The sequence below is a fragment of the Pogona vitticeps genome, chromosome 4, assembly GCF_051106095.1.
Source record: "Pogona vitticeps strain Pit_001003342236 chromosome 4, PviZW2.1, whole genome shotgun sequence".
Classification (NCBI taxonomy): Eukaryota; Metazoa; Chordata; class Lepidosauria; order Squamata; family Agamidae; genus Pogona; species Pogona vitticeps.
In genome coordinates, this window is record NC_135786.1 from 187,768,581 (window position 1) to 188,056,938 (window position 288,358).

General features: G+C 40.9%; 2 protein-coding genes and 2 long non-coding RNA genes across 7 annotated transcripts; 1 reads left to right on the forward strand and 3 right to left on the reverse strand.

Annotated features, from left to right (window-relative positions):
- Window positions 1-83,905: 83,905 nt before the first annotated feature.
- Window positions 83,906-115,684, reverse strand: AQP4 (aquaporin 4). 2 transcript variants are annotated; one of them, XM_072998883.2, is made up of 6 exons: window positions 115,612-115,684; window positions 106,730-107,144; window positions 96,370-96,534; window positions 94,394-94,474; window positions 89,394-89,436; window positions 83,906-89,308 (listed from the first exon to the last, which is right to left on the reverse strand). In XM_072998883.2, the coding sequence occupies exons 1-6, from the start codon at window positions 115,644-115,646 to the stop codon at window positions 89,256-89,258; spliced, it is 792 nt and encodes a 263-aa protein (XP_072854984.2). In that variant the 5' UTR covers window positions 115,647-115,684; the 3' UTR covers window positions 83,906-89,255. The 2 variants fall into 2 exon arrangements, with proteins under 2 accessions (XP_072854984.2, XP_020641331.3); XM_020785672.3 differs by lacking the exon at window positions 89,394-89,436.
- Window positions 108,825-111,916, reverse strand: LOC144588978 (uncharacterized). The gene is made up of 2 exons (XR_013544775.1): window positions 109,245-111,916; window positions 108,825-108,880 (listed from the first exon to the last, which is right to left on the reverse strand). It is a non-coding gene; the product is annotated as an uncharacterized LOC144588978 (long non-coding RNA).
- On the forward strand, window positions 113,428-165,650 carry LOC140706917 (uncharacterized). Its single transcript, XR_012086848.2, has 2 exons — window positions 113,428-113,699; window positions 165,370-165,650. It is a non-coding gene; the product is annotated as an uncharacterized LOC140706917 (long non-coding RNA).
- Window positions 136,593-216,213, reverse strand: CHST9 (carbohydrate sulfotransferase 9). 3 transcript variants are annotated; one of them, XM_072998881.2, is made up of 4 exons: window positions 216,060-216,213; window positions 195,442-195,660; window positions 143,358-143,395; window positions 136,593-138,794 (listed from the first exon to the last, which is right to left on the reverse strand). In XM_072998881.2, exons 2-4 carry the CDS (start codon window positions 195,539-195,541, stop codon window positions 137,697-137,699), a joined length of 1,236 nt encoding a protein of 411 aa, XP_072854982.2. In that variant the 5' UTR covers window positions 195,542-195,660; window positions 216,060-216,213; the 3' UTR covers window positions 136,593-137,696. The 3 variants fall into 3 exon arrangements, with proteins under 3 accessions (XP_072854982.2, XP_072854983.2, XP_078248761.1); XM_072998882.2 differs by lacking the exon at window positions 216,060-216,213 and adding an exon at window positions 168,731-169,008 and having other exon boundaries at window positions 195,442-195,655; XM_078392635.1 differs by lacking the exons at window positions 195,442-195,660; window positions 216,060-216,213 and adding an exon at window positions 183,807-183,885.
- Window positions 216,214-288,358: the final 72,145 nt, after the last annotated feature.

Sequence of the window (288,358 nt, forward strand, 5' to 3'; positions counted from 1 at the left end):
CATTTTAAAACCAAACTATATATAGCAAAACAAAAACACAAGGTAACCATGTAATAAAACAAAACAGCAATATAAAGATTATAAAGATGTGAGAGATACTTTCTAAAATGTCAATAAAGCCAAAGTTTATCAATACATTAATGTGTTTTTTTCTACTCTCAGTGACTGGAAACAACTGTATCAAAGACAGCTGTGAGATTTAGAACTTAGCACTGATCATTATTATTATGAGCTGCCAAATCACTTCTGGTTTATGACTACCTTAATAAAGTTTTAGAGTTATATGAGTTCAGGTAGCCATTTATAATCTGCTGAGTTTCCATGCCAGAGCAGAGATTTGAACCCGCACTCTATCCACTGCACCACACTGGCTGAAATTTTGTTTTGTAACTTACTCAAGGGTAAGGTTAATGATGTAACATTATCCAACTAGCAGTGGTTTTCAGGAACTAACGACTTCCTCCTTTCATCATGTGGCTTTCACAGCTATATCATGAGGAAAGGGATTACACAAGTGCCATAAGAGCCCTGAGACAGAAGTGGGAAATACTTAATTTTTGAAAAAACATCCCTTTTGATGATGCCATGAGCCTTACTCAGGCATAAGTTAAGGAACAGGATTTCAGCTGTTGGTTGGGTTTGCTCAAAAGGTCAGCTTAAAGAGTCTCCAAACTGCCTTTTGGGAGACCAGCACATATTGTTACATGGAGATCGTGGATCCAAAGAAAAGTTATTGTTGTGATTTGGTTGCCAGTTCTTAGAGTGCTGGCCAAGGCTTCAGGGAACTACTGTGCTTCTCCGGACCTCCAGATCAGAGACAAATCTGAGAGTAAGCAGTACTGGAGGAGGAACGTTTGATATTTGTCTCCGAAATACCTTGGCCTGGGCACCCATCTGTACCCATTCCCAAAGGGCACCAGGTCTCACTGGCTCAGTGTAGTATTGTTTGTGTCATTGTCCCCCAAGGCAAGGAGAGCCTCCCAATGCGAATGTCCCCCCAAAGCAAGGACAGCAGGAGACCAGGGGACAGCTGGTGAGTATCATGCCACTTGGAACCCTAACAAGGAGGGGAGCAGCAGCCATGACTTGTGAGACTTCTTGTCACACAAGCTCAAGCAGCAATGGTGCACAGCTCAGGGGGAAAATCCCAGTGGACTGCTGGTACTGTAATCCTATACAGTAAGCCCTGACAGCAGTGCAGGGCCTGAAAAACAAAAACAAAACTCCCCACATGTCATGGGTTCTCCTGGCATGCAAGCCTTGTATTCATTGGTCCTTTTAGTATTATATACTCATTAATCTTAAATACTGTCTTTTAATTGTTATAAGCCTCCTTGGGCCTTTTTAAAGGGGAAGGGTGGGTTAAAATAGTTTAAATAAATAAATAAATCACAAAAGCCCACCTCGTGACATCACAAATGGCTTCTCCATGACATGGGAAGGAACTGCCCCTGTGAGATAACAGGGGCCTACCCTCTGGTCTTAGTATTCACTAAAGTCCGTGAAATCTCTGGAATGGGATAGTGTTGCTGGCCTAATAATTCTAAAGGTTCAAACTGCAGAATGATCTCATGAATCCTAGCTTTTGGGAAATCTCTTTGTTTTCCTGAAGGGACAATAGCTGCGGTGGCATTAACACTGTCTCTCCCTGTGGTAACAATTATGAGATAGGAAGCATAGTACTTACCTTGTGTTAGTGACTATAGGTTTGGTCACAATAATAAAGTCAACATAACCTTTCCAAATTTCTCTGACAGAAGGTTACCAAGCTAAGCCTTAAGAATAAAGCAAAACAATATGGGACTGGACACTACAATGGATATTAAAACCACATAACATTTTAGAGTTTTTAAGGTTAGGTTATGCTTTCAAGACTATTGTTCGTAGCATGGCTGCTTGTGGAAATATGTCACAGAAAATATAACAATCCATATTTTTCAGATGGCCTCTAGCCATCTGAATTGTGTTCAGTGTATTGTGAAGTGTATTGTGCTAAGGTATTCAATGTCTATTTTGTGGTGTTGGTATACTGGGCACATTGGGTAAGGCACTGTCAACATATGATAAACAGTTGTATATGTGTGTGTTCCCTCAGTGGTAACCACAAACAAACGGAAAGGAACACAGCTGAGCATTTATTTTTTATTTTTAAATTTTATTTTGGGATAAAATGAGATAGAACAGAAGAGAAACAGTGCTCTTGATATCTTCATCTGACACTTATCCTGTGGTGAATGTTCCTCTTGGCAAGTACTTAGCATGGGGAATGAAATGCAATGTTAATAGTGCAAATAATTTTGAATTTTGCTTTTGGAATTCATGAGATAGGCCAGCTTCTTGTATTTTTCTAAAACTAACATTCTCTTAGCATTTTAATATCACTGGTTAAGTCCAATTATTAATCATAACTAGAATCAACCCATTGAATGAGTGGAATGTGTTAAGCCAATATTTACCGTATTTTTCGCTCCATAAGACCCACCTTTCCATAAGACGCACCAATTTTTTAGGAGAAGAAAACAGGGAAATATAATCTGTTTCCTTCGCTCCATAAGACGCACAGACTTTCAACCCCCCTGTTTTGTGGGGGAAAAGTGTATCTTATGGTGCGAAAAATACGGTATGTGATTCCATGGATCTATGGATTCAATAGATCTACTTTAGTTGGGAATAACAATTGGATAAAGCCTTAATAAACCTTTTATAAAAACACACTCCCAGTCCCATAATTTGGCACAAAACCCCATTGTAGCAAGGATTCCTTGTGGCTCACAAAGATACCTGGCACACCTTTCAAAAAGTGCAAAAAAAGTGGCACAGACACATTATGGAGGTAAGAAGGCAGCTCTGCCTCCTGTCATGTTAACAGCTCCCACTCCCATAATTAAGAGATCATTTCTTCCCAAAGTCCCATTCCTATGGTGTAGTCATCTGTGGACTAAGCTTTTCTTTTAGCTGTGTAAATGGAACTTAACCTCTATAGAGTGCATAAAAGATATGAATATGGGGAAACGGATTTGTAGTGAAAGGCTTCTTAATCTTGTTTCCTATGCAACAAGAATTAGAAGAATGAAGTTATACGTAGGTGCTACTGATTCAATACCATGGGTTACCAAAGAAAGAGATTTCCAGGTGCAGACTGCCATCCCATGGAAGGTTCACCTGCCATCCAAATGAGTACTGTAATATTTAAATGTCAGGCTGAGAGCTTCCTCTTCTTGTATGCTCCGGTATTTTAGATGTATTTCTATTTTTACAATTAAAACTTTATTGTGGGATCATATCCCAATATTTTAATACTTTTTATGTTGCTTTTGCTAATTTATTTTTATTCTCAATTAGCTGAAATCCTATTGCTTAGCATAGCAAGCTGCAACTAGAGTAGGTCCATCAAATTAATGAAATTTATGGAATTTATCTGATTTCAAACCTCTATCAGCCTTGTGGCTATATCCACTGATGGAAAATGCTTCAGGAGTTAACCTTGAGGCAAAATCAGGAGCTGGAGTTCCAGTTCGTGTCGTTCTGGTAACTCCTGCAACGTCGCTGGAATCAGTTGTATTGGCTCTTGCCTTTCCATTGGACTATTTCAGTGATGTGGAGAGGGGGAGGATTTGCTGTTTGGTAACAGCCTATCCTCCATATTATTTTACCCAGGCTTCATGCTCTGGAGAGGACACTCCAGCTTCGCATACAGTGTCGAATAGACGCTGTTCCAGTCCTCCATACAAAGCACATTACCATAGTCTCTCGAGACTGAAGGATGCCTATGATGGAATTTATCACCAAATCCCCACTCATTCAATTGGCTTATTCTAGTTGCAGTTTACTATGTAGAGCAACAGGTTCTAAGTTTTTGCTCTTTTACTGATTATTTTGTGGGTTTTTAAAAACGTTTGTAAATGACCTTAAAGGCATTTGCCAGTTGGGTGGTATATAAAAAACTTAAATAAATAGATGGAATTAATGAGATAATGGCACCAGAAAAACACTGTTAGCAGCCACACTGACCTGTACAGAAATTTCTCAGGAATCTGGGTTTGCCAGTTTAAGGTAAAGGCAGGGGGAATCCTGGAAGACTGGAGGCATTTTCATTGATGGCATCACCATCATTCTACAGTTCTGTTGTATGAATATTTCGGGGAATAGCACAGGATGTGGATATGACTCAATCAGAAGACTGAGGGTAGCTGGCTGGATAGCTCAGTGGTTTCGATAGCTGCCTGTGGAGGTAGAGTTTGGGAGTTCAATTCCCTGCTGTGCCTTCTGCAAGCACAGCCAGCCTGGGTGGCCTTATGTTAGCTGTGCCATCCCAGAATACCCCCAGAAGAAGGAAATCGTAAACCACTTCTGAGTATTCCCTGCCTGGAAAACCCTGAAAAGGGTCACATCATGGTGCAGTGGTTAAAATGCAGCACTGCAACCAAAACTCTGCTTACAACCTGAGTTCAATCCCAGGTAGCTGGCTCAAAGTTGACTCATCCTTCTATCCTTCCAAGGTCAGTAAAATGAATGCCCAGCTTGCTGGCAGGGCAATGTGTAGACCAACATAATGAAATTGTAAACTACCCAGAGAGTGCTTTAAGTGCTATGGGTTGGTATATAAGCAGCACGTCTTGCTAGAAGTCACAATTAACTTGATGGTACATCATCGTCGTCGTCGTCGTCGTCGTTGTTGTTGTTGTTGTTGTTGTTGTTGTTGTTGTTGTTGTTGTTGTTATTATTATTATTATTATTATTATTATTATTATTATTATTATTATTATTATTATTATTATTATTATTATTATTATTATTATTATTATTATTATTATTATTATTATTATTCTAAACTACCAGGCACAGTAAAAGTTATAAAATATTGACTGGTATTATATAACAGGTACAAGTTTTGACCAAAACCCTAAGTATCTGTTAAACATTGGTGCAATATGTATGCTGTTCCTAATATTGCCATTTCTTGTAGCTCTGATGGTGTGATTTCTGAGATCTGCAACTGCTTATAATACTGTGTGAAATTTCTTGATATTGTTCCCAAAGCCCTAATGACTAAGGGGACCACTGACATGTGTTTCTTCCAGAGGCAAGATGCTGATGCTGATTTCAGAAAAAGGTAAAGTTATACCTGTGGCCCACCAGATACTTTGAACCACAACTCCTATTATTCCTCGCCACTAGCTATATTGATGCATTGGAGCTTTACACTGAAGCATGGCTTTTAAAAGCTGAACCCACTTAAAGACTATGTGGGATCTCTTCCCCTCACCCTTTCACATGCACTAAAGGCAGTCCGCTAGGCACCATTAATAAACAGCTGGCAATACGCAAAGGCTCTTTCATTTTATGGCTTTTATGACAGCTTTATGGCAGTCTTGCAAGTCCTATCCTCCATGCTTGTAGTGTTTCCTTTTTATCTTCAGAGCTGTTCTAGGAGGTTAGTGGGTAATAAATGGATGAGAGCAATAATTGCAGGGTGAGTCACATAAAAAAAGCCATAATCAATTGCTCCGATGTCACAAAAGTTACAGTCCACTGATTTGATGTCAGAGTGATGGATTATGACTTTGAATGCTGCAGTTATGAGTCTTTTAAGAAGAAAAGAATGGAAAGAAGAAGGTGTTATGAAAGCAAATTTAGGATTAGATTGACTGACGGCTTCTCTCAAGGCATAACAAGATATGACAAAGGAAACATGGAGTTCCCAGCCATGTGTTTCCCTCGTATTACTCATGGAGGAGCTTGAGGGCTTTCGTAGGCTAGAATCAGTGGTTCAAGGAAGAACTCAACCTCTTTTCTTCTCCAGTGATTATCCTCTGCATTCCTAATCCCTTCATGTTTTTATTTCATTGAGGACAGAGTTTGGAAGTCATGGGTTAAACTAACACAGTAATGTTAAAAGTATTATTTGGGTGAAACATACACACTCTTTAACCTCTCAGGTAAACTAATGTTGCCATGCCCACTCCACAGAATGCAGATTAGAAAGCCAGCTTTCAATTTTCAAACCCTTGCACTAAGATAATGTTGTTTCTATGTTTTCCAAAAAGGTCCCCTTAACTTTTGAAATTAAACAAAGGGGGAATTAGCAAAGATCATCACTTGAAACCAAGGTAAAAATAATCGATAGCAAGTAAAAGATTAATAGTGAAGAAAGACAGGGAAAAATCAACTCATTTGAAACGTGGTGTTGGAGGTGAGCCTTACAGATACCACAGACCATCAGAAAGGCAAATAAGTGGATGCTCAATCAAGTCAAGTCTGAACTCTCACTACAGCAAAAATGACTAAATTGAGGCACAAATAATGAGAATACAGAACTGACCAGAAAAGACAATATTACTGGGGAAAGTGATGGCGAGGGCAATAAGAAAAGAGAAGGACTTAATACAAAATGGGTTGACCAGGCAAAGGAATTCACAGTTGTTAATTTGTAAGACCTGAACAAAACTTACTGGAAAATATCTTTCTAAGAGAGGGGGGCAATAGAAAGAGAGAATAACCTAACATGAGATGTCATTGGTTTGCAATATCTGAGCAGTACTGTTAATAATAGGGCATTTGGGAGGTTGTTAACTCATATAGCTACTACATATCAGAAATGACTTGACACATAACATCTTTGACATTTTTAAAAACATATACCAATCAATATAGTATAGTGAAAAAGTGGGCGGAATGAAGACAGGAGATTATGACAGCTTATACTTGTAGGCACCAAACCTCAGCTAAAATCAAGTGAGATTTCAGCCGCAAAGCAAAAAACAGTAATACCATAGCTTAAAGAGTAATCTTCTGGATATTTATTCTGTATTTTAATATATAGTTTAAAAAAGATGTTCAGTCTCTTTTTTAAAAAAACCCATGTCTCCATTATTTTACAAGCATGATTCTGATAAACCTATTTGGCTAGGAAAGAGTTAAAAAGTTTAAAAGTCAGCAAAGTCAGCTAATTGCATTCTGATTGACATGGTCAAAAGGTCTGATTGATAGAGATATAGAATTGATTTTCCTCTTGAAAACTTATGTTAGAAGACTGTTTAGTCTCAGAAATCCTGAGAGAATGTTTACTGAAGCTATAAGGTAAAAAATATCCTCCTCTCTGGAGGACTGTCACTTCATTATTTTCTTTAGACCAATCTTGTTTGCTTGTTTTTACTATTTAAAGAAAACCTATATTTTCAGTCTGTGCCTGTGATTTTAATCCTTAAGTATCTTCTTCTCTGGCCTGCAAATGTCTACAATGTTTTGTTTTGCAAAGCTCCTGCTGGCTAGCCCATACTGTGTATGCTCAGTCAAATAAAAAGGGGGCTAATTGTCCTTTTTGAAAGGCCTGTTTTAAGGATCAGTATTTCAGCCCCTGCAGCCTATATTACTTCCAAATAAAAAAGTGGATGGGGCCAACAATTCTCTTTCAAAATACGCAAGATTGGACTTTTCCGTTTCTGTGATCTGTTTTAAATCTGGATCTGCTTGAGTCTCCTACTTTTGAAGGGGGGAACGGTTTTACTTTAAACAAATTATAACTCAAAACCTTTTTGCCCAAATTTCTTCATATTTGACACAGTGCAAGAGCAGACTGTTTTCTACAAAGGTGCCAGTTTTGGTACTGATTTGACACACAGTTTAAAAGTTATAAGTTTTTGTTTGGGCTGCTCCCATTTTTAGAATTGCTTTATAGAATGTTGATTTCTTCTGCCAGCATAGGATCACTGCTCTACTTTCATGCAGCATTAATAATGTTTTTTTTAAACACTTGCTTTTGAATGGTCATTTGCCAGATGCCTTATTTGGCTTGTCCTCCTATTGAACATAAACAATTGTTTTCAAGGCTCAGAATGAGGCTTGGTTGTGTACTTCCTCTTTAAGAAGTATGCCCACAGGGCCTCAATGCTGGCAGACTTTGTGAGCTTTCAGTTATGTAGGAAGCCCTTTCTGCTCGGAGACAGAAGCTGAATAGACCCAATAGGAGCATGTACTATATTTCTGGAGGACTGGCCAATTCTGTGCTTATATGACTGTGTTGGTAACCAAGAAAACACTGTCTGCTATTGTTCTGTGCTCCAAAATAATTTAATATATGGCTGTTAGTTGAGGAGATCTGCAGAGTTTGCCAAAGCAAAACAATTTGGACTCAAAATTCCCAGAAACCTTCTGCCAGCATTCTCATATTGCGTTGTATTTGAATCAAGGGTATTTCTCAGATTCAAGTCTGTCTTTTGTCATGCTGGGCTGTCCAAACTGTCTTCTCTGTGTCCTATTAACTATGTTATATAGATAAATCTGCCAGGCCTATGAATTAACAACCCATCTCTCCCATTCAGAACCCCTATTTTCGCTTTCATTCCCACACTGACCCTTGAGGGCCCTACCTCCCAATTGCTCTTCCATAGATTGAGGCAAGCTAAACAAAATCTCCTCATGAGAGTAGAAAGCTGGTCTGCCAGAAGGTGGGTCAGTGAACAATAATACCTGACTCCTAAATGCATGTTGGTGGTAAAGCAAACGTCCTTTTTCGTTTCAGACTCCTCCAAGTCGGGGAGTGAAGAAGTGACAAGGAGCTTTCCATATATATTTCATTTTGTAGTCTGTTGTGCTGTTGCACACATACAAAAGGGGTGTGTGGGGGGGAACACATTTCATTCTGGAATCCTAATAATTTGGGCGATTTGAAAACCTGCAAGGATTTGGGGTTCATTAGTCATTGCTGTTTTTGTTTGCTTTTCCTTGATAGATTTACTTCACTGACTTGTGTGATGGAAGCTCTTTATTCCTCTCAGACCTGGAAGTGTAAAGGTTCAAATGAATTCAAACATATTTTCTAAGGTTTTTACTTGTTCTTGTTTATATCCTTACATACAAAAACACGCCATTACTATTACTACCACATGCACTCCTAAACTTTTCTTGGTGTTGACACAAAGTCAGAGAAGTCAGCTTCCATGCCTATAAGCCTAAATAATGAAATAAAACAACACTGCACTGCATCTGTTGCTTCTGGATTGAAGCCCTAAGTGAAAGAGGAGGCATAGTTCACCATGGAAGGGAATATATCCTTTTAAAAAATGACCTAGCAATTGGCAGCTGTCCTATTTGAAACATAAAAGTCTAAAAGGGTTACATTCTCTTGCTTTTCTGCCTACTCCTGATATCAATGAACATCAGCTAAAGGTGGCTGAAGAACCAATTTCATGCATCTACTGTAGAAGGAAATGAACTGAGCCATGGGCAAAAATAAAATTATACAAATGTTATTATAGACTAGCCTGCTTCTGTCCTAGTTTAATTCAAATTTCACTGCTGCAGGCTTGGCTGTTGGCAGTAGCCTTGCTGAATAAATCAACATTTGCTTACATCTAAATTATTAGAGAAACATGTGACTTTGTTTATTGTATAAATTATACACAAGGTTAAAGCATTAACTGTTCAGATAGCTTTGTGAAGCCATGTTGGCATCTTTTCACCCCATCTTTTTAAAAAAGAAAGGAAGGAAGGAAGGAAGAAAGAGAAAGCAAAAGAAATAATCCTGAATCAACCAGATAGGGCAATATCTGTGAGCATTGCCTGGTTATATACCATTTCTAATGGAGCTGTGTTGAGGCAGAAGGGTTGGACCTTATTTCTGTTTTCCTTGGGCACAGTTATATACTCCTGTACAATGGAAGTAGATTCTTCTGACTTGGTAGCTTTTCATACATCCATGGAGAACAGTTGTAAGTAAACAGATGAAGGGCTGAGTTCAAGACAAGGGCTATATTTATGTTTCACTAGTGAAGACTCCATCTGTGTGACAAGCTGGAATAATATTAGTCTCCCAGTAAAAAAGGGTAGTCCTTTGTCCCATTATGTGGGTCTTTTCAAGATGGGTAGAAAGCAGTTGTCCAGTGGCAAATGGCTAATCTATTCCAATACCACAGCAGTGAGACTGTGACCTTCCCCTGGGGGCTAGATGCCAGTGACTTAATATTGCATTGTCACAGAGGGGGCTGGCCCAGCCTAGGGCTAGGCAGCTGTCTGTGCTAAGAGGGACTGGGGAGACTTTAGCATTTGAATAGTTTGAAGTCAACTTATAACTTTAGTTAAATTAAGCAAAATATTGCCTTAAGCAAAATATTGCCTTAAGACACGTGTGTGTGTGTGTGTGTGTGTGTGTGTGTGTGTGTGTGTGTGTGTGTGTGTGTGTGTGTGTGTGTGAGAGAGAGAGAGAGAGAGAGAGAGAGAGAGAGAGAGAGAGAGAGAGAGAGAGAGAGAGAGAGAGAAAAGTAGTTCAGCACCTTCAGAGCCTTGTAATGGACAATCATTGGCAACAAATATGTAGACAGGCTGATTTCAGCTAATACATTTTTTAAAAAGCTGATTTCAGTTAATGCATTGTTTAAAATTGTGGCCAGATTCTGAAGTAACATGGTCAGTAACATGGTACTATTTTTTTCATCATGCAGCATAGTGATCTATAGTGAAAGGAACAGTATTGACCGACCTGTTAATTTATTTTATAGATATATGTACAATTTTCTACCTTAATAGTTCCCTGGGATGAAATAAAATAGAAGAACATTAAAACCATTATAAAAATTACAGGAGCAGAAATACCTACCTATTACCTGCCTGAATTCAAAACTCTTCCCACACTTTTATTCGATAATGTGGGGGAACTCATCCTCTTCCAACCAGTCAGGCTGCAATTATATTGACAAATACTTCAGAATTTGCCCAACGATTAGCATGGGTGAATTCATGGTCTTTTTCCATGATCAAATGACACAAATGACCATATGAGCCTACCCAGCAGTTAAGATCTAGCCAGGGGGCCCTTTTGAAACAGCCGTCCCTCAAGGAGGTAAGAGGGACGGCTTGTAGACAAAGGGCCTTTTTGGCAGCTGCCCCCAGACTATGGAATGCCCTCCCAACTGAGATTCGTCTGGCACCGACACTGATGACATTTTGGCGCCAGGTCAAAACCTTCCTGTTCCAGAAGGCTTTTAACTGAAATAATATTAGCTGTGGGTCCGATGGCAATTTTATATATATATTAATTGTATTTTAATTGTTACATATTTTTATTGTATTTTAAATGCTGTAAGCCGCCCAGAGACCTTTGGGTAGTGTGGGCGGCATATAAATTAAATAAATAAATAAATAAATAAATAAATAAATAAATAAATAAATAAATAAATAAATAAATAAATAAATAAATACATAAATAAATAAGCCCAGCCCTTTTTGCTTCTGATTTGTAGTTTTTTTCTCCCTGGGGACTTCTACTTTTTAAAAAGATGGAATGATTTGAGCAGTGTTTTCCCTACATCATTGTTTGTTCTGCTCTAGGAAAGGGCATAGAGCATGACTCTGGGTCATGTTATACATATCAAGCTGGGGTGTAATGTTTTGGTACAGTGAGAACATCACTTCCATGATCTTTCCCCTTAGTCTCTGTGAAGCATTTTAAAAAACTTTTTTAAAAACCCCAAACTACTGGATTTAGCATTAGATAAGCTTATCACAGCATTGATACCTTGGTTTAGCACCATATCACATTTGCACAGGCAAAATATTTTAAGAAAGGAGAGCTGAGGATCTCTAGTCATAGAGTCACAGAGTCATAGAGTTGGAAGAGACCACTGAGGCCATCCAGTCCAACCTCCCACCATGTGGGAACAGCCATCAAAGTACTCCCGACAGATGGCCATCCAGCCTCTGCTTAAAAACCTCCAAAGAAGGAGACTCCACCACCCTATGAGGCAGCCTATTCCACTGCTGGACAGCTCTGACCATCAGGAAGTTCTTCCTAATGTTCAGATGGAATCTCTTTTCCTGTAATTTGAAACCATTGCTCCGTGTCCTAGTTTCTGGAGCCCTGGAAAACAAACCTGTCCCCTCTTCAACATTACATCCTTTTAAATATTTAAACATGGCTGTCATGTCCCCTCTCAACCTTCTTTTTGTAAGGCTAAACATTCCCAACCCCCTAAGCCACTCCTCGTAGGACATTGCTTCCAGACCTTTAACTATTTTAGTCGTCCTCCTCTGGACACGTTCCAGGTTGTCAACATCCTTTTTTAATTGAGATGTCGAGAACTGGACACAGTACTCCAGGTGAAGTCTGACCAAAGCAGGGCAGTATCAAAGGAAGGGAGGCTGTGGGTATGTATCAAATTGCATTTGGAGTCTTCATATGATTCACCTAAACAGAATACAACCATAAAAGAGATTGCAAATCAAGCTGCAATCTTGATTTGGCTTGCCAGTGTAGTTGCAGCCTCATCCTGGTTTCCTCGTCTGTAAAATGGGATTAGTAATAAACTCCTTATTTAATTAATGGGATCTTTTGTAAACAAATGTATAAAAATGGTGGTAAAGTACTTTGTGAATTGAAGTTTACTGTGGAGGATATTATCAAGTTAGGAGAGGAGCATATGTCAAGAGTCATAATATCAATAAATCAAGTTCCTTTGAGTCCCATAGGATTTAGTCCCACGTACAGTATGTGTATTTCAGATTCCAACCTTCTGGTCTAATTCAACACAAGTGTTCTTCATCGTGTTTGCTGCAACAAACAAAGGGTGTAACTACATTGCCAATTTATTCCATAATTTGCTTGGGGTTGACATATTTAAAATTGATTCATTATCTGGAGACTACACAGTGTAAGGTACATGGTTCATAGTGCCTTCTTGTCATGATATGAAACCTTCACTGAGGACTAAGTGAAGTTCCTCAAATCCCCCTTCCTTCCCTCCTTTCCCTCCCTTTTATCCTTTTCTCTGTCTGTATCTTATGCATACACAACATGTTTGCTTCTCAGCAGAGAGAGAGAGAGAGAGAGAGAGAGAGAGAGAAGAGTGAATGTATGTGAGAGAGAATTGGCTTCCTGGACTGAGGTGATTCCAGCACCAAAGTGCACAAAGTCAGCCTCAGAAGCAGCACCATGTTCTTTTCAAAAAAAAGAGTGAGAAATAGCCCCAAAATGCAGGACTGTGAATGTTATACCACTGAATAAAGGGGAGGGTAGAGGGAAGGAGCAGAGAAGAGGGTAATGTTAATAGGATGGGGGTGTGATCCTGTTGAAAATTGAACCAATTTGGGAACTGCTGGCTAAATGAAGCACTCTGGTCCACTGTGACTGGGGGTTGGGGACTTTGCTATAGACTATGGCTCACATAATCTCTTGTCCGTCAGCTTTGGTGGTTAAGACTTCAGAAGTGAAGCCAAAATATTAGGAGGACCAAAAGTTCTCGGCATCAGATCTCATATAAGAGTTGCAGCTTAAGAGGGAACATCTTCAAAGGATCCAGTAGGAAGATCCAGTCCTGGCACAAGGATTGGCCATGTCTCCCTGATGTTTCCATCCCAGCTATCTAGATAGACCAGTCCTTCCATTCCTTACTTCCAGTACATATTAAGTAGCAGCCTTATACTGAGTCATTGTCCCTCTAGTAACATCCTCAAACCCTGTAGTGGTCTGAACGGTGCTATTTGCCCCCTGCTTGTGTTTTTATATATTAACCAGATCCACAGGATCATACTGTGATTTCTGTGACGTAACTGATATTTTGCAGACCAACCCCACCCCTGTGAATTTATCAATGTAGGCCTACTACTTTGAAGCAGATTAAAAGTCATGTGGGCCATCTCTGTGAACGAACCTGATGTTTGCCTTCCTGAACTTCCTACCAGACCTCTTGGAGATTTTTTTTTGACTATAGAGCCAAAGGAGAATCTTACAATATAATACTGGTTAAAAGTAATTCAATAACAGATTTAAATGCAAACGCAAATGAAATTCATCTCTCTTGCTCAAAATTTATATTAAGTCCATGAAAAGGTAACAGTGAATTTCAGTGTCAGAAAAGCAATTAATATTGAGGCATTTGTAACTGCAAAATATGGCTGCCTTTAGCAGCTTTCATTCCGTTTCATGCCTGTCTTGGGATCATGCTGCTCAAATGAAAAGAAAGCATCCAGGAAAGGCTACTTCAATTTCTCTGCATGGATGTAACTAAAGGATTGAGCGTTTCTTCATAAACTCTGAGTAGGTCCCTGAGGGCAACCAAAGGTGGTATTGGAAGTCTGTGGTATTAATGAAATAAGAATCCTACAATCCATTCTGGACAGAATTCATCTCTCATTTAAGTAGACACCACCAGTGGCACGCTCCAAGATGAATGTGCTCTTCAGCCAGAAATTTTGATTGACACCATGAGAGGCAGGCTGGATGGGAAATCCACAATAGCCTAACTTTTGCTATGGAGCTGTCTGAGAGCCAAACCAAATGCTTGCTTCATATATTGTTCCTTAAGAGGTAAAGGAGATGTTTGATTCTGTTTCAGCAAGATTTCTGAAGCTAATGCAAGTTGCCACTTAGCTTGCTGAGTTTGGTGATTGGTTATGCCCCTTTGTCTTAATTCATCTACACTTGTCCCATCTTTGCACACATTTATTTCCTGGTGGAGACAGCAGGGAATATTTAATTTTGCACTTACAAACTTACCAGTATTATATTCAGTCCCTCACAACTGAAATCTTCCAGTTATAGCTTTGTAATCAAGGTAACATTTGGGGTTGGGTAAGAGGTGCAGATATCCAGTTACCCAGATACTTCCCCCAAGGATAGGAGATCAGTACCTGAAGCAGTACTGAAAGAAGTTCTGTAATGGCAGTGGAGTGGTCCATCAGGTGTTATTGGATTTCATATCCCATTATTGCAGACTATTGGTCATGCCAGCTGGGATTTTGTGCATTGGAACAGCTTCTCCCCTCTCAACATTAAAGGCTCCTTGGACCTGTAACAGGAATTGATAATGGTGTAATTCAAGAGGCAATTTGAAGAGGCTATTTATTACTATTCCTCTGAAGCCAAGATCAACAAGAAGAATCTAAATCAAGCAAAACTCTGAAAATAGAAAACTTCTGTTGGAAATCAATAGTGAAAGAAACCTCACAGTCCTGTGTCTAATGAGCACCCAGCTCGCTGGGGGGGGGGGCAATGTGTAGCCTGCATAATTAACTTGTAAACCGCCCAGAGAGTGCTTGAAGTGCTATGGGGCGGTATATAAACAGCACACTTTGCTTTACATTTTCCATTGTTTCCCCCCTTCCCTCTTTCTCTTCTTCCCTGGACCTGAAGTATAACTGTGCCCCACCCCCACCTGTGGTTCAGCACTGTGACTGCAAAGGTGCAGGATCTTCATTAGAACAGAAACAACTCTCTAAACAGCGCATGCTTTGAAGATTTAGTCAAAGATTTTGCAGAGGCAAGGCAAAGAATGTTAATTTCTAAAATAAAGAGCATAATCTCCTTCCCCATTGGCACCAACTTAACATTTTCATTAGTTTCTCTTTCCCATTTTGTCGTCACATCAGCTCCCTGCTCCCCAGAACATTTTATGACACCATAAATGCTGGATTCAACATTAGGGATCTCTGTGTGTTTCTGTGTTGAGGGGTTTGCTGCAGTGTCCAGTGAGTGCCTCTGGGCTCTTGGTCCATGGTCACTCCAGTATGTACTTACACACTTGAATGAGCCTCGTGGCACAGTGATTAAACTGCTATACTGCAGCCAAAACTGCTCACGACCTGGGGTTCAATCCCAGGTAGCCGGCTCAAGGTTGACTCAGCCTTCTATCCTTCTGAGGTCGGTAAAATGAGTACCCAGCTTGCTGGGGGGGCAATGTGTAGTCTGCATAATTAACTTGTAAACCGCCCAGAGAGTGCTTGAAGCACTATGGGGCGGTATATAAGCAGCACGCTTTGCTTTGCATCGCTTTGTCTGACAACAGTGCACATCTCTAGAGTTACAGAGCAAACCATCTGAAGAGTCAAAGGTTTTCCATTCTAGATATATCCAGCAGTTCTGATTCTAGGCTTTAAGATACCTTTTCCCCCATTCCTCATATTGAAAACATCTATCTTTTCTTCATAGTAAAGTTTATTCAAGTCTCAGGACCAAAACAAATTTCATCATGGGCTGAATCGAACCCTTTGATGAACAGTTACCTATCTGTGGCTTGTAGGTTGGTAGAAGTCTCTTACCTCTCATAGAACCACATGTAGAACCAGCATGGAATTGAGCAGACTGCGGAGTAGACTCAATCTCATCTGAGGTCAGAAACAGAAGTTGGAGAGAGCCCATTATTAGAAGAAGACAATCCTTAACTATGTTTCAGTGACACAGCAGGAGTTTCTCTCATGCTCAGGATTATACAAATTGGTTTGCTTGTTTGGTGGTTGGTCTCTGAATTTACGCATGGTATTCCTCTGAGGTCTATCTCCTCTCTGCAGCTTTCATGTACTTTTGGCTCTAATTATGCATTACCTTTAAAATATGTTTCTGGTGCATTTATATTGGCTTTCTAGGCTGGAGTGAAGTTGCTTCCAACAATGGGAGAAACAATGCAGAGGGCCTTTATTTAAGATTTTTTTTTTTTTTGCTGGAAGGCTTTTGCTTTCAAAATCCTTCCAAAAACTGTAGTGAAAAGGGACAGCATAAAAAGGAAGAGGTTTTCCCCCTTATCCTCCTGTTATTTCCATCACAAGCTACCTAGAACTGCTTGATAGATAGCTCAGTGGTTTAGCTATCTGGCAGCAGAGTCAGAAGCTATAAGTTAGATTCCTCACTATGACTCCTTGTCAGGGACTGGATTTAATGATCCATAAGGTTCCTTCCGGGTTGGCAGTTCTAAGATTGTTATATTATTACAGAATAGCTCTGATGTCCAGATAAAGGAGGTCCAGATCATTTGTGTATGTGTGTGATGTGCTGTCAAGTTGGACCTGACTAATAGTGACCCTAATAGGGTTTTCAAGGTAAGTGAGATATTTAAGGAGTGGTTTTACCAGTTTTATTGGGGACGTGGTGGTGCTGCGGGTTAAACCGCAAAAGCCTCTGTGCTGCAAGGTCAGAAGACCAGCAGTTGTAAGATCAAATCCATGCAATGGAGTAAGCTCCCATCGCTTATCTCAGCTCCTGCCAACCTAGCAGTTTGAAAGCATGGAGATGTGAGTAGATAAATAGGTACCACCACAGTGGGAAGATAACGGTGTTCTGTGTCTAGTTGCACTGGCCACATGACCATGGAAACTGTCGACGGACAAATGCTGGCTCTACGGCTTGGAGATGGGGATGAGCACCACGCCCTAGAGTCGGACATGACTGGACTAAATGTCAAGGGGAACCTTTAACCTTTACCTTTACCAGTTTCCATGATCCCCTAGTAAGCTTCCATGTTGAAAAGGGATTGAAGCCTGTTCTCCAGAGTCCTAGTCACTTTATGCACTACACCACACTAAGATTATTATGAGAAAAAATCCTTCAATTCTTTAGCTCACCCTGTGAAAAGTTTATCAAGAAATATCAACAACCTCTGATATGCAGATGATACCACTCTGATGGCAGAAAGTGAGGAGGAATTAAAGAACCTTGTAATGAGAGTGAAAGAGGAGAGTGCAAAAAAGGGCCTGAAACTCAACATCAAAAAAATTAAGATCATGGCCACTGGTCCCATCACCTCCTGGGAAATTGAAGGGGAAGATATGGAGGCAGTGACAGATTTTACTTTCTTGGGCTCCATGATCACTGCAGATGGAGACGGCAACCACGAAATTAAAAGACGTCTGTTTCTTGGGAGGAAAGCAATGACAAACCTTGACAGCATCTTAAAAAGCAGAGACATCACCTTGCCAACAAAAGTCCAAATAGTCAAAGCTATGGTTTTTCCTGTCATGATGTATGGAAGTGAGAGCTGGACCATAAAGAAAGCAGACTGCCGAAGAATTGATGCCTTTGAATTGTGGTGCTGGAGGAGGCTCTTGAGAGTCCCCTGGACTGCAAGGAGAACAAACCTATCAATTCTGAAGGAAATCAAACCTGAGTGCTCACTGGAAGGACAGATCCTGAAGGTGAGGCTCCAGTACTTTGGCCATCTCATGAGAAGAAAAGAGTCCTTGGAAAAAACCTTGATGTTAGGAAGGTGTGACGGCAAGAGGAGAAGGGGATGACAGAGGATGAGATGGCTGGACAGTGTCTGAGAAGCAACCAACATGAAATTGACACAACTCCGGGAAGCAGTGGAAGATAGGAGGGCCTGGCGTGCTCTGGTCCATGGGGTCACGAAGAGTCGGACACGACTAAACGAACGAACGTGAAAAGTTTAAATGGTAGTGTGGTTAGTGCCCCTGAAATTAGCCAGATAAATAATAGAAAAAGAACTTTGTAATACTTTCTGTATTTCTTAATTGATATAAGTAATAAATAGTTTATTAAGCCATGACTGCCTTGGCAACAGTCTAGAAAAACAAAAAAATAAAGAGCCAGCACCATACAATAGAGACTTCCTACCTGATAATCTTATAGAAAAGTCGATCAGAGTCAGGAAACAAGTGGAAAGAAAAAAGTCCCTAATACCTTCTGAACCCCTCCAGTAATCTCAGCTGGATAAGGTAGTCTTCAGTTCCTCTTCAACAGTTGTGCTGTGTAATAATATTTGCAGCTGAATTCCACCTGACAGGCCTATGCACTTCAGCAATGAGTGAAGTGTTATTCTGGAGGAGAAGCCATTGTTTCAACCTTCTTTGTTTTGTGCCAAACCACGAGGGCAAGCATGTCCTACAGCTTTCATATGGTCTCACATAATAGTACTGTCATATATGGTCTGGTTTCCCTGCTCTCAAAAGACCATATGGAGCTTTTACTACTCACAAGTTCTCATAGCTCACATAGGTTTCTGAACACAGAGTGCTTCAAAAACAGGAACAGCATCATTCAGTCTATGGCCTTTCCACTTTATTGTGGCCTCAGTTGCTGCCATCAAAATTGCATCGCAAAGCAGACCATCTTTTGGTTCTGAAACATTATGAAATGCTCTATATTATGATCCTATGGAGATTTAAGACTCAGAGGGATGCTCTCATACTTTTCTGCACCATAACTTGTTGCCAATTGTTTTCAGTTTGGGGAACTGGTGGCAGCATATATGGTGGCAGTGTGGTCTCCAGGGGATTCCCGGAACGGAATAACTTTCCCCCGCCTTGATCTACATAGATCATCTGTGTGGAGTGGTGCAAAGAGTGATCTGAAAACAGAAAGCCTTCAACCATCCATTAACTACAGTATCAGGGCAAACTGGTTATGTACACAAACATGAACAATGTGTATGCAGCCTTAAAATATCTAGGTTCACTTTTTAGTCTTTTTAGTTGGTCAACTTTTTACCAAGTAGGCTATTTGTGCTCCCATTTTAGAGGGCAAAAAAGATGAAAAAATGTTGATGATATAACCATTAAAATGATACAAAGAACTGCTGAGCCCATGTCATCTTAAAAATACTTGGTGCACTGAATCTTCCTGCATGAGCCAGCCACACACACACACACACACACACACACACACACACACACACACACACACACACACACACACACACACACACACACACACACACACACACACACACACACACACACACACACACACACACACACACACACACACACACACACACACACACACACACACACATTTTAGATGAATTTCTGGTGTTCACATTTAATATGAATGTCTGGTACAAATCTCCACTTGCTCACATTATCTGTAGTTCCAAAAGGAAAGCTGATGGTTTACCATGCCCTGTAATTAGCTCAAATAGTTGAAAGCTTTTCTTCAGCAAATATTGGTCATGATCCAAAATGCTTAGGAAAAAAATAGATAAGTGGATAAATACACCATCTGGAATGGGAAAAATACTATGGGAACCTTGCTGGTGTCTGCAATTTGTTGTTTTTCTAGATGAGTCCATCTCCTGACAGATGCATTCAAATTATACAGAAAGGGAACGAGCAACTCCCAAAGGAAAACAGAAGCTGGAAGGGAGTTGTGTCACTCTCTGCTGCTTGATGTCACAGGGCTTGTGCAACAGGTGGTCATGGTATGAGTCCATCACATTTCATGTGGCACTGACAATTTCACTTGTTGTGCTTTAAGGGAAACAAGAAGGTACCTTCTTCTGGTATCAAAATATTGTACTTTTAATGTGGACAGGATAGTAGCCTAGATGGAGAATATATAAACATATATGGAGAACCTTCAAATTAGCTAACAAATCAAGCTGTCAGAAAGCCTGGTTTTATTTCTGAACCATTCCAAATCGGGAAAAGTATCTTCTTTCTAAAAATCTTTCCCTTCAGTCCCATCTGGTCTCATGATATCTTACAATCTAACAGGTGACCAAATGGCTTTCAAATAGGTAGCTACATTTGTCTGTTGTAGCAAAACCAAGAAAGGAACTTGTGGCACCTTTAAAACAATTTTAAAAAGCATGACAGCTCAGAGTATAACAACTGTCTTGGTCTGCAACCTGTCACAACCTTTGGATTAAATGGGCTCCAATCTGAAAATTTCTGCTTAAAAAATTCAGCAGTCTTTAAAGTGCCACAAGACTTTTATGTTTTCTGTAAGCAATTTATGTGGATACCCCTCTAGAATTGGTCCAAAGGTTTTGGAACATGGAGGGAGTTGAAGGGTGTAATTTCTGCAGCAGAAAAACCTTTTCAAAATGGAACACACAGGCTACTTTTTATTTTATTTTATTTTTGGTTGAGAAGAGAAGTTTTGGCCCCATGCCCTGGCATTTGATGTGCAGAAATACAAATGGAAAGGACCAAAGCATTTTCTTTCTCCTCTCTCTTTGTTTATTCAACTACTTGATCTGGTTGGTAGGGCTTTGTGGTCTGCAAGCAAGCAGCATAAGCTTCAGGCTACCATGCCTTTGATTACTTTGAGATCCTTTAATAAGGTAAGAAACCCAGCTCGACAGCATCGGGGCAGTTGCCTTGAAAATGTAAGCTTTCTTCAAGGATAGGCTTCAGTGTATTAATAATACTGGGATCCTGCGATATATGAATTTTGCACTATAGGACTTCTACAAGAAAATGTACAACAAGCAACTGATTGTTCTGGTGGGCTGTATTTTATTCACTATTTTATTTAATAGAAAAAATAGCTATGTATACATTTTATTATGTTACACAAACATCAATTCATTCATTAATACAAATCTCAAAAATTTTACTGTACCATCTGCCATATACAACATACCCAGGCAATATACAGTAGTAAAAAGTACAATGTAAATCTGAATCACAACTCTAAATCTAAACTAAAACTCAAACAATACCATGAATGATCAAACACCAAGGTAAATTTTTAAACAGTTTCAGCAGATATTCCCAGATCAATATTGATATCCCATGCACTATCCTGCTACTCTACTCCCATCTTTTCAGTCCAATTTTGTACATATTAATTGCATTATTTCTTGTGTACATCCAATGTTACCTTAAACACTGTATGTCCCATGCAACCCAGAATGAGAATAAAGTACATATCTACTGGAAATGCACCAGGATTAGCATAGAATGCTAGCAGACAGGCTTTAAGAACTACTGGAAGGGCAGAGATTACAAGGCCAAATTATACACTAGACAGTGGTCCCCAACCTTGGGCCTCCAGATGTTCTTTGACTACAACTCCCAGAAGCCTTCACCACCACCTCTGCTGGCTAGGATTTCTGGGAGTTGAAGTCCAAGAACATCTGGAGGCCCAAGGTTGGGGACCCCTGCACTAGAGAAAACCCATGATTAGAGGATCAGGATGCCATAATGGCTCATCAATTGGAACAAATGAAGTGCTACTCCACAAATGCTTGCCTTCATACCTGAGAAAGGTAATGTGTAGGTGTGAATGCTTGGTTGCCTGCCAGCCACTATGAGTGCATGAATGAGTTTTTGTCTCTCTGTGCCCACTTTTTCTCCTGGCACTGCTTCACATTGGTTGCCATGCCTTCCGTCCACCACAATGGGCACCAGCTGCCACTGTAGAAGAGATGCAATTGAAGCATATCTGAGAAATGTGTGTGAGAGACTTCAGATTTAATGAAGGAAGAATGTGGTGCTGTCCCAAAAGTCAATCAAATAACAAAGGGAGATAATTTGTGGATCATGGTGAAAAACTCCTATCAACACAATAATCCACAATCAGCTCTTAAGGAATCCCCAATACTAGTGATGGATTATCTCATCCTGCAAAATGGGAGTCAATAGACTAGCACCAAAAAAGGAGAGATCAGGTTGGAGCCAGGAAACTCAGCTGTTATTTTCTCACTGAGCACCATTTGTCAAGTTACCATATCTGTCAGCTTAACCTCATATGGCTGCTGCAGGTCTATAATATTATCTTGACCTCCTGAGAGGAAGAGCATCTCTCTCTCTGTTTGCATACAATAGGCTACAGTATTTTCTTGCAATTTTGCTGTCTTTCATCTCCCACAATGTTCATCTTCATCCTAACCCAGTCCTGCACCCACTAGGAAGTAGGATGTGTGATCCTGAGAAGGAGCAAATGTTTGTGAGATAGCAAGTGAGAGAGAGAGAGAGAGAGAGAGAGAGAGAGACTCTTCCAAACAAACTCTTCCAAAAGAGACAAAAGGTAGAGGTTCCACTACATTGGGCGCTATTGACGAGAGGGCACTCAGAACATTTTCTCAGCAGGCAGTGAATTGGATAATGACGCTGCTCTTGAAAGCTTGGCAGAACATGTTGGTGGAGACACTGATTATTCCCAGCACTGTTCTATGATGCTGCTTTTAAGGTAGCAGCCAGTTTCTCTAGTTCTAACTAGGACAGCAGTGCACATCACACTGTGACTTTCTTCCCAAGAATAATAATTTAAAAATGAAGTTGAAAATATGAAGCTTGGAGTTGGCTTCTGTGTCAGATTTGTTTGTAGCATTCACATGCCCAAAGGAAAGAATCACTTAATTAATGTGTAGGACATTGTTTCTTCTAAGAGAGGGGAAAATTAGGAAAAGCTACTTTGTTGAGTTGCACTCTAACAGTAGCTTTCCCAAGTTCTGAAAAGAGTGAAACCATTTTAGAAGAGAGTGCTGCTTATCAACAAGGAAGATCAAACAGCTACAGAAATCTATTACACATTGAAAAGGTATTATCTAATGCAGTGGTCCCCAAACTTGGGCCTCCAGATGTTCTTGGACTTCAGCTCCCAGAAATCCTGGCCAGCAGAGGTGGTTGTTAAGGCTTCTGGGAGTTTTAGTCCAAAAACATCTGGAGGCCCAACGTTGGGGATCACTGATCTAATGCAATGAGTGCATCTAGTGTGATTAGAAGGGCATGACACCATAGTAGTTAGCTGCTTCTTCACCCACCAGAATGTTTGCCCTCTTAGGGTGGATATGTGTGGTTCATGATTTCCTGGAAGTAAAAAATCCACATGGGACCTAGACTGAACTTCTGGATAGCTCAGGGATTTAGGTATCTGGCAGCAAAGCCAAAGGTTGGGGGTTTGATTCCCTACTGTACCACCTTGACAGGGTCTGGACTTGATAATCCATAGGGTCACTTCCAGATCTTCAGTTCTAAGATTAAGACTCTACAGGCATTCAGCTTGCTAGCTACTTTCACTCAATGGATCTGATTTTATGCTCAGATTTTCCTGGTTTTATGCATATAGAATTCATTCATATCCATGATACAGGTAGAAATTGGTATGGTGTTGAGAATTGGGGAATAAAGGATAAGGATATAAACACTTTTGGGCTGGCCAGAAAATTCAGTGAAAATACAGGAACACCCTCTGTTATGTTACTTCCACATCCATCTATGATTGGAAGCAAATAAAACATGCAAATGAACTGCTGGATAACTCAGTGGTTTAGATATCTGACTGCGGGGCCAAAGGTTGGGAGTTCCATTCCCTACTGTGTCTCATAGACAGGGGCTGGACTTGATGATCCATAGGGTCCCTTCCAACTCTGCAGTTTGGTAATGTTATTGCTATTGTTATTGTTGTTAAGATCCTTTGGCATCTCAGAAACTAACTGATTAAGTGTCAGTTTTTACTGAATCATGATCCACTTCTGATTGCAATGGTGGATTGTAACCAACAAAGGCTCATGCTGAAAAGAAATCTGTAAGTTATAATGGTGCCATTAGGCTTTGTTTGTTTGTTGTCTTCATATATGCTGAAATAGATTAACACAAAGGCCCCTTTGCAAATTTCTGAGAAATGTACAGTATTTTACTGGTTGAATGCTAGAGTGGAAAGTCTCAAACATGGTACTCGTCTCCTCACTCTTCCTTTTCTTATTACTGCACATTGGGCTCTAAGCACCAGATTGTGCCGAGCTTTCTGCTTCAACCAGTGACCTTGAGTGTCAACAGAAAAGGCAGAAGAACAGCAAGACAGCATGGGTCCGCTCTCTGCACCCAACTGCAAGCTAATTGGGAAGGAAATACTTCCAGCCTGATAAGACTCTGTGCCTTGCTGGTTTTATACATCACAAGAACAAGGGTTCTCTTGTCAGGGAAAGGGTTAGACCACATCCTGGAAAGGAGACATAAAAGAAATAAAAGTCTTATGGAATGGAATGTTCTATTAGTGGCTCTTACCATCCTTGCTTTTATTCTCTTGTGTGCCACAAAACCTGAACATGTGTTACATGCCCTTGGGCATTTGCTGCAGAATTTACTTATGCAGAAGAAGGCAGCATACATAAAAACATGTTAACAGTCTGCAACCAGAATATGGGCGCTTGCTGTCTTTTCAGACTGTTTCTTGTGAATGTTGTAATTATCATAGCCGCAACAAAGGACATCATGAAATATTTGGGCATAGATGTTTGAAATACTTCAATCAATATCCGATATTTTAATGAGCAGTTCATCAGACTAAATGATGTACTTACTAAGGATAGAACTGAGCTAAAATATGGTATCAGCCTGTACTGAGGACCAACTTCATCTGATCCATCTACAATTAATAGAGATGAAAAGCATCCTTTCTTATTGATAGGTGCACCCATAACATATTCAAACGCTGTTACCCTTTTTCAAATTATTAAAGCTCCTTAACTTCTCTGTAATAGAAGTATATGGCTCCTTCCTGGATTATAACCTCTTTAAGACTTTTGTTTAGTTTCTGTTTGTTTGCATAATGTACATACAGGGAATTGGTAAACACTGGAAAGTCTTTTGGATAATAATATAAGTGGGTCTTCATAGGATTGTATGGTTCCTACCACTTTGAAAGGAAGAAAAATTCCCACTTGGGGAAAAAAAAACACATCACATGCAAAAGACTCTTAAAAGCCAGTATCTAATCTCTTCTTTAGGTGGCAAGGTCACTGAGCATGTGACAGCAGAGCTGTAGTGGACATTCTGTATAAGCACCCTCACAGCAATGGCTCCAAGGTTATTGAAGGATCATCCTACTGAGGCTTTTGCAGTCTTCCCCAGTTTAATGCCCTCCAGATGTGTTGGATTGCATTCTTCAGAATTTCTGGCAAGGATAGTTAATGGGTAGCTTGGGATGATAGGAGTTATAGTATAGTCCTTCTAGAGCACATTGGGTTGGGGGGCACTGAATTCCTCCTGTTGTTTGCAATATATGGAGATTTTGCATTGTATATATATTTTATGCAGAAGTTTGTAGTTTATTGTATTGTAAGTGGCTGCATTGGTTGATTGCTAGGATGGGAGATGTGTACCAGGAGTGAAAGTTATGAAAGTTGGGAAGTGTAAAAGAAGGTTTGTGAATGAGCTGATGTGTGGTTTCTTGCTGGAGAGATTCTGTGTTGTATATTAGGGGTTGTATGTGAGGGAGGGAGTCAGCTAGAGTTTTAGTCAGAGTCAGAAGTTAGAGCTGTGAACTGGAGTTTTTTAGAATGGGGAAGAGGGGGCAAAGATGAGTGTGGTCTGTTTTCAGAACAGGTTTTGAATGTTAATATTTATTTATTTATTTGTTGGATTTATATCCCACCCATCTGGTATATTCTACCACTCTGGGCGGCTAAGCAAATCTCTCTCTCTCTCTCTCTCTCTCTCTCTCTCTCTCTCTCTCTATCTATCTATCTATCTATCTATCTATCTATCTATCTATCTATCTATCTATCTATCTATCTATCTATCTATCTATCTATCTATCTATCTATCTATCTATCTATCTATCTATCTATCTATCTCACTAAGGAACAGAAACTGTTTAAATTATGACTATTGAGGTCCTAAACTGTTGAGGGCTTTATAGGTCATAACCAGTGCCTTGAATTCAGCATCGAAACTGACAGGATCCCAATGAAGGTGAGCCAAAACTGAGGCTGTTTGATCAAATATTCTAGTCTCAGAAATCAGTCTGACATTTGGGACCTGCTGAAGTTTCTGTCCTGTTTTCAAGGGCAGCTCTATATAGAAAGCATTACAATAGTCTTTTTTTTTTTTTTTAGATTATCAATGTGTGAACCACATTTCTTGTCCAGGTAGGGGCAAAACTTGGCAATCAATTGGAGTTCATAAAAGGCACTTTTGGCTACAGTTTCAATACTATGCCAAGGTCTAATCCCAATTGAAATGAATCCAGAGTATCAGTTTCTTTGAAGAACACATGCAATAACACCACAATCTCTGGTTTCAAGGAGTTTTATTTCAACAAACTACTAATGATATGGCTTTTGTCTTGCTATATTGTTTGATTTGTTGTTTTACCCTACAGCTGTTGATTATGTTTTTAGAGTTGTTTCTACATGGGCATTTTAAATACAAAAATGAATCATATATCTGATATTATCCTACCTCTAAAATCTTATCTCTGGATTAATTAGGGCAAAGAACAGATACAGGGTTTGATGGGGGGGGAACCATCAAAAACAAAATACTGACTCACTCAATCCATATGGAACCAATCCAGATAAAGTACTTAACTTTCATATTGAAGTCAGTTGGGAAAAAGTAAAATCAATTGGATTTACAAGTGATTAATTCTGGTGAATTAGAGAAAAAGCAACCTTTTAACATTAATTCTTCAGTGGTTTTTTCCTTTTTTATATAAAATTCTTGCTCCAGCCTTTCACTTATTCTAAAATCATTATTCTTGCCCTGCCCTTTGCCTCACAGATCATTTCCAGACAATGGGTGAAATCATTTTCTGCAGTTAGACAAACAGTGTAACTTTTAGATGCAAATTTCCATAAGTTAAGAAAGCACTGTAGGCATGATTGGTTTTACGCCAAGTTGTGCAAATCAGTATGCAACAGAGATAATGTCTATGGAGATTCCATAACTTACAACAATTCACTTCCAAAAGGGATGCTGTTTGTATAACTATACAAGAGAGTTTCAACCAATAGTTTACTGTTCAATCGCCCTGCTTCATTCACAAAATTTTACATATTATCTCCCATTTGCAACCCACTGCATCTGCTTCTATTTTCCCCCCTTTTTAATTATAGAAAACCTATTAAGGAGAAAAGACCGAATACTCCCTTGGATTGCAATGCTATGAGTCCTCCATTGAAGCATAGATCATGCATGAATCAAGGGTAGGGGACACCTTGCTTCAGAAATTTCATGGTAGGCAACTCTCTGCTCCACGCATAAGTTGCATATGCCTCAGTTTAGAAGCTCTTATTCTTTAGAACTGATTGGAGTTTTTCCAGACATGAATTTTGTGCGTGTGCACGCATGCACACGCACAAACATGCACAATTTTCCATGTGTGCATACCCACCCATTGCTAACTGCTTATTATGAGCAATCACTAAAACAGAGGCCAGCTAGATCTGTTGATGAAGCAGACATGTTATTTCCTGATTCAGACAGAAGTTAAAATGTTATTGTGTTGAAAGGAATGGGATACATAAGCAAGTGTAGCTTAAATCAGAACACATTTTGTGTTCCGTTGATTTACATGGTGCTTGAACTACAGCAGCAACAACAACATAATTCCATAGCTTGACTTCAAATGAAGTGAGTTTCCCCCCTTTGATTTAGATATCTGTTTTAAAATCAAATCTAAAGTCTCCCTGAGAAGCCTCCGAGTTGAAAGCGCTAGCTACCTGACCTATAAAAGGAGTTTTGTCTAACTGCAGGAATTGGCCCTGAGGTTGTTTACAGTCCATGTTCAAGCTTTTCTTTTGAAATATAAATTGGAAAGAGAAGGGCGAAAAAAATTGACATTATCTTGGTTCCCCCCTCTTCATTTCACTGTGTCAAAATATGTACAGTATTTTTTTTCTTGTTTTTTGATTTCCAAGATGTTTGGACAAGAACATTATCCTGCCATAAATAATGAACCTACTGGGTTTATGCCGTTTTATCATCCACACATCACTTGAGCCCAAGTGTTTCAATTATGGGTTGTTTGAGTTCTACTAGAGCCAGTAGTATAAAGATTGCCCTTCCCTTCTTCTGTTATAGTGCTTATATTAAAGAGTGCATTTTAAAAAGATCCACAGAGTTGTTTACTGTCTTTGCGAAAAGGACTCTGTGAAGCACATCACCGTTATTCTCATTTTGCAGCTAGACAGCTGAGAAAGAAAGAACTGCTAGCTTGACATCAGTGGTCACACAGCAGAAATGGGATGAATTTATATTTTCCAGCTTGCTCCTTGTTGGCCAGTCTCATTACAATAACATTCAATTTTATTTATTTATTTAAAAATTGAATCCTGCCTTTATCGTACGTGATGTCCAAGACAGCAATTAGTAATCACCACTGAAATCAACGGGCTTTTAATCTGACACCAATTGAATAATCCCGTTTCACTGATGATTCTGCTCCAGATGGACTAGCAGCCAGAAATGAATTAGCTGATGTGCTACTTAGTGGTTGGTCTAGAGCAGCGGTTCCCAACCTTGGGTCTCCAGATGTCTTTAAGAGTAAAACTCCCAGAAACCTTCACTACTAGCTGTATCTGCCGGGATTTATGGGAGTTGCAGTCTAAGAACATCTGAGGACCTCTGCTCTAGAACAAGCCTGTGGTGGTAATCTCTCAGGTATCTGATGATTCTACTGTTATGGATCCTCGCTTCAGGAGTAAAACCAAGGCAGAATGGCTGGTGGGATGCATCTGGATTGATGCATCACGAATTAGCAAGTCACGCATTATGACACCCCACCAGCTGTCATTTCAAGCAGTCAAAAACACAACACTACACAACACAACAGGATGATCAGCCTGACTCACTCTAAGGCTGTTTTCTGTGTTCCGTCTGATGCATGATATTTCGCAAGGTGTCCTGAAATGAGACACCTGTGATGATTGGCTTCAGAAAACACTGTTCATGTGCTGGGTGTGATGCCAAACTTTCCCTGCTCTCTGAGGCTCAGCATGTTTGACATTCCTACTATGTTAAAGCCCTAACAATCCAGGAGGTCTAGACTGCTCACATCCATATGAAAGAGACAAGGTGCATATTTAGAGCAAGAGAGGAAGTTTATTATTCAGGCTAGATAGAAAGGTAGGTGGGTAGTAGGTAGGTAGGTAGCTATGAAGTGTTGTGTGTCTGTGTGTGAGGCAGTGAGAAAGAGAGAAAGGGCTGAGAGTGAGAGGAGGGTGGGGGAGAGAAGGAGATGCAGTCATGTCTCTGTTTCCTCCTCAAATGTCTTTACTAATAGCTTTCAAATGTTGGCATCCCTAGGCCATGTACAGATGCAGCTCTGGACATGCCAGTGGCTTCATGGCACTCAAGGAGATAACACAGTTTAGTTTAACACAACATGAATGATTCCAGCCTCCAGTCCCAATCAAAGAGATTTACAGCTGTTTTAAAAAGACAGTAATGTTGACTTGACTGGTGAAAGAATACAGGGAGGTACCCTGAATAAAAAGGCAGGGAGTTAACAAGTAAATAAATGGTGGACTGTGAATATAATGCATACTCAGTTAACTCCATCATTGCTATCATAAACTTCATTATTATTAATAATAATTTCTTTTGGAGATGTTTACACTACAACTTACATTCTGAGGCATTTTAAAATGCTGCATTTTTGAAATGAAAAGCAAACCCCTCCCCTCATAAAGAAACAGCCATCTTGTCTAGTTAAAGCAATTAACAGAAGAGACAGTGAAAAAGATTTCCTCTGTCACTGTTTGTAACCATTTTATTCCATCGTGGTCCTAACTGAGAAACTCTTCTGTAGTCTCACTTTTGTGGTAGGGTTTCTCTTCCTTTCAGTTGGTATTTAGGAGTGCAAGTTCTGTTATCTTTTTAGCACCTTTCTTTGCGGAGTGTTTTCTGGATAAGACTTTATGTGACCTGATCATGAAATGCCAATGCTCAGGAACATAGTTAAGAAATCAATCTGCTGCGTCTTTACTCATGGGGAAGTTCGGCATTCAGTGAGGCTTACTTCCATGTGAGGATACTTTGGACTGTCATTTGTGTGTGTGTGTGTGTGTGTGTGTGTGTGTGTGTGTGTGTGTGTGAGATGATGGGTCATTTCCCTTCTGCCAAATTTGTAAGGAAAAAAAGGGGGGCCTTTAGAAAGCCAGGGAACACTTTGAAATGGTTAGGTAGTAGGTATGTGGGTGACAAAGTGACCATCTGCAACCCCCAGCAAATAATTATCAGTTGTCTTCCTTGACTGCCTTCCATGTGCTGCCGCAGACTGGTGGGAGGCGCACCTTCCTCTGTGCATTGCTGGTGCATCTGCCTAGGGAGAGGAAGGAGGGGGCCGGGGGAGGCCGATCATGCTGATTCCTTCACTACAAGGCACACAACCTGCTGAGTAGACAGGTGCTGGCTGTGTGGATGTCCATGGGCGATGGCAGCCTGGTTGTCCTAGAAGCTGACATCTATATCTAGATCTATCTGGATTTTTAAACTGATACAACATGAAGAATGTCACTCTTGGTTACTGTACAGCTGTATCTTATGGACATCCTTTAAGCGCAATGCCTTGACCATGTCTTTCTTGCTTTCTTCAGCTGCTGTAATGTGCTATTGTTTTGAAATCTTTTGGACCTTTATTCAGCCTCCAGAGCAAATGCTCCAGTGATCATCAGAAACTTTTTCATATGTTGTATATTCCATTATTCTTGTGCACAAAAGAAATGTGATTCTATGTATGGCTACTGTCTGCAAATCTTATCCGCATTTGCACACCCAACAGGGCATTTGGCTGTATAATATTGCAGGCAAGACATGCGTGGCAGCCTGCTAATGTGCCCATAAAGGTCGCCGGGCGAGTGTGTTTGTGTGTATCTACACATGTGTATTTTAAAGTCCAGTGCACCCAAAATAAGAATTAGAGTGTCCCAGAAAAATGAATCTTGGTGACTGCATAAAGCTGCTTTCTCCAAACAGCTCCTTCCAAAAACCTGGAAAAGTTATTTTTTGAATCCTCCAGCTGTCATGTCAATACCCCTTGCAAAATGCAGGCAACCATTTTGTGATGTAGATCTCTTGCTCAAGGATGGGTAGAAGGTATTTTGAGATATGTTGCTAGATGTTTGGATAATTTACAGTAGATCAGCAAGGGTTCCTGACTGGATTGTTTTAACAATTGCAGCAGCAAGTTTCATTTCTCTGCCTAAGGGTGTGACTACATATTCACCTACTGTGAAGTTGCACCAGGGAATTCCAGTCTGTTGGATTTAAGGGGCCACACTTAATTCAAACTGCTTGCAGCTCTTCTTACAACCCTGCAGGTGGTGCTGTTCAAGGAACAGAATTAATAAGTAGAGATGAGCATGTATCAGAAAAATTGTGATTTGTTTTGACTCGTGATTCATCAAGTTTGACAAGTCATGAAATATGAATTTCAATTTTTTTCCTGATGATTCAATGAATTGATTGATCAATTCATTTTTTGAATTTACAGCCCTATAAAATGGGCCCCTAAGTCCCTAAAAACACCATATCAACAGGGAAGCTTCCTCTATAAGCCCTGCAGGTTCGGTGAAGATTGGATTTCAGACATCCAAGTTGTACTCCCACAAGGAGAGCCCCCTTGAAAGTTCACCCCCAAGCATATAAAAACCAAACCTACAGAGAAGCTTCTACCGACTCTCTTCTACAATCCCTCCAAGTTTGGTGAAGATTGGGTTTTAGACACCCAAGTTATACGCCCACAAATTGGGTCACCCCAGGAAAGTGTCCTTTAGCAGCGGGCTTTGGGAAAACCAGTCTTCACCAAACTTGGAGGGAGCACAGAGGAGAGTCAGAGGAAGCTTCCCTGAAATTTCATAGCCGCATGATGATTCAAAAATCACTAAAAATGTATTGATTTGTCATTCGTCATCGGCATTGATTAACATGAATATAAATTGATGAATTAGCAATTTTTGAATTAATTTGGTGATTCATTTTTTAATTCATGCCCATCTTTTTAAATAAGCTATCAGAGAGACTTTTTTCCTGAATTATTGTCAGCTTTGGACTTACAGCTTTGCTAGTTAAGCTGTTAAAAAAATAATAATAATAATAAAAAAAAAACAGGAGTGTTGTCCAGGAGGAGAAGCTTAAAAATAAAATAAAATAAAATAAAGAGGCTTTGGTGAGGAAGAGGCTTTGGTGGATAGCTGCCCTGTATGTGTACATGTGCTCATGAAGTAAGAGGTGAGGGGGAAGGTGTTTTGTGCCTGTTGGATTTAAGGGAAGGTGGTTTTTTTTGTGTGTGCACTTCATTCCCCCTTTCCGCATTGGTTCAAGCAATCGCATGCTTGAACTGAAGTAAAAGGATTTGACTTTTTAAAAAGTAGAGGAATCTCTTGTGGGAAGGAAATGCTATAAACTGAAAGTGTGGGACTATGGGTTAATTTGTATTTACCATTGTGTTGCATGATCAATGGGAAAAATGAGACTCAGTCTGTCCCAAACCTGTAGCATTTCCTGCCATTGTGGTTTATGTGGTCACCCCTAAATTCAGTTACTGAAATAAAGACAGCTTGGAGGAACCAGGAGTAGACCTGAGATTTAAAAAACAACAGCAAACCAACAAAAACACCCAATAGCTTGGTTAGCTGTGGAATTCAAAACAATTTCCTAAGCTCAAGGCTTTCAAAGCCACCCTGTTCTTTAATTCTAAGAGCAAGTCTTGACTTCCCAGAGTGGTGTAGTGGAGAGATGGACTAGGATTCTGGAGAACACGGTTTGAAGCCTCAATTGGTCATGGAAACTGATCGGAGGAGTAGAACTGGCAAAACTGCTCCTTACCTTGAAAGCCCTATTAGGGTCACTATAAGTTGGTTCCGACTTATTGGCACAGAACACACACACATATGTCTTGAATATAGCTTTGTCAATAGATTTTAGGTACAGAGGCCTTTTAGTCCTAGAGGCTGCAGTTTTCTTCCAGCTTAGACCATGAACTGCCTTGGTTCTTGCGATCTTGGGATTCTACTGAAATAAAAAGTTCAATAGTAGATAATGTTAAATCACTTTTTAAAGAGACACACAACGGGGAAAGACTTACAAAAACAAAAACATTAAGACTATGAGTCTTGAAAGGAGTACAATTGGAGTTCTCAGAGGACCAGCTGAAATGTCAGTATGTTGCCAGAAAAAAAAAAAAACAGGGGAATCTCTGGGAAAGTCACACTGTTTTGCTCTAAGATTCAGTGGGAAGTCACAAGACTTTGAAACAAGGATTTCTCAGCTTGCCACCAAATGTCTGTGGCATATTTTGATGCCATAACCTGGCTTTGTGCTCTTGGAAGGCTAGTTTGTGGCCCTGGCGGCCAGAAAAACAGTTTTGGGATTCTCAAATAGTCTGTGGCTGGTTTCTTAGTAACTTCCTTCCCTTCCTTCATACATTACTTATCAGAATAGCGTTTCCTTTATTACTGAAAATGTGAGCAGATCATTCAAACAGTATGGCACATGATGTAAACCATGACTGAGGTGAAACTTCCTGTTTCAATCAAAGATGGGCAGAGGAATGCTTATGAAGCTGTATATGGCAAATTAACCCCCATATCCTGATATACACCAGCACTGCCACCTGGAGTGTCTAAGACTTCACACCCATGCAGAGATGCATGTGAATAAGCACATGTCCTATATTCTATTTTTGAGCAAATATCTAGCAAAGATAGTTTTCTCAAAGTACTACATCAACAAAGAACCAACTCTCACTTTTGTAACATGAGTTCAGAGTTGCTAAGCAGGTGGAACAGCTTCTAGATAGCTTCTATCATAGCTATGCTGACTGCTAACACCAGAAATTGTGCTTTTTGCACTGCTGGACAGAGCAACAGCATTTCTCTACTAAGGGACCAACTTGTACTTTATATTCCCATAGGCAACACAAGCCTTGATTCTCAATCCATTTCTCTGATGATACCCAATGATACGCCCTCTCTTTCTTTCTGAGACGTGGGAAGATGTAGACATAGCACTTATCGATGAATAAGAAGAAATCCCATATGGAAACAAATAAATCAAATCATTTGACCTGAGGTTCCTTGGACAATTAAATAAGATAGTTGACTTTCCAACCTATTTTCAGTACTCTTGATTTGCATTTCTGGACTCCAGAAAAAGCACCTTGATCTGAGGAAACCTCATAGTATGAATAAAATATTCATTTTTTTTAAAAAAAAAAGATGTAGGCATTGAAACATATTTTGATGATTTTGTAAGTGATAAAATGGCCAGTTACAGTAATTAAGAATATAGAATGGAAATAAGTCATTTCTCAGAAGATCTGCCTTTCCTGCAAAAACCAAATGGATTCCTCAAGTTTTCAGACCCTTTCCTTCTTTATGAGGCACAACGGACAGGACTGAAGGGAGAAAGAGAGTTTCCAATGAAAATAGTAAAAGGAAGCAGGAGATCACTCGAAAGGGTTTTAATGCTGGCTTATGCCTTTACTGTTTCCTCTAATGAGTTACAATGAGTAACTAGTGTTATGTGGCATGTCACTATGCATCACAATCAGGTTACATTCTTATATGTCACAAATAGTAACAGGAGATGACAGATACAATGAGACACTATCTGTCACTGTAGGAATTATTTGTAGTTCTTGTTGACAAAGTTATATTTCCCAAATACTAGAGTCTCAGCAATTGTAGAAAACAAAAATGAAGACAAACAACCCTCAAAAACACAGAGATCAAGAGAATGGGGGCAAAAAGGTTAAATACTTCAAGTGTTATTCAGTCCTCAAGCAAATGAGATCTCATTGACTGATGGGCAACAACATGAGAGATGGGGTTACATTTAGAAGGCTAGAATCTTGTAAAAGTGACAGCCAGCTTCAATTTTACAAGACTCAGCTCAGCAAGCTTCTATCTATAGTCAAAAATCCCATGGCACATCATTCACCAGCTTTATCTGGATTTTTTTTCTTGGTGATCTGATCAATACCTACCTGACAATTGACACATATTTAGTACAGTTCAAATCAGCTTCTAAAGCCACTTCTAGGTTACATGTTGTTGTGAGCAGGAGGAGGTCACAGTGCTCAATAGATGATGTGCTGCTTTAGTGATTAAATTGTCCTTTTCCCTAAAGTTGATATTTCCCCTTTGCAGGGAAGCATACAGATTTTAAAGTATTTTCCCCTCACCAGGCCAGACAACTGCTGTAGGAAGAAAGGAAGGGCATTTTTCTGTGTGCCATTTCCACTGGAATTATTACACCCTCATATTTTGCCTATAAGAGATTTTGGCTGGCAGGGACCTTTCTGGATTGGAGTTACTATCAATCAAGCCAGTAGCAGCCAATTGTTGTCTCTCTGCCTCAGATTTTGAAGACAGCCACACCTCTTTATTCAAGAGAGTTTTTTAAAAAAATAGGTGGGAACCTTTGTCCGATCAGGAGTCAGTCAGAAGAGTTCTGTCAGCAATACAGTCAGGCAGTCTGAAGATAGTTAAAGCAAAGTATTTAGTCTGTCAGTGTTCTGTCAACATGCAGCTCTGATCCATTTAAACTCTGCTCATACTATTTTTTTCTACAGAATGCTCTTTGTTTTGCTCTATGAAGAACTGTGAGTAAATGGACCTTTTTATTCTTTTCTCTTACCAGTGTCTCTGAGTGAATTATTGAGACAATTAAGTGCCAGATAAGGAAAACTAAGCAATAAGGGCAGGTCTGTTGAGGGGAGACTTGAATCTAATTTCATTTCATAGGTTCCTGAACTTTTCTGCTGTGTAGCTAGAGAGCTTTAAGTCACTAGATTTCCACTCTTTGCCAAGAATTTCAAGGCACCGGATACTTCCTTGTATGAGCACTAGAAAAACACCAATGTGCACAATGGGGAGCTGTGCATGTAGAAGGGGGCAAGAGAATTCTGCCCAAATGAACAAAAGGGGTCCTGACAGATCACTTCTAAGATTTAACTAGTTAGGAATTCTGTAGCCTCCATTCAAAACCTTGTGTTTCCCGATCTTGCCACTTGGGAGATATTTGGAAAAAAACACACCAAAGGCTAGTATCCTGTTTACCAGCCTGTAGAGCTCTGCAATCTCTAGTTTGCCATTGCACAATCCAGAGGTTGTCCCTTTTAATCCCAATGGGCTAATACTTGAGCAAGGAGCAACGGGATTGTGTGAACTTCAGAAAAAACCCATTGCACACAGAGGCAGGTTGTGTGGGAAAGAGAGGGCAAGAAGATCCTGCTCATTTTTCTTCAGACTGCTTTGGGGACCCAGTTTTGATATGTAAGTACTGTACTGTAGTCTCTTTCTTTCTGCTAGGAAACCACTAGTGTCCATGCAACATCTTTGGGTACTAGCCTCACTTCAGAAATCTTTTTGGAGAAACAAACCCATGGGGCTCTGGGAAAACTGATTGTGGGATCTACTTTTGGCAATCAAGACCCATCTGTTTTACAAAAAACCTACCTCTGCTGGAAAGGAAAACTGCAAGAACTGCTTTGCTGATATGGGTCAAGAGGGCTACCTGCAGCTTTCCAGTCAGAGCCAGACTAGACAACACCGTGAACCTATTTTAACAAAACAGCATTTCCTTAAGAGAAAAAGACTTTCCCTTTGTTCTGTTTATTGAGAAGCTTGTCTCAATAAATATTTTGCAAATTAGCCTGCTTTTGTTCTGTAGTTGGCCAACTGAAACATGGAGCAGTTTTGCTTGCATGTGTGATATCAATTAATAGCTCAGTAGTTTAGGTTGGGAATTGGGTGCTCCACTGTGTCTCAATGACAGGGGTGGGATTTGTTTTAATGTGTGATTTGACCCTCTGCAAGTATATAACTATAGGGACTGTCCTAACTAGTGCCAAAGCTTAAAAATTTACCACAACACCCCTGAATGTCACTTTTATTTATGTTTATTGAAATTATTTATGTGCCACAACAGATAAAATAAGCGATACTATATAAATATTTGAAAAACACTTGAGCATACATTGAGATTTTTTAAAAACCAGGTATAAAAACAATTGAAAAACATTTAGGAACATATTTGAGAGACCTTACTGCTTAAAGGCCTGCCTGAAGAGGAAGGTCTTGACTATTAGCACATATTGTGCCATAACACGTGTCCTTTCGCATCCTTGTTAATCAAGAATGGGGGACTCAATTCAGAGAGAAATTTGCTGCAGAAATTAAGGGGTTTTAACCCTTTACCACTAAACTCCACCCCATCACCATGCCAATCCAGAGCATGGCACTGTGCCAGGGAATTGAATTGCCAAAATAATATTTTGAAAGATCCACTGAAATTAATTGATTTGTTTTAGGCAATGTACCATCTGTGCACATGAAAATCACATTCTTCCAGACTTAGTATGGGGTAAAGAAAAAGAAAAAGTATAGCTGAATACTATGTATAAAGAGTAACTTTTTATTGGTCTTTTACTTGAGTCCCAATGGCTCCCTTTTCCAAACAGTTATCAAAGACTGAATAGCTAGAGAGAAGGCAGGATCACAGAAACTGGCTAGTGGTCTGTTTTTGCTGTTGCCCCTTTCTCCAGCTACTGTTTTAGAAGACTTACATGTAAGTATGCTTTGGCTAGCCTTGAGACAGGTGCTGTGGACTGCTGAGCTGTCCACTCCTCTCTGCCTCCAGCCTCCAGTTTCAAACACTTAAAGTGATGAGATTACAGTGGTGCCCCACTTGACGAAGATAATCCGTTCCAGGAAAATCACTATTAAGCGATATTGTCGTCAAGCGGGGGAAAAAACCATTGGAAAGCACTGAAAACTGGTCAATGCATTCCAGTGGGGGAAATACCTCATTATCCAGTGAAAATTGCCCATAGAGAACCGCCAATCAGCTGTTCAAAATCGCTGTAATGCGAAGCTTCCCTCTGGAAAGCAGCCATTTTGAGAAGCGAGGGAAGCCATTTTGTGGAGGGAAGCCATTTTGCGGAACTGGAAAAATCATTATATAGAGAACAAACGGTTCGCAAAGCAGCCTCCTAATCAATGTAATGTGGATTTCCCCCATAGGAACCATCGTTTTGCTATCTCAATAGGATCACAAAAATGTCATCGTTAAGCAATTTTGACGTCATGCGGGGTAAGTGTATAGTGGGGCACCACTGTAATCAGTATGTTGATCGGAAGACTTTATTCTCCACTATAGAGTGGGGTAAGTGCATTGCAAATGCAAACAAAATAATGGATTGTACCCATCCAGCAAGGAGCACACAAAATCAGCAACAATATTTTTCAGAAGAGATCAAGTATAGAGCATTAAATGTCACATTGTGTAAACTCTAAGTTAAATAGGGTTTAAAGAATTAAAGAAATTCAACAGACAGCATAAGGTAGCAACAACATCTGAAACATTCTTTGCTTTAAAAAGGATCCCAGAAAAGCCTGTTGTTCTATATTTTCGAGGGAAAACAAGATTTAAAAGGGCAAATCAACTTGTTTCTGAGTGCCCAGTTTCAGTGGAACATCTTGTATCCACAGGGGCACTTTCTAGAGTGATGATGAAGTGGACACACCTGGAAACATTTCGATGAAATAGGCTAGGCCATGTCTACCATTTGCTTATAGGTGGTTGCTGAACCAAAATTTTCTGAGGATGCAGAGATGAGTCAATTTACAGCATCAGTAGACAAAGCAAAGTTCTTCCAATGTTGTTGGCTAAGGCTGGTAGGAATTGAGATGTAACAGCACCTGGAGAGCTGCCTTACCGTGGCTTACAGATTGGCTATAAAAGGACCTATAAAATATATATAATTTGTTGCAAAAAGCCAACAAATAGCCTTTCTAGACTGGGTACATGTCCTAAAAATGTGTGTGTGTTTTTAAAAAAGGTTATTTTAGCCATATCTAAGCTTTAGTCCGTCATTGGGACTATACCACTTCAAACCACAAAGGAAGATTCAAATGATTATACACAGCATTGGCCCTCTGATCTACGCTGTTTCCAAAGAAATGATCAAATTCACATTGTGATCCTTTGATGATCCAACTTGTGTCTGTGCCTGTATTTGTGTATTTCTGAATATCTGGGAAAACCCTCACTAGGAATATACAAACTGATATAGTAAATTGACAGAGAGCCTCCCTCTTCCTATTGATAGGCAGAAGCTAGTAGAAGGAGTTTGCTTCTTTGCAGTGCCATTATAGCACCAGTTGCAGCTATAAAACTAAGAGGTCGCATGGCAGAAAGATAGACCCTAAAATCCTCCCAATTTTGGAACACCTATGGATGGCCAGAAAAACAAATAAATGGATTCTACATCAAATCAAGCTTGGGCTCTCACTTGAAGCTGAAAGGAGCAAACAGGACTTACGGTACTTTGGACATCCAATGAGAAAACAAGACTCGCTGAAGAAGACAATAATGCTAGGAAAAGTGGAAGGAAGTAGGAAAAGAGGAAGGCAGAAAATGAGATAAATTGTTTTGCTTAAGCACTTCACAGTCTTTAACCTGCAACACTTAAGCAGGACAGTTAAATGATAGTACCTTTGGGAGATTATTAATTAATAAGGTTACCATAAATTGGAAGCAGCGTGTAGCAATAAGAACCCCACCAGCTCACTGATCCTGAACACCTCTCCAGAAGAATTCATCTTCAAAAAGAGCTGCCTGTTGGGTAATGTTACACATATCTACATGTAATGTCTAGTTAAAACCTGGCATACAGTATATATGTACAGTTCTATCAGGAAATATGAATTGAATTACTCATCACCCCTGCCTGCAAGCTGCTCAAATACTCCACACCCCCTCTAAACCCTAAAGCTGGAGGCTTCAGAAGGCATGATACAGAGAAATACATTCATGTGGGAGAAAATCCTTGCCTGACCCTTATGGGTAGCCAAAGGGCCCCTTGTGTGCTACATGCAAGGCATAGAAGACACAAACTAAGATGTGCCCCAAGATTGGATTTCTTAAAGGACACAATAAAATAGAAATACTCCTAACTTTAACAAGCTAACCCAAGAGGAAGTTTCTGGCTTCAAAAGAATCAGAGAAACATCCCTCAGGCTTGCTCCATTTTGGATACTTTCATTTCAGATAGGAATTCTTCCATCAGCATGAGCGACCTGTGGTGTTTTTGCTGCAAAGCTTCAGCTAAAAGTGGAAACACACATTTTCTTCACAAGTGGAAAAGGAGAAAACACAAACAGAATAGTTCTTTTCCTTTGGGCAAAATGGATAATATAGCCCTCTAATTTTTTAAAATGTAAGCAGAAGAAGCTCTTGTAATGAAGGACTAGAGAGATGGTAGCTTTGGGTGATGTATAATTTATGTCACCTTGGGAATTGCTCTAGGATGCATTCTTTGCCTCCAAGGCACCTTCTGCTCTGCCATCTCCTTGCTTATGGGTGTGGAGGATTTAGTCACTGCCAGCCATGAATTACTAACATCCCGCAGAAATGCTGGCTCATTTCTTCCTCCTTCACACATGTCTGCTTAATTTGGCCCATTCCTTTCTCCTTCATGCATGCTGCTTCTGGGAGGAATAAACAGAGCCTGGAAATAACTAGTGACAGATTCTGGTTTACCAGTAATTAATCCCCTCGCTTTTGCAATAACTAAGGCATAATTGAGTTACATGACAATTGTAATAAACCAAGAGATATCTTCAGTTCTTTTGTACTGTAATGTTGACTGTGCTTTAGTTACTTTTATAATACAGGGAATGGGTAGTCTCACAACTAAATTTTGTACTATAGGCCAATGGCTTCTAGCATGAGCATCATTTATTTAAAAGCAACTGAAATCAATTTTAAAGAATTCCAACAAAATGTAACTATATTATGTTGTTGTTTAGCCGTTAAGTCATGTCTGACTCTTTGTGACCCCATGGACCAGAGCACACCAGGCCTTCCTGTCTTCCACTGCCTCCCGGAGTTGGGTTAAATTCATATTGGTAGCTTCAGTGACACTGTCCAACCATCTCATCCTCTGTCGTCCCCTTCTCCTCTTGCCTTCACAATTCTGTTATAACCACAGCTAAACACTTATTGATATATTGGAATGAGAACTAGCATTAAGTACTTTTAAAGGTAACTTCCCATGCTCTGGGAATAAAGAGGCAGCTGGTGGGTCTGAAAGTTTCAGATCTCAAAATCCAAAAATATTACGGAAATGATGGGCTACTGGAAATTTCTGTGTGGTGGTGGAGGCAAAATAAAAGACTATGTCTTCTTGTTCCTCCTCCTTCCCTTACCAGAGACTGACCTTGAACTTCCCCTACTTAACCTCTTGTACTTGCTGGTGAGTGTGTGTGTGTGTGTGTGTGCTTGTGCTGGACGTTGAAAAAAAAGTTTTAAAGTAGCCCATTATTTTGTTTCGCCACAAAATGAAAAAAGACAGGTGAAGACCTCGTAGCACAGAAGGGGAATGTATAGTCCTCTACACCCATCCCTCCTGTATGCTGATGGTCCCATCATCCTTCTCCATCATCCCTTACTATGCTGACTGAGACTTATGGAAACTACAGGCCAACCACGTCTGAAGAACCACAAGATTTCTCTTTCAAGAACCTGCAAGATGGCAAGATTTTCCCCCCTCATATTTTTGAGAAGTATATTTTTTAATTTGCAAGAATAATTTTTCTGTTATTGTCTTGCTCTGCAGACTTTTAAAAAGTAGAAGCACTGGAAATGTTGGCATGAGTACCTTGCTAATCACTGTTCTGTTGATTTACTGATAAAGATCCGTGTTAATAAGCCTCGAAGATATGTGTTTTTTTTCAGGAAAAAGTGAAGTAACTATATCCATATATAAATAAGTTCAAGTATGATAAATGTCAGAGCTTTTAAAGTTACTTTTAATAAATAATTAGTTACTCTTCTACTTCCAAGGATCACATATTTTCATCAGTTGCTGTTAAATGTCTACTGTCATGTACAGTTTATGTGTGTTATTATTTAGTAAGAATGTAGCCCCATAGCTGTAAAAGGAACTTTGAAAAGTTACAATTAAACCACAAAAGCAGTAATATTATCCTTTGTTACATTTGTAATACAATGGAGCCAAACCATATAAGGAAAAAAAGGATTAGTTACAAGTCACTAGTTATTTATAACCTGCTACTTGTAAGTTCTGATAATGCAATACAGTACAACTAACAATAACCCTTTTTTATATAGTCAGTCCTCTTACAGGAAAAGTAGCACTATTATAACACAGTATGCAGCTGTGTTAGGCATTTTCCCTCTTGCAAAAAAGTGTGGTTTCGCTATTCATATCAGCCTGCTAAAGTTTACTGGCAAAGCATTATTCTAGGCATCTGTACATGGTCTGAATTTCATCTTCAATTCATATCCTTTCCTGCTGCACCTGCACTCCTTTCCTTTTGAGCAGCTGGCGGAGAGTAATAAAGTTGATCATCAAGTCCTCCCCCTCCATTATTGGCATCTCACTTTGCTGGGATATTGCTGCAATACATCTTTTGAACAGATCCATGCTCTGAGACTTGTTAGAGTAATACACACTTCCTGCTTTATAAGGCGTTCTAATGTACATGGGAGACCGAGAGAAGGAAATCAACGTGTCACTGTAGTTCTTTTTCAGACAAGGACAAATATGGAAATAGGTTCAGTTTACCCACAATATGAAAGGTATTCTGGTATCAAGAGAATGCCTCTTGATACTCCATTTTTAGGATTCCGCAGCAGGGGAAAATGTCAACGGCATTGTAGTTTTTTCCTCTCTCTCTCTCTTGGCAAGGGGGAGGGCTAGAATAGAATACCTAGAACAAAACCTAGAACAAAATTTTATTTGCAGAAGTAAGTCACAATAATCTTCCTTCACTAGAAATGCTGATTAAAACTGAAAAAGCTTTCCAAAAATGTGTTTTGGGAAAATTATTATTGGAGGAATAATTTTGAAAAGATTTTTTTTTTTTTGGCAGTCTTGCAAACCAGTTTTTCACTGTTGTGAACTCATGAGACACCATGTTGGAGACACGTCATAGAACCCCTCTGTGGGTTGACAGTGAGCCTTGCAAAAGTCCCAACAGCAGTGGTGGACCTGGATAACCTTCCCATGTGTCATGTGTGCTGTAAGTAAGGCTGCGTAGGATGCAAACTCTCTCAAGAATTATGGCAGCTGATGAAGCTTCAGGGCACATTTTGTCACCTATCTAGTAGCCCCTAAATTAGGGGTTTCCCTGTGGGCTGTAGATTGCCAGATTACTATACTAACTAGGATTTGCCTGGATCCTATTTCTATTTATCCATCTCTCATTATCAGCTAGGTAAGAAGAAATTCTGATTCTACCCTTCCAGCCCTTGCCCCTGTACCATCAAAATCTGCTCACTGGAAGTCTCAGAGCATGGGAGGCTGCTGATCCAGCAAGCTTATAAACCTTACCCAAATTCACTTACTGCAAATCATTATTAGCACGCGCGCGGACACACACACACACACACACACACACACACACACACACACACACACACACACACACGCACGCACGCACGCACGCACGCACGCACGCACACATGCACACACACACACGCACACACACACACACATTTGGCAAATATATTCTTAGCCATAAATGCCATCTTATTATCCAACAGCCATCTGGGTGCAGAAACACTTCTGAACTTGTTGAACCTGATTTTTCAAGAGGTTTGCAATCCTATGAAAATCAACCTGCCTGAATTAGTAGTTCTGCTGTTCAACTAGAGCAAAGCAACCAGAGCCTTGCCTCAGGATGCCAAAATTTCAATGGTGATAAATTTTACAGGTGAATCTGCTGATGAGTGTTAGTTAAATAAACAGCAATGCTCAATTTGCTCCCCTCCCCCATTGCACAAACTTTACCCTTCTGTAGGAGGTACCACATTCTCTTCCTCCTTTTTTCTCCGTGGGGACTTGTACCCCTGCCTCAGCATGAAGTGGGTGGGAGATGTGCCATTTGCCCTGGGTTACAAAATTTCTAGCTATGGACCTGCTAATGAAAACTACTTTTGTTTAGGTTTCATTAAGTTTCACATTATTTGTTTCCAGACAAATGACACATTACAGAGAAAATCTTAAGTGCTGAAAGCATTTACTTGTCACATCCGAAGCTTTCATACCTCCCATAATGTGCAAATCAACTTCCTTTCATTTGTGATTAGCCATCAGGAAATAAACACAGGTTTTGCTCAAAAGTCTGATTTCTTAGACAGAAAAGTAGTCTGGAATGATGTCTCTGGGACAGTAACACGATTTCAGTTCAAACTTTGCTTAATTTGTGAAAACCTCTTGTTTACAAATGTGGGATATTGTTTCTGTATCCACAATTGAAAATGCCAGGAAATAGCCCTATATTGCACAATATTGTGCCTCCATTGCTAACAGAAAAAATGAGGTCAAACTTTACATAGCCAAGGGCAGCATGAATGTTAACAATATGCTTGTGAACAGCCAAGATGGTCTACAGCAGAGGTCATCGACCCCTGGTCTGCAGCCCGGTGCCAGTCCGTGGCTTGAGTCGGACCGGGCCATGAAGACAGGCCTCCCACCCACCCCACATGCAGTCCCCTCCCCACAGCTGCTTTATGCATGTACGCACATGCCAGTGCAAGTGCTCCCCCATCCCTTCACGCATGTGCCCGAGTGCCCGAGCACTCACGTGAAGGGGTGGGTGGGTGCATGGGCGGGCATGCAGGCGCCCCTGCACATACGCGAAGGGGTGGGAGAGCGCTCATGCTGGTGCTGGTGGGTAGGTGGGCCCTCCCCCACTGCTTTGTGCATGCACCAGAGAGCGCATGCACATCCGCGCACATCTGTGGGGGGGCCACCTTCCTTGGAGGCTCAGCTGGTCTGCTGTCCCAAAACAGTTGGGACCACTGGTCTATGGGACACCCTCTTGTGCAGGACCGGACTGGGACCAAAAATCGGCCCTGGCATTTAGAGCACACAGGCCCACCGGCTGTGGGGACACAGGCCCACCTGGCTTTGGGCCAGGATTGGCCCTATGGACCCCTGAAATGCACTGGGGGGATTTTGAGCGAGGTGCTCTCGCCATCAGCCTGGCCTACCTCACAGGGCTGTAGGGCGGAGGATAAAACTTGGGAGGGAGCCGAGGATATGAATGAAACAAATAAACAGAACCTCCCTGTGCAAGAGGAGTATATCTTTTCTGCCGCAGCGCATCCTAAGGAGCAGGATAAGAAGGCAACTCGTATCTAAAGCAGGGTTGTGACATTCTCAGGGGACGGTGAAACAAAGACAGCGTAGCCCAGCTCTGATGAGGAAATTTTCACTTAAAAAAAAAATTGGCCAGGAAAGTTGATCTTCCCGGGACCAGGTCAGGATCCCTCCGGTCGCGGCTGGGCTTGCCGACGAAACTTCAGCCCAGCCTCGTCAGAGGGGCTTTCCTGGGAGGCAGCATGGCCACCCCTGCCCGGGAGGAGAGGCTTTCTCGGCTTCCAGTTTCCGATCGGCCCTCCTCACCTCTTCCATTCCCCCCTCTACTCTTTTCCCCGTTCTCGCCCCCTTCCTCCTCCTCCTCCCCTCTCCGGGGGCCCCCCAGCTTTCCCTCCTCGCCCGCCCGCCCAGGGAAGGCCGGCCAAGGCGACCGCTCCCCCAGCGGCGCGCTTCCCTTTGGAGAGGCCAAGGGCGCCCGGCGAAGGCGACGCGCCGGGGCACTGTGTGCTCTCGGCCACCTGGGCGCCTGGGCAGCGGGCCAGGCCGGGCCGGGGCGGGCGGGCGGTGGGGGAGGATCCGAGGTGAGGCTGCCTCCTCCTCCTCCTGCCGCCGCTCCCGCTCCGCCCTCCGGCCCTCCCTGGCCCCGGCGCGCCAGGGCGAGGAAGCGAGCGAGCGGGGCGGGGGATGCGCCGGCCAGACCCTCCGGCAGGCCACCAGCACCAGCCGTGGCCTGAGAGCAGCCGGCAGGCAGGCAGGGCCGGGAAGCCACGGCGTCTCGGCTGCCCGCGCTAGCCTTGAACAAAGCGTGCGGCTGCCGCCGCTGGCTCCACGGACACGGGAGGGAGGCGGAGCGGCTGCTTCCACATGGCCGCCGCCTCCGCCACCCGGAGCCCGCCTTCGCCGCCACGCTAGGAGCCGGGCCTCGGCGTTGCCCCCCCCCTCGGGCGCGGGTGCGCTCTTGGGCCGGGTGGGGAGGTTGGGGGGGACGCCCCAGCTGGAGGGGTGGGAGGAGGATGAAGGAGGAGGAAGAGGAGGAGGCAAGGCAAGGCAAGGGGGTGGGGAGGGAAGGCTCCCTTTTGCTCTCTCTCTCGCTCGCTCTCTTTTGGGGAGGGGGGCTCAGCCTGGCCCTGCGCTGAGGCAAGAACCGGCCCTTCTGACCATCGGCCCTTCTGGCATTTGCCAGAATTGCCAGATGGCCAGTCCGGCCCTGCTCTTGTGTACACTACTATTCACCAAGCATGGGAAAAATCTCTGAATCTGACTCCCTTTTCCATCAGTTAATCACTTCTCACCCAAATACAAAGCAATTGTTAGAGCTGTTTTCCCGCAAGTGTCTCAAATAGCAGGAAAGGTATTTTACTCTGAACATAGTATTTTACCACTAGATGAGAATGGCACTGGGTTCTTTAATTCAGCTTTGGTAGCTAAATTATTATATTTTGTATAAACCTGAAAATAATGACTTAAGAGATTCCCCAGTCTTTCAAAAAGGAGGTAGTATGGAAAGAACAAATGGATACATAAGATTTGGAGGAAGCTCACGGTATATCCATTACAAGAACAATTAAACCATTCAGTAGGAAAAGGATCTCAATGGAAGTTTAATTGTTGGACTGTTTGCGAGGAAGGAAGAGTAAATATTTTCCACCTGTGTGACTTTAAAAGAAGCTTGCTTTATCTAAACAGCACCTTACCCCATGGCGACTGAGAAAAATCACAAGTCTTGGCCATGGTTGCTGCTGGCAAAACTACAACATGAAAGAAAGACACCTATTTGCATACGTGGCTGAACTGCCCCAAAGTCAAAAATCTACAAACATGAAATTCTAAGTACGGTCACAAGACAGACTGGTTATAAATTACCATTGAAAACTACAGTCACTCAGCCTTGTTGAGAAATAATCAGCATGGTTTCTACATAGGGGAGGTCTCAGCTCCCTGAACTGAAGCTTTGAGTCACTGTGTGGTAGAAGTGCAAAGGTGATTGGCATGCCAGGGCCAATTAGGAAAGAGACAGAAAGTAACTTGGCTGTATCTTAAGGTGTCCATCATAAAAATATTTGGAGTGACTAAATTTAGAATACTGTGTATAGTTCTACTAAGCCTGTCTTAAAAATAATATGCCAAAAATGGTAAGCAACAACAACAACAACAACAACAACAACAACAACAACAACAACAACAACAACAACAACAACAAAAAAGCTGGAGCATGTTTCACAGAACGGATCTGGAACCTCTTTGTCAGAAGATGTGTGGGTGGCCATCTGAGGTGGCCAGAGGCTGGTGTAGGATGATGGAAAAAGAAGCAGACATACCCCTCGTCATGATACCAGAACTGATAGTAGCTCATCAAAATTTATGGACAAAAGGCTGAGAACATACCAAAGAAACCAGCACCTTCTCACACAATTCACAATCGATTTGTAGAATTTGCTACCACAAGATATGCTGATGGGCATTGATTTAGGTGGGATTCAAAGGACGTAAGGAGAATTCATGGAGGAGGAATCTATCAGTTGCTCTGAGGCATGACAGCTAAATTATACCTACACATTCAGAGGCATTCTCTCTAAATGCCAGTTACTAGACGGCAAACTAAAGGGGAGATCCATTGCATTTCTATTACCTCAGATAGATGACTTCCCACAGAGTTTAGTTAAGGGTTTTGGGAAACTGTGGAGAATCAGTAAAACCTGAAGCAAAATTTTATCAATGTGTCATGTAAATGTATAACTGTAAGTGGTTTCTATGACCTAGAACCACTTGCTATAGAAGCAGTGACATGTTAAAGTAAAAGCTTTGACACTTTGGCAATTTGGCTTTTGCTGCAGCTTGAACATTTTGTTTATTTATTTAGTGGCACTTATAGTCTGCCTTTCTCCAAATAAGGTGACTCCTGTTAAGAGCCTGCTAAGAAGCCAGCTCCTGTTTCTAGATCTGAACTCAATAAGAGTCTTTATAAAAAGTAATTACTTGTATACTGTTTCATAACATTGGGAAAGAGTAATTTGTTAGCATAACACATTTTGTAGCCTGTTACATTATTTCTCAGCTTCCTCTGCTGTAACTTTAAAGCAAGAACTCCCATGCAGCCTGCATCTTTCCTAGCTTACATCTAAGAAAAAAGCCTGGCAAAATCCATCTTGCTATCTACTTTGAGGACTCTTCTTTCACTACCGCAAGCCTGATGAAGTGGACAATCCTGATACATGAAAGCTAGCAGACTGTATGATTCTTTTCAGTGGTCTATAAAGGTATCACCTACTTTTGCCTTTGTATTATTTGTTATATTGCTTGTTTGTAGCGGGGTGGCAGTTTCTTCTGAGTGTAGTACTTCCAAGTTGTTCTCCAGACAGGCAACCCGGAGAGCAAGTAAAGCTAGCAGTCAAAAGCCATTGGACAACTTTTCCAGTTTTTCTCTAAAACTATTGTGGCTTCCCACCCTCTTTTCTGTGTGGAGAAGGAGATACTGTAAGATCCTCTGGAGAAAGTTGGGGACAAAGATTTTACAAGTAGGACATGTCAGAAACGGCTCTCTATAAAATTCTGTGAATGTGGTGGGACAATTGCATAATAAATTCTTTGTCTGGAAGCACCCAAAGTTGCTATCAGCCTCTCTCTCCAGCTATCTATATCTCTCTGTTAAGTTATGGTGCTGTGAAAGTTGTAACACTGAACATTAGGAGCTGATGGATTTTATAGCAAACTGGGGAGACAAAGAGGGAGGCAAAGGCCAGACTCTGGTAGTTCCAGGAGGGAACATTCCATCCCTATTCATTGATCAATGGTTTGTCGATTTGTCAGAATATGAAGTGTGATTGGACAGAAGGTTCTGTCTTAAAGATATACGAGACCAGGCAAAGCCCAGATAACACTGGTTGGGATCTGTCAGTTTTGGTCAGGCAAAGGAACACCTCAGAGTTGGTGTCAAACAGAGAAGAGCTAAAGGGAGAAGAAGCTACCAATGAAGTTCTGGAACAAGAAGCTACCACAAGAAGATGAAATGGGACTCAGGTTGTGAGTTGCTAAAGGTCAGAAGGGACAACAGAATTGCAGCAAGCGGTGGCTTTCCAAAGACCACGGAAAACATAGGAAGGGTGGGAAACAGCTGAGGTCACTAAACACAGAAGCTGATTTGGTCTGCATGGAAAAGAACATTTCCTATTCAAGAGACCGACAAGTCAGAAGTGGTTTACTAATTCATTCTTCTCAGGGTTTTCCTTTCTTCTGGGTACACTGGGCTTGCCCAAGGCCACACAGGCTGGCTGTTTTAATAGGAATTCCATGGGGAATCAAACTCCCAACTCCTGGGAGTTTACAGTAGTGAACGTTTTCTGGATAAAGATTGCTGTATTTGGTTCAACTTCAGAATAAATCGTCCGTCTGTCCGTCTGTCCGTCCGTCCATCCATCCGTCCCTCTATCTATCTATCTATCTATCTATCTATCTATCTATCTATCTATCTATCTATCTATCTATCTATCTATCTATCTATCTATCTATCTATCTATCTATCTATCTATCTATCTATCTATGGCATGGGGTGAAGAATGTATGAAACCCACAATAGTTTGTGGTAGTGGATAAGATAAACTGCCTTTGCCTCAAAGGTTGGAATAACTCTAGGCTGAAGGAGAACCCTCACAGTTATTCCTATGTAAGATTATAATATGCCACAAGCGGTGATTGCTGTCAGAAGAAAAATAATTAGGCCCAGCTGTGATGGATATCATAATGACAGTATAAATGGAGTTTGTTGTGCCAGTTGAATGAGGTAGTTGATCATATTTAGATGGAGTGTTGGCTGAGTAGCTCAGTGAGTTTGAGTATCCAGCTGCAAAGCCAGTGAGTGGGAGTTTGATTCAGGAGATGAGCCAGCCTTTGTAGTCTTGGGCAAGCTGCATAGGCCCATGAGATCCCCAGAAGAAGGGAATGATAAGCCACTTCTGAATACGCTATATCTAGAAAACCCTGGAAAGGTTCACTGTGAGTCAGAATTGACTTGATGGCACACAAATATTATTATTTAATAGATATCACTTGGGAGTTTATTGATATATTCTCTTAAATGAATTACTCAGCACTTGAGGATGGACAGCTGAATATGTAAGTCTCATTGGAAGGATCACGAATTGATGTGGAGGTACTGTTTCTTGTGCTTTGTCTGTGGTGGTTCCTTCATAATCTGTGGAAGCTCTCAAATGAAGCACCAAATAATGAACATAGATGTGTGAACTATTCAGAAGACAGGTTTAAACAAAGGGACACCTCAAATATATTAAACTGATAGAATTGTACAGGACTGACTAACATCCCTCCTTCTCCATAGTGCCACAGAGTCCTTTAGTCTTCAAGCAGTGGGTTGTTCGGGCTCCTTTTTATAACGCTGAATGACTAAATTTAATACTGGTGTGAGAGAAGATATCTCCCCGTGGAAGAAGGACTGTTTGAGTAAATTTCATGGATAGAGTTTCAAATGTACATTACATATTCATTCTAAGTTCACTTGGACTATCTGGCTTCCATGGTACCAGAGAAGTTTGCCTCTCCTCTCCCCTCACCCAGCACCCGCTTCCGAATTACCTTCTCTGTGTCTGACTGCCTCATTGACTTCTACCTCTTTTTCCATCTCATCAGAAAATGCATATTTTCTCCCTTGCCTATAGGTCTTAATTCCTCTCTCCCTGCTATTATTTTTACTCAGTTAAAAGTAGTATTTTGTTGTATGCTGTAAATAATGAAGCATAAAACCTTCCATGAAGAATAGGCCATAAGCAGTTATGTTCAGGGATGCCTGCATTTTAAAATAAACAAGCAGGAATAATTCATTGTTGTTGTTATTGTTTTGTTCCAATCTTTTGTGCTGGGGGAAACCTGGAAGCTACCTTCAGTTCCTTGTGTGTTGTTGAACAACTTATCACAGCACACATACCTATGTGGACAGAGCCCTGCAGCCAGCCACTTAAGCACAAAGTTACCACCTGTCTAAGTGACCTGAGAAAATGAAAACGAGTGGTAAATTATATGTACATGTGAATTTGCCTTGTTATTGTAGATCTTGTGGGGGGAGATATAATGTTTTGCCAACTGGTGGACCCCCCCCCTTTTTTTTAAACAGGGGATGCCTTACTTCCTCCAGAATAATTACTGAAAAGCTGCCACCATAGGCTTATCCTTCTTCCCAAACCCTGGGTTTGTCGAGCTGGAAAATTCTAAGCCCTTCTGACAGGGCCCTCCCTTCAGCCCTAAGGTGGAATAAATAAAACAAAGATGTGCTTTCGATGAGCTTGCCCAAAGGTAGTTCTGCAACCCTGTGACTGCCCATGAGAAAGATTTTAAGAGTGAAATTCTGTTTAAAAATAAAACAATATAGATGAATGTCCAAGTATGAAAAAAAGGAGTTTCTTTGGTGGAAAATGGGGGTGGGGAACAAGGGAAAGCAGGATTATGGAGATAAAGAGGCCTTGTGATCTATTTCAGATGGAAGGAAAGGGGTCCAGGATGTTCAAAAAGTTTGCAAATTTGCAAACGGGTTAAGGGAGTCAGCGAGGAGTTGTAAAAAGAAGGTAGGTAACGAATCATGATTATTTCTTCCTAGTTACAGGTAGGGATCAGGTTAAAGCTGCAATCCAATCACACTTATCTGGGAATAAATCCCTTTCAATTCAATGGGACTAACTTCTAACTAGACATGTTGAGGCCTGATCTGGACAAACCTCCCCACCCATCCCCCAGCTATCCCTGTACTTTGAAGTTGAGATTGGAAAATTGTTTTTTTCAGGCTATATCTACCCAAATCTTACAGCTATCATGGCCTGCGGCCATGTAACTTTTCCAAGCTCTCCCTTGAAGTCAATGGGAACATACAACTATTTGACTAACTTGTTATATTATTTAGGGCTTCTGAATGGTCCAGCATTGTTTTAATTGAAAATTAAGCTCAAGTAAGTCTGAATGTACTTCTGTTGTTTATGACAGGGTGTGCAACTGTGCTTCACACTACGAAGATTTCTTCTTATAACTTTATTGTGAGGGGGTCATGGGGGCCAGTGCTCCTGGTGGGCCATCAGCCCTTACCTAGAAGCACCCTGAGAGCATGGGCAATAAGGGCTTGAGGGAAGGCTGGGAGGAGGAAAGCCCAAGTAGGCTGAGGAAGAACAGCTGGCCAGATGGGAGACAGGCACACTAGCAACATTAAAGGAGCACTGGGGTGAAATGCAAGGGTCTGCAGAATTTGTGACACCTGGTGATAGGTTGGCTAAAGAGGACACCTCAGGAGCTGGAATCCATTGTCTGTGCATTTGGGAGCTGGCCTGAGAGCAGGATAATAACCCTTGGCAGGAGCCTGTGACTTGCATCCCAGCAGATGGGGCCAGGGAAAGGGGGCACCCATCCTCAGGAGAGGCATCACTAACTCAATGGCACCCAATATGGCTGACAAGTCCAGTGGTGCTCATCCCCACTCAGCTGAGGCACAGAAGGAAAAAAAAGGAGGAGTCGGAGGACAGTGAGCACTTGCCAGCCACTTTTACCAGCCCTCATGGAAAGCCGCCAATCCCAGCTCTGAACTGGGCTTGTTTATTGCAAGGACTTGCCTGACCTCAGTGATGGGAACTGAGGCCAGTACAGAACTGATGGTAGTGTGCGAAACTGAGTCCTCTAGGGTGTGAGAGAACCACTGTGCAAAGTACCTAGTTCGATAAAGAACCATTTAACCAGTAGATGGAGCCAATGGAATTATTGGCAGGAGACCCTAAGGCTGTAGTCTTTGTTGGAGGCATCAAGGGGGGAGCTCTCATACTAGCCATGATGTTTTTTTGTGTCAAAGGTGAATAGTCTAGATCAGCTGAGCCAGCAAACTGGGATACTTACTAATTTATTGCTATCTTATTCCAAGTGATAACACTCTCTAATGCATGGATAAGGAGATATCAGAGGAGACAGTTTCTGTTTTGGTTGCTCCTCTGGCAGATACCTCTTGATCGCACAGCTTGCACACTATCCTCTTTAGTCAGAGCTGTGCCCAAGGACAGAGCCTGGCTTTGGGGCATGTGCTTTTGTGTGTAGACACAATAAGGATTTTAATGTCAACAGAAAAGTAACACTGATTTTGGAACTGGTAACAATAGGCAACTCAGTCCTATTCAGCCTTCCCTGACAGTCTTCTGGACACGTTGGATAACCACTCCTACCATTTTCAGCCAGTCTAGCCTATAATAATGCTAGATGAGGATGATGGGTGTTGCAGTCCAGCACATCTGGAAAACAGTAGGTTGGGGAAGTTGCTTTCTTTACATATTTGTGTTGGGCCATGGTCACACGAGCAAAATGTTTCCCAGTTCTTCTTCAATGATTTCAATTTTTGTGTGTAGTCAGACGATACATAGCCATTATCGAATCTTTTGTTGAATCATTGGTCTGCCTCTGTGCTATCTCTGCATTGAATCCCACCTGCTGAGAGGCTTCTATTTTTTTTTTGTTGAGGATTCATCACACAGCAATTACAGTGAGGTCCTGTGTGCATGGCTGTACTTTTCCTGGCAAGCCACCTTGTGTTGTTTCATCCAGTGATGTTTTCCTGTATGTCCCTTTAATTTTGTTTTTTTTAATTGGCAAGTCGAGTATCAATATGTTGGAAAACCTGTGTCATTGGCCTCTGCACTCCACTTATTTGCAGATCCTTCCACCAGGTGGTGGTCTTTCTCTTGAGCCCTGTCATGTTTTCTTCTTGGGGACCTCATGGCAGAGCTGCAATGAAAACAAAGGCTGACTACAAGTTTCTCTGCTGCAGGAGGCACAAATGCAGCAGAGAATCTCGTACCCATCAAGGAAATGTTGCCAAAACATCAATGCAATGTAATGAAATTAACAACAAACAAACAAACAGAGACATAAACAACCCAGACGGAAATATTCCAGTACCAAAGTGTAGCTGATAATATCACACCAAATTTAGGGAAATGTTGCAGTAATTAAAAAATGTCAGAATGCACACACATATATGTCACATGACCACAACGTGCAACTGATCAGGGAGCAAAAGACGTGAGAAAACAAGATGACATTTTGCTGGTGTGACCATGGCCTTAGAGTTATTTCAACCTCATATGCTGCCTCTGGTGAGTCTGTCTCGGAGGGACCTTTCTGGGGTGGAGTGACTGTAAATCCATCCATCCAGCAATAATCAGTTGTTCCTTCCCTCCCTCTGATTTCAAAGAGGGACACGCCTCTCTGCTTAAGTGTCTTTTCCCCTCTTTTTTTAGTCTGCTGGTAATTCACAGTTGTTGAGGCTTGTTGCTATAAACAGTAATTTTTGTACAATATGCTGTTTTTCATCTGTTCAGAACTATAAGTAAATGGATCGTTTTATTTTTTATCTTACCAATGCCTCAGAATGAGTTATTGAGATTGCAAGTGCCAGTTGATGATACAATAAGGGGTAGTCTACTCTGAGGAGGCTTGGAGGTAATTCTGCTCTGTAAGTCCCTGCACTTTTGCTGCACAGCTAGAGGTTTTTCACCAAAATTCAAAACTCTGTAAGAGTGTGCTTGGAAGTAATCCACCTATAACCTATAGTTATTCCCAGCTAATTTTGCAGAGGACTATAGTTTCAATTCAACTATAGTTTTTTTCTTGGTACTTTTCTTATTCCAGATTTAGGTTCATCTTGAGAAAAGCCCAAATTACTTTGGTACAAATGACAAGGCCTTGGGCTTTTATTGTAAGTTAATACCTACCCAATACCTGAATCTTCTGACTTTACAAAATACATGCATCTTAACTTTGTTAAAAACCAAAAGGCTGTTTGGCAACACATAAACACCTTTCAAGTTTCAAGAGCAGAGACTGCTACTCCTGTCCTCTGAAGATGGCGGCCACAGAGACTGGCGAAACATTAGGAAGAACAACCTTCAGAACACGGCCAAAGCGCCAGAAAAACCCACAACAACCTTTCAAGTTTCTTTCCAGGTTTGCTTAAGTGCATAGAAAATTGTATTGCATTGCATATTTGGCATGCTTCAATCTCTGCATCAGAAAAAGTGCATCATACTGTATGAAACAGCTCTTAAATTCCTTCATACAGTATACATACAACATAGTATTTATGATGTTTCTGTATCAGCTTGTCCATGCCTTTGGATTGATGTACAAGAAAAAAAAATCACATGGAAGTCATAAAATGAACTCTTCCTCCTCCTGCTGGTCAGAAAGGTGAATTGTTTATCCCCTTAAGAACATCTGCTTTCTTCTGTTTTTAGCATCCGATGCTTTCACAGTATATTATCTGTTCAGACTAGTCTTTGTAATGCCATTTTAAATATTTCTTTAAAATATCTTAGGAGAAGGTTATAACAGCCAATGTGATAACAGCCAATTTGCTTTTTCATAACAATTTCCTTATAATGATTAGCTTCACATTATTTATTGAGTCATAGCCAAAACAGGAGGATGAAAATGCTGCAAGAAGATTACTATATGTCCAACGATGAAGGGGAAATATGTCTGTTATAATCAGAATAAATTTATCAGAGTGGTTATTAACCTTTTTTGGGGTGTGTGTGTGTGTCATGGACCTTTTTGAGACTCTCATGAATGGTATGGGCCTCCTCCAAAGAGAAATGATTAAAAACATGTACACACAAAATTCTGCATATAATTTTCAAAGCATTAAGAAGAAAGGGGTGGTGGTTTCAGCTGGTTCACAGATTCCTTAAAGCCCATCCATGACACACACCCCCAACACGAAGATTCATGGAGCCTAGGTTACCGACCATTGATTTATTACATCATTTTTGTGAATCAGACTTTAAAAATTGCCATAGATTGTATTCTTTCACTTTGTGAATGAGCCTCATTCTGAAATAAATGTCCAAAGTGGCCATGATAAAATATAGTTCATAGGAAAGAAACAAGCAAGCTTCCCAGACCTTATTTTTAAGTATTGTGATCAAACAACAGCACACACAATAGTGGTATGGTAAGGTAATATAGCTAAGTGTGCTTGCTGAGAGACCCAGGGTGCAACTAGACAGGGAGGGTTGATTTGGGTTGATTTGAAGTCTCCTATGGGGCAAGAGTCCAAACTATCTCTCAAATTGCTAAGTTTCTCACTAAGAGCACAGGTTGCCCAGCTTCCTGTGTCATTAGGAACTTCTTCCCCATCTTAATTTTTTTTAAACAAACGTTTGGCAAGTGACATAGTTCTTGATATAACAACATGTGAAATTGCAATGGCTATCTGATATAGTGCTACTGGAAAATCATAATTTAAAATAATTTCTCGGAGGTAGGACAAGATGCCTCACTGGAGTGGGATATTTGTGCTTTGCTGACATACCCTCTGTGGGGGCATGATATGCCAATACAACAAGAATATCCCCCTGAAGTGAGGCCTCTTGTCTCACCTCTGAACAATTATTTTTAATTATGCCTTTCCAGTATAGCGCTATGTGAGATCAGCACTGCGGTTTTATAAGTTGTTATACCAATTCAGTGCTATGTCCCTTGCCGTTAAAAAAAGAAGGCCCATCATTAATGCCACTCTAGGACACACCCATCACAGACCCTTGGGACCAATATATATGATGACACATGCCATAAACCAGAGAAAGGTTATGTGAGAGGAATCACAACAAAAAACACTAGCACTTGCCATCTGAAAAAGAACAACAGTGAATTCCTGCAAAAAAATATTTGGCTTTCTTGCAATTCGCTATGCTTTGTGTAGTCAATGGGAAATACATTGAATCTACCTATATCAACTCTGGCACAAACTGTGGAGTAAATTGCAGTTTAGCTGCACCATCAGTTTTGCAAACCTTACTATATTTCCATAGAAGATGTATATCAAATTCATCTTCTACTTATTTGCAAGTAAGTGGAAATTCCCATGAATTAAAATGAATGGATACAGTTCAGGGGTTCTCTTCCTTTTAAATGTTAATATATTTGTTAATACATTTGCAAACATTTCTATTTTGTACTGTTGTAATGCTAGACGTAACCTGTAGTGAGAAAAAAAAAATCAATGAATTGACCCAGCTGACAGCCGTGCATTCAATAAACATGCATGTTAAACAAACTTATGTTCATTAAGGAGACTAAGGTGAATGTTCAATTTACCAAAACAGTGTTCACTCTGTGAGATTTGTCATTCACTTCTAACCAGACAGGTATTTGGACTTATGACAGAGAGCAAACGTCACCCATCTTCCAGCGCTAGCCCCTGAGCCATCTTCACACCCATTCTCAAAGAAATCGATATCTAATTTCCCTTGAGTATCTTAAAGGTCAGAGAAATATTTATTGATGTTAGTGATATCTTTACCCTGATCTTACTTGAGCTATTCTAGGGTCATGAGTGGAATTGGATGCCTCGAGTTCATAGCCACAGCAGGGTTAACATAAACAAAGCGAGTGGGAGTATGATATGCCTTGCTGTTTAGTCTAAATGAAAGGGAAAGACCCTCGGGGAGGTCACCTTGTCTCATTCACATAATAAATGACATGGCCACATGACGCTGTTCAAAATAAAAAAGAGGGAGAGGGTTGTTCTTATTCTGAGAAATATTCGATCTGCAGAGTTAGTGTGGAACACTTACACAGCTCAAACATTTGTTTATGATATGGATAGCCACTCACCATTGACTATTTTAGCGCTCGGAAGCCATTTTGTCTGAACACATATGGAATAGAAAACATTTAACACATGGCAAACATTCTAGCCATGGAAAGTATCATTGCTAGAAAATTTCCCAGATATTCATGGCAGATTGTTTAAAGTTGTGTGAATGCATGTTTTTTTTTTTAAATGGCTACCCTGCAGTTGCTCTAAGATGAAGCACAAGGGTCATTCAGAAATTATTGCCATTACTCTGTTCAAACCAGCACTTGAAATGCAAATTCAAGTGCAGTTATGGTTCTAGTGCCTCAAAATTAGTTACTAAATTTCAAAAGTTTAATTTTTATAAAAGTACTATTGAAGTACATTACTTCCCAATATTTCAAAGTAACAAAATCCTTACTTAGAGGTAGTTATTCACAAAGTATCAGAGGGCTACAAGCCTGTAGTATAAAACACATCTAAGTGGTGAAGCTACTCATCTTGAAATGTATAAGCTATAAGATGTATAGCTTAGATACTGCAAAAAGAAATTAACTACTGGTGACTTACTATTTGCAACTAGTTAACTTTACTTCCAGGGTCTGGAACAAACAAATAGATGACAGCCTATATCAGAGTTCAGGTAGTGTTTCTGCTGTGTCTAGTAATAAAAACTGCAAAGGAATATCTTGCAATAATGCTGAAAATTATTTCAGAAGTTGTTGATTCCAAGTGTTGCAATAACTTGCAACCTTAAACCTGACTCAGGGCATAAAAACTCCCCCAAATGGCTTGATGATCGTTTTCTCTAGGTACTTGTTTGGTATTTACAGAAAAAATAACATGAGAAAAATGATGACTACGAGGGAATATATTTTCCACCTGCTGTAGGTTTCTGGAGTTAAAATGGTTATTAAAATCCTGGAGGAAAAACCAACTTTTCTATTGTGTTACTTATATAGCAGTTTATATTTTCATTGCTGTGGTAATTGCTGCACTGTATCTTGCTAGTGAAGGAATGGAGATTAATGAATGTGTGTTTATCTGTAAAATGTTTTATTAGTATTCTGAGATTATATATATATTTAATATTGTTTCAATAATACCCAGCTGTTAGTTAATCAAATCTCTTATATCTTCTCTTTTTAAAATCTGCAGGTTCCAAATTTTCTTTACCATCTCTTTGTACTGGATATTAGTGGGTCTTATTGCCCAACAAACTTTTTGGAAGACTTTTAAAACTGGTTCGAAGGTGAAGGTTTTGTTGTTGCTGTTATTAAAGGCATATGTCAAATGGGATCGCATTGTTAACACCGTATCTGACTTCATCCTTAATAACATCACATTAAATTAGCATAGGTTTCAGGGGCTCATTCACATTCTCTGCCCTGTTAGTATTTGGTGCAAAGGGGGTGTCTGGATTATAAAGGTAAGGCTAAATTCCACCCTCAGTCACAGTTTTTGCTGTTTTGCCTGAGGCGGATTGTCCCCTTTCACCTGATAGGATGTCTAAGATGATAAAATAACTAACAAACAGCTTGCAGGTGCTATAGAAATTATTTTTAATCCATCCGTTTCAGCAGATGCTTCAGGATGGAGTTTGTAACCTGCATAGTAATAAGAGGGATTAAAATTAAAATCTTTCACCTGATGTCAAATGTCCAAATAGTGCCTTTTTTTGGGGGGGGGGGAATATCATTTTCTCCTCATCTAGAAATGATCAACCTCTTTTAAACTAGCTTTTAAAATCTCTTCTTGAACTCTTCAAGAATATCAATGTGCTCATCCTATATAATCTGCCTGCATTTATTTAAAGGCCTGCATTTTATATTTTTATAATACAAAGTCGTGCAGTGCACCTAGTGTTGATCTCTGTAATGCTGGGCTCACAGTTGGAATTCCAGACGAGCCTCTTCGGTTTGAAAGCAATAAGCAATCTCTTCCTTTCGCAGTACACACAAATCCCCCAGAAACAATCTGACTGCAAGAAAGCCACCATTTTCTGCCAGCTCTCAAAGCCCTGTTCCAGTAATTGCAAAAGCCATTAGTAAAAGGGGGAGGCAGGAGGGAGAGGAGGGGAAGGGAGCATGGAAGCAAGACACAAAAGGGAATAAATACTGTACATAGCCTGCAGCTCTTTCCCTCCCACACATATGATTCACTGTTGTTCCCTGCCTCACATGGGAAAAAGTTGTCCTGCTGAAAATATACCTTACAGGCAGCTCTGCCTCAGAGACCTCACATATGCATATGGATAACGTGCACTTTGTAATGCCTAGAGTTGTTTTTAATGAGGCATGCTGAAATGTACCAACAACTTTCCTTCTTCCCCTTCTGTGTGCCGCAGATGATTTCTTTACGTGTTTCCTGGTGGTCCCATGTCCCCTGTGAGCAAGATAAAAGATGGCAAAGACAGTAATTCTGAATGGCAGGGCCAGAAAGGAACAGCCTCAGATGCCAACGTATTAGATGTGCCTGGTCAACCCTGGCCAAGTCCAGCTATTTTGAACTCTTCAGACCAGGTCTTTCCTTGCTTTACCTACTAACACAGAATGGTGTGTGTGTGTGTGTGTGTGTGTGTGTGTGTGTGTGTGTGTGTGTGTGTGTGTGTGTGTGTGTATGTGTGCCGCCCACTCTACCCAGAGGTCTCTGGGCAGCTTACAACAATTAAAATTCAATACAATAAGAGATAAAATGATTAAAATACAATTAAAATTGCCATCAGGACCCACAGTTGATGTTATTTCAATTAAAAAAACCTGGAGCACTATTGTTAGATGCTTATGTTGAATCCATGAATAAAACCCAACCCTTTCCCAAAATCCCCATGCATACACTCTTCTTCTGAGGCCATTGTGGTCAGCTGAAGACAGACTGGGCCTTCCTTTGCCTCCTGGAAACCCAAAGGATACACCTGCCCATGTGTATCCATTGGAAAGTGGAAGTACTTGAAAGATCATAGCTGTCTAGGGAAAAAAGGTTTTTTGGGTCTAGATTTCTTGTGGGGAGGTTTGCAGTTACAATTAAATGTAGAATTGTGCCCTCTAGAGGCTTCTGGGAGGACATTTCTGCATTTTTGGCTTTAATGCACAGGGTGGGGTGCTGTATAGTTATGAAAATCGGCCTTGCTTTTCATACACAATCCCCATCTCTGCCTTTGGTTTTGTAGGGGGCTTTGCCCTATCACACCATTCTCTCCTCCCTCCCAATTCTTTTGGTTCTGTGATTAACAATTTCCTTTCCACGCAGATAAACTAGACACAAAATTGTGTTTGCTGCTGTTGTGGTTCCTTTCCAAGCCATATCTTGCCCTTGACCATTGCTCAGGAACATTGATCCCCTGGTGTGTATATTTACTGAAGCCGAAGGGGTTGTCCATAAGAACAATCCCCTGTCATCATTTTTTTTTTTTTTTTTTTTTTGCAGAATTGTAACCACTGCAGTTGTCAAATGATAGCACAGGTCTGGGGCACAGCTTTTCACCCCAAGTAGCATGCTTTATTTACATGCATGCTCTGCAATATGAATCCAAACCAGACTACAGAATCTGACATAGAACATGATAAATTCATCTCATCTAGTCAGAAGATCATTCAGATTTAATGCACACCTGGTATTCTGCTCAAATGAATAATAAAAGGTGAACTGCATTATTTCATTAGTTAATAAATCTAATGTTTATCTTTCTTGCTTCAGGCAGGTCACTTTCAGTATAGACTCTTTTTTATGAGTGACACATACATATACTATTAAAGATAATGCAGTTCTTCAGATTATTTCATAAAGAGCATTTATGGGAGTACAGTAGTATCTGATACTACAAGTCTTCAGCGATAACTTGCTTGAATTTATTACTCATTTACATTTGGCCTTCAATGAGCTGATTAGGAAGCCACACTTTCCCATGGTAATTATCTGCAGCAGATCAGGAAATAAACTTTTTAATACAAGATAGGATTTTATAAACAATTAGCCTCTGAGAGCATATCAGGTTTCCAATTAATCAAATTAATTCTCCCATTCACACCAGAAAAGTCACTTCCTTCTTTCCTTAGGATAAAGTCAAATCAGCTCCTTTCTGCTCCTGTTACAACCTTGGGTCTGTCCACACTAGCTTATAGATAAGGTATATGGATTGCTGATAGCATGATTTGGACAAAAAAAAGAAAGACAGTGTCCACTTGTCTTTGCACTCAGAATGATCCATCCTTTAAGAGTTGCCCCACACCTTTCTGACTCTTGCCTAGGGCGTGCATTCTTTTTGGCATGATTCAGAGCCCAGCAGGCTGAGTGGGCTGGTGAGGAAGAGCACCCCAGGAGTCCAGCTGAGGCTGGACTTGTGTCAGCTTGTTGGCCATGCAGCGCTCAGAAACCTCGTGTCGCCTCTGCTACTGCAGCTTGACATAGAAGTAGCATTGGCAGCAGCAATCAGCTGGGGAGCTGATAAAAACATATTACAGGCTGCTGTGAGGTTGTGAGCCCCTCCGACCCTGGTCAGTTTTCGGGTAGAGGGGATCAGCTGAGAGGCAGTGACAACTGAATGATAGTTGGGCAAGCCTTTCCGACACCACACCCAGCTTCCTACTTTTATTGACTGGTTGGAAAGTGGAGATGAGTAGCAAGGAGGAGCGAACTGGCACCACAGTCAGCTTCTCTTGAGGTTCCTATGTGGGTGGACAGATATCTTAAAAGAGAGTTAAAATAATCTGCACTGAAGATAAGGACTGTTTAAGCATGGGCGTGACCACCTCAAATTTCAGTGTGGACAGCCCTACTGTAGCAGTAGATTGAAGAGAGGCAGGATGACAGACTTCCCCCTTGCTTCTCTCTCTCCTGAGGACTGCTGATTATGAAGACTCCCCTCTACTACCCTGTGCTAGATGGTCTTTCACAGGGATGGGCAAGTTCCTGGGATCTGGGGGCCAACATTCGACGCAGGGATCTGCTACAAGATGACCCTTGTCATCTTAAAGTTTTGCTATTCATCCAAGCAGCTTCCTCAGTCAATGGCTGAAATCCAACAGTAAATCACAAATAGAGTAGTTCCAGTGAATCAGTGAAACTTACAGAGAAGTTAACTCAACAAATCCCCACTGATTCAATGGACCTATTGTAGTTGTGACTCACGACTAGATTGTAACCAGTGTGTTGTAATGAGTGATATCAAGATAGCAGTCTTTGCCCCATTTTGGTTCATCTGGAATACCGATGCTGATCATGTACAAACCAGACAGTATATGGGAGAATGGAAGTAATACAAGTCATTGAGAATGGAACCATGTAGGTGTGGAATTGTATGATGTTTCAGGAGTGCCTGAGCAATATTTGAGTTAAATCATGCCAAACAAAAATACTAAAATATTATTTGCAAACTATACAATACCTTATTTCTAGATATTCCCATCTTGTCAAAAATTTGGTGGGCACAGGGAGAAGAAGATGGCAACTGAAAAATCATGTTAATAACAGGGAATAGTATATGACATTTCAGCACACAAAATATAAACACAGAATGATAGTAGATGCTACATATTCCAGGAACTTCCATGACAGAGCGGACATCTGTGACTGCCTGGAGGCGCTGGGGAAGAAACACTGACAGAGAAAATACTTCTAAAAAACTGTCAGTGAGTGGTAGGTAATTCAAGATTTCCTTCAAGGAAACTACATATGAACTGGGATGCACAAGAAGAATTTAGGCCTTATTCAGGTTTAAACTGGTTTAAGGTTGCAATCTCCCTAAAAAGCCTTGTAAACTGTGGTCTTCTTAGAGAAGATGGTGTTCTTTAACAAATAATTTATAGCATCTTTCAGAGAATCTGTGATGAATAAACTGATAAAAACCCCAACATATGTTTTAGTACAGATATGCCGAAGCTTCAGGGTAGGCATATGCTTTGGGTTCAGAATTCATTCAGATTCCAAAGTGCATTGAGGGTATTTGTCCATTTCCAATCCAAAGCAAAGCAAAGGAATCCAAAGCAGTGCCTGAATTGAAGCATAGCTCTCTGAAGCCTCAAATATGGCTTCTGCATTTCAAGGTTTCTGAGGAACTGAAAAATATATTTCTAAATATTTTTTAAAATCACTGGTAAAATGAAAGCAATACTGTAACAGAACCAGGAAGCCCAAAACAAAAGGAGGTTGGCAGCTCAAGCATCAATGAAATGCCCAAGTGTCACGTTCCAGCCTGTCCCTTAGTTGTTTCACCAAACAAAGGCACACGCTACGTGTCGTTCAGCTGCCACCAGTTGATTACATCAACTTTGTTCACTATTAATGACCGAGGTTCAGGCAACGTATCATTTCAGAACCAAGTAGAAATTATTTATTGTTACAGGTGATAACAGTCCAGTCAATGATAATATTCTAGTCAACCAAACCTTCTCTTTTCACTCTTCACCACCTCCTCTCCTCTCTCTCTCTCTCTCTCCCCCTCCTTTTCTTCACCCCGCTTAACTCTGCCCCTCACCAACTCCTATTGGTGCATGCAAATCTCAACATAAATATTAACAAGCAGGGTGAACCAAGCTCTCCTGGAAAACCCAATTATAGGGGACTGAGAGGGAATTTTTCTGCCCATATGATTGGCAGCTGTTTTGTGAGGGCAGCATGTTGTAAAATAAAGAGAATGTTCATTTTCAGGAGGAATGGAAGAATTGGTGGATTTTTTCTTTTTTCTTTTCACACAGCTGCAGATCTCAGTCCGATCATTTAAGTGCCTTTGTGTGTGAAGTTTGTGCAATTACACAGGCTTTCAGCGGGGTAGGTCACAGTATTTCCATTTCGACATTTCCCCCCTACTCAGACATATACAAATACCTAGAAGTACTTCAGAATACAGTGGCGCCTCGCACAACGAGCGCTAATGCGATCGCAGAGCGATGGCCCCAATGGGCGAAAATCGCAGAGCGAAGGTTGGTAAGCGGTTCGCTTACCGACCTTCGCTTTGCAACCCGCCGATCAGCTGTTCCGCAGCTTCAAAATGGCCGCCGGAACAGCCGAAATGGCTGCGCGCAGCGTTTTCGCGCCCTCCCCTCACTTACCAAGGGCGCAAAAACGCTGCGGCCGGCCATTTTGGCTGTTCCGGCAGCCATTTTGGACCCGCCAGACAGCTGATCGCAGCCATTTTCGTGCCCTCGTAAAGCGAGGGGAGGGCGCGAAAATGGCTGCCGGCCATAGAGGAACATCGCACAATGGTGAGTATTCGGCCAAATTGGAATGCATTAAACGCTGTTTAATGCGTTCCAATGGCTTTTTACTTTCCGTTGAGCGATGTTTCACACAGCGAGGGTTAATCCGGGACGGATTAACCTCGTTGTGCAAGGCACCACTGTATTTGGATACAAACCAAATGGGCACGCTACATGTCAGCTTAAAGCAAATTACTTGCAATTTGTAAGACGAATAATTCAGACTCTGTTGAAGTAGATGGTTCTTGTATACACTTAAGAGGTTAATTTTGTTAACACTGATGTGGACAATAATGGTGTACCTGTTTACTAATTATCTCATCATTGACGTAATGTGTTATTCTTCACCGCATGCCATGATAGATAGATAGATAGATAGATAGATAGATAGATAGATAGATAGATAGATAGATAGATAGATAGATAGATAGATAGATAGATAGATAGATAGATAATTTCTGTGTGTGCTTCAAAAGTATATAGTTTATTCTCTCTCTCTCTCTCTCTCTCTCTCTCTCTCTCTCGCTCTCGCTCTCTCTCTCTCTGACACATGGACACACACACACACACATACACTTATGTTAACCATTTTTCCTGTGCAGAGCCATTCAAAGATATCCCAGCAAAAAATATCTGCTTTGAGGGAAGGTCCATGCAAATCAACCCAGCTCCCTTTCCTCTTCATGTCAGAGGCTGGTTTAATTGCTTCAAATGCTGAAAACATTTTTCAAACTTCTAACAGTGTTCTAAAGCTAAATTATTGTGGGAGACAGAAAGCTGTTTTTTATGTGTGGCTTTCATATGCAGGATGTGCAAGTGTTAGGAAATTGGTCATAATAATTCATCCTTTATTTATCAGATTCACCATTTAGGGAAAAAGAAGAAATGAGCAGTTAAGTTTGAGCAATTTACTAACTTTCTCAAAGTGAGTTTTTGAGGCAGTAAATGCCAGTTGATGAGAAAAGGAGTGGAGTACTCTGGGGAACTTGAAGCTATCTGCTTGGCGAATCCCTGCATTTCTGCTACACAGCTAGTGGAATTTAACAAAAAATTCAATGTCTGCAACAGTTTGACAGTATTTCAGTAGACATTTTTGTTTTGAATGAGAGCATCCTAGTTGACATGGTCAATATTAAATTCTTTCAACGATGTCTTCAGTGTATCCCTGAATCATTTCTTTTTTCCACCACATTAAACACCTTCAACAAATTCTCCCTTAAAAAAAAGTTTTAGGAGACAGTCATTGTACATCATAATGATATGGACAGGTCACTGAAGTACTCATTGTTTCAAAATGGTAAAAATGCTTGTCATCTGTGTTTGCTCCAAAACTTCACTGCAAGGAACTTTATTCTGCCATTTGATGTTGACAATTCTCAGAAGACAGATAAGACAAAATGATTAAGCTTTCTTCCATGGTGTTCATAGATAGTCTACACCTTCAGTCCATAAAGTAGAGAGGATAGAACAACCATTTTCTCCATATTCCGCTTCACAGAAAGATTGATTCCATATCTCTTTCACACAAAGAATGAAAGTTTTCTGAGGGCAATGTTGGCTTTAGAGGTCATTTCATTGTTAATGAGAATGTAGTGGGAGACAATGCTGCCAAGATACTTGAACCTATCTACCTCAGCAAGGGTGTGTCCATATATTTTCAGAACTGGTGGAGCAGGTTGATACGTCACTATCATCTTATCAATATTCATCTTCCAGGTGAAATTGTTACAGGCTGTGGAGAATAGATTTTGCGTATCCAGAAGTGTGGTTGTGTTAAGAGCAGAGTCATTGGCAAATAAAAGCTCAAGCACTGTGCAAAATGAGATTTTAGTTACTGCCTGCAGACCCTGCAAATTGAACCGTTTTCCATCAGTGCAATATTGGTTACTCATCAGTGTGAAATTGGTTACTCTGAGGAGAAATGCCTGTACAGCAGAGTGCATGGAAGAGAGATCTGAGATTTCCATGTATCCTCACTCACTCTTTTCCCTGTAGTGGCTTGTGTAGTGGTGTACTGTAGAAGGTAATGTAAAAATGAGTGGAAGTATAGGCTTCTAGTTATGTGTGTAGCCAGAATTGTTGGTAGTATGTGAATATTTCTTTCTATAGGAGCTGGTAGGCAAGATTGTATGTTCAAAGACAAATTTTCTGGCTTAATCTCACAGTTTACAGATGTGTGAGATTTTATTATCTCCAGCTAACAGGTGCATTATGCGATTTATGGTCTGCTTGGGAAAGAATACTGTATTAGGGAGGTCAATTTTGAAATAATAAAAAGAGCACTTCTGAAGGACCCAATTAAAAATATACTATTAAATGTCAAAACTGAAGGAATCATGTAAACCTGAACATTTATTTCAGAACTAGAGATATAAATAACGAGTTGGCACTGCTAATTCCATTAGTTAAATATGTTTATTTGATGGCAATACCTGCAATTAGTTTATTTTCCGATTTGCAGTGTTTACACTACTTTTTAAAACCTAAGCTTTGGGTGGGTAGGTATTTATGAGATGAGACATTCTCTGTAGAAGCACCCTGATTATGAACTCCCTCCCAAGGAAGGTCACAAGGCCTTCATCTTGGCTGAGCTTCAAATGAGTAGGTGCAGTCTTATTGTTTTGCAGGGCCTTTGCGTTTTAAAATTGGACATTAGAGAATGTTTTGCATATATGTTTAAAAGACCATATAGAAATAAAAATTAGTTTATGTCTGTCTCTTTGATACTGCTTCAAATGAAAATGTAGGAATGGATTTTCACCAAAGTGGGTGGGTAGGTTTGACATGGTCTGACTTGATGTATGAACCATGAAAAAAATGTCATTTGCGGGCACCTCAATTGTTTTCTCTTACATGACTGGATGAATTTGTTCCAAATTTGAAGAATATGCTTAAAATGGCATCCTTCAATATATATATGCTCTCATATTCCTTAAAATCACTTCAGGGGCCCTTGGAGGCACTCCAGTGTTTTTAATTTAAATGGTTGGACAGATTTTTACCAAATTTGGAAAGTATATTTTGGGTATTGTGACTTAAAAGACTGGTTATATGTTGTATGTAGAAAATACTTTGGGGCCATGGGGCATCCCAATTTTTTTAATGCCCATGGAATTGTGTGGCACATCATTTTAAGGATTTTGAGAAGCTGAGTTCCTCTACTGACTTACATTGTAATTTTATGGACAGAGAAGCTCCAAATATTCATGAATAAGGAACTATGTTGGCCCAGGAATTCTGAGAGTCCTGCTCCTTGGTTAAGATGAGTAAGTACCATGTTAAGTACCATTAGAGAAAAAGAGACAGATCAACACAACTGAAAAAGGGGGGGGCACATAAAGAAAGGTGCCCCACGCACCGGGATGTGGGTGGGACTCAAGGAATGTTAACCCAGGAAAAGCTGAGTTTCATCTACTAGAAAGGCAATAAACAAAGATGATAAATAAATAAATAAATGACATGAAGTATAACACATTTGTTCAGCTGGCCAAGTTAACTAAAAAAATAATTAGTCAATATTCAAACAAAAATGAGCACTGTGCAGTAAATTACATCTTTCACTGAAGACTGAAATATGCATTTTTACAAAACTGATCGGCTAGTTAAATTCTAAGCATGCTTTGTCATTTCATAGTTATGGACCACTCTGTTCTGCCTTTTCTGGAAAGTGAAAATAATTATCATTAAACATATGTGCGGTCTTTCCACTGCAAGAGTTTAATAACTAGAGCTAAATAAGATGCTTTTTTTTTTTTGCATTATTGTATTCAGGTCAGTCATGTATTCAACAGTGAACAAAGATACATGCCTTCAGCTGCTCTAAAGCTGACATGCAAACGAAAAAAGAATTCTATTTGTGACTTTAAAACACACATAAAGACACACACACACACACACACACAAAGACACATACAACACACCATAGGTGAACAGGCATTCTTGGGTCAATCTTGTGCCGGAGGTAAAATACATACAAAAATAAATTCCAGTAGCAAATACAGGAGGTGCATGTGTGGTTTCTGGGCATCATTATGAAGCTGTACCCCGAGATGACAAGCTATTCTGGGAACAATCTATGCTCACAGCATGCAGTGTACACCGCATATCTCATTTCCTTCTGACAGCATGGCAGGGAGTGCAAAGGGGAGAATGGAGAGGTACATGGCAGTCAGAACAAGTACTTTCCCTTCAGTAGGAATGGACAGTGGAGCTAATTACAGGACAGTGGAGCTCATGAAGCAAGTTACAATGTTCGAAGGAGCCACATAACTCTTTGGGCCTTCGGCACCTTTGCAAGTCAGATGGCGTTGCAGAAAATTAGGGACTTTGCTAGGTGATTCCCCGATACAGTTCCCACAGAGGATTCCCACAGAGGATTGTCTTAATCTGCATTTGGCAAATTAGCTTGAGTTTGTTTTATCATGTATGCAGCACCAAAAGATTTGTGTTGCTGCGACAGGGAGAGAGATGCAGATGCACCTGTTGGTGGTCCATCAAGCTCTGACCCAGGACCTAGCCAACACAAACCTCTTTTCAAAGAGGCAGACATAGAAGCAACTGGACAATGACACTAGGACAGCTTTGTTACTGAGGGTAGGTCTAAAGACTGCAGGACACAGATTGAGGCATACATCATAATAGCCATGCCTGGAGTAGGAAGTAACCTTAATAGGAGGGAAGAATTAATATAACCCCCCAGAGGATGGGAGATATAAAAGTGGCTTTACCACCAAAGGGGAGGAGAAACCAGGAACAGGAAACAGAGAGATTTAGAGAACCCAGAAAAAAAGAAAGAGGAGAAGGGGCCCTAGAAATAAAAAAGAGGGAACAAGAGAAGGGACCCAAGATTTCAGAAGGGAAACAGAGCATACAGAAAAGGGCTGGAGATCCTTTATAAAAGGGGAAATCTAGAGGAGGGTTCTAAAGAGTTAGTGAAGAGAAGTGAAGTCCAAAAGAAACATACAGAGAGGAGGAAATACTGTGGAGGAAGGGGAATGAGATGATGCCAAGGAAGAATGTTTGGGGACCTATTGGGCGGAAGACTCCCCTGAGAAAAAGCCAGACCCTCTGGGTTAGTGGGACTACATCTAGAAGGAAGATCCCTGGAGAGGGGTGTTTGTTCAGCTCTGGATGCCAAAATGGGAAGGAGAGAAATATGAAAACCCCAAGGCCCTTATAAACCTTCATATTGAGGGGAATGGAAATGGTGGGAAGCCAGGAATCTGGGAAAGATAAGTGCTGCCAGAAACCAATGCTGGTGCAAGAAAGGAACATGGGAACACCAAGTTTTGGAGGGGGCTGAAAGGAAGGGACCAGAGGCAGCCAGGGACAACCATTCCAGAAGAGCCAGCAAAGAGGTCTGCTCCAAACTTTCCATCATTGTGGATGTACTAGATTCCCCACTTAGGACTTGAACAAAAACTGGCCCGATCCTCATGGAAAACCTTATGGCCTAAGGCCCAGTGAAGAGAACGGGTAGCTCTGAAGGAACTGGACTCAGTCAAAGGAGGGGAAGGGAAGGGAGAAGGGGAGAATCTGTGGGTGAAGGACTCTAAGTCATTATCAGGGAGGGGAGCCTGGAAAGAGACTGAGTGTTAATCCTGTTATTGTTCAACTCTGTCCTCATTTAATAAACCCTGTTTTGTTTCAGTCTGATGGTATCCCAATCCCAAAGAAAGGCAATGCCAAAGAATGCTCCAACTACCATACACTTGCACTCATTTCACACACCTGCAAGGTTATGCTCAAAATCCTACAAGGTAGGCTTCAGCAGTATGTGGACCGAGAACTCCCAGAAGTACAAGCTGGATTCCGAAGAGGCAGAGGAACTCGAGACCAAATTGCTAACTTGCGCTGGATTATGGAGAAAGCCTGAGAGTTCCAGAAAAATATCTACTTCTGCTTCATTGACTATGCAAAAACCTTTGACTGTGTGGACCACAGCAAACTATGACAAGTCCTTAAAGAAATGGGAGTGCCTCACCACCTTATCTATCTCCTGATTAACCTATATGTGGGACAGGAAGCAACAGTTAGAACTGGATATGGAACAACTGCTTGGTTCAAAATTGGGAAAGGAGTATGACAAGGCTGTATATTGTCTCCCGGTTTATTTATATGCAGAATACAAAATGTGGAAGGCTGGATTGGAGGAATCCCAAGCCGGAATCAAGATTGCCGGAAGAAATATCAACAACCTCCGATATGCAGATGATACCACTCTGATGGCAGAAAGTGAGGAGGAATTAAAGAACCTTGTAATGAGGGTGAAAGAAGAGAGTGCAAAAAACGGCCTGAAACTCAACATCAAAAAAACTAAGATCGTGGCCACTGGTCCCATCACCTCCTGGGAAATTGAAGGGGAAGATATGGAGGCAGTGACAGATTTTACTTTCTTAGGCTCGATGATCACTGCAGATAGAGAAAGCAGCCATGAAATTAAAAGACGCCTACTTCTTGGGAGGAAAGCGATGGCAAACCTTGACAGCATCTTAAAAAGCAGAGACATCACCTTGCCAACAAAAGTCCGAATAGTCAAAGCTATGGTTTTTCCTGTTGTGACGTATGGAAGTGAGAGCTGGACCATAAAGAAAGCAGACCGCCAAAGAATTGATGCCTTTGAATTGTGGTGCTGGAGGAGGCTCTTGAGAGTCCCCTGGACTGCAAGGAGAACAAACCTATCAATTCTAAAGGAAATCAACCCTGAGTGCTCACTGGAAGGACAGATCCTGAAGCTGAGGCTCCAGTACTTTGGCCATCTCATGAGAAGAGAAGACTCCTTGGAAAAGACTTTGATGTTCGGAAAGTGTGATGGCAAGAGGAGAAGGGGACGACAGAGGATGAGATGGCTGGACAGTGTCTGCGAAGCAACCAACATGAATTTGACAGAACTCCAGGAAGCAGTGGAAGATAGGAGGGCCTGGCGTTCATGGGGCCACGAAGAGTCGGACACGACTAAACGACTAAACAATGACGACGATGGTATGACGAATATGAATTCCAGAATGGAGGAAGGTAATCCTGTCAACTCAGGGGCCACCAGGAATCACAGTTGCATGCAGAAATTACTTTGTAAATGGAGGGAATAGGCTTCTGCTCAATGGTTCAGGTATCTGGCTGTGGAGCCAGAGGTTGAGAGCTAGATACCCCACTGTGCCTCCAAAGAGAAGAACCAGCCTGCATAAGCCTTGGGCAAGCTGCACAAGCTCAGGTTGCCTCCAGAAGAAGGGAATGGCAAACCACTTTTGTGTATTCTCTACCTGAAAACCCCTGAAAAGGATAGTCACAAGTCAGAATTGATTTGATGGCACATTGTTATTATTATCATGTGAGAAAGTAGAAATAGGACAATATGATGAAATCATTAATTTTCAGTCCATTACTTTGAAGCATCACTTTGAACTATAAAGCCCTCCACCCCCTTGCAGGAAGGAATTTTGGCTACCATGCTCAAGCTGCCACATTAATTCATGGCTAAATGTGTTTTATCACTATAACAGTTCCCCCACCCCCCAAAAATAACTAGAAAAGTATCTCACTGTTTGACTTCTCCCAGCCTTTTTACCAAAAGAAAGCCTTTCACTTTCTAAAATCCTTTTATCTCACATCAACAAATGAAGCAGCGACTACAGTTTTGTACAACATCACTGTGACAAAATTATGACTCTCTTTTCCAAATCATCTGCAGGTGCTATCTGAACATTTAAACAATAATTTCATCTGCTCACCTTCCTTGAATGGGGAAAAGGAATCAAGTAACTGGTATCACCATGAGATGGCACAATGTCGTTGTCACTTCAGCTGAGCAAAGCTGCATCACAGATGAAATTATTCTTTCACTGTTTGCTTTATGTACGAGCACAGAGTATATTATGAAACTTTGAAAGCTGGCCTGATTTTCTTTTTGATTGACTGAGAGTGTGATCAATTGGGTGTTTAGCCCACTGTTTGGAGTGCTGCAGGGTGACATCTTTGCCAGATTGCACCAGACTGTCCCCAGAGCATTCCTACCCCTGCTTTTCTGGTCCGTATTTTTTGGTGCAGGTAGGATTTCTCTCCTTTGGTTGCCTCCAGCATGGGAGATTGCAGGGAGTGGAACAAAGGAAGCCTTCTTCTTTCAATTTGCCAATACTGTGAAGCAGCTCAACAAGAGAGCCACTTCTTGATAAGCAAGTTAAACACAACCTCAGCTCGATGGAAGTGTTTCATTTCCAAAGGCAGAGTAAGGAGGCTACCTTTGAAAAACCAAACTCTCCTGTTCCTATGTGTTCATGCATGCATGCCCCCCCCCCCCGTGTATGCTTGTGTGTGTCTGCCTGTCTGTGTCTTGGCTTGACTTTTTACAAGGGTCAAGCAGAGCAGCGTTGGCAGCAGGAAGAGGCAGGAGGGGGCTTTCCAAAGGCAGAGTGGGGAGGCCACTTTGGAAAGCTGAACCTTCCCGTGTCCACATGCATGTCCCTGTCTGTCTGTGTAGCTTGGTTTGGCTTGGCTTTTTGAAAAGGGCAAGTGAAGCAGCCACAGTGGCAGAAGGAGACAGGAGAGGAATTTTTGTGTGCTTTTCTGGACTGGCTCTTTGAGAGAAAGACAGATAAAACTTCACCTCCTTGTCCTCTCCTGTCTCCTTCTGCTTCTGAAAGAGAGCTGGTGGGGATCAAATAGGGTCACTTCAGGTCCTCATGCCACTTCGATGCAAACATCACACCAAATGGCATATTGGATCTCCTAGTGAACCTGTTTAGCTCGGCCCACTCCAAAATGGCTGTATAGACAAGCCCTGAGTCTCTTTTGTGCTACTCACTTAGAGCCTGACCCCACTGATAAAAAAAATTGCTGTTGTACCAGGTTCTCCTTATAAAAAAACACACAGCACAAATGTTAGCATACACAAAAAGGCACATGTACATATGCACACTGCTGTGCCAGCGGAGTGTGTTTTTCTGGTCCTCTGGAAGAGGTCCATTTATTTTGAAGTGGATGTGGAATAGATTCTTTGGAATGCCAGCAAATCTATTCCACCTATGTGAACACAGCTGCTGCTGTATAAAAAATTCCTGCTATCTGATACAGAGCAATACCAGATAGCAGGATTTTTTTAAAAAATAAAAAAGCACATTGCCCACCCACCTGATTGCTGGCTTGTCCACCCACCCACCCACCTCTCGGTCACCTGTCTTTGTGCCCTCCCACCCTCACCTCAGGCCCCCTCTTTCCCTTTCCACCCTTTCCCCTTTCCCTCTTGTCCTCTTCCCCCTCCATTCCAGTAAAACAATGAAGTTTATAGCATTCTTGTTAAAAATGTGTGTGTTGTGCCAACATATATAATAATTCTGTGCTGTCGAGTCAGCTCTGACTTATGGTGACACTTTTGAGGGTTTTCTACATAGAGAGTATTCAGACGTGATTTGCCATTCTCTGGATAGCTCAGTGAGTTAGGTAGCTGGCTGTGGAACTAGAGGCTGGGGGTTTGAGTCCCCTCCGTATCTCCAGGGAGAAGAAAGGCCCCAGAAGAAGGGAATCTCTCCCTACCTAGAAAACTCTGACAAGAACTGACTTGATGGCACACAATTATTTTTCTTAAAAAGCCAAGCTAAAACATGGATGTTTATTCAGGCCTTCCCTCCAGTCAATACTTGATTCTCTCTTCTCATTTCTCTTTAATTTATTTTTACTCTATTTTCTTGGTTTCTACATTATTTATTTATTTATTTATTTATTTATTTATTTATTTATCTATCTATTTATTTATTTATTTATTTATTTATTTATTTATTTAATTTATTTAATTTATACCCCGCTTATCTGGCCCGCCGGATAGATTTATGTAATTATGTTTTTTAATTAATTGTTTGTATTATATTCGAAGCCGCTCAGAATGGTCACATAGACCAGATGGGCGAGATACAAATCAAATCAAATCAAATCAAATCAATCAATCAATAAATACTAATGTGTATAATTATTCTAAGTGTGCAAGTGCAACTGTGTAATAATTGTGAATTGTGAATGACTGAAAGGACTACTGGAGCATGGACTTCTGGATGTTTTATATAAAAGTTGAACGATCCTTCTGAATGCTGCTGGGTCTCATCTGACCCTACATTTCAAGTGATGTTAAGCCCCATGCCTCAGTTTCCTCTCATTTCATCACAGCATGACATGCATGCATCTTTGCTAAGGCAGAGACAAAAACCAAAGGATATTGCATTTAGTACAACTCCCCAAAATTATGCTCTGTACAGTGGGGTCTCTACTTAAGAACTTAATCCATATTGGAAGGTGGTTCTCAAGTTGAAAAGTTCTTATGTTGAATCTGCATTTCCCATAGGAATGCATTGAAAACCATTCAATCCATATCTGCTCTTTTCCGTCCATAGAAACTACAGTGGAACCTCTACTTAAGAACTTAATCCGTTTTGGAATGGTGTTTTTAAGTTGAAACGTTCTTAAGTTCAAGCAAAATTTCCCATAGGAATGGACTGAAAACCAATTAATCCGTTCTGGCTGTTTTTTTGTTACGTAGAGGTGCATTCGTACATTGAAGCATTAGTTCCCATAGGAACTAATGCAAAGCTGGTTAATATGTACTCTACCACTAGGGGGAGAATTTTTTTTAACCTAAGATGACCTAAGGTTAAAAAAAGAGCAGGAAAGGCTTTTTTTTCCTGTTCTTATCTTGGATTTCTGTTCTCAAGTAGAAGCAAAATTTAGCAAATGGAGCTGTTCTTAAGTTGGATTGTTCTTAAGTAGGGACGTTCTTAAGTAGAGACCCCACTGTACAATAAAAGGGTGATATGGAGAAAGAAATCAAAGAGCCAAGCTGCACATTTCCCAGAAGATCTGCAATCAAGTCTTCTGACATCATTTTGTTTCTGAAAGGAAGAGGGGAGATATAGAGGTTGACGGGAAAGATTCCAAAAGGGGAGAAATGAAAGAGGGTGTACTTAATTTCTTTCATTGCATTTTTAAAAATTAAATCCCTTCTCTCTGAGTGCTGCAATTAACCCAATGAGGAAAACTAGACTACATGTTATTTTCCTCAAATAGCCAGCTGAGGCCACCCTGTGTGCGTGGGTGGCTGATGAGGTTAAGTGCCCCACTACCTGTATGTTGCCTTGGGCAAGCTGCGTGGTTCCAGTGCGCCACCAGAAGGACAGACTAGTAAACAACATCTGAGTACTTAATAACTGAAAAATGCAGGGAAAGTCACCATCAGTTGGAATAGATGTAACAGCATGTAGTTACTAATTACACAACATCCCAAGCTTCCTGGTTTCTTTAATTAACAAAAATAATTGGCTCACCCTTGGTTCCATTAATTAGCACTCCAGTACATTTCATTTTTGTGTTAATATATCTGGTGTTTTTTTTAAAAAAATTTTTTTGCTGGATACCATTAAATTATCCTTTCAAAAGTAAATCAAAGCTCCATTTTGAATGGATCGTTATGGTTGTGTATCATAAGCCAGGTGACATCTTCCACTGAGATAATTACTCATTCTCCAAAGAGGTTAGAACAAATCATAGTCGTTCTGGGACTATAAGCTCATCTTTAAGTCTGTCTAAGTAATTAGGAGCACAAACAACGACTCACCTCTTCATCTTCCCATGAGGTTCCCTTGCTAGCAGAGAATGCTTAGCAAACACACAAACTGAGTTTTCCACAATGACTACCAATGTTTACTTGGCAACAACAGTACTATTGGTTATAATGGAACTTACTTTCAAGCGTATGTTTCCAACAGCAGCTCTTTCTTTGTCAACAGGCCACATACCACCAATACACTTAGTTTGATTATAACTGTTTGATTACCACCAGTAAAATTAGTTTGATTGTAATTCCATTGAAATAAAAGGAAGCTGTGGTCAATACAGAATACAAATGCAAGAGTTGGCAATACCTTCTTAGACCACTAAAAACCCCTTATACAACATATGTGCTTTTGCGGATCAGGACCACTTCAGCAGGCATGTACCACTGTGAACTTAAAGGATTTAAAGTTCCAAAGTTCTCTTGCCACATACTTTAAGTTCTTCACTCTGATACATGCCTGATGGTCCTGATGCATGAAAGCTCACAGATTGTATGATGAGTTTTTGGTGGTATGTAAAGGTATCACCTACTCTTGTACAGTATTTGTGATTGTCTTTTGTTTCTTTTTCATATAGGAAACAAGCTTCCTAAATATCCCAATATATTGATTCACTTATATTTCTGCTTCTAACAACTGGCAGTTATGACTTGTGATAGAAACGTAGAGCCTGTTACATACATGACCAAATGAACTCCCAAACCCAACTTACCTGTCTGTAGCACAGAGGTGGGAAAACTGGTCTATGAGGTGTTTTGGATTTTAACTCCCAGAAATGTGAGACAACACAGTTAATAATATGGGGCTATCCGACTTGTATACCAATAAATTTGGGAGTTTAGACTTTTCTTCTTTGGTAACAGGAGCAAATAGAGGTTTGAACTGCCGATTGTCGCAATCATTTAGCTGTTGCAACTAACCAATTTTCCTGCTCAAAATTAGATTTCCTCAGAAATTAGGTTTCCCTTAAGCTTCCAGTGACAAAACAAAGCATGCTAAATGCTAAGTACATGGGTGAGGAAAATAATATGCTATAATGTCTTTCACCCCTTGAGGGAGCACCTTTTATATGAATAAGCTAAGCAAGTAACTCTAAATACAAGGTGATGGGAGGAGTGTATCAACAGGGAAAGGAATTTTGTTGGAGAGGAAAAGAAAGGGATCCATTTTTCTCATGGAGATCCTTTTCCAACACTGGCTGTAGTGTTTATTAGAATAAGGTGGTCTGTTTAGTCAGCAGATTTGGTTTATCATAAAATGGCATCACTCCGTTATTGTTATTGTTTTGTTTTGCTTCAGTTTTACTGTCAAAAATGGACATAGGTAGCTGTGAGATTTTCTCCTTTGTGCATGAAAACAACTTGGTTGGGTGTGAGTGTTGTGCACTTTGGTGGGACAATGCCATTGGTTGCTCTCCCTTAGGCAGCAAAATATCTTGGACTAGCCCTGTTTCTCTTCAGAAAGAAATGGATAACCTTCAGGCCCTAACAAGAAAGGTTCCAAAGTGACAAGGCAAGAGGGAACTGGTAGCCTTGCTCATAGTGACCCTCCTACTAAGGGTAACATCATGGGACATATTTGTTTGCTTTGGATGCTTCGACATTGGATATGACTCGGGGAAGGAATTCTACCTCTTGCCATTGGGACTCAGTGAAGTAGAATTCAAAAGAAGTAACTTTCTCAAGCCCTGAACTAGATGATAATATTTGCACCCCAGACATGAACCTGAAACAGCTGTGAGTACATCATCATTTCTCACAAAAGGAATTGTCTATGCAAGCCCTTCATAAAAAGCTTAGCCTGCTGATGGCTGGATTTTTTTCCGTCCAAGGAGAAATTCATCTACGGCATCTATTTCGAAGGGGTAGCTTGAGGACTTGATTTCTTTGAGGGACATATTTAGATGGAGTCTTTGACCTCTTCTTTCTCCTATGGGCAGAGCTCCCCCACTTCTCTTTCAGGCAGTTATAGATGGAAAAGGTTGTAGGCCACAGAGCAAGATCCTCTGATTTTTAGTCTGGAGGCAACTGAAGCTTCTCACTTGTCCCCTAGCAGTGAATGCCAGTCAGTAAACTTGAACTGCTCTGGACAGCTGTGAAGAGTGAGAAATAATAAGTGCTTTTGAAAACATTTGTCCTTGCTTGTGTGCCTCCTGTTTGTGATGCAGCTGGTCCAAATTAGCTCTGAGGAGATGTTGTGCAGCTGTTTCTCTGAAGCATCACCGATAGGCAAATGACAGCACAGCCCAACATATCCCTGATCTCTGTCACTTGTTTTGTCCCTACTCTGTCATGTTTCATCTCTGCACATTAAGTCTTTATTTTAAAAGGATTGTCCCTGGGCATGCATTCAGAAGTTTTCAGGGACAACTTACTGTGCAATGAAATGTCCCCCCCCCCACTCACTCACTCACTTTCTGCTGAGCCCCTAAGGGCTGTCAAGGAGAACTTTTTCTTTCTTATTGCAACTTGATGTCCTTCTCTCCTTCCTCTCTAAAAGACAAACAAACCCACCCTTTAGGAATGAATGATGCCATCAAAATGCAAAGCCAGCTTCTGAAGGCAAAAATAACTATGCTGTAAGAACATATCTAAAAAATGTGTTTCCATATTGTTTATATCAGGGGTCTCAAACTGTGGCCCTCCAGATGTTCTTGGACTTCAACTCCCAGAAATCCTGGCCAGCAGAGGTGGTGCTGAAGGCTTCTGGGAGCTGTAGGCTAAGAACATCTGGAGGGCCACAGTTTGAGACCCCTGGTGGTTGTTCAGTTAGGATTTACTTGCTTACAATAAACAATGCTCCAATATACAGTAAGGGAATATGCCTAAGTAGAGACCCAGCCTTCCATGGCATCCCTTGTTGCTGCTTGGGGGAGGGGCTCTTGATGTCGATGAGATGGACAACAATGGCAGTGCCCACATAGAGCAGCCAGAGCGAGGATAGCCAGGGGGCAGCTGGGTTCCCCTTCTTGCTGGCTGCTTCTTGACCTGCAAGGCAGTGGGATCTATTGGCCAACTGCCCATTGACAGGTGAAAGGAATGCATGAGTGTGGTTTCCAGTCCAGGCTGCTCATATTGCATAAAGAGCAGCCCCTGGCACTGGGTGTGGGGAGATCTATAGGCATAACTGAGGCCTATGTCTGGACAGTGATTAGGGAATGATCCTACACCAAAATCATCTGGATCCATCAGAATCTGTGTATCAGACCTATGTTTGATGGGCCCCATGCTTGGTTTGGGGATGATCATATGTAAAAATCATGTGGGTCCATGATAGGGTTGCCAGATACAACCTTGCTAATCTGGATGCCCAAACAAGGCTCCGACGCAGGCAGGGGGAAAGTGGCACCGGGCAAAGCAGAACGAGGCAGCCTCCCCTCCCCCAAGGGTCATAAATTCAAGGCTGGGGAGTGTGGGAATTGGAGTCCCCGAAAGGGACTTTGAACACACACAGTGTGTGTGCTCATCTTCCCATCGATGTGCTCGGACACTGCTTGCTCCTGCCTGGCTCAGTCGGTGGCGCTCTGCTCACAGTGCCTTTCTAGGCTCCACGTGGGCTTGGGCAGGCACGGCAGATCACCAAGCAGCCGCCGCAGGAGGGGGCAAGGGCTGCACTCCGGCGCCAGCGGCAGGTAAATGGGCGGCCAGGTGGGGGCAGGGAAAGACAGGGGGAGGGGAGTCCTTCCACCTCTCCCCCTCCCATCCAAAATTATAACATAAAATATTACAAAAGCCAGACATTTTAAAGGTTTTTATCTTTGCCTGCCAGATGGAGGACATTAGACTAAAAAGGAGGACATGTCCTCCTTTTTCTGGACCTCTGGCAACTCTAGTCCATGAGGACCTGTATTTCGGATGCATGTTTTTCCGTGACTGAGAAGCCATGAGCTGAAGGATCTACCATTTCTATGTTTTAGTGTGTGGGCAGAGATGGGGCTTTTTTCAGGTATGAAAATTTTGTCTTATCCACATATTTTATCTCTTTTCCATTTGCTGTAGATTTATGGTCACTTTTGTCCTTACAGAGGCAAAGTAGTGCTACTTTTAAAAAAACCACAACTCAAAAATGGTTTGTCTGGACCTCCCAAAAATTTGGCACAGAGCAAGAACAGACTTGCTACATCTGAGCCAAATTTGGTGCTGATCCAAGGTCCAGTTTCTTAGAATTTTGTATTTGGGACTCCCCTAACTCTTGATTTTGCTAGTAGAATGCTTTTTGCTGTGCTTGTGCAAAATATATGGGTACACCCCATTTACTGGATGGCAGGGAGCAGCCAGGTTTTCAAAATTTCAAAAAGAGTGGTCTTTTAGACCAGATGGGCGGGGTATAAATCAAATAAATAAATCAAATAAATAAAATTGTATGGCTTTGGATATCTGCTCATAACAGCAGATTTCCAGAGCTCAACAAGGCTGTTGGAACAATGGCAAACTTGCTATTATTGTTGTTGTTGCTTAGTAATGTCTGACTCTTCGTGACCCCATGGACCAGAGCACGCCAGGCCCTCCTGTCCTCCACTGCCTCCCGGAGATTTCTATTTGCTACCATTACCTCTTTATTACTTGAGATGACTGCTTCCTAGGTCACAATGGAAAGGTTGATCCTGATGGTAGTTCAAAGCCATGTTTTTCAGCATCAAATTCCATCTCTGATATTGGGATATTTTTTTCTGTATCTCTTTGGGTTGTTGTAAGAACGAGTAAGACATAGTGAATAAATTACGGCATCTCTAACACTAGTAACGTGTTATATAAACTTTAACTTTAAAAACACATTTTGCCTTTTTTTTGGAAGTATGGGTTACTTTTGTTTGAATTATTTTCAACTTTTAAATTTAATTTTACATAACTGCATGCCATTTTAAGATCACGTAACTGTCCAAGAAGACAGAACAATAATTTCTAGATGGTCCTAATAAATAAAGAACAAATGAAGACTATGTGAGTAGTACAATTTATGTCCCAGAAAAGCTTGAAAATGCCATAGATTATCTTCAGTGTTGTTGTGGGTTTTTCGGGTTCTTTGGCCATGTTCTGAAGGTTGTTCTTCCTAATGTTTTGCCAGTCTCTGTGGCTGGCATCTTCAGAGGACAGGAGTAGCACACTGTGCTCTGGTGCAGTGGTTGGAGAGTTGAGTATTTATAGCTATGGGTTCAGCTTTTGTCCTATTCAGGAGATGGGTTATAATGGTGATCAGTGTGTTTTTCTTGTGGGTCTATTGTTGTGATAAGAAGATTACCTGTCACTGTGCTTGATGGGTGTCATTAGCTGGTCTCTTGTGTGCAGTGATCACCAGTCCTTGTGGCTGGGTAGAGTTTGTGACCTTTTGCAGGCTGTGTTTTTCCAGTGCTGGGAGCCAAGCTTTATTCAGTTTCAAACTTCCTTCTTTTTTGTTGAAACTCTGATGATGTTTGTGGATTTCAATGGCTTTCCTGTGCAGTCTAACATAATGATCGCTGGTGTTGTCCAGTACTTCACTATTTTGAAATAGAATTTCATGTCCAGTTTGTTTTAGGGCATCTTCAGCTACTGCCGTATCTTCAGTGTCTTTCTGCACATGGATCCTCTGTAGTAGAAAACTGTGCATTCTTGTTGGCATTGTTAGCATTCATGTAAATTCATAACTCGACAAATATATCAGAACTTTTCAGAATGAACACGACAAGCAGCCTTATATCCCAATTCAGCTTGCATGAATTTGCCATGTTCTGTTCTTACTACAGTGACATCTCCCCTGCTGCTCAGATAAACTATTTCTCATCAATACAGGGAGAAAGCGTAAAGCATCTCCCAGGTCACAAGACTGGAACTTATGTAAATCCTGGATATAGCAGGGTAGACTTATGATCTGAATTAACAAAGGTTTTTTGAGAAAACCAAATGAACCTTGAGTAAGCTTGACCTCCCCAGATTAACTACGACCCTTTTGATAAATAGCAAGTCACACAACATACACAGAATAGCTTGACTTCACTGGAGCATAAACAGAAAGGGATGCACATGCCTTAAGTGTACAGCAGTAGTTCAAGCTTTACACAATCAAGAAATAAGATATGGTAGGTGTAACACAACATAGAGTTAAGTACCTCTATGGTTTTGCTGGGCAACCAGTTGGCTTACTTGGCAGTAGACTGAAGCCTAGTGTAAAGTTTAAGGTGGTACAATGGAAAGGCAACTAAAATAATCAAGAAGTGGAAGATAATTTTCCTCACGAAGGACCACAGTAGCAAGGTTAATTTCAAAAGCAGTTTTGAAGGAGAAGACCCAGAGGATATAAAATCTCCCTATATTGAAAATGAACAGGAAAAAATGATTTGGAAATGGTTTGCAGTCAAAATGGAAGACTATGGGATCATCTTCTAACCTGTTAGATAGCAATGTTAAGGCAAAGAAGAACAATTTTCACAGGATATGGAGGCCTATAAAGTTTTCTTGCCATGGGGTACAGTGATTACGCATGGCATGGCATGGCATGGATTTCTCAAACATATAAGAGGTCATTATTGGATCTAATAAGGATTTAATGAGGCAGGATGTTTTGGTACCTACTTAGCTAGACAAACAGCCACAGATAGCTAGCGTATCACTTTGGAGACAGAGAAGTGGAAATGGGCTCCACCGTTATCTTGCCCTGATTGTTTACTTTTCTTGGAATAATTGGTTAGCCATTGTGAAAGAACAGAATATGAAGCTGCACTAATCTTAATCAGATGAAATATGGAAATTCTAATACATCAAATTTTATGACATAAAAGTTATAGTTCTAAAAAGGCCCATAATAACATCCTCACCTTTAAAGCATTTCTGGTGGAATATCAAACGAGATAGCGGCATATATTAGCAATATATATCTGGTTTCTATACTTCCCATTTCTATGAAAAAAGATGACTGTGACTAAATGTTGTCTGAATAGACAGCATATTTGTGACAGGCAAAGGAAAAAATCTTAAGTCTTTTAATTAATATTTGCATATGATTAGGCTGAATTTTTTGATCTATTATTTTAGGTAGAAACTCTTTGGAAAAACCTGAAGTTTCCATGCTGAAATATTTCTTCCAACTCTCAACATACAGCTATAATGATGAGTGCTAATTGATTTATCCTGGAAATGTTCTGGAGCACCTTACAGTCTAACAATGTTTTCATCTAACCAGTTTATGAAGTTATTAATGTATTTCAGGAAGAAAATTCAGAGGAAAATCAAAACAGATGACAGTTTATTTACAACACATTACAGTACAGACTATCACACAATAGGAGGGAACATAGAAAGAATCTATTATTGATAGTAGATTATTCCAAATGTTACACTTTGTGATTTATAATACTAATATCACATTATTTCTGATTATTTGCTGAATGACATTATTAATATTTTTAGATGACAATATGTTTAGTACTTTTATATTCAGTTCATTGGTCCTACGAGTGGCAAATAATTTATCATTTGTACATCTTTCAAGTGGCTTTTATAAATGTGTTTTTGAATATCTATGCAAGATTTCAGATTGGTATTGGCAGTGCATTCACAGTAAAACGTCTTTTGACTCCTTACATTCAGGGATGCATATGTGAGGAGCAGAACACTATACGTTTCCTCCTTAACCTACAGTACATTCTTCCAAACCTAGCCAAAAAAGATCAGGTATTCCACCTGAATGCATAACCTTCATTACAGAAGAGAAACTAATACATTCTTACAGGTACATCTTAAATAAAATTGCTACTTTGCCTACTACGCATGTCATTTTGAACATGTGTAGTTAAGATTGCATATCTGTCCACACCAAGTTGGAATAAGTTCCACTGAACTCAATGAAATTTCCTTCTGAATAGATATGTCCAAGACCCTACTGTTGGGCTTTTTGCCTATATATAGGATTGCTGTATGTAACAGGTGACAAGAAACATACATTATAAATGCATCAGGCAAAAACAAAAGAAAAAAGAAGACAAAAACATTGCAGCCTCTTATAGGCTATTAGATTTTAAGGTGAGATTTCATGGATAAGTCCACTTCCTCGGACATAAGAGTGGGACTTCATGGCAAATATAAATACATTATAAAGTGACCTTCATGCTGGTATTTCAGTATATTATTGGGCACCGTATACAGTAGTTATACACACATCAGCATTCTGCTTTTTCTTGAATCCAAGTTTTCAGTTTATTTAGTGTGTAATCTACGGGCTGCATGAAGCACTGTACATACCACTTCACCAGTGAGAAGCAAGGAAGAATGATCAAAAGTTATTTCTGCTACAGCTCCTTCAGTTCCCCAGCCAGTATGGTCAATGGCCATACTGCCTAGGGAATTCTGGGTGCTTTAGTCCAAAATGTGGTGGGTTTTCCAAGTGCTGTGTGGGCCGAACGAGTGTTGCAGGTCCAAGCAGTACACCCTGAAAACATATTAGGTAAGATCCACTGAATCCTAGAAGAAAGAAAGAGCCCTGAGAATGGCCAGAACTATAACCCTCATGGCTGCCACTGCAATCCACCCTACTAGGGTTAATGGCTGGAAAAAAATTGCTTCCAGTTCCCACCCTTGGGCACTGAATCTGGTTGTTGCTCTGTCATGGATTCCTTCTCTCATCACCACTACAGAATTGCTCTGCCAATTGATATAAACTAGGGAAAAGCGAAATGGAAGGTGACCATGAAAGCACAGCTTTTTCCAGAGATTCCATGCTGGTCTGATTCAGTACATACACAAAAAGGCCAGAAGCAGTGGGCTACCACTTTCCAGTTAGAAATGAAACTCCCTTAAGGATGCTTGTTTTTCCTACTATGAGGATGCATAACTCTGTAAGTTACTAATTAGCCAGCTTTTGTTGGGTGACTGGTAATTAGGAGAGACGCATGGGATTCATTTACCCATTGATTGTGCACACACAGAAATTTGGGGGGGAAATGATAGAAGAATAATGTTCCATCATTTTCTAATTGCAAAGCTGGTATATCTGTTTTGGTTTTTTTTGTCATAATATGAACAGGCAGGGTGCCCAATTGGATTAATTCCTATTGCTAGGGGATTGCTGGGGAAAATGTAGCCCTCCTGACATTGTTTAGCTACAGCTCTCATCATCTCTCCATCAAGGTGTGTTCTGGCAAATGTGGATGGGAGTTGCTGCCTAACAACATCCAAAGGGCCACATCTTCCTGCCTTTGCTGCTGTGGTTTTTTCCTCTAATTTTCACTGTACAGTAGAAGTTGATATCTCTTGGCTAAACCCAACATTATTCATACTTAAAGGTGAGTCCATTGAATGAATGGGACTTCTTAATCAGAGTTAATTGGAGTTCAGTTGATTCCAATGGGTCTAATCTATTTAAGGCTAGTAGAAGACGTAGCCCTACATTTGATGTACAGTGGTGCCTTGCAAGATGAAAGTTAACTCGTTCCGCGAGTAGTGCTGTCTTGTGAAATTTTCATCTTGCGAAAAGCGGTTTCCCATAGGAATGCATTGCAATGCATTGCTATGGGAGCCTTGCAAGACGAATGAATTATTTTCGTCTTGCGAGGCATTGGTCTTGTGGGAAAAAATTGTCTATAGAAGCACGTCTATAGAAGAAGCCATCTTGTGAGGCACCACAGCAATCGCAAAAACCATTCGTCTTGCAGGTTTTTTGTCCCATGAGGTGTTTGTCTTGCGAGGCACCACTGTATTTTGTATCTTCTGCTTAAACAACACGGCAGCAACATTTCTCAACTATATGATGAACACATTAAGACTATTTGTAAAACAGTTTATCAGGCACTGAAAAAACTTCTAGGTGGATCACAGTTTATGGAAACATGTAATGTATGGTATAAATATGTGTTGATGCAACCTTATGACAATACAAATATAAAGAGAACCATTACAGCATAAAAATGCTGTCTTATGTATAAAGAGAAGTTTCAGCATTTTAACCAAAGAGTAAATCTACCAGCAGTACAAAACCATTTTTGAAACATTCTGTGTGGTTGTGGTCTAATCATTTTCTCAGGACAGTCAAACTGTGGTGTAGCTATAGCAATCCCACCACTGTTGTGTTTGCATCAGAATCAGAAACTGGAAAAACAACTTTTTGGACTATAGTTCCCATTGCCTCCTGCCAACATGGCCAGTGACTGCTACTGGTGGGAGATTCTGAGAGCTGTAGTCCAAAAAGTTAACTCTTTAAAGCTCTGCTCAGACCACCTGTACCACTCCTAAGTAATGCATCTTTAAAGAAACAAACTTGTGAAAGTTTGTTCTCAGTTGGCGGAGTTGCCCAGCCTTTCTTTCATTGAGGTAATTCACATTTACTTCTATATAAAATCACTTTCCCTGCATTTAGTCCATCAAAATGGGCCCCACTGGTCACTCACAATTCTAAAAAGTACATAGTATTTCTTTTACTTATTAGATCTTTGCTATCTTTTTTTCTTATGCTCATCTGTTGGAAGAGCTGGTACTTTCATCATTTCAATTTGCCATGCCCTCATTTCTTCCCTCTTCATTTTGGAGCTGCTTCAAATAAGAAGTCTTAAAACAACAATAACAAAACAACATATAAATATCACATTCATGGAGGAAAAAGTGTGCTGTCCCTCATCTTGTTACACATAACTTGATGTGCTCTTTCCTACCTGGAAATATTAACCAATAGCAAAGAAGCCTGAGCTAACACCCTTTTATATAAGAATATGTGTTTTTCAGGGTGGTTCTAAGTAATTGTCACATTTCATTAATTAAACTCTGAACAGGAGCCTGTACAGAAAACCTCAGCCATAGCACAAATCAGTTCTGGATACAATCAGTAAGTGTAGGTGTTCCTCAGTTTTGACCAAGCCTGCAAAGCACATAAATGAAAAGTTCACAATTCAGCAGTGCAATATCATGCAAAGTTGGAAGCTATTCCATGCTCTGGCTCCTTGATCGACTGAAAGTTCATGGATGCCACTTATCTGCTCCATTTTTACCCTTAAAAAATTAGGTGGCCATGGGCTACAACTCTCCAGAAGACAGATTTGCTCATGACAGCTTTCCAACATGTGGATGGTGGATGGGAGCATAGTGGAATAAGACATGTCTTTCACATGTGGCAATCTACATCCAATTGCATGGTTTTTCCTACATTTAAAAATGATCTGTGTATAGGAAATGCATTGTATTTCAAGCTGCTCTAAAATTAACGATGTTAGCCATAGCACAAAACACCCATTACCAATGTATTTCCCAGTAGTATTTGAAAGTAAGCTCCTGGTTGTTATATGTATATTTAAATGTAAACATACAAGATTGTTAAGTAGTTTAACATCACAGTTATAAAAACTGCCCCAGTAATACTTCATTTAAATGCACTGAAAACAGAACAGCCTTCCTCTTCTTTTTGATATCTCTCAAATTTTCATGGGCATGATCCACCCCAAATTAATCTCTTTCAATATCTTTTTGATTTCACTTAGATGTGGGCCTGAAAGCCTCCTGTTCAAATGTACTGGCATTCCAAATGCTTAACTCTGGATTACATCATTGGAAGAAGGAGTAAAATTTGGACCTACATTGTTCACTGTGCGTCTTCTGTCGTTTTAGCCTGAGTATGTGATAACCAAGTTGATTTTGTGAAAGTTTGTTCTCAGTTGGATAAGAGAAAAAGCTGCAGGCTCCTAGCCTTCCTATATGGGTACATCAGCCCTCAGATGCAGATTACCCATTTCAGAGAGAGGGCTTTTGGAGGAGGGAAGGGGGAAATACACTAGTGTGGTATGGGAGAAATGGAAAGAGGGTGTAAGAAGGACTAATTTAGAAGCATGGGAGGTGAAGAAAAGGCAAATGCTTTGGAAGAATTTGTTGTGTCCTGCATGTTGGCCCTGTTGTGACTGATTCTGTAATTAAAATTCTAATCAGGATTGACAACAGCCAATTAAGTGTCAGAAGAACAATCTGATAGACACGTCTTCTGTTTCTGTGGGCATCTTCAAATAAGTTTCATCTGTCAATCTGACTGTTAGTGATTGCTATTTCCTGCTCAAAACTGCCTGAATTAAAATCAAGCCTTCTTTCAAAAGTCACTCAGGATGTGTACAGGATATTGGATTCCCCTTCTATGGCCATGATCAATAGTACATTTATGAATCTGGAATAATCTAGGATCCTTGAACATGGTTACCTACTACCTTTTCAACCGGAATGGATTGTGGTCCAAATGAACAGCTAATTCAATGCTGCTATATCTCCCTAGAGTTGTAAGGTGTGGTAGATCCCTAATTTTACAACAAATCTGTCTCTTTTATGGGTGGAAGGCTATCTGTGGGCATGCTAGCAGACTGTTCTTTGCTTTCAGTGCTCCTTCCTAGTCATACAGACGATAACACCTCATTAGTTGGGTCTCTTCCTTTCTTATCATCACCTCTCTCGAGGTCAATGACATGGACCGCTGCAGGCTTGAGGAGCAAATCATCCGTCTCCACCTGGCTCCTGGTGTCTTCTACTTCTATGTATTTCCCTTTGGACTGCTGGCTTGTCTTATTAAAGGCTTCTTTGAGCCGGCGCTTGAGCTCAGCGTCAGGACAATAGACGTATTCATAGAGCGTCCCTGCGAGAACTGCTCCTATAATTGGGCCCACCCAATATATCTGTACAAAAGGAGGATAGAAAAAGATACAATGAAGCATTGATTAAGAGCTGCAGTTCAGAGAAATGGCCTTCTTTGCACCTTACCTGAAATACCATATTTGATGCCTTCTTCTCTGTTATCCCGATGCTGTTGCAAGGAAATATAAAACTTAACAAACCACCTGGCTCAGCCTTCTTGCCTGGGTAAATGGCACATCAGGCAAACACACATCTACAGCAATACATCACTGGTTAATTACATGTACATATATAGTATGTACAGCAGATTCACATTAAGACTAAGTAACAATACATATCTGCCTTAAGAGACTCTGCTGCCTAGATCTGCAACTAAAATGTAACCTTCATCTTTGTGTTCTTTTAGATAGGGCATATGTGCTAACTCATTTTGTCCCCCTTTGTTCTGGAAAAGACTGGAATGAATGTCAGTCAATTCAGTAGTGGTCAATTGTCTCTTCCCTGCCTCAGATTCCTTTTCTCACCTTTTTTTTTTTTTTTGGTCAGGGTTCACCTAGGTTCCGTCAGTGTTAGCAACGGATTTGGTAAGAAATGGTTAGAGCTATATAACAGCTATCAGCTATGTAAGCAGTCATGAAGCAGGTTAACCAGTTAAGCCCTAAACAGTTTAGGGCCTCGATACTTGGCGGAACGCCTACTCCCACCAAGTTCTACCCGGGTCACATGGGCGAGCCAGGAGGTGAGGCTGAGGAGCCTAACGCCGAGGGAGGCCCGAAAAGAGAAAACAAGAAATAGGGCCTTCTCGGCGGTGGCTCCTAGCCTTTGGAATAACTTACCTCCTGGTATTCGCGGAGCTCCCTCGCTGGGCACCTTTAAGAACCTATTAAAGACTTGGATGTTTCGGCAGGCCTTCTCACCAGATAACTTTTGATTTTTTTCTCTCCTTTATTGTTTCCCTATTTTTAATTGTTGTTGTAATTATGCTGTTTTATGTTATTGTATTTTATCTCTGCTGTTGGCCGCCTAGAGTAGTCCACCGCGACTAGATAGGCGGGATATAAATTAAATAAATAAATAATAATAATAATAATAAGCTCAGCAATGTAACTAGCTAATTTTCTACACGTTATGTTTGTTTTTATCTACGAAGAACTGTAAGTAAATGGGAACTTTTTATTCTTTCTTATTACCAGAGTCTTTGAATAAATATATTGAGATAATAAGTCCCACTTGAGGTAAATTATCAAATAAGAGGTGGTCTACTAAGGGAGATCTGAAGCCAATCTGCTCTGTAAGTTCCTGACTGAACCATTTTATCTGCTGTGTAATTAGAGGAAGTTTATTTATTTTTAAAGCCACACTAAATTCCTCACACATTTGCTCCTCCTCAAAAAGTGAAGCCATTAAATTATCTTGACAATGCAGGGTGGTGATACAGTCACACACACTCCCCAGGCTTGGGTCCAGCATTGAGAAGATAGAGTGCAGTGATACAATTTGGAACAAAATAAAACAAGTACTTTGGGAGGAACAAAATTAACAGTTCACAGAAAAAGAACCTGTACGTAACTGACAAAGGACAAGTGGATATCTGTGTTTATATGTATGTTCTCCATTTAAGATCAATACTTAATAAGTAATTTAAAGGGGTACAAGCAGCCCATCTGGAGGAGTCCTAAGAATGCCCCTGGAGAGTTCAGGTTAATTCACCACATATCCTATCTGATGAGGAAATATGTCAATGATTGCTATTCCTTTGGAGTACAATATAGTGCTCTGCACATGTTTTGACCATGTGGTAGCCTTGGTCAAAAGATGTCCTCGGGCATTCCTTGCCAAATGTAACATCCAGTTGGCCTTTCAGTTGCTGCCAATCCACCTGGAGGATTTTTCATTGCTTGGATTCAAATTCTAGGGCAGCCAGTATGTTGACAAAGCTATCATGCCCATCCTCCTCTTGTGTGGCATTTGAGACGTTCAGCACATCCCCAGAGTGAGTGATTAAGTCCAGGGCTAAGATGGAGTTAGTCACATTATTTTGATAACTTCCTTTTTTTTTATTGGGGGTGGCGGCCCCCAACTATGCTAAACTCTTGAAGATATCCTAGGAATTGGCAATGGAGATGGGTGTCCCACTCACAGAGGGTAAGACGGAGGGCCCAGCAACCTTGACATCGAACTTGACATCCAGGCAGGTGTCACTCCTCTTGGGTTCTAGAGGAAAACTTGCTGACTCTCAGGGAGCTCATAGCAGCCTTGCTCCCTTGGGAAAAGTGCACATTGGGCCACCTTCCTTTTGCATGCAGGGTATTAGTTCCAGGTGAGGTTTTCTGTGCCAGGCTAGCTAGGGCCATGCCAGGGGTTTCAGCACCACACCATCGTATCAGGATCACGAAAAGCATGACGAAGGACCTACTGGTATAGCTAGCCTTCTTAGCAGACTTTAATGTGAGTGCAATCTGGAAGCAGCCTTGGGAGGCAGGGAGACCTTTTAGGTTCAATTGGACACAGAGGGGAGTGTGGGTTTCGAGGTGCACTATGTGGTGTGGTGGTGTGCACAGAGTTTACCCCCGAAATGAGTGGGAACCATTATCCTCAGGGATATGACCTTCTTTGAACTCTTTCCCATTGTGGTGGCAGTTACCCTTTGGTGGAATGAATTGAGTAACAAACAAGTTAAGTTCTAGTGCAGCAACCAGGCAGTGGTCGCAGTTGTTAACAGATAGTCCTCTAAGTCTGAGGGTTTTCCCCCTGTAGCTTAAAATACCCAGATTATTTATTTATTTTCCTCCCTGACTGTTTAACCATCGACTTGGACAAATAGTTCTTCAGAAATTGTAAGCTTTCATATTTTGTGCATTTATAGTTTGTTCACACCTGTAGATCTTGGATATATTTTCACATGGAGGGTAGCTCCTTCTTTTTTAAAAGAATATTTGTGACTTTCTGGAATGCCATGTCCTTCCACTCCCATATTGTATCTGCACTCCCAAAAATAGATCACATCTTATACCAAGAACTCTTTGCTAAATGCAGGAAAATGCATATTCCCTTGAATTTTGATTGCATGCCCACCAGTTACCTGTCTCAGCAGTGACCTTAAGCTGTAAAGCCTGTTAAAGTTTCTTTAGTTGCAGATTTTCTACTTAGGGGAGAGGATTGGACTAGATAATGCCCAGGGGTTCCCTTCCAGTTCCACAGTTCTATGATTCTACGACTGTAATTCTAATGACGTGTACTATTGTAACTCCTTTCCCCAAAAACTTTAAATTGGTGAGCAATTCAGAACAGAGCTTGGAAATATAACCATTTTGGACTACATTCCATAGAATCTTCAAGTTAGTACAATATTAGTTGGAGGACTCCAGGATGTGTAGTCCAAATATTAACATTTCCAAGTTTTACAGGAACCCTCATTGTTCCCAGCAATGTTGGAAAGAAGCACTTCCAACTTCAGAGGTCTCCTTCTCACAGAATCCCTGAAACCAAAACAGACATTAGAAATAGCCCATGTAGGGTGAGCATATGTCCTCCTTTATGGAGGACAGTCCTCTGTTTGAGGAGCTATCTTCCTTTTTGGTGACATTTAAATGACCACCCTAACCCTACACCACCCCCCCCGCTGAGTTTCCCTGGCTAAGCAGGGAAAGTAGAGAATTTCATTAGACAACCATCTCTCATTGTTTAAGTCAGTGGTTCTCAACCTTGGGTCCCCAGATGTTCTTGCAGTAAAAATCCCAGAATCCTTTACCTTTCTGCTGGCCAGGATTTCTGGGAGTTATAGTCCAAGAAAATCTGGAGACCCAAGTTTGGGAACCATTGGTTTAAGTAAAATAGGAAGGATCATTTTATAGGTTAAGACACAAATTGTACACATTGTTGTAAGTACTAATTCATGGCAGGAAGAAAATGGCATGGCATGTGAATTCTGCATGAGCTTCAGACAGGACGTGAGTCCCAGGAACAGAATTCTGGAAGTGCCATTCAGATCATTTTTCTGACGTAACTGATTATTACCTAGCTAGCTATTTCAACAAAACTACATACAGTGACCTCTGTTTATTTTTGTTCTGTAGGTATTCATTTTCAGTAAGCTGCAGAATTTCAAAGCACAGGGCATTTCAAAGAGTTATTAAACATTATGCCATATTTGTCACCACAGGGGACGTGGTGGCACTGTGGGTTAAACCACAGAAGCCTCTGTGCTACAAGGTCAGAAGACCAGCAGTCATAAGATTGAATCCACACGACAGAGTGAGCTCCCGTCGCTTGTCCCAGCTCCTGCCAACCTAGCAGTTTGAAAGCATGTAAATGAGAGTAGATAAATAGGTACCACCTCGGTGGGAAGGTAACAGCGTTCCGTGTCTAGTCGCGCTGGCCATGTGACCAGAGAAACTGTATACGGACAAATGCTGGCTCTACGGCTTGGAGACAGGGATGAGCACCGTGCCCTAGAGTTGGATGCAACTGGACTAAATGTCAAGGGGAACCTTTTCCTTTACCTTTTTATGCCATATTTATTCGTTTGATTTGTATTCCATCTTTCTGTCTTGGCTGTGTCCCAAGGTGGTTATTTGAGCACAACATTGTGCAATATGGTGAGCAGCAATATATTCCCACTTAAATTATAGCAATAATGTACAATTTTGATATTTACTTATATTTATTTAAATTAGCATAGGCAAGTTTGACTCAAAACTGTCCTTTTTCATGAAGAATGTCTTCCTTTTTGGTGATCTTTGTCTTCCATTTTGATGATGGAGAAGCGGCTGCTCTAAGCCCCTGACTTGTTTCTGATTCACTGCAAAATCACAGCTATTAAACAGCTGCAGTACAATCCTATACATGACTGTTGAGAAGGAAGCTTCATTAAATTAAAGAGTGATTAATACAAGGTGAATTGGTGTCAGATTTCAGCTTTAATACTTTGATTCATGTGGGGCACTACAATCCAGTTTGACTGGATAAACACAAGAACAGAAAAAATATTTCAAATAATAGGCTTGTGACAGGCCCATTTAATCATTCCCTGTAAGATTAAATACTTTTTATAAAGATAATTTTTAAAAGTAATTAAAAATATCAGTTCTTGATTAAAGAGGAGGTAACCAAATGTAACTACTTACCCAGTGATGGTCCCATTTTCCCATGATAACTGCAGGTCCAAATGACCTAGCCGGATTCATGCTAGCACCTGTGTAGCTGATCTGCAGTTTTTAAAAAATGGCAACCATTTAGCACTTATAATCCATGTGATAGAATCATCTTGTTGCTGTCTCTGCTACAAATCTTAGACTAGTCTCTCATCTATGTTCTCCTGCCACATATTCCAATTCCTCCACCTTTCTTTTGCCTCTATTTTGGCACCTAAAAGGACCAGAAGGTTCCTCAGTGTCTTAGATTTAGCTCAGAGGATTCCAGTTACTAAATTCTGTCCCAGGGAGGAGAAAACAGAACACCATCCCTGGACTTCAGAAGCTAGAATATGAGACTGCAATTAGGTCCTTTCCAAGGCTGAGAACGTGTCTCCAATTTGGTCATACTACTTGGAACATACTATCATACTACTTGGAACAAGACAATAAACTCTGTGGTAGAGCCATTGATTAATATCATGCCATAACCTCTCACAATGTTCTGAGATAACAGCAGTAAAACTCATGCTATCTGCCATACTACCAATGGGGGAATAGTCTAAGTGAACAGGAGAAAGGCTGAAGACAGAGAAGACTTACTCTAATTACAGGTCTTCAGTGTTTACTTTTATTGTTGTCTGCCTCCTCAGGAGGACAGATAAAGGAACGAGATGTACTGTAATCCAACAAGTTTAGATTGAGGACTCAGCACCCTGGAACTCTACTTAAGCCAGATTTGGGAAGGTTACTTTTTGGGATGCTGAGGAAGTGTAGTTGAAAACAAGCTATGTTCCCACACTCCGATTTCATCCAGGCTGCTTCCACCCTCCAGGTGTTGCAAGACTAACAGCAAACTAGAAGTGAAGGTTAGCTTCTGAGCATTGGAGGGGTGGAATCTGTTAATATCCTTTTGTTCTGAAAATGCTACATGTTAAAATCTTGATTATTTCATTATGCCATTGAAAGTATCCTATTTTCATTGAACAGATTTTTTAAATTCTTATTTGCATTCTATGTTTTTAGAAATGCTTCCCCTCCTCCTGGTTATGATGTATTTTAACAAGTTACAGCTTATTGTAAATAACACTTTGAGTACAATCTGCTATGTAAAATTGACATATTGTACAAATAAACTGAACTGAACTAAACTAAACTAAACTGTTCATATATTCTGGCCTTTAAAACACAACAAGCCAGGTTAATAATGTCTTCATCACTATTAATGCACAATTCATCACATTTAGATCTTCAAATCAGAGCTTTTATTATTATTATTATTATTATTATTATTATTATTATTATTATTATTATTATTATTAGTAGTAGTAGTAGTAGTAGTAGTAGTAGTAGTAGTAGTAGTAGTAGTAGTAGTAGTAGTAGTAGTAGTATTTCTAGAATTAATCATGATCAGTGCCATACTGTTTGGGGAATTATGGGCATTATGGATCTAAAAAGGTAATTTTTTTCAAGTTTTATTTTGAGGAAATATGGATACAGATGTATTAATTTATGGGCAGAATCTTGTGGTGCTTTACCGTGCACTTAAATGTAATGGTGCAAGCATTTTTCCCTGTTTCCCAGGTTGCCTGTTATGTGAACAGCCACACAACTGATTGCACAGCCACAGGATGACTGGGTGTATGATGGACACTCCAGGAAGTAGCTACTACCACTTGTACAATTTTCCTTGTGTGATTATACAAGCTATCAGAATGGTGGCCAATATATTTGCTGTAGGAAATATGAATATTTCCAGTACTCCATGTAGTAAATCTGTGAGATAGGACAGGAAAATTAGAGCCCATGAAGACAATGATTTGGACCAAATAAATCCCAAAGTGCTTGGGTGTATACTACCCTTTAAAATAAACTGTACTAATCATTTACATGGCTGTGCATGATGGGCAATGTAAAAGCACTTACAACTAGATAGCCATCAAAGATTATGGAAAAAATTGGGAACTTACAGCAAACAGATGTCCTATTGCCACCGATAATCCAATTGCTAATGCCACTGAACCTGTGACATCGTTTCGCTTAGAATCACAACTGGCAAAAATAGTGAAAACCAGTTGGAAAGTAATTATCAACTCCACCAGTAGTCCATGACCAGCTGTCAGATCTGAATGTATCTAGAAAAAGGAAACACACCAGAGGTCCAGGTAGCATAAATAAAGTGTGAACTTCCCTTGTGCATGAAAACACTGTTTCTTCCAGACCAATTAAAGCCACTTCAAACTCAATTAGTCAGTAGCACATATTTGAAAAGGACAAAGAGTGGTGAGTAAGCTGATGTATGACCTTTTAAATAACAGTCCCACCTGGTCAGGACAAAATTGGGAAACATTTTTGTTCTGGTTTTTGTCCAGAAAACGGTGCTGAGCGACTCCTGTTCAACTACATTAGTCATTGGCCTCGGCATTTTGTCCCTTTTACTGCTTAATTACTACAGCCTAAATGAATTTACTAGTCCCAGCTAGAGTTGACCTATTGAATCAACTGCTGAATGGAACATCCATAATATATAAATCCATCTGATTTAATGGATCTACTCTAGTTGGAACTAGCAATTGAACTGAAGGTTATTTCAGGGGTGTGGAATTTTTAATGTTTTGACCTGAAATTCCCATCAGCTCTAAGAGAATGGCCAGTAGTATGAGATTGTAAAATATGTGCACCAAAACATCTGGAAAGCCAGAGCATCCCACATCTGCTCTATTTCAATCCTCTATGTGATTGTTTCTGAGATTTTGTGCCATCTCAAAATTCCATTAAATTCTATGGCTGTTGAAGTCTCCAATACTTACCTACAGTCTGTAGTGGACTGGATGGGAGCAAACAATGAAAGCTTTGTCCATACAAGACAGAGGTGCTTCTGCTTAATAGAACTACTCTAGGTGATAGCACTCCCCCTGAAAATTCAGGCTTAAAGCCAGAGAACTGATTTTGCATTCAAATGCCCAGGTGGTTGGAATAGCTGTGCTATTCCCAAGAGAGTCAGCTGTTAAATTTCTGAAAGCTACACATACACAGACACACTGGGTTAAATCCAATTATTAATCCTAACTAGAGTAGGCCCACTGAATGAATGAGATTTGTTTGGTGAAGTCTAGTATAAGTCCCTTGTTTCACTAAGTGTTTTCTATGTAGGTCTAACAACTGGATTTAGCTCAGTGGATTATTACAATTTGCTCTACATGAGGATGACTGGAAAATTCAGTTGGTTCAGCATTTAAGCAAATGATCAGAGCCAGTTATCACAAACTTACAACTCCCTTATTAAAACATTTCATTGACTTCCAATTCATTTCCAGTCTCAAGTAGCTAAGGATTATGTACATAAATGATTCTTCACCCATTTCAGCCAAGCCACTCTTTGGAATTTGGTGGAAAGGATCTTCTGAATATGCCATCAACATATCAGCTGTGTTTGAGTGGGAAATAAGTAATACCTGTCTTTAATAATAATAATAATTTATTGTCATTGTAAGTATACACACAGTATACCCATACAACCTGTCTTGATGGCTATGCCAAGATTTTGATTGGTTCTTTGATCATCTTCTGTCATTATGTGGTCTGTCAAATTGCTGCTTATAAGCAGCCTGGCTCAGTTTGCTTCTATCATGTTCTTTTATGTCGCATACAGTCTATTTTTATGGTGTTTACAGTTTACTGCTATACCTTATTGTTTTTCCTCTGCTATATGCCATCTTGGGGGATCTCTGATGAAAAGGCAAGGCAAATATTTTAATGAATGAATACTCCCCCAGCTGTCACTTATTTCCTTGATTATTGCTGGAATGACAAAAAAGCTATATAAATAAATGGAAGGATACCGCTTTTAATTAAATCTAATGTCTTGCATTCCTTCTACAGTGCCAGAAAACTTAGTCTTGGGGGTTTCCCAGCCTATAGGGAAGGTTTTGAAAGTGCACAGGGAGCAGAGCATATCCCTCCCACTGATGTCTCTGCTAACAAAAGGAGTTCCATCAATGGAATAGTGAGGGACAAGAAAGGCCTCTCCCTGAGGAATGTGAGGAATATGAATACATTCAGGCATCCCCTGGGCAATGACAGCGCCCTGTCGGCTGATCCTTTCACTTCACAAACACCACTGGATTGCTTCTGACATGAATGAAGATGAAGAAGAAGCGGAGTGACCTTGATGTGTTATGCCCTTAAGTCTGTTAAAATAATTCATACAGTAATTTAAAAAAAGCTTGGGAAGTTTACTTAAAAAAAATTTCACTACTGTTCCATTGCCCCACTAGTTAGTAAGCATAATACCGCTTTCCTTTTTCTCACAAGTAACTGAATTGCTACTTTTATCCACTTTTTAAAATTTGAAGGCTGTAAGTCTTTATCCTAGGAACGAAATGCATTTCTTTTTGGTCCACCTCAACACTTACAACAGAGCACATTACGAGGGGTGCTAATAAGTATTGATCCTTTCCCAGAAAAAAATTGAGCTAGGAAGCTACACATTGCAGAGTGTATTGGCCAATTTGTCTGTATTCAATGGTGCAAAAATCAACTACAGTGGTGCCCTGCTAGACGCTTACCCCACATGACGTCAAAATCGCTTGATGATGACATTTTTGTGATCGCTATTGCAATCGCAAAACGATGGTTCCAATGGGGGAAATCTGCTTTATGTTGATTAGGAGCCTGTTTTTTTCAGCTCTGCAAAATGGCTTCCCTCCCTTCTCAAAATGGCTGCTTTCCAGTTCTGCAAAATGGCTTCCCTCCACAAAATGGCTTCCCTCCTTTCTCAAAATGGCTGCTTTCCAAATGGAAGCTTGGCATTACAGCAATTTTTAACAGCTGATCAGCGGTTCTCTATGGGCAATCTTCGCTGGACGATCAGGTATTTCCCTCCATTGGAATGCACTGACCAGTTTTCAATGCATTTCAATAGGGATTTTTTTTCACTTGACGACGATTTCGCTTAACAGCGATTTTGCTGGAACGCATTATCGTTGTCAAGTGGGGCACCACTGTACCTATGATTTTAACTTAACTTTCATTTTCTGGTCCAAAGTGAACATGGTGGCACCTCCAGAAAAGTTTAATGTGGAAGAACATCGGACCATAATCAAGTTCCTGTTTCTCCAAGGGAAAGGTGCAAAGCAGATCCATGATGAAATGTCACAAACTATGGGTGACAGTGGTCCTTCATATGCAACAGTTAAACATTGGGTTGTCAATTTTTTTAACTGGCCATTTTGGTTTTGAAAGTGAGAAACCCAGTGGAAGGCCTGTTTCTGTCTCTGTGCCTGCAAATGTGAAAGCAATCCATGACATGGTCATGGAGGACCGCTGAATATCAGCCAAACGTATTGCTATATAACTGAGAATATCATGTGAGAGAGTTGGTGCCATTATCCACAATGACTTGGAAATGAGAAAGCTAGCAGCAAAGTGGATCTCCAAACATTTGACAACTGAACAAAAGAGGAAACGTGTGGAGTCACTGATGGCTCTTTTGGAACATTTTGCAAGAAATGAGACAGATTTCCTGGGCAAACTGATAACTGGTGATGAGACATGGATCTACGGTTATGATCCTGAGACAAAGGAACAGTCTAAGGAATGGAGGCACAGTCAGTGCAGAAGCAAATGGCAACAGTTTTTTGGGATAAGAAGGGAGTTCTACTGGTGAACTACCTCCAACAGGGTTCAACCATCAATGCAAAATATTACAGTACTGTTCTTTATTGATGAAGTTGAGGCAAAACATCAAGGAAAAACATCAAGGAAAGTTCTCCAAAGGTGTCATCCTGTTGCATGGCAATGCCTTGTCGCACACTGCAGGTGAAACAATGGCAAAACTGACATCCTTAGACTTTCAAGTGACGCCCAATCCACCCTATTCTCCTGACCTGGCTCCTTCTGATTATTATCTGTTTCCCAAATTTAAAAAAAAAACACCCAAAGGGACAACGACTTGGGAGGGTTCTGGAGGCAACTAATGCTGCAAATGAGTGGTTACACTAGCAGTTGGAAGTATTTTATTTGGAGGGACTTAAAAAGCTGCAGGAAAGATGTCGCAAGTGCATTGACTTCCTGGGGGAATATGTAGAATAGTGTGGCAGTTAGAGCTTCATAGCTCATTTTTTTCTGGGAAAGGCTCAATATTTATCAGCATCCCCTTGTAGTAGCAGCATGAGGCATCATGTAAGTCTGCACTTGACCCATATGATATTCCTCTTCTACCGCTTAGTGAGGCCACACCTCTGTAACTATAAAAGGGAACTAAAAACATCACACTTGCATTATCATTAGAATGAAGTTGTCCCTCCTTAATGAAAGGCTTTCATTACTGGAAGAAGAATATAAATATGAGGAACTAGTTACTTCCAAGTTCTGAATTAGAAGGTCAATACTACAAGAGCAAAAGTGCTTATGAGGAAATCAACTTATAAAGAACACTTTCTCTCTCTCTTTATTCTCTCAAAGGGATAGTTTAGATATTTACAAATTATTCCAAGTGGAACAAACTAATTGTTCCTGGGAACATAGAACAAGGAAGAAGTAATGCTGGCATGGTGATGTCCTGGACACAGCCACAGCTTCCCAAGAGCAATTTGCTTTGCTTGACTGCTTGTGCATACACAAACGATACTGGGTCAGCCCTTGTTTCTTTCATCATTGGAATGCTCCATTGTACATGTCAATGTGTTACAAGAGATGGGGAAACTTTTATCCCTTTAAAATAAGTGCCTTGTTTCAGAATTCTTACAATCTTTATAATATAATTGCACCAGCCTCTAGAATACACACTTTTTTTTGCAGGTACGCATAGACAACTTTGAAAAGTAACTGTTCAGGACTGATGGTTTCCAGAATGCCTAGCAATCTTGGCCAGGGGATTCTTGGAATGCTATCCACTAAAGTTATGTTTCCAAACTCTACGTGGCACAATATTGGGGCTCCCTGTGTTGCTCAAACAGGGTGACCTCACATAGTTATTGTTGTGACATGCTGTTTTTATGACACAAAATGATTAATCAACTTATATAGCTAAATCTAACCAATTCTGCACTAGTGCAGCAAGCTTTATAATTGGGGCTCAGGTCATTGTTGTATACAGTAGGCTATGTATCTTGCTTGGCACATACTGAAATCTATTGTATACATATACAGAAAAAATATATTTTATCCGAATTGGATTTTTCACATGATATTCTTAGGTCATGCCTGAGGTTTTTTTTTTCCTTAGGACAGTTGTAATTTAGTGTTCTATTATAAATCCATTAATTGGCTCTAACTCAATTAATTTCTCTTTCAATTAAATATAGGCAGCAGACAGTTCAAGTGCATTTTAATGTCCTGCAGCGAAGCTAACTGATGGGATTCCTTATTAGCAGAGAACAAAGCTGGAATCTAAAGCACAGCCTACTTTATAGACGATTGACATCTGCAAGTACACAGAATTTTCAGTTGCCATCATAATTTTAACACTCATGGTTTCATCTGAAAATCGCATTTTCTGCTTGGATGTTATATCTGATCTCCAATTTTCTTTAAAAAAACAAAGTTCTAGACAAGAAAAGCCTAGATTAGGAATAGTGAATAACAACAGGGAAGCACATTATCTGATCGGAAGAAAATAGACAGTAGAAACCACATACTGAGGACTTATGCAGAAGAGGATGGCACTCCTTTGAAAAGAAATCTTACGATGAACAACCTGCAACTCTAGAAAGAGGAGTGAAACCTGTTCTGAAAGCACTAGGAAGAAAGAAATCACCGGGGTAGAGAGAATACCAACAGAACTATTTTATGCCACAGAGACTGAATTTGTCAAAATCCTAGGAACAATATGCCAACTAATATGGGAAACAAAACAATGGCCCACAGAGTGGCAACATTCAATAGACATTCCAATCCCTAAGAAAGGAAATGCCAAGGAATGCAGTAAATATAGGACCATTGCATTAATTTCTCATAGAAGCAAAGTGATGCTCATGACAATGCAACAAAGGCTTTTACCTTATATGGAGTATAAGATACCTAAGGTTCAAGCTGGATTCCAAAAACGAAGAGGCACTCAAGATCAAGTATCTGCTGGCTACTGGAATTTGCCAAAGAATTTCAAAAGAAGACCAATCTATGCTTGATAGACTACAACAACACATTTGACTGTGTGAAATTATGAGAAATTATGAGTTATTCTGGAAAAACTGGGTGTGTCTCAGGACTTGATTATCCTAATATATTGTGGACAAGAAACTATTAGGACAGAATATGGAGAGACAGAGTGATTTCCTATAGGCAAAGGTGTCAGACGTTTTATCTCCTTATCAGTTCAATCTCTATGTAGAACTAGAAACTGCAGCCAAGAAATCAGTAAAAGACTGAGACTTGAAAAGAGAGCAATGAAAGGAGGACAGAAAAGAAAGATAATCAAGTATAAGGATGTGTCATTGGAAATCATGATCATCCACACTCTTGTATTCCTAATCAACCTGGTTGGGTGTGAAATCTGGAGAGTGGTTGAGAGGGTGGTGTCTGATCAGCTGCAAGCACATCTGGATGAAACAGATGCCCTGGATCCATTTCAGTCAGGCTTCAGGTGACACCACGGTATGGAGACGGCATTGGTCGCCCTGTACGATGACTTGTTGAGGGAGGCCGACAGAGGTAAAATATTTGTGTTGGTCCTCCTCGACATCTCGGCGGCCTTCGATACCGTCGACCACAGTATCCTCCTGGGGAAGCTCTCCGAGTTGGGTATTGGTGGCCTGGCTCTGGTCTGGCTCCGTTCCTTCATGGAGGGCCGCCCCCAGAGAGTGCAGCTTGGGGAGAGTGTCTCGGCCCCGTGGAGCCTCAAATGTGGGGTTCGACTGTCTCCCCAATGCTGTTTATATGAGGCCGTTGGGTGGGGTCATCAGGGGTTGTGGAGCATCGTGTCATCAATACACTGATGACACCCAGCTCTACATCTCCTTTTCACCAACTGCAGGTGATGCCGTCCTGTCCCTCCAGCGCTGCCTGGAGACCGTACTGCAATGGATATGGGAGAACGGGTTGAGGCTGAACCCGGACAAGACGGAAGTTCTGAGGGTGGGTGCCCCTGTGGCTCGTGGCTTGGGTGACTCTCTCTCGTTCGGGGGAGTGACCCTGGTCACGAAGAGTGGGGTCTGCGGCCTGGGGGGTACACCTGGACCTGACGCTCACCATGGAAACACAGGTGGCGTCGGTAGTCTGTACCGCCTTTTTCCATCTTTGGCAGATTGCCCGGCTGCGATCTTACTTAGACACTACTTTAGTACATGCACTCATAATCTCTAGATTAGACCACTGCAACGTGCTCTATGTGGGGCTGCCTTTGAAGCTGACGCGGAAACTTCAGGTGGTGCAGAACGCAGTGGCCAGACTCCTTACTGGAGTGAGGAAATATCAACATATCTCTCCTACTCTGGCCAGGCTGCCCATCCGTTTCTGTGCTGACTTCAAAGTGTTAATGCTTACATATAAGGCCCTAAATGGTTTTGGACCTCAATACTTGGCGGAAAGCCTTCTCCCACCTAGATCTACCCGGATCACCCGCACAAGCCAGGAGGTGAGGCTGAGGAGCCTAATGCCGAGGGAGGCCCGGAAGGAAAGGACACGAAATCGGGCCTTCTGGGTGGTGGCTCCTCACCTCTGGAATAACCTTCCTCCGGCAATTTGTGCGGCCCCTATGCTGGGCACTTTCAAGAGTCAATTAAAAACATGGTTATTTGTTCAGGCCTTCCCTCCAGTCAATACTTAACTTTTTTTCTTTTTCTTTGTCCTTTTCTTTCCTTATTTGTTTATTATTGGATGTGCTCTGATTGTCTGTAATTTTTGTGTTTTATTTTAAATATTTATTGGAAGCCGCCCAGAGTAGTCGACCAGACCAGATGGGCAGGATACAAATCAAATCAAATCAAATCAAATCAAATCAAATCAAATCAAATCAAATCAATCAATCAATCAATCAATCAATCAATCAATCAATCAATCAATCAATCAATCAATCAATCAATCAATCAATCAATCAATAAGAGTAGAGATGGACACAAATCTTGATTTGGAGATTCATGCTGGTTTGTACCTGTGGTGCCATGTGTTCCCTTCTCCCACCTCCCCGGCCAATGGCCCCTCACCAGCTGGAGTGCACCGCCACAAACCTCCAAAATGCGGTTCATGCCCATCTCTGCAGAAAAGTAAAGAAAGTTATCAGGAAAAATATTGATTCATTTGAAATATGATGCCGGAGGAATCTGTCCCAGAAAACAGCGGGTGACCATTTTTCCCCCGGTGGCCATTTTGAAACCACCGATCAGCTGTGCGAAAATGGTGGCTTTTCAATGATCGGTTCCCTAAGCAGGGAACCGATCATCGCAAAGCGAAATTCCCCCATAGGGAACATCGCAAAGCGATCGCTGTTGCAATCGCAAAAAGTTTGTAGCTATGCACTTGCTAAGCGAGGCACCACTGTATACTATGTCTACAGCATTCCCTCTGTCTATCAGGGAGGTGACCTGATAAAAAAAACTAGATCAAATTAGATTGGCAGGATTTGTTCTTGACAAATCCGTGTTGGCTTCTAGTTATTACTGCATTGGTTTCTAGGTGCTTGTACATTGACCACTTTATGATCTGTTCCAGAATTTTGCCTGGGATCGATGTCAGACTGACTGGCCTGCAGTTCTCAGGTTCCTCTTTTTTGCCCTTTTTGAAGATAGGGACAACATTGGCCCTCCTCCAATCCTCTGGCACCTCCCCTGTTTCCCACTATTTCAAGAAAATAATGGATAGTGGTTCTGAGAGTTCTTCAGCCAGTTCCTTCAGTACTCTCGGATGCAGGTCATCCGGCCCTGGAGAGTCGAACTCATTTAAGGTGGTAAGGTAACCCTTGACTATTTGTTTATCTCCAGCTGCAATCCTGCTCCCTCCCTTGCACTTCCAATTTGTTTAGAAGTTCATAGTTTGTCTTATGGGAAAAGACTGAGCTAAAATAGGAATTGAGCACTTCTGCCTTTTCTTTGTCCTCTATTATCATTTTTCCATCTCGATTGCAGAGCTGTGCCACTATGTCTTTTGTTCGTCTTTTTGCTACCCGCATAACCTGAAGAATGTTTTTATTGCTTTTAGTGTCTCTAGCTAACCCCAGCTCATTCTCAGCTTTTGCCCTCCTAATGCCACACCTGCATTTCCTTGCTACTTGTACTCATCCTTGGTGGCCTGGCCTTCTTTCCATCTCCTGTACATGTCTTTTTGGGGGTTTTAGATCTTCCCTGAGCTTTATGTGAAGCCACACTGGCCTTTTTTGGTGCCCCCACATTTTTTTCTTGTTAGAATTGTTTGTAGTTGTGCCTTTAGAATTTCCTTTTCAAGAACTCCCACCCTTCTTGGATTCCTTTTCTTGTTAGGATCTCCTGCATTGGGACCTTACTTATCCTTGTTCTGAGATTATTAAACTGAATTTTTAAAAATCCAGCAGACTTGTGTGGCTACATTCTGCTTTCGTTTCCTTTGAAATAAAGAATTCTAGAAGGATATGATCACTCTCAGCTAGAGTTCCCCTTACGGCTACTTCCCCCACCAAGTCATCTTTGTTGGTCAGAATCAAGTCAAGGATAGCAAATCATCTATTTTCGTTCTCCACTTTTTGCAGGAGAAAATTATCAGCCACACAAGCCAGGATTTTCTTGGAAGGGCCATACTTGGCAGAATTTGCCTCCCAACATATATCTGGATAACTGAAATCTCCCATCATTACTGTGTCATGTCTCTTATAAAACCCTGCAATTTGTTTTTCAAAAGATTCATCTGCTTCCTCTCTTTGGGTGGTCGGTAGTAGACTCCAACTACCAGGTTCCTTATTTCCAATTAAGAAATAAATGCCACCTACGATTCATGTAGAACTGGCGCAAGTTGTCCATTATTGGTTGCGACATGAAATAACTGTGCTGCATTCACTTCATAATAAAGATAGTTATGGAGTCTGTGCTTATGGATGGATTCATGTCACATCTGGCAACCTCTTATCACCATTTCTTTTTAAAGGTTTCCAGAGCATATGCTTTCATTCATAAAAATGAATATTATGTTATCCCTCACTGCAAGGTGGCTGGCCAAAGGTCAACTTTGGGTTTAAAAACAGTAATCGGAAATGATCACCCACATGTCAAGGCACTTTTTCAAAAGATCTGCCTGTTGATTATTTTATCCTGGGCATTCTGTCATTATTTTTCTTGTGTGTCATTCTTTTTGTCATTATTTTTCTTGTGTGTCATTCATTTTGTCATTATTTTTCTTGTGCATTTTCACCTGGGATATTGACCATACCTTGGTAATGCCCAATCCCCCTACCACACTTCGGGGTGTGACAAGGTAGAGGATTCCTGCTCCTGCGATGGCACCAAGGCACTGGGCTGCAATGTAGAAGATAGATTTGGCAAGGCTGATCTTCCGAGTACAGACCATTGCAACAGTCACGGCAGGGTTAATATGGCCACCACTGATATGTCCAATGCACTGCACCATTGTTGCAATGCTGAGTCCAAAGCAGAGAGAGATCAGGACCATGTCTACAGGGAGAGGCTTTTCTGTTCCACCCCAGTTGATTGTAGATCCGAGGCTGAGGAGGACAAAAATTAGCATTGCCCAAAATTCTGCTGAAACGGCTTTCCAAAAGGGCTGAGTCCAGATGCCTTTAAATGCCACCATGATGGCTTCACACTTACAGAGACATCCACACTTACTGAAAAGAAAAACAAAGCAATGTCACGAGTTGATCCATAGTCCCGAGCAAAGATTTGCTCTAGATCACTGGTTCTCAACCTTGGCTTACTCAGGAGTTGTGGACTGCAACTCCCAGAAGCCTTCACCACCAACTGTGCTGGCTGGGGTTTCTGGGAGTTGCAGTTCAAAAACATCAGAGTAACAAAGGTTGGGAACCTAGGCTCTAGATGAGTGGTTCCTGACCTTAAGAGTCCCCAGATCATGTTGGACTACCATTCCCAAAATCCCTTGTTATTGGCTGTGGCTTCTGTTGAAGTCCAACAACATCTGGAGACCCAAGGCTAGGAACCAAACCACTGCTCTTAATGATCATGCAGAGAAATTGTAACAACAGTCTAGACCAGAGGTTGTCAACCCCTGGTCCGTGGCCCATTGCCGGTCCATGGCTTGAGCCTGACTGGGCCGCAAAGGCAGACCTCCCACACCCCCGCACGCACTCCCTTCCCCACAGCTGCTTTGCGCGTGCGTGTGTCAGCGGCGTGAGTGCTCCCTCACCCCTTCATGCAAGCTCCCGCATGCACAAAGCAGCTGTGGGGAGGGGAGTGCGTGTGGGAGGTGGGAGGTCTGCCTTTGCGGCCTGGTGGCGACGGGGCTGGGGGAGAGCCAGAAGGTAGGGCAAGGACCATGTGTTTTGGGGGCTCTCCTCCCAGCAGCGGTGATGGCAACAGGGGTGAGGGGGTGGCTGGAGAACTGCTGGGAGGGAACGCAAGACCTCGGTGTTCTGGCGGCTCTCCTCCTGGCAGCGGCAGCGAGAATGGGGGTGAGGGGGTGGCTGGAGAACTGCCAGGAGGGAGAGCAAGGCCCAGGTGTTCTGGCGGCTCTCCTCCTGGCAGCGGCAGCGAGAATGGGGGTGAAGGGGTGGCTGGAGAACTGCTGGGAGGGAGAGCAAGGCCCGGGTGTTCTGGCCGCTCCCCTCCCGGCAGCGGCGGCGGCAGCAACGGGGGTGAGGGGGTGGCTGGGGGAGAGCCGGAAGGCAGGCCAAGGCCCGGGTGTTCTGGCAGCTCTCCTCCCAGCAGCGGCGGCAAGGGGGGTGGGCAAGAGCCAGATAAAATTAAAATTAAAAAGACTCCCAGGCTTCCGCTGCTGCCGCCATGGGTGGGCAGGTGCTCCTGCGCATGTGCGAAGTGGTGGCACGCGAGCTCCCCAACCACCATGCACATGCATCGGAGAGGTCAAGCGCGAAGGGCCGCCCCACCTCTGTCAGGGACTCCACCAGTCCGGACTAGTAAAAAGGTTGGGGAACTCTGGTCTAGACGGGCCCATATATTTACCCATAACTAGCTAAAAGGCCATTGCTTTTGAAATGGATGAAAGCAGTTGGAAAATTCAATCCTTTCCTCAAACCCTCTCTCCACTGCCACTTACTGCTTGCCTTTCCCTTCTCCACTACTACTGTTCAACCTTCTGTTCATCGTTGAGGCCACTGTTAATGGAGGAGCAAACAATGACTTTAACATAGTGATTTAGCATAGACCTTTTATTTTCTTAGACTTTAGAAAGAATGACCTAGGACTGAGGCACCAGAGATGAATACATCTTATGCTGAAATTGCATTCAGTAATGAGAGAAGAGAGGAGAAGATTCAGTTCCTGATAGTTGCCTGAGTCTATCCCCGCAGTGCTGCATTTTTCCTCTAAAAGGGGTGCCCAAGAGAACTAGAAGCACAATGAGATAATTCTTCTTTTGCTTCTTTTCCTTTCTTTTAAAGGGACGTGGTGGCGCTGTGGGCTAAACCGCAGAAGCCTGTGCTGCAGGGTCAGAAGACCAAGCAGTTGTAAGATCGAATCCACGCGATGGAGTGAGCTCCCGTTGCTTTGTCCCAGCTCCCGCCAACCTAGCGGTTCGAAAGCATGCAAATGCAAGTAGATAAATAGGGACCACCTCGGTGGGAAGGTAACAGCGTTCCGTGTCTAAGTCGCACTGGCCATGTGACCACGGAAGATTGTCTTCGGACAAAACGCTGGCTCTATGGCTTGGAAATGGGGATGAGCACCGCCCCCTAGAGTCGAACACGACTGGACAAAAATTGTCAAGGGAAACCTTTACCTTTACCTTTTACCTTTCTTTTAAAGGGGAAGGTTCAGTGAAGGTGGCTTTACAGCCCACAAATCCAAAAGGCAGCGTGGCCTCCTTTCACTCTCCATAGATTAATTTATTTATTTGCATGGATGGATAGAATTAACTACATATTCCCTCACAAGAAGAGAAGAAAGAAGGGCACTGTTCTTCTCATCGTACATTCTCACTGATGTGGTTTATTGCTATCCTGAAGTACCTCACTTTACTTCATCGTACAAGAATGAATGACAGTCACTCTACAGGGTATCCTGCTGTAAACGAGCTTCCACTACAAATACTACATAGGAAGCTTGAATGATTGGTACTTCCACTTTCCCATACCAGTCTCTGCAATGTCCAAAGATGCTCAGAAACATCAGTGGGTCCAAAACGCAGCAGCCAGATGTCTAGTTGAGGCTGGTCACAGGGTTCACATAACCTTGTTGTTAGAGCAGCTCTACTGGCTGCTGATCCAGTACTTTTCCCTGACCTGCACAGCCCTAAACAGCTTGGATCTAAGCTATCTTAAGGACTGTGTCTCCCACTAGAACATGCCCAACTGTTAAGAATGTTAGGAGAGGCCTTTCTTTCAGTCCCATCACCTTCATATGAGTGTTTGGTGGGGACACAGGAGAGGGCCATCTTTGATGCTGCTCTCAGACTCCGGAATTCCCTCCCATGGGACACCAGGCTGGCCCCATCTTTGCTGTCCTTCTGCAAGCAGGCAAATACCTTTCTCTTCAAGCAAGCTTTCCCTTAATTACTGGCTGCCTGAGTGGGGTTCTTAAATAGATTCTTGAGCCTTACTGCTTTGAATGTGTTTTAGTGTCGCTTCTGTTTAGCATCTGACCAAAGAAAGATCAGTGGCCTCATTTGAATGCCAGACCTTATCAAACCAAGTGTATGCTTAGAGCTATCCAAGGTCCTGCAAGCTTTTATAGACATCCTTCACGACCTATGGATGTCTGGTCCTAGTTGGACCATGGTAGAACTCTTTTGCTCTATCTGCTTTTCTGATCCTTAACTCCAGATGTTCAAGTCTCTGAATCCCTTATTTACTACCTAAATTCTATCAAAGTTTTGGCATTACCTGCCTTCATTTTCTACTACTTGATCTACTGGATTCAAGTCATCCTAATCCTGTCAATGATCATCATTTTCTTACATATAGCCCTTTCTATGCCCATCTATTTGCAATCAGCTACTTGAGCTCAACGTTTAGCATAGCAGCATAGAAATCCACACAATTACAACAACATCAACCATGCCTGTGTAAGGAAACCAGTTTCAGTCTAAAGATGGACAGTCTTTTCTTGATCTGTGCTCCCTGGACTGACTTCAAGGCAGCTGTAGTTTGCAGTTGAAAAGCTTCATGCTAATAAATGGCTGTTAATGTGCACCCATAAAATGGACACATCTGCAACGTGTACTTTGAATAATGTGCACATTTCAAATGGGCTCACAGTCTCAATCAAGAATGCTTCAGACACTGGCATGAATGTGTTCAAGCCATGTGCACAATCTAAGATATTTGGGATGGTGAAGCAACAAAAGAGGTGAAGTTCATCCTAGTTGAAGAAGAAAAACAAATGGAACTGGACATGATTCAGGTGGGAAAGGAGGATTGCAGACTTGTTTGCATGGACAACCCTAGCTCTAACATAAACACACCCTCAACAAGAAGAAAGTGACCCCCTGAACCTTGCTGTGACTTTACTCATTTAAATGGTAGCCAACAATTAATTGTACTGACTTCAGCCTAATCCACCAACTTGAACAGGACTAAATCTTAAGCCTGGGCAGGAAATGGTTTACTTCTGCCTATTTATGAACATTGGCACCTACTTCACAGTTCCTTTTTATTCAAAGTTTGGGCAGCCATATCCTGTGACTGTTGCATTAAGACATCACCATCCTCCATGGTAGCCATCATTATGCACCTAAGCCACAAACTATCAACTGATGGTGACTGGCTGATACAGTTCACTTACAGTATGTCTATGGATATAGAAGTTAAAATGCAGCCAAGAAGAACAGCCTCAGAATTCACAGTGTGAGTAGGGCAAAGCCTACAGTGATCAACTGAATAGCCCATTACTTCTCTCCTGATTTATGTGACTTCGGAACCAGGGAGATTGGAAATGCTGTTGGAAGGTTGACTTTTGTCCATTGCAATTTATAATCAAACTGCCACAAAAGAATATTATGTGGTTTGTTAGGATGTTGGCAGTCTCAGTCAATGCTGCAGTAGAAGTAATGTCAAGACAAGTCAGAAACTGTTGCAGGTTCAGATGTGGCAGCTAGAAAGCTGCTGAGGGACAAATCTGTATATCATATAATTTTGTGTCCGTACATTGGCTATTGGTTTATTTGTAGGTCCAATTAGAAATGCTGATTTAAACCATTAAAGTACAAATTGGTCCGGGGCCATGTTTCATGAAGGAATGGCTACACCTGTTGATCAGTTTTGGAAGACCTGCTCTGTGGCCCACCATTGACAGCCACCGGGTTGGTATGTATTACACACAGGTCTTTCTCAATGGTGCCCCCTACCCCCATTTTTTAAATTCCTTTCCCAGAAGCATACATACTGCCTCTGTACTGTTAGTTTTGTCACACATTTATTTCTAAAAATTACAAAACTTGAAGAGGGAGGAAGGGGGTGAGAGTGAGAGAAAGAGAGAGCGAGAGAGACTAAGAAACTTTAGCTACTGCTTTGTTGAGTGGTTGGTTTTACAGTAAACTGTAAACACGTTTTCATCTTTTAGGGTCTTGCAAACCATCTTGTGAGGCCATTACAGTGAAATTTGTTGTTTGTATCTTAAAGCCACTTCTTCATGGCTTACGTCTGCTCCAAAATAATGACGGTACAGTATTCTACTACCTTGCTTCAAATTAAGCTGCATTTTAAATAAACAAGGTAAGGTAGTTTGGAAGAATGAATTAGTTAAAAGCAATTGTCAGTCATCATTCTCACCATCATCATGTGGCATCAAACCAATTCTAACTTATGGTGACCATTTTCAAGGTTTTCTTGGTAGTGAGTACTCAGAAATGACATACTATACCCAGGAACTGTGCAACTTGCCCAAGGCCACAGAGGCTGGTTCTACTCACAAAAGGCATGGTGGTGAATCAAACTCCCAACCTCTGGTTCCACAACCAGATACCTAAACACTGAGTGATCCATGTTATAGCAACCAAACTTAATCACTGGGGTTTGTTGATCAAGACTTATGTGAGTCCCATTGGCTTTAATGAACTTATTGTGTCTGAGATAAAAAGTGTTCACAGAATTTGGAGTGGGGAGGGGATGTATAAAGATGTACTAATGGTATCATTTTTAGTCCAGTCGTGTCTGACTCTAGGGGGTGGAGCTCATCCCATTTTCAAGCCGTAGAGCCAGCGCAGTTTCTGTTGCCACGTAGCCAGCGTGACTAGGGAACGCCGTTTTACCTTCCCACTGAGGTGGTACCTATTTGTCTACTCACATTTACATGCTTTTGAACTGCTAGGTTGGTGAGGAGCTGGGACAAGCGATGGGCGCTCACTCCGTTGTGTGGATTTGATCTTATAACTTGCTGGTCTTCTGACCCTGCAGCACAGGCATCTGCGGTTTAGCCCGCAGCGCCACCACGTCCCAAAAGATGTGCTAGTGCACCACTAAAACAGAATGTTTCTGTCTGTGGTAATTAAAATAACAACTAAATTTAAGAATGTGGGGAGGGCAGATACTCTTCCCAACTCGTGATTGGGACTAACAACTTCTTCATCACCACCATCATCTTAAAATGGCAGATCTGGAAAGGACTCAATGGGTCATTGGGTCTAGCCCCTGTCAAGAAGGCATGGGGGGGGGAGAATCAAACTCCCAACCTCTGGCTCCACAGCCAGATGCCTAAACCACTTGATTCAGTTCAGCCCAAATCATTTTTAATATCATTTGTAAGCTACTTTGACAAAAGGGGAGTATAAATTAAAGAAATAATAAAAGGAATGAAGGAACTGGACTTCTCAAAGCCCCTCAGTTCCCTTACCTGAATGGAACTCTGCTCTTCCCCATCACTTCTGCGCTGGGCCAGGTGCCCTCCTAGAGACAGGGCACACCCCTCAGGGATACCTGACAACATGGCCTACAGTAAGTCTCAGCCCCTTCCAGTTTTTGAGGCAGAGGAAGGAGCGTGCTTTACTGAGTGCCAGTTAGTGATGGCAGAATGGAGAAGGGAGGGAGGCGGGGCAGGAGGGGTGAAAGAGAGCAAGGAAAATATTATCTTTACAGGCACCAGAATGGAATCCCTTTCTCTCTCCCTCCCTCCCTCCTCTGCTATCTTGGGCAAAACGTTCAGGGTTTGGAAAGGTCAGCAAATGCCAGGGAAAGAGACAGCGCGGAGGTGGGAAAGGTCCACTCTGGAGGTGGCGAAAGAAATCGGAAGAGGAGCTTCTCCGAAAACTTCAGGTACTCACAGCAAATCTGGAGGGAAGGGCTGGGAAAAGTGGCCTTCGTCCGTTCCCTGTGCTCGGCGCTCCGGGCCCCGAGGGGCAGAAGGCACGGTCACCAGCAAAGTGCTGGCGAAGGTATCTTTTAAAGCCCCTTTCCAGATAGGTGAAAAAGACGGGGGATGCCCTTGACCTTTTCGTAGGTACAAATCGGGGTGGTTTAACGTTTCAGCCTCGTACAGTTACAACGGAGCCGGCGAGCGCGCACTCAGAAAGGCGCGCGCGCTTCTACCCAAATAGGGGAGACGCTCAGGTGGCAGCTCTCGTTTAGGAAACTTCTCTTTCTCTCTCTCTCTCTTTCTTTAAATTTGTGTTGTTTTATTAGAAAGCGACTGTCGGTGGCGGGCATTGATCACTTCAGAGCGCAAAACGGGAGTGCTAGAGAAGAGCCCGTCCTGCGCCCCAGGGTCGGTTTAGGACGGTGGCCCGGCGACGCCGACCGACCCGTCAATTGACAGTCGGGGTCCAGTGCGTGCGTGGGCGCCCGCGCGTGTGTTGCCGATCCAATCGCGCGAGGCGAGCGGGAGGCACAGGAGGCGCGGGAGGGAGCGGCTGCGCTTGCGGATTGCACGGGAGGAGGCGGCGGGAATGAGGGTCGGGGAATGAGGGTCCGGGTGGGAGCAGCAGCCAGATGCCCCGCGAGGGCCGGGTGGGAGTCTACCGCCTACTGTGTCAGGGACAGCGCCGCGTGGAGATGCGTGTATGTGTGTGTGGGGGGGCAAGCTGGCAGCCGGAGCACCTTTGCCTCCTCGACACTCCCCGTGGGAAGCCGCGGCGTCCGAAGCCAGTTAACTTTTTGGTGCACCCCCCCCCCGTTGGGCGAAATCCCCCTCATCACCGCTCGCCGATCTCGCCTCTTTTCTTTGCGCGCCCCCTCTCCCTAAGTGCTTTCAACACGCGCAGAGACACGAGCGCGTACACACGTGCCCCCTCTCCCTCGCCTCTCTCTCTCTCTCTCTCCCTCTGCGCAAAGTCGAAAGTGGCTTTAGTGGTTCAGCTTCAACGGCTCTCCGAAGAAAGCAGCGGCTCCCGCGCCCAGACGCCTTCTCTCTCCATCGCTCTTGCCCCGTTTGCCCAACTGCCTTCCACACGCAAGCGATCCCAACTCCCGAGAGGGTCCGGAGGTGCTGCCGGGGGGGGGGGGGAGGGAGAGTGGACAGAGGGACGCGCGGGGGGGCTCAGAGGCCCGGGAGCTGCCGAAGGGGCGCCAAGACGACCCCGTGCGAGGCCTCTGTGCCTTCAGAGCCTAAGACGCTGAGGGTGGGGAGGGCGAGCGCTTCTCCCCGTCCCGCACCCCCCCCCCCCAATATCCGCGCTAACTTCAGGGTGCCTGGAAGATACGGCGCAGGAGTGGGTGGGGTGGGAGAGAGTTGGAGAACCAGAGGAACTAGAAGGTGCGGTGGAAGGCGGCCGAGGTCTGCATTCCTCCCCAAGCCCCCGGAAAAGCCTGCAAAAGCGCCCAAGAACCCTGTGGCACCCAGAAGACGACCACGTTTTGTCCGGCGTTAGCTTTCGCAGGTTGCAGCGGGTGGCACCCGAAGCCGAGGCCACCCATCCGCGAAAGCTTACCTTCAGGAAAACTTGACGGACTTTCGGGTGCCACAAGGCTCCGCTCTGCTTTGGCCGCCACCGATTAGCCCGCCTCCGAGACGCCAGCGAGCCTTTGGCCCCAACGCTCGCCCCCTGGAATCCAGGCGTCGGGTCCCTGCCCTCCGCCCAGGAGCCACCCTCCGGGCACCGAGCCTCTCCCCCCCCCGTCCCCGTCCCCGCGCACCTCGGGACCCACACTCTCGCGCGGCCTCGTCCCTTCGGCCAACCCACGCAAAGGCAACCCCTGCGGCGCCGGAGACGACCCGGCCGACTCGACTCACCGCCAGCCTCCTCGCGCCGCGCTTCTGTCGCTCATCCCTTCCCCGGTGTCTGCGCCCGGGAGAGCCCGCGCCGGACGAGGGAGGCGGAGGCGGAGGAGGAGGAGCAGGAGCGGCGCGGGGTCCGGAGCGCTCTGGGGAGTCGGGTTACTCTCCGCGCCTACAACTACTTGGCCGAGGACGGTTTGGGGCCTGGGGGGGTGGACCGGGAGGGGGGGCAGGTCACGAAGTTATATTTGTAGTCTGCATAACTTTTCCTTACCTGGCTGGCTGGAGGAGACGCTGGGAAACCCCCTCCCCCAATCCAGAATTACTGTGATTGAAAAAGCATCAAGAAAGGACGTGTCTATGCCTCTGTGTAAACATCATCTTTTATGATCGTATAGGAGAAAGCAAATTCGAAGCCCAGTATAACCGGAAACAAACGAACAAGAAATGCAACACATACTGTACAGCCCGCCTGCAAAATCCAAGGCGCCAAAATGTTGTCTTTTAATGCAAAATTTGAGTGGTTTAGTAGAAGTAGTCAGCACCCCTTGTTTTGGATATAGCTAAGAGAGTGCATATAACAACTGTGATGACAAATAGAATTGAACATGACCAACACAGTGGCGCGTCACCTGAAGAGTTTGCTCAAAAGTTCTGTTTGTGGCTAAGGGATTAATGTGCAGGACTTGGAAAGAGAAGCCTGAATCCTCTCAGAGAGGTGTGTCCTTCACCAGAGAAGTCAAATAAACTGTGGTGGCAAAATGCCACTCATAACAAGGTGGTGGTTGCAACCCTGAGCACAGGCCTGGTGGTGTGATGGCGTATGCACCCCAGGAACACAACCCACACCTTGTTCATGAGTGACACTTTGCTGCTGTGACTTAAACTGTTCCCTTTATGCAAGCATAAATGGAAGCATCCATGGAATTCCAGCCATTGTTTTTGGGAACTATGACTCCCAGAATCCACCAGCCAGCATGACAAGATCTTGACCATCTAAGGTGATACTTCCAGCGATACTGTCCAGCAGACAGACCATGGAACACATTTCTTTAAGGAATGGCTGCAGATTCAGGAGAAAACAACTTGCACCCTTTAATTCTTTTGCTTTCGCCATTGCTCCTGTTGTTCCTTGCATAGCAGCTGGTGCCCACTGTGGCTGCTAGACAGTGTCCGTGGTAACCCACATAAAGGGAAACCAAGACATTCTTTCTCTGTTTCCCTCTCCCCCTCATCCCCTGTCTCTCACACAGACAGGCAGGGTTTCACTCACGCAGACACTCCCTCATCCCCACTCCATTGATGCTCACTCCACAACTCAGCTGAGGAGCACTGTACAAGAATATCTCCTGCCCCGCTTCCTATGCACCTGGGCATTCTTCCCTCACATTCATTTGTAAATTTTAGAAGAGGTAGCTTTGTTAATCTGTCGCAGCATATCAGGCCAAAACAAAAGAAAAATAAAGCATAAACCAAAAAAGTGTGGCACCTTTAAGACTAACTGCTGTAGTCTCACGGAAGTTTTTGTGGACAAGAAAAAAAGTGGATTTGTCCATGAAAGCTCACATTAAAATATAGCAGTTAGTCTTTAAGGTGCCACAATATTTTTGCCTACTTATTATTATTATTTATTTGCCTTTTGTTTTGGACCGATGCTCGTTTTTAAGAAAATTGTTTCCCCTTGCACAAACGTGCACTCACTAGAGAGTGAGAAGACAGCTCAGCAGCAGGAGAAACACAGGTGACCCTTGACCTTCTGCCCCTGGGAAGGAGGTGGACTGGAGTGGGCGGGCAAGAGGCTGGCACTGCCCCACATGTCCTCCTGGGCTGGCCTCTGTTGCTTCAGGGTGCTAAAAGAATGACAGCAGTGAAAAAAACACATCCTAGCAAATTAACGCCAGGGTAGCATCCTTCAATAACACAAATAGTGGTGGGGAATGTTGCTTCCCTACTAGTGGTGTGGCACACACACTTGCTCAATGAAGCTAGATGAGGCAGAAGGAGAGAGCAAGCCAGTGGATAGCAATGATGAAAAGGAACAGCAGGACTAGGGGGCTCTCAGTAACGCCCCCCCTCCCGAGGCAAGGGCATGAGCAGCTGTTGGACCATGCCAGCCCCTGCCACCGGCTCTGGATATCCTTATTCCTTGCATCTGACCACTCGTTCCTTCAAACAGATGGTGCAGTGTAGCCTCATTGTCTGCACGGAGTTAGCAGCTGTGTGCATGTTTGGCATCTGGTTATGACGGAATGGGGGAATGTGTGCTTCGGTTGAAGGTATGGGATTCTTGGAGAGCTACTCAGGGCAGGGAGTCCTAAACTAAATGGGTCACTGGTATGAAGCAGATCCTATTTCACACATTGGGAAACCAATATATCTCATAAGACAGATGTATCATGTTCTTTCTCATACTTGAAAACCTACCAACACTAATCCAGATTCAGCCAAAGCCAGATCTTTCCACATGTAAATAACTTCAAATTTTCAGCACTGTAAACTTAGCTGGATTGGTTCATTAAGCCTTCCTGGATGCTTCGTCCCCTGACATTTAGATCAGGGAGTTCAAAGGAAATCAGTCAAGAGATTTTGATATTGGTGCTGGCCACAATTCAAAGATTTGCCTTTTGCCAGCATTCTCCTTGAGATGCAGAATATCCTCCCTGCATGAGGCTGCACACAGTCCTGTGCCACAGGAGCAGAAAACACAGCATTCATTTGAACAATTCAGGGATCATTGCAACTTTTCAGAACAAAAGTAATAAAACAGAAGAATGACTTTCTTTCTTATCTGGTACCTAAATGGTTTGTCAATCCAAATGCCAATTAAAGAAATCAAAGAACACATTAGTGTGGGGGAAAATATATAAAACGGAGAATAGGTAGAGACAGACAAGTTGAAAAACATTTGGTAGTGTTCCTTGCTTTTGTGAAAGAACAAAACTTGACGATACGTACGCAACTAATGTAGCTATAGAGAATTGTTGTTGTTTAGTTGTTAAGTCATGTCCGACTCTTCATGACCCCATGGACCAGAGCACGCCAGACCCTCCTGTCTTCCACTGCCTCCCAGAGTTTGGTCAGATTCATATTGGAAGCTTCAATTACACTGTCCAACTATCTCGTCCTCTGTCGTCCCCTTCTCCTCTTGCCCTCACAAGAGGAGAAACACAAGAGGGAAGAGAGCTATGGAGAACAGTAGTAGTAGTAGTAGGCATCCTTCATTCTCGAGAGACTATGGTAATGTGCTCTGTTTGGAGGACTTGGAACTGCGTCTAGTGTGGCTGAGAAGGCCAATTCGAGAGTGACAATCCCTTCCACACTGAAGACAAAGACTGCCTCTTTGCCTCGGCCTGCTGGACAAGTGTCTCTTCAAATTGGGAGAGGCCATGATGCACCGCCTGCCTCCAGGCTGAATGCTCAGACATCTAGGTTTCCCATCTGTTGAGGTCCATTCCTAAGGCCTTCAGATCCCGCTTGCAGATATCATTGTATCAAAGCTGTGGTCTCCCTCTGGGGTGATTTCCCTGCACTAGTTCTCCATAAAGGAGATCTTTTGGAATCTGCCCATCAGCCATTCTCATGACATGCCAGAGCCAACGTAGACGGCACTGTTTCAGTAATGTGTACATGCTAAAAATTCCAGCTCATTCTAGGACTACTCTGTTTGGAACTTTGTCCTGCCAGGTGATACCAAAAATGCATTGAAGACAATGCATATGGAACATGTTCAGCTTCCTCTCCTGCTGTGCACAAAGTGTCCAGGACTCCCTGCAGTACAGGAGTGGGCTCAGGACACAGGCTCTATAGACCTGGATTTTGGTGTATGCCGTCAGCTTATTTATAGAGAACACAACTCCCCAAACTGAATGACTAAGTTTACACAGTACTTAGGGAAAGAGCAATATACTATATTTCTCTTAAAAATAAGAGCAGATTCAGCATTAGGGGATTCAGAGCTTTCATTCATCCCAGTAATTCACACAAACTGAACTTGTGTATAAAAACTATGTTGGACTACTGTTCGCACCCAAGGAAGACAGATTAGGGAAATAAGATGTACTAATGTTGGAAAAGTTGGTATAGAGGAAAAACATGAAGCAGGGGAACAATTCACAGAGTTCTGCAAAGCCAACAATCTGTTTGTTGCAAATACATCAACCAAACAAACAGATGGATGTACACTTGGACATCACCAGCTGGGCAATACAGAAATCAAAGAGACTATATAATTGGAAGCAGGGGATAAAGAAGCTGTTTTCTCTCTATCATAATAAGACATGGAGCGGATCGTGGTTCTGATCATGAACTGTTAATATCCAACATTAATGTTGAAAAAGAACATTAAAAGGATTGCAATGCCAAAATGTAATTTAAACAACATTCCTGATTAATTGAAAGTCCAGCTAAGGAACAAATTTATTTATTTATTTATTTAATAATAATAATAATAATAATAATAATAATAATAATAATAATAATAATAATAATAATAATAATAATAATTTATTGTTTTTTTATTTATTTTATTTTTATTTATTTATTTTATTGTTTATTTATTTATTTATTTATTTTATTTTTTATTTATTTATTTTATTGTTTGTTTATTTATTTATTTATTTATTTATTTATTTATTTATTTATTTATTTATTTATTTATTTATTTATTTATTTAAGCAACATTTCTAACCTGCCTTTCTCCTTTAAAAGGACCCAAGGTGATGTACAAGAAAGAACACTTAAAAACACTTAAGATTGATAACAATCAGTATATGATACTAACAGGATTGATAAACACAATACCAAAAAACATAAGCAACACCAAAACGCATATGAGGATTGAATATGGAGAGACAGAATGACTTTCTATAGACTAAGGTGTCAGACAAGGGTGCATTCATCCCTTTATCTGTTCAGTTAATACACAGAGCACATCGTATGGAAAGCCAGACTAGATTCAGGAGTGGAGTTTGGTGGAAGAAACATCAATAATTTAAGATAGTGAAGATGACAGTGTCTGCCTGGGAGAAATATGCAATGACTTGAAGCAAGTTTTCATGAAAGTGAAAGAAGAAAGTACCAAAGCAGGACTGCAGTTGAACATTAAGAAGAGCAAAATCATGACTACAGAACTAGATTTCAGTCAAGAAATCATTAGAAGACTGAAACTCGGAAGGACAGCAATGAAGGAATTAGAAAAGATAATCAAGAGTAAAGGTTTGTAACTGGAGAGCAAGCTGAAGATCATCCACATTCTTGTATGGGTGAGAAAACTGGACAGTAAAGAAAGCTGACAGGAAAAGAAATGATTTATTTGAAAGATGATGCTTGAGGAGAGTTTTGAAGATATGACAGATCACCTGAAAGACAAACAAGTGAGCCTTCAAGCAAATCAATCCTGAACTGTTTCTGGAGGCAAACATTATGGAACTGAGGTGGTCTTACTTTGGGCACATTATGAGAAGGCCAGATTCTCTGGAAAAGACAATAATTCTGGGAAAGGTTGGCGGCAGTATGAAAAGAGGAAGGCCAAATATGAGATGAATTGATTTCCAAAGGAATCCACAGGCTTTTGTTTACAAAAAATGAGCAGGGCTGCTGAGGAGAAGACATGTTGGAGATTTCTCATAGAGTTGCTATAAGTACTTAACAAGAAGTGCAATGACAACGTAGGCTCTGCTGCCTTTCCTTCTCAGGTTGCAGTGCTGCTGACACAGCAGTGCCTCCTCCTGAAGCGGAGTACACACAAAGTTGCTCTGAGGACACATAACACAACATTCATGGCTGCAGCCCCAGCTTCTTCAGAGCATCAGTCTGTTTATACTCCATGACAGCCCATTGCTTTCCTTTTCTATGCAGAATATTGTTTTAGATTTCATGTGGTTCAACAAAATGGCAACCAAGGAGGAAGGGACTCAAAATCGGTGCTATCTACACAAAAATCTTTTAAAGGGAGAAGGCATTAAGGCACCAGATAAGCCAATATGAAATGTGCTTTTACTTGTAGAAACTCTTCTATCAAGCAGCTGCATACAGCACTGAACAGTCCCAGCACTTCTCCATCTGTTGTACACCCTCCATGCTCCTATCAACTGTAGACACTGTAGCCAGAGGTTAGAGATGAGGGGAGTTGCAGTTCAACAGCATCTAGTACATGTTGCTGCTGCTGCTGCTGCTGCTGTTGCTATTATTATTATTATTATTATTATTATTATTATTATTATTATTATTATTATTATTATTATTATTATTATTATTATTATTATTATTATTATTATTATCATCATCATCATCATCATCATCATCATCATCATCATCATCATCAACAACAACAACAACAACAACAACAACAACAACAACAACAATAATAATAATAATAATAATAATAATAATAATAATAATAATAATAATAATAATAATAATAATAATAATAATAATAATAATAATAATAATAATAATAGTGTACCATCAAGGTGATTCTCACTTATAGCAACCCTTCTCAGGGTTTTCTAGGTATTCAGTACTCACAAGTACCCTTCTTCAGGGCTCAATCCAGAACTGTGTGACTTGCCCAGGGCTATATAGGCTGGCTGTTTTCCCAGGAGGCTGAGTGGGAAATCAGACTCCACTCCCCAGGTGTTCTGCAGCCAAGAAACATAGTAAGCTATCCAGACAGATTCCGCTGATCTAAGCTGTGCTGGTATTTTAGGGATACCTTAGTTTTCCAGGTACTTAAACTATAGTAAATGTGCCTTTATCGGCAATATTTGGCATTAGTTTCTTTGTGTTCCTAATTTGTTTCACAGCTTGAAAACATTAATATTTTTGGACAGTGACTCCCAGAATCATCCAGCCAAGATGCCAGTTGTTTTTAAAAGTAACTTTTCCAAGTACTAGATTTTTGGTGAGTGTTCACTTGATCTGTAACTGTGATCTCCACCCCCACTCCAGAGTAGCCTATTGCATCTTGCCAAAGATGAAGGTTCTCTGCATGTTCTCAATCCTGGGAATTCAAGCTCTAACATTCTCTCATGCTGCCCCAAAGCCCCGCATACCTGGATCAAAGCAGGCTGGGCTGTCTGTAATGGGAGGATGGATAAGCCACTGGTCGCCACAGTGCCCAGGATTGCTTTGATCAGCGATGAAATAAATAAAGAACAGCCAATTGTATCAAGAGGTACAGAGCTTGCAGACCAGAGCACAGAATGACACAAAACTGGAAGCTTTCCATACAGACAATCTTCCTGTAAGTATTTCTCTTCAGAAAAAGTGTGATCTGCATCCAGGTAGCACTAGTCACTGCTATCATATTGACTAAAATCCTGTGCTATCATATTGACTAAAATCCTGTTGCTCATTATAGTGTCACAACTAGAGTAGGCCCATTGGCTCACTGAGGATTTGGTGAATCAACTCCCCTGTAACTTCCACTGGGCTTACTCTAGTTGGAACTTGCCACAGTAAGCAGTAAGAACTTGCCACAGTAAGCAACAAGACTGCAACCGTTGTATTAGTGCCATTGATCTAATAGCACTTCATGCTTATAAAGTTCAACAGCAATATCCATGTATTCAGAAATGGGCTAATTTGGACATGTGGACAGGCAGAGAATTCTACCCCCACCCCTGACAGTCGCTGCCTCCATTGGGAGAGGGACTGATTCAAGAGGAAAGCTCCTGCTACATGTAGAGTCTCTCTATTCTCCACATGATTGGAGATCCTGAAAAGTTGAGATTCCTGAATACGTATAACAGGCTGTCATCTCTTTGGACGTTCTTCACTGTGCAAGCAGTGACAAGGAGGGGTTGGGGCTAGAAGTCTCACCAGGAAATTAACACTTTCCTGGAAGCTTGAGAAGGCTAAGTGTGCCTCCAGTACATTCCCTTGTGGAGAAGTACATGATGGTAGCTAAGGCTGGGGGACCTCTTATCCAAGGCCTCACTGTGTGTTCAACAGAAGCAGCAATGGAATCAAGGACTTTGTACTCTACACATTCCCCCCCCCCCAAATCGGTACATACAGATAGATTTTTAGGTTAGCCTTGTGGGGGCACACATTTGCATACAGACAGCCACAGAGGTTCCAAATTAAACAATCGTAGACTAATTCTTTGAGAAGATTACAAAAAAGATAACAGATATACATAGATTTAAACAGCTTATATTGCCTGATCCTCAAAAGGGAAGTATTTTTGATAAATTACAAAACCATCACAGCACATAGGAGAAGACGATAATATTCTAGGCTATTGGTCTTTAAATAGCCTGAACAAAAATTGAAGCCGAAGGAATAACAAATGCAACCAGACTTCTCACTACTTTGCCGTACACATGCTTTCACATACCAGTCGTTCATGACATGTAGCTCCTTTCCAGTTGAAGTTGTGTGTATCTGCTTACTCAACTGCCCATTCAGAGTTCTTACTATTGTGAGCACTGCAAAGCCACTGTTAGATTCTTTTCAGCTACACGCATCATTGAGGCAATTATTTATAAGCTTTGAATTGTGAAACGTTTAAACTGGAAATGAGAAGTGGAGAGTAGGTGCTGTCTCAGTCTTGGCCTGAAGAATCTTTTTGGTGGCCACAGGAAAGAAATGTACATGGCTCAGGAATTACTGGGAGCTGATGAATATATGCTTCCAGAGCGTTAAGCTATTTATCAGAGGTTTTCCTGGCAGCGCTTATACTTTGGTGACCTAGAGGTGTTTTGCATGCTTGCGTTGACATCAGAGATACTTACTAAAGGTCCTTTACTTCTGATTAACTTTTTTTAAAAAGAATCCCTCATTTCAGTCTGAACAGGTCACGGGATACCTCAGTCATCATTTTGGGTGATCCAAACTTGCAGCCTAAAAGTAAATCAAGGTAGCAGTAGCACATTTCGCTTCAAAGGGATAACTCGTTCAAAAGAAAGAAGGAAGGAAGGAAAGATAAAGACAAGAAATTGGGCCTTCTCGGCGGTGGCTCCTCGCCTTTGGAACAACCTACCTCCTTTTTGTTAATTTTTTTTTATACAAAAAAAATACACAAAAGAACTCATACATAACATCAAAAATACAAAAAAAAATTACAAGTAATAGTGCTTATTATAAACTAAATTCTAATGTGCACCCCATACCCACGGGACTCTATTTACTATAATAATTTTTTTCTTACAGATTACATCTCCAAAATTGTATTGAGTATTCTTTAGAGGCTTTCCCCCTTCCTTTCACTAACACAAATTCCACAAATTTACCCCAGGAACAACCTACCTCCTGATATTTGCGTGGCACCCTCGCTGGGTATCTTTAAAAATCAACTAAAACATGGATGTTTCGGCAGGCTTTCCCTCCAGACAATTCCTGATGCCCTATCCTCTCCCTTTCCTATTGTTTCCTCCCTCTCCTAAGGTTTATTCTATTTAAAAAATGTTATACTATTTTATGCTGTTAGCCGCCTAGAGTGGTCTTAACCGACCAGATAGGCGGGATATAAATAAAATAAAATAAAATAAAATAAAATAAAATAAAATAAAATAAAATAAAATAAATAAATAAATAAATAAATAAGGAAGGAAGGAAGGAAGGAAGGAAGGAAGGAAGGAAGGAAGGAAGGAAGGAAGGAAGGAAGGAAGGAAGGAAGGAAGGAAGGAAGGAAGGAAGGAAGGAAGGAAGGAAGGAAGGAAGGAAGGAAGGAAGGAAGGAAGGAAGGAAAGGCAAAAAATCTATCCTTTTGATTCCAATAAATAAGTTTGTTTAAAAAATGACATGAATGGGAGGAAGGTTTTAGTGGGCTCCTACTCCTACACTGTGCATCTCCTCAGGAAAGTCTTGGGCTGCTGCTCAGGGGCTGCAGAGCTGGCTTCCACAAGAGCTCTGCCTTTGTTAGCTCTCAGTTGTCAGCAATCCTCACTCCCCATTCTACCACAGCCCTCATTATCCCAAGTTGTATCTTTCTGAACCCCTTCACGGATTGCTGCCTTGTCATGGCGAAGGGGCTTGAGTAATTCAGAGAAGCTATGGGCTATGCCATGTAGGGACAACCAAGACGGACAGGTCATAGTGGAGAGTTCTCACTAAACGCGATCCACCTGGAGCAGGAACTGGCAAGCCACTCCATTACCTTTGCCAAGAAAACTCCATGGACCGAAACAAAAGGCTAAAAGATATGACACTGGAAGATGAGCCCTTCAGGTCGGAAGGCATCCAACATGCTACTGAGGAAGAGCAGAGGACAAGTACAAGTAGCTCCAGAACTACTGAAATGGTTGGGCCAAAGCCAAAAGGATGCTCAGCTGCGGATGCACCTGGAAGTGAAAGGAAAGTCTGATGCTGCAAAGAAAAATACTGCATAGGAACCTGTAATGAAGATCTATGAAGCTTGGGAAGCTGGATGTGGTCAAACGTTAGATGGGAAGAATAAACATTGACATCCTGGGCGTCAGTGAACTAAAATCGATGGGAATGGGTGAACTCAATTCAGATGATTATTATATCTACTACTGTGGGCAAGAATCCTGTAGAAGAAATGGAGTAGCCCTCATAATCAACAAAAGAGTGGGAAAAGCTGTACTGGGATACAATCTCAAAAATGACAGATTGATTTCAATATAAATCCAAGGCAGACCTTTCAACATCACAGTAATCCAAGTGTATGCACCAACCACCAATGCTGAAGAGTCGGAAGTTGACCAATTCTATGAAGACTTACAACACAATCTAGAACTGACACGAAAGAAAGACGTTCTCATTATAGGGGATTGGAATGCTAAAGTAGGGAGTCAAGAAATAAAAGGAATAACAGACAAGTTTGGCCTTGGAGTTCAAAATGAAGTAGGGCAAAGGCTAACAGAATTCTGTCAAGAGAATAAGCTGGTCATAACAAGCACCTTTTCGAACAACACAAGAGGTGACTCTACACAGGGATATCTCCAGATGGGCAATACCAAAATCTGATTATGTTCTCTGCAGCCAAAGATGGAGAATATACAGTCAGAGCTGACTGATCATCATCTTCTTACAGCAAAACTGAAGCTTAAACTGAAGAAAGTAGGAAAAACCACTGGGTTAGTCAGGTATAATCTAAACCACATCCCTTATGAATACACAGTGGAAGTGAGGAACAGATTCAAGGAACCAGATTTGGTGGACAGACTGCCTGAAGCACTATGGATGGAGACTCATAACATTGTACAGGAGGCAGCAACAAAAACCATCCCAAAGAAAAGGAAATGCAAGAAAGCAAAGTGGCTGTCCAACGAGGCCTTACAAATAGCAGAGAAGAGAAGGGAAACAAAATGTAAGGGAGATAGGGAAAGTTAATAACAAGGCCAGTGGAGGTGATGGCATTGCAGTTGAACTATTTAAAATCTTAAAAGATGATGCTGTTAAGGTGCTACACGCAATATGCCAGCAAGTTTGGAAAACTGAGCAGTGGCCAGAGGACTGGAAAAGATCAGTCTGCATCCCAAGCCCAAAGAAGGGCAGTGCCAAAGTATGCTCCAACTACCACACAATTGCACTCATTTCACACACCTGCAAGGTTATGCTCAAAATCTTACAAGGTAGGCTTCAGCATATGTGGACCGAGAACTCCCAGAAGTACAAGCTGGATTTCAAAGGGGCAGAGGAAATAGAGACTAAATTGCTAACATGCGCTGGATTATGGAAAAGCCAGAGAGTTCCAGAAAAACATCTACTTCTGCTTCATTGACTATGCAAAAACCTTTGACTGTGTGGACCACAGCAAACTATGGCAAGTCCTTAAATAAATGGCAGTGCTTGACCACCTTATCTACCTCCTGAGAAATCTATATGTGGGACAGGAAGCAACAGTTAGAACTGGATATGGAACAACTGATTGGTTAAAAGTTGGGAAAGAAGTACGACAAGGCTGTATATTGTCTCCCTGCTTATTTAACTTATATGCAGAATACGTCATGCGACAGGCTAGACTGGATGAATCCCAAACTGGAATTAAGATTGCCAGAAGAAATATCAACAACCTCAGATATGTAGATGATACCACTCTGATGGCAGAAAGTGAGGAGGAATTAAAAAAATCTCTTAATGTGGGTGGTCGACCAGACCAGATGGGCGAGATATAAATCAAATAAATAAATAAATAAATAAATAAATAAATAAATAAATAAATAAATAAATAAATAAATAAATAAATAAATAAATGAAAGAGAAGAGCGCAAATAATGGTCTGAAGCTCAACATCCAAGATCATGGCCACTGGCCCCATCATCTCCTGGCAAATAGAAGAGGAAGATATGGAGGCAGTGACAGATTTTACTTTCTTGGCCTCCATTACCACTACAGATGGTGACAGCAGCCACAAAATTAAAAGACGCGTGCTTCTTGGGAGGAAAGTGATGACAAACTTAAACAGCATCTTAAAAAGCAGAGACCTCACCTTGCAGACAAACGTCCAACTAGTCAAAGCTATGGTTTTTCCAGTAGTGATGTATGGAAGTAGGAGCTGGACCATAAAGAAGGCTGACCGCCGAAGAATTGATGCTTTTGAATTGTGATGCTGGAGGAGACTCTTGAGAGTCCCCTGGACTGAAAGGAAAACAAACCTATCAATTCTAAAGGAAATCAACCCTGAGTGCTCACTGGAAGGACAGATCCTGAAGCTGAGGCTCCAGTACTTTGGCCATCTCATGAGAAGAGAAAACTCTCTGGAAAAGACCCTGATGTTAGGAAAGTGTGAAGGCAAGAGGAGAAGGGGACAACAGAGGACGAGATGGATGGACAGTGTCATCAAAGCTACCAACATGAATTTGACCCAACTCCAGGAGGCAGTGGAAGACAGGAGGGCCTGGCGTGCTCTGGTTCATGGGGTCATGAAGAGTCAGACACGACTTAACGACTAAACAACAAAAACTTTCCTAAACACCTTTAGGAAAGGCTTCTGGATAATTCAGAGTTCTGTGATTGGGTAGAAAAGTAGGGGGGGAATGGCTTGCTTCCTGAAGGGCCTTCCACTCAGATAGTTTTTTGAAACTTTACTTACAAATGATTATTTTATTTAATTTAATGTAATTTATTTAAAATATTTTTATCCTGCCTTTCTCCTTAAAAAGGACCCAAGGTGGCATCAATTATGATGGTCAAATTTATTTATTTTTATTTATATGCTTAAATCCTGTTGTTTCAGTGTAGTAAATCACAATTAGAAAAGGCCACTGGAATCAATGAGAATCTGGTGAGTCAACTCTTCTGTAAGTTCAGTTGGGTCAATGGAGCTGCTCTAGTAGTCACTTACTGTACTAAGCAACAGGATATTGGCCACTGAGTCTGTAACAGGATAGTCAAACTAACAGGTAAAATGACAGCCAAAGTCACAATTTTTCTGAAATCCTCTGACACTTTTTTCTTTACCGTTGGGACCTTTTAAAATTTTTTTTAACTTTGGGTATTGGGCTATCTGCAGTCAAGGATCATGTGATGAAAAAATTTGAGATGAAAATGATTCGGAATGTAGGAGCAATTATGGAGTCTCAATTCATAATTATAACATTGTGTGTTCAGTTGTGGCATCCTTAGTCTCAATCGCCACAGCAGTAAACCAGACGTCCAAAAGCACTGTATTGGCCTGGTCTTTTTGGATTACTTTCAACTGTTCAAATGAGAAACTGTTTCCTCTTGGGTTTCAGTGCCTCTTGGAGATTTTTCCTTCTCTAAAAAAGAAAGAAAAGGGAAACCAAATTGTGCTGTGGCATTTTGCTCAACATTTCCCTCACTTTGTGGGTACTGTTCTCTTTGTTCTGTGGGGCTGTTTTCCAAATGACCACTGCAAACACAATAAACTTTGCAAATATTTCAAAATTTAAATTGGATAATAAGGACCATAGCAACAACAATACAGCCCAAATTGGATTCTACTGGAAATACAATTCAATATGATACAACACAGTATAATAGTCTATAAGTTCTACATCTGCACAAGGCACCAAAGCAAGTAAATGGAGCCCCCTGAGCAGACACCCTGCAGAAAACAGAGCCCCAAAGAGTCTCTAATCGAAATATGTCAGGAAATACGTCTCAAGGCAGTTCTAGTCTACAAGGTTTCTCCCTTGTAGGTCTCAAAGAAAGTCATTCCAGAGGGAAAAAATCCTCAAGGCCCTCAAATAAAATTCAAGGACATGTACAAATACATGCAATCACTGCAAGGATTTGTCTTTCTGCTGCTCCGTAGATGTCGATTGTCTTAAATTCTTTTCTATTAAATTCTAAAGGAATGTGATAAGAGACTAATTCTTGAAACTCATTCCTTTTTCCCATGTTCTCTCTAAACTTTACAGCCACACTCCGTTTTTAAGGATTTCCACAGCCACTGAACTGAATAGCCCAAAGGGGTTATATACATGCAATGGACAGATGGACATACGGTCCTGGGTTTCTGGTGATGTATGCTGTAGCAACATGACCAAGGATGCTCATCTCCTTTCTGCCACAGCCACTTTTTCCAATTCTTTCCCCATCTTGTAGCAGGATGTCTGGCCATTCAAGTAACAACACTTCTAATTTTCCTCCTATCTTCTCTTCCCAGTGCACAGAACACCTCTGCCTACAGTATCAATGATACCAAGAATAATGTAATTACATAATAATAATAATAATAATAATAATAATAATAATAATAATAATAATAATAATAATAATAATAATAATAATAATAATAATAATAATAATAATAATAATAATAATAATAATACTCACCAGTGGTTATGTTTCATTCAGTGCATACCCCCTTGCCAGAGGATACAAAGTGAGTATTGTCAAACACTCACTTCTCAAAATGGGAGGGCATGATCCACACAAACTCCCAGATGTGTCTGTGAGTACATATGTGTCTGCCTGGAAATCTGTGATTTAGGTGTGGTGCAGTGCTGCTGAACCACGGTTCTGACATCGCTTTGAAGATAAATAAAGAAAAAGAAGGGGGCAGGTTCAAACCTCCAGTATAATCCAAAATTCTACAATCTATGTTTCTTTTAGGAAGCACCCTTCGTCCTCCTGAATGTCTCTGTTCCTTTTTCCATGGATCATGCCTACATGTTCACTTTCTTGAATGAAATGGCTAGAGTACTTTCTATCTGTCACCATCATGTTTCCGTGGAGTGATAGCTAAGCACTGTGCTGCTATGAGGGCTACTCCGAAGAAGAGCAACCAAGCTTCTACTGTGGTTTCTATAGTCAGTTTCATTAAGCAGTAGTTTATCATAGCAAACAGTAGCCACCATTGATAAATGCCAAACTTTCCACACACCCCTATTCCTTTATTCTTTCCTTCATCTCAAGAACCTCCAAGACCAGCCCTACAGGAGTTGTCAACAGAAATATACTCTGGGCAGTTGGATGGGATCATGGCAAGGAGAGTCTAGGTTGATAAAGTAATGGAAGGGAAAGGATGCATAAGAAACAGAACAGAATCCTCTTTGCAAATATGTAACAATTGTGCACCCGGAGAGCTTCACTTTTGCACTGGCAATCTCCAGCTTGATGATCTAGAAACTGGAGATTGCCCCATAGCAAACAACAGGGCTTTATGCCAGTGGAAGGGATTTGTGAATCCCCCATTGTGCAAGCAGCATAAAAGAAGAATCTTGCAGAGAACCCACTGTTCCACGCAGGTTCAGAGTGAACCGGATACTGGTTGTATAATGTCACGCAATGGAAGAAGTGAATTGATGAGAGGGATAGAAAGATCTGGACTCCGGAGGCAAAATGAAACATTGCATTTGATAATATAATCCATGTGGATATGTATGATAGAAAAATGCCATCTGTCTCCCCATCTCAACAAGGAACCAGTACAACAAGGAACCAGTTACCTCAGGAGGCAGTGAGAGCTCCAACGCTGGAGGCATTCAAGAGAAAATTGGACAACTACCTGTGAGATCTTGATTTGGATTCCTGAATTGCACAGGGGGATTGGACTTCAAGCCCTTATAGACGCCTTCCAACTCAATTAGTCTATGATTCTATGAGACATACTCATGTAGAATGTATGCAGAAACTCTCTAACCACACTGGTGAAAAACATGTATTTAGATTCACTTTGTACGGAATGCAAAAACTGAAGCAACAACTAAGAAAACAAGTAAATGGCCTATCCCTTCTCAGCAGCCTTTTGCATGGCAGTAAAAATGTTACTGTTCTTTTAATATGGCTTTATGGCCCCTCAATAAGTGATGGTGGCTAAGACACTGAAAAGACGGAGCAGTTCCAAAGGTCTGGAAATGCCTGCATTTTTCACAATCTCCAACTAAAGGAAAAGAACTTTATGTGAAGTTTCACCATTGTTTGAGCCTAGCGGTTTTGCTCCTGAGCCAAGGCACTTGTAGGCATAATAAAGGGGAACAGAATGGAAAGTCCTAGTACTGCCGGTTTTACATGAGAAGTACCCCAGCTTTTCTCATTCAGCATGATTCCACACAGCTTGGCGGCACAGCTTTGGCAGAAAGAAAGCAGTGAGCATCTAGTACGCTTGCCCTGGGAGAGCTTGTTTCCTTTGGCAAAAGGAACACTGTGCGGGGGATGGGGGGATGATCCACCAAAAATAGAGATGCCTGCTTCTCACGTTATGCTTCTGCATGTGAATGTTTATAGAGAAGTGTCTCCTCTTAAGTCTGACCCTTCTGTGCCATGAATTCAAAATTGGCTTGGCAGTACCAACCAGTGCAGTTATTTGTCTCGGCTTAAATGCATGCCTTCAAAAGCTTCACACAGGCTATTTGGGTCCATCCAACTTCTGCAGTCTATGTGCACAAAAGTGATGTGGCCTGCAGCCACTTTCAACTCCCACAGCTAAACAGCTCAGGAGGGGCCTTTATTGCTAAGCAGTCATGGGGCTCTTCAGAAAAGTAATTTGCTCTCATCACTGGTTTTGTCTTCCTAGAGACAGAAAGCATTCATTCATTTTGCAGGTAACAACGAATACAGGCAATTCTAGATGCCAAATGCATATATTAGTATTTATTGATAAGCTTTATTTCTATAATGGAAATCAGCATCTGGCTGTGTGTTATTCACTCAGAGTTCTCAAATTCTGGCTTTAGATTAAAATGGACATTTTTCTAGATATTGTAATTTACTTGCTGTCACAGTCATTGCAATGCAACATAGATTTTGTAGTCTTAAAAGTTTGCACACAGAATTGTTCTCTCATATGTTGTTACAAGAATGAAAGCTCTTAATGTGTAGCAGCTGGAGTCAAATGAAAACAGAGGTGGTTTGCAAGCTTCAGAGAACAGCTGCAAAAATCCCCTTTCCCACATTATAGACGTGAAATCTGCTCACCCACAACAATGCAGCATCATAAAGCCATGTTGCAATCCCTCACTTACGTTTTATTGCTTTTTTCAATTTTACCTGTCTTTCATATTATGCAACACTCTGATATGAACAAGGGAAGATGGCTTTCTGTGTCATGTGATCAGTGACTGTATAGATCATAAGATTTTGGAGGACAGGAAGAAACACTACTTCCTCAGATGTCTTTGCCAAGACTTGTGTGTGATGTAATCATTAGGGATAGGACATTTGGGTTAGGATAAATGAAAAAAAACAATGTGGAAGAGGCATTTACATTCATTTTCATCTTCTTGTGTTCCAAAAGAGAGCCTCAGAAATATTAATCATTCCTTTGAACAACTGACAATAACACAGGTCTTCCATGTTTATACTGCATTCACTCCATTTATCGCTTTCATCCAGTCCATGGAGGTCCCAGCCACAGATATTCCGACTCATAGGCTGCCCACTCTCTCTTTTGCCTCCCTCCCTTTGCCTGTGCTACTGCTGCCAGGGGCCTCCTTGCTCAGCCAACCCTGCATTTTCCTCCCTCTCTCCTTTGACCTCCCCACTGCCAAATGGGGAAAAACAAAATGAAATTACCTGAAAGAGACACCCTCTTTTGTGCTGAATGCCAGGATACACAAACACAAAAAAACAGAAGATTGTGTTGCCTCCACACACTCCTCCCAAGAAAACAAACTAAACAGAAACAAAAGTTTCTGCTGAGCATATCCTTAGTAATTATCAACATAAATCAGAGTTTGGAATCAGAGTTACTTTTCCGGATTACAGCTCCTAGGACACGCCAGCCAGTAAGTCCATGGTCATGCTGGCTGGGGAAATATGGGAGCTATAGTCCAAAAAATATGCCAAAGCTCTGGCATAAATGTTTCTCCTTCCGATTCAGGGGCTGCCCTCATTTTGACCAAAGGAGTAGATCACAAGCTATTTGGACTACAATGTAACATTAATGTTTTACATTAACACATCACCTTATGAAATATATTAAAATAATTCAAAATATACTTACTTAGAGAACCAGTATAGTGTAATGGATAGAATATTATACTAACACTCAGGAGACCTGGGCTTACATCCCTCCTTGGCTGTGTAAAGTGGTAAAACTACTCATAAAATAATAACCTTAGAACGGCAGAACTGGAAGGGACCATATGGATCACCTATGGTAAGTCAAGCCGCTGGCAAGGAGGCACAGTGGAGAATTGAACTCCTAACTTCTGGCCCCACAGCCAGATAACTAAACCACTGAGCTAGCCAGCAGTTCAATATCTTGTGTACTTTGGAAGCCCTAACTGGGTTGCTTAAGTTAGAGATGACTTGTTGGCACATAAGCCATTATGTCTTAAATTTGTGATTATTCTAGTTTTTAGGGATTTTTAATATTAACATGTGATAATTACTGAACTTCAACTCAATTTGACTATCTCAACAACTATGCAATGTAGTGTTTTTCTTTGGTATTTTACATTTTTTAAAACAGTAAAACAATATATAGTCATAAGAATTGGATATTTGTAGACTCCATTGTGCTTTTAGGCTCTATTGTTCCTGAACATTAGCTATGCAGTTCTGCATCCAGTTGAGCGAGAAAGTGACTTGAACTTGCTGGTAACTCTGTGGAGAACAAAGAAGGGGCTGGAAGCAGAGGAAGTCAACAGATGAAGGAGAAGTACAAAGAAGGAACAACAGGAGGAAAAAATACAGCTTCCCAGAACAGAACATAATGTTTTGTAAACTGCCTTTATTTGCAGCATCAGTGCCAAAATGTATCCTTGTATGTTTCTTCTGTCTAAGAAAAGGACAAGAAGAAGTGCAAACAACTGGAAACTTAAAAATGGTGTGCTTCAGGAAGACTAGTAGCCATTCATGTAGTAGATAAGAGCACTGGGTTTTCTTCAGGCAGATATTACCATCAACATGTATCCAAAGGCAACACCAAGGATGAACCTCAGCAAGAGAAGAATTCTTGGGAACCTATCAGGGAACAATTCTTGAAGTTCTTGTATCTTGTAACCATGAAAGCTTCTTCTTGGGTTCTTACCAGGCTAAGAAGACTTGATGAGTTGTAAATTCCTTTCTGTAAAGTTCAAATAAACAAAAGACAAACAGTGCTTTCCTGAATACACATTGGCAGGTGGCTGGTAGAGCTTTGTCCTTATCCTTAAGACACGTTTCTCCTAATGGCACGTTCTTGACACAGGCATGAAAAGCAATATGTAACATCACCTTATGCTTTGCTGCAGTGATCTAGTTTTACACTCAGCCTCCTAATGGAATATGGAGCTCATTGCACTCTAATATGTTCAATGATATTAGAGTGCAATTTTCTCAACAATCAAGCCATCCCAACCATCTCGTCCTCTGTTGTCCCCTTCTCCTCTTGCCCTCACACTTATCCAACATCGTCTTTTCCAGGGAGTCTTCTCTTCTCATGAGATGGCCAAAGTATTAAAGCCTCAGCTTCAGCATCTGTCTTTCCAGTGAGCCCTCAGGGTTGATTTCCTTCAGAATGGATAGGTTTGTTCTCTTTGCAGTCCAGGGGACTTTCAAAAGACTCCTCCAACACCACAATTCAATAGCATCAATTCTTCACCGGTCAGCCTTCTTTATGGTCCAGCTCTCACTTCCATTCATCGCTACACTGATGTTCTGGCAGGCCTTCCCCTCAGTCAACTCTTGACCTCCCCTTCCTCTCCTTTCCCACTTTTTGTCCTATTTTGTTGAAAGTTCTGTTTCTATGTAGTATTGTTTTTATATATATTGCTAGTTGTTTTTGTAAGCCGCCTAGAGTGGTCTTAACCGGCTAGATAGGCGGTATGTATATATACAAAAAAGCTACTGGAAAAACTATAGCTTTGACTAATGCAAAATTTTGTTGGCAAGGTGATGTCTCTGCTTTTTAAGATGCTGTCTAGGTTTGTTATCGTTTCCCAAATCTCATCCAAACAGAAATCAATTACCATGGCTGTTTTACTACATGTTCTCCTGGTATGTATTGCTTGTCTAGATGAAACCTGTTTCTTGCCATCCAAGATCAAAACCAACAAACCCCTAAGTATTCTAGATTGTCAGCATCTAGAACTTTAAAATTGGGAAACCAGAATTTTGAACTGTGCCCTGAAACAGATTGTTCACCCATGCAACTGTTGTAGACAGACTTTAGAGGATCTGATGCGCAAATGCCCCCGGACATTATTCCTATTTAAGATTTTAATAAAAGGATAAATCTAAACACATGAGCAGATTTTTCAGGCCTTCCAGTTCACATGGGAGTCCCCTATGGCTAGAGATGGTTTTCTTCTTAAGATTTAGCTTTCTACATGTGAAGAATTGGGAGGAGTGAAGGGTAAGGTGAGGTTAGCCTGGCTTTTTAGTTCATGCTTCTGGATTGACACTGTCTTGCTGGCACATGCTGCATTTAGGAACAAACAAAGATTCGAAAGAGTCTTCAAAGATAGCACCATGCATGCATTTCTGAATATGAGTTGTTCCTAATGCATCTACTCTTTGACTTGGAATGATAGACTATAAATACCTAAACAAATGAACAGATCTCCAGTTTCAGATTTCACTTAAGGTGAGGCAGGGCACAGCAACATGATGCACAGCACAGTTTAAGGCAATTTCAGATTGTGAGGTCTGTGGCTAGAGCTTGTGTGGTGCAGTTCAAGAACTTGAAAGCCTTTAAGCTGGAGCCAATTCTGTATTATTTTTAACAATTACAATTAATTAATAGGCAGGTAAGGGAGATGTACCTGTGGAATGAGAATCCCATATGTCTATCTATAAATAGGTGGGGAACCATATGTGTAAAATGGTCCCTGGACCAGTTTGCATGATGTGAAAACTGGACATGGAAATTACAAGGAAACCAGCAACAGCACTAATCAACTAGGGAAAGGATGGGGAGATGCCATACTTCTAGGGGGTGTGCACACATTGCACCATACCTCACAAGGCTACTCTACTCCCAGCGCCTCCAAACCTTATAAGACTAAGATAGAGCTGACAACCTCTTCTGAATACCCTGACTCCCTCCCCCCCCCTTTTTTTTTTGCTGAGCAAAGTCACTTCAGCATTTGTACTCCCTCACCCTACTCAGGCCTGGTGAAGTTTCCATACATACTCAGACAGAAGAAGCTGGGGGGGGGGAGCATGGTGGAGGCCCCAAGAGTGGGACTGCATATATACCATGGGCTGCATTTTGCCCACCACAGATTCAGGGTGAGTGATGGGTGATAGTGAATTATATTGTCCATGTTCCCCAGTGGGTACTTGATGCAATAGCTGCATTTCTAACAAGATTCCATGTGAATACAAACATTGGATAAAGCCATTTTTTTCTGTGCAGATTTGGGATCTATCTGACACTTCCAGCTACAACAAATGCTTAATGAACAGTGTGTAAATTTGTTGAAAAAGCTGGCATTTAACTGATATTCCCCAGAAGGTACAAAATACATTCATGATACATGGCAGATGAATAGTTGCAATAATATCATGCTAATGTGGAGATTTTTCAAATCATTATGATTTAAATGCCTGATTTAAAGTCATTCACATTATATATATATAGTAGTCTCTAAAACTGTCTAATATAACAGGATTTTTTTTCTCCAAACATTCCAGTGCAATTAATTTTTCTTTTCCATTATTGCTGTAACTTGTGCTAGCTGATGTCACTTTAGCTTATGGAAACTTCAGTGACTCAAAACATCTCCATTTAAAAAGTCATGTTTTTACTACTGAAAAGCTAAATGATAAAATTGCTTGAGCATTAAACTAGATTAGGGCTGTGCATATGGTACAGTATAGTTAAACATCAAATAATCCAGATAATAAAAGTCATATGTCTGTTGCCTCTCTTTGTCAGGAATCTCTGCTAAATACTGTTGAACCACTTCTGAATTTGTTCTTTTGTCGGTGGCATGCCTGTCTTTAAAATTAGGAAACACCAGTCCCTCTGGTGCACCTATTAGTCTCAAAAAATAATTGGCGTCTTCCTCCAAAGTTTCAAATTTACCAATGAAATCATAGTTGATAAAACAGGGATAGCAAAGTTTATTGATCTGCTCCCAGTGAGTGTCCATACCTACTGGCCGATGGGAGTCAAGTAAATATTTCACAAACTCTTTAAATGTTACTCCTGAGCCTGCTGTCAATGCTTCTCTGCCTGCATTCAATCTGTATTTCTTGATAATGGCCTTACCAAATACAGGATGGTAGTAGCTGTTGGGATGTTCAAACTTATCTCTGAATGCAGATACCAATCTTTCCATGGGATCCCTTACAAATATAACTTTGGTGTATGTCTTTAAACGCATGTGGATGCCTTTTAAATCATAGCTGTCTAATTTCTTCAGATGCTTTCCATAGTGCACAGCATTGTGGGTAATATTAGCTGCAGACTTGGCAAGGCCACTGAGAACTATCAGAACCCTTTTCCAGTTGGAACAGCCGGCCTTGGGGACTTCACAATACAAGAGTTTATGTTTATCTTCCACATATATCCTGGACACCATGCGTACAAGGTGGATCTGGGCTCTGTTTTCACTAACAACATGTTTTCGGCAGAAATTCTGGAGAAAAGATTTCCGCTTCTCTTGCGTCTCACCCATGGTTTTCCAGCTATTGTCACTGATAAAAGTCTTGTTCATGGCTGGGGGTACAACCACTTGCTTTAATGGCTGAAGAAGCAATGTAATCTTCTGAGGCTCTTCAGATAATCCAGGGATCAAGGAGGCTGGCATCCCTAGGAAAGGACTGCCATCTTCCTGGGAATGTGTACTGTCTTTCAGAGCTTTGTTTGATATGCCAAGATGCTCAGCAGTGATCCAGTTTTTTGTTATTTTTTCAAGTTCCTCTGTAGAATTGACTCTGAAGACCTGGTAAAAACAGAGGAAGTTCAGAGGGGGTTATCTATCAAAGTTATGTATATAACCCAACTTCTTCATGAGAGAAAAAAATGAACTGGTACAACAATATTTTGCATTGCATTGCTTTGTCTCAGAGGAAACATCAAATAAATAATAAGTATTAAATTTTTTAAAAAAATCACTCAGTGCTAAACTTATACAACTATGGTGACTGCCACTGAAAGACACACTATTCATTTATTTTAATATAATTAAATTTCATTACATCTGAGCCCAGACAGTGACTAAAGAAGCCTAAAGAGTTCTGTCATGAGAAAATGGAAGTGTACCAATGAGTGAAATTTAACATGTAAAAGTACTGGAGATCCATGGTTTGAGTTTGGTGAGAGTGTTTCACAGTGTTATTCCAGGTGCATCCTTGGCTTAGACCATGGGTTGCTCTTGCATAAAAGCTGAAAATAACTAAATAAAATGTACTTTTAAAGCTTTTAAAGTTCAGTCATTTTAGTGTGTATGGAGCTTTTTGAAAAATAAAGAATTACAGTGGGGTCTTGACTTACGAACTTAATCCGTATTGGAAGGCAGTTCTCAGGTCGAAAAGTTCTTAAGTCGAATCTGCATTTCCCATAGGAATGCATTGAAAACCATTTAATCCGTATCTGCTCTTTTCGTCCATAGAAACCAATGGGAAGCTGCTATTCCGCCTTCTGCCACTAGAGGGGGATATTTTTTCTTTTTTCCTTTTAACCTAAGATGACTTAGCTTTAAAAAAAAGGAAAAAAAAGACAGTTCGTAACTCGAATCTAAGTTCGTAAGTCGAGTCCATATATTCCTATGAGAGTGGTTCGTAAGTCGAAACGTTCGTATGTTGAGCCGTTCGTAAGTCGAGAATTGAAATGAAGAAATATCAGGTTGCCATGTGTACGATTACAAAGAGTTTTAGTTACAAAGTGCCTCTCTTCAACCTTGTTTCTTTTCTTTTTAACTAAAATAGTTTCTAAAGATGATTTCTACCTTCTTAATACTAGAATTCTTAACATAGATAATCAGATTATTGTTGCAAATGGCACCAAGCCTAGATAGTACATGCAACGGCGTGTATCTTTTCTCTATAGTTTTCCTTGTTTTAAGTGAGAACAACTTCTGAGGCTGTGAGTTTCAATAGGTGAATGGCAGATGAAGAGTCTGTTTATATTTCCCTCCTGGCTGTTCTTCCTACTCAAGATGTTTTTTCCCCTTTTGGGGCAAAAAGATAGCAACATCTGTATATTTTTCCTTTCTAGGTGAAAAGTATTTGGAAAGACTTTTCTAAGCAAAAAAACATGTGTGGTGCAGAAAATGTCTCATATGAGAATTTCAAATATTCTTATTTCACTGGATGGGGTGGACGGAAGCTCTACCTCAGATAAACTACTCCAGAATTGCTCCTTCTTCCACAAAAGTTTGATGAAATGGACTCCCAGTTTCTCTGCTACATGTAGGGTACATAATTTCAAAGGGCCATTTGTGCCTGGCATTAGCGAAAACACAGCTAGAGAAAAGTTCAGCAAACTCTTTCCCCCCATACTTTTCTTGTGAAGGTGAAAAAAGCAAGTGCCAAACCATGACTATAGATGAACATTAAGAAGACATAAATCATGACTACGGAGCAACTATGCAACTTCAATGCTGACAGCAAAGAAACTGAAACTTTGAAGGACTGTGGACTTTGATTCATGCATAAGTGCAGCACTGCAGGGCAGCTAGAAAAGACTGCCAAGTGTCAGGATGTGTCACTGGAGAGCAGGACCCAGATCATCCACGCTGTTGCATTCTAATTTACTATGTATGACTGTGAGAGCTGGACAGTAAAAAAAAAAGCCAATAAATAAATAAATAAATAAATAAATAAATAATGAATGAATGAATGAATGAATGAATGAATGAATGAATGAATGAATTTGTTCAAAACGTGGTAGTGAAATAAAGCTTTTCTAACACCATGGACAGAGAGATAAACAAGTAGGTGCTAGATCAAATCTAGCCTGAAGTCTGTCTATAACCAAAAGTAATGATACTGAGGCTGTCCTACTTTGGATACATTTGGACAAGAAGACAAGATTTGGTGAAAAATATAATAATGCTGGGGATCCGTGAAGGCAGCAAGATAAGATGAAGACCAAATATGACATGGGTGTTCTCAATAAAGGAAGCTACAGCCTTGAGTTTACAAGAGTTGAGCAGAGCTATTAAGGACAGGACATTTTGGAGGTCACTCTTACCTGATTTTATGTGATCTCATATTACAGTACTTCCAACTTATGGCAACTCTATGAATGATAATTTAAATCAGAGGTCCCCAACCCCCGGTGCCAGGTGGTGCCAGTCCGTGGCCTGAGCTGAATCAGGCCGCAGAGACAGACCTCCCACCCACCCGCACTCCCCCCTGCACAGCTCCTTTGCACATGCATGCCTGTGCCCACGCGAGTGCTCCCCTACCCCTTTGTGCATGCACATGAGTGCCCCTGAGCGCCCCCCTTTGCACATGCACATGAGTGTGCGTGCCTGCACAAGCACTCTCCCGCTCCTTCGCGGATGTGCATGAGTTTGCACGTGCCCGCACGAGAGCACCTGCTTCTTTCCACACACCTTACCCAACCGGTCCATGAGGTTAAAAAGGTTGGGGACCACTGATTTAAATGACACTGACAGCACATCAGAACAACAATAATATCTTATTGTTGTTTTGCTTGCCTGAGGAGAAACACATGTATGCACTGAGTTTCACTTTTGATATTCAACATTGCAGTGTGCAGTATTTCACAGTATTTCATCACTGGAGGACAGCTTACATAGAAGGGCAATTTTGGATCTTACCCCCTAATGTACATGGTACTTTTGTTTTAGAATGCTTTTAATTTATGTAGTTTTATAGGGAGAACTGTCTAGGGCTTGGCCTGGGCCAGTGAATACAAACATCAGCCGAAACAAAATCCTGAACCAAATGCTGGAACCTATCAGTGGCCAGAAGGCTTCTGTGGCAGCAATTGTACTTTTGGCTTGTTGAATATTCATAGATTAGAGACTGGAAATTTTTTAAAAAACACACAGAGAGAGCTGAACCTGGGGATAGAGAGGAAATCTTTTAATGCAGTTATTGACAATGTTTCAAGAAAAAAGAATCTGAAATAAGCTGGGGGTGCAGCAAACATATCAAATATGATATGATACAATCTGATGTGATAACATCACACTGTACTGTGTTTTAAGCAGAACAATTCAGAACAAAAGAGAAAGAAGGCACAAAAATCCAGGAGACGGTTATTGTCCAGAAACTGATTTAAACAAACAAGTCACCTAGGACCCCTGACCAAAGCTCAAAGTAATCCCTAAGGATATTGAGGAGAGGTAACAGAAAGTGACCAGGGGATCACTAATGCAGTTACCTGAGAAGGAGAGCATGCACTTACAGCAGGAGATGCTGAGCCACTATGACAGGAGTGACTTTCTTTCTTGGCTGGAACAAGATCAGCTGGGTTTCTTGCCAGCGCCTCAGGTAGCTCTCCCCAGGTTCAACTGACAAACACAGCAGGAGTGCCTTGAAACTGCTGCCCTCCCAGCTCCCTGAAATAATTCATCAGTCAGGAAGGAGGCAGCACTCATCAGACGTGGAGCAAAACGAGGGAAGGATCCAAAAAGGGAAGGATGTTGTCAGGCAAAAGTTACATTATGCAAAACATTCTGTTTGTTTGTTTGTCGTTACCTTGCTTCATGATCTTGATAGCTCAGTTTTTCTCTAGAGAGAACATTAAAGATGGTTCCAAGTAGTGGTAGGGATGGATCAAAGAATTCGGTAATAGTTAGGCTTTGGGTAGCTAAAAATACCTCCAAATGTAGGTGATTGCCCTAAAATAATTCACTTCTGGATCTTAACTGTAAATCAAAGCTAGCCAGGATGGGGACGGATCTATTAGGGAAAAGCTACACAAAAATAAATCTGAAAATAAAGGACTCTTTGAGTTGTAGTGATGTTGTAATCCTCCAAATTCACTGGCAGCCACAAGACAAAAGAATACACTGGGTTTGATTGGCCACTTATATTACATTTGAAATCGCAGTCAGTGTTCACACAAGGGCTGTGGATTGATTCGGGGGTTCGCTGTTCACATTGGACGTGATCCAATTCGCATTCCAGCCCATAGCCCCTTCTTTCCATTCTTCCTCTGGTCCCACCTCTGCTGATCCTTCCTTCCTTAAGTTTGGCCCCTTCTGGTCTACTGTTTGATCCCTCCTGGTCCCTTCTTTGGATTAGACAGATTGCTGGATTTGGATTGCTTCTGCATGACTTGCTTTCATTCTCAATGTTATTTTTTTCCAGGTTTTCTTCTTCTTCCTCTCCTTCTTCTCCTCCTCCCCGCCTCCTCCTTGCTTTTTAGAGAGGGTTATTTCATATTTGTATTCTTTATTTATGAGGTCAGTGATGTGGATAAATAAACAAATATCTGCCTATATATTTATGAGTGGACTTCTTCCTAAACATTTGTACATCTCACAAACTATGCAATAAAAAAATATATAAAATGGTTAAAATACCTGATGAATTGCCTGCTGATGTAGTTTTTCTCCAGACTCTGAAAGAGAAAATGAAAAATAAATGTTCTTGCACATCAGTGAAGCAAATGCAGGTATAACAAAACAAGGCAAGGGGGAAAAAAAGTTGTGACTTACAAGTCCACAACTTTGTAAAAACACCAGAACTACAGTGGTTTTGTCAAATGTATTTCAGCTTACATAGCATTTTATGTTAAAAAAGAGAGAGAATGTAGTATGAATGAGGAAGATCTAAACTGAAATAGAATGAATCAATAAAGGAAGACTTAGGCTACAACTACACTGACAAACCAAATCAGAGCAATTCAGCTTTGCCCTGGCTTGATTTACAGCCTATTTTATGCTTCTGTTTGGACAGGTAATTACACAGAGACTACAGATTGTTTTGTGCCAGTGTCCACAATGGTTCTCAGTCTGATGTGGTTTGATCCACACCAAAGCCTACAGCCCCCTTCCTCTGATTCTGCCCTCTGCTGATCCCTGGCTCTCCTTTTCTGGTTCACTGTAAAGTCAGTAGGCTGTTGTGTTGTACAGCACCAGGGAAAAGGGAGAGTTTCCCAAAGTTCTCCATAATGTACATACACATGTACACCCACACACTCCATAGATCTCCATAATAGTCTATTGTAGTTTGTCAGAATTCTTTCTATTTCATATTGCTTTTTTAATTTTCATTTTTGTCTGTGCAGAGGTGATCTAATGCTAAACTAGTACATCAATGTAGTGATAAGTTGATCTAGTGCTAAATTCATTAGTTCTATTTAATTTTTTTAAAAAATATATATTTCAGGGTGACTAGGGAGAAAGATCATGGGGGCGAGTGTTCCTGAAGTCCAAAACATCACACTCAGCTTAGTATGTCACCAGAAATCATGCCCCCATCCTTTTGGAGAATGAAGCAACTGATAACATGGTGGAAAGTCTGTTTGAACTGTACCAGACTGAAAGAAGGAGAAGCCCTCAGCAGCAAAGAAAGAAAAGAAAAACCAGTTGTTGTGGGTTTTTCGGGCTGTTTGGCCGTGTTCTGAAGGTTGTTCTTCCTAACGTTTCGCCAGTCTATGTGGCCGGCATCTTCAGAGGACAGCACTCTGTGTCAGAAGCAGAAACAGCTGGACTCATTCCAATTGGCCTTTGTATCATGTGGTCAGTAAAAGAATGTGAATTCATCTGTTTTACACCCACAGCAAATCCTATGGACAAACAGGAGTTCAACAGTTCTCGGCCTGCTGGTCTGACCTGATCCAGCAGGCAGGCCGGCAGGTACAACTTGGTTGGAACTTGGCCTGAGGAGGCAGCTGGAGTTCTGACAGAGGGGCAGATATACAGGGTGGCAGGCAGTAGGCAGGTCTTTTTTTTCAGGAGGACTGGAGGGTGGGCAAGTGGGTAGGCAGGCGGGCGCAGGCAGGCAGGCGATGTGTTAAGGGAGAGACTGTCATTGGAAACCTACCTCTTTGGGTTCATTGAGAGGAAGCCCAGCAAGGGAAGGTTCACCTTGATGAACTACAGTCTCTCCATAGTAACGGGATCTAAATGCGAGCACTGTGGTCGGAGTATGTCTCTGAGATGGGAAAACATGCGTTTGCTCTGGATGCTGGTGGGGGGATGGAAAGGAAGTCCATGGCCGCATTGGACAACTCCAGCCATAAGACTAGTTTCCTATCCCAGTAATGGAGGGGATCTGACTGGTGGGGCTGAGGGGACAAAAAAACTGCACCAACCGCTGGAAGGCTTGGGATTCCATGACTGACAGTGGAAGTCCAAGCAGGGCAATCATCTCTGCAACAAGACAAATGGCCACCTGATATGCCTTGCCCTTTGACCATCGGCTGAGGGTCATGGCAGAACCCAATGGGTGCCACTTCATGGAGCCTGCTTCATGCTCTCGGCCCCAGAAACCCCTGTGGCTGCCCTTTTGAAAGAAGGCACCTCCTCCTGCCTCCCCTGGAGCTGTTCTTTTCCCTCTCCCAGACGAATGGATGAAGTGCCTTCCACGGACAGGAGTCTTGGGTGGTGCCCCTCCAGATGTTGGTGGAGGGCGGTGGAGGACAGATTCCCGGGGTCTGACACCCTCCACACCAACACAAGGCAGGTATTGTAGCATGTCAGTTGTAGAGCACCATGAAATGATCCCACATGGCCCCTCTGCCATGTTTCCTCAAACAAGGACCCACTGCCTGCCCCTGACTGCTAGCCTGGGAAGAACTCTGTGTCCCAGGGCTGCTGCTGGTCTGGGAGGAGGGAACAGATGACTCTGGGGATGGGGGGAGCTGTGAAGCCTGCCCTGCCATTACTGCTTCCAAATCAGACTGGGGAACTTCAGAAACCAGTAGCTCCTCAGATTCCTCTAGGAAGAGCAGCAGCAGTTCTTTTGGCACCTCTGGAAGCATTGGTTCCATGCCTGCCTGCAAGGCCACCGGAGGAGGAACAGTGGCACTGGTTATCATAGACGTGGTTCTGCATGTGGTGGTTGTGCAGCCTTCTTCCCCTTAGACTGCCCCTGAAGAAATCCCTTCATTTTCTACTGCCTTCCTAACAAACCAACTAAACAAATAAAGCAATGGAGATTGAGGAAGGAAACAGAGAGTGTGTGTAAATTTTATTTTTAGAATGATGGTGGTGTGATTCTTTTACTAACCCAGTGTGGCAGAGAAGCCAAAAAAAGTCCAAAAAGAAAAGCCCTGCCAGCTAAGTCTCAGAGACACACAGACACACAAGTTTTGGAAGAAAAAGGAATGATGGATCCAGCCACCCACCAAATTCCGAGACACAAGCCTCTCTAAAATGAACTATTGAAAACTGAATACAGTAATCCTCCCACCTACACACACACACACCTACACACACACACACACACACACCTACACACACACACACACACACACACACACACACACACACACACACACACACACACACACACACACACACACACACACACACACACACACACACACACACACACAGAGTAAGTTTTGGAAGAAAAAGGAATGATGGATCCAGCCACCCATCAAATTCACGAGACACACAAGCCTCTCTAAAATAAACTTTTGAAAACTTAATATAAAGGAAAAAAGATTCCACAGTCAGACAACGACAGTTCCCCTCCACCGGATGACACACACACACAAGCCTCCAGGAAAAAAAGGTTTGATTGATTTGAATTTGAAATGAAATTAAGCCCTTCCAAAGAAGTAGCCTAAGCTACTTGAAATCCCTCCCCAAATTTCCAGTAAAGTGATGATGATTGATGAAAGATGATGAAAAAGAAAAATATAAGTCTTTGCTTTGCTGCTGCAAAAGCGAAACCACAAGATCACTAGCAAGCCAGAGAGCAGCAACTGTTCTCACTTCGGAGAGCACAAACAGAGGTGGAGAACGGCCGGATGGAAAAAGCTTATATGAAGCGTCTGTAAAAGTAGATACACCTTTCAGCAGTGCTATTGGCTGCCGGACATGCCAATGCAGAATCTCTGTCCTGATTGGCCAGATCTTTGAATTGGCACCAGCAAGCTCAGAGAGGCCCCCCAAATATATTTGAATATAGACAAATATGAACAGATTAACGTATAAAACCGAGGAAATATTCATCAAGCCATATTTGTCCTGATTTAAAATTTTACAAATACAGATTGTTGAATATATGACGAATCGGCTATATTCGTCAGAAAAACTGATCCATTTTTATATTTGTCCCCATCTCTAGTATTAAATCCTTCCATTCCTCCTCCAGTAGATAATGCATCTGACGAAAGGTTGGATATTTAAAAAAACACCACTGTTACAATGCCTCTAAAATATCTTAGAATGCTCTTAAAATATAATTTTTGAAAGTAACTAAACATTACTAATTTTACCAATAAAGCAATTTTGTTCCTATTCCTTATGTTACTTTTAACGTGTTAGCTCCTTACACATATTATAGCCAAAACAATCATTTATAGGTACAGTTATATTAGTTACCTTGTTACTTCCAATCTTCACACCAAACATATAGTCCCTGGGTTCTGCCATTTTTGGTTGGCTTTGGTCAGTTATTTCTAACCACAAAGAATAAATTTCTGGGAGATTCCCTATGCTGTAACACTGGCAACCTGTTCTGTTAGAGAAAGGTGGGCGAAGTCTGGCCAGCAGAAACATATTCACAGTCTCCAGGAACATTCCAGATATCCTCTTTTGGCCAAAATAAGACACTAGGAGTAGCAGTTTCTGCTCCAGAGGTCTGGTGGTGGTGGGTATCCTAAAGATTCTTTCCCCCAAAACAATAACAACAAAACCTGGATCAAATGTTCTTATCTGGCACTTTTTCTTGTAACAAATGGCCATTTCTGGACCTGGTACAGCCTGCAGCACGTGGTGGGTCTTGAATTACTCCCCCAAGCCCTCAAAACTTTCCAACTCTTGTACTAAAGCGTTTTGAAGGAAAGAAGATTTATTGTCATATTTTATTGTGTCATACTGGTGCCTAGTTTTTGTCCAGGAAAAAAGGAAGCTGCTCAAGGCGAGGTGAGTTCTTGAGCCTTGGTGACTTTTCCTCCTAGAACCTCTGGCCATCCTTAGTAGCTGCAGGAGCCCCAGTGGAAGGGAGCTTGGAGGTTGCCCTTCTAGAGCACAGCAGCAGCTGCCCTGCCTCTTCCAGCCCATTTGTACTGCTGACTAAATGTTACAGAAAGAAGTATTTTTGCGACAGAAGAGTAATTTCTTTTAGACTACAAGTCCCACAATCCCTCAGCATGCATAGTTATGAGCCTGGGGGGTTCTGGCAGCTCTAGTCTAAACAATTCAAGAAGGATAGCCAGGTTTCCCTGAGCCTATTCATGTTAACTGACCACACAGGAAGGAGGAAATTGGCTAAACAGTTTTATTTGCAGCTTGTTAACATAACATATAGTCCTGCAGGAGGTACATTCACAAGAGAACTACCTTAATAAGCTGTAAACAAGGGTTAAGTGGCAATCTTCTCTTCTCTTCTCTTTCTTTTGTTCTCTCTCTCTCTCCTTAATGCCCTTTCCCCCAACTCAACTACAATGCCATTGTCCCAACCACAGCAACCACTTTCGTGCACTGGTTAAAGCAATTACACTGTCTAAACTGTTGTGAATGGATATACTCTGGAAAAAAAGTAGTAGCCCCATCAGCAGACAGAAAGAAATACAGATTTTTTTTTTGAAGGGGGAGGGAGATCTGGACTGATTTACATTTGCTTTTTCATCATGTAATCAATACAAACATGTGAATCAGGCCATCAAATGTTGTAGCATTACCTACATGTTTCCCAATTCAGTCACAGCCTTTATCTGTGGTCTTTTGCAGCAAAAGTAACCAATAATCATGTGCCACTTTTACAGAATACCTGTAGCTTGTGGCAAATAAAACTTGTCAATATTAAATTATAAATTTGGAAGAAGGTGAAAAAGTAATTTTTTTTTCAAACTGCACTTGTGCATACACAAGTTTCACAAAGCTGCAACTGTGAGTTCCAACATGTAATTTAATGAACATAACATTTTCTAATGTATATACTTGCACTTATTTGAGATGGGGCTTAACAAATGAAGGGGCTTAACAAAAACAAGAATCTTGGTTTTGTTTTATTTAAAACCAGAAATGACAAGGAAAGCCAGCAGGGTCATTTAGAAAGCTGACAGGAAAGACAGACTAAAATCCCATTATGCTATTTAAAAGAATATAAATGTAGAGTACATGGAAAATTAAAGCAACAAAGGGGGAATGTTCGCTTTTCTGCATGCCCTGTATTGCCCCCTCAACCACAGAGAGGCTTTCACGTCGTTTGTGGGAATTTCAGTCGAACTTCATCAATCACAGATTTCTGGGCCAAGGATAGGGGGGTGGCACTCCCTTTACAGCTTGTCAGTGTCACAGTTTGTGTAGCTAGAGGGATTGCTGTGGATCCACGTGAGGCAAACTATCAAACTGGCAGGTTTAAAGGCATTGACAAATGCACTCACTTTTGTTCTCGTTCAAACGCAGAAGGCTGCATGCAGATTTACCTTCCTCTTCACAGCTTTTTCTTTGCATGAAGACAAATGGATGCAGCCTCTCACTGGAAGAGAAGGTAAGTTTTCCCTTCCCATCTGATTTGAAGGTGCCGGCCTTCTTTTAAGGCAGCATACCTAGCAGAGTGGTTAAATCCACGGCTCCCTTTGCTTTTTAAGTGTGTCCTCTCCAAAAACACGTATGATCGATGTCGCACTCTAGCCACAAGTTCAAAAATTAATAATCCCTGCAACAAATTCCTCTGTTCTATGATTCTGTGTATACTGGCTTGATCAAGCAATGTATACATGTCATAAAGCAGTCCCACTTCACAAATGTCATTGTGGCAGAGGCCCAAGACCTCTGTGTTGTTTAGCTTCCTCCATGCAAGTACAGTAGAAAGCAGAGCAACCCACACCTATTTTGACCGTGGAAAAGTTCACCTCCACTCTACAGGTTCCACACTTGGTGTCTTAATGAATCAGGTCTTCTGCAGGGGTGGAAAAGCTCTTGGTATGAGCCATGCCCCATGTAAATCAAGAAAATTTTAAAATTCCTGTTAGACCATATCATAGTGAAAGAATTTTATATGCACAATGCCCCAGGTTCAATTCCTTGGGAAAATCTCAGCAGCCACTGTCTTGTCTTAGCCTTACATCTTAGAACGACAGAGCTAGAAGGGGCCCTATAGATAATGGAGTCCAGCCCCTGCCAAGGAGGCACAGTAGGGAATCAAACTGCCAACCTACCTAAACCAGTGAGCTATCCAGCAGTTCATCAGAGCAGATAGTTCTGGATCTCTTAGGCCAATGGTGTAATATAATGATGCAATGTCTTACAGCTAAAGCTTTGCAATCATTTGTCTCATCAGCCAATGTGGCACCATGCTTAGAGCAAAGCAGGAGGTCCTTCAGGCTACAGCGCTCAGAATTTCATTCTGTCTACACACACACACACACACACACACACACACACCACCGGGAAACATTTCCCATATCTGCCTCAGGGTATCAGATTAGAACTGCACAGGCCCTGCTTCAGTTTCACATTCATCTGTTGCGCTGAATGGGTGACCTTGGGACAGGCACTGCCTCGCAAACTACCCTATCAGGCACCACATTTTCATAGGAATAAAATGGAAGGAAAGCCTGTTTCTCAGAGTATGCCGCCCGATCTCCTCAAAACAGCAGCTGCGGGAACATTTCTCACTTCTTGTCTGCAAAAGGTTAAATCTGATTTACAGAAACACAGAGACTGTATGTTTTCTATTGTCAGCCACAAAAGAGAAAGACTAGGAAAAACAAGCAATTTTATGTGTGGTAATAAGGAAATCCCAGCTGGGCCATGAGGCTTAGTTGGTGGATCGTAATTGTTCTCTGATCAACCCACTGCCTGGGAATTTGTATTTAGGTTTCTAAACCACTTATTTCCAAGTATGAGGTTTAAGACCCCACTGTAATGACTTTTTTTTTTACAGGTGGGCTTTAAAATTAGCAGTATGTCTAATGATCTCTTACAATAAGCATCCTCCTAAAAAGAAAAAAAGAAATCAAGAAGACTTATTGCTTCAGGCAATGATTGCCTCTTTATTATAATTACTTCCTGGATAATGGCATACTATTTTGTTTCGTAGATACAAGTGTTACTTTTTTGTTTCAAGAAGAAAAATTAAACATTTTTAAGGCAGATTTTCAGTAGGCATTGCTGTGTTCACTGAGAACATCATTGTGACAATTGAAATCACATCTTGAGGCTAATTTTTTTTTTTAAGAAACCAAATAAGGCTCGCTCTCTCTCCCTTTTTGGTAATAAAAGATTAAGGAGTATGTGTTTTAAACATCCTTTAATGATGCACAAGATGGTAGGAAAGACCCATGTTTGCAATCTCTGGTTGGATCAACTCTATTTTGCTCAAAGGTTTGTGGACTTTGAATACTGATGCTTTCCTGCTTCCCAGTACATTTGTTTTTAGGCTATTTTGATTCACTTTAAAGGAATTTTAATAACTTTGTGTTGACAGCATAGACAGCTGGGGCTGAGAATTAAAGAAAAACTCACTTGCTGACGGAGGAAGGAAGTGACATCAATGAGTTTCTAAAGACAGCCCAGAGGGGGAACTGAGTTCGTGCATGTGCCCTTCCCTTCGCTGTATTTACCGGGATGCCTACAAATGCAAATTGGATCACCACGTTTACGATATCTACCTCGAACCAACAAAGAAAGAGGGGAACTCTGGAATGACTTCTGACAATTTCATGCCTAAGGATTTGGCAAAAAGACCACGGGCTTAAGGCTTCACTACCAACAGCATTTTCTCTGGGATATTTGTATTGACACTGGTATCGCAAGAATTCCCAGCACCCACACAGTTGTGCCAGTGTTTTCCCTCTAAAAATAAGGGCACTGTGCAGTGTTCTATGGATGTGCAAATCTTCATTATAAAATGGATGTGCAAATCTTCATTACAAAAAACCCTGTCTCAGTATGCATCCTCTTACAATGTTTTAGAGGGCTTCACAGCCTTGTCATGTTTATTCACAAACTTCTCCACTAATTACACCACTGGGTATAATGAAAAGGTCTCACAATGCATTAATTACCTTTTCCTTGGTATTGCATAATCCTAGCAAGCTGACGTAGAGCCAAACCACCAGTTACCCTGGCAGCATGAAACATAAAAATGGACCCAAGTTGATACTGATTGAACAAAATGAAGGAAAGTTGGCCATTTCAGAATATTTGACTTCTCACAGCATTCTAAGTCTTTCAGCTAATTTTTGGTGATTACTTTTGATAGGAAAACAGTCCTTTAATTGTCAGTCTCTAATAAAGATGCAGAACTGTTCCTAGGAGCTTCAAAGGACCCTGGGAGTATATGCATTTGCAGAAGCAGATGCAGCCAAATATCTAACGCTGATCCATGTGACCACAGTGAACCTCTGACTAATGAAATAATTATAAATAATACAAGCAGGAGCAAAATAAGATGTTCTCCTCAGTTGGACAAAGACGTTTCGTGAGAACATAATTATGCACTACACATTCATTACTGCTCCTATGAATAAAAGAAGGAAAACAGATCTGTGAGCCAAAACTTGTGTCAGCTCCTTTTTCATTTAAGGAGAGGAAAATCCAAACATGGTTTACAAACCAAGCTAGAGGGCTGGCAAGAGTCAGAGCTGTGAGACAATGGGTTTCATCTAATATTGGGTTACAAGAGATGATGATGTTCCACCACCAGCTGTGCAGGTGCTAGATCTGGATGAACAACGTACATGATGTTCTAAGGCTCCTTTTGCCATACTTGGGACCACAGGGGCTTGCCTCCTATCTGTCGCCCTTTTTATCCCATTAAAACCTCCCACAAATGGCAATCAGTCGCACGCCCCCAGCCCCAAAATCTCTCAACAGTGTGGTTGCTCTTTTCATTTAATTTTACCTCGCTACATAAAATCCCATTTTTTTCATAATGGGAAGTGACCCACATTTTTTGCATAACAAAAAGTCTTCCTGCACTACCCATAATGAGAGCTGATATGTGGACACCAATATTCTTAAAATGCATGCATCCCAACATGCATCCATATCGACATTCTGTCTCAACATGGCCCCTCCTTGGGAAGGTGCCTTATTCCACCTATGGCCAGATGGAGGCAAGGGAGCACCAGCCTGACTGCCTTGACAAATGCAATGGGATAGCTTTGGCAATGCTAGACAGAGGTTTACCTTCTTTGTCTGCCCCACCCAATTCACTGTTAACATTTTTTCACCTTTTCACAAACAGATGCCAACATCTGATCATTTTCACAACAGGGACCAGCATTTCTGAAATACTCCCGATATCAGCATAGAGCAGGCAGAAACACAAGCATGTAATCCAAAACACTCATTCAAGGGAGGCTCATGCTAGTTGCTTCCTAGAGAAGTCCTCATTTTGGAATAACTTCTACTGAGAACAACTAAACTTCCTAAGGGCTGCAGGATGAATCTTGGAAAGAGCTGCTTCTGTGACATATTCTGTGTCTGTGTCATACAGCAAACTTATGAAATTGTTGGCTGTTGGCAGCAGTTGAGAAAATGCAGTCCCTGAATGAAGGCTCCTTGGGATGTCTAATTTTCAGCTAATTCATTTCAAAATTAAAATCTGTCAAGCTGCCAATATAACAGTGTGGAAAAAAATGAGCAACAGGAGGGAAGAAAACTGCTCTTTCAGTTTATTGCTCATGTTTGCTTTGGATCAGAGGCACCTTTTCAGCTAGAAACTGTACTTGAAGTATCTTGTCTCCATTCAGGTCTGCCCACAAGTTGGCATGGTGGCCCTTCCTTGAGATAAGGCAGGTAGGCAGCTCCCAAGGGAAAGGAAAAGCGAAAGGTCCCTCCCTGAGAAAGGTGCCTTCCTGCCCACATGGCTCTTTGCTATGCTCCTCTTTGGCTTGCTTTTGGCACCAGGGAAAAGTTGTTTTCTTCACCCAGGGGTTTAATGATGGACCAATATGAATTATATATTGCTGGTGTTTTGTCACAGAAATAATGTTTTACGTTTAGGGGTCATTTGTGCTGATTTTAACTACATGTCACTTTTCGCCCTATAATTGAAATACAAAAGGATATCTCTCTCTTACTATCTTCCTCTTGCCTCCCCCCCTAATAATCAGAAAGAGAATCAGTTTCCTTAGGTACAGTCTTCCTCTACTGAAACTCCTACTGACCTGACCACTGGAAGAATTTTGAATCCTAGGTTTCCATTATAGTGCTATGTGCATTCTGGACAATGTACTATGCAAGCACAGTCACTGAATGCCGCAGATGATGTTATAAGTATCATGCAATGCAAAAGTTGCTCCTCCAGGATTCAAGCCATTGCTGATTATTTTAAAAGTATGCATTAATCTATGTGCAAATTGAGTGCTTCCCTAGATACTAAAAAGCTTCATGGTTCAGTAGTTAAACTGCAGTACTGCAGTTAAATCTCTGCTCATCACCCAGGTTCAATCCCAGGTAACCAGCTTGAGGTCCACTCAGCCTTCCATCTTTTCAAGGTCAGTAAATGGAATACCCAGCTTGTAGGTGGGGGGAGGGGCATGTGTAGCCTGCATAATTAAATTGTAAACCATCCGGAGAGTGCTTTAAGCACTATGGGGCATTATATAAGCAGCACACTTTGCTTTAAAAAATGCTGACAGATACTGGCCTGAATCCTGTGACTTGCAAGTCACAAGTCACAACAATGAGTAGGCCCACTGAATCAGTGGAGATTTTGTGAGTCAACTCCACTGTAAGTTCCATCAATTCAGTGGGCCTACTGTAGTTGTGACTTACTGCACTAAGCAATAGCATTTCAGCCACTGAAATGTTAAGGAAGAGAGAGTCCAGAGAAATAGCCTGTAAAAACTGTTTCTTCTAGACTGGTCTACTGAGCTTAATTATAAAGAAGCAATATTCCAAGCAGTTTATCTGTAGAGAAATCTGGCTGTAGCTACAAAGTGGAAGCAAACGAGGCCGGGCCATCACCCTTAATTTTGTCCCTCATTAATACATGAATTCAAATGATGACGACTGGCTCAACACCACACAAAGACTTTCAGCAATCAGTTGCCACAGGGGGATAATTTTACCTACATTTTTCATGGCTGGATTATGACCTTTCCAGGCTTGTATTTAGATCCAGCTACATTTATTGGAAATAATTTGTTAAAGGTCATTCATGAATTAGAATGCTGATTTTTATATATGCAAGAGACTAAGATGGTACTGCTTCACATCCTAAAGTTCAAAAGCAATATGGAAGAAGATCATAATCACAGCAGATGTTTATCTGGGAAAAAGAATTCTGAAAAACTGAGAATTCATGTGCAAGTGGCAGAGAGAGAGAGAGAGAGAGAGAGAGAGAGAGAGAGAGAGAGAGAGAGAGAGAGAGAGAGAGAGAGAGAGAGAGAGAGTGAGAGAGAGAGAGAGAGTAGGGTACACAGAGACTTCAACAGCAAAGTAGTTTTGGTGCTAGTTAACTCTCCCCCTTTCAATAGCTCATCACTGCATCCTTGGGCTTCAAACAGAGTCTCCCTCTGATTATTACACCTTGCAGGTTCATTTTTGGCTGCTATTAGGCAGTCTGTCAAGGAAAGAGTTAGCCCAGTTTAGACAATGAACTGCACTGGCAGCCACTGCCTGTTGTTCTTGGATGGAATGAGGGGTTGACAGACAGAGCTAGGAGCCAAAACACCTCTGCACACAAGCATTCACACAGTGACATTCACACACATGCAGGGATGGAACCAATCTCTCTCTCTCTCTCTCTCTCTCTCTCTCTCTCACACACACACACACACACACACACACACACACACACACACACACACACACACACACACACACACACACACAGAGAGAGAGAGAGAGAGAGAGAGAGAGAGAGAGAGAGAGAGAGAGAGAGAGAGAGAGAGAGAGAGAGAGAGAGAGAGAGAGAGAGAGAGAGAGATGGGAAAGGATCACTTTAAGGGGAACAATCTCTCTTAAAGTGACCCATCCATCTGCTGGAGAATTGCTCCAGCATAGCCTCAAAAAGCAAAAGCCCAAAAAGGTCCAGCTTGGGCATATACTGGGGTCAGGCTGGAGGACATTTTCCTATGCACTGTACGACTGTCGGGAAACAGATCACAACAGACAATTCCACAAACAGTTCAAATTGCAATCCATTTCCCAGTGGGATCACATCCATACTCTTCTCCAAATAAACAGTCACTTGAAATGCTACTATTTTTGTAGCTGATACTTTATATAAATTAAGGGGCAATCTCAAGAAATAGTGAAATACTCATTTTAATTGTTCAAAAAGACACCGTCTAATTTTCTGAGCTGAGAAAGGCTGTGGAGGAAAATGGAAAAGAAATTGTTTCTCGCAGGTGCTTGGTATGTGTCTTTTAAAGACACATTCGTTTGCTTTTGCTTTTATTTCCACTTTTAATACGAGAAACCTCTCCGTGTGGAAACCATTTGTTGGTGGCTCTTAATATCACACAGGACAGTGAAAAAGAAAAATGAACAATAATGAGATGATTGATCTGCTCCTAGGCCAACGATGGTGAACCTATGGCACGCGTGCCACAGCTGGCACGCGGAGCCCTTTCTGACAGCACGTGAGCCATAAGTCGCCAGATCGTTACTCCCCTCCCCTCATCCAGCCAAACCTGAGAAGGCGTCTGCGGCCGCGGTGCTGGAGCTTCAGCAGGCGAATCTGAAGTAGCTGGCACTGGCGGCCGATCCAGAGTGAGGTCTCGAGGCACCTCTGTGCCAGGATTCCTCCTTCCGCTGCCGCCAATTCCAGTTCTGCTGCTGCCGCGGCACACCACCCGCTGTCCCCCCCCCAGTTTAGGCACGCAAGCCCAAAAAGTTTCGCCACCACTGTCCTAGAACCTTACACATATATTTAATTACTATGTAGTCTCTGTATTGTCTCATGTCTGATAAAGTGGACAATGTTCCATGAAAGCTTACATTAAAATTTAGCAGTTAGTCTTTAAAGTGCCACAATGTCTTTTTGTTTGCTTGCTTTTGTTGTGTTTTCTGTTTCTTGTTGAAATGCTTGCACATGGCTACAAATTCAAAAGCTATGACCACTTCAATTAGCCTGATGAACAACCATCTTTTTCTCTATGTATTGTGTTACAAGGATGTCTGCAACTGCTGGTTGTTGTTTTTAATTCCCCTTTGTTGTTGCTGTTTAGTCGTTTAGTCGTGTCCGACTCTTCATGACCCCATGGACCAGAGCACGCCAGGCCCTCCTGTCTTCCACTGCTTCCCAGAGTGGGGTCAAATTCATGTTGGTAGCTTTGATGACACTGTCCAACCATCTCATCCTCTGTCGTCCCCTTCTCCTCTTGCCTTCATACTTTCCCAACATCAGGGTCTTTTCCAGGGAGTCTTCTCTTCTCATGAGATGGCCAAAGTATTGGTGCCTCAGCTTCAGGATCTGTCCTTCCAGTGAGCACTCAGGGTTGATTTCCTTTAGAATGGATAGGTTTGTTCTCCTTGCAGTCCAGGGGACTCTCAAGAGCCTCCGCCAGCACCACAATTCAAAAGCATCAATTCTCTGGCGGTCAGCTTTCTTTATGGTCCAGCTGTCACTTCCGTACATCACTACAGGAAAAACCATAGCTTTAACTATGTGGACTTTTGTTGGGAAGGTGATGTCTCTGCTTTTTAAAATGCTGTCGAGGTTTGTCATTGCTTTCCTCCCAAGAAGCAGGCGTCTTTTAATTTCGTGGCTAATGTCACCATCTGCAGTGATCATGGAGCCCAAGAAAGTAAATTCCCCTATGAATAACTTCAAAGATAACTTGCTCCCAAGACTACTGAAAGAGACATACATGTGGCATGGCCCCATGATTACATGACACAATATGACACAAGCTGCGGGAAAAACACTGTGTAAGCTTACAGAAAATTAAGACAGCTGCATGTGTTAAATGAATATATGGCATAGAAATAAGGGGCACTTCTGATTCTACCTCTCTCCAAGATCTTCCTAGAATTATGGTCAGCAAAGTACATTGCTTTGTGCCAGTTTTTCCGGATTCAGACATCCAGAATTTGGAATGCTACTTCATTTTTCCAGATTGCTTTGCAGTGCTGCAATTTTCTCCAGACAGTTGTCATTGCTTCCCTATCACTCCATCCAACTAGACTAATTGCATGTAACCAGCTGTGTACATTTACTGATCATAACCACTTTTGAGCATATGAGAATGTGTATACTGACACATCAACATACTTTGACAGCTTCTGTTCTACTTCTGTCTTTCAGATGACTGACTTGCTACTGTTGACCTAGCTTCTAATTTTAACTTCTTTCTGAACTGGTGTTGGCCATAGTCAGGTCCCATCATCACCGTTCTCATGTACTAGCAAGTATTTTTCTATTTGCTTATTTTCATTTGGTTTTGAATACGTCATCATATATATAATTATTATTACTTAATCATCATATATTTAATTATTGTAAGCCGCCCAGAGATCTCTGGGTAGAGTGGGTGGCATATAAATTAAATTAAATTAAATTAAATTAAATTAAATTAAATTAAATTAAATTAAATAAATAAATAAATAAATAAATAAATAAATATTCCTTAGCATGCCTCTATCTCTCTCCCCTCCCCCCACTTCCCTTTCTTTTTTGACTGCCTATCTGTGGGCAGGGCTTCTTCTTTTTAACCTAATTTTGTGCTATGTCTAGTGAATAGATACAATCTGACAGAGATCACTTTCCTTTCAACTATGTATACCCGAACACAAATGAAACTCCTGCACAGCACAAATACAGTGAGCTTGTTTATTGTTTCCTTGGTGCAGAGACAAGCTGTGAACTAGCCACAATAAACATAAAATATAGTAACCAGTGAATTCCTATGGTCAAGCATGCTAATTGATATTAACTCTCAAAACTCCTGGTAGTTACTAGTTGTCATCTGCAACAACTAGTAACTACCACGAGTTTTGAGAGTCAAACACATTGCTACGTGAAGACCTGTTGCTAGAATTATAGCCAGGCTCAGGGAATGCTCGTGAACATTATATAGGTAACTTGCCACATTGGACAGCAAATCATCTGGAGAGACTGGACAAAACTGTCCAGTTTGGGCTTTCCTATCTCTTAAACTTATCTTTACAGTGCTGTTTCCAGTAGCAGCATAAAATACATGTCAATGCAATGAGGTAAATACATTAGTCCCAGGCAGAAAAGATGCACTAAATGACGGGAATGGTTAAGTTGTCAATTTACATAAATTCTATTGATTCAATGTTCTACTCTAGCTAGCTTTAGTAACTGGACTTAGCTCTCACCAGAAGATCTTTAAATGACAACAGTCTTGAACTACTTTTGTAGTTTATGTTTTCCTTGTTAAGCCTTTAATAAATTTTCAAATGTAGAAATAGTGTACCAGAGTGCAACATGAAAATAGAATCTTGCTATTTACCACAATGGGCATTGTAGAGAACAGGCACTCAAAGGAAATAAATGGGCCTTTCTATTTTGTGCAGCTCATATGAAGTTTTATCTCATATGATATTCAGCAGAACAGATTGACGAACCCTGTAAAGTGTCCAGAAAGAAAGGAGCCCTTGAATTCACCAGTGCTCCTTCCTTTTTAGGCATGTCATTTATTATTTCTGTATGGCATTAGAACAATTTTTCATACAAGAGTATCTTATGCACTAAAATAAGTGCTTCCTTTTCCAGAAACAGCCCCATAAATGTGAATCTGTGTGGCGAAGTGCCCTCTAGTGACAAAATAAAAACCAGAAAATGATCTGCCAAAAATTTAATAATACTCTCTCAATTGCTTCTCAGTTTTTTAAAGACATCAGGTTGTCTGAAAGTATTTGCATCAGCCATCATATTAGGGCAATATATTTAAGAATCCAGTATCACATCTGTCTGGAATAACTAAATATACTCAGATGCATCAGAACAACAACTTATATACTTCTGTAAAATGAAAGTACAAGAGCTCTATTATGTTGCTGTTGCTAGTAACTCAATAAAACAATGGAAAAATTAAAAACATAATAAGAGCCTTGCTGGATCAGGCCAAGGGTCCATCTAGTCCATCTTCCTGTATCTCACAGTAGCCCGACCAGATGCCTCTGGGAACACACAAGACCACTAGATAACTGCCTCCTGATACCCCTCCCCTGCATCTGGCATTTTGAAGTACCTTCTTTTTAAGTCTGGAGATTATATATCCCCATCATGGCTTGTAACCTGCAATGGACTCTTCCTGCAGGATTCTATCCCATCCCCTTTTAAAGGCATCTAGGCAAGATGCCATCCCCACATCCTGTGGCAAGGAGTTCCACAGACTAACAACATACTGGGTGAAGAAATGTTTTCATTTGTCTGTTCTCACTCTCCCAACACTCAATTTGAATGGATCTCCCTGGTTCTGGTATTGCGTAAGGGGGGAAACAGTTTCTCTCTCGATCCACTTTATCCATCCCCTGCATAATTTTATGTCTCAGTCATGCCCCCCCCCCCAGGTGCCTTTTCTCCAGACTAAAGAGCCCCAAACGCTGTAGCCTTTCCTCATAAGGGAGGTGCTCCAGCGCAGTCATCATGTTAGTCGCTCTCTTCTGCGCCTTTTCCTGTTCCACTATGTCTTTTTTGAGGTGCGGAGACCAGAACTGTACGCAATACTCCTGGTGCAGCTTTACCAACGTTTTGTACAATGGCATTATAATGTTGGCTTTTATTTTTCAATCTCCTTTTTAATGATACCTAGCAAGGAATTGGCCTTCTTCACTGCCGCCACACACTGGGTTGACACTTTTATCGAGCTGTCCACCAGAACACCAAGATCTCTTTCCTGATCCATCACATACAGCTCAGAACACATCAGCTGATAAATAAAGTTTTGATGTTTTGCCCCAATGTGCATTACTTTATATTTTCTCATACTGAAATACATTAGCCATTTTGCCGCCCATTCTCCCAAGTTTAGAGAGATCCCTTCTGGTCCTCACCACCCGGAAAAGTTGCATGTCATCTGCAAACTTGGCCACCTCACTGCTTATCCCTGTCTCCAGACCATTTACGAAGAGGTTGAAAAGCACCGGTCCCAGGAAAGATCTGTGGGGCACACCACTTTTCATCTCTCTCCATTGTGAAATTTGCCCATTGACTCCTACTCTGTTTTCTGGTTCTCAACCAATTCTCAATCCGTAAGAGGACCTGCCCTCTTATCCCCTGACTGTGGAGTTTTCTCAGCAGCCTTTGGTGAGGGACTGCGTCAAACGCCTTATGAAATCTAGATAGACAAAATCCACTGGTTCACCCGCATCAAAGAATTCTAAAAGGTTTGCGAGACAAGACTTGCCCTTACAGAAATCATGCTGATTTTCCCTGAGGCTTATTCTTCTATGTGCTTTAAGATTTTATCTTGCATGAGGCTTTCCACCATCTTCCCTGGAACCAGATGTTAGGCTAACCGGCCTATAGTTTCCCGGGTCCCCTCTCCTTCCCTTTTTGAAGATTGGCATGACCTGTGCTATCCTCCAGTCCTCTGGCACTGTGGCTGTTTTAAAGGACAAGTTGTATATTTTACAACTTGTAAACAATGGTCAATAAACCACTGAATCAAACCAGTGACAAGGTGCCACAAATTTAATTTCTTGGCCAAGCCTTCATCCCAACATCTGTCACATGCACAAAGGATTTTGCAGTATCTTCCACCTCTCACTTCCTTGAAGGAAAACAAAAAGATACAAGTACGAAGAATGTGACTCATCACTTGTCATTGTACATCTCAGTGTGAAGCCGGTTCCTTCCTATAGTCTGCTCTGCATATGTGCCACAGGGATCAGAAAGGGGTAGTATGTGCTACAATTTCCCAAATGAACTGAGAGACTCAGCCCTTCATGATTATGAAGAGCTGAGCAGAAGAGATGACAAAGAGTTCAAAGTGTTGCTTTGGCCCCCAAATCTTAATTTGATTAAGCAATTATGGGATGTGCTGGAACATCAGATTTGATCCATTGAGGCCCCACCTCACAACTTGCAGGACTCAAAGGATCTACTGCTAATATCTTGGTGCCAGGTACCACAGGGCACATTCAGAGGTTTTATGAAGTCCATGCCTCAGTGATCAGAGTTGTTTGGCAGCATGAGGAGGACCTACATGGTATTAAGCAGATGGTTTTACTGTTGTGGTTACACTCAGTGTATGCTAAGTATGTAAGGCCTGCACCAGAAAATAAAAAGAATCAACTCAACTTTGCTGTCCAGTTGAAAATATAACTGATTAGCAATCTCAATCACAAGAATCCCCAGCTTAGAACTTTCTAGTCTTCGTTTTTAGGCAACCACTAAAAACATATTTTAGTATCAGTTATGGGGGTTAGGAGGATTAGAAATTCAAACTGGTCAATAAATAGCATGAGGTGACTTTGATCATGTGATATTCAGGTAGTTCCTTCATATACCTAATTATTCTAAGGTTGACTATGGATTTTAAATGGATTGTTGTGCTCTGTTGTTTTTAAATATGTTTTAGTATTAATTGTATTTGTTTTTAATATAATACGTGTTTAATTCTTTTTCAATATTTGGATATTTACTGTTTTTTAGCTTTTTAAAATTGTTGTAAGCTAATTTGGATATCTTAATGAGAAAGGCTCGTTAAAAATATTTTAAATAAATAAATAAACTAATAAGAAGGAGTCAAACCTTAGTTGTACAGTTGGACAAAATTTGGTACTTAAAGATATCCAAGCATGCTCTTTGTTCATTTATTTATTTATTCATTTTTTAAAAATATATCAGAAGACAATATTTTAAGCTAAAACAGTAAGTATGCATATATTTTAAAAAACAATCAAGTACGACAGTCAAAATGGTAAACAAAATCAGTACCAAAAACACACTCAAAACAGTTACGCACAGTTAACAACCACATTCAGGCAGTTAAGTCACTGAGGGAAAGCTTGTCTGAAGGGTCTTTGTCTGCTTGAGGAAAAACAGCAAAGATGGTGTCAGCCTGGCCTCCTGGGTGAGGGAGTTTCAGAGCATGCAGCGGCAGAGAAGGCCCTCTCTTGTCTCCCCACCACTTGTGAAGGTGGTAGGACTGAGAAGAAGGCCTCCCCTGATGATCTTAACATCTGGGCAGGCTCATAAAGGGAGACACAGTCCCTGTGATAGCTTGGACCCAATCCATTTAGGGCTCCTTAGGTTAAAACCTGCATTTTGAATGTTTTCTAGAAGGGAGGGCTAAAGTTTAGGTATTAAAAAGTAGATAACTCAGTTTGGGGGCATGAAGAGGGATCATCTTGGCCTTTAACACTGTTGTCTCTCCTTCCTAGAGCAGACAGTGTTGCAGTTGAACCATGTCTAGAGGGCCACACATTTCCTATTCCAGGTCCACCAGTTTCAGAAATTTTAACTCAATAACTTAAGAGTCAGTATGATGTAGTGGTTACAGTGTCAGAGCATAACTTGGAAAACTCAGTTTATCCTTCCCTCCACTCCACCTCGAGCCATGAAACTCACTGAACATCTTTGGAATGGCTCCTTCTCAGCCTCGCTTATCTCTCAGGGCTGTTGTATGAACATTACCGCAATGTACGATGCCTTTGCTTCACCAAAGCAAACACAGATGACAACTGCAGCAAGCAAACAAATAAACCTTTTAGCGTAATGCATAGGATAATCCATACTGTAGCAGATTTTAGACTAAAAATCTACATGTGTGTCCAAACTGCTCTCAACCAACCACTGAACTCTCCAGGGTTATACAGTACTAGGCTCCAGACTTCTGGTGTTTCCTTTGGCCTTTTTTCCACTCAAAGAAAAGACACTCATGTTTTAGCTGCAATCCAAAGAACAATAGAATTAGCTGCATGTGTCCAGGGTTGGGGGCTTTCGACTTTGTTTTCTCAAATACAATAGCCACGAGTCCTGCCGGGCATGCACATCCCTATGTGCACGCTTTATGGGAGCACTCTCCAATGTGACTATTGTACAGTTTTACCACATGGAAGGTGCTAATATAAACAGATACAAAGAGCAATATATTCTCCTTGAGTCACAGATGGCCCTGAGGACTGTTCCTTCTTAAAAACATTATATCTGAGGAAGGATATTTTAAATTGTGTTGCTGGAGCTGCAGACTTACATCTCTTGAGAATTCTCATTTTCTCTCAAATCTGAGAGGACTGGTATTGAACATTTTCCCTCCTCTTTATCTAATTTTTCTTTGGGTAGTTCATAGTACTGCTGCTTTTACAAAAACCTTTGATATACTTTTTGTGTGCTTTGCAGAAACACGGCTTAGAAATAATGGAGTGGATAAATCCATGAAGTGTAACTAAAGTTCTGCTTTTACTTTTCCATTCTTTCTACTCACCAATCTTCCACACTCTTCCAAAACTTCTTGAGGGTCTAGAATGGCATGGGATGTGATGTGATGGGAAAGCTGCAGTAGGAAGGGGGACCTGGCATTTTCCAGAAGTGGAGTGTGTTTCTGCTCACACAGAGCACACAGTGGGAAAAGTGTAATGGAAACAACTCCTGTTAAACTAGTGATTCTGCTGATATAATCATGGTTTGCCCCCCACCCCTTGTTTGCTTCTTCTTCCATTCTGGACATTGATTATCTCCCTAATTTCGCTGCACTGCTGAATGTGTACATATGAACTACACATACTCCAGTTTCTCAATGCACAGTTCATCTTCAAAGTAGAAAGATAATCATGCTATGAATTCATTAGCAAAATTATTTACATTTTTCCTACCATCGTACAGTATTTACAGAAACGCAACCATAATCTTTTTCATCCACTGCATTAGATCACTACTTGCTTATGCATTATGGTTATTTATAAAGCAGGTTCAGCTATAAAAAGAATTTCAGGGGTCAAGCTTTCTTAGATGTATAATAGCAATAAATGTCCATTCGTGTTCTTCATTACAAACTTTGACTTCCCTAGTCTTTACATATTTCCTTTTTTGTTGCGGTTGCAGCACTTTCTCTTTCCATATCACAGGATGAAATTCTTTCAGCTCTACTCAACTCATGTCATGACTTCAAAATACCAGCAAGGGGAGTAGTTACACTTTGGGAAGCTCTCACTATTTGGCTGAAAGAAATTATGTTGAAATAATAAATATGTTGGTGTTGGGATTTATTCACAATGGAAAGGACAGACATTTTGATGTACCAAAACCCCCCTCCAAAACCTGATCCTTTAATGACTGTTTCTGAATGAAAAGGGAAAACACAAAAGGAGGCAGACATGCATCATTAGAGCAGCACATTAAAAATAGCACACTAGGTTAAGGGAAACAAAGAACAGTCAGCATGCTTTTTCCCCTTTCCTTCTTTTTCTTTTTGCCATCAGCAACATTGGCCATAACCTCTGAAAGTTCACTTTATAATTTCCTAAATTATTAACTCTCTAGAAAAGGTACTGTACAGCACAATCTGAGGTTGTTATTTTTTTTCATTTACAGAAACCCTGCCAGCTACTAAGATGTCAAGATTCAAAAGAGAGAAAATGGAATCCCATAACCATGTCCACAATCACATTTGTATTAATTCGTCATCACAGTCATTTGGAAGGAGAATGACTATTATGCTTCTGTTGTTTCGAAGGGGCTGTCAGGAAGATCTGTACGCCCAAGAGCATCTCCATACACTCTGGGTCTTGAACTGGCAACCCATGGCAACAACATTTGTAAATGGATTAAGCCTGCCTTCAATGTGGGTGAAATAAACCAGATTTTTGAAGGTCTTGGGCAGTTTGTCATATGCTTTAAAATAATGCAGATTGACCCTGTAATCCCTGACAGCTTGTTCAATTGAGAGAAACAGGAGAAAACAGCCACAACATCCATGCTATTTCTAATTCTCTTTCATAACATGCCTCTGGCCCCAGATTAAGTTATCATTGATGCAGCCTGGCTCTACTCAGATTACCTTAAGAAGTGATGCTTCCTAGCCAAGATATAGAACGTACATATGGCCTATAATTAGTAACCAAAGCACATTAGTGTTGAAAAGGAGTGACTGAGGCAGTCTTTGGTGTTTGAGCAACTAGACTTCAAAGGAATCTCACTTTTAGATCTTAAGAACTATCACCAAACAAAGCAAGCCAATTTACAAACTCTGGGAGATGGGAGAAACTCCTCCCTGACATTCACATGACTGTCCTTCTAAAGGATTTGAGTCTTCTGATTATGGGCTTTCTATAATGCCTGTTTTGGCCCTCAGTCCTCCAACCACCCCCACCCCCAGATACCACTTGGAGAGAAACAGAGTACATACAGTGTTTGCTGACTGGAAAGGAGGCACATTTTACAAAGAGTATTTCTTTTAACGCGAGGAAACTGGGAAACTGAGCCACTCTTACCTCTTGTCTGGGGTGATGCACTGACGTCATGCAGCCATGACCTGTGCAAAGCATCAGTGACAAATGTGTGATGCTCTCCAGACCAGAGCTTCAAAAAAGTCCTATAGAGACCATAACTCCCAGAGATGGGGATTCGGGGAACAGTTACTTCTTGACTACTGTTTCCAGAACCCGTTGGCCAGGATGACCATTAGCCGAAAAAGTAACTTTTCAGAGCTTCTGCTTCAGAAGTCAGATTGGCTGAACAATCACTGTAAACTATAACAGCTAAGACTGATGGGATGTGTAGTCCCATTTGGGGAGCCAAACCCATTTCTTCATTTAAATGCTTTTGTATCACTTCTAGTGGTGAGCATCTACGAAAGATATGTCCGCTAGTATCTAGAGTTCCAGGGCTCAAGATTATTGATTCAATGCTCAGATTCCTCTTAATGGTCTTTGTTGTACAAGAAAACCCCAGTCTCTTCGTTACTGAGAGATGCATTTAATCTCACTTTATATTCATATATCCCCTTCAGTAACATCATGAAGGATAATGGCATCTAAACCTCTTACTCCAAAATGACACTTCAACAGCAAGACAAACAATGACCTTTCTCCCAGGAGAAGCAGATCTGCCTTACGCAACTGCATTCGTAAGTGCCAATACCGCCACTTTTGAGATCCTTATATGTTGTGAATATGGATGTATTCTTTTGCCAGAAATTTCATGAGTATTCAGTGTAAAGGCAATTTAGCTCAATTATCTGTGCATGAAGTCATTACTCCACACAAGAAAATTCCAGCTCAGGGCTTGAAGGAACATGAAGTAAACATTTAAATGTAAATAAGTTTGCATTTCAGCGGGAAGGAAATCAGCACATCGAACATTACTCACTGAACTCTCTTAGAAAATATTTGTAGCAAGTCGAGAAAATCTGAATTATCACAGTGGTGATGAACCAATTCTCTTTTGCTCTTCTGAGGGAACTCCATGGAAAACAAAATCTATCTTGCACCACATTTTAACTCAAATAAAATATGACCTGTTCACTTAAAATTCAAGGATGCTATGCATCCTGCCAATTATGTAATCTGAGTCTATATGAAAGCTGGCTCACTTGATGGACGTCATGTGGCCAAACTGATTTTCAGCATGTGTCAACATGATCACTGGACAGTCATACTGAACAATACACATGTTGTGCAACCATGGCTGATTTTTGATTGTGTGAATCCTGTTCAGAATCCAGCCTAATTTACAAGAAATGGTGGGTTTCCATATGGGTGAAGGCTAAAGCACTTTTAAGGAATGCAAGATTAAAAATCAAAGAACACTCACACAGTATCACATGCTGCAAGAGAGGCATGAAAAGCACCAAGCCTGTACTAAAATGGCCAATAACGAAGTGAAAAGACTGGCTGGTGATGGAAGCATAATGCTGTTTCTAAGTCACATAGGTTCTGGCCCCAAAATGCTGCAGTGTTTGACTGCTGTACCCTTTCCTCCAGCTATGAAAGCATCAGTCGCTGGACCTGTCTCTTTTCACACTACAGTGCTATTTGACTGCTACCTATCAGGATGTGGGCAGAGAGACAGCAGTTGTGTAATTCCAATATTGGTAGTCCCTATGTGTTCTTATGTGCTGTTAAGCCATTCTTGACTTACAGCAACCCTACAGGTTAATGATCTCCAAAAGGTCCTACCATTTACAGCCCTGCTCAAATCTTGCAAATGAAAGATGGTGCTTTCCTTTATAGAGCCAATCCATATATGTTGGGTCTTTGTCGTTTCTTTCTGCCTTCATTATTTCCTGGCATTATTGTCTTTTCCAGGGAGTATCGTTTTCCTATGTTATAGCAAAGTACGACAGCCTCAGTTTTGTCATTTTAGCTTGTAGTGTAAGAAAGATAATTTGCTTTAGAAACTGGCAGGCAGCATTTTTTGTTAGTTTTTTTTCACTGTCTAGCTTTTACAACTGAACATAAGAATAAGGAATGGTGTAATGTGGCTTATCTTGGCCTTAGTCTCCAGTGATAGCACATCCTTGCACTTGAAGTTCTTTTCTAAATCTTTCATGGTTACCCTTTCAAAGCAAAAAAAGCAAAAAGTGTGCTGCTTATAAACCACCCCGTAGCGCTTAAAGCACTCTCTGGACAGTTTACAAGTTAATTATGCAGGCTACACATTGCCCCCCCCCCCCCAGTAAGCTGGGTACTCATTTTGCTGACCTTGGAAGGATAGAAGGCTGAGTCAACATTGAGCCTGGGATTGAACCCCAGGTTGTGAGCACAGTTTTAGCTGCAGTACAGCAGTTTAACCACTGCACCACAAGGCTCACAAGAAAACATATACAGTGGTGCCTCGTTTGACGAAGTTAATCTGTTCCAGCAAAATCGCTGTAGAGCGAAATTGTCGCCAAGCGAAATAAAAAAGCCCACTGAAATGCATTGAAAACAATGCGTTCCAATGGGTGAAATACCTGCTTGTCCAGCGAAGATCCTCCATAGGGCAGCCATTTTCTGCTCCCTGTACAGCAAGGAATCCATCCCTAATATAGCGGGGAGCTGTTTTGCACATGTTACATGATCTTTCCATAACCATTGTTTTCATCTTCAGCTGTAATTCTGCTTTGAAGTTGTTTCAATTCATTGTGGCTTCCTTCTTTTCAAATGGTGTCATCTGTGTATCTTAAATTATTGAGATTTCTTCTATCAATTCTCACTCCATCTGAATCCAATCTGGCTTTTTGGTTATTTTCTACATATGGATTGAACAGAAAGCGAGATAAAATACACCCTTGTCTGACACCTTCAACAACAGGAAACCATTCTGTTTGTCCAGACCTTGTAGTGGGGCATTTTTTTCCAAGGCCAGCTACTTACAACATGTTGCTTTCCATTAAATCAAAGAGAAGTGTACACAGACATAGTTATTTTGCAGGTCTGCTGTAGTCAATACTCCATGCATAAAATCTGCAGGTTCTCTATCACTGAGCAACAGGTCTTGTGCCAGAATATGCCTTCTAGGCTCTCCATTCTTCCTCATACAATTTAGAGGTCTAGTCAATTGAAAGAAAATGCCTACCTAAGAAACAACTTTTATTTTATATATTTTAAACTAGAAGTGTACAGATTTTTGTTTTTGCACTACAGCTCTCAGAATTCCCCAGACAGCATGTCTGTCTGGAGAATTTTGAGAGCTGTAATGCAACCCGTCCCCCATCTTAATGTTGCAGAGTTTTGAATTTTGGATTAAATTCCTCTAGCTGTGTAGCAGGAGTGCAAGGATTCACAGAGTAGAATACCTCTGAGTTCCCCAGAGTAGATCACCCCTTTTCTCATTACTGTAACTGGCATTTAACAGTCTCAATAACTCACTCTGAGACATTAGTAGGAGAGAAAAAAAACAAGAAGCTTCATTGCATTCAAATGAGATTAAAAAGTCAACTGACAAACATGTTTAGTTTCAGGAACAGACTTCAAGAGACTCTAGAAAGAGAAAGAAGCACTTAGCAGAGAGATGGGCTTTCTTTGAACTCAAAAAGGCAGGAAGGAATTCTTGGTTAGTGCTGGATAGATTTACAGTCACCCCAGCCCAGAAAAGTCCCTCCAAGCCATACCTACCAGAGGCATCATGTGAAGCTGCAAAAATTCCAATACTTCACATTTCTGTTTTAAACAAAAGAGTAGGACTCACTATGCATTAACCTTACTGTCCTCCTTGTGGGCTCCCCAAGGTAATCTGGTTGGTCATCAAAGGCACAGAATGGGCTAGATTAGCCTCTGGTTTGACACAAAATGACTCTTGTGATCTTAGCTTTTCCTGCCCCATCCCCAAGAAAATGTACTACCCAGAACATTTTGTTTGCTAAAATTTTCATGTTTTTAAATACATATTATTTCCTGACACTAACTCCTCTTCTATGTCTTTCCATGTTTAACATTTGCAAGATGCTTGGGTATTATGTTTGCTTTTTCCCCATTTTACAGACAGGTGCAAAACATACACGTTTGCTTCCTCATTTGTCATGCTAATGACGATACTAATTGTTCTTTTAAAACCTGGACCCAGGAATGATCTTTCCCCAGCCTAGTCTGTTCATTATCGTTTGTCACTGTCATTACAGCCTTTCATACATTTACCATTTTTGTGTTTTTCCTACTGGATAGATTTTGGACTTAATCTTTTACGCGGTAACCTTAAGCTTATTGCTGAGCTTTAATAGCTGCCACTTTGAGACTTTGTAGACATCAACCCATCTTAACCATACCCTGTGTACATTTTATGATCATCCCTAAGGATGCTGTCAACTGGACCACTGAATTCCTTCTGTTCACTGCCCTTCTCTAGTTGCAAGACATTCTCTTCCCCTTTTGAAGATGAGGCATGACACTGTCCCTCTATGACACCCCGAACCAGTTGTCTGAAACAGTCTCACCACTCTGCCTGGTGGTTGCAACTCACTGGGACAGTTCCTGTTTTTTATTGTAGATTTGTTTTTGAGGTGGAAGGCTGAGCCATGTCAGTTAGTTTTGTTAGCAGCAAGAACAGGTGACTTGAAGATGAACGAATTGTTATTTGTCACATGCTTTCATGGACCTTTGCAATAGCTGAGAGAAATAGGCTAAAATCTATGAAACCTTAAGCCAAATAAAACTTGTTAGTCTTGAAGGTTGCACAAGACTTGTTGTTTTTAATTTTGAATATAAATCTAGGGCAAAGCAAAACATCAGCCAGAAGCTTCCAACAGGCCTCCTAAAATATCTTTTTCTCTTTTCCTCTCAGATGTTCTTCATACTCAAATTCCTTCCATACTTTAAAAACCATCTTTTGTAACCTATGAAAAGCAATCAAACAATTGCAGGCCTCTTATAGGAGTCTGCATGGAAGTACATGTGGACTTCTTGTATTTCCTGCGCCGTGACATAGTGGACAGCTACATCTTGAGGTCCACAGGTTCCCAACCTTTGCTGTGAACAGCATCTCCCCAGTGTAACTCAGTGGTCTCCAAAGGTGGGGCCCTAGAAGTTCTTGTACTACAGTTCTGAGGTTCTCTAGTAAGCAGAGTCAATGGGCAGGACTTTAGGGAGCTGTAGCTGAAGAATACATAGATCTTGGTCTATAGCTCCCAAGTTTGGGAACCATGGACTGAACTCCTTCAAGAGTTGAAGACTTGCTTGTATTTTCCTAGTCTTAAGCCAGGTAAACATAGGCAATTCTTCAGCTCTAGGATGAAAGTCTCTCTACATTGAGAGTTGCTGAAAGGTTAATATTATATTGAGACACAATACTAATTGCAACAAAGGTGCACAACCTGTGGTCTTTCAGATCTTGTTGAGCTAAAACTTCCATCATCATTTTTCACTAACCAGGCTGGCTAGAGTTGATAGGACATGGAGTCTAATAACAGCTGAGGGGCTACGATGCTCCAGCTTGAAAATTAAGTGTTATTGCCTCAGCTAGCATATATCTCTTTTAATTTTTTTAAATGCTCTTGCATTTTCTTTGTGAGTCTCTTCCTTATTTGAAATTATTAGCTATTACTTCTAGCATGTAGACTTCTTTTTCTGATTTATTGTTTTTAAATGCAGATATTTGAGAAAGTAATTCGTGAACTACGCTGCAGGAAGAAAACATAGATCTCAGGGGGAAAATTGCCACATATAGTCTACCTGTTGTACCTGAACCCAGAAAAGTAATTTCAGTGAAAAATAGCCTTTTAAATATTAACCTCTGGATAAATCTCTCTGTATTTTGAGGAAATCAGACAAGGTGAACATTAAAATAGACTAAATTCTGCCACTATTACTCATTATTCACCCCATACTTTAAAACAAAGTAGCTGAAGCTAACCAAGTACCTTTCAAGCAGCTGCTGGAACTGCTTTTGCAGGAAGGTTTTCACAAATATATATATATGAAAGGAGACAGCCAAGGAATAACGAAGATTAAGATCTGAATGTGTCAGCTGAATACCTAATAAATAGATGGGCCTGACAACTCAGTTTCCGATCAAGGTGCCACTTTACAGTACTTTCACTGAAGAGCAGCACCAGAACTGTATTTTTGTAAGAGTTTATACACACTGTTCAGAGTCTGCATTATCACTCATAGAGACAAAATAATAATGGGAGTATACTGGCAACCAAGAATACCTTTAGTTGAGAATTGAGGCAAGAGGATGATGAGAAAGAAATATATCATTTTTGCAACATCTCCTCATCTCCCCCACCAAGCTCTGGAAACCTAAGCATGATGGGGAAGGAAAGGAATCAAGGTAAAACACAATACAAATGAAAGGTAGTAAAAGAAAAGGACCTGATCAAAGGAAACCAAGTAAAGGCTGAAGGGAGGAGGGGAGTTGATAACTTGAGTTTTACAAAAACCACCTGACACGTCAAAGCAGGGGAAAGCAACAGAAAATGCTACTGTGGAGTTTGTAGGAAATCATGGCTTAATATCTTTCACTCTCTTTCAATTGTTTATGTATATAGACCAGGGTAAGCATTAACTGGTTGTTACATACAGCACTGATGTTACCTGTCTGTCATGGGTTTGGAGGGAAAGTTCCATCCTATGGGGAGTGGAAGGCGGGACATCAGGAGGAGGGGCTGTACTGTATATATATGTGAAGCCTGTGTGGTGAAGGAGGAGACGCTGGGATGTGAAGAAGCAGCAGCTGGGAAGAAGAAGCTGGTGTGGGAGTCTGTGTGTCAGACAGGGTACTACTGTGTGTCAGAGTACCAACCTGATAGGTTCAGGTGTCTGTTGGTTAGCCAGAACTGATAGGTTCAGGGTCTGTGCTTCAAGTTAAGGGTTCTGTGTGAACCAAACTGTATGTATGTATGAATGAGAATAAGCCACGTTACTTTATCTTATTCACCTGATCATTTTATTTTCCCTGTGTGTGTTTTAAATAAACCTTATTCTTTTATTGGTTAAAAATCCATCCCTGGTCTGTGTGACTTCTTACAGGGAATGGTTGGTGGCAGCTTAGTTAACGTGTGGCAGGTCCCAGTAGGTCTGGGTTTGTCACACTGGTCACCAAGATGCTTGTCAGGATAAACCAGTGGGTTCAAGGTTTTCTAGAGAAATAATGGTCTTTTTTCTGCAGAAACAATTAAATGAAGAACATAAAAGTTGTTTGTGTAAGCTTTCCATGAGAGTAAGTCCTCTGTAAGTTCCATTAATTCAACAGGTCTCATCTAGCTGTTAGAATAATAACAATGCTGCATACACTAACACCAGGTATCAGTGGGAGGAGCTTCACAAAGTGATTGTGCCTTGCTATAAGTACTTTACTATTAGTAAAGTTATTTCCCCACTTTAGACAATCCCCCACCAATCTTTCTATTTCTTTGTTTTGCTTCCATCTTTTTGTTGTTCTCTTTTTGCCTAATCTTCAACCATATGTAGCAGACATGGCAGATGTCTCTTCTATGCGGTGAAGACTCCATCCCTCCCCTTTAAAAATCTTTCTGACTGCAACTTCACATCATAAGTGTAAGTAAAGATATTTTTCCTACTAAAAATACTTCTAGAGTGACTTCATATTAAATAAAGTGCTAGTCACTGTGAAAGGGAGTGTAGTGTTAAGACTTGGGCTATTCTCTCATGCTTCCTTGCTGCTGTGCTGTACTTTTCCCTTGCCTCATACTCTGCTATTTCCTCTACTATGGAATAATTGTAATTTATCCAACAGTTGTAACTTGCTGCTGGATTTCAGCCAGTCTGTCTACTCTAGCTGATTACATAAAGTAGCAACTGGATTTAAACTACTGTCTTCAATATGAATGGCAGTCTTTTTTTAAAAGCTCCTTTAACCAATTAAAAGGTAAAGGTTCCCCTTGACAATTTGTCCAGTTGTGTCCGACTCTAGGGGGCAGTGCTCATCTCCATTTCCAATCCATAGAGCTAGTGTAAGTTGGTCCATGGTCACATGGCCAGCGTAACTAGATACGGAATGCCATTACCTTCACACCATGGTGGTACCTATTTATCTGCTCGCATTTTGCATTTTGCATGCTTTCGAACCACTAGGTTGGTGGGAGATGGGACAAGCGACGGGGGCTCACTCTGTTGCGTGGATTCGATCTTACAACTGCAGGTCTTCTGACCTTGCAGCACAGAGGCTTCTGCGGCTTAATTTGCAGCAGCACCACGTCCCTTTAACCTCTTATGAGCGTATTATTTGGCCTGAAAGAAAATGCTTGTTGTAAACCACTGAGTTCTTCTTCTGAGAATGCTAGTAGCTCCCTCTTACCTTCAGTTCCACCACCACTCATCACCTGAACTTCTGGATGGGATCCAACTTTAGGGTGACATCCAACAGTGAGAAAGGATCCCATCTGTTTGTGCTAGGAAGGGTTGCTGTGCTGAGAGGAACCTCCCTTAAAGCACCCCTTCTGTCCATGTAGAAATCATTCCAGCCTGGTGCCCCAAAAAGAACAGCCCTTCTGATGGACTAAAAAGGTCCAGTGTGGACATAGATCAGAGCTGGGCTGGTTCGTGATCTCCTGTGCATCGTGTGATTGCTTGGAAATAGCTTGCACTGGAATTGGCCACAAGCAGTCCAAAGTGCAAGCCAATTCCCTGTCTGGCTGCATGGTCTCTCTGCACAGACTCTCTGTAGCATTTCCTACATCTGGAGGTAAGTAATAAAGGACGATGATCACTCACTCTTAAGTCCTGGTTTTAGGATTCCAGTGGCTTTTGCCTGGTTTCTATCTGAAAGAGAATGCTGAGTTCAGAAGGTATTTGGGACTAAACTATATACAGTATAATAGGCAGCTTTTTATCAGAATATAAAATCCATCAAAGACCCAGAGACATGCTTCAGGCACACCTGCATGACTGAACAATCATACTTGCAATTGAAGCCTGTCCTGTCGTGGTATGGTTAAACCGGCATTTGTTCCCTGAGATTCTGGAAAGACTTACTAAAAGAACAGCTGCAAGACATCACAGCTGTAGCTGATAAGAGACATTGTATATAAGGCAAAAACGCCAGTACTTGGTGTGGGTTAATGTTGGTGAAGAGTTACGTGTGTAGGAGTGTTCGTTTGCTGTTAACTACTGTATATCTACTGTTATTTTCTACTACTACTGCTTATCATCTCAAGTAAAATACCTCTAAAGAAGGACTGACTTCGTTCATTGTGCTTCTTTCTGCTGGACATCTGCTAAATTCTTCAAACAAAACACAACAGGTTATGGGATCCAGCCTGCGCTTCTGAGAGCAGCAAAGCTTGAGAGCAGTGAGTAGCATTGAAGATAAAACAGCGACAGAGAATGTCGGACACAGATGAAGGACCAGGAATGTCTGGAGGAACGGCAGCTATAACTCAACAGCTAACTCCCTATCCTATATGTCGTTTAACTGAGACAAATTATGCAGCATGGTCTCATAAGATGCAACTGCTACTGAAAAGGGAGTCATTATGGTCCGTAGTAGAAGCAACACCCACCCCCTTGACTGGAGAAAATCTACAAAAGGATGAGAGGGCACAAGCTCATATTGGCTTGAGCGTGGACGATGAATTGCTTGTGCACATACGAGGCTTGAACACAGCTAAACAATGTTGGGATGCACTTAAAGAAATCTACACACGCCAGTCTGTGGCCTCGAAAATAAGCCTGTCCAGACGCTTATACAATACAAAATTGGAGCCTGGAGGTGATTTACGAGCTCATCTTCGTCTCATGAAGAAAACGTTCAAAGATTTAGAGGACGTAGGAGTGAACATTCCAGAGCTACAGAAAGTACTAATTGTGCTAGGCTCATTAGATAGCAGCTGGGACGTATTTGCTCTGACCTTGGAGGCGATTCCGGAGAGCACATTAACTCTTCCATATATCACCAGCCGACTGCTGGAAGAGGAGGAGAAACGGCGAGAGCACACACAGGAAAGGAGGAGGGAAAGAACCCATCCATCTACAGCAAAGACAACAGAGAAGGAAGAGGCACCACACGTGTATGCAGCACGAAGATGCTACTGTTGTGGTTCAACATCTCACATTCAGCGCTACTGCAAGTCAAAAGAGTCAAGACGACGTGGGAAGACTGCAGGACGAGGCAAAGTAGCTGTGGTGAGAACACAAGATCCAGAGGAAGGACAATGGCTGATCGATAGTGGCGCCAGCTGTCACATCTGCTGTGACCCAACAAGGTACAAGAACTTGAAACCCTCCGAAAGGACTCAAGTAAGCTTAGCCAATGGAGCATCTGCAAAAGTTGAAGGGACTGGTAAAGTATATGTACCTGGGTTGCATGATGTAATATCTAACGTTTTATGTGTACCCTCACTCAAACAAAGCTTGTTAAGCGTATCATGCTTATTGCTAGAGGGATTCACAGTACAATTTAAAGGAAAAACATGCAATATTACAAAAGGGGACAAGTGTATAAAGGTGCCAATGAGAGATAATCTCTTTATCCTAGAAGCCACTCCTAAGGCTGAGGTGGCAAGAGCATTGTGCACAAACAAAGAAACCCATAAAGCATGTGCACATCTATGGCATAATCGCCTAGCTCACATAAATTACAAATATATACAAAAAACAGCTGAATTGGCTCGTGGTATAAACGTGCAAGAATGTAATAAATATGTGGATTGTCACACCTGTAAGCAAGTAAAATCACGAAAAGCCCCTGTAAACAAGAAGAGTGACAGACAATCACAAAAACCTTTTGAATTGGTTCATGCAGATATAGTAGGACCATTCAAAGCCACGGTGGGAGGAGCAAAATATTCTCTACTAATAGTTGATGATTACTCTCGATTTACATTCTGTTACCTACTGAAAGAAAAGAGGGAAGCATTTCAAAAATTTAGAGATTGGGTTCATATGATAGAGCGCAGATTCAACCACAAGGTGGCGCAATTACAAACAGATAGAGGGGGAGAATTCATGAGCAATGCCATGAAATCCTGGCTTGAAAAGACAGGAATCCAACATAGGACTACTAACCCGTACTCACCAGCTGAAAATTCAGTTGCAGAAAGAAAGGCAGGAGTACTACAGATCATGAAAGATGCTTTACTAAATCAATCAAAGCTAAGTCAAGTATTCTGGGGGGAAGCACTACAATGTGCTACACATTTGGTTAATAGGGTATATAGTAGATCTGTAGATAACATTCCATATAACTTGCTGTATGGGAAGGCACCAGATCTATCCTATATCAGAAGTTTTGGTGCTTATGCTTTTGTACATCTGCCAAAATCCCAAAGAAAGAAGGGAGCCTCTAAAACTCAAAAACTCATATGTGTTGGATATTCACCTTTCACAAAAGGGTATAGATTTCTAACTAAAGATAAGCGAAATATAGTGATTTCCAGATCAGCTAATTTCTGTGAACAGGAACTATTACCCCAAAGAGAGGAGAATTATTTTCCTACATCAGACATACCCCTCATATTGCAGGAAAGAGAAAATGAGTTGACAAAGCAACATACACCAGCAAAAACAGATAATGAGGATGAGGAGCATAAACCTTTAACTCCTTCCATAACTCCAAAAGCTATAAAACAAGAAACAACACCGCCTATAGAGCGCAGCCCTATAGTACAGAGAAGAGAACTTCCACCAAGAACAACAAGGGGAGTACCACCCCAAAGGTTCGTTGTAGGAGAAGCTGTAGCATATAATGTACAACTTGAACCCCAAAAATATGAGGACATTCTCGAATTACCAACAAGTGAAAGGAAAAAGTGGTTTGAAGCAATGCATCAAGAGATGCAAGCCATGAAAACACTCGGTGTCTTCACCACTTGTAATTTACCACCAGGAAAGCAAGCTATAGGTTGCAGGTGGGTATATAGAATCAAACCCCAGGAGGGAGCAGATCCCATATATAGGGCACGTTTAGTAGCAAAAGTATTCTCACAAAAGAAAGATATAGATTATGGGGAAATATTTTCACCTACGGTAGCAGCTCAGACCATTAGATATGTCTTAGCACTAGCAGCTCAAAGACAGTGGCATGTGCATCACTATGATGTACAGACAGCTTACCTGAATGCCACACTTGAGGAAACATTGTATATGGAACAAGCACCAGGTTTCGAGCTACCAGAAATAGGCATAGAGCAAAAGGTATACCAATTAAATCGCTCTATATACGGCCTAAAACAATCTGCTAGAAGATGGGCTCTACATCTAAAGGAAAAATTGGAAAGCTTGGGCTTTAAAGCCACAAAAGCTGATGCATGTTTATTCATAAAAGGTACAGGTACTAAACAAATAATAGTGATATGTTATGTTGATGACCTACTGATAATGAGTGCTGATATGAAGCAAATAGAACACACAGCAATAAACCTAAAGAAAGAATTTACTCTAAAAGCACTAGGACCAGTAAAGCAATACCTAGGAGTAGAAATAGAAATAATACCAAAGGGTTTTGCACTGCATCAAAATCAGAAAATTAAACAACTCCTAGAAACATGGAGGATGTCAGATTGTAAACCGGCTAGAACTCCTATGACTGTAGGAAGCCAAATTGCAGAAGAAAATACTGAACAATATCCTCATGTAGAACAATACAAATCATTGTTAGGAAGTTTGCAACACATAGCCTTATGGACAAGGCCTGACATATGTAATGCAATTAACATTCTAAGTAGATATTCAAATAATCCAAGCCACAAAAACTGGACAGATCTAAAGAGAGTGTTAAGATATCTAAAAGGCACAACAGATCTGAAACTTAACATTACACCAGTGGGTGAACTAACAATTAAATGTTATGTGGATAGTGACTGGGCAAATGATGCAGAAGATAGAAAGTCCACATCAGGTAATGCCATAATATTTGGAAACACTTTGGTAGATTGGTCAGTAAAGAAACAAGCATACCTAGCATTATCAACCTGCGAATCAGAATTTGCATCAATTTCACAACTATGTACAAGTCTGGTATGGATTAAACAATTGATGAAAGATTTGAGAATAGACCAAAATGATCCAATTACTGTATATGAAGATAATATGGCATGTATAAAATTAGCCAACTCTGAAAAGGTTAAAACAAGAAGCAAACATGTGGACATCAGATATCACAATGTGAGGCAAGCGGTACAAGAAGGGATAATTACCCTAAATTATTGCCCAACAGAAGAAAATCTGGCAGATATACTGACGAAGCCTCTGTCAGAACCAAAATTCATTAAAGGTGTACAAATGATGGGAATGAAATGAATATGTAATATATATATGCCTAACAAATATGTAAAATGTACACTGTATAAATGAAATGTATATGTACAGTATACAATAACCAAATGAAGGTCTGTATACATGTAAAATTAAACTGTAAAACAATATATATATAAATAAGAACCAGAAACTCAGAGACAAATGGGAGGAGTGTCGTGGTATGGTTAAACCGGCATTTGTTCCCTGAGATTCTGGAAAGACTTACTAAAAGAACAGCTGCAAGACATCACAGCTGTAGCTGATAAGAGACATTGTATATAAGGCAAAAACGCCAGTACTTGGTGTGGGTTAATGTTGGTGAAGAGTTATGTGTGTAGGAGTGTTCGTTTGCTGTTAACTGCTGTATATCTACTGTTATTTTCTACTACTACTGCTTATCATCTCAAGTAAAATACCTCTAAAGAAGGACTGACTTCGTTCATTGTGCTTCTTTCTGCTGGACATCTGCTAAATTCTTCAAACAAAACACAACATGTCCTTATTTCCTGATGACCAGTCACAAAAAAGCAAGCTAATGATCAAACTCTAGGTGTGAAAATTTACTGCTATGATATACAGTTATTTTCAGCATTTGAGGACAAGTTGCCAGTAACATATAGTCTGGCCCCTTGCCTTGTCACAGGATAGGGCTGAAGCCTCATAGGGAGAGGCAGCTCCTCACAACCACTGGAACACAACACGGTGCATAATTCATTGTTTGTATTACTTACCACATTATATACTGCAGCAGTTAGTATACAGGGAAAAAACAACAACAGCAGGTTCCTGCCTAAAATCTTTTTTTAAAAGGGGAGAGAAAAGGAGAAGCAGGCTTAGGATTTAAGGAGAGAAATCTGCCACAAGTGAGTCAGGCTTTTAAAAAAATCAAAACAACTGAATAACATAAAAGTAGGGAAAGTCAGAGAGGTCAGATAAGAAACCAAGCAGGACAAAAATGTGAGGTTTTGATATGTTTAAACATACCAAATGTTTGAATAAATATCCACACATAAAAGACTATGAGAAGGAAAATGTATGATCGTTTTAGGAAGACATGATAGCATCAAATGGAGGTTTAAGAAGAAGGTTAGTTTTTGATGAACAAAAGACCAAGCTGCAGGAAGAGGCAAAATAAGGAAAAGATGAAGGTAAGACAAGTAAATACAAATATTAAGTACTAGAGGAGAACAGAATCAAAGACAAGAAAGAAAAGGAAGAAAACAATACTTCCAAATCATGAAGGCCATGATCCTGTCTTAAATACAAATAAGCAAAGCTGCTCATTCACATCAGTTATATTCTGCATGAAATCCTCTTAGTACTATGGCATAACATCTAATGTAACAATGGTCACCATGTAAATGCATGTAGAAAAACTGAAAGCAAATATTTCCTTAACTGTGTTTATTCAGCATGAAGTAAAATGATTCTTCTGCATTAGTCATTCATCATATCAGATTTGTTTTGCTTGCATAAACATGTCTATGTTAAAACAACTAAATCTGCTGCTTTTCTAAAATTGTATATCATAGTTCTACTCCTCCCCCCTTCCCCATTGCTTTGTTTCTTGGAAGTGCTCATAAGACAGAATTTACTTCAAAAATGTTCTTATCTTTAACTCATGGACATTTTTTGAAGTGCCTTTCTCAAAAATAGACAGATCAATAAATGGCACTTTGTTTTAATCAGGAAAATTGGTCCATACTAAGCCAGTGACTTATTTGGCTCCATTAACGTTTTAAAATCTTAATGACATTTGCAATTATATAATGACAATCATTAAAGCAGAGGGAGGTATTTTCCAACCTATCCTTGCCATAGCCAGTCCTCCTGTTATTATGGAACTGATCATGTGACTGATCATGTGAAATGGTAGCCAAAGAGGTGAGGAGTGAAACCAATATGCATTGATTGCTTTCACATAGATGGTTTCCCTCAACGATATCTTTTTAGGATCAATCATGCCTTCAAGTTGGAAAAGGGTGCAAGAGGATTACAACATGAAGGGTGGAGGTAGTAGTTACACAAGTAAGGACTCACTGGAAGGCTGTGTTCAAAATGCCTTGGACAAGCATAGATGAAACAAACCAGTTTTAAGAAAAGAAAGAAAGCAGACTGATGTTACAGTTGTATAAAAAATCTGAATTATTTTAAAAAGAATGTGAACAATAAAGAAGATATTTTCAAAATTATGCTACTTGAAAAGTTCTGCTATATGGGGCAGTCAGTCTCCCCAGTTGGGGAACACTGAAAAACCAGGGATCCTGCTCATAGAAACAAGAGTCCTCATGAAACCGAAGGTCTTCTCTTCTGACTGTCCTTCACATGGCGATAGTAACAGGTGAGAGTGAGGCCAGACTTTTTTTCCTATTCAAGCTTCAAATTAAACCCATCCCCCCCCTTTTTTTTGAATGCCTGAATAGGTTAGATGTTGCACTGAGACTTGGGGAATCCACATTCAAGTCCTCACTGACTCTTGAAACTCACTAGAGGATCCTGGATTAGTCACTCTTTACTACTTCACAGTGTTGCTGTGGTCCTAAAATGCAGGTGTGAAGAGACATTGGTGCTTTCCTTCAGCCTCCTGGAAGAGAGTGGACTGTAAATGGGGTCAATAGAGTATGTGTGTGTACATACTCTGTGTGTACCAACCATTCTTATTGACAGCAGGTGGAAGATTCTCAGAATGACAACAATGATTCAAATTCTGTGATTTCAAGATGGCAGCCTACTCCTCTGGACTTATCTAACTGAGCAAGGAAAAAAAATGAGGCATGAAACTGAAGGCAAAACAGATGAGACCACATTTTTGTAATTAAGGCAAAGGTGCCTTAAGATGTAAAGGATGAAGACTGCAAATCAGTTTTATTTTGTTTGATGACTGATCATCAGGAAGCAAACAACAGGCTTTGTTTGCATGCTGATTGTGCAAACACGGTTGCTTAAAAGAATATGTTTCAAGTTTAATCCTTCTAAATGAAGTTACTATCTTGTCTGCTGGGTAGGTGTGGACAAGAATTTTGTTGCATCAGCTACTGAAGTGTTACATTTCAACTTTTGATTTTGCAAATGATGCTTTCCTGGAGCTATTGTGGTGACATGCAATGTGGGAAAGGATGATTGGCTCTCAGTTCAGTTATACCCCAGGATGCACAGCTTGTGAACCCAAGTGAGTAAACCACCATTCATGCATGGTGCCCCATTAGTCAGTGAGATGGACACATTTGGCTTTTTAAATAAGACACTATGTGAGCCTTCTGTACACAAACATACCAGTCTTGCAATGCTGAGAGACATACTGTAGACGTGTGTTAAGTACTAGGTGATGTGGCTGACAAATGTGTTGTCATTTTAAGCCAGAGCTTGGTAAAGTTACTTTTTAAATTGCCACTCGCTGAGCTGTATAGCCAGCATGGTCAGCAGTCACAATATGACTGGGAGTTTCTGGGAGTCATAAGCAAAATAAATAATTTTTCCAAGCTCCGCTTTTGCCTAAAATATAGTATCTATTCCTTCTAGACTAGGATCTCATGATTATTTGTTTTAACATAAAATAATGGGGCCAGACTGAAGTGAAAGTTCTGAGTTTGTGAAAGCCCCACTGAGTAAAAACCAGGCATACGTTTAACAGTTAGCCTTGCATAATATTCCCCCATCACAGCCTAAAAACTTATGAAAATCAAGAGTAATAAATTGAAAAGGCTCCTTTGACATTGAGCACCAAGTAAACAGTTCTCTGCTTGTTCCACACAGAGGACAGTACAATTAAACAGTTCATAAAAACGGAACTGACAGCAGCTGATCTACAGTCTTTGTGTCCCTCAACTGGAATGATTTTATCTCCACTGTATTTATAAAGGTTGATTTATAAAGGCTTTAAAAATAATAATAAACTGCTTGAGAAATACTTTCAGTTAATGATCCTTGCAATTGATTATTAGATCTCAAAAACTCTGGTATGTATGTCCTAAACATTGCCAGATGTCCCTTACTGCAAAATAACTGCAGATTTGATTCCAGAGAACAAAAAAAATCAATCCCATGGATTAAATGCAGGCCTTTATTTTAGCATGTTTCTGATCCAAAGAATTAACAGCATGGTGTTGCAGTATTTCAATTTTATTGCACTTCAGCATTGTTCGGGCAACCTTAAAAATGACATAAGAATGAGAGCTAAACTTAAAATAAAAGATTTAAAGGCAGTAAAACAATAATGACCTCCTTTGCATGTGCTCAAAAACCCCATAATTTCCTGCATCAACTGCAAGTGAAAAAATAAACCAAGTGATATGCATTATAATAGCTCTTCTATTTTGAGGCACTATTAACTGGGTTTTCTGACTGAAGTCTCCTTACCTTCTCCGCTTAAAGTATATATATAGAATTTAAGGAGGTTCCATATCAATATATTGGATTGCATTAGATGACCTGCCAGATTCAAGATAGAGAAGGATGTGCTTTACATAAAATACATAAAATATTTTGAGTACTTTTCAATAGTCTGAATACATAAAATTAAAACAACTTATTCTCAAAGAAAGCCCCATGAAAATGTATGGTAGGGAAAGGACCACAATCCTCATATTTTGAGAAAACCACCTTTTACTGAGAACATAAAATGTCACTCAGAGGGCTAGCATTTTTGTATGAAGACATTTGAGTGTTGGTTTTAAAATTTTTATTTATTAATTAATTTATTGCATTTATACCCTGCCCATCTAGTCAATTGACTACTCTTGAGGTAGTATACACCTTCACCATAAAACATTATGTGACATCATTCTCAAGTGCGTGAAATGGTTCCATTATTAATGAAGGCTATCAGAACGTCTGTCTATACTAGTTGTGAATCTAGAGCTTGAACATGGTTTCTGGGCACTGTTGCACTAATTAAATAAACTGAGTGACAGCTCAGGGTTTTTGAATTTGGTTTAAAGTCACAGGATAGTCACATGGTTTTTGTGTCCATTTGTGCATTCACTTGGGAAAACTTTTAATTTGTTTTTAAGCTATGTTGTGTATCAGTTGAGGGGGCCATGCACACTTTTAGAATGGTTGCATCCGAGACTTTGTCCTGCACCTGCCTGCCCTTGTACTGGCTACCTCTCACAGTCATTAGCTGCTGTGGCTGTTGTGTTATTTTTACTATTTTTTTCTTCCTTCCCTGTCTATCTGCTCTTCATTCCCCCTCTGTGTTGTCTGTTGAGAGTCTGTTGGTCTCTTGCGGCCTGTTGCTAAAAGTCAGTCAGCCCTGTTTGTTCAGTTTGCTGTAGATCTGTTCAACTGTAAATAAATGAAACCTTTTATATTTTCTACTACTAATGTCTCGGAGTGAGTTTATTGAGATTCTAAGTGCCAGTTGATGAGGAAAAAAGGGGCTGAACTAATCTGGGGAACTTGAAGCTATTCTGCTCCATGATTCTGTGCACTTTGGCTGCACAGCTAGAGGAATTTAATCCAAAATGAATAGCTCTGCAACATCTACCTCCTTCGAGAGTCATTACTCCTGTGGAGATCCCAGACACACAGCAGAGCTATCCTTCTTCATACTCGTCATGTCCACATGTAGAACAGTGATGAAACCAGGGACACAGGGGTGAGAGTAGAACAGTCCCCTCTACTTATGGTGAGTATACAGGAACAGACTCAAGTATACCTTCAGTGTTTCTCCTAATCCATCTTTCCCATTATAAATATAATAACAGAATGCCTGCAAAGGTTCTCCTTGGAAAAGTGGGGTTTTTGCTTCTGTTGTGGTGGGACTCAGATTAACTGAAGGGAAATATGGGTCAAATGCCCATTGGCAAAGGTAACCAGAGCAATCCAAACACCAGGTGATTACTGATTTACAGCACGTAAGAGGAACTGGGTAGATAAACTGCAGCCTCACTCTAGGCATCACATTCCATCCCATGAGTACACTTTAAATACAGAATTACCCTGTCCTTCCAGGAGTATTGAAATCATTCAGATTCAACATTCCATTTAACAGAGATGCACACAAACCATACAAGTCATTCATCATGTGGATTTCATCAGTTTGAAGGCTAGTGAACTAATACTACAGCAGTGTATGGAAACGCTTACTGCAATTCTTTCACATTGCTGACAAACCAAAGGGCTATAAGCTGATTCATATTCTGTAAAGTGCATTTTGAAAAAAAGTGAAACGCTGTGTCATTTTTTTCTCCCTTGATTAAGAAAGCAAATAATCACGTAACTCAGTCACTGCAATGGATTTTCATCCTATTAAGAGTGGATTAAGAAGGCTATTGTGTGCAATAAATGGAATTTATATCCCATTTAAAAGTCACCAAGTTTGCCTGTGTTCTAAATACTGAAAAAGATTCTGCTGTTTGTACTTTGCATCTTCTGTTCTGAAGTTGTATCTGAGGAAACAATCCTGAATATGTGTCATAACTTAAAACTTTTTTAGCCCCCTCTAAGACATAGATTATGAACACATAATTGATCCTCTTTTAACTGGAGAGAACGGTGGTAATGAATGTTTTACTACCTTGGTCCCTTTTTACAACCATAGTGTCTTTGTTTGTGTGTGTGTTGTGTGGGGGGTTTCAGGCAGTCTTCTGCCTAATGCATGAAGTAGATATTCTTCAATCTGGTCTACCTTTTGATCATTCAAATAGCTTATTTATAGGAAATGAAGCCTGTCCTTTTCATTTCCACCTCACTAAAAGAGACAAGTCACATGTTAAATCTGCAAATTCTTTCTCTTGCCTACAATTACTGGATCAGCAGCCTTCCAATCCCTGAAATTTCAGAACCTGAGAACACAGATCTGCTCCTTGTGATGCCGTGGGTACAGCTCCTTGAAATTGTTGTAGTTTTATTTACAAGTTCACAAGCTGTCTGTAGTTCGAGGGACTTTTCTGGGCTGCAATAATTGTCTACCTATCCAGCACCTACGTATCCAATCATTCCCTCCAGCTTTTGAAATTCAAAGGTAGCCCTGCCTCTCTGCTGAGTGTTCTATCCCTTTCTTCTGCCAATTGGTGGCAGTTGCTGTTGATCTGTTTGGTTGACTGCCAGTATGTGTGCAATAAAGAAAGCAGTATATACAAGTCTGTTATCTAAAGCAACTGTATGTAAAGGAACAGTTTTTACAGTGGTGCCTCGACTTACAAACTTAATTGGTTCCAAAACTCCAGTCGTAACTTGAAATGGTCATAAGTCGAAGCACCATTTCCCATAGGAATGCACTGAAATGCAATTAATCCATTCCGGCTGGAGAAAAAAAATCACCAAAAAACCCACACACACACAAAAAACAAGCACTGCAAGACCCAGTTGAAGGGGAGGGAGAAAAGCAAACAAACTGTCCAAGACTCTTCAGAAATGCAAAAGAAACAAAGCAGAAAGTAAACAAACCGTGCAGGACTCATCGGAAATGGGGGAAAAGCAAACAAACCGTGCAAGACTCATCAGAAATGCAAAAAGCGAAGCAGAAAGCAAACAAACCCTGCAAGACCAATTAGAAATGCAAAAAAACCAAACAAAACCCCAAGCAAACAAACTCTGCAAGTCCCATTGGAAATTGGGGAAACCCTCCCAAAAAAGTAACCAAACCCCGCAAGACCCATCGGAAATGGGACCCCCCCTAAAAAACAAACAAATCCTGCAAGATCTATCACAGAATAGAAGAATAATCCCACCACCCAGCCCAAAACCACGCTGCAAAACCCATCCAGAACAGATCTTAAAAAGTAGAAAGCAGCACCTTACCTTATGAGGCAGTTTGAAGCCTCCTCTGATCACACACTCACTAACTGCTGGGGCAAAAGAGCTACAAAGAAGCAGCCTCTTTGTCACCAACGGTTAGCAATTTGAATTCCCTACCTTTTCCCTGCCTTTTTCTGGTTGTAACTTGAAGCTCCGGCCGCAAGTTGAAGCAAAATTTTGCAGCCGGAGCTGGTCGTAACTCGAAATGTCGGGACGGTCGTAAATCGAGGCACCACTGTATTTTTTCCTCCTACAAAATACTCAGAATGAGTTACTAAGACTTTAAGTGCTAGTTAATAAGAAAGGCATGGACTCTGAGGAATGTGTAGTTATTCTTCTCTGTGAATCTCTGTACTTCTGCTGTGCAGCAAAAAGAGAATATTATCAAACGTTCAAAATTCTGCAACAGAAATGTCATGGAGGAGGAAACAGGCATGGTTTGGGAGGGAGAAATATTGTAAAAATGAACATGAAGGTAATCTGGATAATTAGCCCAGAATTGAGGGGAAACACAGCCGCTCATATGGCAACCTAGAATCAGGGAAAAGCAATAAAATGTATCCAGCACTTGCATCATTTGCTACTTTGGAGCTAAGGCTCATATTGCATGCTGTCTTACCTATAGCACTGCTTAGCCTGAGATCTGTCTTCCCACCTGAGCAACTAGAGAAGCATAGGAATTCCCTGTGAGACTTCAGAATCCTACTCTGGCTGAAGAATTCCAAAGGATGTGGAATCTCGGCTACTAGGCAAATTAGGGAGATGCAATGCATAATAGTATTTGAACAAAAATAATTATGAACTGTCATGTGAAAAGATTGATTCAATGGGTGAAAAAAAGAGGCCAGAATAAAAAGAGAGATATAGTCTAATACTCATTACAAAATTACTTCTAAATTAATGTTGTCTTTGTGATACAGTCCATTCACAGTTAGAAACAACAACCAGGAAGTAAAATTCTTCATTTCAGCAAACATATAGAACTAAATCTCATTTGTTTGCCTAAACAAGGGTCAATCCATTAAATTTATGGGACTTACCTAAGTGTAATTCATTCAGTTGGCTTATTCTGGTCGAAACTAAAAGATGGAATCATCTCAAAGCTTTTAAAACCATAAAACAGGCACAGCTTCCAAGAATGAAGAAAAACATTTCATACCACCAAACCTTCAAACTACACACGTACAAACTACACTCTCTCATTTCTATGAAGATGCTATTCCACAATATATCCTCTACAGCGAAATCCTGTTTAAATTAAATATGTATATTAAATTTGCATGCTCTGTAAAAAACAAAATTAAGTCATTTTCAAGGTCTGTTGAGAACCCAACCAAGCTTTTGAAGAAATCCCTACGTTCTTCCTCCTAGGCTGATGGCTCCAATCTTTTATTGTTAGTCATGAGATATTAACTACTGCCCTCAAATGTTCAGTCCACTACAGTTTCCCTATCTACACTGTCCCCATACGTATATACTGAAGTGAGAAAAGCCCCACATGCGTATGAATACCTTATTTTTATGGGTGATTTATTGCCCTCTCTGCTTTTTATGTTGTTTGGAGGATGGGTGACTCAGAAAAGCCTGAATTTACTTCCACACAAGCTTCTCTGTAGTGGGACTGCAAAGAATGCAACAATTAATGGCTTTTAGTGGAACTGATGCAAGAGAATTTCCTAGCAAGAGTGTTTCTAGTGTATTGGCTATATTTGCATTTCCCCATCCTTATTGTAAACAACAGCTGGCTTTGGGTTCCTCTCAGTTTAGGCTTCCAGTTTTCTGAATGCCTTCCTGGGGGCATTTATCAAGCCATCTTCACTCCTATCTCATCTTCACTCCTATCTCGCTTCCTTTCTTTTCTCCACCCTCTCCATGCTACTCTGCAGCATTTCCGGCCAAGAAGGAGAGACACCTGCAGGTGATCACTATCTGCCCGCTGTGGAAATTGAAGTGATTGAAGTGATTTCTTTTCTTTTCTCTCCCAGACCCTCCTACTGTGATCATAACTCTTTGAGACTTGAGGGCATGCGTGCAACTGCCCTTTTCTCAAGAAAACCAATACAAAAAGCAAGAGAATTCCAAAGACATACATCTGTCCCTCTGCAAGGCGTAAGCGATATCTCACCCTTAATGGGATTCGCCAAAATATGCTGCTATAGGACATTACAGTGCAAGATGCTGGGGCAGAACAGTCAGCTTCATCTATTATTTCTAGTTAATTCCAAAAAGAAAAATGGCCCTTTAATCCTAGGATCTCACAGATCCCATGTCAACGCTAGGCATGTGTCACTTATACCGTGAATCAGCCTGCAAACCTCACACCACCATACAGCAGTAGGATCCATAGCTCATGCAAACTCCTAGTCATTAGTCTTTTAGTGGAGGTCTTCTTATCCATGATTCAGAAAAATCAGTCTGAATATTATCCATTCAAAAACATTACCATGCTTCAATTTGTTTTATGACTACTGTATTGTATCCAATGGGAAAAAATGTGAAGACCTCCTACCCTATAGCCAAACTCCATCTGTTTATTTAAAAAGCTTCTAAATCGGGGAGTTTTTCTGCAGTTTATTCGCAGAATTCTAGATAACCCCATGATGGTCCTGAAAGGTCTACTAATAGCAGGTCAATGAAACTTCCTTAAGTAGTTTAACCAACTTGGGATGGGTATCCTCTACAGCTCTTTGAAGAGGGCTGCAAAGGGTCTAAGCAGATACTGTCTTCTCTCTGTCCTTCTAACAGATATTTCCTTTTTTTTTTTTTTTTTTTTTTTTGCAATATTCTGCTTGTATGGTACTAAAATTCATTACATACTTTATCACACAAACCCTTTATGTCAGGGGTCTCAAACATGAAGCCCGGGGGCCATTTGCGGCCCGCCGGATGATAGTTTGTGGCCTCCATCTTGCCTGCCCCCACCTGAAGCACCCACCCATCCTCTGCTGTCAAGAATCAAAAAAAGACAAGCTTTGCTCTCTGGCTCTCCCCTAAGACAGCGTCTCTTGCACCCTCCATCTGGAACTGCAGCCTGCCAGCCAGCCCATCTGTCTGCCGGATGGAGGGTGCAAGAGGCACTGTCTTGGAGGAGGGCTGGCGAGCGAGGTGCACTGCCGGCCTTTTTCCCTAAGCGCCCGAGCCAAGCTGCCAACAGCAGCTGCCACCTTCTCCTCCTCCAGGGAAGCAGCTCTCTGGCTCTCTTTCTCTCTTGGCACCCCCAGCACCAGCCCGGCCAGTGGCTGCCTCAGCACCCAGCAGTGCTTCCTCCTCTTCATCCTGCTTCAGCCGCCTCGGCTCTGGAGGCTGCCTGGGCTTGCCTCGCAAAGTTTGCTCTTCTGTCATCGTGGGGGTAGCTGCTGCTGCTGAGTGCACCTTTTTTTGATGGGGGCCCTCAGAGGAAGGTTGCTGGACCTATGTGTGTGTGTGTTTGTGTGCATACGCGCACACCCACGGGCACCTGTGGGGGGACCCGCCCCATTCTGTTTAATTTCACGGTTACCAATGGGGGCTTTTCTCCTTTGGCAAAGCGATTCTGTGAGGGTTTTTTTTTAAATGTTATGTCGTGACCTCCTCCCCCCCCGCTAGGCGGTCACTGGCGCTCCCTCCCTTCTCTGCTTCTTCGTTCTGCTGTTGTTGGTGGTGGTGGTAGTGAAGAAGGAACCAGAGGGGGTCGTGACCGGCAACAAGAGCTCGCACGCCCCTATCCTCCTCCTCCTCGGAGCCCCAGCCGGGCTAAGGAAACTCCTGGGCAGCTTCCTCCGGCTCTTGCTCTGCCTGGCGGGAAATCTGACGCGGCCCAGTCTCACTCAGACTCTGCCTCCGGCGGCCCCCAGGTAAATTGAGTTTGAGACCCCTGCTTTATGTAATGCAGAAAGTAACTTAATATGATAGCATACTATAATACAGTGACTTATTAAAAGACAAGATTCTTCCTTTCATGTTAAAAGTATAATCAATCAATCAGCATGCATTGCATAAGGGCCTACAGTGAATATATAAGTTGATAGATGATAGGTGGCAATGACCTCTAAAAATATTTTTAGGCAGCCTAAAATGTGCAAGCTAGAAAGGGAGACATATGATTAATGATATATACCTCATCATTAGCTAAACAGGCAAATTGTACTCTAAAGATTTAAGCTTAACCTATTGAAAATAGCAGAAATATTTTATTAGATGAGGATGGCTCAACGCAGTCCCTCAGAGACCCAGCAACTTTCTTCCAACAAATTATTTAAAATATAAGACACTTTAAGGTAAATAACATTACAGTGATACCTTAGCATTATAACTTCATAACTACTCATACTAAAACAAATATGTCATCAGTTTAGCAATCAATTATTGAAACTGAATTATTGAATTGTTCTTCTGCTATGACAGATAATAGCCTTTATTTTGATTAAGTGGATCCCTGCACCTATGAGAAAATAAGTTACTTGGGTACCATTTTCCTGGATAGGCAGAATGCCATGTGCATAAAGTCCTGTTGAACTAAGTTAGTCAAATACCAATTTACTCTTCCTGCACCTTAGAAATCTATGAGTTTTTTCTCAATAGCTTTGTATTTCCCAATGTTATGCATTTCTTATCATTTGTTTTCATCCACACTCAACTGTTATGTTACAATGAAAGAGGTTTATTTGCAAGGCAGGGCTCTTTTACGTTCATCTTGCTTTCAGACTTGGTTGGAGAGCTGGCTGGGTTTTTTGACTTTTAGTAAACTGCTGTTTAGACCTCATTTTCAAAGCACAATGTACATGTTCAGGATTGAATTTTATAGCCCCCTTAATTATTTTAACACTTTATACATAATTTCAAACCTTGACATTACCATTGCAGGCTGATGATGTCATCTTAGTTGTGTGTTGTAAAATTACAATAGGATTTTAGCCATGGAGTCACATGACTGGTGTCCAATAGAAAATGCCTATACTGGCTTTCCAATAATTTGCTACTGAAAATTATGCCAGCAGGTGTAAGGGGAAAACCTGAAATTCCAGAGTCAAAGGAGCCACAACCAAGGAGAACCTATCCTAGACAAATTTTTCCTTATCTTGGAGATACAACAGACCTTATAGAGAGAAGACGTGGCAAAGGCCTTGTTTGAGTTTTTACATTGGCCTAAGTTATCTTCATACTGCATAAGCAGCATATAAGCAGCAAGCAGCATGCTTTGCTTTTATCACATAAATAATGATTGCTTTTTGAAAGGCTGGTCGTTTGTGGAAGGGGTTCTTCAGTAATTCCATCATGCAAGTGGAAGCCTCCTACTTTGAATGAAGTGATTCCCCAGCTCACAAAACTACACATTGAAGACTACACACACAGCTATACATGCGGACCCAGTACATTCTGCAGCCCGCAATAGGATTCTGCCCAAGTCTGCCTGGGAAAGATGGAAAAAAGTGTAACAAAACTGAGCAGGGACCAACTGCCATATATGTATAAGAGAGAGGAAACGTTATATATACAGAATGTATTCAGATGTGCATGGCATGGTGTGACACAATACCTCACACAATATAGATTTAAGAACAAATAAGAAAAAAAAGGAATTTCTTTAACCTGGACAAAGTTCAGCTATGAATTTTGCTTCCAGAAGATGTAGTGATTTCCACCAATCTAGATGCTTTAAAACTGAATTAAACTCAGTAGGAAGATAATGCCATCATAGCAGCTACTCTCAGAGTCATAAAAATGGAAATAACCGTTGCTGGGAAAATAAGCAGCAAAGTGTTACTGTGCCAAAGTGCTACTACAGCCACTTTGTTGCCCATAGTGCCAACAGAATGCTGTGCTAGGCCTTGGGTCTGATCCGTCAGGGTTCTTCTTTTCTTTCTATGTTTGACTGAACAGAGAAGGGGGTAGAATCATTTGTGTATTGGTGTTGTTCCAGTCAGATGATGGTTCCCTGAACAATGCCAGTGTAACAAAGTTACTTTCCCATTCACATTACTCCATTAGGACAATAAACCTACCTAAACACTGGGTCAAAATGCTAACCATAAAGAGTTACATCACTATTGCAGGTGTATAAAGGAGAAGGAAAGATATGAACACATGCTTATCTGTGCTGTAAGCACAATCACTCACCATGTATTATTAGTAAACTGCATAGCAGACACCAATATTTGTTAAGAATTTTCACCAAATACTTTGCACTGTCAATGAGACCCCATTGTTTTGATAATGATAGTGGCACTATTTTCACTCCTGAAATGAATGGTAAAGTTTAATCGGAATGTATTTTTGAACTGAGTAAATTATTTAATTGGGCAAATAAAAGTGTTCCAAGAATGCCAAGGACCTGTTCATTCCTGCCATAAATATGTTTATACATAATTGTCCTTTCTTTATCATGGCAGGTGTTGAACACCTAGAAATAAACCTGCTACAACATCCTTAGACCTTGAAAACAACACACCACTGTGTTGCCTCAGCACTATCTCTGATCACCAATGCTTAGGCAGGTGTTGACCAAGAAAAGGTCTTTACTGCTGAAGAACATTCTTCTCAGATAGGCTTGCTCTTCATCAATTCTGATGTGTTTGGGGCACCTGGTGACCTTTCCATTTGACACAACTTCTTTATGTAGACTCCATTTGTTTAATGGGGTTGTAGTTGTTTTAAACTGACATTGAATAGCTGCAGCTGTTTTTAAATTATTAATGCTATTATTTATGCTTTCCGATTGTTAGCCACTCTAGGTCTCTTGGAAGGAACATCTAACAAATATTTGTAAGAAAGAAATACATAAGTTCCTACATTTTCTAATAATTTGCAAAAGTTATTGCATCTTACAGTTTCTATATAAGGATTTTTTTAAAAAACCATCCCCATGGCAACCAACTAGGGTTAGTCACTAATTTTGAACAATTAATGTTCAAAACATTTCCAAAACACTAAATTTTTAAGCAAGTGAAATGAAATCTTCCACTTATTTCACATTTGCTGGCACCCCTCCTACACTCTTGCACATTTCATAGCCTTCCACATTTGCCTGTTCCCTCTTTAAATCCTTTCTCTTTTCGCCTTCAAACCAATTATGGAAAGATAAACATTATGCACGCTGGGTGGTCTAGTGTGACCACAAGGTTAAATACCATGTAATCCTGTAAATTCTAGTTAATCAGGAGCCATTCATTCCAGATAAATAGCTAAAGATAGTTGCTTTGGAATTCTTTAGCGCATTTGTTGTTAACTTGTATGCATGTACAAATATGGACAAATGTTTTCACTCATGTAACAGAAGATTATATAATTACTGCATTAGATTTCTTCACCTCTTTGTTTTATCTATGTCTTACACTTCTTCCATACCAATGTCATTTAATATGCCCTAAACTACTTTTCATATAATTGTTTTGGGATCTCTTTTCAGGGTGGTGGCGATGTACCCCAAGCAACTGAACATGCCTGTTTATCCATGAAACATACCATGTGGATTAAGGACCAGATCAAGACATTTCGCTGCTTCAGACATACCAACACATGAAGTCTCCACAAGGTGCACTGTACTCAAAGCCAAGAAACTTATTTTGACAAATAAAGCGGAAGAGCTCACATAAACTCATAATCCATCACTCCAAGTAAAAATGTAAGAATGCCGAATCAAATACCTAACATTTTTCCCCCTTTTGTGATATCCATAATCTGTTGCCTGAGGCAGCTACTTCACCCTGCTTAAAGGCAGGGCCAGTTTTGCTATGATTTCAAAACAACTACTATCAATCAGTTAAAGTAAATCTGCTACTACAATCCACTTAATTGTGAGTACACTCCACTGAATTCAGTGGCTCTTAATTTCAGGTAAACATGCACAACATTCTACCATAAACCATTTTTTTCTGACCATCTGGATTCAAAAGGAGATCTTACAGTACAACATTAAGCATGTTTCCCAAGAATAAATTCCTAATTTTGAGAATATATTAAATCCCTAATTTCTTTGTCAGAAGTGGGCACATGGTTGCAGTCTCAAAAACTTTCATTTTACATTGAAATCAATTCACTTAACAAAAATACTTTAACTTAACTAGATTGTTTGGGTCTTTTCAATACTGTTCAGAGAACTGCAATTCCCAAACAAATCCCTCCTTTAGTGCATTCCCTGTTGCACACCCCTTGGTCAATGAGAATGCTGTCAACAAGAATTAAAGGTATTAGTTTCAGTAAGGCAAGACACTGTGTACATCGATGGCTCTAAATAAAACTTTGGAAACTCCTATATCAATCTGTCCTATGTTACCTGTGTGCTGCTCTTCAATCCAGGCTTGCAGATACATGAAGAGGAGCAGCCCTGCTACTCCGAACATCAGTACAGATACATAGACTAATTTCAGGTTCATGGCCCTACCAGAGGGCTACATTTCGACCCACTTCAGAGGAATTCACAGCTCCCTTCTCACAGGCTTTTTAGTCAGGTATGTATTGTTTTCTTTCTTGTTTTTCTTCTAGAAAAGATAATCTGGAAAGATACAATGGAATTGTTCATTTTCTTTTCTAGTGTGTTATAACCTTTAGAATATTTTGCAATGAAAGTTTTTGTAAAGTTTGCTACTTTTATTCCAAGGGAAATCATCTAAAAGGTTGAGTTTTCTTCTCCCACAATTTGCACCTCAATAATCCAGAGCTTCCACCAAGGCCTATGGAATTTCATTGTGGAATTTAAATACTGTACTGTAGGCCTTAAGATCAAAGCTCATTTCAGGACTGCAAGTACTGTAGTTCAAATCCTCTATGGCAGCCATTCTCAACAGGGGCATATCCTGGCACATTTGAAAGGAGCTACAGATTGGAAGCAAGTCTTCACACACCACCTTATAACATTTGTTATATGACTTATACAATCCTGATTTGGCCTATATTTATTTCATATTGTTTTTATGGCCATGAAAAAAAAAAGAAATGTTTGAAAATGGCTGTTCTAAGCAGTGGTTCCTAACCTTGTGTAACCCAGGTGTTCCTGGACTACAGTTCCCAGAAGTCTTCATCACCAGCTGGGCTGGACAGGGTTCCTGGGAGTTGCAGTCCAAGAACACTTGGGTTACCCAAGTTTGAGAACCATTGCTCCAAAGCAATGACAGAAGCTAGGATGTTCACACATTCACAGGAAGCCAAATCAGACCCCTTGAGAGACCACTGTGTATATTTGGCCTCAGTCAAATCATACAATACAGTTAGCATGTAATTAAAAGCAAAGTTCCCTTAGGAGGCAAAATATTTCCCTTTCACCACATCTAAGCTTGCTTCACATTGCAAATTAGCTCACTTTTGTTCTATGACTGTTCATTGTGAGGTAAACATGGCCTTCATCTGCATGCCTGATTGCTCAAGCATGCATCTGTGAAAGAACTGTGTCACTAGATGGAAAATGTTGCCATTACCTTCTGACAGGCAATTCATCTATTTTGCGTCTTATCAATTATCTACTTATCAATTTGCTCTTATCTTAACCCTTTTCTTATCTTATTTGCTGCCATCTCCACATTGACCCCAGGCTATACAGCAACACAAAAATGCTAGTTGAGAAGCAACCTTTATCAAAAACCAACCTATGCTGGGCAATCCAAATATGATACAGAAATATAAGAATACTCTTTTGGTCAAAAGTTGCTTGGACAGAGAGGCCACCCAAAACCTCAACTCTTATGCACAGCTACATGTCCAGGGCTCAGAACATCCAAGAAAACTGGACAGAGAGTATCCAAGATTGAAGTTTTAATGCTTACTTATAAGGCCCTAAACGGTTTAGGACCTCGATATTTGGCGGAACGCCTACTCCCACCCGGGTCTACCCGGATCACCTGCGTGAGTCAGGAGGTGAGGCTGAGGAGCCTGACGCCGAGAGAGGCCCGGAAGGAGAGAACATGAAACCGGGCCTTCTCGGCGGTGGCTCCTCGCCTCTGGAACAATCTCCCTCTGGAGATTTGTGCGGCCCCTACGCTGGGCATCTTTAAAACCCAATTAAAAACATAGCTATTCATTCAGGCCTTCCCTCCAGCCAACTCCTGATTTTCTTCTTTTTATGTTCTTACTTCTTATTTTATTGTAGTTATTGTTGTATTATTATATATCTGTTCGTTTTTATTGTTTGATCTTATACTGGAAGCCGCCTAGAGTGGTCCGGTGGACCAGATAGGCGGGGTACTAAATAAATAAATAAATAAATAAATAAATAAATAAATAAATAAATAAATAAATAAATAAATAAATAAATAAATAAATAAAACTGTAATGTACACTTACCTTACAGGCTTAACGCCAAGATAAATGAAACTGAACTGACCTCTTAGGAGGTGGAGTGAAATATAAGTGTATAATAGCATGGGCAGCCAATCCAAGCTGTACACATCTTGAACAACATGGATACACTCTAAGTAAAGTCAGTGCTAGCTCTAATCAAAGGACAAAGTTAGCTTGGCAAGGTACAGTATATACATTGAGGATTTATTTTTTATTTGCTAACTTTATAGTCATTGATTTGAGCTGCACAAGGAACAACACTATTAAGAGCCGCATTCTCACCGGTAGCTTCAAGTGGAGCAGGCTCAAGCCCAAAGCTTTCTGAAGAATAATCTTACTTACAATACAGAGCCCGAGGAAAAGGAAATCATTAATTTAAATGCCCTTCACCTGCCACTCAAAAGCAGCAGGATGTTAGAGTTACAAAAATACAATACAGAACCTTTTGTAGAATGCAAGGGAAAGTAAAGCTACTTAGATTGCTTTTAAATTCTAGCACACTATAATTCAAATCAGTATCGTATGAAGGGAGTATTAAATTGCATATTGAAAAGGCCCAAACCTCTCCTGACAGTCGGTACAATAAAGCCCTTGGAAACATTACTCAGAGAAAAGTTTCCAGCAAACTAAAGCAAAAGTAATAAGATAAAATAAGGCACTTGGGAACAATCATTTGGGGGGGGGGGGAATGATGTTTTGCTTGTCATTCTGATAGACAGGTTTCTATTTCTTAGACTTCTGTCTCCACACGGAAACATGCCTATAATCTAAACTTATTTTAGATTAAGTGTGTAACACCATGGACTCTCCATCAATTTCAGCCTTTCCTGTTTTATTAAGCCAAGTGCTCTCATGTAAATAGCACATCATAGGAGTTATTTATTTATTTATTTATTTATTTATTTATTTATTTATTTATTTATTTATTTATAGGCAAAAGCATATAGAAAATTTAAAGGCTATATAAAAACTAAGTGCTGCAGAATGAACAAATGTCAAGCTGTGGCAGCTTATGGGTAAACTGCAAAATCACTGAAGGTAACCCACGTACATGGGTCTTGGGTTCAAATATGTTTATAGAGGCTCTGCTACTCTGATGCTAGAGTACAAGCAAGGTTTGCCTTCTGGCTGCCTGTAGAGAGAGAGACCTGCCTTTCCCAACTTCCGGACCTCAGGTATTTTTGGATTACAGTTCCCATCAACCCACAGATGATGGTTGTTGTTCAGCAACATCTGGGAACCAGCGCTATCAATATTGTGAAAGAGAAATAGTAAAGGGCAGAATAACAACAGCTAACTATTTTAGTTAGAACAAGCACCTGTTCTAACAATCTGCTGCTTTACTGAGGATCCTAGATTCAGGGTCAAACTACATGTTACATCTTGTGCTGCATTTTGATTCTGAAACAAGGGTAGGCAAACCTTGCTTGCCTGTGTGCTCTATGCAGCCCTACATCTTGCATCATTCTTTCCCAAAGGCCAGGCTGGGAATTGGAGTCCACTTGGGAGGGCCTCAGGCTGCCTGCTTTGCTGTGCCAGTGTTCCATAGTCTGACAAAGATCAGTCAATATTTCATACATTCCTTTTGTAAAGGGACATATTTGCTTCACTGCAGCAAAGTGCTTGTACAGCAAATTTCCACATGAGGTGGATTTCCCTGATGATGAGAGTGATGACTAGAGATTTTGGGATGTATAGATTAAGGAGCCACTTTTTGAACATCTTACATCAAAAAACCCTTTTACCATAAATCAGAAGCACCATGGCAGCATATAATAACAAATATTGAAGAGAGAGTTTCAGAAGTCCTTTTAACAACTTGCTAGTGGCAGAAACCTAAGAGATTTTAAAACAAACTATTCTGATTGAAAAGTCACCTCCTGTTGTGTTTGACACAGGCGGCAATGATCTATATTACTGTCATAGTCAGGATTTTAATGAAGCTTACAAGCACAGGCTGTAGATCAGAAATCATTGCATTAACTGCAGTAATTAATCAGGCTGACACTTTCTGGAACGTTATATAGAATAATAGCTGTGAAGCTACATCTAACGTGCAAATAGTCTGAGCTTGAAGTGTAAAGTTTAATTAAACCTCTGCCTAAGCCCAATATAATATAAATACCACATGTTTTAATTAGTGTTGCTTCTGCCAGAATTTTTTAAAGAGGAATTGCAGGCTATGTTCAGTTTGATCAAAGTGAAATAGTGTTCCAAAGCAGTAGCTGTATTTCATGATATCTGTACTGCTACAGAAAAAGCTGTTGCATTTTGATCTGGCAGTTGTTTTAATGGTATCAGTACCATGCCTACAAACACTGTTTAGTTCCTCTTTTCTGCTAAGACAAGGTGGAGGGACAGCCCTAATTACAGGAAAGCCAAAAAGAAAGAAAGGCAAGCTTTAAAATGGAGTTGGAAAAGTAATTTTAATAAAAATTGTAAAACATATTTCTAGGGGCACTTCTTCGGCAAGAAGGGGAGAGAAACATGTAAAGAGCTGTAACACAGGGTATATATTTTATATACAGCCGCTCATTAAAATTCACCACTAATTTTTCTTTAAAACAACTTTTAAAAAGTAATGCTTTGGAGTTTATTGTTTAATAACTAATCATTCTTCTGGCCACAAAGATCTTTAAAGCAGTTTACAATGAAATTTTTAAAAAATTAAAAACAGCTTTAAATTGATTATGAAATCCAAATTTTAAAACATACTTTCAAAAACCGAAAGCCAAATGATTCCAAAAACTGAAAGCCAAATGATTCTACAGTTTCAACTGCCATTGGGAAATAAGTTAGGCTGATTTTAACCTCAGTTTTCTTCAGAGGGATTTCATGGTCATGGTACTTACTACTTTAGAGAAAACTCTGTCTCGTGTACTTGCCACTTCCTAGATATGCAACAAGGGCTCTGGAACAGGATAATGGACATGGTCTCTGGTAAAGATCTCACATTCCAAGCAGGGCCATTGGGGAGATGTACACCTTTCAGATATGCTGGTCTCGAGCCATTTAAATCTTTATAGATCAAAACCAGCTCCTTGAATTAGCTCAGGAACAAACTGGAAGGGAGAGCAGCTGGTTCAGGGTAACTGATATATAGTCTTGAAGTACATATGAGACCAGGTCTGGATGCCGCATTTAGCACTAGCTGTAACTTCCATATACTTTTCAAAGGCAGTGTCACATGGAGTGTATTACAGTAGTCTAACCAAAGCATCTCCTGGAATCTAACTGAATCCCATGGAAATAATCTATCTGTACAAAAGACATTTAGAGTTATGAAGACTTTCTGCCCAATTCATTTGAATGACTGGTTGTACATATCTTCAAAACTGTATACTCCATGAATCATTGCCTGATGTTGTTACCCAGAGTAATTCTGTCCAGGGGCTGGTACATGTCCTTAGAGATATTACAGTCTTTCCCTTCACTAAACTACCTGTCATGCCAATGTCATTTTAGAAATTACTTGAAAACTAGACTAATTAGTTCCTATTAGGATGATCAGGGCAGCCTTTGTTTTTTAATGAAAAACTTCACGGGCCAGTTGGAGCTCAGTGTGAAGTCTCTTGGCTTCTTGCCATTATGGCAATGAAGAAAAATGCATGTGCAAACAACAGCAAAATGAAGGGCAGAAGACTACATGGAATCAGCTGACAGCAGAGTTTCCTCAAAAAAATCTATAGGGCAGGCGGGACAGCTCTCATCAATGCAGCTGCTCTAGTTTCACAAATCCCTAGATGGATGTGGTTGTTCATACAGTGATGCTATTATCTCTGGTAACAGAGCTGAGGCAGTTTTTGACTCATCTTATTTCGTGCTTTGTCTGAAATCACTGACACCACTGAAGAAAACAAATCTCACTCTAACCCAACTTTATGTGATGCTGCACATCCTCAGCAAATGTGTGCCATCACAAATTGGTGCAATCTGCATCTGGGGACATGTCTGCCTTGAGCTAGGACTCCAGAAATCAATAGGAAAAAGAGAAATTTGCTCCATGGGATTAAGACCAATCTTTTGCTCGGGCAAGTCCTGTGCTAAAGATGTCTCTTTGTTATGCAGCTCTCCTCCTGATAGAAAGAGCAGTTTTGCAAACAGGAAATGGGGGTTCATAATGATTGTAGGATTGGAGCTAGAATGTCTTTTTAAAAAGTTCCTAGTCAGAATATGCAGTGCTAATTCTGCTTGATGGCTTCCCCCCTCCAAGATATTATTTAAAGTTTTAGAGTGGGTTGGGTCCTGAACCTTGGGGGATTGAAGATGCAATCTCCATGCTCCTATTTTTCTTACAAAAATGTATTTTTAAGGTAAATCCTCTTGTGCCCTTTTATGGCCAACTTTTTTTTAAAAAAATTGTGGTGCAGGGACCCTCATAATATTACAAAATTGCTCTCATATCCACAGACAGTACAAGGGACTTTCCCAGACAAAATATTTTTACAGGAAATTTTACAGTTGTTTGTAAGTAGGAGGAGTGGTGGCAGCCCAACTGAAAACATCTGGAGGGCCACATGTTGCTAACCTCTGTAGCAGAGGAAGACTGGCTCTTACTGATTGCCGCAAGAATGCAGTAAAGTAGTTACCAATTTTAAGAAATACTACCCTGTTTCCTCAAAAATAAGACCTAACCTGAAAATAAGCCCTAGTATGATTTTTCAGGATGCTTGTAATATAAGCCCTACCCTAAAACTAATCAGGGACGTGGTGGCGCTGCGGGCTAAACCGCAGAAGCCTGTGCTGCAGGGTCAGAAGACCAAGCAGTCGTAAGATCGAATCCACGCGACGGAGTGAGCTCCCATTGCTTTGTCCCAGCTCCCGCCAGCCTAGCGGTTCGAAAGCATGCAAATGCAAGTAGATAAATAGGGACCACCTCGGTGGGAAGGTAACAGCGTTCCGTGTCTAAGTTGCACTGGCCATGTGACCACAGAAGATTGTCTTCGGACAAAACGCTGGCTCTATGGCTTGGAAATGGGGATGAGCACTGCCCCCTAGAGTTGAACACGACTGGACAAAAATTGTCAAGGGGAACCTTTACCTTTACCTAAAAATAAACCCCAGTTAAATGAAAACCTGCCCTCCACAAGTGTGCAGCAACCAGAAGAAGATGATATGACTGCATTTGAATAAATGTAGATTGTTGTACATGGAAAAAATTAAACATCCCCTGAAAATAAGCCCAAATGCCTTTTTTGGAGCAAAAATTAATAATAAAAAATTAATTACTTTTGGGAAAACATGGTATTTGAAACACTCCAGGTGTAATCACATGAAATTAAGAATACTAAGATTCCAATGTGATTCTCAAATGACACTGGAATGGAAGACACTTCAACGTATTATCCCCACTCATTGTTTCAATGTATCATTTCTACTCATTTCTATCTTACAATGCAAAACTTTAACCCAGCTTAGAAGAAGCTGATTAGCCAAACAGCTACTTTACTTCATGCATGCAGTAAATGTTTTATTTATATTCTGCTTTTCCATAAATATGCTCAAAGCATTTTGTAAATAACCAAACCAAACAAAAACACCATCCATCCCTATTGATATTAAAAACAATCAGAACAATTTCATAGGCACATAATAATGCAACAATAAAAAAACAATGAAGTAATGAGTGAACAATTATTTAATGTTTTATTAAGGACAGGACAGCTTTTTATGGGAATACAAAATTGTTGCCAATGTTATGGGAATACAATCGTTGTCAATTTCAGGTGCTGACAGGAAGAAGGTGAAATACCCCCTGGCACAAATTGTAAATAACAGTGTTGTCTGGAAAAGCAGCATCAGAAAGTGCTCATCTGAAGTACAGCAGAAAGGAACACAGTCACTCCCAGGGCTTGACACCAAGAGAGTGAAACACAGACTGAAACTAGTCCACATTGTAACATTGGACAAGATTCTATCAACAGACAAGGCCTGAATAAAAGAAAACAATAAAAATAAAAATACTGTGGCATCTCAAAGACCAGCAGATTTATTGTAGTGTGAACTTTCACAGATTGTAGTTCACTGCTTCAAACACATGAACTGAAATACTTAGTTACAGTACATGCACAAGTATACACTGTGGGGATTGAGGTAATAGTGAAGATGGTTATGGGCACAAGAAATGTCATTTGAAAATGACAACAGAAATATTAGCACCGGAAAAGAGCTTTAAGGAAGCATATTAGAGAAACATCTTGTCATAGCTAGAATAATTAACTATCTGACATGGGTTGTCTTTTGAGGTGCAAAAATGTTGACCAAGAAAGTGGCTTGCATCTGTTCTGAATTAACTTCTGATCCTGTGCCCAGAATCTATAACTACACACGCATGTACATAGCAAGTGAAGAATCCTGCTTCTTTATTTAAACCTTTTGACACACTCTGGAATACGTGAATGAAACCTGTTTATTTATGTATTTATTTTATTAGGTTTATACCCCGCCCATCTAGACTGGGTCTACTCTGGGCAACCTTCCTCAGCTGTCTTCCGCTCTAATTGCCCTTTGTTTGTTTTTTTGTTTGTTTTTTCACAACAGTCACTTCCACTGCCCTTGAAGTTGAAGTGTTCTTAAGGTGGTTTTTGTGTCTATTTACACTCTTGTACATAGATTGCTCCATTTATTCTGTGCAGTATGCAGAGAGGCACTGCTGGCAAAGGCTGGCAGAAATCATGTTGACAGATCAACAGGTACATGAGCGCCTCATACTATGAGTAAGAAGACTGAAGCTGTAATAGCATTACCAGACCAGATGTGGGGACATCTGGTTTGTGGCAGGGTCCTGTTCCTGTCTTTTTATCCATGTTGTGTAGCCTATTGTGTGACAAAAATTATTTCTGGCTGTTAAGTGACTGCAGGCCAGCCCTCCAGAGTCCTGGAAAAGGGAAGTATTATTGTCCAGTATGGCTGTAGACTAGAATTGGGAACTAACCCATTTAGTTTAATGGTTTGTGCCAGTTCATTTATTGGCCAAAGAGGTGTTTTTGGACCTTCAAAGCCCTACCTCCTCCGATGAGCACCCACTCACTCAAAGACAGTGGCCTTACTTCCATCATTTGCCTCCTCTGGGCACTGCCTTTGAGTGGGCGCCTGCCAGAGGAGGCATGGCTTTGAACTGCCGACACCTGTTCGGTCAATACATGAACTAATACAAACCACTGAGTCAGCAGTTCATGCCCATATCCATCTTCACTGAGAGAGCGTTTCTGCTATTTGTGAGTGGTCTCAGTTGGGAGCTGTAGGTGATTACCCATGGTGTTGTGTCCTTTTCTCTTCCGGATCTGTCTTCTAATAGGTTATTCCTGGTTATTTCTTCTGCTCCATTCATTTGTTTTTTTCGCTTCATCCAGAGAATGTCAAAAAACTTAAAGACTTAGGATTCTTGTCTCTCTATATGTACATATTAATAAGCAGTTTTCTCTACTGCCTTTTATACAGACAGCATTACTAAACCTGGCTACAGAATCAGAAGCTGATTCAGAAAAGTCACAAACCAATAATGTACCCTTTGTGTTAAATGCTGTCAAGTTGGAGCTGACTTACAGAGACCCTAACAGAACTTTCCAGGTAAACAGAATATTTAAGGAGTGGTTTTTACCAGTTCCACCATCCCACCTAGTGAGTTTCTATGGCCAAATGGGGATTCAAACTTAGATCTTTTACATAAACTTGTGGTTACATTCTTTGTGTTTGAGGAAGAGGATTGTATGCCACAAAAGCTCACATTGAAAGAAATCTGTTATTCTTTAAAGTGCCACTATACTCTTCTTCTTCTTCTTCTTCTTCACAACCAAAATCCTGTTGGGACACTAAGTGTGTAGACTGCCTGGGTGTAACTCCCTGCAAGATTCTGCAGGTGTGACTTTATGCTATGTCAAGTGCAACAGGATTTCAGCCAATATGAAATTGGCTTGGTGGTTCAGCATGCTTTTGAAAACAAGCTGTGACAGGAAAAGGAAATCTAATGGATGTAAGCACAAGAATAATTTTGTTTCCATAATGGCAGGCAATGAACAAATCTACTTTATATAAACTGAGTGTTTTTATGAAACAGAGTTAGTCCAATCTTAAACATGCTTCTACAAAAGTTAAGCCTCACTCATGTTCTATGGAGCTGTCAAATATCCAGAAGCAATTACATGTATAACCAAAATCATGCATAACTACATAGATATGGTAACTTCTGGAAGCACATTATCCCATAAGTACCACAGTCATACAACTCAATATGCAACTGATAATGTCTACAGTAATTTCCTAACCTGAGAAAATTCACCACCAAATGTTATACCATTTGTACTATGCCAGGATAACCAAGTAAGAGCATTTGATTCCAGAGCAAAGATTATCACATCTCTCTTCCTACTGTATACAAAAGACATGTTGGGGAACAACAATGGTCACTTATAGCACAGCCCTGCCTGGGTAACTAGAACCACAACTTGAGGAAGAGCTGAAATAAGATCTTAAAAGCTTCAGGATGGTCTCGCACTCATTTATTTTTAATATCTGTACACATTCTAAGACCCAAAATATTGAGTTACAGTTGTCAGGTATAATTAAACAGTCCTATCTTCCATTACTCTTAATTATTTTTAGTCCTTTCAATTTCATTCTCAGCTTTGGGCATTTCAAATGACAAGATGGAAACCCAATAATATCAAAATAGAATTACATATTCTATACAAGAGCCTTTAGAGAGAAAAGAGCCCAGATCACATTACACAGAATGGGCCTCTGTTTCTTAATTATATGCAGCTGTTGCTACTCTATCTATTGAAACACGCTTGTTCCCAGAAAGAACACTTTTGCAATAGTTTAGAACAGTGGTTTCCAGATGCTTTGACATCAAGCCTCTTTCTCATCTTTGACAAACCCTGGCATCTCCTCACCTCTCATTTAGCATCATCCAACCTCCTTTTAATGCAAAGTTTGGTTTGTAATTTGAAATTAAAAATAAACATGCAGATCTTAGTAAAAAACAATTAAGTGCAAATAGTTTTTCTTGAAGCAGAGCTGTTAAAAACTGCATCTACCTTAAGAAATAGAAAAATAATAAAAAAAGATTTAATGTGAAGAATGCTGCTGCATCTCATAGTTCCACACACCCCCAAGTTGAATTTCTTCATACCCATCTGAATGGAGTCCCACCCACACCCACCCCGGCCATTTGGTTGACAATGATATGAGTTTTGCCAGGCACTTTACAGAAAACATGTTGTGTTCAACGTAAGGGTCAAGCATGCCCACAAAAAGAGAATGCACTAGTCTTAACCCCTCTGACATCACTTTGCTAATGAGAAAGTGCCGAGTTTGCAGAGGAGGGACTCCTCCTTGCACGGAGGGCTTCATGGGTGTGAGAATCTCAGAAAATATCAGTTCTGGTTTCCTGCAGAGACACTCCATAATTCAAAGAGGTGCTCCTCTTTTGTTGCTTTTTGTGCGGCCAAAATGACAATGGATTGGGTGAAGCCTCCTCACAGGTATACTTACAGTGGATATAAAAAGTTTATACACTCCTGTTAAAATGTTAAATGTCTCTGATGTAAAAAAATGAGACAAATATAAATCATTTCAGAACTTTTTCCACCTTTAATGAGACCTATGAACTGTATATACAGTGTACACACTGTGCACACGGTGTGCACACAGGTTCAACCGTATTATTACAGTTTTTTATTTTTACTTCCCTCCACCTAAAAGATTTCAGTTTGTTGTTCAACTACGTTGTATAGTTCATAGGTCTCATTAAAGGTGGAAAAAGCTCTGAAATAATTTATTTTTGTCTCACTTTTTTACATCACAGACATCTAACATTTTAACAGGGGTGCATAAACTTTTTATATCTACTGTAATGCTTGAATAGGGCTCAAGCCAGAATAGGGCTAAAGCCACTGACTATATGCTAAGCCAAACAGTATTTCAATGAACTGACATTGTTTTCAAGTGACTTGGGATGCCAGATCTCGCCTTCAAGCAGCTGCATATAAAAAAGTAAATAAAAGAGAGTCAAACAAGCCCATATGAAAACCAGAAAGAATATGGGAGAGCTTGCTATGTAAAACATGGCAACAACCCAAAACAGGACATCTTGATGGCAGTGCACCATGCAAAAGGTGAGTTCACGGTGGAGAATTATAACTCTGTGCAACAGCAGTGGAAGGCTGCCTTTCAGACAGTGGCTTGCCATCTGCTGACCTCTCAGGGTCAAACTTTGTGTAATGCTGGAGATTTCTCACAGTGTCTTCCCCATTTTATTTACTGAAACACAGATGTGGAGGACTGCCTGCTGGCTCAAAGCCAGGGCAGCAGTGAAGGGTTTACTATGAGACGGGCCCCATGGTTTACTGAAAAATGTGTGGAGCACGGCAGAGGAGAAGGAGGTCATTTGGCAAAGTGATACAGCAAAAAGATTTAACCCTCTTTCCCAGAGCAGCTACTGCAAGGGGATACAGGTCTGCCAGTAGCTGCGTTTCAGTTTTCAATTAGACAGGTCCAGAAATACTTGTCTCGCGTAGTGTGTAATCTGACTCTTGATCCTTTTCAGCTAAAAAGGAGGAGGAGCCTCCTCAAATGTCTTACACGATGATGGCAATAAATGCATGCTGTCAAGTCAGTTCTGACTTATGGTGGCCCTCACCAAGTTTTTCTCGGTAGAAGTGGTAACATTAGGCATCTTAAAAATATTGTAGAGATTAGAGTTGTGCAAATTCATGCCTGGGAAATTCTGGAAGCTGTAGTCCCAGATCAAACATCCACACAACTCTGGTCAAGATGCACTTGTTCAGAGACAACTGTAGTGCCTACAAAATGATAAATTTGCCGTTAGTGAATTTTTAAAAAGCAATGTTGTTGGCAGCTGCTTTGTCACTAAAGTTTGAATATTTTCATTTAATCACATTAGACTCATATGTACAGATATAACGTCTGGAAAGTCCTGAAACGTGTCCCAGACTGCCTTGCCAACAGTAGCAAAGTTTATGATTCTACAGTCATAGAAATTACATTCTGCACTTATAACGGAACATGTTTTAAATCTGTCTATTCAAGAAAGAATTGTGTTTTTTTTAAAAAAATGGTGAAACATGAGGAAATCCAATGAAATGTGGCTGCCATTTCAAGAATTGTTCTTTAATTGCATGCTGATCTTGACTAGAGTCTCACCCATATACACTCTCACTTCCCACTGGTTTGCTTCATTTCTTTTATCTAACTTAATACTTCATTGTGTTAAAATCTTTTCATTGCTATCAAAATGAAATGATATCTGGTAGGGATCCTGATAGTGTAGGAATGTCAAAGGAATTGAAGTCAGGGGATATCAAAACAGTCTTCTCCTCCCTTCTGCATCCCTCCTGCACAGAGCAGACTTTCGCGTGCAGCAGAGGAAATGGTTCTCCATCATTTGTTCATAAAAGTGGAGAACTCTAGACTTGAGCCAGTGCTCTCCAAAGCTCACTGTACCGCAAATTCCAAGAGATTGTTTTACTAACCCAATAGAAAGAAGTGGATACCCCAAACTGAGCCCCAGCATTCCCTTTCCACAGTTCATACTAGTAAGAGTTTTAGTGTTTGAAGTTCTAACCAAACAAACAAAAAGTGCCTGCTTAAAGCAGTCAAAAGGAGGGTGTAACTACACAGCAGGGAAAACATGGTTTGATTCAATGTTTTTCCGACTGTGTCCCTACTGATTTCTGTGGGTAAAATGGCCACAGCCATCCACACTTTACAGGAGTGGTGGGCAAGGGCATTTCTGCTGATAGACAGTTTCCACCAGGATCCCCCTTCCTTTTGTCAACTTTTATATTATTATTTTTCTGAAGTGGCATAACACTTTCCTGGCACTACACTATGTTTGGCAAGCATAAGAAGTTTGAAAAATTGTTTGCAGAGAGACAAGAGGTGCTCTGCTTAGGGGAGAATACAGTGCCCACTGACACCATGTTCATGGACTGCAATCTCCAGAAGCCTTCACCACCAGCAATGTTGGGAACTGCAGGCCAAGAACACCTGGTTACCCAAGGTTGGGAACCACTGCCCTAGATAGACTGCAACTCCCATAATCCTCACCATTGACTGTGCTAGCTAGGGTTTATGGGAAATATAGGCCGCGGACATCTGGAAAGCCATAGCAGCCCATTCCCACAATTGTTCTCCAAGTTCCATTGAACTCAATCAGGTTTCCTTTCAGATGAAAACATGATTAGGATATTAAAAATAAATACATGAAATACTGCTTTAAAAGTAGCTATGTTAAGGAGCAGTAGATCCCAAGGCGAAAGAGCAGGGTGAATGTCCAGCCATAGGTATACATTTGTCAACTCACAAGATTATATAATGGTATGATGACTTGTACCATGAATAGTACAACGGTTTTGGTGGCCCAATGTAGGTAAAAAGGTGGAATAATACTGCAAGATGTGTAAGAGATGTTGAGTAACACAGATGAAACCATGACCTGGAGCTCCTTTGATACCTATGCCATTGGTGAGTTGCCCTTTTGAGAGAATAGGGACAGACACTGTAGGCCCCTTAATTAGGTCAGCAGGAGGACAGGCCCACATTTTAGTTATAATAGATTAAGCCACCAGGTATCCAGAAGTTATCCCTTTAAGGTCCACGACTAACAAGGTTTTGACTAGATAATTGATGCAGGTATTCTCACGATTGGGTTTCCCTAAAGAAGTCTTAACTGATCAAGGCACCAATTTCATGAGCCAAACCTTTAAAGAAATATGGCGATTGTTAAAGGTGAAACCTATCCATACAGTGGTGTATCATCCAAAACCAATGGGCTAGTGGAAAGGTTTAATAAGACGTTGAAAGTGATGCTGAGGAAGTTAGTATTAGAGAAACCTGACAGCTGGCATCTATTGACAGCCCCTTTGATGTTCACGATTAGAGAAATGCCCCAAGCATCTACTGCATTCTCACCTTTTGAAATGATGTATGGATAGAATCCTAGAGGGATATTAGGTTTAATGAAGGAGAAGTGGGAGAACAGGAAGGGTGAGGCTCAGATAGTAGTACAAGTGATTGAAATGCGAAATCACCTGAATAAAGTGGCAGAAATGGCTAGAACACAATTACAAAAAGTACAACAAGGGCAAAAGAGGCAATATGACTTAAAGGTTAATCCCAGACAATTTAGGATGAGTCAAAAGGTCTTGCTCTTGCTACCAGCAGAAAATGCTAAACTTTTCACAAGGTAACAAGGCCCTTATGAAATACTCAGGTACATAGGACGAGTAGATTATGAAATAAGCACGCCAGATAAGAAGAAAAAAGTGGGCATATTTCATGTAAATTTGTTAAAAGAATGGAGGGCAAGAGAGGTATTTTTGGTAGAACCAGAAGAAGATGATTTAGGTCCTGAGGCCTTAGTCTGTTTCCAAGTGACACAAGAACTCTCCATAGGAGAAGAATTAAACCTAGAGCAAATTAATCAAGTTAGGTGAGTAGAAGAATTTAAAGATGTTTTCTCCAATAGACCAGGCTTAACCACCTTGACTGAACATCAGATTAATACAACACCACATGTTGTAGTTAGGTCAGAAGGGAGGAATTGGCTGCATCACCTGAAAGAGACAATCAATCGAGAAGTAGAAGAAATGTGGGAATTAGGTGTGATAGAACTATTCTACAGTCCATGGAGAAGTTACCCTGTAGTAGTCCCCAAACCAGATGGAAATGTAAGGTTGTGTATCGACTTTAGAAAATTGAATGAGGTATCCAAGTTTGATGCTTATCCCATGCCTAAAGTGGAAGATTTGTTAGAAAGACTTGGGAGAGTAGAGTTCTTGTTCTCTCTAGATTTGACAAAAAGTTATTGGCAAATCCCATTAAGACCAAGCAATAAGAAAAAGACTGCTTTCGTCACACCCAAAGGATTATTCCAATTTACCTGTATGCCATTTGGGTTACATGGAGCAGCTGCTACCTTTCGGAGATTAATGGACAAAGTCTTAGAACCTGTAAGAACATTTGTCATTGCTTATATTGATGATATTTTAATTTATAGCAACAGTTGGGAAGAACATTTGGAATATTTAGAGAAGGTATTGATGGAGCTGAGGAAAGCAAGACTCAAGGTGAATCCCTCTAAATGTAAGATAGCAAAAAGGGGAGTAAAAATTTTTAGGATTTCAGGTAGAACAAGGAAGAATTCAGCCAGTACAGGATAAAGTAGATAAAATATCAGATTGGTCACCACCTAGGAATAAGAAAGAGGTCCAACAATTTTTAGGATTAGCAGGTTATTATTGCCAGTTTACACCTAACTTTGCAGAAATCGCGGCACCCCTTACTGATCTAAGAAAAGAGGAAATCAGAGAATAAGATGAGGGTTCCCAGAACAAAGAGCGTTTGACCAGTTGAAAAAGATGTTGAATTTTTTACAAAGCAGATATGCTCCTGACTTCAACATTCCCTTTATAGTACAGACAGATCCTCAGATAGAGGAATAGGTGCTGTGTTAACCCAAGTTCAAGAAGGTACATATAGAATATCCTGTCATGTATTTGAGTAAAAAATTGTCACCCAAAGAACAAAGGTATGCTACTATAGAAAAGGAAGCACTGGTGGCAAAAGTAGCTAAGATATTATTTATTGGGAGCTTCTTTCACTTTGGTTACCGACCATGCCCCTCTACAATGGCTGAACTGAATGAAAGATACCAACCCAAGATTGACTAGGTGGTATCTATGTTTACAACCATTCACATTTAAGGTTCAATATAAGAATGGTAGCACCCACGTTGATGCTGATTATTCTTCCTGACAGGGTGCTTGGGGAACCACAGTGGAGGAGAGGATGGCACACTCATGGGGGGGACATGTGAAGGAGCAGTAGATCTCAAGCCGAAAGAGCAGAGTGAGCCATCCCTTCAGCTAGAGATGTCGGAACAGGAGAAAGTTATAGAAGCAGGGAAGACAAAAGAAATTAAGGAGTAGAAAATAACGGAAGGAAAGAAAGAGGGATCAAAGGAGAGCTGGTGGAGGAGAGCTAGAAGAGGGGAAAGAGTTAATTCTACCCATGTGGGAGGAGAAGATAGGGGAAATAGGTGGGAGGAGACAGTTAAATATAAGAGGGGGGAGAAGGGGGACAAAGAAAATTATGAGAGCGTATGGAGGTTGTTAGAGGACTTTCCAAATTTGAAGATAGGAGGGTTACTACCTGATCCAGAAAAATCTAAAGAAAAGACCTTGGTCGAAGCCATAGAATGGACAGTTGTGGTTTTCCCTCGAGGACAGGGTCACTTGAGGAAGGTGATTTGACCGGACCTGTCCTTCAACCATCTACAGTGGGGTCTTGACTTAAGAACGGCTTGAGTTAAGAACATTTTGACTTAAGAACCATTCTCATAGGAAAATATTGACTTGACTTACATACTTAGATTTGAGTTAAGAACTGAAAAAAACCACGTGGGAGGCAGGGAAAGTGCAAAATGTGAACTTTCAGTTAACTGTTGGCCAGTGAAAAGGGTGCCTGTCTGCTTCCTCACTCCTCCCAGCGTTTAGAGAGTGGATTGGGAGACAGTCTTCAGACTGCCTGGTACTGTACTGCCTGGACTGTATTTTCCCTGCCTTCCCTGAACCTTTCTTGACCTAGGGGAAAAAAAGAAACAAAATATCCCCCTCTAGTGGTCGGAGGTGGAATAGCAGCTTCCCATTAGTTTCTATGGACGGAAAAGAGCAGATACGGATCAAATGGTTTTCAATGCATTCCTATGGGAAATGCAGATTTGACCTGAGAACTTTTTGACTTGAGAACCGCCTTCCAATACGGATTAAGTTCTCAAGTCAAGACCCCACTGTACCTCCGGAGGGAGATTGGGCCAGACACCCATGCTGTGGGACAATATGTCCAGAGTGCTCCATTGAGGAAGCCCACAGATCGGGAACGTTTTGAATCAGTCCCGCAATGAAACTTGTTAATTTACAGACCAAGTTATCATCTTCCCAAATTGAACAGTTGCCTGATCTCAGTTGTTTTGAACTGTTAAAAGTTATAGTAGATTCACAGAATGTCCAACTGAATAAATGTATTAATGTTCAAAAAGAGACTCAGTTATCATTTCCTGCCAAAAAAGAGGAACTGCTCCCAACTTTTAATGAACCCAATCACAAGCTAACACTGCCTTTTTAATTAAGGGAAACTTAGTTGCCTATATAAGTTGTAAACAGCTCTGCAAATGTTTAAAGATTAACAAAATTTTGAAGAAATGACACTTTTAAAATGTATGTGCACACACACTGCAACAAGAAACATTTTAGAAAAGATATTCTAACTTATAAGAGAGAGGAGAAAATGCCTTGCTTTCCTGCAGTTTTTCAGCACGAAAAGTAAAAAAAAAATGACTTGCCAAATTGGAGCAGCTTTTTCGACAGTCAAAGTATTCGATGACCAATCTATGTGATTAAACTGACTGAAGTTTTGATCATAGTTATAAGCAGATCTCATTTACTGTACTATATAAGTCAATTATAAAAAGACAAGAGATAAAGCATGATGTAATTGTGAATTTGGTTCTGTCACATTTCTGATGACAATAAAAATGGTTTAGTAGCATCTCAAAATAAATTCATTGTTGTATACACTTTTGTGGACTATTGTGAATCTTATAGTCTGCAAATAATTATGCAGTAATTAACTTATTCGTATTTAAGGCGCCAGAAGGCTCACGTTTTTGCTGCAACAGATTAACATGGCTACCTCCTGGAGACTCACGTCATCTACTTACATCACACTCTTGTACATGTCTATTCAGAAGTCAGTCTCATGGAAATCAATCAGGTTTGTTCACAGAAAAAGACAAACAAAATTACATCTGTGAGTAGCCCATTCTGTGTACCAAAAACAAACCAGTTTCTAACAGTTGTCACACCAAAGTCGGTTTTCAAAATGAAGTGAGCAAACTTGTTGAAGACTATAAATATCTGAAAAGGAGGTAAAGTAACCTGAGTTCTCCAAAAAGTAGGATTCTTAGTTTTTATCTCTGTTCCAGTCTTTACAATATTTCAGAAAGATTTCTGCCCTTGTTGCATACGTCCTCATATTAACAGCATTTTGTGTTGAGATCAAACATTTAAATGTGTACAAGAGTATCTGAAAGAGTCAAAGTGACACTGTGTTTTAGAGTAGAATGAAAGAGGGTTTGTTTAACTTCAAGGACTTCTGCATTCCATCCTGAAGGACTCTATTTTTTTAATAGCAAAAGCAAACTTCCTTATATGAATTTCCTGCACTGGTTCATTCATTCTGTCTCCTATAATAGCATAACTGGTGCTCTTCATGCACTTGGGCTGCGTGAAGTCTGCTTAAAAGCACCTGCTACACTTCCACTAATGTCTCAAGTCTTTGAAGGGCTTCAGGTGCCAATCATCACTACAAGTAAAGTTTGTTTGAAAGAGGAGGTTTAGACCCTTCATTAGGGTCTATAAAAACTCTTTACACACATGGAAAAATGTGAAAACAAACCTGGTAACCAGCCTCTGCACTTAAGAAAGAAAATAGCTAATATGTTCCCCACAGCATTTTATTGGGGGAGGAGGTCCAAAAAGGAAATAATGTTGACGGGATCCTGCTGATGGCAAGACATCTTGAAGCCTGTCAGCAAGAGCTTCAGGGTTGCAATGCACCTGGAGATCATCTAGACAAAGTTCCCAACAGTGAACCTACATTGTTAACTGGCGGTTAGCTCAGTGGTTTAGGTCTCTGGTTGTGGAGACACAGGTTGGGAGTTCGATTCCCCACTGTGCCTCCATAGGATCCCTTCCAGCTCTGTAGTTCTAAGATTATATTGTTCAATGTCCAGACACTTGCAGGAAAAGCAGCACTTACCTATTACATTTCTGGCACACATAATACTTCACAAATGGTCCCCCCAATAACCTGAATAGTTCAATAAGTTAGGCCAGCACTCTATTGCAACTTTGCACACAGGAAAACAGGACTCCAAGGATACAGCAGCCTGCCCAAAGCAATGGACTCAGTTTGCAGCCTCAGTGAAATGAGGGTTTTCCCAGTGCACGCTCTGTATCCCTACGGGTTCAACCCCTAAGATTACAGAAAGCCTTGCCCACCTCCCCACTTTCCTTTTTCCTTTGCCAGGTTAAGAAATACGACCAGTGCTGCACCTGTTGAACTTCCGGCTCACTCAGAAACCAAAGGCAAGGGCAACAGGGAGGGCGCTGGCAGTCTTCGAAAGCTCACGGGCCAACATCAGGCTCTGTTTTGATCGTGCTTGGAAAAGGGGGGAGGAGCAGAGTAAAGTGAAAAGAAGGGAGTAACTCAAGCCACCTGGGTGGACCGACAAGCAGAGGCGACCAAGGGTTGAAAACGCCTCCCCTGTGGAAGGCAGTCACTACCTCGGGTGCCCCGGAGTCGTCTGAGGGGATCGGCCCCTTTCTTTCCCCAAACCCTCCTCGTTCACTGTCCAGGAACTGCAGCAAACAGAGGAGGGGGGGGGGAGAGGCGAGAGGGATATGTGGGCGCGACCAAGCATGCATGGGCCCCCTCCCCACGTGCTCGGTTCTCTAATACCGGGAAAGGTGCGGCGCGTTTACGCCGGTGCCAGAATACCTCCCCTTCCCGTCCCCCAGAAAGAGCAAAACTTACCATGCGGACGAGTCCGGATCTCGCCGCATCAAACGGCGGCAGGGATTCCCCAACTCTCGCTGGCTCGCCCTCCTTCGCCGCTCGGGTCCCGAAGCCCCGCCCTCCAAACTTCCCAGCCTACCCGGGGAAAGGAAGGCGGCCGCTGGCTCCGACGACCACCGCGCTCCTTTCTAAAGAGGGCCCGAGAGCCGCTTCGTTCGCTCTGGGGCGCTCGGGCGCGGAGGAAGGGCAGCCCGTGTCCGGCTGCCGGGCGCGAAGGGCGCGCCTCCTTTTCGCTCGAAGGCCCCTGGTCTCCTGCGCTCGCAGCGCGGATGGACTCTCTGCAGGAAAGCGTCTTTTTTCCGGGCCTTCCCCCCCCCCCGTAAGAGCCACGCGAGGGGCAGAAATCCTGCAAGTGCAGAGCCCACGGTTCCTCTGTAGGTGAAAAGACACCCGCCCGCAAAAACAATAAGAACAAAGCAAACAAAAACCCCAATCCTTCATTTAATTAGGCAGGGAAAAGTATTAATAAACGTGAAACAAACAGAACGCCTAAAGCCTATTCATTGTGTTTGCGTGTTTCCCCTGGGAATGGGGACATTAAGGCTAAAAAACCGAGACATAAAAACCTTTGAAAATAAGTCTAGGTACGTTTATTTAGCGGGATGGCCCGTTACTCCTAGAACTGAAAACGAGAGAGAAATGGGTTCCATACCGTTTGGGGGTCTATAATTTAAATTCGGGAAGTCGTCCTTTCCATTTCTCCTGACAAAAAGCATATCTCAGCAGTGTTTTGGGGTTTTCCAGAAAGGGGCTCAAGAGGCACCCAGCAATTCCCCCCCCCCCTTTACGTTCTCATTGATAACCTGGCAAGAAAGCAGGCTCATCTCCTGGCTTCAGACCCTGTGGGATGATGACTTCTTTGTAGGGTCTAGGCTTGTTAGGGGATGTGATGAGGAATAGGAAGGCTGAACTGTTGAAGGAGAATGAAGAAGGGGTTGTTGATTTTTAAAAGTACAGAATGCTCAAGAAATTAGTTGTGTGAACTTATTTCGGTGTGCATAGTCCAGCTTTTTTTAAATTGCTGAATTTAATCAGAAGCAAAATTTAGATGAGGACAAGCAGCATTCCGAATCATGAACTGCTGGCACAGACTGCCCTCTAGAAGAGAAGCAGGAAGGACAGTAAAATGGCTGAGGTGTTAAACTCCGTGTGACATGTGCTGCCAAGAACAAGTCCCAGAGTTTTTAGCTCTTGCTGGAAGGTTTAGTCCAGGCAGGAAGAGTCAATAGGATGACAGAACAAGAATGATGTGCAAGCAATTACCACAACCTGGGAAAGTGCGGGTTGATCAGACAGGAAATCGATCACAGTTTGGACCACTGGTGGAGTGGGCCAGTGCAATCTGCTTCCCGGCGATGACCAGCCTAACCTGATCCTTGCTCAAGTTGGACTTTTTTGTCCAGCTGTAAGGCTTGTGCATTTTTGGGGGGTGGGTGGGCTGGAGCAATTCCTCAGCGGGTGGGAGGGTTGCTTTAAGGGAGAACAGTCCTGTTAAAGTGACCCTTTCCATTGCAATCAGGAGCATGCCTTTGCAGTCTGATCACACCCGGGGACCCCAAAGACAATGGGAGTCACTGCTGCTGATAAGATTTACCAGCTCCGTAACACACAAAGTTGTTCTCTAGTCTCCAATCTGTGTAGAAGTAAAAATAGTTGATAGATAATTTCAAGGACGTGGAATTGTGTCAAAAGTGTAAATGTCTGACATAGACATCATGTGCCACTATCCAACTGCCTATGAAGTGAAACAGGCAGGTAGAACACAGCAACAGCTTAAACAAGCTGAACTAAAAGAAGCCAAAAAGGACACAAATCAATGTATTTTATTTCTCTCCAGCTGGCACATATTTCCTTGCCAGGTTTTCAAGGAATCTGCACCCAGGAGGTCTGTTCAGCCCAACAGAGGTATCTTTGTCTTTTCTCAGGGGCAGACAACTCTGGTTCTCCAGATGTTTTTAGCTTATGTCTTTCATTAGTCCTAGCCTGAATCTAAAAACATCTGGAGGGCCACCATTGCCAGTCCTGTCATACAGTGCTATCTTAACAATGTGCTCAATGTAGTAAAAATAGGGACAAGCCCCTTTGCTGACCACAGTCTCCTAGTAGAAAAACTGTACTCTATTGGGCAGGCAGACCCACCTGATCACAGGGATCTACTAAAAGAGGAATCTGCCTGCAGAACTGTTCTGCTGTCTAAGATGTGTTGGCAAAAGAGGTTTGAAAGGAGAGCAGAAGGGCCACAGGGAGAAAGGAGCTGCATTATGCCAGGCACAAGGAAGGATCTGAGGCAGTGGAGTGTAGCACATGAAAAGCTCACACTGAAATAAATCTACCAGTCCTTAGGATAGAGTGCTTCCTATTAGGTTTGTTTATTTTTCTTAGGCGGGCTGAAACAGACTAGTACCAATAACTCTTAAAACTCTATTGTTTGCAAAGTCACTATGTGGCACTTATGTTTTGTTTAGCCGCCTAGAGTGGTCCTGACCTGACCAGATAGGCGGGATATAAATAGAATAAATTAATAATAATAATAATAATAATAATAATAATAATAATAATAATAATAATAATAATAATAATAATAATAATAATAATAATAATAATAATAATAATATGCAATAGGAACTGCATCACAAGTTCATTTTTTCTAAGACAAATATGCCTCCTTTTATATTTTACTAAGGATGGATAGGCACAGAGATGAGGACCTGCTGGGAGATTTCCTTCTCTCTCATTCTTTGAAGAAAGCAAAAGCATCTTCAGTCTGCACCTGAGAACATGTAATGGCATGTTTCTCACTGGGGTGATAAACGACTGTGATAGGCTCATGGCCAAACTGACTTTTTTTGGGGGGGGGATAATACTCCAAGAAAGTAACTTTTCCATGTTGTAACTATTATTTTGTTTGTAGCACTTCAGACTGACTGTGGAAAGTTTATGTGATGATCTTCTCTACATAAGGAAAGATGATGTGATGGAGAACAATTCTAGACTTTCTCGCTGTCATGCAAGATCTTGTTTGCTTTTTTAATATGCAAAGATTTTACTCTTATATTTTGATGTTGAGGAACATTCAGTAATAAGAAGTCTGCATATGAATCTATCAATTTTCATGAGCTTTGTTGGAACAGAACAACATTCAAATGGTGAGTGTTAGTCCTCCCCCCACTCTATGAAATCCAGAGTTTTCAAACATGGGGAGGGACCAGATTTGTTCCCCAGCTTTTGATGTCATAATACAACCTTTAGCTTTGCCCTAAAAAGGCTTTCTTCCCTCAAAGACTTGTGGAGTTATGGTGAAGCCAGATTAACCACACCTGCTCACCCCTCTGGGCTTTCAAGCAGCACCTTTCCTCTGGCTGCAGTCAAGCATTTCAGAAGAGATGAGCAGAACCAGAATCTCTTTTGCAAACATAATCTTAATATAAAGCAGATAAAGACTGAAGGGTTGAAATGGCTACTAATGCGCAAATGGCCATTCCAAGACCTACTACCCAGCAGAGTGGCCACATGAAATGAAGGACAGAACCCTGTATCTTTAATAGTTGGTGGAGGAGAAGATTTCAGAAAGTGTAGCTGTAAAACTTACTGAATTTCTGTTGTCCACCCAACTGTTCAAGGGACAGGTGCCCTGGCCTCCATTCATATGGCGGCCCTATATAAACTACAAGATGGAAGATTGGGGATTTCTCAGAACTCTTGCTTCCCACTCTATCTCTCAGCAGAGATGTTGCCATAGCACGAGATGGGTTTTGCATCATAGGCATGGACAATGCAGTTATTTTAATACATCCCTTCATTCTAATAAAGTTTTGTCTTGTTGCCCTTTTGTGTATGGCTGATGCTTCTTGGAATACCCGGAACATTATCTTTAGTGAACAAGCTTCAGTGGCTTGTTTCTACATGTCCCAGTTTGTTTTATATACTTATCTACAACAAATGTGTCGGGATTACTTCACACAGCAGCAATGAAAGAAATAAACTATTGGGGAGAAATGCATCTTTATCTGCATCCTGCAATGGTAAATAACAATTTATGCTGGCAAGCAAGAAGTTGAGGCTGGTGTGAATATTGTAAGCAAATACATTATCACTCTAAGTGAAATATTACCTGAAATATAGTATGAACTGAGGCACTGTTCTTAGGTAGCCTACATTTCTTAGCACCTTTCAGTTATACAATATCCCATATGTAACTCAAAAATGTAACTTTTAAGGCTGTGACTCCTAGAGATCTCTGACAAGCAAGTCCTATGGCAGTGCTGTCTGTGAGTTTTGTGGAATGGTAATCTGAAAAAGAAAAGAACAAACAACAACAACTTCTAAAATGACATTTGCTCTTAGACAGGGCATCTCTAGCTGTACTAAAGGTGACTGCTTCTCAAGTGTGTTGCTAGAGATCCAGAGATTTGTGGTAAATTCTTCTAATAGGGGACAGATCCAAACAACTGCTGCAGATGAAGGAGAGAGTTTTAAAAGTAATCTTCCTCTGTCCCATTTTCCCAATCCAGCCTTAATGTGGTAAAATGAACTGGTATCATGGAGTCTGTTAAGAAAGTTTTCCCTTTCAATAAATACCAACTATGGAGAACGGGTTTGTAATTGAGGGAAAACGCTCAAGGGCAGGATCAAAACCACATCTCATGCGGCAGTTCCAATCAGAATACTGTACATGTCTTCTGCATCATTGCATTTACTTTTCACCCCTTTCTTCAGTGGGAGGTTTAATTTCCCAGCATTCCATCTGGTTTGGCCCTCAACCAGTTGCCTCGCCCTTCATTAGTCTTGGTCAAGTCTTTACAAGAGACACTCCCGAAAACATGCTGTATGAGCAGAACATGAACAGTTATGGCTAGGTGAGCTCTGGCAGAGACACTTTGCTCAAATAGATGTTCTGGATGAATTAATTTATTTAATAATAACGCTTGGTATGATTGCCGTGCTTGTTAAACATTCAGAGTGCTTTGTGCCCATTAACAGATCGTGCAATCCTGCATGAGCTTACTCAAAGCTACATCCCATTCTGCTTATCATGACGTACCTAGATGTGTTTGCAAAGGAAGCGGAACCATATGACTCATCCTTTTAACAGCTCTAAACGACAGGATTGTATTATTGTCTTTGCATTATATATGTAGGGAGGAAAATGCCTTGCCTATGACAACTTAAACTGTATTAGTTAAAAAGTTAGATTTCAGCTAGGTTCTCCTGGACTATAGCTCTCATTTTTTCAGCCACTACGAACTACATCCACTATCAGTTCTACCTGGGCTAGACTAATCAAGTCCTATGCCAGTTAGAAGGAATGTTGGATTCAACAGTTTATGTGTTACAGTTTCCTTAAGGTTGTTTACAGCTGCTTATGGATGGTATATCAGAGAAAGAATGCCATAGAGACCAACTAATTTCCAATGCTATCTAGTTTAATTTTGATGATGATGATCTACTTTCATGCTATGTAGCATTTCAGGCAACAAGGATTCTCCAGCTCATTTGGTCTTCTGTGAATGTTTCAGCATCTTCCTATGTAATATGTAGTGTCTTGAGGTCTTGTGATACTTAAGATAATACTTAAGATTGCCACCAGTTAGCGGAGGTCTGCGTTTTTCCTCCCCTGCAGTTTGTTTTTTGTTCTTTTTGTTTAGTTCTGTTCTGTTCTCCATCCTTTTTCCTCTTTCTCCTCCTTTGTTAATCTGCTTATCTTGCCTGTTGTGCTCTTTGTTTTGGGTCGTTTATTCTTTGCTTTTGTTTTTTGCAATCACACTGCAGTTTGTTTTTGTTTGTTGCAGCTTCTTTTTACAGTTTCTTTTTTTGTATTTTTTTGGCAACTTCTTTGCTACTGTAACTGCTTTCCTTCCCCCTCACCCCCCCATTGACTTCCTTGTGTGGTTGTGCCTCATTCTGGGTCTGTGGTTCTCTGCCTGCCTTGGTTGGAGAGATGAGATCTGGCTTCCCTTGCACAGTCGTTCCCAGTTTGAAGCTGTGGTTTTGCTGCTGCCTCAGCTGGAGGGACGAGCCCAGCTTCCTGGGTAGGGTTGCTGCCCCCGGCTACTGCATTGCCAGAGGAGTGGCGAGGAGTGTTATGAAGCCCTTTTGAAGAGCTTGGGCATTTGTGAAGGACTGTGCTCCTGCCTGCACCCTCGGACGGGCACCTGCTGCAGAGGAAGCCTTCCATTGTGGGGACACTAGTTCATCAACTGGCAGGCTGGGTTTGATGAGGACCCTTGGCTTGGCCTCGTGAGGATGTCGGTGTTGTGCTGGCCCTGAGGAAGGAGGCTGGTTGCTTGGAATCTGGACGGCTGAGGTTTGGCACTTGGTGTGGAGCTTGGATGTATCAATATGCCCCCCCCCCATTGCCTCCTTCTTGGTGGGAGATTCTGACTTTGGTCGCTGGTGCCTGTTGTCCCCAGCCGCCTTTGAGACTTCTTCATCTCCCCTGGCTGGATCCCCTGGCTGCCTTGTAACCTGCTGAGGTGTTGGTGGCGGCGGCCAATCCCTAGAAAGGACTGGCCATATGACCAACCCTGCTGCATAATAGTGACTAAATCATCTTTGGCAGCGAGCCTGTTGAGGAGGACTGAGGCCTTCTATTGGGTATGATGAGAAGGGGTAGTCTGGGTGTTGAATGTTTTTGATCTATTTTTATTTATTTATTTTTCTTTCTTTCTTCATATCTCATTTTTAAATTGTTTAAACATTTTTAAAAATTTATTTTTATTTTGTTTAGTTTTCCTTATATTATTTTCTTTTGCATAATTCAGTACCTCGTGGACTGGGAGGTCTATGCTTCTGAGGATCAATCATGGGAAGCCGCAAGTAACTTACACACTCCCGACCTTGTACAACAGTTCCATGCCTCTTTCCTGATCGACCCAGCCCATCTGAAGGGGGAGCCTTGCCTGGGGGGCACAGTATCATGAGTTCAGCTGAAGAAGATCTGAAATCTGAGGGATTAATTACAGCTGAGGAAAATGCTGGGCAATCAGAATTGCAGACAGCTGAATCACCACCAGATTCTCCTCCCCCAGTAGCCAGAGTGAGAGATAAGCTTCGGCAAGGACTCATGACACAAAGGTCAGAGGATCACATGAATGCTTTCCATAGGAACAGCAGGTTGACCAGCCCTGATTTTTAGCAGGATGAAGTGTTTAGATGACTGCTGCTGCTATAAAATCTGCACCCAGAGGCTTGGAACCTTGTGGAAGCAACAAGTCAACACCCTGGCTCACATCCACACTCCTGCTTATCTTGGACCTTGTTTTCTGGACCCTTAGCTTTGGACTCTGACTTCTGACTATGGTTTTTGTTTTGGCTTTGGCATTTTGGCATCTGCTTTGCATCTTCTGGACTTCTGATATTGGAATGGCTTATTGGACTTTTGCCTGTTGAAACCCCCAGGAACGTGACACTAAGGTGAAGGCTGCTAGTTGATCTTACTTCGCTGTCCAGATTAGTGAAGCCTCCAGCCAGCAGGTGGAATTTTTCTGTATAGTTCGCAATCTATCTGGAGTTGGTCATAGTGACTGGCCTCCCACTAGCATCTCACCTGACCAATTTGCAGTCTTTTTAAAATCAAAAGTGGAGGCCATCTGCCGGGATCTTACCCTTTATTTGAAAGCAGTGGCCCCTCACCTTTGGAATAACTTGACAGGGAAGATCCGCCTGGCTCCCTCTATGGGTGCTTTCAGGAATAAACTTCAAACCTGGCTATTTGGGCAGGCTTTCCATCTTGCCATATCTTATCTGCCATATCTTAATTACTTATACTTCACCATCTTGGACTTAAATGTTTTTGGTTTTATTGTTTTTAAATTTGTAAACCGCCCAGAATAGACCCTTGGTCTAGATGGGCGGAATAGAAATCTAATAAATAAATAAATAGTGTCAGTGTTCTTTGCAATCTTATCTGCAGATGTCCTCATTGTTTGGGGCTGGGGTTATCAGATTGTTCTCCATATGAAAAATATGGCCATCCGGTTGGACTCTTCTAGGTGAGACAATGTTATGAAGTTTAATTTTGAGTTCTCCATATCTCTCTCTCTCTCTCTCACACACACACACACACACACACACACACACAGAGAGAGACTTATATCCCCTACTGCTGTCTGATCAGCCAACAAAGGGGTGTGAAGGACACAGGTGTGCCTTGATGTTTTTGTGGGTGTCTCTCCAAATCAGAACTGCAATCCTCCTTCCCTGACTCCATTTTGAAATTCTGGGGTTCTCCACCTGAAATTGCTTGGTCAGCAAAACAATCTTCTTGTCCCCTGACAATACTTCCACTGCCTCAGCCTTATCTTAACTGACTCCATTATTGCTCATTCTATTAGCTGTTCATAACATGCTTATATAATATCATTGTTCTTTACTTTTTAGATTGTACCCATTTGTGTCCTGATGCTTACAGTATTCATTATACAGTAGTCAGAAATAGGGCAACTCTTTTTAAACTGGTGGTAAATAGTGTTTTAATTTCTTTTATTTGTTTGCTTGTTTGTTTGATTACTTTAACTTTCAGACTTTAACTGATTGATCTGTTCAACAGCATTGTTAGCACTGGTCAAAAATATATGTTCTTGTATCGGTCAGTCAGCCACGTCTTCTAGAGATATCTATAAGCTGCTTCTTTCCCTCCCTATCTATTTAATGGGTCTCAATTCCGGAGACTCACTACTCTGGAAATTTCATTTAGTGATGAAAACTGGCAGCTGTGACCAACTGGATTTTATAAGAAAGCTGCAGGTCTTTGAGACTGCTAGTTGCATCTGTTGAGCACAGTGGAGTCACACTGAAATATTTAACAGAGTTAAATTTCCAGTTGCGCTACCTCAGATAATTCTGAGAATGCTGTAGTTCTGATTACAATAGAGAAATACATACCGAAAATAAAATTCCTTTAGCTTGATTTATCCAGATCGTTAATGTGTCAAATTGATTAATGCTGAATTTTCAGCAAAGGTCAAGTGCTTTAGACCACGGTTGGAGAAGGGAAGATAATACTTTCCCTGCATTAAAACACACACACACACACACACACACACACACACACACACACACACACACACACACACACACACACACACACACACACACACACACACACGTTTCAATAATTATTTTGCTCTGTAAGTCCTGCTGCTTCATCAGTTCAGTACAGATATTCAGCTGGCATAGCAACCATGAGTTATGTAACCTTGAAGTTTGGCATCCTATGAAATCAGCAAAATTGGACACAGCATTTCCAAGTCCAGTAGCATCCATCCGCATTGTGATGTGCAGCACTTGCTTGTGTGCGCACACAAACACAGAGAGACACTTCAGGAAGACTCACCTGGAGGCTAGACTGCTTTTTTTAAAAAACAAACAAACATAAGTCAGTTGAAATGTGTAATAACACAATTTTTAGTGTTCTGCAGAAGAGTCATGTCTTCCTTCAAATGGAGGTGAGAGTTCAGAAAGAGAAATGGCAACTAAGTCAGCATATTCTGAAATCATAGCCCAGTTATTAAGTTTATACTAAACAAGTGTTGGAATAGAAATATCTGTTTGTGTTCAAACAAGCCTGAGGCCTGGCAGTACAAAACAGTAGTTAACAATTCCGTTTATACTACAGAAGGCTATGACCCATATGGCTTGATATGCTGTGTTGTGAGATAAGTGTTTCAGCTGTGATAGTAGACATGGCTGTAACTGAAAAATAACATGAAGAGGAGAGGGTGAGTCTCAAAATACAGTATCACTCCATGCATATTACCTTTTTTCTTTGATTTTGTTTTTGGGAATTCTAGTTTAAAAAATTGATTTCTGAGCTCTGCATTGACCAGTAAGAGTTGAAATTTTTAAGCCAGTCCTGCTAAGAACTTTTAAAAATAGATTGATTTCCCTTATTGCTTTGAATGTGTTTTGCTGTTGCTCATGTTTTTTAGTTTATCTTAAGGAAATAGATTTGGCGGACAAAGTGCCTGAAGAACTATGGATGGAGGCTTGTAACATTGTACAAGAGGCAGCAACAAAAACCATCCCAAAGAAAAGGAAATGCAAGAAAACATAGTGGCTGTCCAACGAGGCTTTACAATTAACAGAGAAGAGAAGGGAAACGAAATGCAAGGGAGACAGGGAAATTTTGTGGTTAAAATTAACTTAATTTTAAAATTAAAATTAAAATTAAAAAATGTTGTGGTTAAAATTAAAGTAACTTATGTTGCCCCCTGTGAAGGATGTGGGGTTACCTCGGAGTGGATCCACTGATCACTCAGCCACTCTATGTTTGCTTAACTTGGTCGGGGTGCTTGCCGGGGGGGGGGGGAAGGTCAGTATATTAGTGGCTGAGAAAGCATCCTGTGAGCCTCTTCTCTCAATATCTGTGAGCCACTTGCATCTTGATACTCCAGGAAGAATAAAATAAGCAAGTTTTTTTTTTTGCTCTAAACCAGTTTTGCAAGGTAGAAAACACAAAAACCCACAAAATACTGAAAAAGTCCCCCAAGTGTAGGATAGTGTTTTTAGTACCAGCAGCCCCTCAATCTGTTTACATAAAAACACAGCTGAAATTTTTTTGAAGAAATTTCAAAAATACATATAGATTCAAAAGCAAACATGAGTCTAAAACAGTGGGTTCTAACCTTTTTCAAGTCATGACCCCTTCCATACTAGCCAAGTAACCTGCAACTCCCCTCACCACATTTGCATAAAAGGCATTTTTAGTGGAGGTAAAGTTATGCCTTCTAAGAAAGTAGAGGCTTCTTTCTCCCCTCAAAGGACCTCTTTCTCATACATACACACTAACTTTAATATCCCACTCTGAAAGGTCAAAGAATAAATTATTAAACAGGAGTTACAATACATATACAGAACACAATCTCCTTGCGGGTGATAACCCCCAGACTGGGAAATAGTGCTCTAAAAATGATGATAATGTGAAGCAGTTCTATGATGATGCTAAAACAAATTCAGAAATATAGGCAGTCAAGAGTCATTCTCACAGAAAATAATAAAAGTTATCTAACCTAAAGTTATACGTACAAAGTAAAATAGTTCCAGTATACAAGCAAACCTCTGCATAATAGTAGGCTGGATTATATGTTAAAGCAAGTAAGAGAAAAGTTGCTACTTAGCTTAATTGTTGTTTGGGCTATCCTTATATCTTATTGTCCCCTTATGACATGGTGCATCCTTTCCAACCAATCAGATGGAGCCCTTTCTAAAGCTAATTAATTAGTAACTTCTGCAAGAGTAACTCATTGGTAACATCTGCAAGAGTAACTCACCAGGTATACTTAATTAGTGTATCATGGTAACTCAAGTCGTTTCAGCTTCTCCAAAAATATTCCCCAGTTTTAAGGCCAAAAGATAAATTTTTTCACACTTACTGAGATGTCTCCCTTATGCATTCTTTCTCTCTAACTCAGGACCACATTTTTTGCAGCTTTGAGGGAATGATTAACCTCTTTCTTGCTGGTTTCCTTACGCCCCCTCATTATAAGGCCTTTCACCCCAAATTAGTACTAATTTTAATGAATCAGTAGCACAAATTAAAGTTCATTTCATTATTTCCAAAATTTACATGTAGTACGTTTCCCATTAGATAGACAAACATTCAGAGAAAAGTTTATTTCCTGCTGTTACCATATTTTCACTTTAGCTACTGGGACCTTCTTTGTGATGCAGAACCCAGCTGTTAGACCTGTAAAGGGAGCCAGTGTTTGCATCCCAGTGACGAATCAGGTATTTGTGTGGATAAAGAAAATAATGCACCTTCACGATCAGGTACCCTTGCTAACTGAAGGAGTATTGCTTCTAGATACACGATCATTGTGTTGTGTTGTTCAGTGCTACAACAGTGCAGTAATGGGAGAGTGTTATATCTTCCACTGAAGACATAACACTAGTCTTAGGTCAATCTCTCTCAGAGTCTTTGGTGCTATTTGGAATTCACAAATCCTTTGGAAAGCAGAAATAAAGCAAGCAAATAACTGACCCTTATGTAAGCGAAGTGGAGGATTACTTGGAGAAAGCATGGCAAGGACAAAGTCAAGTACAGGGTGCAAGAATAATTTAAATTATTATTCTGTCCTTCCTCGAAGCAGCTCAGAAAGGCATCTGTTATTCTTCCCATACAATTTAATTCCTCATGAAAGACACTGAAGTAAGAGACAGTAACTGACGCAAGTCAAAGAATAAACTTAAAGGTTAAAAGGGATTTAGACTTTGATCTTCCTGGTCTTAGTAAAATTGCATAATAGTTGTGTTGTGATTTTCACACATGGCTTCTTCATTTTGCCTTTATTTTTGTTAAATAAATTGCAACACAGTGAAATATGTCATGTGTTTTTGTTCATCTGAGGTTGTTTTACATGGAGTTTTCAGATCTGTTTAGGGCCAGATGATTTATATTATGTTCTGATATGTAAAATCATAGAATTCAAAAATTGTGTACTTTCTTTTTCACATGACTGTATATGTAAACTCTCCTTGCTTTTAGAAGCACCCAAATAACTTCAGAGATGTTTCAAACTGGAAAAAACATTATATGCAGGCTTGTAGTAGGAGCTCACCATGAAGAACAAGTCAACCATTACTGCCCGTGGGCGGGGGGGAATCTGTGTTCACATGTTGCTCTGAGCAGATCTAAACTATGATAAGATGACTTTTATACTGCCTAACAAGGCTTTCCCAAGCTCCTCCACTTCACAAAAATTTAAAGCCAGAAAATGCTGGTCTGGAATCTTGCAGTCTAAAAACCAACCAGCCAACCCACCAACCCTCATGCTCAGTGTGCTGTTGGAATCGGTGTACTGGATGCGAGAGCTCCTGGTGAAGGGTACATTGTGCAAGTAAAAATTAGAGCCAGGATTGCTGATGTTGATCGAGAACTGTAGGTTTCAGGCATGTGGTTTTGGATCTGCTTATTTGGTTTCAGAAATCTATAATATCTGAGGTTTGGGTGTCCCTGGCTCTCCAGCAGCACCTCCTTTGCCACTGGTTTCTCACTCTCTTGAATCCAAATTCAGGTTACTCCTGAATTCATGGATCATGGGAGGACAATATGGAAATGATTATATATATATTTTTAATGAGAGTTAGAGTTGCTTATTTTTGACTAGCTACTGCTGATTTAGTTGGCTGGATACCTCAGTGAGTAGAGATTGGGAGTTCAATCCCTCACTATGTGTACTAGGACAAGAGATAGCTTGTGTGGCCTCGGGCAGGCTGCACAATCCCAGATTGGGACTCAAGAGGCCTGGATTCTAATCCCCACTCAGCCTTGGAAGCTTACTGGGGAGGTAGAACTGGTAAAATATCCTTAACTATCTCACCTATCTTGAAAAAGCCCTATAAGAGTCACTATAAGTCTGTTCCAACTTGATGGCAGGTAACAACAACAACAACAACAACAACAACAACAACAACAACAACAACAACAACAACAACAACAACAACAACAACAACAACAACAACAACAACAACAACAACAACAACAACAACAAACCCTGGGAAGCATCACCACAAATTAGGACTAACTTGATGGCACACAATTGCTATTGCTGGTGCTTCCCAGGTGAATTGCTCATTTCAAAGTAAATTATTTATTCATTCAAATGTACCTTTTTGAAAGAAACAGTTATTTCTTGCTCCTATTTCCTGGTGATGCACACTGCTGTGCTGTTCGCATCTTACTTTCCCTTTAACTAAAGTGTCAAGGCTAATACATGCGAACTGGAAACAACTTTGCAATTACCTGAAGAAATATTGACTCTTATGCCTTGCTACACCATCTCCTGGAGAGTGAGAATTACATGCACATACCATACATGTCCTAACACAACAGTTATTAAATGTGTATTATTTATGCATTAGAAATAACCATGCATGGAGGACAGGGAACTGTAAGCTTGGCTTAAAGGTTTTGCTCTTGTCAATTATGTTGTTTGAAACATTAACAGGTACTTTTTCATTATCTGGCTATGAACAAACATCCCTTTCATTGCCAAATAAACACAGATGTATTTTTTAAAGTGTAAAAGCATTTTTTTAAAAAAAGTTCATTGCAAAAGAAAATCTTACTCTATTTGCAGTTGTCAGATTTGCATCATCTACAGGCCTAAGATCTTTTTAAAATCATTCTCTGCTCACATTTGAATACTGCAGAAAAATGCAAAGATTTGTCTTTAGCAATTTTTTCTGGTTTCTGATATGAAATAATCTCTTTCCACCCTGTGTTAAAATGGGTGTTCAGATCATCAGGAGAGACCTTTCCCTCAGTTCTGCCACCTTCACAAGTGGGAACACAGAAGAGGGCCTTCTCTGTCACTGCTCCCAGATTCTGGAACTCTACTGGCTCCATCTTTGCTGTCCTTCCACAAGCTCGCAAAGACCTTCCTCTTCAGGCAAGCCTTCCCTCAGTAACTAGCTATAGTATCTCTGTGTGATTTTTAAAGTGATTGTTACTATGTTTTCCATTTTTGTGTTTTCCATTTCTCAGAGTGACTTTTTAAAAAAATATTTGTATACATGTTGTTCCTAGCTTTAATATTTCCTTTTAATGATGTAAGATGCCTCTTTATACTCATTGATTGTAGCCATAAATATTACATTTTAATGATGTAAGTCATCTTTGTACGCTTATTGTTTTTATCCTTAAATATTGTCTTTCAATGATGTAAGCTGCTTTGGGTCCTTTTCAGGGAGAAAGGCAGGGTAAAAATAAATGACTAAATAAACCAAAACTGTTTCATGTTTACCATTTCAAACTGTTTGCTTGCAGAGAAAAAAAAGGAGTTTTAAACACAGGCTATCAAAGTGTTATTTAGGTAAAGCCCATTTCCTCCATCTCTTTGAGTCCGGGGTGATACATACATTCCAGAGCTTCAGCCTTCTCAAACTCAGCACCTTGTTCCTAAAATAAGGCTATGAGAGGTTGTCCCTCCTGGCCTTGAGCTTGCACCCCCTGCCCAGGACATTCATCTGTCTTTGATCCTGGGTGTTTAGCAGGTACAGAAAGCAGATAGTACAACTAATGGGTAAAAAAGGTCCCTGCCCTATTCTAACCTTAAACTACAGGTCAGTAAAGTCCTTCAGGAACCATGTAGGTATGAAAACTTCTGTGATTGTTTACTGCCCAACAATCCTCAGATTCTGAGTGGAAAGAGGCTGAATGTATGGTCAGTATTTACCAATCTGATTGAGAAACATGGGAGTTACAATCCAGCACATCTACAGTGGGGCAGGTTTGTGAAGGTTATTGTAGCAGGCCACTCTGAAGCCTCTGTCAACTCAGGCCTCCCAGAGTGATCACTATTATTTTTATTATTTATTTATTTTATTTATTTTATTTATACCCCGCCTATCTGGCCCACCAGACCACTCTAGGCAGCTTCCAAATATGGTGCTGCCACCAACTTTATTCAGTAATCACAAAGGACAAGTGTTTCTTCTAAAACACAACGTTGTTTATTGATTTGACAAAATAAAAAAGGTGAATCACAGGTAGTAAATCAAGTTGTTAATCACGGCTTTCAATTACTAAATCACACAGACTTTTCCCTCACTGACTAGCTCTCACAACTCTATCTCACTCTCTCAAACAACTTCTCTCATCTTCCAAAACTCTCAAAAACTCTCTCACTCACACATCACACAAACCCCTTATATAATCCAGCTCCTCCCCCTTCTGCACCACCCTCTGTCCTCTCATTGGCTGATGTTCCCCTGCCCAGCTGTGACGGACAGGTGAGAGCAGAGCTGTTATGTTACAGTTATGTAAATATTTTGTCTTCTAAGTGTTCAAAGCAGTTTGCATACATTTGTGTAGTCAGCATAGAAATATCGGAAGCAGCTTGAAATTAAGATGGAATGGACCGAGTTATCTGCTGTTCCCAGGACCAGATGAACATTTGTTGAAAACCGAAAGGCCATGGCTTAAAAAAAAACAGAGTTTCAGTTAGATTTAAATTCACAGCTTATATTTTCTGGATGAATGGCTGATCCAGCTACATTGCCTTATTCTACTGTCAACACTCTGAAGGTGAAGAGTGGGTGCATATGAGCTATTAATAGCTAAAATATTTGAACAGTCCACCATGTACAAACTGTTACATATCTACAGTTTCAAATGTTGGGTTTGACTGCCAGCAAAAGAGGTGCTGCTGGAGAGTCAGAGACCCTTAAACCTGAGACAATCAGGCCCAAATGCTGAAGGAATGGAAACAGGACCCTTGTTCATCCCAAGAACAAAGTACAGCAATTTTGATGGAAACAGGAGCATTAATAGTACTTGTTACAACATGAGGGACACCTTGGAAACCACCCACCAAAGACAATACTCCACAGGATTCAAATGCAGTTCATGCTTTACTCCATTTAAAATAGAAATATATATGTAAGTATAAATAAACCTTCCAATCCTGTCTTGATAACATCCAAACATAAAATGTAATGAATTTTAAATGAATTGCCATGCACATTTATACCAGGAACTTGTATTTTTGTAACAGATGCATTTAATACTGACCTTGAAATCTGTGGCCAGGATCCTGCTGGTATGTAGAGTATATTAACTGAATCCAGCTTGTGTAAAGGTTGACTCAACAATTGTTGCAGTGGAATAGGATTTGAGCCTTGTAGTGCAGTACTGCAGCCAAGACTCTGTTCATGACCTGTGCTTGATCCCATTGAACTCAGATAGACGTCTTGAGAGTGACTCAGTCTTCCATCCTTCTTAGGTACAATGAGGCAGCTGCCTGAAGCATCAGATCCTGGTCAGGAAGCAGGGTGGGTACCATGGAGGTGGGAGACAGGAGTTTATGAGCATCAATCTGGCCAGTTCCTCTAAGTGGGTGGGAACCCTACTGCATTCCTTGATGCTCTTGTGGTAATACCAACACAATTCTTATGACTGAACACATACTTTAAGTCAGGTCTAACAGAAAGGGGAAAAATCAGGAACATGAAGATATGACCACATCTCCGCAATCCTGGCACATCTGCATTGGCTCTTGTGCCAAATTCAAAGTGCTGGTAATAACCTATAAAGCCCTTCATGATTTGGGACCTTGTTATCTGACAGTGTGTCTCCCTAAGATTGTACACCAGGGCCAACCGCATGTTGTGTGTGCAGGTAGCTACCCTTAGAGAAGCCTGGAAAACTACCACCAGAAACCTGGCCTTCTTAGTGATGGCCACAATGCTATGGAATGCTTTACTTGCAGCTCTTTCCCTCCTGACCTTCAGGAAATGGGAAAAAACCATATTGTTTGAAGAGGCCTTTGGAAATATCTTACCCCTTTGATACCCACATGGACCCATGAATTGAATTGATTAGGCACTAGATGGGTGAGATATAAATGTAATGAATAAACTAAAAAATAAAAAAAATGAATAAATAAAAAATGAGACACAAACCGCCTAGAATGGTCCTCACCCGACCAGATAGCTGGGATATAAAATAAATAAATAAAATAAATAAATAGAAAAGAAAAGAGTACATTGGCAAAATCAATTGAGTCCAGTTTTGCATTTTAGTAGTGGACTGCATGTAGTTGAGGCACTCATGGGAATTCACGTAGTCTCTCCCCCACCCCTTCACAACCAGGTTGTATTAGCATGTAGCCCACAAGGTGGGAATTGAAGGCTGAGTCAACACAGCAGTGGCATTAATAAAAACATGAACAGAATAATTAAAAGACTGAGCTGAGTAAGTGTCGCACTCAGGAAAAACACCAATGGCAATTACACCTGTTTAAAAAACTGGACAATTTGTTGTGAGCTGAACAGTTTTTTTCTGGTAGAATACCTATACTGTATCAGATTGTTGACCCACCTAGCTTCACATAATCCATCTGACTGACAGGGCTTTGGAGTGTCTTCTGCAGTACCACCTGTAGATGCCAGAGATTAAGATTAGGATCTTTTGTCTATGAAGCAGAGGCTCTGCATTCTGTCACCAAACTTTGTCCCCTTCCTAATATTTTATGTCTCTCACCTGAAGCACATGAAATGAAACCAACCCCAGAATTAAAGTTTTGAAGATTAACGTTTCCATGTTCTGCTGAGAATATTGGCAATCCAAAAGCCAGCAAATCAAGTCCCATCCTTGAAATTCTGCAGGAGTATTTATCCCTAAATCAGATTTGCTCTTTAAGACCTCTGTCTTAACAACACTCACACAAGGGCGTTGAAGAACATGGGAGCTCTCCATCCAATTTTACACAATAGGAAAGGAACAATTTCCACCAAAAACAAAATAACCCCCTTCCTGATCTTCCTTTTCAGTAAAATTTTGTATCTGAAGTATTCAGTTCTCTTCTAAAGCAAGATGTGCCCCTACTGTTTTTTTTTTGGGGGGGGGGGGGCTCTGTTTCCTGAAATAAAATATGTCATTTCTGGAACTGCTAGATAGCTCCATGGTTTAGGTATCTGGCTGTGGAGTCAGAAGGAGTTCCATTCCCCACTGTGCCTCCTTGAAAGGGGCTGGCCTTGATGATCCCATAGGGTCCCTTCCTTCTCTGCAGTTCTAAGATGATTAAACATTAAATATCAGAAGTGACCTTCTAGGCACTTCCAGTCTCATTTGGAAGGGCCAGAATAATGATTTACCCACTCCTATTTTAAGTATAGGATTAGTTGTAGGATTTGCAACTGAATAAATATATTTGGCTACAACCCTATCACTTAAAGGGAAAGTTGTATGTGGGAGTTACTTCAGAATAATAATGCATAAGTTTGTGCTATTAGTCATGACCAACCAAATTTCCATTAATTTCTGGGTGTCTATTCTACACAAAACTAAGTCTGAATTAAAATTATTATTTATGGTAGGGGTGTGGAATTCCAGATACTTTTGAACTAAAACTCTCATGATCCATTACTATTGGTCAGGTTGATTGGGGGGAGTCTAGCAACATCAGCAGGCCACAGATTCCCTAGCCTTAATTTATGATATTCTCTGTTTAATAAATAATTTATTCCTTGGGAAATTCGTCAGTAAAACATCTGCTTCCTCATTCACTCCAATGAATAACTGGTTTACTGAATTACTTTTTCTTTGTAGTGCATTGACCAGATCCTGCACTGAATTACATGCTATTCAGACTCAATGATTTTACATAGGGTGGAAACCAGAGGTAATTTCTTTATTTTAAAAAGTAGACTCAGACAGCTGACTTCATTTTTTCAAAGCCAGTGATTAATACTGTTCTTAAAATGAAGTGCACCATGGGGGCTGCTAGGAACAACAAAATAAAGCTTAACACAATATATTGCAATTTATTTTCATACAGAAGATATTTTCTTATGCCTTTCAGCTAACCTCAGTATAATATTTCAAAATAAAGGGAAATATTTATGTAACGGCTACAGAGCAAATAACACATAATGGTATAATGGCTGTGTTTTAAAATGTGGGCTACCCCATGCCTCCCATCAAATATGAAATGCTACCACTGCTACCAACCACTTCAAATGTGACCTACATTTATTTTAAAGTCATGGATCTACTGCCTTCATGGGTAGTTTTGTCCTAAGAATGTACAAATCAACACTGTATGAAACATTTAATTCAATTTCATTTTATCCCTTTCTGTCCTGCTGCTATTACTACTCATGTGTGGTTCCCATACATTTTTGTTTGTAACAGTTTGTATGTGACTAAAAGTATTAATAAAGTGCAAAACGACAAATCTTCTCTGGGAATAAAATAAAGGAACAAATTTAAGCATATATATTGATACTTCCTGGAGTTGTAACTGCAGGTGTTTGCTTGGGCTTCTCTCAATGTTGGGATTGTGCCATTGTATCCATACACACATCCTTGATGAGCATCCTTGGGAAAGGACTGTGAAATAGCTGCATAGAAGCAATCACATGAGTAATGCAGAATCCCTGTAGGTGAATGTATCCAGACCTGATTCACATTGAATGGAAACTCTTATAACAAGAGAGCTGGGATGAGCTACTAACTAGAGAGAGGAACACTTTATGAGATCTACCCAGACTAGCACATACATGCTAATAACTGTTTAATAAAGTACCAGCTATTGGAAGTGAGGGCTGGTGTCCATTGTGGTTGGTGGGGTGTAAAGCACAGCAGCCAATGATGGACGGAGTCAAGGGCAAAGTGGATATTCATACATATACCACAGGCATATTCACACAGATGTATTCATATATAGAGAGGCCTTATGCATCTTCTAAGAAGGCAAGGAGAGGTGAAGGTGGGGCCTAAAGGACAAACTGCCTTTACTTCTGTATGAAAAGGAGCAGAAAGCAAACAGAGGATGATTTTGTTTACGAATATTGAGAAATGGGCTGTCGCTCTCCAAATGTAGGGCTGTAGCTCTCATCATCTTACACTGTTGGCTGTATTGAGCTGTCTAGGGCTTAGCCCAAATTGTATTCTGACAACAACTGGTGGTCACAACCTAGTGTGGGAAGAGAGCTATGGTTACAATTTCTTTATTTGTTTCTTTATGAAAATCTGCATTCTAGGTCAAAATTCTGCCAAGAATTCCTGGTGTATCTGGTTGCTGGAGTAGATGAATTTCTTTTTACACAGGAAGAAACAATAGATCTTGCAAATATTTGCAGAAGAAATAAGCAAAATACGGAAAACATTGTACAGATGGCATCTAAAGGTGTTAAATCCTACACAGTGTTTCCTATCCTTGTACCCCTAAACGTTGTTGGACTTCAACTTCCATCATCTCCAGTCTGCATGGGTATTGACCAAGGACTCTGAGAGTTGCAGCTCAGCAACACAATATGCTAGGCTAAGTCTGGAGGGGAATTACAAAAGAAAGGCTACTTGGATGCAGTTGGAAAATAATTTATCCTCTGTTTACATATAAGAAAATGTAAAGAAATGCACATTGGGGATTGGACAGATATGTGGAGGATAAGTTCATTGCAGATTACAAGCCCTGATGGGGATGTATAATCTCCAGACTTAAAAGGAAGGTACTTCCAAATGCCAGATGCAGGGGAGGGGTATCAGGAGGCAGGTATCTAGTTGTCTCGTGTGCTCCCAGAGGCATCTGGTGGGGCCACTGTGAGATGGGATCCAGCAGGGCTCTTCTTACGTTCTTATGTTTCCTTATCTTTTCATTGCCATTTTTTGCAAGAGAATTCCCAGTGGATGTTTCCTGTACATTGGACTTTTTCTGTCCTACCAAGTATTATATTTACTATTGGTTAATGCCCCCATCTTGCTTCAGAATGTATTACTTGTTATTACAACACAAAGAAATGGAAGATGTTTGTATTAAGTATAAGCCAAATCCACAGAAAATATACTATGACATGTTTCTCATTACCATTAGGAAATTATGTGTTCAATTTAGTGATGCTTAGATTGCAAATAAATAAAAAAATATAGTCCCAGTGTGTAATAATAATCATATTTCTTTCCCATTCATAAAGCAATTGGCAAACTCCATTTGTTTAACCCCATTAATTTAAAAGAACATTTTTTTCAAGTTGAAGAAAATATTTCAGTTAAAAAAATCTAATAACTTTTAAAAAGGAAAATAGGTGTCACAATATTTTCTTGGGTGGGAAAGGTGTTATTTTTAAAGAAAGGATATATGAAAGGTGATACCTTCCAAACTAATTTTTCCCCTGGTGCTGTTAAAACAAATGCTGAACATATTCATTCTGAAGACTTCATTTGCAGTAGATTTAGAATTTAAAAATAGTATTTTCCTCCAACATCCAGAAGAACTACCACGCTCTAGGAGTGCAGCTGTGATGGATGGATGGATGGATGGATGGATGGATGGATGGATGGATGGATGGATGGATGGATGGATGGATGGATGGATGGATGGATGGATGGATGGATGGATGGATGGATGGATGGATGGATGGATGGATGGATGGATGGATAGATAGATAGATAGATAGATAGATAGATAGATAGATAGATAGATAGATAGATAGATAGATAGATAGATAGATAGATAGATAGATAGATAGATATAATTTGATTTGATTTGATTTGATTTGATTTGATTTGATTTGATTTATATACCACCCATCTAGAATGTGTATACTCTGGGTGATAAAATCCAAGTTAATCACAGAGTCCAAGATGGGGAAAGGAAGAGAAAAAGAAAAGGAAGAAAGAGAGAAAAAAGAAAAAGGGAAATAGGCTAGGTAATAGCTGTAGGGAATGCCTTCCTGTACAGCCGTGTCTTCAGATCATTCCTGAAGGCCCTCAATGAGGGAGCCAGGCGGATCTCTATAGGTAGGTTGTCCCATAGGCGAGGGGCCACTTTTATTTATTTTTTCCCACCAGACCTCTCTTGGCGTTAGGCCCCTCAGCCACCCAGTCTGACTGGAATGGGTGATACAGGTAGAACTGGATGGAAAAAGGTGCTCTGCCAGGTATCGAGGGCCTAAACCATTAAGGCCTTTATATGTAATAGTTAACACCTTGAAATCAATGTGGAAGCGAATAGGTAGTCAGTGTAAGGCAGCCAGGGTGGGAAAATATGGTGAAATCTTTAAACCCTTATTAATAGCTTGGCCGTTGTGTTCTGGACCATCTGGAGCTTCTGCATCAGTCTCAAAGGAAGCCCCATTGTAGAGAGTGTTACAGTAGTCTATTCTTGAGACTACAAGCACATGGACCAGCGTGGTGAGTGCCCCCGTGTCTAGATAGATGGGCGATCCACCAAAGATGTAAGTGGGCAGACTGAACCACAGACGCTTCCTGGGTCTCCATGGTAAGCACCAGGTCAAGATGGACCCCCAGACTGCGAACCGAATTCTTTGTGGTGAGAGTCACCCCCCCCCAAAAAAAAGGGAGAGTTCCCCAAACCACTGACATCGGGGCCACCTACCCACATGACCTCTGCTTGTCCAGGTTCAACCTTAGTCCATTCGACTGCATCCATTGCAGAACGGCCTCCAGGCAGTGCCCAAGGGACGGAACGACATCCACTGCAGATGGAAAAAAAGGAGATGTAGAGCTGGGTGTCATCAGGATATTGGTGACACGAAGCTCCACATCCCAACAGCTTTATATATATGTTAAACAGCATTAAGGAGATGATCTAGCTCTGTGGGAACCCACAATTGAGGGACCACAGGGCCAATACATTCTCCCCCAGCTGAACTCTCTGGGGATGGCTCTCCAAGAAGGACGGAAGCCAAACAGGAGCAGGTCCACCAATCCCCACTTGGAGAATGTTTCCAGGATGATACTGTGGTTGACGGTATCAAAGGTGGCTGAGATATCAAGGAGGATGAGCAAGGACATTTGTCCCCGTCGGCCTCCCTTAATAGGTCATCCAGCAGGGTAACCAATGCCGTTTATGTGCCGTGGCATGGCCTGAAGCCCGACTGAAATGGATGCAGGGCATTGGTTTCATCCAAGAGAGCCTGAAGCTAGTCGGCCACCACTCTCTCAACTCTCTCTCAACTACCTTGCTAAGGAAAGAAACATTGGCAACCTATAAATCCAATGATGTCTGCTGCGAAACTCTGTTTCTTCCTAATGAGTCTAATGAGTGTTTCCTTAAGGGCAAGAGGAACTTTGTCCTCAAGAAGAGACCCATTTATTATTTCAGTGGCCCGTTCAGGTATCACCACCCTGGAGGCTTTGATTAGCCAGGCTGGCCAAGGGTCAAGGGAGGTGGTGGTGGCTCGACAGCGATCAAGAACCTTGACCACCTCTGCAGACATCACAGGTTGAAACTGAGTAATTCTCAATGGGCAAGGTGCTGCGCTGGATGTCTCAGCTCAATCTACTGTTTTCAAATAGGCTGCAAGCTCTTGGCGGATGGCCTCCACTTGTGATTTTAAAAATGCTGCAAATTGGTCACAAGAAATGCTAGATGGAGGCCAATTGTTGTGGTCAATTCTGGATAGGATGTTCTGCCTGCTGATTGGATGTTTCGCTTATCCAGACAGTGAAGCAGGCTTTTTTTAGCAGCCACTACCTTAGAAAGTTAGAGGTTAGACGTGACCTTGGCAGCTTTAAAGTTATTTTCCATCAGGTTCCACCTACAGACACTCTCTAGCCTCCTCCTATTCTGCTACATGCCTGCAACTGCTGGTTAAACCAAGGCACTGGTCAGGCTCTGTGGCAGAAAGGGCATTTAGGAGCGATTGTGTCTACTGCCGTGGCAGCGGCCGCATACCAGCCATTCACAAGGCCCTCAACAGAAGCGCCAGCCAGGTCAGTCAGAATCCCATGCATGGCATCCTGGAACACAATAGGATCCAATAGCCTGTGAGGGTGGACCATGAAAATAGGTCTCTGCTCCCCATGGGGAGGGAGGACCCCCGTGAGATTCATGTGGTGGTCTGACCAAAACAAGGGGACCACCCAAACATCAGTCACCATTGGGCCACACTCTCTCTGCTCAGTAGAGAAAACCAGGTCCAAAGTGTGGCCACCCACTTGTGTGGGGCCATTAACATATTGAGACATGTCCAAGGAAGCCATGATTTCCAAGAACTCAAGAGCTGGACTGGAAACCTCTGTATATATGTTGAACTCACCTAAGACAATCAGTCTCGGGGATCCCAACGAAGATCTCAGGGATCTTCGTGGAGACGAAGTTGGTTAGCTCTGGTAGGGAGGTGGCTGGATCGCAGGGAGCATGGTATGCCAGCAAGATCCCAATACCGTCCCTGGTCCCAATCAACATGTGGAGGGCCTCTAGGCCCAGCATTGCCACAGTAGAGAGACTGACAACCTCCCCCCCGACCCTCTGATCTACCTTCCAGTGCTGGACAGCATAACGGGGGGGGGGGACAGGCAAGAGACAGGGGTACACCCCCTTTACTACCCATCCACGTCTCGGTTATGCAAGCCAGATCTGCATCCTTTTCCAGAATAAGATCTTGTATTAGCTGGGCTTTATTGGATACAGACCTGCCATTCAGCAGCACCAAAGTTAGAGTGGAGGAACGACTGAGATGGCTACCTAGAGCCCGGCAGGTGGTAACAGCTCCAGAACAATGGACAGCTTTCAGGCATCTGTTCACCATTCTGGAATGACTAACAGCTGTACCAACACCATATCTTCCTCTACCCTTAATCATCTGTATGTTCTTAAAACCCCTGCTAGGAGGAAGGCCTTCCTTTCCATTCCTATACCATTAAGGGCTTTATATGTAATGGTTACAGTCTACAGTATAATAATACAGTCTAAAGATGGTAGAAGAAAAATCAAGATCTGTGCAGCCCTTGCTTCTGAGATTACAATGGAAGGTCACAAAATGTTTCAGGTTGGCTTTTAAACTACCATCTGGAGTTTGTTTAATTATTGCCTAGCACATCTGCCATTCTTTGATATAACTAAGATTCAAGCTTTCCCTGCATAAAGTTTCCATGCCAATGAATTGTGGTGTTTATTCTGGTGTGTGTGTTCCACGGATCTTATTAGTTAGCACTTCCTTAGCAGTTTCAAAGAGGTAGCTGTGTTAGTCTCTTTCAACATGTATCACAGAAGCAAAACAAAAGTCCTGGTTTTTAATTCTCCAGCATTTAACTCAGGGAACAAATGGGCTCTATTTAGACCCAAGCAACATTTTTGCTGGACCCACAGCTCCTTCCGAACACCTGAAAAGTTTGGGGAATAGTTTTAAAAGCCCCCAAAAGATCATTAGGGCCCACTAAGAAGTTAAAAAGCGCTAGTGGAAGTGTTCATGCAGATATGCCGTGCTTGCATTTAAAAGTGAGGGGAGGGCTCAAAATGGCCCTTTCCTGGCCTGGTGCAGCCTGTGGCAAAGACTAGGGCACACATTTTGCCCCCTCCCAAGTGGATGCAACACACTTTGCATTTTTAAGTCAGGCATTATGTTTTAATATTTTTATTTGTTAATCACTCTACCTATTACCTGTGTTAATAATTCTATTTCCTTTTTGAAAGTTTTTTAACATGTCCTTGTGCCTTGTGCCTTGTAGTCTCTCCCTGCAGTATTTAACAGCCCCCTAATACTCACTTTTTCAAATCTAAAAATGCAAATACAGCCTCTTTTGGTTTTGTAGGGGGTGTGGGATTCTGCCTTTTGGGTGATCCATGTAGCTTGCAGAACATTCTGGGGGAAGAAAACTGGCCTCCAGACCCACCAAAATTGCCCACATCCTCACACAATGAGGAAGGACAAGGGGATTGACGCGTGTAATATACATGGAGTCAAAGACACTTTGAATCTGCTGCTGTCGATGATGAGATATCCCACCAATGTTCTGGATGTGCTCTAAGTTTATCACCCCACAGTGCCATAAAGGGAAGGGGTACAGATTTTCTTAAAAAATAGAAACAGCAACAGAAGGAAGAGCAACAAACCCCGCTGGACCTCAAAACACATAGAATTGATGTATTTGTCCTCCTGGAGTTAGACACCAGAAGTGTTTTATCATGCTTTGCAGCTATTTTTAAAGATCAGAAATAACAAATAAATAGAACGCCATGTTTGTTCAAAACCAAAGCTCAAAAACATTTCCATTTATTTCTAAATTTAATTACTTGCCTTGTTTCACAGGGTTATAGCCTCCTTGCTCCCATAAAAGTAACCATGTGCTGTCAAGTCAATTCTAACTTATAGAGTCCCTCTTCAAAGTTTTCTAGGTAGAAGGATTCAGACGTGGTTTACCATTCTCTTCTGTCAATAAAATCCTTCATACTGGCCACTATTCACAAACCAGATAAGTTGAAGTACTGGAATTTGAATCCAGGTCTCTCCCATGTCTTCTGTTAATAGGGGGTATCTTGGGAATGTGCAGCTTGCCCATGGCCACAACGCTGGCTCTTCTGGTGTGCACGTTGAGGAAGTGAACTCCAAAATTCTGGCCCTGAAGTCAGATACCTAACTCGGGGCATGTCCAGTTGAGGGAATTTGGGACAGTCTGGTTTGCTCTGAAAAGGTTCTTATCTTTATTGAGATGTATCTTATCTTTCACTTCATTGATACTTTGTACCGGAGATGTTTATTCTCCCAAGAAAAGGGTCCAGTCAGCTCTTTAGATCACTGGTTTACTATTGGGTAAGATTTATTTGCATATAAGGTTTACTCACAAGTAAGGAGATGTAAGGAGAAAACATTGGGTTAAAGGTTGGGGACATAGATGGAAGGGAGAAACCCCCCTTTCTCTTCTGTGTGTAGGGTTGGGGTGGGGGTGAACAAGGAAAGCCAGTCTCCAATCCAGCTGTTTTCCCTGCAGTTGCTTTTCTTTACTTTCCACACATCTCTTTCCCCTCCAAGCAACCACTAAGCCAAAAGCAATGATGGCACGGGAGGAGGGAGAGATGCTATCATATGTTGATGAATTCGGGAGGTGCCCCTTTCCTCGCCTTTTCCTGAAACTGTCATTCAGCAGGCCAAAGTGACTTTTGTTTTTGTTCTGGTTGTTAAATAAAGCAAGTGATACAGTGAAACAGCAATGCAGCTACCAAGTATGGCATACATAATACTGCCAATGTATTTCATTTTTCCAGAATAGCACTGCATCAATACAGAAATGTTTTTTTAAAACAAAACAGTAGAGAAAATGAAAATAAAGGAGGGGAGTTTTGCATCTTCAATTAAAAAGTCAAAGCCCCCCTAATATGTCACAGGGTTGTCACCTCAGATAACACTGTTCATAGCTCCATTGCCCACTAAGAATGCTAAAGGAAAATGAATGCACCAGCTTTATCTAGATTGGAAGTTACCAGAAATGCCAAATCTAGAAGAAGTAGGTCTACATATTCCTGTTTGGCCCCATGTGAATTTCTCCACAGTCACAGAAAATTTTTCCTGTATCTAAGTAGCCCCATTATGCTTGATTATTGTTTCTTTTTCACTTCAAACTCTATTAAGTGACTTCCAGACGATCTAGTTCTATGTCTCAAGAGACCACCATATACCCCAGCAAAGACCCTGAGTCTTATCCTGGTGGGAGAAACTGTTCAGCATATATTCATTTGGGAAGGTGTATTGTTTTTGTTCTCCATAAGTTTAGCCTAGTCTCTTCCGGCTTAATATTTAAGCTTGAGATGTGTGCAGAAAACCTTTCCTCAGTTTTGGCTGTCATCCAGGGGGTTTGGCATCCATAAAGTGGATGGGTTTGCTGCTGTATTTATTTCATTCACTATTTGCTTGCACTTTCAACATACATCTGGAGGGACAATGCCAGCCAAATAATAGACTAGGTTTCAGGCAGCCAGTAGTAATCCTGCATAATTCATTTAGTGCTATATCCGCTTGTTTGGTATGTGCTGATTTATACCATGCAGCACTAGCTAATTCCGCTGTGGAATAGTACAAAGCTGTTGTTCTTTATTGTTTGTAGTTGTGCACTGCAGTCTGACCCAGCTAGTTTCCTATGTTATAGCTGGTGGCAACTTTCTGTTTGGCATTTAGACAATATTTTTTCTGTAAGTCAGGGGTCAATCCAGGGTGATGCCTAAATACTTTGGGGGAAGCAAATGTTCCAAAATGCTGCATTCCCAGCTAACTCAGAGCTTCCTCTCTGCTCTGTTCTTTAAGTGTAAGGCACAGACTTGTGTTTTTAAAGGGTTTGGTTTCAGCTCGTTATACAAAAGTGGCATAGTAGGGAGACTGGCCTGTAGCTTTTCATTAAATGAAATAATCATTTTATAAATGTCATTGCTGTCTCAATATAATCCAAAATTATCCTGTGGATTTTGTGATGCACAGTCAGTTCTTACAAGGTACATCCTTTTATTAAATAGGAAAAAAAATCAGTCATGCAGGCTGCTATTCACAAACTAGATAAGCTGAAGTATTGGAATTTGAATCCAGGTCTCTCCCATGAGATATGTAACTCAATTTAGTATATCATTTAGTCATATGTTAATCATATTGGATTAGATATAGGTATAGATGAGAAACCCATAGTCTTCTTGATATTATTGGACTGTAGCTCTCATTAGCCCAGACAGCATAGTAAACAGTTACAGATGATAAGAGTTGCAGTTTGTAAATGTTTGGGGAAAGGGTCGAGTTGCCTACCCAGAACCATATTTCTTTTTGTTGTTGTTCCTATGCTACTGGAGGTTGGATGTCATAATAGGTATACTGATTTGGGGTGTGACAGACTGTATTTGAACCAACCTCCAAGGTTTTTCAGCCGGTAAGGTTCAGCTTAAAATTCAGCCCAAAGCACTTAAAGGTGCTAAATGAATACTAAATGTTCCTATACCTACTTGTAAAATCACTGGTCACCAATCCCTTTACTTGACTGCTAAAATATCACAAAAAGGCAAGATTTCGAAAACTTCTTTTCCATCATTCATGTCACTATCTCCTGCTCATACTGGTAGTATGACTCATTTGCCATGATGGAGAAAAGGCTCTCATTTCCTTGAGTGGGTATAAAAAACAAAAAACATTGAACAATTCTTAAAAAGTAAAACAAATATGAGCTATTTATATAGCGCGAGTAACTTAATTCATTTCAGCATGCTTGCCTATTACAGTCCATTAAATACCCATAACAAAAAATAACCAAGCCCCCTCTCTTGGCTTGAATCCAGTTGGCAGTCCGAATAAGTAAGGATCCACAGAATTTGTGAGAGTTACATAGTTGTAGGTCTACAATTCAGGAAGGGATCCAGTGTTTTTATACCCAATGTTTGAAGTTAATGAAATAATGAAAATATTTCATTAATATGCTTAATTGGGTGGGGAAGGAATCAAACCTATTGGCAGAATGGTTAATGGAAAGGGTTTTTATTTTAAAAAAAACTTTTAAAACAAATCCTACATTATCTTCATGGCACAAATTCTATCGACAAAAGTGGAACGTAATCACTCCACTATCCTAAGCAATCTCTGGCTTGTGGATGTGCCAGCCAGAAATTGCCCCATTAGCAACAATGGAGTTTACTATTGTGCAAGAGGTTAGGGAATGTGTGATTGGCATATTTCAGCAACTATATGCACCTTGGGACTGAAGCACAACAAGAAACCAGCAATAGGATCAGGGCCCATAAGTAAATGAAACATGGCTGTTCCCCTGGAATCTTGTTTGACACCAGTGGGATCATGCCCTAACAGTGCAATAACGCGAGAGCTCCTGCTTGCACCGGTATCGTCCTGATGTAAAGAAAGTTTTCTGTTACAAATAAATGACTTTCAACTCTGTACAGTACAAGTCAAACTGCTCATGTTGTGTTCCTGCGCCTTGTGTAGTTTGACTCTGAGGATGGCCCTGACAACAAAAATAACATCCCTTGTAGGGGCATTTTTGCCCTGCAGTAAAATGTCTGCAGGTGAATTTCAATGTCTTTTTATGATTTTGCTTTTGTTGTTGTTGTTAAAATAGAAAGGCTACATATCTGAGATTAATAGGAAAGAGGCTTTTAATCAACCCCCATGAAGTATGTTATGTGAATAAAATACTTCTAGAAAAGAATAATATTGCTTCTTTCTGTCATAAGTGAAAAACGGTAGCATGGTGATGTTTTTCAATACCACTCAGCAGAATTAATGCAATTTTCCTACACAGGTTTCAATCAGGCAGTATGCTATCTTACCACTGAATTTACCTAGTTACAATTTACTGGTGGACAGAAATTGTTCCTGTTAATATGGGCAAATGGGGGTAGGGACTGTTTATTTGCTTTTTATGCAACTTGTTGCAATATAAGCTGCATAAAAAACAAATAAGCAGACAGACCTTCTCCTTTTCAGTGTACACAGTAGCAATTCTAAGCTGCTGTTTTTGACTGCACTTTACTTTCACAGCTTTTTTTCTTAATCCTTTTAAGTCCTTATAAAACATGATATTTCAAATATTGACAAGTCTGCTGTGTAGTTAATGGAAATCAACCACACGGAAATAAAATTCAGTATTCACTGTGCACTTCCAGGACTGACCTGACTGTAGGAACCACCCTAGTGGAGAACCCTACAAACCGGATACTAGTAAAGCACTTTGAGATCTGAAATTAGAGATGGGCATGAAATGAACTATGTACCAAAAGTAGATATGGGGACCAATATAAAAATGGATCAGCTTTTTTGACGAAAATAGTCAATTCGTTAAATATTCATCAATCCATATTCATCAAATTTTAAGTTACGACGAATACAGATTGACAAATATTTTGTTGTTTATATTCATCCTTTGTAAAATAAATAAATATTTATTTATTTCCCATTCTGCCTACCGGCCACCAATCAGCTGATCGGTAGGCCAACAAGCAGCCACCCATCCCCACAGCCACCCTCCCCCACAGCCTACCCACCCCCTTCCTCTACATACCTTAGCCCACCCCACCCTGCCGACACGCCCTTACTGTAATCGCTGCCACTACCGAGATCTCCATCTGGCCTCCACAGCCATGGCATGTAAAAAGGGAGACTGGCTGCCCTTTTCAAAGATGGCAGCTGCAGCTTTATTTAGGGTAGGGAAGCTGCAGCTGCCATCTTTGCAAAGGGCAGCCTGGATTCCCTTAAGTCAGGCTAAGGCGGTGGCAGCAGGGGTGGTTTTTTTTAATAATCCCCTACGAATCAACAAACAACTTCATTATTTGTCACTTCATTGGGACAACTTTGTGATTTGTGAGTCGTCAAAATGGTGAGTCATCCCTATCTCTATCCAAAACCCCTGACAAACCGGGGTTCATTTTTCTGAGATTTGTGGTGGTTCATGGTTTGTGTTTAGCTACGAACCATGAGCCATCACGAACGCCCATCTCTTTCTGAGATCCCCTCCAACAGAAATGGCTCCAGCCTGGTGATATTTTTACCCCCAAACAAACAAATGATTTTTTATTAGAATGAAAAAGCAATGGTTAATAATCATGAGGGAAGTTTATCATGGGGGAACTCTCTGTCCCTTCTGAGCTAAAAGTTTGTATTCTTAACTTGCCAATATTTGTGATGAGTGGCTGATTATAGTATTTTATAAATGGAAAACAGTGGGAAGAAATAAGAGGAACTTAACTAATGAGAAGCTTGTGACCCTGAAAGTGGATCCTACTCTTCTAAGTCCTGTTCTGCTTGCTCCAATTGCTTAATGTTTCATAAAGCTTATAAATTATTACTGTTCTCAATACCACAACACTACTCACTCTCATTCACCATTTTGGGAACACTGTTTTTTCATGATTCTTCCCACTTAGCACTTGATAGTTGCCTATTACTAGCCATGAAATGTCATAGTGTTTAGTATTTGTTTTGTGTCACAAGTGTATATGCTATCTTATTTGTATAAATGATGGTGATTGAAATAAGTTTCCTCTTGAGTTGTTTTTAATTAGCTTTGCAATCTTGGTAGAGTGATGCACACAGACATAGATAGATAGATAGATAGATAGATAGATAGATAGATAGATAGATAGATAGATAGATAGATAGATAGATAGATAGATAGATAGATAGATAGATAGATAGATAGATAGATAGACAGACAGACAGACAGACAGACAGACAGACAGACAGACAGACAGACAGACAGATAGATAGATAGATAGATAGATAGATAGATAGTGTATTTTTTTTAATTCAGAAGACTTCTTCCATAAGAATTTCAATCAATTCAGTCAATTTGATAGAAAATAAATTGCCTTCAAAAACAGTTTCAGAGGAGGAGACGTCCTTATGGACGTGGCTCAAAATACTTGTGTTTACCTTGCTCTGACGATAGCTGAGGAACGCCTGTGTACATTTCATCTTTCATTACACATGCAAACTTTGTGCAACCAGCAATCATTCCAGCTTCCCAAATGTAATTAAAGCCCAGGGGAGATGTCGTAAGGCAAGTCCTCCTACATGGCTCTTTCAGATCAGGAAGTATATGAGTAGCCAGGAAAGTTACAGAATTGTTATCATAAAAAACAAAAACAAAAAACAAATATAGCATTCTTGGCTGCCGTGCAATGTTATGGTAAGTTCAGAAACATAATGAAAAGAAAGCCTAATCAAAACTGATGCAGAATGCCACATCGACACCCATTGTTGAGTCCCAGCTCTCAGAAACTGCTGGAGAATTTCTTTTTCCTCTGGAGAATTGCTGAGAAATCATCTCCCTCATTTCTTTGCCCTCAGACAGGGTAGAGAACTTGCACGGAGATATAATCTGGATGTGTTTTCATGAGGATGGAGTAACATAAATTTAAAAAATAAAACAATATCCAGATTATAGCAAATATATGTCTAGATGCAATACATTCACCTGCCTGATATGTCACTGCTTCTTACAGAGTGTTTCCTCCTGCTCTTCTTCCATCTTTCTCAAATAAGTTGGACTTTCTATGCTAAGAAAAAAAGAGAAAGTGTTGCAAGAATTAAGTATAAGCTCCTTTCCAAATGAGAATGAAAAAGATAAGGCAAATTCACATTAAATGTTTACAATTACACCTCATATGGACCAGGAAGAATATGTTTGGCCATGGCATGAAGAATTTCATCATGTATGTAGTCCCTAGAGATTGTGTGATTTGTAGCCTGCTTGCCTTCATATCTTTTTATGAAGACTATTATGGGGCCCCATTAGAGCTGCTTGGCTGTTCCTCTTATTGTGCATAAGCCTTCATCTATCTTTATCTCTGAGTTTGTGTCTCCTTTTCCCTTCCAATTTTGTTTAATGTCCTTTTATATAATGTTGGAGAAACCACCCAGTGTGGTAATCAGCTTGAGTAGCTCAAATCTTTTTGCACTTTGACCTATTCTGCCATCAGAAAACGCACAAAGAGAGGGCAGCAGGTTAGTTGTGTCCCTCTTGGTTTTCACTGCTATCACCATGCTGCTCATCAAGTGCAACAAGTCTGAGAAAGCAATGCCTATGCTATCTGCTTGAGGCTCCCTATGTAAACTTTTGATGCTTGCTTATAAAGCCCTCCATGATTTGGGACCACGGTATTAATCGGAATGTCTTTCCTCAAAGTCATCTGCCTGCTCCACCAGATCCTCCCAGGCAATGCTTCTCTGGCTGGCCACTCTGAAGGAGGCCAGGAAGTAATCTATGAGAAGCTGGGCCTTCCTTGCATTGGCACCAACTCTCTGGAACTAGCTCCCAGTGGAGCTGCATCTGACTCCCTCCCAATGCTTAGAAAGCATCTCAAAACCTGGCTTTTTAGAGAGGCCTTCCATAGTAATCATGCCTGATCCTATGCCTCATGTCCCACCTTTACCAGGACAATAACCTCTTGTCGTTACTTTTAAAAAAAACACCATTTATTTATAATCCTATTGTTTTTGTGTGTTTTTTACTTTATCATGCTGTAATCCAGCAGGTAGGTCCCAACCCCTCCAGGCAAGAACCAGAAAAATGAACTGTAAACTAGTTCATTTTTCTGGGGGTTCATGGTTAGCCACAAACTGTGAACCAGCCCAATTTGTCATTTTATTGATTCATGTCTGTCTCTGCTTACAACTAACAGTGCTTCTGTACAAAATTGCACTGGTCAGAAAATCTGGGATGTGTGCACACACAGGAAAATTATGTTTTTTGGTTTTTTTAAAAAAACTTTTTCCTAGCTCTTATGAAGACAGAAACAATATAGACAGCAAGATGGAGACAAAACTCAGTCATAGAGTTATACATTTCATAGAAGGCAGCTCGGGAAGCAAAAACAAAATTACAGAAGGATAAGAGATGGGTATGGTGGGAGCTAGAGAATGATGAAAGACAAACAGAAACTGGATAAAAGTAATGATTAGAAGCAGCACAAGGGAAGACAAATAACACCAAACAACCAAACACTAAGATCAGAGTTGAATGATGAAAGCGATGGAAATGAGGAAAAACTAGATGTAATCAGACTTACTGAAGTGCTAATATTCAGGAAATTATTTAGCTACAAAGCAAAGCATTTTGGGGGTGGGATGAAGGAAGGATACCTACCCAAGGAAGATTGAAAATCTCACACTTTTTGATAATATGGCATATCTGAATTTAAGGCAGAATGCAGCTGAAAGCCATTTACGAATGACTGCAGTACTGTAGTTTTTCATTTCTCACATTTGAGCCTTCTTGGTAGAAATGTTTGACCACCCAAGTAAACATTACAGAAGAGGAAGATAAGCACTTGATTCCCCCGAGAGCAATAATAGCATCCTGTGTCTTTCTTGGTTGGGATCTGAATGTTCTGAGCATGCAATACAGTGTTGTAAGGGGACTCTGAGGTACGGTGAAGGGGGCAAAGGTAGTCCTTGTGCTTTCTTTTGTGAACAATGTTTGCACAGGGCTCGTGCTCCATATCTTTGTGAGAACTCACTGTGTTTGTTCAACAGCTACGTTTGTGCATGAATAAAAACACTCTGGGCAGCATTCCTCTGGCTGTCCTCAGAGACCAATGCTGCTGTAGCAGTAGCGCCACTCAATCTCTGTCTTATGTCTACTGCACGAGCAGAGGTCACAGAGGTGTCCATTGACAACAATGGGGCTTCTCCTTGTGCAAGAAGGGATTAGAGATACCTCCTTCCAGAAACTCAATAGCTATCTTTGTGCTCACACAACAGTCTGTAGTGCCAGTGGAACAACTGAAGAGGATTCTGCCCTTTGCTTTTACAGTATTAAGAAGTCCATTGTCTGTCTGTCTGTCTCTTTCTCTAGCATATCTGTATATATTTAGAATTTGTTTAGTACAAATAATGAGTCTGGTTTTTTTCCTTTTAAGTAAAGTCTCTGATTATGAACTTAGCAGCAGAAAGCAAGAGTGAACAAAAGAGAAAGGATTGGTTTTTAGAAATCTCCAATCCATTTTGCTCAGAGATGGAAAAGTGGGTAAGTTGTAGCCATCCTAAACTCAGCAATTAGACAGTCCATTTGAATCTGCAAAGGGCACAGCAAGTGCCATGTTTCATTAGCATAAATTATTAACTGCAGAAGTACATGCAATATTAATCACTAAGAATCATTAAATAAAATAGGCTGGGGGGAGGGACATTAAATGTGAGGCGATGTTAATCATTTAGCCACAAAAAGTTAGCTTAGAGATTCGCATTGGTTTAATTAATTAATTAATTTGCCTCTGAGCCTATTCACTGACAGATGTTGCTCAGCAAAACTTGCTCCATGAATCCCCACTGGGGAAGAAACAAGCCTGCGGTTTAGCCTCTTGCAGTATTAATTAACGTCACGAGGCGTTGTTAATGATAGTGGACAAAGTTAGCACCAAGTGTTCTTTATGCTGGATAAATTAGGAATGAAAGTGGGTCAAAAGAACAATGAGTTCAGAATAGAGCTTGTCTTCTCAAATGTATTAAACAACCCCAGATATACTAGTTTGTGCAAAACATAAAGAACAAACCTTGATATTCCCCCTCATGTCTTCAAGCACACACAATATAAAACCTCTCCAAACCTCAGACTTCAAACAAAAATGGGATTACGGTATTCTGAAACTGTAGAGCTTCATTGAGATGTGTAAGCTGCAAGGAAGGAAAGATATTCCATGTAAGGATTCAGTTCAGTGTGGAAAACAGAGAATTGGAGTTACATCATTCAGTCTCCTGATAAGGTGATTTCAGTGCAAACACCAGAGATCTGCATTGCTTTGGACAGCCTCAAGAACAATTCTGTTCAAATTAATTGTGCTTTTTCTCTGTAAAGTTTTATTGTCTCTATCTTTTCTTAGTCCACTAGAAAATTAGAACAGGCTGTGCCCCAAACCAGAGTCACTACTGCAGAACTGTAGAATTTTTACAGCTGAGCGGGCATTTGAACAAATATCATGGTTAAAGAGCAGAGACAATTTAAGATGAAAGAAAGGATTCAATGAATTGCTCAGAAATAGCCTGAATAATTGGACATATTGGACTTTTCATTCTGGAAGATGCTAACCATTCTTGTCTAATCCAGTTTGCTGCTGGCATTAAGGCTATGAGGATATATCTGAGTAGGGGATTATTCAAGTGATAAATGTTCCTCACATGATCAAGACTGAAAATAAATCAGATTGGACAGCCAAGGGAGGTAGTGAGTCCATAAAGCTAGGAGAATAGATGCATTAATCATAATATGACATTGATCTCTTGAACCCTATTATAAAGAAAAGAGTACACATCTCCATTTAATTATACAGATTATGAACCAATGGAGGATTTTCAGTGACAAATTCCAAGAAGCATTGCTTTAGAGAATGCTTGATCCTGAATCTAATGTGTGCCAATGTGTGATGAGACAAACTGCAGAGGATGGCCATTCTGTGTTGTGGTGTTTTAGAAGCCAATGGGATCTTCCTAGCATGAATATTGCTGACAGCTTGATTGGTTCAATAAGTGATGTATCTGAATGTGGAGCCAGAGGTTGTGAGTCTGATTCCTCATAGGGCCTTCTGGGAGAAGAGCTAGCCTGTGTGGCCCTGCAAAATCCCAGAGTACCTCCAGAACAAGGGAATGGTAAATCAGTTCTGGGGATTTTATAGCTAGAAAACACTGGAAAGGGTTGCCATAAGTCTGACTTGCCTTGCCAACACATAATTATTATTATTTAGGTCAGGGATGTTATGGTCCATGTACTGCATCCAGACCCATTCTGCTCCTATCCAGGTCTCTTTACCCTGCCCCACACAAACTGGAAAGTGGAAATTTATGGTTCTTAATTGGCAGATCCATATATAGTACTGTAGTCCCATTTGGACTCAAGGAGTGAATGGACTTCAGGTTAAATTTTTCTCTCCCAGGAGAGACACCCAGGAATAGCTAATGGACTGAGCTGGGGGGACCTCAGCCCAAAATTTCAGGGAAATGCTAGTGGAGGCATCTAGGCTGGGCTCCAGTCTCATAACATGAGGCTGGGGTCAGTTGGATTTCTAAGTCTAACATACACATTGTCTCCATAATGAGACACTGGCATTGAAGATATCTGTTGCCTGCATTGGAAAGAAGCACTATTGATACTTATGCAGCTTTGCCCTGCATCAAAAATATCATTGAGAACCTTGTCCTGTATTCATTACCCTCAGAATTAGTGGGTAGAGCGTTATCATCCAGTTTTAAAGAAAAAAGAATATAAAACGTTCCCCCAAATAAACATTAAATATTTACTTATTCCAGAGGAAGAGAGCTTCTAAGTTAAAATAGTGCAATAATTGTTTAACGTATAACATATCCTCATTCAAGAATCCATATTGTATTGTTTTAATTATATTTTATAGGATTTACCATATAATGAAAGATAACACTTCTTAATTTAAAATAATAAGAGGTGAGGAGGCAGGACCAAGTCAAAACTGCTGAATTTTGAGATACATTGGTATTCAGCACTGTTGCTTTCTGAAAGAAACCTTCACTTCAGACAAATGTTATTATAACACCTTAACACTATACCTCAAGGTGATCCTTCAGTCTTGCAATCTCCACCTTGGGACTTCGGTCTAATTTCAGATATCAGGGTTATAACATCTGGGCAGGATTTTTGGACTTTGCTGCATCTGTTCTCTCCTCCGTTGTCCCCAAGTTTTGTAATGCTCATTTATTCATTCATTAGGCATCCTTCAGTATCGAAAGACTATGGTAACGTGCTCTGTTTGGAGGACTTGGAACTGCGTCTAGTGTGGCTGAGAAGGCCAATTTGAGAGTGCCAATCCCTTCCACACGGAAGACAAATCCAATCTGTCCCCTGTCCAGCTCCCTGATTTTGCTGCTTTTGTGACTTCCTCTTTGCCTCAGCCTGCTGGACAAGGGTCTCTTCAAATTAAGAGAGGCTGTGATGCAACGCCTGCCTCCAGGCTGAACACTCAGACATCAAGGTTTTCCATCTGTTGAGGTCCATTCCTAAGGCCTTCAGATCCTGCTTGCAGATGTATCGCACCTGTGGTCTCCCTCTGGGGTGATTTCCCTGCACTAATTCTCCATACAGGAGATCCTTTGGAATCCGACTGTCAGCGATTCTCACAACATGCCCAAGCCAATGTAGATGTTGTTTTTTCAGTAATGCATATATGCTAAAAATTCCAGCTTATTCTAGGACTACTCTATTTGGAACTTTGTCCTGCCAGGTGATACCAAAAATGCGTCGGAGGCAACGCATATGGAACGTGTTCAGCTTCCTCTCCTGCCGTGTATGAAGGGTCCAGGTCTCACTGCAGTACAGGACTGTGCTCAGGACACAGGCTCTATAGACCTGGATCTTGGTATATGTTGTCAGCTTCTTATTGAGTCATACTCTCTTTGTGAGTCTAGAGAACATGGTAGCTGCTTTGCCAATGCATTTATCCAGCTCAACATCTAGGGAGAGAGTGTCAGAGATCGTTGAGCCAAGGTACACAAAGTCATGAACAACCTCCAATTCTTGTGTGGAGATGGTAATAGAAGGAGGTGAGTCCACGCCCTGGCCCATGACTTGTGTTTTCTTCAGGCTGATTGTTAGTCCAAAGTCTTGGCAGGCCTTGCTGAAATGATTCATGAGTTGTTGTCAGTGGGATCTGATGTTGAGCCATCAAAAACTACTGTGCCTTTCATTCCCTCATGGAAGGACCTGATGATATTAAGGAGTTGAGGTGGACATCCAATCTTGGGAAGTATTTTAAAAAGGCCATCCCTGCGGGAATAAGTGCTAGTTTTTTCATTCTTGCTTAAGAGCAAAACATCTTGCAGTAAGTTACCTGTTGTTTGGATAAGATGCTTCAATGTATTGAGATGGTTTTTCCACTGGGGATGAGAAGCATGTGCAAATATGCCCAGCTTGATGAAAATGAGCTCAAAATCTCATATTTCACTGATAGTTTACTGGTCTAATAAAACTGCCCGTGATTTTTGTCATTGTAATGGCTTGTTTGTTTTTATTTTATACTATAGAAATCTTACTAATACTACATTTTAATAAAAAAAAATGAAGAATGTTTTTTGGGGAGATATGGGATCCTGAGGCTAGCTCTCTCAGGTTCCAAAGCTAGACTTTTGAGATTCCCCAGATGACCATGATAACAGTGTTGAGTGGTCTGTCAGGTATTTTTTTTTGATGCATTTTCCCTATTCCCATGATTGATATGTGTCTTCTAAGTCTTAGTTGCTGGCAGTACCAGCAACTTTAAGGTATAATATGTTGATATTTTTGGTCACATGACTTTTGTCATTTGAACCACCTACACTTAAATCTCCCTGAACTTCTCTGAATGGAATTCGGCCCTTAGGATGAGATGTTGTGGTGCTGTGGGTTAAATCGCAGAAACCTCTGTGCTGCAGGGTCAGAAGACCAGCAATCATAAGATCAAATCCATGCAACGGAGTGAGCTCCTGTCACTTGTCCCAGCTTCTGCCAACCTAGCAGTTCACAAGCATGTAAAAATGCAAGTAGATAAATAGGTACCACCTCGGTGGGAAGATAATGGCGTTCCATGTCTTGTCATGTTGACCATGCAACCACGGAAACTATCTACGGACATACACTGGCTCTATGGCTTGGAAACAGGGATGAGCACTGCCCCCTAGAGTCGGACATGAATGGATTAAATGTCAAGGGGAACCTTTACCTTTATACTTAAATCTCCCTGAACTTCTCTGAATGGAATTCAGCCCTCAGGATGAGATAGGGTCCCCACCCGTATGATCTTTTTGGTCCAGCCCAACAAAGGTACTCAGTAGTCCTAAATTATGTTAGGATCAATCATGTAAATTGTAATCAATTTTCTTCAACAGCTGACAACCCTTAGAAGCTTTTTCAAGAATTGTGAACATTTCCAGGCAGCTTCCTTCAGAAAAGAGGCTGCACCAGAAATTCAGGATGGTCTTTAATTTTCTTATTTGTTTACATATGTAGATGTTGAGGAAAATCAGAAATGAGATGGAACATTGAAAACTGTCTGTTTTCACCATGAAACATCAGCAGTACATATGCCTTCCAACAACTAACACAGTCGGAGAAAGGAAGAAAAAAGCTCCATCCTATCTAATGACCTGGAATTATTGCTTGCTATTCATCAAAGGTTGATAGCTGAAAGGATGCTCCAAGTATGTGGCTCTGGAGTGTTGTTTGCATCAAAGGAGGCTTCTCCAACCAGTAGCCTCCAGATGTTTTGCTCTCTAAATACTACAGTCCACGTAACCTATAGTTAGGGATGATAGGAGTTGTAGTCTAAACACCTGAAGGGCATCAGATTGGGAAAGGCTTTGAAAGGTGCTTGTCTATCTTTGACTCATACAGACAATGCAGACGATTAGTCCTTTCCACATGGGCTAAACTACTCCCTTTGAAATGAATGGGCAACAAGACAACAGTAAATTGAGAATGCAGGGAACATGCACACAGATGTAAAATGACTGTAGAATAAGTAGCTCAATAATGGCAGTTTATATTTCATTACCTTCCTAAATCAGCTTCTAATTTATACCAGCCAGAGACATTGATTTATGCTGGCAGTGCCCACAATTATGTGTTTGGTGGACAGAACACTGTAAATCAAAATAACCTCCTGATAAACCTGAAGGGTTTTTTAACACCCTCATTTTAGCTTTTATGCCAACTTTCTCCAAACAAGTTAATTATACTTCTTATTTAATATTTTATGTAGTGATATACCCTGATGGTCTAATTAAAATGAATAATACCTGTAAAAGGAAACACGGCAAATGGATCTGTTCATTCAAAAGTCAAGGTGAAAATGTGGGCTGATTTCAACGGCACCAAAATTAAATTTCAAAGGTACCTTTGCTTTAAATTGGCATTGCATGCTAATCTGTAACCCAATGTTCTTTAAGACAGTAACAAGCACAGCTTCCTCTGAGTATTGCTATAGTGGCACACTTCATTTTTCATGGCTGAGCATGAGACTTTCAACAGAATATTAGTGTGAAGTCCTTCTGTTGTGAAGTCCTTTCCTAGGACCCTCTGTTCTATTCCCTGTGGTCCCACAGTCCCCTGTCTCATAATACATTCTTTTGTAATATGCTCAGTCCTCATGGGGCTGTTTCAAATTGTTTTTACCCCCTCAGGGTTCCTACTTCACCCAAAGTTTCCTTGAATGTTTACTTTTGCACACTGATGTGCTCCCTATGCTTGCTCTCACAATTCCCTCATGCAAAGATGATGCAGTTTTCCCTGCATACCAATCAGCAGTCAGATTAGGAACTACTGGTAAATAGGCTTAAATCTTTGCTTGTGAAGTCTACTTAATTTTAAAACTGAATCAAAGTGTGTCTTCATAACAGAATTGTCAACTTTAAAACCAAAGGGACCACGATGCATTCATCATTCACCCTCTGTGCCTCCATCTCTTTTGAATCACATCATGAGCCTTGACCTCCAACGGTTTTAAGCTATGTTAGTTTGTGCTTTCAGTTGTCACCTGTATTTCTTTTTGATTTTTCTGGTGACAGATTGAAAAAGCCCCAGACAACAGATCAAAGGATACTATTTTTATGTTTCAGAAGTGCTATTGTCTGACACAAGTGCGCCAATAAACTGTGACAAGGTTGAACAAACTCAGGGTTTTATGCTGCTAGAGAGAATTACAACTTTATAATTAAAGAAGCAAATTTGTGTAGTTTTAAAACTGTTCAAATGCCTTTAAAGTGTGCCTGGAAGAAAGGAAGTGAAAGAAAAAAGAAAACTAGGACAGAGGCCTCTTTTATCTCAGTGTCTCATATAACATTGAGCCCTCTGGGTAACATTTTCAAAACCACCTCAGTCACTTAGCAAGCCAATTCCTCTGCCAGTTCTGAAGTCCCAGTGAAATGAATATGTGTCTGTCTGACAATAATGGCAGGTCAGGCAGGCTGATGTACAAGGTCCTTTTTTCGGAGTGGATGGGACACCTGGATATCACACCATAGCGCTATTGCAGCAGAAGTTAATCTGCAAGCACCAGGATGGGCATTGTAGTTTCCCAGAGTTATGTTTTGTTGCAGGATCTACACAGAAGTGGACATTCAGGTCTGACATCCCTGAACATTGTTTCTTGAAGAGTTGTAAACAATGTCCCCACATTCAACAGTTTCTATGCACAGGGCTTTTTCTCCCTGAACAGATGGAAAAAGAGAGAGAGAGAGAAAGGTGGAAGAAAAATGGTGAGAATGAATCCACTGTGTTTTGTCTTTGAGTGTGTGTCAGTGTAATATACTGGGACAAATAGGGGGTCATGGTGTTTTTAGGTGGTTTAAACGTACAATGGATATTCAAGTATTTCCTCTTTCCTATTGAAAAAGGGCATCTTAACACCTTAAGCTAATCTGTCAAAAATCTCTCAACAGCTGTCCTATATGGGAGCAAAATGATCAGGGTTTTCAAGAAAAGAACAAGGGACACTTCACATGCCTGCTCTGGTTGTCTGTTTGGTGCTGTTCAAAGCAAGGATTTTCAGAGGTTTTAGGAAATGCAAGACATGTATAATCAACCCTAACTTTAACTGGAGTCATAATCATCAATGCATTGTGTGTGCGTTTGTTCTTTGCCGTCAAATTGGAACCTATTTATAGTGACCCTAATAGGGCTTTCAAGGTGAGATATTTAAGTAGTTTTACCAATTCCACTCCTCCAGTGAGTTTCCATGCAGAGCCAAGTTGGGATTTGAACCCTGTTCTCCAGATTCCTAGTTTGTTAGTCTATCCATTAAACTATACTGGAAATCCTCTCAATGCAGTAGAATTCAGAACATAACAGAATAAAGGATGCAAGTCTCAACTTGATAATTAGTGGCATTCACTGCTGTAGTTTGCACATTTGCACTGTGTTGCCATAAATGACCAACAGGATTCTGGCATATATTAATCGCTTTTCTGTCCACCAGGGCTCCAAAAGACCATACAATAAAATTATGATAGAAAAAGAAAACAGAAGCAAAACATTCTTTAAAAGCGAATTGAAGACAAAGGTCTGATGGAATAATATACCTTGGATTACCTATCAAAATCAGATTGAGATGGACAACTAGAGAGCTGTCCATAGCTATCGAAACAGAAATCATATTGTTGAATATAGTTTGATTTGATCACAAGTTTGTCTGCCAATACCCCAAGTGACAAAATGATCAAGGTATCTACCTTGCTAGGTAAGTATCCCCCAAGTGACAAAATGGAGGAGAGAAAGCTACAGAGAGTCCTATGAGACTGAACATGGCCTTGGAATTGTGACTGTTGTTTGAGGAAATGGCATGAAATATCCTGAAAAAACACTGAAAAACAGCACTGTTGCTGGTCCTAGATGTATTTATTTTTTGTACAATATCTTCAGAATAGAATGCTTTTTGGTTAGTGAGGTTTGAGGCAGGACCTGACAAGATGGGAAATTATACAAAAAATAGGAGGATGCAACAGAGCAAGTTTGAAATTTAATGACCAAGTCTTAGAAGCGACCATACTAGAGCAGCAGAATATACATTTAAGATTAGATGAAGCAGTAAGGATTCCAGTAACCCCTGTTAGAGTTTAAGCCAACCCTTAAGATCAGAATGTTAATCTTCTTAGAACTCTTGAATTACCTAATAGCGTTAGTGGAAGTGCTAAAGGGAGGCTTTTTTCTTATTTCTCAAAAATAAAATTGCTCCTGGATCTACTTTGGGGAAATGGTCAGGTTGGATTAAGCATTAGGATAATTACACTATTGTACAGTGCCACCGCTGAACTGTGGGTTCTGCTGCGATGTAATTATCTGATAGTGCTGCTGTGTGGAGAATATACTTCCTTACCTCTGATGGGTCATTCTCCCTTACAATTTCATCCTCCAGTCCAATCACACCATCATGACATGTGCAATGAGGATGTCTTGGGCAAATGGAAATGTATTCTAGTGATGTTGTTTTCCTACCAGAATGTGATCATCCTGTAGAATAGGATGTGATCAGCAGATTTCGTACTTAATCTTTTGGCTGCCACATTGGTTTTATGGTTTTCCACAAATCATTCCAGAGGGAGTGCAGTTCAGTAGTCAGAGATTTTCATTCTCCTTGGGAGATCTAGGCCCCCACTGAGCCATGAAACACTTCGGGTAACCTTGGGCCAATTCTCCTCACAAGGGGAAGAGTCATAGACAACATCTTGAGCTCACAGGAGATAAGGTGAGATTCAAATGTAACTTTAGAAACCTGTGTAGAAATGCATCTACAATTAGAACTTGGAAAAAATTGTAATTGATCCTAAGCCTCCCCCCCCCAAATAGTTACAATTACAGCTACCTTTTGAAATTAAAGGTTTACTTTACTGAAAAGAAACTAAGACGGTTAATTTCATTTACTTAGTTTCTTTTATAAAATTGCATGCTGTAAGCCTGCAGTCCATGGTACAAAATTCAATGGTGCAAAGCTCACTCTCCTCCCACTCAACTCATCCTCACCTCAACTCCCGCAACAGAATACAAGGCTCAACACAAGCCAGTGTTTGAACCATGTAATATTCCTCCTTCCTATCGCTATAAAAGTTACTATTATACTTTGAAAAGTTGCTACTATACCCACAAGAATTAATCTATCCCTCACACTGTCACGTTCCCGGGGGTTACAACAGCCGAGGTCCGATAAGCCAGTCCAAAGTCAGGAATACTAGGAATGCAAAGCCGATATCCAATTACCAAACCAACTCACAGAACATAGTCCAAGGTCAGAGTCCAGAGTCAAACACACAACATAGTCCAAAGTCCGAGTCCAGAGTCAGGAAACACGGTTCAAGGTTGTAGGAGCGTGGATGCAAGTCAGAGGTTATGACTTGTTGCTTCCATGAAATTCTAGCTGACTAGGAGCTGTTTTTATAGTAAAACAGCCCCTTGAGCTGCTGGAAAACTTTCCATCCTGTCAGTACTCAGGGCTAGTTGAATGGATGTTTCTGTGGACAGTCTTCGAGCGATCCTCTGACCTTTTTGCCAGAAGTCTTCCCTGAAGCCTGGCCCGAAGCTTGTCTGCTGGGGAAGGAGAATCTAGAGGCGATTCAGGTGTTTCTGATTGCTCAGCATTCTCCTCAGCCTCAGTTAACCCTTCTGGTTCCAGGTCTTCAGCTGCACTCATGACACACACATCTGTAATTGTAATGTAATGTAATTATAGCTTTATTTGTACAATTTAGAATTATGTAAGAATACATATTAGTTATATCCAGGTTCTGTTTGTAACACTGGAAAAACTGTAAACCAGGAATGGCAAAGTTCTTGAGAGTGAGTGAATGGCAGAGCTTCCCTGCTAAGCTGGTCAGGGGTTGGACATAAAACATCACTGCTGCTCTTCTTCCTAGCTGAGGAACATGTCAGATAGAAGAAAAGAGAAATCTCTCCCCCCCCATGCACCCCATGTGGCATCTGTGTCTGTAGAGCCACAGGAAGCAACTGGAGAGTTAGGACTATTGAACACAGGTGAACTTTGTAAGGCAGAAGCTGGCCACCTTGGTGAGTTGGTGGCCAATTTTTCCACCAGGAGTAAAGCAAAGCAAAGTGTGATGTTTATATGCCACCTCATAGTGTTTAAGCTGCCTTTGGGCAGTTTGCAATTTGATTACATGGGCTACACATTGCCCCCCCTCACCAGCAAATTATATACTCAATTTATTGACCTTGGAAGGATGGAAGCTTGAGTAAACCTCGAGCCGGCTACCTGAGTCCGGGATCAAACACAAGTAATGAGCAGAGTCTTCACTGCAGTACTGCAGTTTCAGTACTACACTGCAAGGTTCCTTAATGCCTTTTGGGTCAAGAGCCTTGTATTTCCTACCATTTTGTACTTATCCCAACCATCTAACATGGGCGTAGAAGCAGAAGAATAAGATAAAGAAGAAAAGACTTAGTCAGCAATAGAGATGGGGGTATTTGTATTCATATACAAATACGGATACCCCCACACAGGTGGTGATAATGAGGGTCTGACCCCCTCGGTCCAGACCGTTCACTCACAATTTTGCTGCTGCTGCCGGCTCTGCAATCCTTCCTATCACTCTGGAGCTTGCGATTGGTGAGCCACTCTTCAACCTGGCCAGGAAACTTGTTGTTTCATCTCCTGCAAGGAGTGGCAAGCCAATTGCGAGCTCCGGAGTGATAGGAAAGATCTCTGAGCTGGCTGCAGTGGCAGAACTGTGAGTGGACGGTCTGGGCCCAGGGGGCCGGATCCTTGTTATTGCCACCTCTGCGGAGGTATTCGTATATGAATAAACCTATCTCAAGACATCAATGTTTTTGAACTACAACTCGAATTAGCTAGTGATGCTAGGAGGTGTTGCCAAAAAAACTAATTTTTCTTTGCTCTGATGAAACTATGTTTTAAGGAAGAATGTTATATGGCATTGTGGAATGTTACAGAATGTTCCTCCAAAACCACAAAATGTCTTCTGGGATCTTCAAAACTAATATTGTTTTCTTAAACACCATCATTTGCTCCTTTCTTCAGACACAACTGTAGAATGTGTTCACTGCCGCCATGATGCAGAAACCAAGGTGGCAGCTTTAACTTACTGTTTCCCACATTTAGGAGCAAAATTAGGCAATTTGCAAATAAGTTTTCCCATAACTAAACTTGTTCTGAGCCTAGAACAGTGGTGTCTTGTAGACCAACCAAGCAGTGTACACATATCCACAAATTTTGGGAGGCATCCACATGCCCCAGTTGCAATCTGCCTATGACCTGGAATAGTGTCTGAATCTGGGGAAAAACCATGAACTATGCAATGGTAGCGATTTTGCATTATATCATGATCACAGTCCGTTTATTCTGCATTACATCACTTTCAAAACACACCATTTTAGTATTTGATAAATACTCAAGCAACCTAGAATAATGTGTGTAGCTATTTTGAAAACCCTTCAATAATAAAGTGAAGGTAATCTCAAGAGCTAGTAGAACATTTACACTGCAAATCTTGATGAAGCTAAAGAGAAATAGGATTCTTTTTGCTCTGTAACACTCTACATTATGTCCTTAGGTCACATGAAACAATAATAAGCTCTGTTGCACCCAAATTATAAACAGATTGATTCAGAATGTGCTGCTCTTTTCCCTAATGAGACGAGTCAAAAAGAGTACTTATGAGAAGAATTATTTATGCCAGGATTGTAAAACATTCTTCATTAGAATTCAACAGGTGTCAAGACTACTTTAACAAAAGCTGTTGAGATTTCTGTTAAGGTTTTATTATGTGGAGATATGAGGACCACTGAGTTTTATTAACTGCCAACATTCTCTCTCTATGTCATGATGCTTTGAATTGAGAGGTCAATCTACAGTAAAGCCAAGAGAATACAAGCAAAAAATGGTAGAACATGAAGTCTCCAGAAGAGAGCAATAGGTTACCCCTTTCTTATTCTTATGATCAATTTCAAAGCACAGTTCCAGAAACAAGTTCCTTTTGCTGTATTCCTACATTTCTGTCTTTAAAGTACATGTTCTTACTATGTTTATGACATTGAATCTAAATTGTGTCTGGGCTGTTACAATTCTTCAGACATTAATAGGTTGGTGTGGGGAGGTGGGTTGTCAGGATTGCAGCATTAGGTTATGTTAAAGTCCTACGCAGCACAGTTTCGATTAGCTCCCTCTGTTGCTCTTGTTATTTTTACTTCCTGCCAAATCACCTCTGACCCATGGGAACCCTATGAATGATCAATCTCCAAATTGTCATGTGCGCAACAGCCCTGTTCAGCTCTTGTAAACTCAAGGCTGTGGGTTACATTAGGGAGTCAATCTATATCATGTTTGCTTTTTCTCTTTTCCTTCTGCCTTCAAACTTTCTCAACCTTATCCTCTTTTCCATAGATCCTTGCTTTCTCATGATGTGCCCAAAGCAAAGCAGCCTGTTTCATCAATTTTGCACCCAAAAAGCAACAGCTTCCTCTACTAGCTGTTTAAGGGCTTGAAGATAAGCACACATTACCACCTATGCATTTACATAGGTCTCATAGAACATAGGCATTATTTGTTTACAAACAATTAACCTTCATCCACCAGGTTAAAAACAACAAGTGAATGACATTTCCAATGTACTAAGGGTTAGCACTATATCAGGGTTACTGTTATGGCTAGGATTAAATGTACATATCTTGCATTTCCTGAACCTATTGAGCTTTCTGGTGTCACCCTTAAATGAGTGCACGCTACTTGCAACCACAGCATGCCATGTCTGCTGTCAAAAATGACACGGGCCACTTTTTGCCACAGCACATTACACTGGTTGGGGCAAAAATACATCAAATCTGTGATACCAGGATTTTATTTTTGCTTGCTTGCTTGCTTGTAAAAATCTAATATGAAAGCCTGTATATAGCTGAAACCTATGATCCTTGTTTACTGTTTTGTCAGATGATAATGCAACAGATGTGCGGTGTGGTTTAGTGGACAGAATAATGGACTGAGACTCAGGAGGCCTGGGTTTGACTCGCCATTTAGTTATGGAAACTCACTGGTGCTGTGGAAATGGTAAAACCATTCCTTAAACATCTTACTTAATCAAAAGCCCTTGTTATGGTGGCTATAAGTCAGTTTCAACTAGAAGACACAAAGCAACAGCAACAATGCTACAGAATGTGTATCTTGTTGACCCAATCCTGATCATTTCCTGCAACAGAATGAGAGTCTGGAGAGACTAAAACTTCCTGTCCTATCCTGGTGTGTGAGGGTTAATATCGCCTTTCAAGTAATTCCAGAATTCCAGAATAAATAACAATAAAACAGACTGAGAACAAATCTTATCCATCTGCCATCTGGAAATGACATATTAACATAAGCCTATCAGATAAAAGCCAGATGTAAAGATTTTGTAGAAGTCATCTTGTACAATATGCCAGATTAAAGGGAGAAATGACATCTTGAAAATTAGACATCATTTCTCTTTCATTCGGGTAGTCTGTACTTTCTCTATTCCAAACACTCCAAAAGTTTCTTCTCTAAGTATTAACCTACATTTTGACTTTATTATCACACTTCCCACTTTACTATGTGTAAACAGTCATTTTATTTATTTTTATTTTATTTATTTGATTTATATCCCACCCATCTGGTAGATTCTACCACTCTGGGCAGCTTCCAACATAAAATATGTACATTAAATCAGTATAAACATTATAATATAATAAATAATAGATACAATGCCTAAGGTGTAAAAATAAAATAAATAATAGATAGGGGAAAGAAAAGAGAATCAAGAGCTGATAGGAGGGAAGGCCTGGATGAACATCCATGTTTTCAGTTGGCTTTTAAAAGTACCCAGTGTAGGGGCCTCGCAAATCTCCGGTGGGAGATTATTCCAGACACGAGGAGCCACCGCTGAGAAGGCCCGGTTTCATGTCTTTTCCCTCCGGGCCTCCCTCAGCGTCAGGCTCCTCAGCCTCACCTTCTGGCTCGCGTGGGTGATCCGGGTAGATCTTGGTGGAAGCAGGCGTTCTGTCAAGTATCGAGGTCCTAAACCGTTTAGGGCCTTATAAGTAAGCATCAAAACTTTGAAGTCAATGTGGAAATGGATGGGCAGTCAGTGCAGCATGGCCAGAGTAGAAGAGATATGTTGGTATTTTCTCATTCCAGTAAGGAGTCTGGCCGCTGCATTCTGCACCACCTGAAGTTTCCACATCAGCCTCAAAGGCAGCCCCACATAGAGCGCGTTACAGTGGTCTAATCTTGAGATTACGAGCGCATGCACCAAGGTGGTGAGTGCCCCCGTGTCAAGGTAGGGCCACAGCCGGGCTATCCGCCAAAGATGAAAAAAGGCGGTACGGACAACCGACGCCACCTGTGTTTCCATGGTGAGCATCGGGTCTAAGTGTATGCCCAAGCTGCGGACCCCACTCTTTGCAGTCAGGGTCACCCCCCCAAATGAGAGAGAGAGTCACCCAAGCCACCAGCCATGGGGGCTCCCACCCTCAGAACTTCCATCTTGTCCGGATTCAGCCTCAGCCCATTAGCCTGCATCCATTGCAGTATGGTCCCCAGGCAGCGCTGAAGGGACAGGGCGGCATCACCTGCAGTTGGTGAAAAGGAGATATAGAGCTAAGTGTCATCAGCATACTGATGACAAGATGCTCCACACCTCCTGATGACCCCACCCAGCGGCCTCATATAGATGATAAACAGCATTGGGGAGATAATTGACCCCTATGGGACCCCCACAGTTGAGACTGAACAGCGCCAAGACACTCTCCCCAAGCTGCACTCTCTGGGGGGCGGTCCTCCAAGAAGGAATGGAGCCAGGCAATCTCCAGGCCACCAATTCCCAACTCGGAGAGCCTCCCCAGGAGGATACCGTGGTCAGTGATACTCCACCCCCAAACCAACTACACCAGAGCACAGAGCGCTGTCCTCTGAAGATGCCGGCCACAGAGACTGGCAAAACGTTAGGAAGAACAACCTTCAGAACACGGCCAAAGAGCCCGAAAAACCCACAACAACCAAATGATGCAAATCTTTCCTCTAACAGAGAGGTCTGCAACTTTCTTGGATGGCTGAACATTGCCTCCTGAACCTTCAAAGAATGCCCCCCAAAAAAATGTTGGTGGTTGATTTAATCCCCCCCTTTCCTGATAATCAGATGCAGAGAAGCACCCGCCTTGTTTCCAAGTTGATTCATGCTTTCATATCTCTTCTAGGAGCATGAATCAATGTGAAAAGAAGGCTTGTTTTCTCATATACCTGATTCACACTTGTTGAAAAACAGCCCTGAGAATTGCTTTGTGTTTGAGTGAGAAGCAGTTAACTGATGGGGAAAAAAGGCCTCAGCTTCTGGGATTTTCACCTGCGTGGTGTTACTTTGTGAATGGCAGTTAGCAGAAGAGGGTATTCTTCAGACCATTTGACTGCTGTCATTGGTGTTGTCCACATTCAGGTTGCCCTTTGCTATGTAAAGCCTGGCAACTTTTTTTCCCCTCACAACATGAGCATGATACTGTGCAGCAATATTGGGCTTTTGAATTGTAGGTACAGAAGCATAACATCCCACATTCATAAACTGGAACATTTTTGAAGAATTGAATATGATTTCTACCACTGCCTGCACCTTCTGCATTTTATTTCCATTTGACATCAATGCATACCATCCCCCAGGAGTCTTTAGCATATTAAACTACTTTTAAACTATATTACATTCAGCTGAAGTAACGAAGAGCTGTTAAAATCAAGAGGACTTGCAGCATAATCTTAAACACGTCTACTCAAAGGTAAGTTTTAAAATTCAGCTAAGCGTTAAATTTGGATGGGCAATAAATCATATGCTCCTTATTACTGACTAATGCATTTTTTTAAAAAATGTGACATATAAAAGAAAATTGATTTCTTATATATCCATGGCATATGCAGATCCATATCAAATTATATACAAAATATGAAGCTGTATATTCCCTTTAGAAGGATGATTGGGCAGAGGATAGGATCTGCCAGAGTTTGAAATGACTGGTAGAGTAAATTGAATTATTGACAGGTGGGTAGGGCAATTATCCAGTCATTGTTGATTTTTCATTCCCTGAATGACAGTGAGACAAAATATGGAGGTGCTGAAATTTTAAACACTCCTAATATAATACAAAGCCATCTGTGCTGTTGCAAAGATGACATGTTCTGAGTAGGAACTTCTGACTGTCCAACCTCGCAAACATAAAGAGGGTGATGCTTTCAGTAACCTGTAATTATTGAAGTAAACCACCTTTAAACAAAGGTAATTGTGTAAATCAGGGCTGGGTAAAATGTGAATCAAAGGGAGTCCCCAGCCCACTGACACCTCTGGTGTCTTAAAAAAAATCTCTGTGTGTGAATAAATATTTTACTGCTCTGATGAGTGAAGGAGGCCTTTTCTGGACAGGACATATTACTGAGAATGCAGTTTGCCATTTCGGAAACAATTTTTTTCCTGGAGGTGGTTTGAAGGCCGGGGCACCCTTCTGTGGTCTGTGGAATAGCAAAAATGGTTCTGGAGCCTCAGCATTTGCCAGCTCCCGGTTTAAATGTATAAAGCATCATGGAATCTATTCTGTTCTATTGACTGTTTTATTACAAAAATAAAATACTTTAGCAAAAAAAAAAAAAATCCAATAGGAATACCCACAGAATAAATACAGAATGGATCACATGACATGTGCCAATATTCCTGTCATTCTAGTCTTGCCTGGGAAACATGTCATGGAGAAAGCAAGCAAAGATTTTTAGGGTTATCATCATAGAGTCCACTGAGGTCAACATTCCTTCTAATGAACATAATTATCAAGTACAGTATATTGAATGTAATGGATGTGGCACACAGATGTACAAAACATAACTATTACTTTCCCAGACACAGAAATAAAATCCTCTTCCCTGTGGCAGTAATGTCATTCATTCATAAACCAAACTATAAAAGTGCTTATCTTGTTTTGTGAAACATGCAGACTAAATAGGGTAGGAAGGAACATTGCTCAGTTGCACAGTTTCATCTTACATCCTTTTGAAATGATATATTATACAAAACCCATCATTAGGAGGAATTTCATAAGTCCTGAGAATATTTGGTTTGCAGTGTCTTGTCACTGGGAGGTAAGCACAGACTCCTTTGCAGATATGAATGCTGCACCAGGAAGGTTGTTATCAAGTCTCTGAGACACTAGCAGATCTCAGCTTCTAATTATCCTCTGTGGCATATAGTTTGGTCTTCAGTCTAGCACTTCCCAGGTTTGAAGAGTTCACTTCAGTTTAAAGCACATGGAGATTTCCTCTGGAAGGTGAAATGTAGCAAAATGAAAGAGCTGGGAAATAAGATTTAATTAGATGCACTCTTTCCTGCATCACAGGTCTCTCTCTCCAGAAGGAGACATGAAGCCAACGCCTATATGGAGCCGTAATAGCTGGAACCTGGAGATGTGCAGCAGTCCTGCACCTAGGTCTCCTCCTGAATGAGGTCATATGGCTAGGTGCCTGCCCTGCCCTGTGCCCTTTTGGTCACACTCTGATCAGGTGCTTGTCTGGACCAGGGGCAACGTTTATCCTTCTCACAGATCTCCGTGAAAGAAATCATGCAGCTATGACCTGGAGGACCTGTCAGCTTTCAGAATGTGGTAGATGGGATGATTCTTGTCACGGGTGTGTCTTTTAGCAATTCTTCAGAAGCCAGGAGCCTGGGGGATCTGCACCACCAAGAAGAAGAAAGAGGAGGAGGAGGAGGAGGAGAAAAGCAGAGGTGGGGAGAAAAGACAAACCCTACCTAGCGCACTAATTCTGGCCTAGGCCACTGAAGCCTATACAAGAGGAATGTTGGCATTCATCCCCATGCATGAACTTGAATCTTGTAGTAAATTGTTTAATACTTTGAATTTGGCTGGATAAGAAAGAAATTGTAGAGCATATCTCCTACCAGCAAGTATGACCACACCAGTCTCTGACTTAGCTGTACACCTATATGAAATGTCTGGCAGAGCACAGTGACCTCAGTTTGAGTCCCTCCTAGTGCCCCAGCGATTGGATTATTTAGGAGAGTTCATGGGCTTTATAGAGGGTTCTGCTGTCCTTTGTCCTCTCTTTTGCCATCAGCAGGCCAGTCTCTCCAATTTTCAGTTCTTCGGCCCAAACTGCTGGGTGTTTTGGTTAAAGACTTTTAAACGTCAAAAATGCTGGCTAGAACATGAAGGATCCACTGACTTATTGCTGTGCTGGATCAGGTGACCAGGATCTCTTTGCACTCCTCCAGAGTCATCCAGATATAGACACACAGATATACTATACCTTTGATCTCATCCCGTTTTGCACTTTTGTGTAAAGGCAATTCACATCTCTGCTGACAACTACTCGATATGTTTAATCCTTCCCAGATGTAACCACACAGTCTGTCACTGTTGTAATGTCTCATTTTCAATCTTTCAGCCACAAGGGGAATGACTTAAAATTAATTTTTCTAATTTCTTTTTCTAATGCCATTAAGTGACGTGAACCAGTGACATCACATCACCCATGTTTACTGACAACCCATGCTTCTTAACATGATAAAGTCCGGGTAGCAGTCCATGAAACAACTAGTTGTTCCAGATGCTGATGTGAATGTCTTAATAATAGGTTCTGGCATTAACCATCCTTCCTGGAAAGTGACATTACTCAAGCTAATTGTTTTACTAGGTAATTATTACTTTTTAATTCAAGTCCAATAAAAGAACCTCCCTGAAACACTGTTAAATGTTAATGCTGTCCACAATGTGCAGGACACTTTTTTCTTTCCATAGACTGAACAAAGTGAACCTGCTTGTTTCCAGCTTCAGATTTATTGGTGTATAGATTACACATATTAAACACAGTCATCAGGCCACAAAGGTTCCATCACCATCTGCCTAGAAGCTAACATCATTAAGGGACAGACTCCATATATCTTCTTGACTGATGCGTTGATCTTTCCCACTCCATTGACTAATGAATTGACACCAGTGATGTTTTCCAGCATTGGTGTGCAAAGTAGCTAATTTACAACAAAGCCCTAAATGCTTGAATGCTAATGAATTCTAAACTACCATGGCACTGGGCTGGCCACAGTGCTGCTCTGAATGCAATTATCCCAGCTCTGTTTTCTGATCCACTGAATCTTTGGCTCTCTGGTCTGAATGGTAAGGTGGTTCAAAAACAGCCTATATGTGCCTCCTGCAGCTTTATTTCTTTTAGTGATCTAAATTACTAATGCATTTTAGAGGGGATGGAAGGGGAGAGAACAATAGTCAGAGAAGTACAAGATATAGTGGGCTTTAAAAGGGTGGGGAACTGCATGAGCATCAAATTCAGTTTTAGGAGAGGTTCTTGGGGGCTGCTTTCCAGTGGTGGTAGAGCAAAGACGAAAGGGTGGAACCAAACATGTTGGTGCATTTTAGATTATAGATCTTACTGCCAGTGACTGAGCCATAGGAGCTCAGTTATTTCCAGGAAATGAGCCATGTTACAGTGGGGTCTTGACTTGAGAACTTAATCCGTATTGGAAGGCGGTTCTCAAGTCAAAAAGTTCTCAAGTCAAATCTGCATTTCCCATAGGAATGCATTGAAAACCATTTGATCCGTATCTGCTCTTTTCCGTCCATAGAAACTAATGGGAAGCTGCTATTCCGCCTTCGACCACTAGAGGGGGATATTTTGTTTCTTTTTTTCTTAGGTCAAGAAAGGTTCAGGGAAGGCAGGGAAAATACAGTCCAGGCAGTACCAGGCAGTCTGAAGACTGTCTCCCAATCCACTCTCTAAATGCTGGGAGGAGTGAGGAAGCAGACAGGCACCCTTTTCACTGGCCAACAGTTAACTGAAAGTTCACATTTTGCACTTTCCCTGCCTCCCACATGGTTTTTTTCAGTTCTTAACTCAAATCTAACTACTTAAGTCAAGTCAATATTTTCCTATGAGAGCGGTTCTTAAGTCAAAATGTTCTTAACTCGAGCCGTTCTTAAGTCAAGACCCCACTGTATCCTTTAAAGACAGCAAACATTCCAGATCACCAGTCTTTTGGGGTTCATCTTTGTTTACAATGTTCCTGGAAGGGGAACTGAATATCAACAGGAGTCTTAAAGATCATTGCTAGGTGTGAAATGCTGTATTATAAACAATTGGTGCCCAGAAAAAAAACAGTCTCTGTTAAAAATACACTATCTTCCAGCAACGGTTCCATGTATAAATGTATAAATATTTACCACAGGATATGGGAGATGACCTTGGGCAAGCTACAGAGACCCAGAGTGCCTTCCAAAGAAGAGAATGATAAACCAGTTCTGAGTACTCTGTGCCTAGAAGCTTGGAAAAAATATCCGTAACTCAGAATTGAGTAGATGGCACGTAATTATCATTGTTAGCAAGTTTGCACTCTGAAATCCATTGCATGCCAGTTGGGACCTGTCCAGGGTCCTGAATAACACTGCAAGCCATGCAAGTGGCTATATTGTACTTCTGTATCTTACATTGAAAACCCTTTTAGGATCACTATAAGTTGGTTCTGATGGCACATAACACACATTGTACAGATTTGTACAATGCACGGGGCTGATTTGGTGTCTTTGCAACCCAGTAATGGCTATATCTACCTGATCCTTGACTGCTTCTTCAAAATCTTCACAGCTTGCTCGTCAAATTTCACCAACAGGAATGGACAAAGTTGTCTCACTTTAATCCTGGAGAAGGTGGCCCATTTGAACAATAATGAAACTATTGAAACTTTCTATCATCTGTTTTCTGTGAATACACACACACACACACACACACACAAACAAGTGAGTGAGTGAGTGAGTGAGTGAGTGAGTGAGAGAGAGAGAGAGAGAGAGAGAGAGAAACCATTTCTGCAGAACAATGTGTCGGTCTAAACTAAGTCCTTATTTATTTGTTTTTATACTCATTTGTCTGTCTACACACATCACCAAAGTATGGTCTGGAGAATTGACAGAGACAAAGACAGCACACAAAAAAGGACTTGCATCACAAACAAAGTAATTACACTGCCTGAAATCAAAATGAGATCATTTTTCAGAGCTGCTGGGTGTGAGCACACATTGCCTCCAGGCATCTTTAATTTATGTGACTGCTGCAACTTTTGTAGAAAATAAGCTATTCTGATACTGACCTTCATAGCACTACAGGGGCAATATATTTCACACAGCTGAAACTGTCCTAAATAGTTCTATATTTTCAGCAGACAGGCAATATATTATTTCTCCTCATTTTATGGATGACAGGTAGACTGGCTTTCATCTTTGCTGCAGCATATTTATTAAATAAACCTGATCAATAATTAGGTTTTTAAAGAATTTTGAAAAAAAATAGGCTAAATTTCAGAGTTAATCAGGCAACATCAGAAGGGCTGTATGGAAAATTCTTTCTTTATAAAAGCAGTAATTTAAAAAGAGAATGAGAATAAATAAAGATTCCAACCATATTTCCAATATTTGGGAGTGAGGAAGGGAAGACCCTTTGCATAAGTTAAATTGATATCAGGAGATCATACTGAGTTCTATGCAACTTTTTCTGGCATCGAAACAATTCAAGAAGACAACTTCATATGACCTCTAGTGATAGCATAAAGTGATTGCATGTTTCATATGAAAATAACTGTGTCATTTGCTGTACATGAAGTGATCCACACTATCAAGATAAAGCCTTCTCCTCTGTGATTTTTACTGCACACTTCTGCAAGAGAAGGCACTTTTTATAGACCTCTACAGGGCATGGGTGCAAAAGTCTAAAAAGATAGGGAAACGTGCATGACAAGAGGCACCCTTTTAGGTCTTTGGGCTGGCTGCAAGCCTTTTAGAGCATTTAAGATAAACTGCCTCAGGCTTCAGTTCTGAGAGAAAAATAACATATACATAAAAATAAAATAAAATATTCAGCAGCACCTTGATCAGTACCGCCAATCACTATTTTACTTTTAAGACTGAAATATTGGGAGTTAATCCGACTGTACTAGTAAAATCTTTGACAGCCATATTCTCCAATACAGTGGTACCTTGCAAGACTAATGCCTTGGGCAACGAAAACTCACAAGATGAAATCGTCTTGTGAGTTTTTAGGTGCCTTGCAAGACGAAGATATTTTCGTCTTGCGAGGCGCGTTTTCCCATAGGAATGCTTTGAATTTTAATTAATGTGATCCTATGGGCCAAAAACTCTGAAAAAGTCACTTACCAGGTATGGAGCTGGGGAAGCACCATCGGAGGACTGGCGTGGGTCCCCCCCTGCTGCAATCGGTGCCTTCAGAGGCCTTCGGAGTCTTCACTTGCACCATTGGAGGACTGCCGGGGGACCTCTGAAAGCGACAATTGTGGTTGCGGGGGACCCCCTGCCAGTCCTTCGATGGTGCTGGACAAGCCTCCGAAGGATTCCCCTGCACCATTGGAGGACTGGCGGGGGTCCCCTGCAACCACGATCACAAGCTTCTGAAGACTTCCCGAGCACCATTTTTAATTTCCTGCCCCTTTCCCCTGCCTTTTTCCATTCGGAGGCTTGTCCAGCACCATCGGATGACTGACGGGGGTAGCCCGCAACTGCAATCATGAGTTTCAGAGGTCCCCTGGCAGTCCTCCGATGGTGCAGGGGAAGACTCTGAAGGCCTCTGAAGGTGCCAATCGCAGCGGGGGGGGGGGACCCCTGCCAGTCCTCCTATGGTGCTTCCTGTCATGAGTGCTTCCGAAGATCTGGACCCAGAAGGGTTAACTGTGGCTGAGGAGAATGTGGAGAGATCAGAAACAGCTGAGCAGCCTCCAGATTCTCCCTCCACAGCAGACAGGCTTTGGGGCAGGCTTCAGAAAAGACTCAGGGCAAGAAGAGCAGAGGATCGCTCTAAGGCTTTCCACAGAGACCTACGTTCACCTAGTCCTGAGTACTAGCAGAATAGAGAGCTTTCCAACAGCTCAAGGAGCTGTTTTAGTATAAAACAAGCTTCAGTGAAGCCAGAAACTTCGTGGAAGCAAGGAGTCAAAACCTTGGCTGGCATCCACGGCTCTTGTTCCTGTCTCTGAACTCTGGACCTTGACCCTGGACTGCGCTGGTATTGGACTTTGGACCTTGGCCCTGGACTATGTTGGTATTGTACTCTGGACTCTGGACTCTGACTGTGTATCTGACCCTGGACTTTGACATTGGACTGCACTCTGTAAGTTTGTTTCGGGACTTTGGCTTTGCATTCTTGGTATCTCTGACCTTGGACTGGTTTATCAGACTTCGGCTATTGTAACCCCCGGGAACGTGACACTTCCCCAGCTCCCTACCTGGTAAGTGACTTTTTCAGAGTTTTTTTGCCCATAGGAATGCATTAATTAAAATTCAATGCTTTCCTATGGGAAAACGCGCCTCGCAAGATGAAAATTTCGCAAGACGACAGGACTCGCGGAACAAATTATTTTCATCTTGTGAGGCACCACTGTAATACAAAATCATCTCAAAGGGCACAGCAGGCCAATTAAAATACATCATGATATACAGTATCATGCAAATGGAAGTTATCCAAATGGAGGCATGGATCACAGCAGTTTCCCTCCAGCCAATTAAGTCTTTCTTATTTTTCTCCCCTTTTATGCCATGCCATCTTGGTAATCTTCAAATTAATTGTTCAATTGTAATTGTAATTTTATAATTTTATATATTTTATATTTTATATTGTTCTGTTTTATCTATGTAAGCCGCCCTGAGTAGACATGGTCTAGAGGGGCGTGGTAAAAATCAAATAAATAAATAAATAAATAAATAAATAAATAAATAAATAAATAAATAAATAAATAAATAAATAAAATTTCCAAAAATGGCTTCAATTAATATGTGGAATGCATATGGCCTTGCCATTGCAGCCAAGTGGGATTCTTGTTTCCGATTCAATCTGAAATTTGGTCCCACCAACTCCCAAACAGCAAACTTGCTTTTGGAGGGGAAGTGCAACCCCATCAAAAGCAGATTCAATGCCATTTCCCTGGATCTGGAACTGTCTGTCCAGAATGGTTCCATATTAGGGTTAGGGTTCAACTTCAGTTTATCTGCTCATCCAGACCATTATTTATTTATTTGATTTATACCTCACTGCGCGACTCTCCGGAGGGAGATTGTTCCAAAGGCGAGGAGCCACCGCCGAGAAGGCCCGGTTTCGTGTTTTCTCCTTCGGGGCCTCTCTCGGCGTCAGGCTCCTCAGCCTCACCTCCTGAAATATGAGAGCTATGTGGCATCTGTACAGTTTGTATCTTCAGTCCAGTGATACATCATTAGAAACTGATAGCAACTCTACAGAGTTTTGTGCCTGAGCAATTACAGTTGCAATGCCATTACTACTCAAAAAACAAAGTCAACTCATTTGCAAGACAAAAAAAGTAGGAAAAGCTCATGTTAGGATACTTCAATGTCTTTTTTAAAGAAAGGACATCTGGCTTTCAATTATGGGCTATCTGGATCGTATAGTTTGACTATAAGATGACAAAGAGTAATAAAGCTCCTTGGATCTCTTTGTCACAACAAAGAAACTCATTCAGTTTTATATTTGGTGCCATATGGCATGCAACAATGTTCCCTCCAATTTTTGTCCTGCTGGGTAGGGCTCCATCCCCATATGTGACTCTGCCCCCCCCCCGTGACCAGAGCAAAAGGGTCCAGAAACAATCATTGGGGGTGTGTAGGAGAAGGAAACCTGCATGGAGGGGGAGGAGGCATGCATGCTTGCGCAGTCATGCACCTTAGAGGGAAACTTGATGAATGTCACAATTTTGAAAGTCTAAATGATGTGGTGATGTACCCTATTACAATCCTCAATTAACCCAAGCTTTTTACTCTTAATAAATCTTATATTATTGTTGTAAATGCCCAAATGTGAACATACCACTGTGCCCCAATATGCAGCTATAGATAAAGTATTAATGCTGTAAATAAGTGAAAGTTCTGCTTAAATACTCCTTCTGGAATTGATTATCATTTGGACATGAAGCCAGAAAAGAAACCATATAATAAGGAGAAATGACCAAACTGTAGTTGTAGTTACATGTTTGCACTCAAGATAATGTAGACTTAATTGCAGGTGCAAAATGTCATTTGCTTATGCTGTTCTTTTATCATTCCTTTGGAGCTATACTTTGTTGGGACACATAATGGAGTATACAAGTTATAGTTCTCTCCTGCATGAAGGAAAGTGTAATTAAAATGAGTAAACAGTCAATATCCTGATGCTCATGGCAGTATGTCACAACTGGAGTAGACCTACTGAATCAGTGGAGTTTCCAGGGAATGGACTCATCAAATCTGACTCAATGGGCCTCTCTAGTTGCACCTTTCTACACTAAGCAACAGGATTTCACTCAATGTGGAGTTGCATGCACTTGAAAGTTATATTTCCCTGGATTTAATATCAGATTCTGAGAACAATTTAGGGAGAAGTGTTTCACACTTCCTTGGAGTTGGGTTTTATTTCAAGTGAGAAAGCTGAGCACACAGTAAACACAATATTCTTCTTAATTACATTAAATTGCCTCTCAGGAGCAGCTCTGCCCTGTTGTCAAAGGCGAGCCACTTTTTAAAAATGATAAATGCATCATTGGGTCATTTTGTACCATCATTTAACTCTCCAAATGGAACCCTAATCACTTGTGGAGGTATAATTAGATGCTGGAAAATAATTACCTTGGTCATTCCATTAGAACTTTCTTGCTTGTAATCCCCTTGTGATCTATGAACAAATTACTTTATTAGGAAATAATTAGATCTTAATTTGCCTCTACATGCATCAATATTAATTTCTCATAATGTGGCACTGCATCCTTTCTATAAATTTACATTAATGTGCACTTAGCATTGCATGATGTAGCTTTCTCAAGTCTTATATAGATCATTTGGTGTTTTAGAATGCCCGAATATCAACTCCCATGACTCTGAACACCACCCATTATATTATGGAAAATAATGTTGAGGTGGACAACCACAAGGAAATGTACATTTAATAACTGTAGACCAGTGACAGATCTTCATACTAAGAAATTTCAAGACCTAACATGTACCCATGTACAAGACAACATGGGCTTTCAATACCAATTTTTCACATCTCCTTATGCTCACCAGGTAAAACATACATTTTGACTTTAATTTGGCACAATTGGCTCTTTCTACCTGGTAAATAAATCGAATTATAACCTCTAACTGGTGCTAAAGTCTGCTATTGTCTTTGTGCTGTTCTTCCCATACACATAGCCAGTAAGAAACTGATGTTTCAAAGCAGACAATGATAGTGTTTCTAAGAATAGACATTCACAGAGTAATTGGCAACTTTTTTTGTCCTAGAAGAAGGGTGCTGAAATTCCAAACCAGAATGAGAGGCTTGAGACCCAGCCTCAAGAGGACTTATATCAACTCTCAGAGACAAATACTACCAATTTTTGGACTCTTAAATATGATTTTTCTGCACTGTCTATAAAAGGGTTGTACTAAACCTGAAGAAGTGGAAATTTCTCCATGAAAGCTTGCAGATTGTTTTGTTTTCAGTGGGTCAATAAAAGGTATAACCTAATCTTACACTATGAATCTTATGCAGAAGTTGTATTGTCAAATGTAAAGGAACCATCAGGCCCTTAATGACAACCATGTGGCAATCAGACCCTGGAAGATCTGTTTTTGAGTGCAACTCCCAGAAGCATGGCCACTTTGGCTGTGGCAACTTGCCTGTGGTCTAAGCACTTGTGGGAAAAGAATGTCATGTAAAAAACCCTAGACTGGTTAAATCTGGCCCACAGCCTTTCATTGCCTAGGCTTACCACAGAAAATGAATTTGATGGCTTGAAGTATGAGCCATTTCTTTGCCAATTCAGCTTAATTGGAATATAATTCAATTAACTTTCATTTCAAGAATTGTCTTTGTCTGGGAGCGACTTTATGATAAGATGCAAAACCTGGATGTGTAATTAAATGGTGCATTTAATTTAATTTTATTCTGAACACCTTTGCCTTGGGAAGAGCCTCCCTGTGGCTTGATTGCTTGTAATTTTAAACAGCTAAAGTTCAGCCCAATAAAATGGATCATCTTAACCTGCTCTGTGAAGCTAATCCCTGCCAAGGCATTTGGGGGCACAAGAAGAGAACAGCTCAGCTTCCCGCAAGCTCTCCTTCAAGGAGGGAAAAATTACATCCTCTTGATATAAGAAAACTTTTCTATACAGATTTTAGACCACACAATGCTTGTGAAAACTTAATGATTACAACATGAGACACGGCATTCCAATTAAGATCAAAGGCACACAATATGACCTGAGGAGGCCCAGAGGTATATTCTGTAAGGCACTGAAGTTATAAAAAGAAAGAGAGAAAAAATAAATCTAAAAGGCAGGATTCTTCAGACAAAAAGAACAAAGTGCTAAACTCATCAATATAAGTAAGCAGCATACATCAACCAAAATCTAGCTGGAAAATAATTGACATGCTAAATTCCCAAGTGAGTTTAAGGAGATAAAACGATAGATGGAGGCTCTCATGCTTTGTGCTAAAAACATTTTACTTAATGGATCTCATGGCTTATCTTTTCATAGCTCTGTCTAGCTTGATGATCTTGCATGCAGAATGATTTGGAGCCACAGTTTCTGAGTAAGTCTAAGTTCTGATTGTTTGTAGTATTTTGTTGCTGAGGATGGCCACAGGACAACAGATCACACATTGTCTATGGCTATTTAGGGAAAAACTTCCTTGTTGTAGCCATTTAAGGAGAAATCATATGTTGTGTTAACTACATAAAGAGACAACACTCCTTTCAGGAAAAATGAGTAGGATGTGACAGGCCTAGATTGTGGTAAATTGATGAGTCAAAGTTTGTAAAAAGAGTCCAAACATCTCCTTCAGCTGCGTAAGTCACAAGCTGAGCAGTCTGATGATGAAACAAAATGCTGTGGAAGAACCCTGGGGAAGCCAGTCCCTGACTGGCCAGTAGGGGCAATACACATGATCGCCTCAGAGCACTGGGTTGTTGGGCTGAACAAGGAGAGAGAGAGAGAAGGAGCTATTCTGATAAACAGATTTATTATATCAGACTTGGAATACGTGCTGTGATAACTGGACTGATTTTGATCTTGAATGCTTACTGTGTATGACTATTGGATTGGACCAAGACAACTCTGTATGTGTGACTCCCCTGCTGTTTATTGCTTGTAAACAATACAGTTATTTTTCTTTACCCTGACGGGACTCTCATTCCACTACTTACCTGCATATTATTATTATTATTATTATTATTATTATTATTATTATTATTATTATTATTATTATTATTATTATTATTATTATTATTATTATTATTATTATTTATATCCCGCCTATCTGGTCAGGTGAGGACCACTCTAGGCGGCTAACAGTCAAACAATAATATAATAAAATATAAATAGAAAGTTCTAAATGATAAAACACTACATTACAACCCACAACGTGCAACAGGGAACAGTAAAGAAAAAGAAAGGGGGTCAGGAGTTATGTGATGGGAATGCCTGCCGAAACATCCATGTCTTTAATTCCTTCTTAAAGGTACCCAGCGAGGGAGCCCCGCGAATCTCAGGAGGTAGATTGTTCCAGAGGCGAGGAGCCACCGCCGAGAAGGCCCGATTTCTTGTCTTTTCCTTCCGGGCCTCCCTCGCCGTTAGGCTCCTCAGCCTCACCTCCTGGCTCGAATGAGTGACATGGGTAGATCTGGTTCCTGACTTGGATAAAACTCTGCCAGGGCTAAGGAACGGGCATTGTCCTGTCCTGAAGTTTCTGACAGGATGCCATTCTGATGCCACACATAAATGAGAAATAACTGAAAGGGTGGTTTGTAACCTATAAATGCTCTAAATTGGTTGACACCAGATTATGGAACAGAGTGTTTCCTTCACAACCTATTTCGCTATCTAGCTCCCAAAGTCATCATCCAACAGATGATTCCTGGTACACCCAGCAATGGAAGTGAGCTATGTGGCCTTTTTAGAATGTTCTCCAAAGAATGTTCTCCTGGTGGCTAAATTATGATTTATTTATTTATTTGGAGCCAGGAGAACACTTTTTAGTATTGTAGCAAATGTTGCAGCAATTTTCTTTTTACTTATTTTTTTCTTGGCTTCATCATAGGCTGTTTTCACCCTTGTTTCTAGTGTGCATTTTATGTTTTTATTTTACCATATGCCCCCCTGTCTCCAGTTACTTTGTAGCCTAGTAGTGCATGCAGTCAACCAACCAGTTAAAAATGTGAACATAATCTAGAAATGACATTTCCCTAAATCTCTGGCTTTGGGTCCTTACCACAGCAGCAATTTAGATGTGAAGGAAAGTTGGTTCCCTGCCACTTCAGCCTGTGCTCTTGTCATACTAGCCATTAGCCAAGTAAGAAGAGAGGGGAAAGAAGGGTTATGAATTTGGGTGGTGTCAAAGGTTAGACAGTGAGGTAGAGAGGATATCTGCTGCATGCTGAAATTGTCTAAGCCACTAAACAATCCCATGAATCATAGTTCTCCAACCGGATGGGAGATAAGCAAAAAAGGCTGAAGAATCCTATTCTTAGCCAGGGGATCGTGAAATTTGCTGCCATAACTGGATGGTACACAGTCACTCAACTATTCAACTGAAGCTTGCAGAACATGCATGTTTATACAATATTACAGTGTCAGCTGCTGCTACTTTTTGGTGATACTACTTGTATGTTCTCTGTGACAGTTCATACAAACACTTGGTCAGCATTTTTCTCTTCTGGCAACCAAATTAAGGATCAAGACTAGACATGGAAATAATGATCTGGTCTGTTTCCAACCTCAAGCACCCAACAAGAAATCAGAATAATAAAAATATTCTCCTTACCACAAGATGGAAAGATTTTTTCCCCCTCAGAGGGAGAATGGGTGAATTTGCAGAATCAGCTTTGGTGTATTTCGGTGAATGCACAATAGTTAGAACAAGGACAACTAGTGCTGTATTGCATGAGCTGTGAAAAAGGGGAAGCTGTTCGCATCTTTGTGAGTAATCAGTCTGTTCTTTTCAGATTGCTGTGTGTTGTATCCTTAGCTTCACACAGGGAAAAGAAGCTAGAGACATTTCTCACAAATTGCTCAAGGCAAAACAGAAGGAAAAATATGTTTGTTATCTTACTCTTGGTACAAGATGGAAAATTTCTTGCAGTGGCTTGAGAATCCTCGATTGTCTTGACCAGATGATTTTGTTGAAACATCTTCAAATCCCATCTCAGGCTTGTCAAATTCCACCTGGTTCCTAACCCTCATTACAGTTAAGTATCAGCTGAGCAGGGAAAAAGGTTTTACTGATAAAAACTGGATAGACTGTTCCAAGGAGTTTTAAAATAATCTGCTGTATGATTGTTCAACCTATCTCAATGCTCTGGTGTCTAAATTTGTTCACTGTAAGGAAAACAGCTGATGATTATGTTTTAAAAAGCACATCTTTCAGTCAAAAATTAGTTTAAAACAAAGTGAGACTGTTGACAAACATTCTATAACAGCTGCAGTTCACAAAGCCAGCAGCTGGCATTACTGTCTAGAATAATTATACAGTATATGAAACATTACCATGAAAGAGGATTCTGCCAAGCAATTGCTGTCCAGTCTTCTCCACATGGGCATCATAAAAAAGTAGAGAATAAATAAGATGAATTATTGATGACAGGTTACATCATTTATGCTTCTGAAGCATGCCATAAATAATAACCAGAGTATTCCTTCTAGTTAATACTGTCTATAAAGAAGTGAGAGGAAGAGATAATTCATCTGCCATTTGAACCATCCATTCATCAGTCAAAGCTCTGTTTTGGCTCTTAAATGAACCAATAAAATATGTCCTTGAGACAAACCCACCTAATTTCTGAGACATTATATAACTCTTATAGTTTGTTGATTTGAAACATATTTTCTCATGCATGTGAATGGTGCACTATTATTACACCTTACTGTGTCATTACTCATCCAGAATCCATGCATGTACCAACTAAGTGTAATCATAGCCATCCAATTCCTCTATAAGGTCTTCCTTTATTAGAAGTATTATGGGCTCAGCACTGGTAGACTGTGAGATCCAGTCCAACTTATTGACTTGGGAACAGATAGTTTTAGGGTCCACTGGATCCCAAACCAAATTTGATAAGCTTCACTCCTGAATTGCCCTGCTTTATAAACTACCATCTACTGGAACATTACTGGCTTGTTGTTGTTTAGTTGTTAAGTCGTGTCCGACTCTTTGTGACCCCATGGACCAGAGCTTGCCAGGCCCTCCTGTCTTCCACTGCCTCCCAGAGTTGGGTCAAATTCATGTTGGTAGCTTCAATGACACTGTCCAACCATCTCATCCTCTGTCTTCCCCTTCTCCTCTTGCCTTCACACTTTCCCAGGATCAGGGTCTTTCCCAGGGAGTCTTCTCTTCTCATGAGATGGCCAAAGTATTGGAGCCTCAGCTTCAGGATCTGTCCTTCCAGTGAGCACTCAGGGTTGATTTCCTTCAAAATGGATAGGTTTGTTTTCTTTGCAGTCCAGGAAACTTTCAAGCATCTCCTCCAGCACCACAATTCAAAAGCATCAGTTCTTTGGTGGTCAGCCCTCTTCGTGGTCCAGCTCTCACTTCCATACAACACTACTGGAAAAGCCATAGCTTTGGCTATGCGGACCTTTGTCGGCAAAGTGATGTCTCTGCTTTTTAAGTTGCTGTCTAGGTTTGTCATCACTTTTCCTGCCCTGCTTTATAAACTACCATCTACTGTAACACCACTGGCTAGAGATTTATAAAATCATAGAATTGTAGAGTTGGAAAGGATAATCTAATCTGACCCTTGCCAAGGCAGGGTTTCCCCAATCAGATATTTACTTGGGTGTAAGTTTGTTCTGTGAATGTCTTTTCCCCATTGGTGGTGGACTTCCTGTCCACAAGTGGAAGGTGCATCATTCCATCTCACCCCCTAAATGGCAGAGAATATGGGATTAGAATTTCTCTGTTACAATGTCTTTATAATGTTAGCTCATCTGTGCATATTCAGATAATGGATAATGGAAGGAGAAGTATGTGGAGTGGGTGAGTGAGAGTATGGAATTGTAAGTATGGTTCTGATTGGCTGGGAGAAACTAGGGGAGTACAGTGTTGATTAGAATTTAGGGGCAGTCCGAAATAGGGAAATCTAGAATAAATAAAAGATATTGGTATAAGGCTCAAAAAAAAGTGGTTTAGGGAGCAGGCTGGGTAGGTGGGGCTTGTCAGCCTTGGAAGGCAGCCCATCTAGGAGAAGGAAAACTCCAATTTCAAACCTCCACTGCCTTGTGGCTATATCCATTCATGGAAAAGGCTTCAGGAGTTAACCTCGAGGCAAAATCTGGAGCCGGAGTCCCGGAGGCAGTTCGTGTCATTCTGTCAACTGCTGCAGTGTCGCTGAAACCAGTTGCATTGGCTCTTCCCTTTCCATTGGACTATTTCAGCGACGTGGAGAGGGGGGATTTGCTGCTTGAGTAACAGCCTGTCCTCCATATTATTTTACCTAGGCTCTGTGCCCTGGAGAGGACACTCCAGCTTTGCATACAGCATCGAAACGCTAGACGCTGTTCCAAGTCCTCCATACAGAGCACGTTACCATAGTCTCTCGAGACTGAAGGATGTCTATGAATATAAAAAAATATTATACAGCAAATCAGTTAGGATTTATTGGAGATATAATATATAACAAAGGAAAGTTAATTTGGTGGGATGCAGAATCCTCAGAAATAAATGAGAACGTTGAAAAATATTTGTTTAATGGGAGGAGGAGCTTCGTCTTGGTGAAGCTAGCAGCTCTCGGGAATAGCTCCCGGGGAAAGCTAGAACCACTTCGGTCTGGGACCCTTCCAGAAATGGGGGGGGGGGCAAGGAAGAGTCAGGAGAGACCCTTCTGCAGCAGCTGGTGAGCCACAGAAGTTAGAAGATTGGGCAGCAACTCGATTTGTCTTTCTTCTGGAAATTCACATCAGCACAGACGAAGATGGGCGCCATTTTTGGCAACTAGCCAAAGACAGCTCCGTTCGCCGAGAATAAGAAAACAGAAGCACGGCGAAAGTATACATCAAAGTAAGTGGAAGCCCTTGTTCTATGAAAAACCTCATTAAATGAAGAACAAGTGATTGTGTGCAAATTTATGACCAAATGAGATAAGGAGCGGCATTCCTAGCATTCCAGCTTTACCCAAGCTGAAGGTCGGGTTATTTCAAAAGGAACAGCCAGGCAGAAATAGCTCGTGTCTCCATTAAAGGAGGAAAAATAACTCTTGAAGAATCAACTGACGGGCCTTGAAAAAATAAATTCTGTTGCAAACTGTTCACTTTGGACTCCTTTTCCTCCGTGGTTATATATTTTTAGACTGTGTGGGACTCTGCTTTCCGTGAATAATATATTGCCGGGACTCTGCTGGATCTCCCTGTTCGGGGGAGGAGAAGGAAGTCTTTGGAAGTAAAAGGAAGAAATGGACTGTGAGCTGTGAACTGGGGGCTATGTGGTTTGAACTGAACTGGGATCTTGACAAATGACATTCTAATAATAGAGTCTTGCCGGGTGAAGGTTAAAACAAACTTGGAGAAGAGAAAAGAAGGGGGAAAAAAAGAAGCAACCGGTCTGAAGATATTAGCGACTACAAAGACACTTGAGAGATTTATGTTTTAGATTCCATCTCTTACTTGAATGTACCTGCTATCTTATTGCTAATATGGTATAGTTGTAAGGTGAAATATTAGAAATATTGGATGTGTACTGGGGTAAAGAGAGGGAATTTTAAGTGAAAATAGTGGAAACAGAAAATGGAACCTCCCCCTGAGAAAAATACAGATCGGTGGCTAGACTGGAAAACTTCTTTTCAGATCTCACTGTTGCAAAAATTTATGCAGGTAAATTATTATATTGACCAGATGGAAGACGTGATTGGAGGCTCTAGGGGAGGGAAGGTAGCGGAGGTTAAATTACACCAAAAAGAGATCTCAGAACCGGCTGTATTAATGAAGATATCAGATAATATACAAGGGATGGAGGACCACCCAGTAAGAGATGTAGCGATTGAGGTTGAAAAGCAAACTTTGAATGATATTGTTTCCCCTTTTAAAATATGGAAGAAAAAAGAGTCGCAGAAACAAAACAAGCACAGGGAGGAAAGGGGAGGGGAGAGCAGGATTTATATTATTTTGGGTCTGCTGAGTGCATTCTCAAGAAAAAAGGAGGGTGAAAGAGGGGATATATTTCACAATTGGCCTTGGTGTTCTGATGCTGTGGGAATAACATAGATTTAAGCTGTATTACACGTATAAGTTGAAAGCTAAAGAGGTTAATACATAGACAAAATAGTCAAAAGAAGAAGAAGAAAAAGAAGAAGAAAGATGAACCTTTATTGGAACATGAATAGATTAGATGTTTATATACTTGATATGTAAGATTGAATGATTATGCATTTGATGTTTTCTTATTCTCAAAACCCTTTTTCCATCCCCCCCCACTGCCCTTTGCCTTTTGTATTCCTTCCCCATTACCCAATAGTTTTGAAAATAAAATTAAAAAAAAATATTTGTTTAATGCAGTAAAAAGAAATACAACAAATCAGGTGAATAACCTCTTTTTAAGAAATATGTTAAATACTGTATATGGAATAGATATAGAGAGAAGTTATGTCCCTTTACTTCACCATTAAAATTAGTGACTGAAATAGAAAATTTTCAAGCAAACCTAAAGGGTTTAGTTGATTTGTTTAAGGACAAAAAAGTTGCCAGATTGAAGGACTGGATGATTGAAATGAGATTGAAGGATCAGATTATGGTTAAACCTCAAACGAATAAATTATTATGGTATAGTTATATCCAATTAGATAGTTGGATAAATGAATGGCTGAAAACTAATGGCAAATGTAGAGAATGCACTAAGTGTGAACAATTTCTGGCATCACATGAAGATATGCAGAAAGATGCTTTGATGAAGGGAGTAGTAAATAGAATATATAATCTAATTTCGGAACAAGAGGAAAAAGAGACAGAAACAGAAGGTTTGAAATTAATTTTGGAAAATGATTTAAAGACAGAAATTAAAATAGAGGATTGGATAAAAATTTGGAAGATGAGAGTTTTAAGGTTAATGTCGGTAAGAATAAAGGATTTGTTTTAAAAAAAAACATTTTAAGGTGGTTTATGAAATTGAATATAATAAATTCAGACTATTCTAAAGCTTGTTGGAAATGTGATAAAGAAATTGGCACATATTATCATATGTGATGGAACTGTAGATTGATTCAGAAATTTTGGAAACTGATTTTTAAGGAAATATGTGATATATTTGGAAAAGATATTGAATTTAACTCTAAAATTACTCTGTTGTCAATTTTTGATAAGACAGAATTTGATTATTGTTCAAAGGAATTGATTTCAAATTTTATCACAAGTGCTAGAAAATTAATAGCTAGATTCTGGAAAGACAAAAATGATATTTAATTAGAAGACTGGTATAATGAAGTATGGGACATTGCATTAAATGATAAATTAACTACTGAACTTAAGATGAAAAGAGGGAAAATAAGTTCAAATATTATGCTATTTGGGGTACATTTGTTGAATTTATATTAGCGAAAGGAAAGGGGAAACAATCAATACAATTTTGGAAAGGAAGTTCGTATTAAAAGTATTGTTCTAAGGGGTTCCGTGGGTATGGGGTGCATGGTAGTTTAGATTGTATAGCAAGTATTTCATATTTTTGTATTTGTTTTTTTTCTGAAAAAAAATATTATTAAAAAAAAGAAATAGGGACATCACATAGACTAGAAAATTGTTCTGATCATATAAGACCTGGGAATTTGAAGGAGAGAAATGTCAGAGAGAGTAAAGAACTGCTGAATGAATTTAAAACCTGTTGGATAACTGTTGGACACTGTTAGTTTAATAACATCTTACTAACTTAATTTAAGCTGAGTGGTGTGAAGATCAATACCTGATGGTTGGCTATGTGGAGTGTGTTACAAGGGCCTGGGTGAAGGGGAAATTCATATATATTGGTGGCAGCAAAAGAGGAAGGAAGAAATGAAGATTATTAAAGAGAACATGTT

Coding starts and splice junctions, on each gene's coding strand:
- AQP4 (XM_020785672.3), bottom strand. CDS start 115,646: ATGAGCGACAGAAGCGCGGCGCGAGGAGGCTGGCG. Junction 96,535..106,729: donor GGGGATTGGGCATTACCAAG/GTATGGTCAATA, acceptor TCCTTTTTCTAG/ATACATTCAGATCTGACAGC. Junction 94,475..96,369: donor CAATAGGACATCTGTTTGCT/GTAAGTTCCCAA, acceptor TAAAAACTGCAG/ATCAGCTACACAGGTGCTAG.
- CHST9 (XM_072998881.2), bottom strand. CDS start 195,541: ATGAACCTGAAATTAGTCTATGTATCTGTACTGATGTTCGGAGTAGCA. Junction 143,396..195,441: donor GATTGAAGAGCAGCACACAG/GTAACATAGGAC, acceptor TTTCTCTTTCAG/AGTCTGGAGAAAAACTACAT. Junction 138,795..143,357: donor ATCAGCAGGCAATTCATCAG/GTATTTTAACCA, acceptor TGTTTTTACCAG/GTCTTCAGAGTCAATTCTAC.